The sequence below is a fragment of the Meles meles genome, chromosome 15, assembly GCF_922984935.1.
Source record: "Meles meles chromosome 15, mMelMel3.1 paternal haplotype, whole genome shotgun sequence".
NCBI classification, from domain to species: domain Eukaryota; kingdom Metazoa; phylum Chordata; class Mammalia; order Carnivora; family Mustelidae; genus Meles; species Meles meles.
This window is the reverse complement of record NC_060080.1, coordinates 25688079-25923228: the sequence shown is the minus strand read 5'-3', so window position 1 is coordinate 25923228 and position 235150 is coordinate 25688079. Positions and strand designations below refer to the sequence as shown.

General features: G+C 38.1%; 5 protein-coding genes, 2 non-coding genes and 2 pseudogenes across 16 annotated transcripts; 3 read left to right on the top strand and 6 right to left on the bottom strand.

The window, feature by feature from the left end:
- Positions 1-32187: 32187 nt before the first annotated feature.
- On the bottom strand, positions 32188-61855 carry YIPF4 (Yip1 domain family member 4). Its single transcript, XM_045979708.1, has 6 exons — positions 61571-61855; positions 47551-47704; positions 45918-46089; positions 43079-43156; positions 37424-37537; positions 32188-33998 (listed from the first exon to the last, which is right to left on the bottom strand). The coding sequence occupies exons 1-6, from the start codon at positions 61647-61649 to the stop codon at positions 33861-33863; spliced, it is 735 nt and encodes a 244-aa protein (XP_045835664.1). The 5' UTR covers positions 61650-61855; the 3' UTR covers positions 32188-33860.
- Positions 61856-63751: 1896 nt separating this feature from the next.
- On the top strand, positions 63752-63858 carry LOC123926244. Its single transcript, XR_006815178.1, has one exon. It is a non-coding gene; the product is annotated as a U6 spliceosomal RNA (small nuclear RNA).
- An 8704-nt stretch (positions 63859-72562) lies between these two features.
- Positions 72563-97887, top strand: NLRC4 (NLR family CARD domain containing 4). The gene is given in 5 exon segments (XM_045979030.1): positions 72563-72851; positions 83362-83454; positions 83457-83531; positions 93844-93903; positions 97601-97887. Coding segments are annotated over 5 exon segments (804 nt in total).
- A 3490-nt stretch (positions 97888-101377) lies between these two features.
- SLC30A6 (solute carrier family 30 member 6) lies at positions 101378-139126 on the bottom strand. Of its 3 annotated transcripts, none has more exons than XM_045979680.1 (14): positions 139053-139126; positions 133455-133541; positions 128494-128578; positions 127540-127582; positions 126492-126557; positions 119093-119173; positions 118272-118307; positions 117468-117562; positions 115474-115522; positions 114840-114959; positions 111730-111832; positions 110636-110683; positions 109564-109632; positions 101378-102736 (listed from the first exon to the last, which is right to left on the bottom strand). In XM_045979680.1, the coding sequence occupies exons 1-14, from the start codon at positions 139053-139055 to the stop codon at positions 102236-102238; spliced, it is 1386 nt and encodes a 461-aa protein (XP_045835636.1). In that variant the 5' UTR covers positions 139056-139126; the 3' UTR covers positions 101378-102235. The 3 variants fall into 3 exon arrangements, with proteins under 3 accessions (XP_045835636.1, XP_045835638.1, XP_045835637.1); XM_045979682.1 differs by lacking the exon at positions 139053-139126 and adding an exon at positions 138238-139017; XM_045979681.1 differs by lacking the exon at positions 119093-119173 and having other exon boundaries at positions 139053-139105.
- LOC123926235 lies at positions 127958-128043 on the bottom strand (annotated as a pseudogene).
- LOC123926006 lies at positions 134976-135351 on the bottom strand (annotated as a pseudogene).
- Positions 139127-148007: 8881 nt separating the features above from the next.
- On the bottom strand, positions 148008-205461 carry SPAST (spastin). 7 transcript variants are annotated; one of them, XM_045979647.1, is made up of 18 exons: positions 204271-205460; positions 186390-186476; positions 184962-185006; positions 184045-184128; positions 177431-177526; positions 172267-172454; positions 171512-171645; positions 171146-171239; positions 167384-167458; positions 164302-164373; positions 162891-162966; positions 162562-162653; positions 162341-162420; positions 159681-159723; positions 158018-158097; positions 156551-156621; positions 155049-155089; positions 148008-149411 (listed from the first exon to the last, which is right to left on the bottom strand). In XM_045979647.1, exons 1-18 carry the CDS (start codon positions 204683-204685, stop codon positions 149289-149291), a joined length of 1896 nt encoding a protein of 631 aa, XP_045835603.1. In that variant the 5' UTR covers positions 204686-205460; the 3' UTR covers positions 148008-149288. The 7 variants fall into 7 exon arrangements, with proteins under 7 accessions (XP_045835603.1, XP_045835604.1, XP_045835607.1 ...); XM_045979648.1 differs by having other exon boundaries at positions 186390-186473; XM_045979651.1 differs by lacking the exon at positions 177431-177526 and having other exon boundaries at positions 204271-205461.
- Positions 154651-154757, bottom strand: LOC123926240. The gene has a single exon (XR_006815175.1). It is a non-coding gene; the product is annotated as a U6 spliceosomal RNA (small nuclear RNA).
- Positions 205462-217509: 12048 nt separating the features above from the next.
- DPY30 (dpy-30 histone methyltransferase complex regulatory subunit) lies at positions 217510-230219 on the top strand. Of its 2 annotated transcripts, none has more exons than XM_045978880.1 (5): positions 217510-217586; positions 217828-217899; positions 217985-218032; positions 226336-226478; positions 229877-230219. In XM_045978880.1, the coding sequence occupies exons 2-5, from the start codon at positions 217864-217866 to the stop codon at positions 229947-229949; spliced, it is 300 nt and encodes a 99-aa protein (XP_045834836.1). In that variant the 5' UTR covers positions 217510-217586; positions 217828-217863; the 3' UTR covers positions 229950-230219. The 2 variants fall into 2 exon arrangements, with proteins under 2 accessions (XP_045834836.1, XP_045834835.1); XM_045978879.1 differs by lacking the exon at positions 217510-217586 and adding an exon at positions 217593-217727.
- The last annotated feature ends 4931 nt before the right edge of the window (positions 230220-235150 follow it).

Here is a 235150-nt window from a genome sequence, read left to right as displayed (position 1 = left end):
GGTTTCCTGCTGAGCAGAGAGCCCGATGCGGGGCTCGATCCCAGGACCCTGAGATCATGACCTGAGCCGAAGGCAGCGGCTTAACCCACTGAGCCACCCAGGCGCCCCTACATTTTTTTTAATTAGGAAAAAAATACTTCTTTTCTGTGCGTTTAGACTGCTTTCACCTGTAAACCAGCATTTTCCAAAGCTACCCAGATCTTCTGAAATAAAACACTACCATAATCAAACAAATTTAGGAAAAAACTCCCCCTATATTTCTACTCTTGGGAGATTTATAATATATATTAGCATGCCAAAGGCTCTAAGACCTCCTATGATACAACATTTCACAAACTCCTGTGGCCATCGATTCCCGCAAATCAAGGGTTTCAAAGAGCACTCTGTTGTGTAACTTGATTGTTTTTGTGAATATGTATTTTTGTTTGAGCACTTACTGAGACCTCAAAAACTGCAGTTAAGTGTTTCAGGACCCAGGTTAAAGTTCCTTAAATTGAATTTATCATAAAAATGAAACTGGACAAGACTCGGTGATATTCAGTATCAACTGTGTTGATTTCTTTCTGCATGTGGAATTGAGAAATAACTAACTTTGAAAATACGCTGACTTTCCTGACTAGTCTGTTTCGAAGTGATGGACTTTTGAGGCTCTCCAGCCAAACCATGTGGGCCACAGGTGGTGATTGCTAAAGAAAGTAGAAATTCCCAATGACAATCATTTTGAAAGAGGAAATTTGTTAGAATCTGAAAAGTAGACTCAGAAAGGGGGTGTGACACAGAAAAAATATTTGACAAAACCCCTCATATCTTCAAAGAGAAAAACAAGGGGCACCTGGGTGGCTCAGTGGGTGAAGTCTCTGCCTTCTGCTCAGTCATGATCTCAGGGTCCTGGCATCGAGCCCCACATCGGGCTCTCTGCTCGGTGGGGAGGCTGCTTCCCCCTCTCTGCCTGCCTCTGCCTACTTGTGATCGCTCTCTCTCTCTGTGTCAAATAAATAAATAAAATGTTTAAAAACAAAACAAAACTCTCAGCCAGCTAAAAACAAAGGGAAATTTCCTCAACTTGGTGAAACGCATCTACCAAAACAAAACAAAAACCTACAGCTAACAAGCGTACTTAACCGTAAAAGACTGAATGCTTTCCCTCTAAAGTCAGGGACAAGTCAAGGACATCTACTCTCACTACTCCTTTTCAATGCAGTACTAGAAGTTCTGGAACTTAATGGCAGTCACTGCAACAAGGCAGGAAAGAGAAATAAGCATAGAGGGCAGTTTCTCAAACCCACCCCTCTTTCCTTTATGCAGCCATTGGTGGTGGGGGCCCGTCTTTGGCAAGAAGAGTCGAAGCTAGACCTCAGAGGGGGCACAACTGCAGGTGATGACTGGCTGAGCAGAAGCCTGTGTCTGCAGCTCCATAGGAGCAGAGAGAGGGAGGCAAAACTGATTCTAGAGAATCCTTACAGAACTCTTATAGAATAAGTAACTCTCCCTAAACATTCCCTGGTAAATACTAGGGGCACTCTCTCTCGATGGGTGGCTGAGGTCATGCCATGGGAGCTAGAATTTAGACACATTCATAACACACTCCAGTAAAACTCACAACACACACACAATTGAGCCAGATACAAACATTGCATAAAACAAATATCTGCGGCGCCTGGGTGGCTCAGTCGGTTAGGTTAAGCTGCTGCCTTCGGCCCAGGATCCCGGGATCAAGCCCTGCATTGGGCTGCCTGCTCAGCGGGGAGTCTACTTCTTCCTCTTTCTCTGCCTGCCGCTCGCCCTGTTTGTGCTTTCTCTCTCATGTAGATAAATAAAAATCTTAAAAAAAAACAAAACGAAAACACAAATGCCCCATGTAAAAAGGAATCTAAATTTAGAGGGGAAAAAAAAAGTTTGGTGACAATAAAGAACTCTCTGAACTTAAAAAAAAAAATTAGAAATTATCACCCTCATGCCCAGAAGTTTATATGCAGATTTGCTTTATCCCAATGCGGGAAATCATGAAGTTCTAATGATTTATAACGGAAAAGCTCATCTCCTATAAATTACTTCTAACTGGCTTGATATTGACAGCTAGTATGTGTATCATTAAAATTCATGCTTGGGGAAGGGTGCCTGGGTGGCTCAGTAGGTTAAGCATCTGCCTTCAGCTTAGATCATGATCCCAGGCTCAGCAGGGAGTCTGTGTCTCCTTTACCTTTACTCCCCATACCTTTACCTATATCTTTACCCCCATGTTCATGCAGGCTCACTCTCTCAAATAAATAAAATCTTTTTTAAAAAAACATAGTGACTTTTTGGTGTAAGCAGCCATTGATTATGGAGAAAAGCTCAATATGGCATTAATTGAAAGGATACCTGACCCACTTACCTTTGACCCTTCCAGACAATCATACAAAAATTCACTAGGCTGTTCTGGAGTAAGGATATTCATCTTGGAAGCTATAGATATGAAAAGGGTAAGGATAGAATTGCAGCCTGAGATCAAAGACGTCACAGACTTTAAAAAGAAAAAAAAACCAGTGGGAACAAATTGAAGTTCACTAAAATCCCTGCAAAGTTCATTTGCTTTCATACACTATCTGAGCTACCTTTCTAATAATAATTTTGCAAACATTTATCAAGAATTAATTATGACCCAGTCACTGAGTTAAGTTTTTATTAAGCACGAACTACAGACAAGGCACGTGATAGAGTAAAGATGACAGAAACAACAGAACAAAGAGACAGTCATAATCTCTGTTCCTTGGGATTTGCAGTCAAGTGAGCAGACAGACATTAACCAAACCATCATCAAACTAAACACACGATTGCAAATGAGATAAGTGTATGAAGGAGAAATCCTAGCACTATGAAAAAGTAACAGAGGAAGCTGTTTTGGACTGGAGAGTCAAGCCAGGCTTTTCCACGGAAAGTGCAGCTGACACCTGAAACCTGGAAAGGAATTGCCAGTATTTAGGAGTATCTTGGAAAAGAGAATATTCTGGGCAGAGAATAGTCTGTATAAAGGTGGTGGGGCATTTGACGTATTCTAACAAGTGTCCCTAGAGTTCGGTGGGCAATGGGAATGAGGCTCAGAAGCAAGGCAGGGGCCAGCCTTTGTAGGGACCGGTAGGTTTAGGTCACATGTGGGTTAAAGCCTCTGCCTTCGGCTCAGGTCAGGATCCCAGGGTCCTGGGATGCAGCCCCGCATCAGGCTTTCTGCTCAGCAGGGAGCCTGCTTCTTCCTCTCTCTCTGCCTGCCTCTCTGCCTACTTGTGATCTTTGTCTGTCAAATAAATAAAATCTAAAAAAGGAAAAAAAAGAATTCTGGACTTTTGGGGGAGGGGGGCCGGGGGAGAGGGAGGTGGGGTTATGGACATTGGGGAGGGTATGTGCTATGGTGAGTGCTGTGAAGTGTGTAAACCTGGCGATTCACAGACCTGTACCCCTGGGGATAAAAATACATTATATGTTTATTTAAAAATTAAAAAATGTAATTAAAAAAAGAATTCTGGACTTTGTATTAAGTAGAAAGGAAAGCCATTAACAACGGAGTGATATGACATAATTTGCCTATAAAGAGACCACTCTGACTATTGTTCGAGGAGAAAATTTAAAAGCCACAAGCAGGGACCCACTGGGGAGAAACAAGAAGGTGCTCACCTAGAATGCAAAATGTAAAGACCTGCCAAAACACTCAGTAAGCCAGAAAAATCATATTTTATTTATTTATTTATTTTAAAGATTTTATTTATTTATTTGACAGAGAGAGATCACAGTAGACAGAGAGGCAGGCAGAGAGAGAGAGGGAAGCAGGCTCGCCGCTGAGCAGAGAGCCCGATGTGGGACTCGATCCCAGGACCCTGAGATCACGACCTGAACCGAAGGCAGCTGCCTAACCCACCGAGCCACCCAGGCGCTGATAAATCATATTTTAAAGCAAGTGTTGAAAAACAAATCAGGGCGCCTGGATGGCTCAGTGGGTTAAAGCCTCTGCCTTCGGCTCAGGTCATGATCTCAGGGTCCTGGGATCGAGCCCCGCATCGGGCTCTCTGCTCAGCAGGGAGCCTGCTTCCTCCTCTCTCTCTGCCTGCCTCTCTGCCCACTTGTGATCTCTGTCTGTCAAATAAATAAATAAAATCTTTAAAAAAAAAAAAAAGAAAAAGATAAAAAGCAAATCTATACACAATGGCCTATATTCCCTTTCCCTGTTTCCATAAACAAAGTTTTATTGGAACCAGGGCTGGGATTAGCTTGAGCAAAGTACAACAGGATTGTAGGAGGGCAGGTGCTACCCTTAGTTAAAATTTTGATGTTTTTTCACCATTTTTAGCATTTATTTTGATTTTTAAAAACCATTTCATTAAATTATGATTTACTAAGGTTTTCTTCACCCAAGGCAAGTGCCTCACTTTCCTCACCCTACAAAGGCAGAAATAGGGGGAAAAATTAGGAGATTATTCATCTATTTATTCACTCAACAATGCCACATACTGTTCTACACCATGTGGGGGTACCGAGAGAAAAAGACGATTATAGTATCTACACTCTCAGGGAACGTATATACTAGTGTAATATCAAGAACCCCAAACCAAGATGATTTTAGATTTTGTAAAGTACAATTAAGGAAGTCGAAGACAGGACCTGATCTGGTGACCAGGAGGGGGCTATTTCAGAGCAGGTGTCTGGCGAAGGCCAGGGGGACTAAAATCTGAATGGTGAGAACCAAAGGAAGAGGGTCCCAGGAAGAGGAAAAGTCAGCGTAACCAGAAATAGGATTCAGGAGAGTGACTAGTGACCTGAACTGGCATGGCAGAAAGGAGACAGATAGCCATGGCCGATGGGAGATGTTTTAAAAGTAGAATCAGTCATTGGTTCAACTGTGAGTGAGAGAGAGAGATGTCAAAAGACTCCATTTCCTGACCTCACAGTTGGCTAAATGAAGGAAAAGTGCGACAATAATGGCTTTGAATGTCATGATATTTTAGTCCAGCAGAATTCATAAGTCAGAAGAAAGAGCACATCAACATAGCTACGGACCACTTGCCCCGGAGTCCATACTTTGACCCTGCACGGCCCTCCTCAAATGCCCACAGCCTCACTGGTTTAAAGCGGATCCATGTCTCTGAGAGATCCACTCCAGTTTTCCTGAATAAAAAATAATATGGGGAGAGTCCAGCCATCTGACGTGTCAGGAAGAGATGTGCGATTCCCCTCAGGACCCTTCTCTAGACTAGCATGCTCTGTCCTGGATGCCTAACATTTTTCCGTGGCTGTGATCTCCTTTAAGTGGAGGGTCCCCTTTACATCACATTCACCCCTTATCTCTTCGGGTATCTTTCCGCTCATTTTTTTACCTGCCCCACTGTGTCAAAATAGTCAACATTCTGGTTGTTCCCTGATCTTGATAGTGAACTGCCCTTCTGAAGAACAGTCTTTCCTGTAAGGTAGCAGCTGCAGTGCTTTTTAATACATAGGTCAATATTTGGGCAGTAGACCGTTTGAGAACCCTAAGGGAAGAAAATTAGTTTTACTCTACCTTACAACGATCCTAAAGCGCAAATGTTGTCATTACTGTTTTAGGGATGATGCCACTAAAGTCCTAAGGAGTGACAGGGGTAAGGAAGATCATATAGTTAAGCAGGGGAGTCAGGGTTTGAACTGTGAATTCCCACTGGACTTCATAACCTGTATTTTCAGCCACTATTCATACTAAACTTCCCCCAAAAGGGTATAACTTCGTTAATTTTATATTGGTGCCCAGAGGGAATGTCGTGTAGTGAGAGTAATGCTCAGGTCAGCAGACCTGAGTTGTAATCCTGCCTTTTCCTGGTGTTCCTCACTCTGACCCCCAGCACATTTTCTCAATTGTAGGAGTCCCCAACGTCCTCTAGGGGAAACCCCTTGTCCCACAACAGACTTATGAGTTAGAACTGTTGCCGTAGGGGAAGGCAGGATCAGAGTAGATAGACCTGATTCCTTTAAACAAAGCTGTCAGTTTGGACTTTGTGTGTGCAAGTTTCCAGCTTTTCAATGGTAGCAAGGAATTCACAATTGTTTTTGTTTTTTTTTAAATTTTTTTTAAAATTTATTTATTTGACAGAGAGAAATCACAAGTAGGCAGAGAGGCAGGCAGAGAGAGAGAGAGAGAGAGAGAGAGAAGCAGGCTCCCCACTGAGCAGAGAGCCCGATATGGGACTCGATCCCAGGACCCTGAGATCATGACCTGGGCCGAAGGCAGAGGCTTTAACCCACTGAGCCACCCAGGCGCCCCGAATTCACAATTGTTAAAACAACAACAAAAACAACAACAAAAAACCCTCTGTGTGGACAAATTACATCCTTGGACCTAACCTAGCTTGGTCTCCACTGTAAGAGAGCTGTCCATAGAGTCTTTCTCCTGAAAAGAATATACTTTGTTTAAAAACACATTTTTTTTTACCATAAGAGACTATGGACTCTGAAAAACAACCTGAGGGTTTTGAAGGGTCAGGGGTGGGAGGTTGGGGGAACAGGTGGTGGGTGATGGGGAGGGCACGTTTTGCATGGAGCACTGGGTGTTGTGCAAAAAGAATGAATACTGTTACGCTGAAAAAATTAATAAAAAGGAAAAAAAAAAACACATTTTTTTTTAATCAGAGAGAGAGTAAGCACAAGCAGGGAGAGCACCAGGCTGTGGGAGAAGCAGACTCATGGCTTAACCAGCTGAGCCGCCCAGGCGCCCTAAAAACACATCTTAATGTAAATTTTTAAAAATTTTCAGCCAGACTGTGAAGGAAACCCAAAATGGAATATAAATTACAAAACATGACCCTGAGTGCATTACAAATCAATAACATAAGCACACTGCAGAGAGTGCAGTAGAAAAGAACTAACCCAAGTAAATTTGGAAACCAGTATTTTGACTGATACCATAAAGTTAAAGAAAAAAAAGAACTGCACCAGGTACTATATACCCTGGTTAGTTAGTAAACTTGTTTTACAAGTGTATGGGTTAGTAATTCTGAAAATACTTTGTACATTAACGTTACGTATCCTCCAAAGGAAGTACATCACTTGAAATTTTTTGCTAAAAATTCATAACCTCAATTTAATCATGAGAAAAATATCAGATCTGAAGCAAAGTCATGCTACAAAAGGACTGTATACTTCACAAGTTTCAGCACTCTTCAAAAGTTTCAAGGTCTTTTTTTCTTAAGATTTTTTTTTATTTGACAAAGAAAGAGAGAACCTACAAGCAGGGGGATCAGCAGAGGGAGAGGGAGAAGCAGATTCCCTGCTGAGCAGGGAGCCCATGTGGGGCATGATCCCAGGACTCTGGGATCATGATCTGAGCAGAAGGCAGAGGCTTAACTGACTGAGCCACCCAGGCATCCCAGAAGTTTCAAGGTCTTGAGGACAAGGAAAGACTGAGAAAGTGTGAGAGAAGACTTAACAAGACATGATACCTAAATGTAATGTGGGATCTGGAATTGGATCCTGGAACAAAAAAGGGCATCAGTGGAAAATCTGATGAAATCCAAATAAAGTTTCAGTTTATAGTGTTGTACTCATGTTAGTTTCTGTTTTTGATAAATGTACTATAGTTACTCAAGATATTAACACTAGGGAAAACTGGGTGATAGGTATTCAGGAACTTTCTGTATTATTTTTGCAACCTCAATGCTAAGTCTAAAATTATTTCAAAGTAAAAATCTAACATGCATACACACACACACACCACACACCAACTAACACGCTTTTGGTTGGCTGGTAGAGAGGCCTTCTAGGTCGGACTGAAAGGCAAAGTGATAATCACATTGCTTTGACTTAAGACATTCACAGAAATTTGGGTAAGGACACTAGAGAACAGGGGAGAAGATCAAAGAGGAGTCAAGTACCCAGCCACAGGTACCCATGACTATGCAGAGGGAGTGACTGAGGGAAATTTAAGAACAAGATCTACATAGCGGAAGAGAGGTAAAAATGAAAGAAGATGGAAACCAGAGAGGGAGACAAATCAAAAGAGACTCTTAATCTTAGGAAACAAATTGAGGGTTGTGGGAGTAGAGTGGGGTGGGAGGGCTGCGGTGGCTGCATGATGGACACTGGGGACAGTATATGTTGTGGTGAGCACTGGGTGTCATGTACCCCTGACCTGTACCCCTGACACAAATAATACATTATATGCTAATTTAAAAAAAAAGAACAAGATCCAAATTGAGGTTGTTTGTGGACCATAATGTGCTACAAGCAGCCTCGTGTGGTGCTTTGGGGACTGAATGAATCAGGATGACAGCACAGTTGTGACACAGAATTGCAAAGGGACAACACTGCGTGGGAGGTAACATAGAAGAAAAAGAGAAGTCAGCAGAACTTGAAGACAGATGCAACTGGAAAATATCTGGGAACCATAGGAATTTCGAGAGTTTTCAAAGGGATATGGGTTTTCAGTATATTATGCTTCTGGACTATTTTACTCATTTTATTTTATAATTTGTCTTTAAAAAATTGTTCCTTCTTCTCCCTTCCTCACTACCCCACCCTGTTCCCCCATCCTTCTGTCTTCCATTTGCCCGTCCTTTCCTTCCTTCCCACTAATAGCTAACCACCATTATTAGTTTTGTGTCATTCTAGGAATTGTAAACATTCATTTACAATAAAATACGAGCATTTATTGTCCTTCTCTTTATTATTACACAATTAACTTTTTTTTTTTTTGAAAGAGAGAGACAGTGAGAGAGAGTATGACTGAGGAGAAGGTCAGAGGGAGAAGCAGACTCCCTGTGGAGCTGGGATCCCGATGTGGGACTCGATCCCGGGGTTCTAGGATCATGACCTGAGCTGAAGGCAGTCGCTCAACCAACTGAGCCACCCAGGCACCCACAATTAACATATTCTATACAGTTACCTGCACTTTGCTTCTTTTGCTTAATGATGTCTCTAGTAGGTTTTTCTGTATCAGTTTATGAACAGCTTCCTTGTTCTTTTATACAACTAACAGTATGTCAGTGGCTCTATGCACCATAATTTTTTTAACAGACCCTCTTCCTAGATATTTTGGTGATTCCAGTGGAATTGTTGTGTGAAGTGTACATGCATTTTTTAAAAATATTTTACTTATTTATTTGAGAGGGAGAGAGAGAGAGAGTGGAGGGAGGGGCAGAGGGGGAGGAAGAGGGAGAGGGAAAGACTCCCAAGCAGACTCCACGCTGAGCATAGAACCTGGCATGTGGCTCAATGTCATGACCCCAAGATCATGACCTGAGCTGAAACCAAGAGTCAGATGCCCAAATGACCCCCACCCAGACACCCCCAGTAGGACTTGCTTTTATAGATGTTGGTAAATTGTCCTGTGAACGGGAACTTTATTTAATTAAATTTACTTAATTTTATTTTTATTTAAATTTTAGTGAACATACAGTGCAATAATGGCTTCTGTATAGAATTCAGTGATTCATCACATACATACAACACCAGCTCATCACAGCAAGGGCCCTCTTTAATACCCATCACCCGTATAACCCATCCCCTACCCACATGCCTCCATCAACCCTTAGTTTGTTCTCCATCATTAAAAGCCTCCTGTGGCTTGTTTTCTCTCTCCTTTTCTTTTATCCCTTCCCATATGTTCATCTGTTTTCTTTCTTAAATTCCACATATGAATGAGATCACATGGTATTTGTCCTTTTCTGACTGACTTATTTCACTCAGCATAATACACTCTAGCTCCATCTATGTCATTGCAAATGGCAAGATTTCATCCTTTTTGGTGGCTGAGTACATTCCATGGTATATATACCACATCTTTTTTTAATCCATTCATCAATTGATGAATATTTGGACTTTCTCCATAGTCTGGGTATTGTTAATAATCCTGCTATAAGCATTGGGGTGCATGTACCCCTCGAATTGCATTTTTTTATATTTTATTTATTTATTTGACAGAGAGAGAGTGTGTAAGCAGGGGGAGCAGCAGGCAGAGGGAGAAGGAGAAGCAGACTCCCCGTTGAGCAGGGAGCTTGATATATGACTCAATCCCAGGACCCTGAGATTATGACCTGCACCAAAAGCAGCCGATTAACTGAACTGAGCCACCCAGGAGCCCTGAATTACATTTTCTTAAGGATTTTCAATTTACTTATTAGAGAGATAGAGAGTATGAGTGGGAAGAGGGGGAGAGGGACAAGCAGATTCCCCACTAAGCACAAAGCCCCATCCGAGGACTTGATCCCAGCACCCTGAGACCATGACCCAAGCCGAAGTCAGAAGCTTAACCCACTGAGCCAGCCACCCAGGTGCTCCTCAAATCTGTATATTTGTATCCTTTGGGTAAATACCTAATAGCGCAATTACTAGGTCATAGGGTAGGTCACTTGACTGCTTTCCCCTTCATCCTCCAATTTACTATGATCAACTTGTTCTTTATAATTAAATAGACTTGGGGTGACTGGGTGGCTCAGTTAGGTGTCTGCCTTTGGCTCAGATCATGATCCCATGGAGAGGGTCTTTTTGTAGTGATATGGCACAGTGTCCAAGATCTACTGGGAAGTGATTTAAAAAAATACAGGGCACAGCAACCTACATAAAGGTCATCATTGTGTAAAAGCGGGGAGAGAGACTATGATACACATATATACATATACATGAATAAAATAGCTCTGGAAAAATACAAAAGAGATACGATTGTTGGGAGTAGACTGGCTGGCTCAGTCAGTAGAGTGTTTGACTCTTGATCCCTGGTTCCTGTGTTTAAGTCCCACACTGGGCATAGAGCCTATTAAAAAATTTTAAAATAAAAAAAATATAGGGCGCCTGGGTGGCTCAGTGGCTTAAGCCCCTGCCTTCGGCTCAGGTCATGATCTCAGGGTCCTGGGATCGAGTCCCGCATCGGGCTCTCTGCTCAGCAGGGAGCCTGCTTCCCTCTCTCTCTCTCTCTCTGCCTGCCTCTCTATCTACTTGTGATCTCTCTCTGTCAAATAAATAAATAAAATATTTAAAAAAAATAAAAAATAAAATAAAAAAAATATAAAAAATAAACTTAAAAAATCCAGAACAGATTGTACTAGAATAATTAAAAACAAAAAGCTATGATTGTTTACTTCGAAGGAGAATAACTGAGTAGCTGGGGGTCAGTTCCTACAAAGTTTTGTGAAACTTTCAAATTTTGAACCATATGGATGCATTACCCATTTGCAAAATAAAATTGTCGAGTAAGTGTCCTGACGGGAGAAGATTGACCAATTAGGTACAAACTGTTGAAAGCAAATCAAGGCCATAGTGATTACAAACACCACAGGAAAATGTTTCATCTTGAATTTGGTGCCCCTGCACAGTTCTTGCCTTTAGCTGATACCTTGAGGTGCCCCTTCTGTTCCCACTCAGGTTATGTCTTTGTACTTTAAAATGGGTACGTCATTTCAGTGGATGATGTGGATTGGCTCACTCAACCTGCATTCTGCCCTTCTCTAGGGTGTCTTCCTGTACAGGAGAGGCTAGAACACCAACACCTGCCATCCTGGCTCCTTCGCAGGTCCAACTCTGGGTGTGAGATGGCCTCTGTCCGTTAGACACATTCAAGTGAGATTTGGAAGGGCAAAAATCAGGTGAGAGAGCTCTTTTCTTGCTCCTCTTCGCTGACCTCTCTGCGGCAGGTGAGGTCATGGAAACGTGAGATTTTATTTTCTTGCAGCAGCGCCTCCAGTTTCTTCCCACAGCTTTCTCGGGACTGGAGCACGGTTACTGTGGGGACAGAAGCCATGTTGGATTCCTGAACCAGGCATCTACGAAGCCTGCTTCCATGGTGTTGTGGTGCTGAACTCAGTCATTCCAAGTAGTGGCCTCAGAAGGCAGTCCCCTGGCGAGTCAGTTCTATATTGCTATAGAAGGCATTCCTGACATCCCAGCCTAGGACATGCTCCCTCAGCCCTTTTGAAGATTTTTCCAAGCACATAGATCTATATAATATATCTCTTCATGTTTAAGATACCTCCAGTGGGGGCACCTGGGTGGCTGAGTCAGTTAGCATCTGCCTTAGGCTCAGGTGAGGATCCCAAGGTCCTGGGATCGAACCCCACATCTGGCTCCTTGTCAGTGGGGAGCCTCCTTCTCCCTCTCCTCTCCACTCATGCTCTGTCACTATTTCTGTCATTCTCTTACAAATAAATAAATAAAAATCTTTAAAAAAAAAAAAAAGATACCTCTAGTGGTTTCTGTTTCCTGCACTGAACCCTCGCTGGTACAATCAGTAAGATTTTAGAATACACGGAAATGTTGTGTGTGGACCCTCACGTTCTAATCCAGGTTATTCTCATTACTACTCCCTTTTCGCTCCATGGTCCTGGCCTGCCCTTCACTGTGATTCCAACCTGACCCCAGGCTAGTAAGATACACAGAACCCAAAATCAGTAGTCCTCTGGCTTTGCTGCTTATTCTAACCTTTGTTCCAAGTCCTTCAGCCTTGGGCATAAGCTCCCCTCTGGAGCTGAGTTTCTACACTTGTCACTCTGTTTCTGAAGAACTAGACTTTTGCTTAATACCTTGGAAGCTGAGTTCCTGCATAGATGATTAGAAAATTATCTGGATCTCTGCTCACTGCAAGTGCTCCAGACTGGAAACCACCGCAGGGAGCCATGACGACCAGCATGGCTATCCAGGTGGTTAAAATACTGACACAGCTACTATCCTGACAGGCCGGTGTTTCCTCATACTTCCCCTCCCACCTGGAGGCCCTGCAGACCCTCTCTCCAACTCATCCTCTCAAGAGTTAATGCTCTGCCCAGCAGGGTCTTCTGGGCACTGGTTCCGCAGCCATGGTCAGCCTCAGTTTTGATTGGTCTTTGACTGTTCCCAGTTGGTTGTCAAACATTTCGAAGAGCAGCTCTGCATACAAGCCTTTAGTGTCTTTGCTGATTGGGTAATCCTTTTCAACTCTATTATTTCTTTGCAGCTGGGATGTTTGCCTTCCATTTACTCCATGAATCTTGACTGTTCAGCTCTGGGGATATTATTATCCAACTCTGGTTTTTAGATTTCAGTTTCTATTGATGTCCAGGATTTTTATAATATCTATCGCATCCCTCTGACAGATATTTTTAGGTTTGATTAACGTCACTAACTCCTTATTGCAGGAAAGACTCTGAGATTATGGACACCTTTTAAAAGCCTCGGTTTTTACCAGCCTTTAGTCCCAGGCTTTTGAATCAATCCTATTCTATGCTGTACTTATAAGAAATAATATTTTAAAAAACATTTTAAACATTAAAATATGCTTAAATTCTTTAGGCTAAATAAAAGTTTATCTCATGTCCATTATTAAAAAATAAAATTTCTGGTTAAAATTTAGGTCTTCTCTTTAAAAGCTACAATAATTAAATTGTACACCCTTAAATTGAGTTAATCTGTGTTATTAGGAAATACTGTTAAAATCAAGACAATTTGACAAAATTGGTCAAATTCACACTCAACCTCTACAAAAGCTGGCAACTTTTATGCTGCAAAACACACTGGAGTGCCTGGGTGGCTCAGTCTGTTAAGTGGCTGCCTTTGGCTCGGGTCATGATCCCAAGGTCCTGGGATTGTACCCCACATCAGACTCCCTAGTCAGTGGGGATCCTGCTTCTCCCTCTCCCTCTGCCTGCTGCTCTGTCTGTTTGTGCACTCTATCTGTCAAATAAATAAATAAAATCTTTAAAAAATTAATTTAAAAACTACATTAATTAAAATACACATACTGGGTTTTCCCACCTTATTTGGGTCATTATTCCACCATATAGAGAACCAATAGTTGTTCCAAGTTACATAATTCATAATCCACCTTTTTAAAATATATTGGTGCTTTTCTTGTAAGGAATCTAAGAAGGGAGTTGCAAGATAAATTCATAAGGGGAGAACATTTAAAACAGAAGAAATTCAAATGGGTGCATATTAAGGTTTTTTTTAGAAAGGAAAATCAAGGACATTTTTTTAAAAGATTGTATTTATTTATTTGACAGTGAGAGAGAGAGATCAGGTAGGCAGAGCAGCAGGCTGAGAGAGGGGGGGAAGCCAGTCCCCTGTTGAGCAGAGAGCCGGATGCGGGGCTTGATCCCAGGACCCTGAAATCATGACCTGAGCTGAAGGCAGAGGCTTAACCCACTGAGCCATCCAGGTGCCCCAAGGACATGTTTTAAATTAGAAGACAAGAAATCCTTGTGAAAATGTATTAATCTGTGCTAGCAAAACAAAGGCAAAAATCTAAAAAGAAGACATGGGATACAAGAACACAGTAACTATCCAGGACTCTAGTGAGGAACAATGTCAAAATGTGGCAGATTTGGAAGGCATCTATCTCCAGAGGACATAAGTCAGTGGGCTCCCTGTAGTCAAAGAATGGAAGTATTTCATGCTATGGATGGATAAAAGAGGCACCTATGTCTTCTCTTCAGTAGGGAAAAAGAAAGGCAATTGATATTTGTAAAGTAAAACAAAATCTCAAGAAAGCCACGGTCCAGATATGAAGTAGACTAAAATGTGGCTTGATTTTGATCATGATGGAATTCAAGGAAAGGGACATTTTCTCTTAAGTGGCCGAGGAAGGGGTCAAAAAGTGGACTCGTGAAAGGAAATGTTGTCCTGGTGTAGTACTTGTTTCCACACTGAGTAATGTTTACATTGTGATAACAGAGCAAATGTTGCTTACTGCCATTCAAAGTCTAGAGCTGATTAGGGACAAAACACGGCATATTGTTTATAGCTACAGAAGAGAACGTAGTTGCCATTAGATTTGATGTCATAAAATTAAAAGATAGAAAACAAAAGTGAAGCTGACAGAGGTTGGTTGGAAGGAGAGAAGGAAAGGAGGGTGTGGTAACGGCTTCATCTTACCGACAGGGGAGACAAGAGCTATGTAAAAAAAAAAAAAAAAAAAAAAAAGCTGATGGAACAAGGAACAGTAGCTTATCTTAAATTACAAAGACTTTCAACATAATAACTAAAAATAATATACTAAAACTGGAGGGGAGAGAGAATCACTTAAGTAGTTAAATCTTTCAAAGGTAGGAGTAAAGGTCTACAGTTGATACATCAAGAAATATTAACATAGGAGGGGCACCTGGTTGGTTAAGCATCTGCCTTTGGCTTGGGTCATGGTCTCAGTGTCCTGGGATCGAGCCCCACATCAGGATCCTTGCTCAGCAGGAAGCCTGCTTCTCCCTCTCTCTCTGCCTCTGCTCCCACTGCTTGTGCTCTCTGTCAAATAAATAAAATCTTAAAAAAAAAAGGAAATATTAACATAGGAATATTATTTAGCTATAAAGATGACTATGTGAAAACAAAAATGAGTTGCCGCAGAGAAGCAGCACTGGAATGAGTGGGGAAGGAGCAGTAGGGGCTGTGGCTTTTTATTGTAAGTCCTCTGGACTGGTTAATTTTTTTTTTTTTTTACTAAATGTTAATTTAATTCCTAAAACTATTAATAAAAATAAAAGTGCATTGAATTGCAAATGGGCATAATAATTTTTGTTCTTAACATATCAGATGTGAGGATAACTGGTAATAGATCTAGAACATTTTAGAAAATAAATGATTAAACTTCATCATAAATAAATACAGTTAAATAAGTAATTTGATAAGTTTCTAAAGAATATTAGTACTTGGGGGCAACTGACTGGGTGGCTTAGTCGGTTAAGCATCCGCCTTCAGCTCAGGTCATGGTCCCTGGGTCTTGGACTGAGCCTACATCAGGCTCCCTGCTCAGCCAGGAACCTGCTTCTCGCTCTCCTCCCCGTTCGGGCTCTATCTCTGTCTCTCTTTCAAATAACTATTTTTAAGAAAAAGGATATTAATGCTTGTATTCCTTAAGTAATTATCACCTGTTTCCTTACTTCAAAGGTTTCTAGACATGTGAGATAATCATTGCAGACGACACATTAAACACGATATTAAGATTTTGCTTATTTATTTGAGAGAAAGAGAGCACAAGCAGGGGGAGCAGCAGAGTTAGAAGGAGAAGCAAACTCCTGCTGAGCAGACAGCCCAATGCAGGGCTCCATTCCAGGACCCTGAGATCATGACCTGACGGAAGGCAGACAACTGAGCCACCCGGGTGTCCCAAACATGACTTTTTCAAAACTATCAGATGACCTGAGGTTTTCCTACAGATTGATGAAGACTTTGTGGACATTTCCTTTCCTAGTGAGATATAAAACCAAGTGATGGTGTAAGGGAACTCTCAGCACTTTGCAGCTTCTCCATTTGGGGGGCATCTTTCAAGCTTATGGTCCTGGGGAGTAGAGCCGTGATAAGTAACTTCCTACTACTTCGTTTTGCTCAAGCACAAAATAAGCAAAGGAGGACGGGGAGAGATTTATCCTCTCTCATTTGTTGGGACAAGTTGTTGTGCCCTGAACAGCTTTAAAATTTTGCATAGTATATGAACACTTACAAGGCTGGATTCTTTTTTTTTTTTTTTAAGATTTTATTTATTTGGGAGAGAGAGAGCAGAAGTAAGAGGAGAGGCAGAGGGAGAGGGAGAAGCAGACTCCCCACTGAGTGGGGAGCCCGATGCAGGGCTCCATCCCAGGACCTTGAGATCATGACCTGAGCTCAAGGCAGACGGTTAACTGCTTAACCAGCTGAGCCACCCAGGCGCCCCACAGGACTGGATTCATATCTATGTATTGAATATCATTTGAACTTTTTGTTTTTAATGAGATTTCCTAAGAAATGTCTAAAATGTTATTGAAAATCCTTTCATTATACTAGAAGCCACAAAAATTTTCTTTCATAACTCAATCTCCGATGGATATTGATTGATTGCTCTCAACTTTCCTGTAACCTAGTTTATCTATAATCTTTTTTTTTGTCTGAATTTTTTTTTTTATTTGACAGACAGAGATCACAAGTGGGCAGAGAGGCAGGCAGAGAGAGAAAGGGGGAAGCAGGCGCCCTGCTGGGCAGAGAGCCGATGCAGGGCTCGATCCCAAGACCCTGAGATCATGACCTGAGCTGAAGGCAGAGGCCTTAACCCACTGAGCCACCCAGGCAACACTTGTCTGAATTTTAAAAAATTTTTTATTTTTTAAATTACTTTTTATGTACTAGAATTCATTGTTTATGCACCACACCCAGTGCTCCATGCAATACGTGTCCTCCACAATACCCACCACCAGGCTGGTCCAACTTCCCACCTTATCTATAATCTTATATAAAAATCTCTCCCTTGCTATATTTTGAAACAAGGGTGGGATACTTACTAGGTAGCTAGTAATGAAGTTCTGGTTCAGTTTTAGTGCATACATAAATGAGAGGAAAACCATAAATAATATTCATAGAATAAGAGCAGTGCAAATTTTTGATTGATTAAACAAATATATATTGAATATTTATTCTGTACTAAGCACAAACTAGCTGATAAAATTCTATACCAAGACAGGACTAGAAACATTATCTCTACTAGCACTTTAACTACTTGGCATTTTAGAAAATGTATTCACTTTGTGTAGGATTTCTCATCTTTGGCCCTATTGACATTTTGGACCAAATAAGTCTTTGTTGTAGGAGGCTGTCCTGTGTATTGTATGGTATTTAGTAGAATCTCTGCTTTCTAACACTAGATGCCACTAATATTCCCTCCCCTTCTCACCTTCCTTCCACCCACTAGTGACACCCAAACATGTCTCTAGACTTTGCAAAATATCCGCTAAAGGCAAAATTGTACCTGGCTGAGGATCATTGAATGTGATTGTATTTGAAAACTAGAATTTATTTAAGTTTAGACACTACGGTGACAACTTTGTCTACTTCTTACATGATGAATTTGTCTTGCACATCCGAACTTGAGAGATACAAACCATGATGGACTCTGATTCTTAGAGAGGATAAATGAAATCATTAGCTCTGCAATTGATGACATTTTCAATTAACATATGAATAGTAGGACAAAAATGCTATTTTCAGCTTACAGGGGTCTATCTTAAACCATACATGGCTGATAAAAAATGTGGAATCTAAGTTCTAGGATTTCTCTTGAGTTAACCAGATGGTGTGCTTATGATCTGCCTACAAAAATCTTTCCATTCTTTTCAAATAAAAAGCTATTTTTTACTTTCCACTTCAAGATCATATGCTTTTCAATTCTTTCCAAGTGAAAAAAAATACAGGCTATGTTGGCCTCTAAAATAAACTATCACAAGTCCTGGGATTCCTGGGACTTGTGACCATCTAAGGAGAATGTCACTTACGTTCATGATCTTTACCCTGACATTCTTGTATCTTCACATACCATAAGTTTCTAATCTATCCTTATAATGGCAGTAAAGCCACATATACTTATGTGACAGACACTATTCTAAACTCTTTTACATACGTTAAAAAATTTTCCGCTTTACTGATGTATAACTGACACACAAAAACTGCACAATTTAATGTATAGAGTTTGAGTTTGCACATATGCATACACCCATGAAACCATTACCATAATCAAGGTAATAAACAAATCAGAATTTCAGAGAGAAAAGTTGCAAAAATAAGACAAAGAGCTCCTTAATAACTTTCACCCAGATTCACCAATTGTTAACATTTTACCTTTGCTTCTCCCTATTCCCTTCATATGTGTCTATAATATGTAATTTTTTTCTTGAACCATTTAAGAGTAAGTTACATTCTATTATTTTATCTTTAAATACCTCAAGAGTGAGTTTTCCCTAAAATCATAGAAACTAATTGATGTAATACTGTTATCTAATCTACATTCAGATTTCCCCATTTTTCTAAAAATGTCTTCTGAATCAGAAGAACATCCTAGACTATGTGTGCATTCAATTGTCATGCTTCTTTAGCATCCTTTCATCTGGCAGTTTCTCAGCCTTTCTCTGTGGTAAATGACACTGATATTTTTGAAGAGCACAGGTCAGTTGTGTTGTGGACAGTCCCTCAGTTTGGACTTGTCTGATAGCTGCCCAGGAGTAGATTCAGACTAAGTGATTTGGCAAGAATACCACAGAAGTGATGTTGAGTTTTTTGTGGCTATTGGACTTTTTTTTTTTCTGATGCTGAGTTATCATCAGTGCTTCAGAAGGCATGTAATATCGGTTTGTCCCACTATTAGTAACATTATCTTTAATATTGGTTAAGGTGGTATCAACCAAATTTCTCCAACTGTCAAGTTATTAGTTACTCTTTGTACTTAATGGGTATCTTGTGGAAAGAGACTACGTAAATATTATTATTCCACAAACTTTCATCCACTAGTTTTAGCGTCCATAATTATTACTATTATGGTTGCCAAATGATGCTTTTCTTATTCCCTCATTTCTTCCACATGACTTTCTACTTTAAAAATGAACTTTCGCTTTATCTATCTCAATCTTTACCATTGTGGCCCTGTTCTTTTTTTTTTTTTTTTTTTTTAATATTTTATTTATTTGACAGAGAGAAATCACAACTGGGCAGAGAGGCAGGCAGAGAGAGAGGAGGAAGCAGGCTCCCCATGGAGCAGAGAGCCCGATGTGGGGCTCGATCCCAGGACCCTGGGATCATGACCTGAGCCGAAGGCAGAGGCTTTAACCCACTGAGCCACCCAGACACCCCCTTTTTTTTTTTTAAGAGAAAGAACAAGGGGGAGAGGCAGAAGGAGAGAATCTTTTTTTAAAAGATATTTTAGAGAGGGGTGCCTGGGTGGCTCAGTGGTTTAAGCCTCTGCCTTCAGCTCAGGTCATGATCTCAGGGTCCTGGGATCGAGCCCCGCATCGGGCTCTCTGCTCAGTGGCAAACCTGTTTCTCCCTCTCTCTCTGCCTGCCTCTCTGCCTACTTGTGACCTCTCTCTCTGTCAAATAAATAAATAAAATATTTTTAAAAAAAGATATTTTAGAAAGACGGAGCGTGCACAAATGTGGGGACAGGCAGAAGGAAAAGTGGAGAAGCAGACTGCCACTAAGTGTGGAGCCCAACACGACATGGGGTGCGTTCGACTGCATGGCCTGAGCTGAAATCGAGAGTAGGATGCTTAACGGACTAAGCCATCCAGGCACCCCATGGCCCTGTTCTTTACTCAATAGGTTATATCCCTTTGTTTGTTTGTTTGTTTTTGATGTTCAAACTATTCCAGATTTGGTCGATGAGAGCTCCTTCAAACAGGTTCCTGCGACTTTGACATAGCACAAAAAGATGTTCTAGGGTCATCTTGTATTTTTCCTGCCTCAGACCTGGAATCAACCATTTCTTCAAGGAGTCTTGGTTTTTTTTAATGGAGAATGGAATTTAGGAGCCAACATCTCGATACTTTGTTTACTCAATGCTACTGGGCTGTATGAGCAAATGGGAAATAGACATATTTATATACACACATGCAGACATGCACATACATCAACATTTAATTATCATTACAGTCCTATAGAGTAGCTGCTACTTTTATTATTTTCATTTTACAGTTCAAGAAACTGAGGCACAGAAGTGAAGTAATTGCTGAATGTCTCCCAGGTCAGTGGTAAGGGTGAGATTGGAAACTGGGTGGTCTGGTGGTCAAATATTTTAGCATGAATATTTGAGGATAAAAGTATTCTCAGAGTTGAGAAGAAAGTTTATACTATATAATCTAAAATGCTTATGGGTTGACTTTAATGTCATATCTGTTTTCCATCAGGGGAAGAAGGGAGTAGGGAAGGTACTGTTGACCTGTGAATCAAATCTAAGTTTCAGACTTGGTACAGAATTTTCTCTTCCCTCAGAAAAAGTAAAAGTATGCAGTTGCGCTAAATTTACTATGCCTGGTTCTCTCATTCCCAAGGATGAGTTCAGTCCTTCAAGCATTTTCAGGCCCTCATGGAAATGGGCTTCTGGTGAGCCTGCCCAGCAATCCTGTAAATGTGCTCAGACTTCATCTCAGGCTAAACCGAGGCTCCATCTCCTGCTCCTTATTCACACTTCAAGGTATGCAGGAAAAGTAAGAAGATTAGTGTATTTTTTAAAGTGGAGCATGAAGAGGATCATGGATGTTTAGATAAAGTCAAGAGAAATTTATTACTTTAAAAATGAATCAGGAAATACTATACGGTGGGATATGGGAAAGTTTTTAATATCAATCCAGAGAACATTTGCCTTGCTCATGATTATGTTTCTCTAAAGGAAGCAAAAATATTAAGAATGACTTGTAAGCCAAGTTGAATTCTGACCAGAAAGATAGACTTATATCATGACACCAATGTGAATTTATCCTTGGAAGATAGTATAACAGCAAAAGGAACGATGTTGAACATACATTAGACATATACCCTTAAACTTTGGGAGTGATGTGAAAAATTTTATTTTTTATTTAAAAGATTGTATTTACTTACTTAACACAGAAAGAGAGAGAGAGAGAGAAAATGAGTGCACAGAAGTGGAGAGGAGGGTCAGGGAAAGAGGGAGAAGCAGACTCTCCACTGAACAGGGAGCTTGATGTGGGGCTAGATCCCAGGACCCTGAGATCATGACCCGAGCCAAAGGCAGACACCCAACCAACTAAGCAACCCAGGCTCCCCCCAAAGAGTTGTTTTTTAGAACAAGATTAAAGCACACATGAAAGAAAACTGACATTTAACTATACTAAACTTTTAATATTCTATACATTCAAAAATACCGTAAGCAAAATAAAAAGACAAGCTGCAGATTGGAAGAATGTATTTGCAAATGCAAGCGGACGACAAGGAATTAGTTTTTTTTTTTTAATTAGTATTTTTTTTTTTTAAGAGAAGGAAAGAGCATGCACACAAGCCGGGGGAAGGGGCAGAGGGAGAGGGAGAAGCAGACTCCCCGCTGAGCAGAGAGCCCAATGCCTGGTTTGATCCCAGGACCCTGAGATCATGGCTTGAGCCAAAGACAGATGCTTAACTGACTGAGCCACCCAGGTGCCCCAAGGAATTCATTTCTTGAACACAGAAAGAACTCCTATAAATCAGTATCAAAAAAAAAGACAACCCAATATTGTAAAATAATAATAATGATGATGACGACAGAGGGTATGGTCAAGCACAAGAGCCCTTTACAGAAAAGGAAATCTGAACAGCTAACAAGCATATGAAAAATGCTCCACTTCATTGCTAATCAGGGACATTAAAACTACAATGAAATACCATTACATTTGCAAAAGCTAAGAATTCTGGGCATGTTAAGCATTGGTAAAGATGTGAAGCAAAAGGTAAGCTGGTGTATGGGTGTCTCAACTATGGAGACCAATTTGCGGCTGATACTGAATTAGAAGATGTTCATGCCCTAGGACCCAGCAATTCTACTCCTAGGTAAAGTTTCCTTTAGAGAAATGTTCCTTCAGTCAACAAGGCACTATGGAGAAGAATGTTCATAGCTACATCGTATGTAATACCTGGTAATACATACTTGGTACAACCTACCCCATCTACTGGAGAAAGGGTAAGTAGGATGTGGTTTATTCATTCAAGGAAATTCTCTACAGCAGCGAAAATGCGAATCTGCGGCTATCTCCCCACAGGTGAAGCTGGATGCAGAGGAATACACACCAGAAGATACTACTGACATACAAACTTAAAACACACAAAACAATCATACATACACTGCTCAAGGATATATACATATGTAGTAAAATTGTAACAAAATGCATGGAAATGAGAACCACAAAATTTAGAAAGATTCTTCATTTCTGTTGGGAGGAAAAGTAAGGAAAATATGATTATGGAATATAAACTGTTAGTAATGCTTTATTTCTTAAACTTTAGTTTTTACTTTTTTAAAAGATTTTTTATTTATTTGACATAGTGAGAGAGAGTGTGAGAGAAAGCACAAGCAGGGGGAGCAGCAGAGGGAGAGGGAGACGCAGGCTCCCGATTGAGCAGGGATCCCTCGATCATGACCTGAGCTGAAGGCAGAACCACCTGTATTTTTTTAACACAGGTGCTGATTACATTAACGTGCACATCTTTTTTGTAAGTCTGAAATGTCTCATAGTATATTTAAAAGAAATACCACCTTTGTCTTATTTTCCTGACTGTAACTCCTCATGACAGAAATGTATTTCCTCATTTTGATAGAGAGGTATCACCTATTTTCCAATCAAGTCTTTATGTTCCAGAATTGGGGTTCTTCCCCACTGGTTGTGTGTAGAGAGTGGGGTGTGCTGCAGCTCCTTTGTATTTCAGGGGCTGTCATGGAAAAAAATTCTTCCAGTACTTCGTTGAAAAGGAATTGACCTGGTGATGACAATGGAACAGGGATGTGGAAGATATTGGCGCTTGGGATGGAAAAAGGAGTAGCCTGGTTAGAGTAAAAGGAGTCCCAGGGACTGGGAAAGGGATCGGGTTTGGGAGAGTTTTCTTTAGAGGGCTGGATGTGTCAGGACACCTTGGTTAAGTATCTGACTCTTGATTCTGGCTCAGGTCATGATCTCAGGGTTGTGAGATCGGGCCCCACCTTGAGCACCACCCTGGGTGTGGAACCTGCTTAAGATTATGTTTCCTTCTCCCTGTGCCCCTTCCCACTTCCAAAAAAAGAAAAAAAAAAAAAAAAGGAGGTTTGGATGTGTCTCTTTAATGTGTCTGTGTCCAGAGTGGCCAAGGCTGGCAAAAGTGCAGGGGCCCTGAGAGCAAAGCGGAAGTTTCTGTGCTGTGCCGGCCTGTGGTCAGTGGGGAGATGGCAGTGAGGGCATTTTGATTAACTTTACAGAGCAACAGGGCCTGAAGAACGACCATCCTCCAACAATAGCATTCTCTAAAAGAAGCAATGGGAACAATGGAAAACTCAAAAAACCACAGAAGAAAGATCCTTGGCAGCCAGTAAGGTCAGGGGTTCCCATAAGATCCAGTGAAGGGGTTAGAAAATCCCATGTTCCACCCATACTGGAAGTCCTTTAGCCAGTCCGAGGAGGCTCAAGGTTAGATTTAATTTAGAAAAATATGATGTTTCTTGCACCTTAATGAATACACGTTAAATTAGTATTAGAGAGCTACCACACTGAATAAGCAAAGGTAGAGATTATTAGGAAAAGGTCCAAATACAGAGAAGATAGTGCAGACTTAGAAGGTAACAGGAAGGAAACAGCTAGGAGTCTCTTTTTCCTAGTTTCTCAAGGGAAGAAAATAAACTCCAAAGCACCAGGCCAGACCAATAGTAAAACAAGAAAATTTAGGTTCATAATAAGAGAACTTGTATAACCAACGTGTGAGATGAACCAATCAGCTGGGCATCGCTGTGATTCAGCTTCCAAAAAATAAACCCTGTAGCCGACTGCACTGCCATACGTTGAGGGTCAGATGACCAGAGAGAGAGAAATCCCACTGGGTGCCAGTTAGACCGCATCCAGGTTTGAGGAACAGTGACTAGCCAAAAAATACTCAGGAGTGAGTGGAGCTTTCAGGTAACCATATTCTGTGACAAGCTGTTCACAAGTATGATAACACACTTACAGAAAGATTTGCATTCCCTATGCTTTAAAAAGGTAAATATTATATAACTATTTTCTCTAATATAGGTTTCTGAAAATCAATGAACACTAAAGTATACTTAGAATAAGATTGTACAAAAGTTATAAACAATATCTATGTTTTAAGACTATGCACAGGAAAGAAAATATATTGGGGTTCTCCAGAGAAATAGAACCAATAGTAAATATATAAATGTATAAATATATATGTGTATAAATACATATGCAAAGAGTTTATTATAAGGAATTAGCTCACACGATTAGAGAGGCTGACAAGTCCAAATATACGCAGGGTAAGTAGGCAAGCTGGAGATGCAGGAGAGCCAATGGTGTAGTTCTAGTCCAAACGCTGGCAGGCTTGAAACCCAAGAGGAGTTGAGTCCAGAGGCAGGAAAAAAAAAAGATGTCCCAGCTCGAAGGCAGTCAGCCAGGAGGAATTCTCTCTTGGGGGGTGGGGAAGGAAGGAGGGTCAGCTTTTTTGTTGTATTCAGGCCTTCAGGTTGACGTCCACTCACCTTAGGGAGGGCAATCTGTTTCACTCAGTCTACTTATTTGAATATTAATCTCATCCAAAACACTCTCATAGAAAACCCCCAAATAATGTTTGATCAAATATCTTTCAGTAAGGCCAAATTTCTTTTTAAGATTTTATTTTTATTTATCTGACAGAGAGAGACACAGAGAGGGAGGGAACATAAGCAGGGGGAGTGGGAGAGGGAGAAGCAGGCTTCCCGTCAAGCAGGGACTCCGACTCAATCCCAGATCCTGGGATCATGACCTGAGCTGAAGGCAGATGTTCAACGACTGAACAACCCAGCTGCCGAGTAAGGCCAGATTTCTAAAAACATTTTCATATTCTATGGGGCGCCTGGGTGGCTCAGTGAGTTAAAGCCTCTGCCTTCGGGTCAGGTCATGATCCCAGGATCCTGGGATAGAGCTGTATCGGGCTCTCTGCTCAGCATGGAGCCTGCTTCCCCCTCTCTTTCTGCCTGCCACTCTGCCTACTTGTGATCTCTGTCAAATAAATAAATAAAATCGTTAAAAAAATTTTCATATTCTAAAATGTTTGCTCTGATTTCCAAATTTCAAATGAAGAAACCAAGCAAGGCTTGGTATGGTTTTCAAATCACCTTTGTAGTTCTGAAACTATAGCCTGCCATTGAAGCCAAAATATAAATCCAATTACCATTATTATCATAATTCTGAGCTCTTCAGATATTAACTTTCTCAGAAAATTTTACCTTTGTAAACTTATGATAGTAAATATACAGTTTATTGGGAAAATAAAGTGATTTATATCTTTACTGCATTATTTAGACATACTCAAGTGTACTGACTTTTGCCAATTTAAAATACCTGGAAGTTTTTCTAAACTTTGGCTATAATTTCAGATTTCTTCTCTAGCATTTCATAATACTGTCTATTCAAAATGCAATATAGTTCTTATTGGAATCATTTTCCTTGGAACGCCTACAATAAAGTTTGATATCTTCCCCCAGATGTTACTTTCAGCTCCACAGCAGCAATGAAAGCCATTAAACTATTTTAAAAATTGTGATATTTTGCCTTTTAAGTAAATTACTGAGACACTTTTATATGTAACAATTGAAGCTTTGTGGTAGTGATTGAAATTTACATTCTTCTTTTTTTCAGATGTTTTATAAGTGAGACCATAAATCTAAATTACAAAGTCTGTATTAATAAGTTTTATTAAACATTTCGTGCCTAAAAATTCTTCTTCGTACTTAACATTAACACACAGTAGTTGGTATTAACAATGTGAATGGTACTTTTAAAATATTTTTTCTTTGATCAATTGGAACTCTCAGGTGAAATTTATATAAAACACTATTGCAAATTCCTTATTGTTGAAAATGATATATGATCTTTTTAATCTTCTCGTTGATGACTGCAAATCTTTGAACTATGAGCTTTAAGCAAACACGATTGCTTTTTGGATGAAATGAGAGTTAGCACTCCCAAACTTCAACACATTTCTGATTATTGTTTCTATTCATCATTCACATCACCTGCAAAAAGTCATGTTCTCATTTCAGAAATGAAAATCATTTGTTTTATTTTATATTAATTCTTACACAGTATCAAAAGACATTTCAGGATGTTTCAAGAAATGTTCCAAGCTGAAGTTCATTATCGTATTTTTCCACAGTTTTAGAACATGAACATTTATGACATTTAGAAGGAATGTTAAGAAGCTTACCAACATTTTGCTGACACTTCTTTCTGGGTCGTTTTTATTTTTTTCCCCTCTCTAATTTACAAGGTTCAAACACAGTATCCTTATAGAAAGTATGCACGTGGGGCGCCTGGGTGGCTCAGTCATTAGGTGTCTGCCTTCAGCTCAGGTCATGATCCCAGGGTCCTTGGGTTGAGCCCCGCATCGGGCTTCCTGCTTAGTGGGAAGCCTGCTACTCCCTCTCCCATTCCCCCTGCTTGTGTTCCCTCTCTCACTGTCTGTCAAATAAATAAATAAAATCTTTAAAAACAAGTATGCATGTTACAAGTGTACAGCTTGATAAATTTTCACAAACTGAACATACCCATATAATTACCACCCAGATTAAGAAATACAACAGCATCCTAGATGCCTAAATCCTGAACCCTTTTTCAGTTACTTCCTCCCGACCGAAGAGTAACCAACATCCTGTTTTTGTAATTTACATAAATAGAACCATAAAGTATGTATTATTTTGTGTTTGGCTTCTTTGGCTAAGCATTCGGTTTTTGAACTCATCCGTAATTTTACATGTAATTATAGATCTTTCAATCTAATTATATTCTATTGTGTGAGAGTGCCATAATTTGTCTATTTGGGTTGTTTCCAGTTTTCTGTATTATTAATGGTGCTGTTATACTCACTCTGACCAATACAGTACCTAATAGCCACAGGTGACTCCTTAAGTTTAAATAAAATTAAGTTGAAAACGAGGGGCTCCTGCCTGATTCGGTAGGTAGAGCATTGGACTCTTGATCTAAAGGTCTTGAATTCAAGTGCTCATGTTGGGCAGAGAGCTTACTCAAAAAAATAATAACTTTCTCAGTTCATTTAATCACATTCCAAGTACTCAAAACCCACATACCTGCTGTGTAGATAACACAGAATACAGACTACTTCCATCATTGTACCAAGTTCCATCACGCAGTGCTGAATTTATGTGTTGGTGTGCATATGGAATTGCCGGGCCACGGGGTATGCATATGTTCCACATTGATAGCAGACAGTGTCAAACAGTTTTGGGGTATCCAGTATTAATATTTTGTTATAAATTCTATTTTAAAATACTAAATGTATTTACTTTTCGCCTAAGAATTACAATGTACTAAAAGTAAAACCAAATTAAAACCAAACTATTTAGAAGTAGCAATTGTTGGGGCATGAAAAGTTTCACAGGTAAAGCAAAATGTAGCAACATTTTTTACCAAGACAAAGATCATGCTAAGCAATGTTGCAAATGTTTCTCCTATGCCATTACAACAAAAGGTCCATTACCAATGAATGTTCACAATAGAACTAATAAATGTCTACCAGGATTTACCTAATTAACTTCAGCGCTAATGCAGTAACAGTAATACTACTTACCAATGGTAGCATGCATTTCAGTATTTCAGCAATTTAGACAGCCATGCTCATGTTTATCAGTTAGATCAGATCTGTTCATAATCTGAACAAACACTGGGTATTACCAATCTTTTTAAGCTTTGGCAATCAGAGGGACCAATGTTGCCACTGTTTAAACTGCATTTAATCACAAATGAATTTGCGCATTTGTACATACACATTGGTCTTATTTTTAAATCATTTCTCCCCTCTTGGATTGCTCATTTATATCCCCTGCCCATTTTAATTATATTCTTTTACCACTACATATTACATAATACATAATTGCCCTTATATATCCTTTGAACATTTAAAATTACTTGTTAATATTTTTTATTAAGGAAATTAGTCATTTGTCTACGTAAGTCTTTTTTTTTTTTAAGATTTATTTATTTGACAGATCACAAGCAGACGGAGAGGCAGGCAGAGAGAGAGAGGAGGAAGCAGGCTCCCTGCTGAGCAGAGAGCCCGATGCGGGACTCAATCCCAGGACCCTGGGATCATGACCTGAACCGAAGGCAGAGGCTTTAACCCACTGAGCCACCCAGGCGCCCTGTCTATGTAAGTCTTATAAACATTTCTCCTCAACTTGTAATTTATGCTTTTTTTTTTTTTAAGATTTTATTTACTTGAGAGAGAGAACATACAAGCAGGGAGTGTGGCAGAGGGAGTGGGAGAAGCAGTCTCCTGACTGAGCAGGAAGCCCGGACACACCTTGATCCCAGGACCCAGGGATCATGACCTAAGCCTAAGGCAAACGCTTAACCGACCCAACCATTCTCCTTATTTATAGAATCATTTTAAATGCCATGTAGCCAACTTTCTTAATCTCTTCCTTTTTGGTTTTCGTGTTTTATGCCATCATACTTTGAAAGCCCTAATTTCTCAAGGAATTATATGAAAAATTAAATCGTTTTTTTTTTCCTGGCTTTTGTTTTTAAAATATTTGATAGATCTGTAATTTACTTTGGCATAAAAAGTGAGGTGTAGATCCAGCTTTGTATTTTTCCAAGTGGCCTGCCATGTCTTTCTAAGACACTACTATTTACCAACCTAGCATCCATTTTCCCTTTACTAACAGAACTGTGACTTTGTTTAGGGCAGTAATGTGCCCAGCTTAACATAGCTTCCCAGACTCTTGCAGCAAGGGTGTCCAAGGGATGCAGCTCTGTACCAAGATATAAGGGGAAGTCACGGAGTGCCATTTCTAAATAAGGGCAACTTTGACTGACATGATCATTTTGGCCTCTTCCACCTTTCTTTCGCTAGGAATCTAGATGTAATACCTAATATGAAACACCTACCTTGATACAATGAAAATGAAAGCCACCCACCCAAAATGGCTCAGCAAGAAGATAAAACGAGCCTGAGTTATTGATGACATTGAGTTGCCATATTAGTCCTGGATTATATATCCTTGGATTTCTTATTATGTGAGAAATATAAACTCCTATTTAATGAAGCCATTGATCATGAGGTCGCTTCTTGTAACCACATATGTTCTTATCTGATGCAGTATTGCCACTTATTTAATAATTCACATCCCTCGCTCTAATAATTTCTACATTCAACGTGGGGCTCAAACTCACAACCCCAAGGGTGCCTGGGTAGTTCAGTTGGCTAAGCATCCAACTCTTGGTTTTGGCTCAGGTCATGATCTCGGGTCCTGGGATGGAGCCCCAAGTCAGGATCCCTGCTCAGCATGGAGTGTGCTTGTTCCTCTCTCTCTGCTTCTCCCCCCGTTTGCATTCTCTCTCTCACTCTGTCTTTGCCTCTCTCTCAAGTAAATAAATAAAAGTATTTAAAAAAACAAAACAAAACAAACACAAACAAAACAAATTCACAACCCGAGATGAACTGTTGCATGCTCTTCTGACTGGGCTAGCCAGGCACCCTGATAATTCATCTTTTTGTATCACTTTGACATGCTATCATTATCACATACTAATCTTCCACATATAATTGGGTATATTTCTGGAAATGCTCCTATTTCATTAATCCAAATGACTTCGGTATTATTAATAGCTAACATATAAGCTAATGTTTACTGAATACTAGGACAATTCAAAGGATGACAATCCTTTGAGCCTTAATTATTTAATATTAAAGTGTAGTACTTGAAAGATCACAGCTGATCTTGGAGCCTGCTGCGGGTTCAAGATCATGACCTGAGCCGAAATTAAGTGTCAGATGCTTGCCACTGAGTCACCCAGGAGCCCCTTACTAATGCCACCTTAATCATCCTGACACTCTTTCCTTTAATTAACCTCCAACCATGCTGCAACCTCAACATATCAAAAGAATTTCAAATGAGAAACCTAACCTTAAGCTTCAGGTTTAATAATATACTGTGTACAGGGAATTCTTTCAGATCACTACACTCCATAGAGACATGGTAGTGTCTAAAGTTTATACTAGTCTGTTGCAAAGAAAATATATTCACAAGTGGAACTTTTCCTCAGAAAATATCATGATTTGAAGTTCAAAGATGTAAGAATGTCTAGACTTTACTGGTGTCAAAATCTTATTTTTGGATTTATTTAAGAAGTGGCAACAGATTCTCAAACATACAAACTACTGCCAAGAAATCATACAAATGAGAAATAATACAGAAACTGTGATTCAGTTTCTTAAGGGAAATTAAAGAAACCATTTATGAAAGGATGATAAAGCACTATTATTTTATGTTACCAGAGCAGAGAACTGCTTAGGGTGATTTTTAGCTCTATTAAGCCATATTTCAGTCTGCCATGCATGCAACCAGAAAGAATTGTATTAATACAAGCCTCTGATTTGTGTTGTTTTCCTTTGTTGCAAAGAACAACACAACAAACCCAACTTGTTCAACTACAAACAAAGAAAAATAAAAAAAGAATTGTACGAGGGGTGCCTCGTTAGCTAAGCAGGTAGAGCATGCAACTCCTGATTGTGGGGTTGTGAACCCCATGCTGGGTGTAAGAGACTACTTAAAAATAAAAATCTTAAAAAAAAATTGTATGGAAGATATTATAACTTCAAAATGTGTCACAATTCCCTAGAACCTAAAACTGGCTAAAATATACATAAAAATGTAAAAGACAAGTAAATAACAATCATCTTAAAATATTCAACTAGTTTCGCTGAATATGAAAAATACTGCTTTTATTAGTTTGTAGAAGCTTTGTTTTATTCAATGTTTAATTACACTGGAATTTTAAAAAATAAATTTGACTAAATTTTAAACAATAAAAATATCTACTTTATTATTTTAAGTCAATGCAAATTTTCACTAATTTAAAACACTATATTAGCATTTTAATATTGGGGAATTTTTGGAAACATACATTGTTATACATAAAACTGTCTCATAATAGACCTTAGAAATAAGCAAGCTTAATAATGGTTCATAAAACTTTATAAACCTTCCTAACTTGTTTATTAATACAATGAAAATTATATTTTAATTTTTAATCAAAATTTCAATTATTTTACAATCACTTTGAAACAGAAGTAAAATTTCTCATAACTCTCCTTTTGAGGATTAACATTCATCATGATTACTACAACAGATAACACTTAAAAACAGACAGACAGACAGACACACACACACACACACACACACACACACACACACACACCTAGAAGAGACGATCTGGCTAGTTCTGTCTTAAAAATACTAATCAACTAGGTTGGAATCATGATTTAAATCAATATGACTTAGAAAATATTATGATATAAAAACTTAAGGAAAGGACATTGTCGTGGTCAGCTTATCACTGTTAGCAGTACTGTACCTTGTACAAATTTACAAATCATTTCCAAACTGACAATTTGTTTTAACGACTTTGCTTATCAGCACATGAAGATGTTGGCTAAGCTTGTAACATTATAAACTGTATCTACATAGACCCTGAGCAGGGTAGTTCTCATGATTAAATATGATAGTATTTTTAAATACCTTTTTAGAACACAAATACCTTATCTTACATCACTAGGGAATAAACATGATCCACATATGTAACCTTTCATTCACATCTTAAAGAAATGATAGCTTAAAAAAATTAAACCATTTTTTGATAGAATGGGTCCCAAAATGCCTTGACTTATTGCTTAGTAAAATACTACTCCCTGGTACCAAACCCCCAGCTTCTCAGGGAAGATTCCAGGGTCAACACCATGTACATCAAATATAATAATTCACTGTAAGAAAGTCCAGGGTCAACACCATGTACATCAAATTTAATAATTCACTGTAAGAAAGTACTGACTTAGAAATTCCTTATATGTGACAAATGTTTATTTTATAGTTGCTGCATCTGTAGTTATTGATCCTTCCTCATAATTTCATATTATTTTAGGCTCTAGAAATTCAATCCCTCTGGGTGCTTCCATCTGTTGCCCTAAGCTTGTTTAAAAGAATTAGTATATGTAATTTTCACATTACTCTACCTCAAAGATAGTTTCACACTTTTGCTGCACCTTAAAATAAGTTTTTTCTTTTTCTTTTCTTTTCCTTTTTTTTTTTTTTTTTTAGCAGAAGGGGTGAAAGGAGGAGAGACAGGCTTGGTACCTTGTTAATTTTAAGACTTGCTTGAGAGTTGCTGGATATTTCCTGACACATTCGGCTGCTAAAGAAATACATACTAAGAGATAGCCATGGCCATGTTAGCACAATGAGGACAGCAATTGACTCTTCCAGCTGAGACCAGAAAGGATAATATAATAATTTGCTAACAGTTATTAGGCATTTGCCATTTTATAGACATAAATATTTTATCTACTTTACAAAGTAATATTAACTAAAGTACATGTAGAGTCTATGAAATAATTTGCAACAAAAATTTTACTACTTAAATTTCTTAGGGCTTAACAAATACTGTATATTTGTTAAAGAGTACCTGATACTTGTTAGTAATACAGGACAAGGTGTTATAAAGCAAAACACAGCTGGGAAGCATTTTATTTTTTTCTACTTCATTTAACATTGTTCAGGACCACAAGATTTTAAAGGTCTCTTTCCAGCAACTTTTATAACTTAGGAGTACCACTTAAAAATATTTACTGATGCTATAAATATTACTATTTTTCTACATATTAACAATTATAATAATGCCATATCCATTAAACCTCTGTTCCTTTGGTCAGAAAGATGAACAGAAACTGAAATCAGACAGTTGAGGCATTCAATAAAGTTTTTTCAAAGCATACCCAAGCAAACCTACATCAGCAACTGTTAAAATTAGTTTTAGTTAGACTTCTTAATAAGGACATACTGAAGCACATATGAGACTTTTTAAAGTATATACAGTTCAAAAAACAAATTTAAATTTATAAATAAAAAGATTAATGGCCAAATTAAAGAATGGTTAGGCATCAGATTTAAAATATCTTAACTTTTAGGCTATTCAGAAATATATTTTGTGAATAATAAGAATTATTTCATAAATATATATGTATAAATATAAATATATATCTACAGGATCTGTGATGCAGGAGAAAACCCTTTAAAGAAAAAAAAATTGCACTTTTACATTATCAGGATGCTGCCATATTTACCCTTTGAATGAAATATAATTACCATTCCAGGTGCTTTTGGCACAAGTTTTTAGGTGAATATTGACACAATCTTAAAAACACAATGCTTTTATATTTTATTCACTGGAATATGAAGAATCAAACAGAATTTGGAATTCTGACCCCAAAAAATCCAGAAAACTGCAAACGCTTAATTAAATACAAAAAATATGGTTTTAAAAAGACCTCAAAACTGCCTTTACATGTAAAACATGTAAAATTTTACCATCAACAGGTTTTCTTCAATCACCTCAGCAAGAATTCCCCAACTACACACAAAGGTAACGTTGCCTTTTTCTACTCATATATGACTTAAATCACACCCCAGTATATAAGGACAAAAAATAAATGTATAGTAAAAAGATAGGATAAATCAGGAGAGGCTTTTTGGTCTTGAATTCTTCACCCACTAACAATGAAGCAGCACTGTAGGCAGCCCAAAACACACCAAACAGCTTTAAAAAAACAAACAAAAAAGACAAAAGACAGCATATTAGCAAGTCAATTAACATTTTTGGTATCAGAGAGTAAAATAAAATTAACGGTATTTTCTTAGAACAACCCTGACAACCAATTGTGATAAACAGTACTACTGAGAATGTTTAAAATTATTAAGAATGTTTGTGCTTGTTCTGTTCCTTGTCTTATGCAAACGAAATCTTTTGTTATCAAACTTGTCTCATCACAGAAATCACTTGGGCGCCTATTAAAAAGAGAATCCCGGGGCGCCTGGGTGGCTCAGTGGTTTAGGCCACTGCCTTCGGCTCAGGTCATGATCTCAGGGTCCTGGGATCGAGTCCTGCATCGGACTCTCTGCTCAGCGGAGGGGAGCCTGCTTCCCCCTCACTCTCTCTGCCTGCCTCTCTGCCTACTTGTGATCTCTCTCTGTCGAATAAATAAATAAAATCTTTAAAAAAAAAAAAAGAAAAAAAAGAGAATCCCAAGGGGCACCTGGCTGGCTCAGCTGGTGGAGCTCAAGACTCTTGATCTCGGGTCGTGAGTTCAAGCCCCATGTTGGGTGTGACACTAACATAAAAATAAAATCTTTTTTTTTTTTTTTAAGATTTTATTTATTTATTTGACAGACAGAGATCACAAGTAGTCAGAGAGGCAGGCAGAAAGAGAGGGGGAAGCAGACTCCCTGCTGAGCACAGAGTCCTAAGCAGGGCTGGATTCCAGGACCTTGAGATCATGACCTGAGCCCAAGGCAGAGGTTTAACCCACCGAGCCACCCAGGCACCTCTTAAAAATAAACTCTTAAAAAGAAAAAAGAAAAAAAAAAAAAAAAAAAAAAAGAATAGAATCCTGGGACTCATTCTAGCTCTGTTGAATCAAAATCACTTAGGAAAGGGTCTTGTTATCAGTCTTTTTAACAGTGTCCCCTGTGATTTGGGCAACTTTTGGCCAACTGCTTTAAGAAATTTGGTTGCTGAAAGAAAATGAATTGATCATTACAAAGTTAACCTCTTCCTGCTTCTTCTTCTTCTTCTAGGAAAACAGACTAAGTGAAAATTTTATACAATGTTTATTAAGTGTAACAGCGTTTTCCCAGGAATAGGTGAAAGTATAGAGTTAAATAAAAAGCAGGAAAAATATAACATTTTGGTCAAGAGTTTAACTAAATAAAATGTACCATGGTTTTCTGATTATACACAAAACCAATCTTAAATTATTTCCACTAGAAATTTATACAGTACTTACTGATGTAGTCATTTTATAGAGTAAAATGAGAGGAAGAACTTCAAGGGTAGAAATCAAGGAAACTATGATAGAAAAAGATACAGGATAGGATTTCTCAACCTCACACTACTGACATTTTGGGGCTGGATAATTGTTGTTGGAAGCTGTCCTGTGTATTGGAGGACTTTTGGCGGTATCCCTGGCCTCTACCCACTACATATTATCAGTAAGATTCCACTCCTAACCCATTTGTGACACCCTAAAATGTCTCCAGACATGGCCAAATGTCCTTGGGAGGCAAAACTGCCCTTGAAAACCACTGGTAGAGAGGTCAAAAATAAATACTGGCAGGTTGAAAATGTATTTGAGATGGTCCAATTTTCTACTGTGTTTTTTAAATTAAAACAAAAAAAAAACTACAAAATATTTTAAACTTTCAGGAAAGTATAAGGAAAAAAATAAGATACTGATCAAATTGCATTTGTATGTCAAACATTTTTTGTTAAAAATAAATGGTTAAAGATTGGTAAGAGTTATAGAGATTAAATGTTAAAAAATAGTGCTGGTAGATTAATCTGTATTCTAATGCTAGATTTAAATGACAAGAGTTTTGCAACATATTTCTCAACAAATTTTGGACTGAAACAAACATATAATAAATACCTCACTATACAAAGAAGATTAAATAACTAGGAAAAAAAATAGGTAAAGAAAAATGTGAAGTTTAAAACAACTGTATCCTAAATTTTTAACAATATAAAAGACTGCCACTTTGTAATAACACATTCTTAAGCTGCATAAAGAATATTAAAGACCAACTTTCAGCTAAACTCGATTACTAAAAGTGACCAGAGGACACACAGTTTTATCAATTTTGGGAGTAGTCTCAGAAGTATTCAAACAGTCTTTAACCCAAGTTAAAACTGAATGATTCAGTAAAGTGGTATGTTCACTGAAGTTAGGCCAGCAATGGGACTAGCTTCTGTATTGCAAGACTTGTAAGCTAAGTGCTAATAATGCCAATTAAAAAAAAAAAAAATTTAGGATTAGAATGGAGAGAAAAGAATGATATTCTACTTGGTCTCTAAAGTGTTCATGCAGTTCTAACATACAAAGATGTTCTCAAAATATTCTTTTATAATATTTGTAATGACAACAGCTACCACTTGAGTGCCTACTCTGTATCAAATATACATCCTTTACAATCTAGATAACAAACCCTAAAAAAATAGTTGTCAAGACTGCCAATTTGCAGAGGAGGATAAGAAAAGATATCCCCCCGCAAGGGAGGCAGTAGGTAAGTGGAAGAAACAGAATTTGAATTTAGAACTGACTGGTTCCAAAATCCATACTTTTAAAACCTAATGCTTATATGTCAGTATTAGCCTGTAGTTACTCAATTCTAAAAGCAATCATTTCTTCTATGTATGAATTAGTAATCAACTTTAAAATAAAACCAAATGTTATAAAAATTAAGTGGCTCTACTTAAAAACAAATACTTTAAGGTGAAGGCTACATAACAGCAGTTCTGAAAGTGGCAGGTCTTAAGTTCTACATATTTTCATAAAGAAAAAAAATTACATTCATTGTATAATATACATACAAGTGCTAAAGCATTTATTTCCCAAAGTTGTTCAAAACTAATAAATACCAAAATTTAAGTTACTTTACTATTATTAATTCTTTATGTTATCATTAAATATTTAATATGGGTCTATATGTTAATTTAAATTTAACACAGTATAAAGAAATCCTGATCTCTGCAAGATAGAAAGGCCAATTTATTAAAATCATGTCTATTATATTTGATAAGGCAGTTATTATTCAAATAGGAGTAACAGTTATTAAATTAATGTCCAGTAAAATTTTAAATAAATATCTCCCACAAAATCTAAGTCATATGAAGTTGTATTACAGAGAAGAAAAACTCAACATTAAAAAAATTATCTGGATGTAGCATCTTGTAGCCTTGTTTGCTCTTTGTTCTTTACTCCCCTTCTAGACATACATTTTAATTTCTGGTGATTATAATGGGAAAACAAAAGAAATAGAATTGGTAAAACCAATAAGTGAGTTCATTTTTCCAAAACACTTAAAAATATATGACAGTTACAGATTACAATCTTCTTAGGCAGATAATGAGTATACTTTTGTTCCTGGAAAACAGTTAATTACTTTTTTATAATACACACTACTTACTTTTATAAGTGTAGATACCACTTCAAATGATCCAACCACCAGAAGTATAGGGGCTATTACAATGAGAGGAAGTAGTGAATAGCCTATAACTCCAAGAACTTGGCCATATGCAACCTGTGAATTTTAATGTTTTAAGTAAATATCACAGAAATCAAGTTAATTATTTTAATCACTACAGAACATTACATATTCTTAGTTGTACTTACATAAACACAAGAAGAAATCATGATGTATATGCTTTATATTTCAAATTATATTATCTGCTATGTTCCTGGAGAGTATCATCAACCCACCATAGTTTCAATTATAATCAACTTTCTGATGATACCCAAATCTACATTTCCAGCCCTCTCTCCCTTTCGAGACTTATATATCCAATTGTCTTAACTACTCTCATACTCTCTTGCTACCTCCCTTAAAGTTGTAGAAGGATTATTTAAGGGGACAACTATCTTATTCAAACAAAAAACTCAAGGTCTAAAGAAGCTATGTGTGATAGATGTAGACTCAAAGGGAAGGGAGGGCAGGCAGGAGACTGAAGGAAAAAATACTTGGTGGCTACTGTGTGCCAAGCTCTGTGACAGATCAAGAGAGATCAATTGCAGCAACAACTCTATCAAGAAGGTATTAATACCCCACTATGAAGAAACTGAATTTTAGAGAGACCAAATGCTTTGTTCAATAAAGTAAAACTGGTAGATTAGGAGTTCAAATTAAGATCTAGATCTTTTTTTAAAAGATTTTATTTATTTGAGAGAGAGACAGAGAGCACATGCACCTGCATGACTGGGTTGGGGAGGCAGGTGCAGGTTGTTTGGGGGAGAAGGATAGAGGAAGGGGGAGAGGGAGAAGCAGATTTCCTGATGAATGTGCAGCCTGTCAGAGGGCTCACTCTCAGGATCCTGAGATCATGACCTGAGTCAAAGTCAGACACTTAACTGAGTCACCCAGTTGCCCCTAAGATCTAAGTTTCTTAACTATTAAATCAACAGTCCTAAATTACCAAAACATTTAATGATACCTATTTTCATATAAATATTACATGGGGTTGTGTCAAATATATAACAAATAATATGTGAACAAATATAATCTTAAGTCTCCATTAGAATTATTTTAAATTTTTATATGCAGAGTGAAAAACGTTTCATAAATCAATGTTATTCCAAATTTATTCAACAGTTTTAGGTTAAGATGATAGATTGAACACATTTATCTAATATCACTCCCTCCTGAAACTTACTAAAAGGGAAGGCAGGGGAAACCCTCTATAGTGGGATACAGGCAGGGAGAGTCTCAAGCAGACTCCATCCTGAGTGGGGAGCCTGATGCAGGGCTTGATCTCAATGGAGTGAAATCAAAAGTTGGACGCTGAAGAGACTGTGCCAGTCAGGTGTACCCATGAACTTTTTTTAAAGAAGCATAAACAATGGAAACTAAACCATAAAATATCTTGGGATTTGAAAACATGGTACACACCTGGGAGAAACAAAGTAACAGAAAAATTCATAGAGGTCATATAGGTTGCTCACTGTATAAAGGAGAACTGGTTCCTAACTAATATATTAAAAATGTATAAACCTGAAGGCACACCTCAGCACACACAAGAAGTGATAACTAAAGGCTTACCAGGTTGTGGATGAAATCTTTGTGCACCCTCTAAATATAGATGATGCAAATCAAGTTCATTCTCATTGCTCATATACCTTACACGAGTCACAATAATGTAAGCCCCAAAATATATATGAACTCATGAATAAAATGGGAAAAAAAAATAACACCATCAAAATGACCAGGAAAAAAAAGTCTGATCCTAAACTCTGTAAGTTTAGATAAGACACATGATATAACGAGAATGAGTGTAATGAAAGAAAAGCCATTTACAAGAATCAAAGTGTTATTTTGTATAAGATAACTGCATTACTGGGGCGTCTGGGTGGCTCAGTGGATTAAGCCGCTGCCTTTGGCTCAGGTCATGATCTCAGGATCCTGAGATCGAGCCCCGCATCTGGCTCTCTGCTCAGCAGGGAGACTGCTTCCCCCTCTCTCTCTGCCTGCCTCTCTGCCTACTTGTGATCACTCTCTCTGTCAAATAAATAAATAAAATCTTTAAAAAAAAAAAAAAGATAACTGCATTACTCTGGAGAAAATAAAGTTTGATGAAAGCTATTTCCTCCTCTTTTATAATAATTTTCAGTTGTGACACTTTATGAATGATGGTATTTTCATATTGTTCTTTGCCTGGTGTATAATTACATATTCTATATTGCAAAATAAAACTATGTGCTTTGTTTTATTGTATTAATAAGTGACATAATTTTCTTTTAAAGAGAGGCTTAAACAGAAGAAGAGAAGATGGGACAACAGCAACATAATTTTGGAAACTGGAAAGCAGATAACTAACTAATAAGCTAAGTAACAGACTTGGTAGATCTTTCCATCAAATAAGAGAAAAGGGCTTAAGGTCTCTGCATTTAGCCATCAATGTTCATAGAGAGCCAGCACCCACAAGATAACTCTGCCTGGCATCCTCACTGCTTTACTCTCTCCACAGAACAAACTGCTAGAAAAAAAAAAAGAAAAAAAAAAAAAGAAAAGAGAATAAACCGCTAGAATTCCTAGGTTTACAGTAATTCACAAAGTCTTTTTTAATGGGTTCAGAAGGTGTGGTTCATGGGCTACCGAGGGTCCCAGAGACTCTTCCATAAGACAGGAAGGTCAAAACTATTTACTATAAAAATGATAAAACATTATTTGCCTTTTCTCATTGGATTCATACTAGCAGGGAAAAACAACAGTGGGTAAAATGTGCTGCTTTACTGTGAATCAAGGTGGCACAAACTATACTAGTAGTTACTGTACTCTTCACTACTACACAATCACAGAAAAAGAAAAAAAGCTAGTTTCACTTAAGAATGTCCTTAATGAAGCAGTTAAAATGATTAATTCTATTAAATCTCAGCTTTTGAGTACATCTCTTTAACATTCTGTATAACAAATGGGAAGTACATAGAAAGCATTTTTTTCCTTTTTAAAGATTTTTATTTATTTATTTTTATTTATTAATTTGACAGAGATCACAAGTAGGCAGAGAGGCAGGCAGAGAGAGAGAAGAGGAAGCACGCTCCCTGCTGAGCAGAAAGCCCAGCGGGGGGCTCGATCCCAGGACCCTGGGATCATGACCCAAGCCAAAGGCTTTAACTCCCTGAGCCACCCAGGCGCCCCCAATTTTTTTCTTTTTTTTTTAAGATTTTATTTATTTGTCAGAGAGAGAGAGAGAGCACGAGCAGGGGGAACAGTAGGCAGAGGGAGAAGCTCCTCCCCAAGGAGCCTGACACAGGACTCGATTCCAGGACCCCAAGATCATGACCTGAACTGAAGGAAGACACTCAACTGACTGAACCACCTAGGTATTCCCATAGAAAGCATTTTTGTTGTATCCTGGTTCAATGGTTATTGCAAGGAAAAGCGCTTCTTTAACTGTTTGAGTGAAGCACTGAATTAGATGTGTTTACCATGGAACACCATTTTTACTTGAAAGAACAAATGAAAGACAAACTATGATTATTCAGAGTTGGGTATCCATAAACTTTTTTTTTATTTTTGAGATTTTATTTATTTATCTGAGAGAGAGAGAGAACATGCACGAGAGAGAGCACAAGTGGTGAAGAGGGAGAAGCAGGCTGTCCATCCACCATGGAGCTGATCCAAACTTTAGCCTGATCTAAACTTAAAGATGGGTGGATATATTAATTAAGGTGATTTTCTGATATCATACAGTAAGACATGTTAACATTTGGAAGATCTGCAAAACTCAGGAGCCAGTGTCTTCCAAATGACTGTGCATGGGTAAAAAGATCCACCCAAAATGAAATTTTAATGCAACAAAGTATGAAAAGTTCATTAATATTGTTTGAGATTCCTTACTGCAACAAACCTTTAAGAAACTATTACTTGTTAAAAAAACAACAACAACCCGGGGTGCCTGGGTGGCTCAGTGGATTAAGCCACTGCCTGCGGCTCAGGTCATGATCTCAGGGTCCTGGGATTGAGCCCCACATTGGGCTCTCTACTCAGCAGGGAGCCTGCTTTCCCCTCTCTCTCTGCCTGACTCTCTGCCTAATTGTGATCTCTGTCAAATGGATAAATAAAATCTTAAAAAAACAACAACCCTATTACTTGTTGAATGTAGGTATAGTTTCAGAGAAGAACATCCATAATCATCTGAAAAAGCTATTAAAATACTCTTCCTTCCAGATGCCAGTTAAGCACTACCTTTGGCTCAGGTCATGATCCCAGGGTTTGGGATTGAGCCCACATGGGCTTCCTGCTCAGTGGGGAGTCTGCTTCTTCCTCTATTCCACCCCCCACCTCCTGCTTGTGCACTCTCTCTCTAAAATAAATAAAATCTTAAAAAGAAATACCCTTCCTTTTCCAATTATATATGTTTAAGGCCTTTTTTTTCTCATATACTTTAACCAAAATAATGTGTCATAACAGACTGAATACAGAAAGCAGATATTAGAAACCAGCTTCCACTAAGCCAGACAAGCTACTTGCAAAAATGCAAAACAATGACACTCTTGCCACTTTTTTGTTTTTGAAAAAGTTGTTTTTCTTTAAAATGTATTATTATTTTTTTATATAAAAAGCAGTTTGGTTCTTTTTTTTTAAAGATTTTATTTATTTATTTGCCAAAGAGAGAGTGAGAGTTCAAAAGTAGGCAAAGAGAAGAGAGGGGGAAGCAGGCTCCCTGCTGAGGAGAGAGCCTGATGCAGGGCTCAGTCCCAGGACCCCGAGATCATGAGCCAAGCTGAAGGCAGAGGCTTAACCCACTGATCTACCATATTATTTATGGATACCTAGGAGCCACAGTCAGTTGAACATGGACTCTTGGCTTTGGCTCGGGTCATGAGATCAAGCCTGTGTTGGGCTCTGCACTCAGCGTAGTCTACGTAATTCTCAATCTCCCTCCCGTTTTGCCCCTCCTTGTCACATGCTCTCTCAAATAAATAAGTAAATAAATTAAAAAGAATATATTATTATTTATGCTAAAATGTATTTGGTTTTATTTTTATTTTCATTAATTTTTAAAGATTTTATTTATTTGTCAGAGAGAGAGAGAGTGCAAGCACAAGCAAGGGGAGAGGCAGGCAGAGAGAAAAGCAGGCTCCTTGCTCAGCAGGGACTCAATCCCAGAACCCTGGGATCATGACCCAAGTCAAACAAGACACTTAACCGACTGATCCACTGAGGAGTCCCTGGTTTTATTTTTAAATGAATAAATACATATTCAAAAATTTTATTTTAATTTCTAATATGATAAGTATTAATAAATAAAACCCATACAAAGAAATCTCCTTGGGGACCTGAGATCAAAAATTTGAGAAATGCTGTACTAGAAAATAAATCATGTTTCCCTAAAAAGCTGTACATTACTTATGAGTGGTATGGGATCTTTTCTTTCTTTTTCTTTCTTGTAACCTTTGAGTATGCACAATACCAGTATGCTGATCATCTTAAGGGAAGTAGTGTAACTTAAAAGCAATTCTGGGACAAGAAAGAATTATGATGAATACAGCTACTGATAATATGTACAATACCAGAAATAAAGTTTATGATCAGAAACAAAGAATATTTTCAAAATCAACTACTTACTTCTCCACCAAGAACTCTGGCCAGTAAGAAAATTGTTAGGGAACCAAATATCCAAATGGTTATAATCCATGAGACCACCTTAAGGGAAAAAAAAATTCATGCAATTAATATCTTTGTACCAAATACAGTGATAATTTCCCTCGAAGTCAATTCTCTGCTTATGTAAGACAGTTTGCTATATCCAATTTCAGGTCATAGAGAGTTTGAGTTCCCAGGTATCTTTCCAAAACCTAGTAAGAATGCAGTATGTTAATACAATTTTATATCCAAAATGAAAATTTAGCAACCATCAACTGCCGAAGGAAATCTCAGTATTTCAAGATCTCTGATCAAAAATTACTGTAAAAAATGAGCAAACTATTTACTTTCAAACCTCTGGTTTACAACATCTTTCAAGGAAAACTCATCCCTGTAAGAAGTTATAGGTCTTCTCCCAAGGTCTTTAAAATTTACATTAATTATATATGTAACTGGGAGATGTTTCAGATAATTTTAACTCCTGAGACTTAATGTGATAATCATATATGCCTCTATCTCCAAGTTTTGTCTGCTTGCAGGGTCTAGAAATAATGAAGACCCAACAGCAAAATAAGCATACTTATTGCCCAGATCCTGGTTTCTAAGTATCATTCCCTGATAAAAGGAACTAGGATTCTTTTGATAAATAACTGATGCCAGGGTTGGGGCAGGGGAGATAAAAGGTGAGCCCAGAACACTCTATGGACTTAGAAGGAAAGGAAATGCTCAAAAAACTAATGGGAAGATGTTGAAAGGACACAGAAGCTAACCTGAAGGAGTTCCTGATGCTTAAACTGGAATAATCTCACAAATAAAATAAATAATGATAGCACTGGGTTATAATCCAGAAAATAAAATAAATATTCATAATTCCATACTGACATAAATAAATACAACAGTATTTAAGCAATGGCAAAGTACGGGTAGCTATTCCATAGAGAATACCAATCAATACATGTGGAATGAATGAGGAAAACAGAACACCCCCATGCAGTAAACACTATAATAGTAATTGCTGAACTCAAGATCCATCAACAGATGCTAAAATTAGTGAGCTAAAGTTTGATGAGAAACACAATGTCTGCATAGTCATAAAGTATTTCCACAAGATACTTACTTATTAGTTAAAAGGGAAAAATAGCAACTTTACAGTGGAGGAACTGGGCAGATACCACCTTATCACCTAATCAAGCAGCCAATGTTAAAGGCACCAGTGAAAGATATATCAATATTACATAGTCCCTGATAGTATACTGAGGACACAAAATAGTATCCTTGCCAAAAATTCAAGACCCCAATCTAGTCACAGAAAACATCAAGTAAAACCAAACTGAGTGATGTTCTATGGAGGCAATAATCTGTTTTTAGCCTTACAATCCTTTGTTCAAATGAAAGATTATACAAAATAGATAAAATTAGAGATGTTTTAGGTGAAGGATTAGTGGTGAGTAGTAGACCAGAATCCCCATTCAACTTCTTCAACACATATTTCCAACAGAATACTTGATATAAACTATTGATCTAAGGTAAATATTAATAAGACTAGTGTTATATTACATTAAGGATCTTGCTATTGGGAGATTATTCTGGATTATCCAAATGAGCACTAAATGTAATCACAACTGTCCTTTAAAAAAGGAAGGAGAGGGAGTTTTGACTACAGTAGAGAAGAAGGTAATGTGACCACAGTAGCAGAGATGGTAGTCATGCCTCCAGAAACCAAGGAAAGCTGACAGTCTCTAGATGTGGGTAGAGGCAATCAACAGAATCTGTCCTGGAGCCTACAGAGGAACCAGCCCTGCTGACATTTTGATCTTAGCTCCTTCAAGCTCATTTTAAATTTCTGACTTCTGTAACTGTAAAATAAATTTACACTGTTTTAAGCCACAAAACTTGTGGAAATTTGTTACAGAAGCAACAAAAAATGAATTCATTTCTCAATCATTCAGTGATAGAGAGTTATTTTTTACTTCCATAAAGCCTTAAACTAGGGATTAAGGAGTAATGTGTGTATGTTGTTTTGATAATAAAGATAAAGCCCCTGAGAGTAGAATGAAGTATTGTATAAAAACAAATTTTGATGGAATCCTTGTCGTTATTTATTAAAATATTTACTATTATGTTTTAAAGTAAGCTCTAGGCTCAGTGTGGGGTGTGAACTCACAATCAAGAGTCATGTGCGGGGCGCCTGGGTGGCTCAGTGGTTTAAGCCGCTGCCTTCGGCTCGGGTCATGATCTCAGGGTCCTGGGATCGAGTCCCGCATCGGGCTCTCTGCTCGGCAGGGAGCCTGCTTCCCTCTCACTCTCTCTGCCTGCCTCTCTGCCTACTTGTATCTCTCTCTGCCAAATAAATAAATAAAATCTTTAAAAAAAAAAAAAAAAAAAAAGAGTCATGTGCTCCACTGACTGAGCCAGCCAGGAGCCCGTAACATATTTATTTTGAAAATAAATGGAAGGTAAGAACATGTTGAGTATTGTGTTTCAAACTCTTCATCCCTTGGGAGAAACCATAAAGGGCAAGGGCAGCCCTTTTGGTCACTTTGGTCACTTTCGCTCAGCTGAGAGTAGTCTCATCTGTTTACCCAGTTGCAATACAATTGTTAGTACTTTCTGTAACAATGATGATGTAAAAGTTTGGAAAGCATTAAAGTACTCTTCACTTATTTAATTAAAAAGAGCTCTAGAGATGAACAAGTTAGAAATCATGGGTAAAAGTAAAGCATTTCTTAAACATAATGTAGCATCACAGTTAACATTTGGCTATTTTTAATTTTAAAGCTCTTAAAATATTTCAAATTTGTATAAAGTAACATATACTTACCCTAAATTGTCCATACAATGATATCATGGAAAAGAAAAGAACAACAGCCAGAGGACCCCAAAAGTCAGGATTGTCCCTCACCACTTGTCTGTTAAAACCAAGTGATGGCATTGGCATCAAAACACACCGGATTTTGTAGTAAATATCCTTTAGATCGATATCCAGTTCCTCCCTGTAATATAAAATAAAAATTCTTAAAAAGCATGCATTTCTGAATACTGAGACAGCTGCAATAAAATTAAAGTTTAAATATGACAGTGTCATCTCCATTGGTCAACAAAGCATTGCATTTTAAATACAGCATTTCACTGATTCCATGGTGTACATTTTCAACATTTTAACCTCTCTAAAATCAGGATGCTTGTCACAACTGCTGGTGTCTTACCCTATCAGCCTGGAGTGAAGCCAACTTCTTCCAAGATCTGCCTTTCCATTTTACAGTCTCCTGGAGCCAATATTTTGGGATAACTTTAAATAAAATCTTCTGCTTGAGCCCTTCTTGGCCATACTGATAATTCAGACTGCAATCCTATGAGAACTGGTGTGGGGTTTCCATTCTCAGGGGATACTTTTCTTCTAACACCCCACCCACTGCCAAACTGAGACAAGCAAACATCCTTGCTGCCTCTTTTTGTAGGGTGGGTTGTTTCTCATTTATCCCTACACTAACAAGATAGCCTTCTGATGTCTTAGCTTTATGCTGCCTTACATACTGTTTCCTCCTTATTGATGAACGTAAAGTAACTGCATCTTATAATTCACTGTTTTAAATTTGATGAAATAGGGGCGCCTGGGTGGCTCAGCAGGTTAAAGCCTCTGCCTTCAGCTCAGGTCATGATCCCGGGGTCCTGGGATCGAGCCCCGCATCGGGCTCTCTGCTTGGCTGGGAGCCTGCTTCCTCCTCTCTCTCTCTCTGCCTGCCTCTCTGCCTACTTGTAATCTCTATCTGTCAAATAAATAAATCTTTAAAAAAAAAATAAATTTGATGAAATACATCATATTAAGAAACAGAACATTTTAACACTTAATCTACCAACAATTACCACAGAGATTAAACTGATAATGCCTTGATTTTACAGAGCTATAGGTTCTTTCCCAAGCTGTTAAATTCTTTATTTTTTTTTCTCAAATGATAATCACTTGAAAAATTTCAAGTACTATGAAGAAAGTGAAAGACTCCCTCTAGTCCTGCCAGTGCTACCTCTACAATTTCTACATGGGAGAGATTTTGGAGTGCTAATCTTTGTGGAAGTTTTAATTTGCCTGAAACTTAATTTCCACAGCAAGCAGTCTGCTTTTTTACTTAGACTGGATGTTTGCTTGAGATAGCTATAAGCCCAAGTAAGCCCTAACAGTATGAAATACCTGTGTGTGTGTGCATGGGTTTAGGTACCCGCACATGAGTAAGACAAATATACAGAATAACGATTCTTTCCATTTTTGCCACTCAATAGGGTTAAAATATTCTCATTATTTTAATTTTTCTAAATACTAGTAAAATTGAAAAGCACCTAATAGTCTAACCAAAAAGGTTAAGATCAGCCATACTTGTATTTAAATAACATGAAAGAATATAATCATCCCACAGACTAGTTCTAAAAACAAAGAAACACATATTACGATTTTTACATACAAGAGTGGCTTGTTGTCTTCAGGATCATCATCTTCAACTTCCAAAAGCCAGCCATATCCTCTTTGTCTCAGAAATGTAGTAGCTGTAGATTCTTTAATAAAATCTCCACCAAGGTTTAATTTGACATCTGGGGATGCTATTGAACCACTGAGATCTTAGGAGGAGAGAGGACAAAACTATAAATCAAGGTAAAAATGTGTGAATCTTAGCCAACATGAACATAATATTCAAGTAAAATAATTATCATTTGAAGCTCTCTATGAATATCTGCTATTGCATATAATCCTATTTTACAGCTGATAAATATCTAAAAACCATCTTTTACTTTACAACAAGAAAATGAAAGATGAGGGAAGTGAAGACATTTAAAAAATTTCAGATAATTGGCTAGACCGGTAAAAGAATCTTAGACTTATAACAGCAACTATATATGGATGATATATACAAAATATATTACATGGTATCATTTTGGATTCCCTTCATTATTATGCACAATATGTGCTTCAGAACAAAGTGACTGTATAAAATCTAATGGCATTATACATGTATATATGTAAACCATTAGATAGAATTTGCTAAAGAAAAACTGCAAATGGCTTTCCCCTACATTTCATGTATTTATTTATACATTCTTTTCATTTAAATCACCAATATCTATGCTAAGTGCTTTGTATATTAACGTTTGGTTCTGGATAACTTTGACTAGTAAGAGTTTCCAGCTATTTCAGGCCTTTTCTTTACAGAATGACATCATTCATCTTTAGTTTGGACAAAAATGAAGATGTTTGGGGATTTTTGTTTTTAGGGCAACTCTAAAAAGGAGTAAAGAGATTCAGTTATCCACATTACAAAATAAATTCCATTCATAGTCTCAACAGTGCCTTAGAGGTTACAGATAATTAAAATAGTACAAATGCCACATTTTCTGATTGAAAAACAAATGGCAATAGTAAGGGATTGAGGTCATACAGAAATTAAGCAAAAAAAAAAAAAAAAAAAAATCTGTAGGACCAGACAATACATACTATTAAACCACCATTGCTGCTGTTAACTAGAAGCGTCATGACTGGAGTGGTAGTTGAGACAATAATCTTCGCAAGGACAAACCAGAATAGTCTTAACACAGACTCTCCTTCCCTGAAGATCATATACAATATAAAGAGCTTAATTTGCACATTACTCCAAATTCTGGGTTACTTTTTGAGAACTCCTATTAAAATTTTGGCTTACACTTCAATTAATGAGTGGCTCAATTATGAATCACATCTTAATCTGGTTGTGACAATTCCTGCAACTAATTGTAACAAAGTTTGTATTCTGAGCATAAGTCCTAGTTTAGCTACTGATACAGCAAATCATTAATGTCCTCTGTCTCGTTTCTTATTCAAAATACTTTCCAGGTTTAGCAGTATATGATTCTAAAAAGTTTTTAAAAGGTAGTTGACTCAGCTTGAAATAAAATGCAAGTACTTTTGAATTCACGTCCTTCCCTATTTAGTCTAAAAATAGTTCCTGTAAATGCTATCGTAGAATCTTGGGACTAAAATATTCTCTGAAATTACTTTCTGCTTGTTTCAATCTAAATTGAGAAATAAATAAAAGAGGTGAAATATAACTAAAATTCCATTTCTAATAGGTACAAAGAGTGCTTTTCTCGATTTAACAAGAGGAAGATTTAGATCAGGAAGTCATTAGTATGGCAATACCATTAAAGGTTTTAGAATTATGAGGCAGGAAAGGATCTTAACTGTTTCCTGGCCTCCAGAAAGGACTGCACTTAACAGTCCTTAATCTAAACCAAAAAAGGATATATAAATTATAGTACTAAAAAATGCTGTGATGAAGAATTTTACGTTCAGCAGTTTGTCATAGCATGGATGCCAGAACCTCAAAAAGGCACCTTTAGCTTCATTTTGTAGGGTTTTTTTTTTTCATCCCATTTACTATAAAGTAGGAAAATATCATGGACATATGCAGGAATGCCAGTAATAGCAGTCTGACAGATCCCTTAGTGTTTCCAAGATATAATTAGGTGTGGGTATGAAAAAGCAACAGAACGTCAAAAAACTTGTAGTGAGCTTAACATATTAACAAGAATGTCAGAAAACAAGAAGATTCCAAACTACTCCAGGAGCACAGGTTTCTTAAGTTAAACCAGAGTTAAGAACCAGCTAGCTTGGTTGTCAACTCCAGGATCTTGTCATTTGCTAAATAAAACCCATGTAAAGATAATAAATATAAGTAGATTTGTTGTTTTTTTTTTTTAAGATTTTATTTATTTGAGAGAGAGTGAAAGTGAGAGATATAGAAGGAGAGGGAGGAGCGGACATGCTGCTGAGCGGAGAACCCAGTGTGGGGCTCAATCCCAGGACCCTGGGATCATGACCTGAGCTGAAGGCAGACACTTAACTAACTGAGCCACCCAGGTGCCCCAATATAAGTGGATATAAAATAATCTTTGGAAAAAATCTACTGCAAAAGGAAATCTTAAAAACGTTTTCACTTGTTTGCCTCAGAATGAGGAAGAGTATCAGTGAATTTCAAGTTTTACTGAAAGCCACCTGGAAATACTGCAGGATAAGATTTAATAGTAATTTTCCCTTCCCTTTAAACTCAAGAATATTACTAGATGAGGGATCTTCTCTGTGAATCTTCTGAGCCTGAGAACTTCACTTGGAAAGAGGAGGAAGAAGTCGGTCAGTGCTATAGGATATCATACTCAGGATGAGATTTGCTGATCTGCAACTAGATGAGTTCTAAATTTCTGAGAAAGAAGAGTGTTTTGCAAAGAATAATTAACATTTTGTTGATACCTGTTAACATTATATATGTGGAGAAGCTTTTTCTTATTTAACAAGCAACAAGGGCAAGGATAAAAATTCTCATTTCATGTGAAAATGAAATCCTTGTGTCCTTAAATCTAAAACATAACTGAGTATTTGTGCAGCAAAATAAAACAAGCACATGTTTCACACTGAAAGGATAAATTCTATTGTTCCATTTTAGAGATAAAAACATTTTAATGCTTGCATAAGGCAATGAAAAGAGATCAAGAAACTGATGGAAGTAAATAATCTTGTAATTGCTAGATTTACATTGGATTTTGACGTTATTTCATAAGAAAAAATTTTTAAAGATTTATTTGAGAGAGAGAGAGAGTGAGAGCATTAGCAGGGGGAGAGAGCTGGAGTAGGGGGAGGGAGGAAGAGAGGGAGAAGCAGACCCACGAACCTGGAATCATGAAGTGGGCAGAAGGCAGATGCTTAACCGACTGAGCCACCAAGGAAGAATAATTTTTTTTTTAAAGATTTTATTTTTTATTTATTTGACAGAGAGATCACAAGTAGACAGAGAGGCAGGCAGAGAGAGAGAGAGGGAAGCAGGCTCCCCGCCGAGCAGAAAGCCCGATGCGGGACTCTATCACAGGACCCTGAGATCATGACCTGAGCCGAAGGCTGCGGCTTAACCCACTGAGCCACCCAGGTGCCCCAGAAGAATAATTTTTATTATTCACACAGTAAGAAAAATTTTTAAAGCCTCATATGAGATTGTGTCTTAGGTTATATTTTTATTCATACTGTTTTATCGTTTTAGTACCTTTACTCTTCAATACTGTTAGTACATTTTTATATTGTATACAATATTAATTAAAATCAATTAAGTCAGGGTGCCCAGCTGGCTCAGTTGGACAGCACGTGACTCCTGATCTCAAGGTCATGAGTTCTAGCCCCAAGTTGTATGTAAAAAATGACTCGGGAAAAAAAAAAAAAGAAAGAAACTTAAAAAAAGTCAATTAAATCTCCGGAGCCTATCTTTGGAAAAATTTAAACCTCATTTTGGCATAAACGTATTTAACAGAAATTTCTTTTGTTTGTCTTATGAATCTTTTAACCAAACTTTTTATTTTGAAATAATTATAGATTCACAGGAAGTTCCAAAACTAGTACAGAAAAGTTAGATGTACCCTTCACCCAGCTTCCTTCCATGGTCTCATGTTATATAACCACCAAAACCAGGACACTATCATTGATACAGTTTGCTTTTTTCCAGATTTTACCAGTTTTATATCCACTTATTTGAGTGTGTATATGTATATAGTTCTGTGTAATTTTATCACTTTTATAAATTTATATAATGCCTTATGAATTTAAAATTTATGGAAATAGTTTAATTTTTTAAAACAGTAAATCTTGCTTAACTACCTTTCTTCTCCCCAAGAAACGCTGCCTAAAAAGTCATTTTCAAGTTTCAAACAGGGAAGAAAAGCTATTCTTGCCCCATTATACACCACATATCATACTTCATTAGCCAATTGTATAGATGATATTTGTGATAATATCTATATGGACACAGTTTTTTTTTTTTAAGATTTTATTTATTTATTTGACAGAGAGAAATCACAAGTAGGCAGAGAGGCAGGCAGAGAGAGAGAGTGAGAGGGAAGCAGGCTCCCTGCGGAGCAGAGAGCCCGATGCGGGACTCGATCCCAGGACCCTGAGATCATGACCCGAGCCGAAGGCAGTGGCTTAAACCACTGAGCCACCCAGGCGCCCCATGGACATAGTTTTTTTTTTTGAAGTAGGCTCTATGCCCACTGCAGAGCCCACCCAGGGCTTGAATTTACTACCCTGAGATCAAGAGCTGAGTGGAGAGCAAGAGTCGGACACTTAACTGAGCCACACAGGAGCCCCACATGGATATAATTTTTTTAAAAGTCAAGTAGGAAATTTTTATAAAAAAGAAATTAACAATTCTCTTGTCTACACTACTAACTTGTATTAGAGATAATATCTATTTTGGGGAGGGGAAAATTCACACAAGGAACAGGCTAAATGTTTGGGTACCTTAACAGAAAATTATCACTGAAAAGAGCACTGATAGTAACTATTGGATTATTATGATACTATAATTTCTATATAAGAGTGTCTTAGTCTGTTCAGGCTGCTGTAACCAAAGATCACAGACAGGTTGCCTTATAACAATAGAAATTTATTTCTCATAGTTTGAGACTCTAAAGTCTAAGATCTAAAGGCTTAGATGGCTAAAGTCTTCTTTCAAGGCTAAAGTCTAAAGGCTTTGAAGTCTAAGATCTGCTGGGGCAGATAAGGGCCCTCTCCTGGTTTACAGATTTTTCCTTATATCCTAACACAGGAATAGTGGATAGGAAGCTCTGTAGAATCTTTTTTACAAGAACATTATTCCCACTTATGAGGGCTACACCCTTATAACCTAAATACCTCCCCAAAGTTCCCCACCTCCTAACACCATCACACTGGGCATTAGGATTTCAATATAATGAATTTCGGAGGGGACCCAAATATTCAGACCATAACAGGGGGCAAGAAGACTGAAGAAGGCTGAGCTCAAAAAGCAATATATTGAGCGCAGTCCACTTCTACAGACTTATATAATCAACTATCAGCTTAACATTTCCTTTTAACTATGTCAGAAGCACCTAAAACTCAATATTCCAAAACTATGGATGCTAAATTCTTAGCATTTAAGGTCCTCCTCCAGTTAGTTTCTTTTTTCAGTGAATGGTACCATTATTCATTCAACATTATATAAACTGGAAGCTTGATAATCCTTGACAACTTCCTTCACTCACATGCTCTCTGCTCCATCCAATCCACCGCTAAATTCTATCACTTTCACCTCTAAATATTTTTGAACCTGTCCACTTTTCTCCATTTCATTCCAAGCACAAGCTAGACCAAACTGTATCTCCTGCCTGCCTGACTATAATAGCCTACTAACCGCCATCTCCCTAATCATTCTTGTCTCCTTACAATCCATTCTCTAAACTGTAGCCAGAAGACTCTTTCTAAAATGCAATTCTTTCACTCTCCTGTTTCAAATCCTTCAGTTGCCTTCCACGGCTTTTTCGGCTCAAGTCCAACAATCTCTATGCACCCTACCTACTCCTCCAGAAAGTTTTTCTGCACTGTGCTCTAACCACACTAGGCCTCTCAAGCTCATTAAACGAACCAGGATCCCTTTTACCTCCTATGAATACCAGGCTGTTTTATCCAACTTCAGATAATTAAATGCCATCCCTTCTTCAGTTCTCGTATGTACTTGCTTAAGGAAATTTTCCTTGATCTCCCAGACTAGATTAGATTCCTTTCATAATACCCTGGACTTTTCCATCAGAGCATTTATCACTGTTTATAATAATGTATTTGTGTGATTATTTGGTTAATGTTTATAAGTTCTATGATGGCGAAAACTAAGTGTTTTGTTGCAGTTTAGTTTTGAACATATCTCCCCACTACTTATAACAGTGCATGGCCTATAGTAGACAACCAATAAATGTGTACTGGTTGAATTAATGAACGAATGGAAAGGCAAATAGCTTCCTATAGCTTAAATCAGGTAAGTGACATTAAAGCCCTTAAAAAAGCATACAAAATTAGATTTGTATTTTGGAAACATAATCTTAGCTGCACGATGGAAGACTGATCTAAGAGGGGAGAGATCTGAACAGGGAGTATAGTCAGGCAGCTACAGCAGAGATGAGAAATGGTAAAGGCTCAAGGCAGTGAGAAAGAAGAATAGATTCATTATATAGTTATTCTGGAGGTAGTATGAAATAATCTGATGACCAAGTAGATATGAGAAAGTGAGACACAGACTACAGACAAGTTTCTGGCCCTTTGCAAGAGGTCTGTATCACAAATATTAAGTCATTTTTATTTTAGTATCTTCCTTTTTTCAATATCGATCAATTACTCTAACAATACTTCTGAATTACTTAGCTTTTTTCTTTGATGACCTGAGAGTGATATAAAGAATCTGATGACCTGAGAGTGATATAAAGAAGTGAGATACTGTGAGGAGTTTAAAATCTAACTGATAGTACTGTATATCCAAACAATTGAACATTTTTCATCCAGAAAAAGGAAAAGTTACTAATTCAGGCTGCAACATGGATGAAACTTGAAGACATTATACTGAGTAAAAGACACCTGACACAGGGGCACCTGGGTGGCTCAGTGGGTTAAAGCCTCTGCCTTCAGCTTGGGTCATGATCCCAGGGTCCTGGGATTGAGCCCTGCGTCGTGAGGAGACTGCTTCTTCCTCTCTCTCACTCTCTCTCTCTGCCTGCCTCTCCACCTACTTGAGATCTCTGTCAAATAAATAAAATCTTAAAAAAAAAAAAAAGACACCTGATACAGAAAGCACATATTATCCCACTTATACGAAATGTCTCGAACAGGCAAACCTACGGTGATGGAAAGTAAATCAGTGGTTGCCAGTGTCTGGGTGGCAACAAAGAATGACTAAAAACAAGTATAGGGTTGCTTTTTTTGGAGTGATGAAATGTTCTAGGCTTAGACAGTGGTGGCAACTATATAACTTTGTGAATAAACTGAAAATCACTGAATTGTATGCTTTCAAAGGGTGACACTTAGGGTACGTAAATTATACCTCAATTAAAAAATCTAATTAAGGTAACAGGTAACACAAAACCCTTTTTATACTGTAAAACACATGACAATGCAAATTGCCCAGTGATCATAGGTGCCAAAGGAGTAAATAGGCCTAAGGTACCAGAGAAGCGGGCAGGAAGGCTACATGGAGGTAGAACCTGAATTTGGCTCTGAGGGACAGCCAATGAACAGTGAAGTAATGAGAAGAGAAATCACTCCAAGGAAAAAAAATGGCAGGAACAAAGGCACTGAAGCTGAAGGCTTCTGATAGGCACAGAGTTCATCTCCAAAAGCTGTACAAGATACGGTGGGGACAAATCATTAAGAGCATAAATAATCAAGCAAAAAGCAAATGAACTTGTCTTTATAGCTTAAGTGTTTCTTTATACACATTCTGTGTATAAATCTGGAATCTGGATCCTATGACATGCCCTTCACGAAAGGCTTTTGATGTTCACTCAGTTTGGAAAATCCTGCATACCACAACCCCCACTTGGCGTTTTAGAACTAATACTGCATATTAAAGGCTCTGGGGATTCTGCATTAAGGAATTTAGCTTAACACATTACTTGTCATGTCAAATTTATGTTCTCATGGACCTTTTCCTGCTGGGAAACACTGTTGAAGATATTTCTGCAGACGAAAGGAAGCAAGTGAAGTGCCAACAGAGTGGTAGGGATTGTTGGATGCTGAGGAAACAGGAAAAAACAGTCTGGCTGTGAAAATAAGGAAAAAGGGAAGTAGATTTAATTTACAATTCTGTCAACTAGGAGGGTACCTGTGAGTGACGGTAAAGATGGAAAAAAACAGGAGACACAGAAAATGCTAGAGAGAAAAACAGTGAAGAGAAAGAAAGGTTCCATAAAAGGCAGGAAGATAGTGGGCATAAAAGCACTAGTGGAGGCTTCTCCTAGGAAATGAGAAAAGAAACCTTTCCTTTAAGATTTGCAGGAAAGATAAATGTTTCAAAATAGATACAAAGATATCTAGAGGTAGAAAAATATGAAGACAGGAAAATGGCTATCAGGTGGCTTCGATCATCTTTCTTGCTTAGTTGTCTCTATTCATTACCTTTCCAACTACTTGTTGAATTTCTCTTGAATTAGTATTGGCTTCACTTCTAGGAGCACAACACCTTTATCTTAATCAAAAAGTATCATTCATCCATCACAGAGTTTCTGGTAAGTGTTGAGCTCCATGCTAGGCAATGCAAATAAGCAAAGCACAGCTTCTAACCGTGAGGAGCTCATGGTCTAAATCAGCATTGTTTTAGGTCTGTGAAGATGAAAACGTATAAGACAAAGGGACAGCCTCCAACAGGTACTGTGCTTGCACAGTTCTTAACTGAATGTTCTTCCCTCTGTTCAACTGGAAAAAATAATTCAAAATATACCTCATCTCATAAGTCATCCCTGAAGACTTCCTTCATCCTTCCTGCAGAAACCACTTCCTCCTTTGAACCATACATTTTAAACCATTTACTATGTACAATGAAATGCATCTCTCTTATTAGACCATTTCTTGCTGTCAGGGACTTCTTCATAAGCAGACCCCTGCACATGGAGGTCCTTACTCCATCCTATATATAAAACATTATCTATCCTTCAAAGTTTGGCAAAATATCTCCCATTAAACTATCCCTGATCTTATAGCTAGAAAAAATTTCCTTCCTCCCTTTCTAACCATTCATAACATTCTAAATCAGTGCTTCTCAAGCTTTAATATGCATGAGTCACAGTGGGATCTTGTTAAAATGCAAATTTTGACTGAGGCAGATTCTTTATTACTAAGTGCCCAGGACATAATCCAGCTAAAGACTTACTTACTTATCTGATACAAAATAAAGTCAAAGGATCCTTGAAGACTTCTATACTACACTTTACATATATATGTCATTACAATCTTGCATTTACAGACATGCATTTCATTGCTGCTTTTGGATATAGTTTTTCACTATTAACTTGAGTATTCAGGGTGTATTTCACTATTCATTTATTTACTCATTTACTGGCTTATTCATATATAGCTCATGTCCTTTTAACTTGTACTTAAGGAACTTGCTTTTATACACATCTTAAATACCTCACAATATTATGTGTGCTTTTCATTTTTCAAAAGTTTTTTTCATTTTTGGGGCACCTAGGTGGCTCAGTTGGTTGAGCGTCTGCCTTCAACTCAAGTCATGATCTCAGGGTACTGGGATCAAGCCCCACACTGGGCTCCCTGCTCAGCGGGGAGCCTCCTTCTCCCTCCCTCTCTGCCGCTCTCTTTGCTTGTGCTCTGAAAAATAAAGAAAATCCTTTTTTTTTTTAAGATTTTATTTATTTATTTAACAGAAAGCGATCACAAGTAGGCAGAGAGGCAGGCAGAGAGAGAGGCGGAAGCAGGCTCCCTGACGAGCAGAGAGCCTGATGCGGGGCTTGATCCCAGGACTCTGGGATCACGGCCTGAGCCGAAGGCAGAGGCTCTAACCCATTGAGCCACCCAGGTGCCCCCTAAAGAAAATCTTTAAAAAAATATTTTTCAGGGGCGCCTGGGTGGCTCAGTGGGTTAAGCCTCTGCCTTTGGCTCAGGTCATGATCTCAGGGTCCTGGGATCGAGCCCCGTATCAGGCTCTCTGCTCAGAGGGGAGCCTGCTTTCCCCTCTCTCTCTGCCTGCCTCTCTGCCTACCTGTGATCTCTCTCTGTCAAATAAATAAAATCTTAAAAAGACATATTTTTCATTTTAAAAATTTTAAAGGATTTATTTATTTTAGAGACAGAGAGAACAAGCACATGAAAGCATGTGCAACTAGGGGCAAGGGCAGAGGGGGAGATCATCTCAAGCAGACTGCACACTTAAGCACTGAGCCCAATGATCCCAGGACCCTGAGATCATGATCTGAGCCAAAATCCAGTCAGACACAACCAACTGAGCCACCCAGGCACCCCGCTTAGAAAAAATTTTTAATAAGTAATCTCTACACCCAAGATGGAACTCAAACTCATGACCCCAAGATCAAGAGTTGTATGCTCTATGAACTAAGCTAGCCAGGTGCCCCTGCTTTTCATTTTATAGGTGATAAAACAGAAGCTTATAGAAGCTATGTAACCTGCCTGATATATAGCTACTATAAGACTCAGGACTTTAACTGAAGTCTGCTGGCTCTACATCCAGTAATTTTTTAGTTATACCATCCAAAATGTGCTGCTTTATAGTCCCAAGTATCAATGTCATATGAGATAAAAGCAGAAATCATTTATTCCTTCAACAATTACTTTGTGATGTTTACATTATGGGTTCTGTGGTAAGTGCTGGGGTATGGAAAAGATCAGGGAATTCTCTGTTTCTAAGGGAGTTAAGCAAGGTTTCATCAAGGAAGAAGCATTCCAGTTCAGTCTTAAGTCTCAGCTCCAGGGAAGGAGGAGAAAGGCATTCTAAGCATGAGGATCAGGATATACATAGGTCTGGAGACAAGACACAAGGGACATTTTAGAACAAAGGATATGTATGCACAAATACTACAGACAGGTATCATTAAGAGAGACCTGGACAGAATTTAGAAGGGAAATATACACTGAAAACACTCACGGTTAGAGTAAAAGCAGCAGCAAAAGGGAGAAGAATTTACATGACATGCTTAGGAACCAGAGAAAAGACTTAGAGTTGTAGAGTCAAATTTTCATGTTCGAGAACAATAAAAAATAAGTGTGGAGCCAGTTAACAGTGAAAACCGAGCAGCAGTATCATTGCTAACATGTACCAAGCTCTTCAATCTGCCAGATATAGTACTAAGTACTGTGCATCTGCAAAATATTTCAGCACTTGTGTATTAATTCCCAGTCTGTATATGAGAAAACTGAAGCTGAGAGGTTAAGTAACTTGGGCAATATCACATGGATAGTAACTGCCAAAGCCAGGATGCAAACCCAGGACTCTTTTACAAAAATATAAGAATCACCACAATTTCATGGAAATAATTCTGACTAGCTCTGAATTCACATTCTTCACGTGGAGGTTACTGAAATTCTCTAAGCCTCATTTTCATCATAAAATACAAGAAAAATGAAGCTAAGAATTCTTATAAAGACCAAAGAAGTCATTTGCTTAAAATACTCTGTAAACTTAGGTGCACCTGGGTGGCTCAATCAGTTAAGCATCTGCCTTCAGCTCAGGTCATGATCCCAGGGTCCTGGGATCGAGCCCTGCATTAGACTCCCTGCTCAGGAGGGAGCCTGTTTCTCTCTCTCCCTCTCCCACTCCCCCTGTTTATGCTCTCTGTCTGTCAAATTAATAAATAAAATCTTTTTAAAATCCTCTAAATTTAAAATGTACAATGTCATACACTTGAGGGTATTATTATACATATATCTATTTTTGTCTATACATCTTTGGATATACAGGGAGTTTGTATCCTTAGAAGCTAAATGGAGAAGTTCGAATAAACCTTATATCCCATTAGGTTAGGTTTACTTATTCCAGGCTTCTTGGTTTAGTATAGAGTCAATGGGTTAGCTTGTTGTATCATTGTTGGTTTTTTGGTTTTTTTAAAAAGATTTTATTTATTTATTTGACAGAGAGAGATCACAGGCAGGCAGAGAGGGAGAGAGAGGGAAGCAGGCTCCCCGCTGAGCAGAGAGCCCGACTCGGGACTTGATCCCAGGACCCTGAGATCATGACCGGAGCTGAAGGCAGCAGCCCAACCCACTGAGCCACCCAGGCGCCCCATTGTTAGTTTTCTTAGGTGTATTTGAGAAAAGTTATTTCAGGGGGTTAGGGTGGATAAGGCACATATACACACAGATACATGAGTCTGAACAATGATAAGACAATTTTTTTAGAAGTCTAGTAAATTAAAGTTGATAATCCTCCCAAATCACTATGCTACCAAATTTAGATTAAACATACTGAAATACTTTGGGTTGCTGTATTTCACCAAATATTCATATTAAGTTTAAAATAAACGTATCAGGGGAGCCTGGGTGGCTCAGTGGGCTAAGCACATGCCTTCGGCCCAGGTAATGATGCCAGCGTCCTGGGATCCAGCCCCCCAGTGGGCTCCCTGCTCAGTGGGAAGTCTGCTTCTCCCTCTTCTCCTGCACCTGCTCTCTCTCTCAATAAACAGTCTTCTGTAAAAATTTAGATAAAAAAGTAAATAGAAGTATCAGCTATGTTCTCTAGGATAAATAAAATTATATTTTCCATTTTAAATTATAGCCAAAATTATAATAACTTTTTTTAAAAAATAGAACTTTATTTATTTTTTTAAAGATTTTATTTATTTATTTGACAGAGAGAGATCACAAGTAGGCAGAGAAGCAGGCAGAGAGAGAGGAGGAAGCAGGCTCCATCCCAGGATCCTTGATATCATGACCTGAGCTGAAGGCAGAGGCTTTAACCCACTGAGCCACCCAGGCGCCACCCCCCCACCTTTTTTAAATTTAAATTTTAGGTAGTTAACATACAGTGCAACATTGGTTCTTTTCAAACACCACCACTCACAAATCAAGAGGAAAACAAAACAAAGGAAAACAAGCTACACTAACTGATGCACTCTGAAACCATATTTCTTTCTTTCTTTTTTTTTTTCCTTTTTAGATTTTATTTATTTGTCAGAGAGAAAGAGAGAGAACATAAGCAGGGGGAGCAGCAGGCAGAGGCAGAAGCAGGCTCCCTGCCCAGCAAGGAGCCCCAGGTTCCTGGCCTGAGCCGAAGGCAGATGCTTAACCGACTGAACCACGAAGGCGCCCCTGAAACCAGATTTCTTGGCAAACACCAGGTTCTTCTTCTCTAGACTGAAAGTTCTACAGCTTTATGCGTAATCTATTTTTTTTTATTATCAGGCAGTAAGTCCAGTGTACATAGTCTAATGAAAGTAAAATTTGAAACTGACTAGCAGAGAAAGATTCGGGTTACAAAGAGTCCGGTAAGGAACAGAGAACAGGAAAACAAACTTTCCTGTGATGTAGAAAAAGAAAAATCTAGCAGAACTGCGTCCTCACAACAGGACAAGGAATTAAGTAAAAGCCTTTGGAAACAACCCAACTGTATTACAAGAAGTTTCAAACATACTTGGGCCCATTTCTCTGAATATTGAGGTCAAACACTATAAAACGGGAGGAAAACTGGGACGTCCGCAAGATATCAGAGTCCATAAAAAAACAAACAAACAAACAAACAAAAAACCCTCACGAACTCCCAGAGGGAACTTTGTATTCGCAGTACCGAATCTAATCCCAGCATAAAGTTATCCATAAATAAAAGAGGAACACCGCTCCCCTACACTGTTTTCATTCTGACACCTACCCTGGCCAATCTAACCACCCCTTTTTTGAATAACAGCAAGTCCCTGCACAAATAAAATCTTACTGTTGCATGGGCTCACTTGAGGTGCGGGGCGAGTCAGAAGCCAAACGAGTAATTTGGGACGCCCCCCGCCCGCCACTCTGGCCCTTCCCGAAGGCCGGGCAGGCGCAGAGGGCTCCCGTCCCCAGTCAGCTTCCTGTCCGTCCCCACCCGGCCGCAACCACCTCAGCACCAGAGAGAGCCCGCCGCGTGGGACCCCGCGTCCACCGGGGAGACGCGCCTTCTTGGGGCTCAGCCTCACCTTCCGCGTCTGCAGAAGAGACAAAGGTGAAGTCCCCGTTCGTGGGGGAATACGCCGGGGGCGGGCCCGGCGGCTGCATCTCGCGGCCCCTCTGCGGCTGGGCCCAGGCCCCAAGGCGGCCCAGGCACCTGCCCGCACGCACACCCTACGCTGAGGCCCGCGAGCCGGGAAGAGCAGGCTGGCAGCGAGGCCGGAGAGGAGCTGCCCCGGAGACTGCCCCACCGAAGTCCTTTAGGTGGCGACCGCCCAAGCACCACGACGCCGGCGCCCTGACAGCACCACAACAGTGACAGCGGCCCTTGGATTGGCTCTTTGTAATGTGCTCTCCCATTGGCTCCCAGGAGAAAGGTTCTGATTGGGTCTCTCCGTTGTTGACTCCGGAAGTTGACCCAAGGACGGGAAGTCCGCATCTTATTCGTGGAACCTCGATGTTTCACCTGCTTTTTTGGCTGTTGTTGGTTTACTTTATGTCTCTTCGCTTGTAGCTTTTCTTTACTTGTTTCCAACGTTTTTGTTAAGTGGATGGGTAACAGAATTTTAGAACTAGGAACGTTCCTAGAGGTCAGCTCCGATCGAGGATGCCAAGATTGCGTTGCTTTCCCATTACATTGATTACTTGTAATGGGATTTTGAGTAAATTATATAGCGCCTCCGAGAGTCACGTGTGAAAGGAAGGGGCCTGGATTGGGTAATAATAAAGAAGCAGATAAGTTGTAAATTGCCACCCAGAAACTGGGGCTGTATTCTAGCTACATTATGAGGAAGACCACTGAGGCCCGAAAAGGTAAGGAAGGAATAGAATTAGGATGGTACTCAAATCTTCTGACTTCTAGTCCAGTGCTCTTTTCACTACAAGGCCCTGTCTGTTGATAAACTTAACCAAATTTACGGACCCATCTACGTTTTTAAACGCTTAAATAAATATATTTAAATTTAATATACAAGTTACATAACTGTGGCTTCCAATCTGGAGAGAGAGGGTTTAGGGTAAAACATGAGACAGACTTAAAGAGATGCTTGATGCATCAGCAGTAGAACAATGGGAAGGCGTGGTATGGCCATCAATGAGTAGAAGGGAATACTGAAATCTTTTGCATAGGAGATGACAATTAAGTTGGTACCTAAAGGATGGTAAAAAAAAAACTTTGGGGGAAGAAGACTGGGGGTGGGGACATGCTGTCAGCTTGGGTCCTAATATTCCAGAGATCGTTTAATCGACTTGGGAAACCGGAAGTCGTTTAGTTTTTTTGGAGTTTAAGTCTCATGGGAGAAAATGGCTAGAGATGAGATCGCATAAATAGATAAAGAAGAGATCATAAGGGACGCATGGGTGGCTGGGTTGGTTAGGCATTTGCCTTTGGCTCAGGTCACGATCCCAAGGTCCTGGGATTGAGTCTTGCACTGAGGGTCCAGTTCAGTGGGGAGCCTGCTTCTCCCTCTGCCTGCAACCTGTGTGCCCTCACTTGCTCTCTTTCAAATAAATAAATAAAATCTTTTTAAAAAATATCATTAATAATCTTGCATGCTATTCAAAGGATTGGCTTCCCGCCCTTCTTTTCTGGAAGTGTTGGAGGAACCATTAAAGGAATTACAGCAAAGGAATGACATATCAGGTATCAAGAGCACATACTTGTATGAGACTTTTGCAGAAATATAAATCTTGGACTATGGTTGCAGCATTGGAGATGGCAAAGAGAAAACATATATGAGATATACTAAGTTTAAGAATCCCCAGAACTTCATGATTAATAGGAAGAGTTTGGATTAAAGAAGAGGAAAGAGCCTAGTGTGATTTCATGTTTCTTGCTTAGGTGGTTGGAAGTGTTTGTTATTTGTTAAGTGATGAAACAAGAAGAGGAAGAAGAGGACCTCGTGTGGGGAGAAGGTAAAGTTTTGAACACCATGCATTTAAGAATACGCAGGTTGAGCTGACTAGTTATTCTTCAGTAATAAAGACTCAGTGCACAGAGTTCTGAACTGAAGATAAAGTGTTGTAATCATCAGTGTATGGTTGGTAATTGCATTTATGAGTACAGATGAGATGTCCCAGGAAGAGTGTGGTGAGTGGGAGAAGAGTACCAAGAATGATACTCTTTGGAACACCACCCTTTAAAGGCAATCTAGGAACAGTTAGCCTGCAAAGGAGGTGAGATGAGTTGCAATTTAAAATAAGATGGTCAGGTGCTCGCTTCGGCAGCACATATACTAAAATTGGAATGATACAGAGACGATTATCATGGCCCCTGTGCAAGGATGACACACAAATTCATGAAGCATTACATATTTAAAAAAATAAAATAGGATGGTCAGAATAGGCAAAATTGGGAAAGTGACAGTTGAGCAAACATTTGAAGGATGTGATCATTTGTACTGGATACACTCAGTTAAGTTAGAACAATGACTTGTAGAATTCATATTCCTAAATGCCTTCAGGTTAGAGTTTCTCAAAAGAATAGTTTTGTAAGATTTGTAAGGTAGAAGTGAAGCAGTAGCCATTGTGTCGTCTTAGATGTGGTGATGAACAAATGCAGTGAGTTCCAGCTTCTCCTGATGGTCCTATGGTTTACGTTCAAGTGTTCTTGCTATTTGGGAACCCTGTCAACCAACAGAGGCCACTAAACAATTAGCTGTGACCCCACAGAGGTGATAGCTACCCAGATGAACTGATTTTTGTCACGCTCACTTCAGGAGTTGGATGTGCTTAGCTTTTCAAGTCAGTTGGTGACTCCTCTGGTTCTTCAACTCTCTCTTCTAAAAACTGCACATTCCCAGTCGTTTTATCTTCAAATAATTTCTCTATCCCTTTCTCTCTCTCTCTCCTCGTTCTGGTATTTCCATAATATGTATTTTGTCCACTTGATGGTGTCCCACAAGCCCCTTATGCTTTGATCACCTTCATTCTTTTTTCCTTTCTTTGGAAGCAAGATTCTCTCTTTCAATAAATAAAAAAAAAAAATCTTAAAAAGTCTTTTCAGCACATTGAAGATATTCCACTCTCTTTCGTTTTCTAGTTGCTGTTGGGAAATGAGCTTCATTTGACTGAAGATGATTTCTCTATTTTCTTTGGTTGCTTTTAATATGTGTTTGCCTTTCTGTTTGCAGAGAATGGAATTGGAAATGAGTAAGTGGTATGGATTTCTTTTGGGGTATACTGCTTGGAATTTATTGGGTAACCTGAACCTCAAGGTTGTTGTCTTTCTTCAGTTCCTGAAAATTTTAGTTATTATCTCTTCTAATAGTGCCACTACTCTTCTCTCTCTCCTCTCCTTTTGAAACTCCAATTAGATATATAACAATAATAGTAACACTTCAAGGATACTTTTAGCTAACAGTTTCATGGCACTTACTATGTGCCAAGTAATACTCTAAGTGTTTTTTTTTTTTAAGATTTTCTTATTTATTCCAGAAAAAGGGAGGGGGAGGGGCAGCAGGAAAGGGAGAGAGAATCTCAAGCAGACTCTACATTGAGCATGGGGCCCAACACGGGGCTCACTCCTACAACCCCAAAACCACAACCTGAGCCAAACCTAAGAGTCAGATACCCAACCAACTGTGCCTCCCCCACCCCACTACTGTAAATGTTTTACATTAAATCATTTAATCCTCATTACAAACTCATGAAGTAGGTATTCTTTTTTTTTATTTTATTTATTTATTTGACAGACAGAGACCACAAGTAGGGAGAGAGGCAGGCATAGAGAGAGAGAGAGAGAGGAGGAAGCAGGCTCCCTACCAAGCAGAGAGCCCGATGCGGGGCTCGATCCCAGGACCTTGGGATCATGACCTGAGCGAAAGTCAGAGGCTTTAGCCCACTGAGCCACCCAGGCGCCCCATGAAGTAGGTATTCTTTCCCCTTCTTACAAATAGGAATATGAGGCATATAAAAGTTAATCACTTGCCAAAGATCACGGAAATACTAATTGGCAAAAGCAGGATGTGGACCCTGGTAATCTGACTCCAGGGTTGCAACCTCAATGCTCTGAAACCTCATTGTGTTTTGCTACTCTTGAGAGTTCATTATTCCCCCTTTGATGTTTAAGTTTTGTGGTGGTGGTGTTTTGTTTTGTTTGGGTTTTGGCTCTATCCAAGTTAGTGGGTCACTTCACACAACTCTGGTTGTTTACTGAATGTGACACCTTGCATTCAACTTGCTGTAGCCACAACAGAACTTAAAAGAGTAGTTTTGATGTTGCTGTGAAGGGCTGCTGCATTCTCGGTCACTGGATTGTCATATAATCTTAGTAAATTGTAGACATCCATTCCTCCAATCCAGACTTTGGGCAGCTGAGGTCAGGAGATTTTCAGACTGTGGTTCTTGTCTCTGGAATCCTGTTTCAGGAATTCATGTCCTCTTTTGGTTCTTTAAATAATGGTTTTGTTGATCTTCAAATGCTATGTTTCATTTGCTAATTTGACTTTCATGTTTTAACTATTGTTTAAGAGGGCTAGTTTACTCAGACTAAGAAACTTTAACTGTGATAGTCACAGAGACTACCTCAAACTCCAGTGGGAAACCCATGGCTTGTTTTTTGGTTGTCTTTATAACTTTTTTCATCTTAAAATTAATGCATACTTATTAGAGAAAATAGAAAGGAAAAACCACCCTATTGTATTACCTATAGAGGTAAATACCATTAACATCTTCATGTAAATTTTTACAATCCTTTTTTAAGGATTTTGTATATAAAATATATTATCTCATACACACTGTTTTATAACATTAATATTTTCTTTTTTTAATATTTTATTTATTTGACAGACAGAAATCACAATTAGGTAGAGAGGCAGGCAGAGAGAGAGGAGGAAGCAGGCTCCCTCACAAACAGAAAGTCCAATGCGAGGCTCGATCCCAGGACCCTGGGATCATGACCTGAGCCGAAGGCAGAGGCTTTAACCCACTGAGCCACCCAGGTGCCCCAACATTAATATTTTAAATGTCACCATATATTTTTCTATGTTTATAATGCTGCCTTTTATTTCATTTAGTGAAGATGTTATAGTTATTAAAGAAAATTCCCTATCTTTGGACATTGGATTTCCTTCCAAATTTTCATAATTATAAACAGTACCATGATAAACAAACTTTCAGCTTTGTACATATTCATGAATGTTTCTCTAGGATAAGATTTTCAAAGAGAAATAACTGAGGTCAAAGAGGGTACAAATCTCTATAGTGTTTAAGTACATATTGCTAACTTGTCCTGTTATAGAGGTAACAAGTTGTACCGCCATTGGCTGAGTGTAAGAGTACTTTTTTCCCTACTCCATTTCCATTATCAACACTAGCTATAATCATTTTTTCAAACATGCTAATTTGATGAGTGATACGTATTTTGTTGTGTCAATTTTCATTTCATTGATTTCAATTACCTTATGATACTTCAAAGTACTTGAAAAGTGGACAGAGTCTAAATAGTGGGTAGGAGAGACATCTGAATGGGAATGAAAGGAAGTGTTTTCAATTTTTAGTTAATGCTAGTGAGAGAAGAATATAATGCAAAAACTGTAGTGTAGAGGTAAATAAATCCCTGACCCCAGGCAACTGTCATTAAATTTATAGCCAAGGAAGCAGATGTTGTGTACACTTAAAGGAATAGATGGTAAATCTGGAAAAATGGAATTGAAAGCTCTCAGAATGTATTTAAGCACTTGGTAGGGTCATTACATAAGGACCAGTATGCCATACCGGTGCTAATTCATTTTTCACTTGTTGGTTTTCTGTTTTGGTAAATGGCATCCTCATCCACTTCTTCATTAAGACAGAAACTAAAGTGCCGTTGCTGACTCTTGTCTGTCACTCACCGGAGTCCCATTCAGTCTTGCTTGTTCTACCTCTCACACAGAGCTGGAAAGCACTTCTCTCCATCTTTGATGCCACCACACGTATTCAAGTTACTATTATCTCTCATGTGAACAACTGCAATCACTTTTTAACTGGTTTTATAATGGAGCAGCTACAGCAGCCATTTAAAACGCAAACACCATGATGCCATGTTTAATGTAGAATCATTCCATGGCTTCCCACTGTATGTAGTGTAAAATCCAAATTCCTTACTATCTCTTGCTTTCCTCCCCAGACTCCTTTCATGTCACTCTCCTACTTGCAAGCTGTTATTCTGGCTTTTTTTTTTTTTTTTCATTTTTTAGAATTAGCCAAGATCTTTCTTACCTCTAAGCCTCTGTGCTTGCTTTCTTCTGCTTGGAAGGTTCTTTCCTGGCAATTTAAGGACTGGTTAAATTCACCCTTAAGACCCCAGCTTAAATGTAAACTTTCTAGATTCCTTGGCTACTGCATCAGTCTCTATTTTAGTATCCTGATTATTTCTTTCCTAGCACTTATCACAAATATGTCATTGTTCTATTTATCTACTAACTTATTTATTTTTTCATCATGCTCAATTAGCCAGCATATAGTACATCATTAGTTTTTGATGTACTTTTCAACGATTCATCAGTTGTGTATAACACTCAGTGCTCATCACCACATGTGCCCTCCTTAATAACCATTACCTGGTTACCCCATTCTCCAACCCCTTTCCCCTCTATAACCCTATTTATTTCCTGGAGTCCAGAGTCTCTCATGATTTATGTCCCTCTGATTTCTTCTCATTCAGTTTTCCCATTCCATTCCTCTGTGGTCCTCTGTGCCATTCCTTATGTTCCACATGAGCAAAACCATATGATAATTATCTTTCTCTGCTTGACTTATTTCACTCAGCATAATTCCCTCCAGTTCCATCCATGTCAATGCAAATGGTGTTTTCTGGTGGCTGAGTAATATTCCATTGTATATATGCACCACATCTTCTTTAGCCATTCATCCATTGAGGGGCATCTCTGCTCTTTCCACAAGTTGGCTATTGTGGACATGGCTGCTATGAACATTGGGGGAATATGGTCCTTCTTTTCACTACATCTGTATCTTTGGGATAAATACCTAGTAGTGCAATTGCTGGATTGTAAGGTAGCACTTATTTATTTTTTATGTAAAAATTTTATTTATTTTTTATGTAAAAAATAAATAAGTGAAAGAACAAATGAATGCAAACAAAATGAGATACCACTTTACACACAATAAGATGGTTGTAGTAGAAAAGACAGATAATGACAAGTGTCGACAAGGATGTGGCGATGGGACGCCTGGATGGCTCAGTCAGTTAACCATCTGCCTTCAGCTGAGGTCATGATCCCAGGGTCCTGGGATGGAGCTGTGCATTGGGGGGCGGGGGGAGTCCCTGCTCAGTGGAGAGTCTGCTTCTCCTTCTGGCTTTCCCCTGCACCAGTTTCTGCACTCTCTGTCTCTCTCAAATACATTTTTAAAATCCTTTTTTTAAATGATGTGGAGAAATTGGGACCATCACACACTATCCTCATTAATGTCAAGTAGTGCCACTGCTTAGGAAAACAGTATGTCATTTACTCAAATGACCTATATGATCTATCAGTTTTACTCCTACGTACGTGCCAAAGGGAAATGAAGTATGTGTCCACACAAAAGCTTCTACACTAATGGTCGTGGCAGCGTCATTCATAATAGCCAAAAATGAAGAAGTTCTAATCCACAAGAACAAGTAAAATTTGGTACATCCATATAATGAAATATTATTTGGCAATAAAAAGTAATGAAGGGGGGCGCCTGGGTGGCTCAGTGGGTTAAAGCCTCTGCCTTCGGCTCAGGTCATGATCCCAGAGTCCTGGGATCGAGCCCCACATCGGGCTCTCTGCTCCGTGGGGAGCCTGCTTCCTCCTCTCTCTCTGCCTGCCTCTCTGCCTAGTTGTGATTTCTCTCTGTCAAATAAATAAAATAAAATAAAAGTAATGAAGGGCAGATACATGCTACAACAGGGATAAATGTTGAAAATCTTATGCTAAGTAAAAGAAGCCATTTATAGACAACCATGTATTGTAATTCCATTTATATGAAATATTCAGAATAGGCAAGTCTGTAGAGACAGTAGATTTGTTGCATAGGGGTGGGGGGGATTGGGGTTAGTGGTAATAGCTAAGGAGTACAGATTCTCTTTTGGGGATAATGAAAATGTTCTAAAATTGTAATGATATAAAATTCTGAGAATATACTAAAAGTTACTGAATTATACACCTTAAATTAGTGAATTGTAAGGTATGTGAATTATGTGTCAATAAAGCTGTTTAAAAAGATAAGTGGATGGGGTGCCTGGGTGGCTCAGTCAGTTAAGCATATGCTTTCTGCTCAGGTCATGATCCCGGAGTCCCGGTATGGACTCTTGTACTGGGCTCTCAGCTCAGCAGGGAGCCTGCTTCTCCCTCTCCCACTCCCCTTGCTTGTGCTCTTGCTCTCTTTCTGTGTTGAATAAATAAAATTTTTAAATAAAAATAAAGAGATAACTGGATGACCTTATGCAGAAAATGAAGAACATTTAAACTCAAATTTATTTTGGTAGTTACTAAAACATTGGCTTTTAGTCTTAATGAATTTCTGTTCAAATTTTACTTCTCCTATACCATATGGCCCATCAATTCTAATCCTAAGTATTAGTTATATTACTCTGGGAGGTTATTGCATTTTCTAACCCTCAGTTCTGTAAATTGAGGATGATAATCATGTCATAGGTAAGAGTTAAATGACACAGTAAGTGTGAAACACTTCACAGTGTGGGAGGCAAACCGTAAATAGTATGTGTCTTGATAAAATACACTCAGAAAATGGGTGAAGGGTTGAGGAAGATATAGTCTCCCAGTTATGGAATAAATAAATCACTGGAATGAAAGGCACAACATAGAGAATATAGTCAATGATATTGTAATAGTGTTATAGGGCAATAGATGGTAGCTACACTTTGGTGAGCATGGCATAACAGAGAGATCTTGAATCACTATGTTGTACACCTGAAAACAATGTAAATTATGTGTCAACTATAATCAAATAAGAAAATTTTTAATAAAATAAAAATTAAAATAAAATAAAAAATAAAATTTTTAAAAAACAAGAAAAAAACTCAACAAAGTAGGAACAGAAGAGAAGTTCTTCATTCTGATAATGGACATACATGGTAGGCAGAATAATGACTCCCCAAAGATATCCGTTCCTAATACCCAGAACCTCTGACTATATTATATTACAGGGCAAAGGAGAATTAAAATTACAGATGGAATCTTTGCTGCCCTGGATTAACAAAGGTCTTAACTATGATACAAAAAGCATAACTCATAAAAGAAATAAATGCTGAATTGAGCTTCACAACATTTTGAAACTTGAAGAAATTAAGTCAATGAAAAGACAAACCACAGACTGAAAGAAAATCTTCACAATCCGTATATCTGACAAATGATTTGTCTCTAGAGTACTTAGAAAATTTTTATAACTCATTGTCATTAAAACATGGACAAAGGGGGCACCTGGGTGGCTCAGTGGGTTAAGCTGCTGCCTTCGGCTCAGGTCATGATCTCAGGGTCCTGGGATCGAGTCCCGCGTCGGGCTCTCTGCTCGGCGGAGAGCCTGCTTCCCTTCCTCTCTCTCTGCCTGCCTCTCTTGTGATTTCTCTCTGTCAAATAAATAAAATCTTTAAAAAAAAAAAAACATGGACAAAGGATTCAAAGATATATTTCCTGAAAGAAGATATTCATTTGGCCAATAAGCACATTAAGGTGCCCAAGATCATTAGTCAGAATGGAAATATAAATTTATAACCACACTGCAGACTCATTAGAATAACTACATTTAAGAGGACTGATAATACTAAATATTGGAGAGGACGTAGACCAACTGGAATTCTAACACATAAAGACAACTATTTGGCAGTTTTTTAGAAAGTTAAACATATATTTACCATGTGACCTATCGATTCCAATCCTAAATATTTATCTAATGAAAACCTATGTCTACACAAAGACTTGTACAGAAATATGCATAGTAGCTTTATTAATAACAACCATTAAAAATAAAATCTTAAGAGGCACCTGCATGGCTCAGTTGGTTAAGTGTCAGACTCTTGATTTTGGCTCAGGTCATGATACTAGGGTCCTGCGGTCAAGCCCCACGTGGAGCTCTGTGCTCATTGGGGAGTCTGCTTCTCCCTCTCCCTCTCCTTCTGCCTCTCCCCTGCACCTGTGCTCTCTCTCTCTCAAATAAAATCTTAAAATATGAATAAAATAAAATCTTTAAAAAATTAAAAAATGGGCACTTGCCTGGCTCTCTGACAAAATCTTTTTAAAAATTTTTAAATGTATTTTTTAAAAGATTTTATTTATTTATTTGACAGACAGATCACAAGTAGGCAGAGAGGCAGGCAGAGAGAGAGGAAGAAGAAGGCTCCCTGCTGAGCAGGGAGCCCGATGCAGGGCTTGATCCCAGGACCCTAGGATCATGACCCGAGCTGAAGGCAGAGGCTTTAACCCACTGAGCCACCCAGGCACCCCTAAACTTTTTTTTATTAAATTGTTTATTCATTTATTTTTTAAGTAGGTTCCACACCTAGCATGGAGCCCAATGCAGGGCTTGAACTCATGACCCCAAAATCAAGACCCTGAGATCAAGAGTTTGAGGCTTAACCAACTGAACCACCTAGGTGCCCCTTAAAGTTTTTATTTTTTAAGTAACCTCTGCACCCAACATGGGGCCACAGACTCATAACTCTGAGATCAAGAGTTGCATGCTCTACCAGCCGAGCTGGCCAGGCACTCCTTTCCTTTAAGCTTGGCTTGTAAATCACCTATGGTGGAAAATTAATTGCATGTTGTCTGTAGGACACCAGTCAGATTTACTCACCCAGTTTCCCATATTCCAACCCTTTCCCACTCTTATTCATAGAATCATAAATTCGAGAGAGACATCAGAGCAAATTTAACTTTCCATATAAAGCAAACATTAACTTCCTAGAGAACCCATGCCAATTAAAGGCTAAGGTACAAGAGGACATATTTCAGAGCATTTATGCAGAAAAGGAATTTATCCAGGATATCAGACATCTCATAGAATCTTCAGGACGCTCCAGTGAGTCACAAAAGGAGGCCATGAAGGCAAGCACAGTAATGTTAGTGCCGGATTGCTCACTTGGAAACCCTACTGTTGCTACCGCTGGGCACAGGCTCCCCAGAACACTGAAACAGGAGCCAATGTGCTGCTGCTGCCCAAAGCTGACTGCCTCTTTGGAGTTTCTCCAGGAAGGCTTTCTCCTTGGCACTGTCTTGGCTCCAAATTGCAGTATCGTGTTGGCCTTCAATCCGCAGGATCCAAGGGAAACATGCTCGCTGACTTCAAGGGAAGCTGTGAGAAAGAGTTTCCGGCTTCTACTCTGGGGATGTGGGTTTCACAATTTAGGAGTCTCCCCCCCCCCCCCCCGCCCCATGTTGGAAGGTGTTCAAGAATTCAAGGAGAGCCAAAAGCGTGACTAATTACCCTAAGGAAGTGCATTTTATCATTGGTCTTCTTTAGCATTTGAATGAACCGCTGACTCCTTGTAAATAACGTTTTTCATAAACATCTGAGACATGCTCCTTCTTCCCTATGCCATGTCTCTGCACTACCTGAACACAGCTATCAAATATTCTTGAAGTTTTTTCTTCTTGCCAAATATCTCCAGTTCTTCCAAATGTTAATTTTAGGACAGGATTTCAGCCCCCTTGAAAATCAAAAAGCAGTCCCCCAGCATTTACGTTCTTCTACTGAACCCTCTCATGTATAGTGTATCTGAATTGATAGTCCAATTATAAGGGCTGAGGGTGGGGAATTTTATATGTATGTATGTGTGTGTGTGTGTGTGTGTGTGTGTGTGTATGTATATATATACATATATATAATGTACAATGTATGTATGTGTGTGTGTGTGTGTGTGTATATAATGTACAATGTAACACAAATTCCTAAGTCAAGAAGGTTTGAACTTCCTTTAGAGAGGCATATTAGGAAGTTGCCAAACATGACTTGGCCCAGTAACTTCCCATCTCTGACCTCACTGGCAAAAGATTAGCACAATTCTAGAATGGTTATTAGAGTTATAAATTACAGGCCACCAGGGAGGAAAGTACTGTGACTTTTTTCCCCTCTTCCCCATTAAACTGGGAGTGAAAAGCATGAGTATCTATCAATGTAAAGTCACAGAATAGTTGCCCTGGTGCGGTGCTTTCTGACGCAGTAGCTCAGCCGATGTGTATGAACAATCCCAGGGAAAACTGAGTTGCCACCATTTTATTGCTAAGAAGCTTGTGACTTGTTTTAGTCACACGATGGAATCCACATTTGAACTCACATCTTTTGGCTTCAGAGTCCTGGGCATTTCCACCATTTTCCACTCCCAGGACAGTAAGGGGTGGAGAGACTGAGAGAAAGAGCAAAAGGGCAAGGGACATAGTTGTTGGAACTTAGCGTGCTGACATTTCTGTAAATTATCTATTCTAAAAGCACTGAAAACACTTGACTGCAAATCCATTTGCAAAGGGAACTTGTGAGGGCCACTTGGAGGATTTGCTTGAATCAAAGTGGATAGAATTGTGTTTATTTTACCATGTATAGCATGGCATTTGTTTCTTGCGCTGTAACAAAATGCCACAAACTGGATAGCTTAAAACAAGAGAAATTTATTTTCTCACATTCTGGAGACCAGAAACCCAAAGTGAGTATCACTGGGCTGAAATCGAGGTGTTGGCAGGACTACACTCCCTCTTGAGGCTCTAGGGGAGAATCTATTTTTTGCCTCTCTTAGCTTTAGGTGGCTGCTGGACTTGCTTGACTCATGGTCACGTGACCCCAGTCTCTGCCCCCAATCACATTGCCTCCTCCTCTTTGATCTCCTCCCTCTCTTTCATTAGGACACTTGTGATTCCATTTAGAGCTCACCCAGATAATTCAGGATTATCTCCCCAACTCAAGATCCTTAATTTAACCACATCTACAAAACTAAAACATTATAAGCTCCAGGGTGAAGAACTGATATATTTGTGTGGCCCACACAAATATACCACATTTCTACATCTCCCCTTTTATCCTGCATTATAGAAGTTGTTATTATAAAAGCAATGGGCGGGGGCACATGGTTGGCTCAGTCGGTTCAAAGCAATGGGTATTTGATACAGAAAATTAGACTATACAGATAAAGAAGAAAAATTAAAATTACCATAATCCAGGCACCTCATTGGCTCAGTGGGTTAAAGCCTCTGCCTTCAGCTCAGGTCATGATCTCAAGGTCCTGGGATCGAGTCCTGCATCGGGCTCTCTGCTCAGTGGGGAGCCTGCTTCCCCCTCTCTCTCTGTCTGCATCTCTGCCTACTTGTAAAATAAATAAACTATTTAAAAAAAAAAAAGAAATACATCTTTTATCACTACCCAGGGCCAGGACACATAAACTATTGAAATAAAACTTTCATGAAAAAAGGCAGTGCATTTTGGAACACCTGAATGGCTCAGTCAGTTAAGCAGCTGCCTTTGGCTCAGGTCATGATCCCAGGGTTCTGGGATCCCAGGGCTCCTTGCTCAGCAGGAAGCCTGCTTCTCTCTCTGCCTCTGCCTGCCTCTAGGCCTGCTTGTGCTCTCTCCCCCTGACAAATGAGTGAATAAAATCTTAACAAAAAAAGTGCATTTTGATAGTTCTAATTCTATTTCATTAAAAATATATATACTGGGGCACATGGCTGGCTCAGCCGGAGGAACATGCAACTCTTGATCTCTGTGTCATGAGTTTGAGCCCCATGCTGAATGTAGAGATTACTTCAGATAAATAAATAAACTTCAAATATATATATATAAACATATTTATATATAAATATATATTTATTTTAATATATATTCATATACATATATTTATATCTATATATTTTATATATTTATACATTTAATATATATTTGTATAAATTATATATTTATATATAAATTTAAGTATTTATATATAATTTATATATAAATTTATTTTTATATATAAATATATAAACTTCAAATATATACATTTGAAATTTATTTTATTAAATAAATGCATATATAAATTTATATATATTAATAACTCACTTAAGTTGCTATCATGACCTGCTAATGAGTTGGCCAATTTGAAAAATTGCCCGAGAAGATACTCTTTCTAGTTTTGATAGCTTTTCTTGCTTCTCTCATCTCTGAAAGCCTCAGATCATTTCGCCTCTCATACAAATGTGCTGGGGCCCAGTTCTTTTCTGATACTGGTTTCTGCTCGAGTTGCTGCTCCTTGTGGGTTTCTGCTCGAGTAAGCGTGATTCTAGCTACCTGGCTGTCTCCAGTTTGGGGCACCTGTTTTCTCCAATTCTCTGACAGATCTAAAAAGAGCTGTTGATTTTCAGTATATTCATTTTACTTTTTACTTGATGTTAGGATGGAATAACAATTTCTCTACATGACAGACCAGAAACTAGAAGTCAAAAGTCTTATTTTAAAATATTTTTAAAATATATTTTAAAATATATTTAAAAATATAAATCAATCAACTGATTTTAAAATGTATATGGAAATGCAAATAATTCTTTTTTTTTAAAGAATTTATTTTTTTAAGAATTTATTTATTTGAGAAGGAGACAGTGCGAGAGAGCACGAGAGGAGAGAAGGTCAGAGGGAGAAGCAGACTCCTTGTGAAGCTGGGAGCTGGATGAGGGATCCTGGGACTCCAGGATCATGACCTGAGCTGAAGGCAGCTGCTTAACCAACTGAGCCACCCAGGCACCCCAATGCAAATAATTCTTTAAAAACAAACAAAATAAAGAGTTATACTACCTGATTTCAAGACTTATTATAAGGATACAATAATCAAGACAGTGTGATATTGGCATAAGAACAGACATATAAATCAATGGAACGGAAGAGAATCTAGGACAATCACAAATTCAATGGGTAACAGATATACTTTTCAATCGATCATGCTCCCAAAATTAGATATCTCTATAGGGAAAAAAAATGAACTTCAACTCCTCATTTTACTTCATGAACAAAAACCTTCCCCCAAAGGATCAATGACCTAAATGTAAAAGCTAAAATTATAAAACTTCTAGAAGCAAACTTAGGTGAAAATCTTTGTGGCTTGTGATAACAAGGACTTTGTAGACAGGACACGAATAGCTTGAATCAAAGAAGAAAAATTAACAAGGTGGAATTCATAAAAAGGAAAATGTTTTGTTTTTCAAAATATGTTAAAAGAATAAAAGGCAACTGTTGTATTAATCATGTTTTCAATTTTTTATATTTTATGGTGCTTTGCTGTCTTGGGAGTTTTGTTAGCTGGGAGAGGCTACCCTTATCAGAGCTAGCTAATTTCTAGGAATAGCAAAAAACTTGTCTGTGAACCTGCCTTTCTTATACAAACCAACCAATCCAAAGACAATATCCCCAACCACGAGTTTTACTAACTCATGCACCAAGTCAGTATTTACCTTGCCTTAAATCACTCCAGAGTCACCACTATGGCCCAGTGTCTGCCAAAATTATTCAAACTATCCAATCCTAAGCTTGCTCAAACTTGCCTACCCTGCCTCACTCATTTCCTCCTATGAAAAGAAAACTGTACTGCAGGATCTGGGCTAAGGTTTCTCCTTTTCTCTTCTGCCTCCTGATCAAGCCCTGTATGATGTGGCATACACTTCTACTGGGGATTTTAAGTAATAAAATTTAATTTACTGGCATTGACCTCTCCATGTTGTCACTCAGTTATCTTTATACATTAACTTCTGGATACAATCAAAACAACCACAGGTTAGGAGAATATACTCATAGTACATATATCTGGCAAACAACTTACATCCCGAATCTATGAAGAACTCTTTTTTTAAAAAGATTTTATTTATTAAAAAAGATTTTATTTATTCATTTGACAGAGAGAGAGAGAGAGAGAGAGAGAACTCTAGCAAAAGAGAGTGGCAGGCAGTGGAAAATGGGCAAAAATCTATACAGATACTTCACAAAAGATTTATGAATGAACAATAAAGTACATGAAAAGATGCTCAACATCATTAAATGAAAATTAAGGTTACATAATGAGAGGGGTGCCTGGGTGACTCAGTTGGCTAAGTGTCTGACTCTTGGTTTTGGCTCAGGTCGTGATCTTGAGGTCGTGGGATGGAGCCCAGCATTGGGCTCTTCACTTAGCGCAGAGTCTGCTTCAGATTCTCTTCACTTAGCGCAGAGTCTGCTTCAGATTCTCTCTCCTTCCGCCCCTCCCCTGCACGCTCTCTCTAATAAATAAATAAAAGCCTTTAAAAAACAAGACAAAACAAAACCCTACATAATGAGATACCACTACCCATTCCTTGGAACTCTTGGAACTGTTGGTTTTACATGTTAGTAGGCATGTAAAGTGGTACAACCACTTTGAAAAATAGTTTGGCACCTTCTATAAAATTAACATACACTTACCATGTATATGACCCAGAAATACCTCTTCTAGGTATTTATCTAAGAGAAATGAAAACATGTCCACAAAGATACTTGTACATGAATGTTCATAGCAGCTTCATTCATTATAGCCAGAAACTCGAAACAAACCAAATGTCAATCAGTAGAATTAATAAGTCAACTGATTTGCTCATACAATGGAATACTGCTCTGTCAAACAAGAACTTAACTACCAATACATGCAAACAACAAGGCAAATCTCAAGTCAAAGGAGCCAGATTCAAGAGTACATACTACGGGGATGCCTGGGTGGCTCACTCAGTTGGGGTCTGCCTTCGGCTGGGTCATGATCCCAGAGTCCTGGGATCAGGTCTCACATCAGGCTCCTTGTTCAATAGGGAGCCTGTTTCTCCCTCTGCCGCTTGGCGCACTCGCTTGTTCTCTCTCTGTCTCTGACAAATAAGTAAATAAAAAATTTTTAAAAAAAGAGTATGTACTATGTTTTCCATTCATATGACTCTCTAGAACAGGCAAAACTAATTCTACTTAAAGAAATCTGATCAATTGTTGTTTTGGTGGGCAATAGGAGGGATGGATTATATAAAGAAACTTTCTGCAATGATGGAAATATTCTAAATTTTGACTGGGGTGTTATTGACTTGGGTCGTACATTGGTCAAACTCCTCGCATTTTATTGTATGCAGTTTATGTATTGTATGTAATTATACCTTAATATAATATTATGTAATAATGTAATAATATAACATAATAATACATATAAAATGTATTATATATAATATAACAAACATATAACACACATATACAAATACATAATATATAAATACAAATATACCATATATGTATGTATTATATGTAATTATACCATAATGAAGTTGATTTTTTAAAAAAGATTTATTTATTTATTTGACAGAGATCACAAGCAGGCAGAGAGATAGGAGGAAGCAGGCTCCCCGCTGAGCAGAGAACCCAAGGCGGGGCTCGATCCCAGGACCCCGGGATCACGATCCGAGCCTAAAGCAGAGGCTTTAACCCGCTGAGCCACCCAGGCGCCCCTGAGGTTGATTTTTAAAAAGATTTTACTTATTTATCTGACAGAGAGACACAGCAGGAGAGGGAACAGAAGCAAGGGAAGTGAGAGAAGGAGAAGCAGGCTTTCCGCTGAGCAGGGAGCCCAATGCCGGGCTAAACTGCATGCCCGAATCTTCACTTGGTAACAATCAGCTGGAGCTTCCTGAGATGTCCCTTCACTCTGTGGACAAGATACGTCATCTCTCTGTGGGCACAGCACTCACCTGTCCTACTTCTTGTAATGACACTAGCTCCCTGGCCCTCGTTGACATTTGAGTTTGTAATCAGTGCTCATTCCTTCTTAGAGCCAGTGCCCTGCCTTCGGCTTCGGTCACAATCCCAGAGTCATGGGATCGAGCCCCACATCTGGCTCCTTGCTCCCTGAGGAGCCTGCTTCTCCCACTCCCTCTCCCTTTCTCTGCTATCCTGCCTGCTTGTGCTCTCTCTGTGTCAAATAAATTTAAAAAGTTATAAAATCCAGTGCCCTATCACTGCTACCCAAGGTTGGTTTCTATTTTTGCCCTCAACATTTCTTCAGAATGTTCCTCGTTCAGCCCTTTCTTTGCTGAATAGTGTTGCACTGCAGGGAGGTGCCACGGTTTATCTCATCATCACCGAAAGACATGTAGCTTATTTCCAGATTGGATAATTATAAATCGAGCTCCTATAAATGTTCGTATGCAGGTTTTGGTGTGAAAATAAGTTTTCTTTTTTTAGAGACAGTGCATGCCCCAGGAGGGGGTGGGGCGGGGATGGAGAGGCAAAGAGGGAGGGAGAGGGAGACAGAGAATCCTAGGCAGGCTTCACACCCAGCACGGAGCTCCACCCTGAGATCATGACCTAAGATCATAACCTGAGCCAAGATCAGGAGTCAAACGCTTAACCAACTGAGCCATCTGGGCCCCCCTGAAAACAAGCTTCCAATTCACTTAGGTAAATACCTAGGGGTGGGATTGCTAAGCTATGGGACAAGTGCTTATTTAACTTTTTAAGAAACATCCAAGCTCTTTTCCAGTTTGTACCCCTTTACATTTCCAATAGCAACATATGAGAGGTTTAGCTGCTCTGAATTCTCACTAGCACTTATTAACCTTTGTGTTTTTATTTTTGTCATTTTACAATTGCCCTACAAGAAGAAAAAAAAAGCAGAAAACTCCTGCTGATGAGGGTGTGGAGCAACTGGAATTCTGGGTGTACTGTTTTCTCATCATACTTAGCTCATAAAAGTTGAAAACTGATCCTGGGCTTGTTTGCCAACTATACACCTCTCTGGCAAAGTGTCTGTTTAAGTTTTCACGCACTTTTTAATTGGGTAATTTATCTTCTTAGTGTCGAGTTTTGAGTGTTCTTTATATATTTTGGATACAGGCCCTTTGTCAGATAAGTGATTTGAAAATATTTTCTCCTAATCTGTAGCAAGTCTTTTCATTCTCCTAATGGTATCTTTCATAGAATAAACATTCTAGATTTAGTTGCAGTCTCTTGTTGTTTGTATGAATCACGCTTTTGGTGTGATTTCTTTTTTTTTTTTTAAAGATTATATTTATTTATTTGACAGGCAGAGATCACAAGTAGGCAGAGGGGCAGGCAGATAGAGAGAGAGGAGGAAGCAGGCTCCCTGCTGAGCAGGGAGCCCGATGTGGGGCTCAATCCCAGGACTCTGGTATCATGACCTGAGCCAAAAGCAGAGGCTTTAACCCACTGAGCCACCCAGGTGCCCCTTGGTGTGATTTCTAAGAACTTTCTGCCTAACCCCAGGTCATAAAGATTTTCTCCCATCTTTTCTTCTTAAATTTTTTTTTAAGTATATTTATGATCCATTAGAGTTAACATTTATGTAAAATACGATGTTTAGATCAAGGTTCATTTTTCTTGCATATGGATATCCAGTTTATTGAAATGATTATTCTTTCATGTTTGATTTGCCTTTGTACTTTCATCCAAAATCATCTGGCTGTAATTATGTGGGTGTATTTCTGGACTCTATACTCTTATTGATTGATCATTTGCCAATACCCTTCTCTATCCTTTGCTAATGTCACATAGTCTTAATAACTGTAGTTTTTTTTAGAGTTTTTTAAACATTTTTTATAAACATAAAATGTATTTTTATCCCCAGGAGTACAGGTCTGTGAATCACCATAGCACATACCCCCCCCAATGTCCATAACCCCACCACCCTCTCCCTCCTCCCTCCCCCCAGCAACGCTCAGTTTGTTTTGTGTTTAGTAACTGTAGTTTTAGAGTAAGTCATAAAACTGAGTAATGTTGTTTCTCCAACTTTATTTTTTTCCAAATTTGTTCTGTGTATTTTCGTTCCTCTGCCTTTCACATTGTTTATAGTATCAAAAAACTCTTCCTGGGATCTTAGTTGGAATTACACTAAATCTATGGACCAATTTAGGGAGAACCAACATCTTTATTTTGTTGAATCTTTCAATCTATGAGTATGATTTATCTTTCATTTAGATTTTCTTTTATTTATCATCATTTTGTAGTTTTCTTTTTTTAATTTTTTATTTATTTTTTAGTTTTATTTTTTTTTAAAGATTTTATTTATTTATTTGACAGACAGAGATCACAAGTAGGCAGAGAGGCAGGCAGAGAGAGAGGAAGGGAAGCAGGCTCCCCACTGAGCAGAGAGCCCAATGTGGGGCTTGATCCCAGGACTCTGGGATCATGACCTGAGCCGAAGGCAGAGGCTTTAACCCACTGAGCCACCCAAGCACCCCCATTTTGTAGTTTTCATCATGTTGATCCTGTATATGTTTTATCAGATTTATATCTAACTTTTTCATTCTTTTGGAGCTATTGTAAATAGAATTTTTAAAAACTGGTTGCCATTCATTTATTGCTACTACATAAAAATGCAATTGATTTTTGTCTGTTGATCTTATACTCTACACATTTGCTATACTCACTTCATGTCACCCCCAGAAATAGCAGGTTTATTCCTTCCTTTCCAATTTGTATTTATTTTATCTTCTTGCCTTATTGCACTGATTATGACTTGCAGTACAGTGTTGTATAGGAGGGTTCAGAGTGAACATCCTCCTTTGTTCCTGATATTAAGAACAAAGCATTCAGACTTTTACCCTTAAGTATAATGTCGAAGGTAGTATTTTTGTAGATGACTTTTATCAGGTTGAGGAAGTTCCCTTCCATTCCTAGGTTGCTGAGAATTCTTATTATGAATGGATGTCAGATGATGTCAAATGTTTTTTCTGCCTCAATATATCCGATCATGCAATTTTTCTTGTTTAGACTGTTAATATTGTGAATTATATGGATTGATTGGCAGATACTGAAACAGCTCTGCATTCCCTGTAAGAAGCCCACTTGGTGGTAGTATAACATTCTTTTTATATATGGCTGGAAACCTTAGTAATATCTTGTTGAGGATTTTTTTTTTCTTGTTGAGGATTTTTGCTTCTATGTTCATAAGTGATATATTGGCCTGAAGTTTTTTTTTATTATTATTATTATTTTTGAAGTTTTCTTTTAATTTTTCCTCTTGGTCTGGGTTTTGTGTCATTTAAGGACATCATAAAAGGGCTGGAAAGTGTTCCCTCCTCTTGTATTTTCTGGAAGTGATTTTGTAGAATTGGTGTTATTTCTTCTTTGAATGGTTGGTAGGATTTGCAAATTAAATTATCTGTGCCAGCAGATTTCTTTTTTGGAAAATTTTAAGCCATAAATTCAATTTCCTCTAAGCACTGAATTAGCTACAGATTTTGATATTTTTATTTTTATTTCTATAGTTTTCAAAATGTCATCTAGTTTTCCTTAATCCATACTTATTTAGAAGTCTACTGTTAAATTTACAAGTCTTTGGAGATTGTTATCTTTCGTTATTATTTTCTAGTCCAATTCCACTGTATTTGGAGAACATGCTTTTAGATAAAGAAGACACCCATCACTGACCTTACTATGGTTTTTCTCATGCTGCTGAGAGAATGACCTTCACATAGGTAACCTTTGTATGGTCCAGGAGATGGGAGAGTGAGTCGAAAGAGGAACAACTCTTTTTGGCTTTTATAACTCAATGTCTCTACAGAAAGAACATGGCAAGATCTCTGTGCAATTGTTCTTTGCCTTCTTTTTTTTCCCCCCCAAGACTTTATTTATTTATTTATTTGACAGACAGAGATCACAAGTAGGCAGAGAGGCAGGCAGAGAGAGAGGAGGAAGCAGACTCCCCACTGAGCAGATCCGCTGAGCAGGGCTGGATCCCAGGACTCTGAGATCATGACCCGAGCCGAAGGCAGCGGCTTTAACTCACTGAGCCATCCAGGAGCCCCTCTTTGCCTTCTTTTCAGTCCACTAATCAATGCATAAATCAAATTAACCTGATGCCCTAATGTATTTCCTTTCCAACTTTTTGCAGCTGAAGTTCTGACAAACCTGAAGAAGATGAGTTTACTTCATACGATGCATTTGTCTGACATTGGGAAGGGAATGGATTACATAGTAAAGTCCTATAAACTGAACCCTGTGACCTTGAAGAAATCCAATTAGTCCCCTGCTGCCTGCCAGCAAATGCTGTGAAAACCCTACGTAACTGTTGCCTGCATTAACTGAATGAGAACAGTGTTAAGAGAACATGTGAGGACACAACAGATGTTGGCGAGGATGCGGAGAAAGGGGAACCCTCCTACACTGTTGGTGGGAATGCAAGCTGGTGCAGCTACTCTGGAAAATCATAGATGTTCCTCAAAAGTTGAAAATAGGAGCTATCCTATGACCCAGCAATTGCACTACTGGGTATTTACCCCAAAGATACAAATGTAGTGATCCAAAGGGGCACCTGCTACCCCAAAGTTTATAGCAGCAATGTCCACTGACAGATGAATGGATAAAGAAGATGTGGTATGCGTATGTGTGTGTGTATATATATATATACATATACATATATATATATATATACATATATATATATATATAAAATGGAGCCACCAAAAAAATGAAATCTTGCCATTTGCAATGACGTGGATGGAACTAGAGGTGGCTCAGTTATTAAGCATCTGCTCTCAGCTTGGGTCATGATCCGAGGGTCCTGGAATCGAGCTCCACTTTGGGCTCCCTGCAGGGAGCCTTCTTCTCCCTCTCCCTCTGCCTACCTGCCTGCTGCTCCCCGTCTTGTGCTCTCTCTGTCAATAAATAAACAAAATCTTTTTTTAAAAATGATCTCACCGATATGTAGAATTTCAGAAACAAGGCAGAGGATCATAGGGGAAGAGAGGAAAAAAATGAAACAAGATTAAGCTAGAGAGACAAACAGTAAGATCATAGGAAACAAACTGAGGGGTGCTGGAGGGGGGCGGTGGAGGGGTAACTGGGTGATGGACATTGGGGAGGATATGTGTTGTACTGAGCACTGGGTATTATATAAGACTGATGAATCATAGACCTATACACCTGAAACCAATAATATATGTTAATTAATTAAATTTAAATAAATAAATAAGTGAAAGAAAATACTGTCCTGCCTTCAGGTTTTTAAGCATTGCATCTATCGTATTAAAGGAAAAACATTCCCATTACCTGACAAGGTATATTATGTTAGGAATTGCTCTTGCTAGCCTTAACTACCTGAAATTCAGCAATGCCTCTCCAATTTTGGGAAATATTTTTAAGGAATGCCTTTTGGGTATTCAAAACATGTAAGGGTAAGTGCAACTTTATCTAAATGGGATCACGGATATCTTAAAGCAACTGAAATTATCCTGGAACAAACAGATCTGTAAATGACAGAAGATTCTACCCAACTCAGGCAGCTGATGGGGGTGGGGCGTCTTCATGCTATCTGTATTCGTCATCGATTTCTATAGAACAGATTAATCACCGCCATACAACAAATATAAATATTATCTCACAATTTCTGTGGGTGAGGAATGTGGGAGCTAAGGGGTTCTGGCTTAGGCTCTGTCATGGGCTTGCAGTCCAGATGGTAGATGGGACTGCTGGAGGATCTGCTTTCAAGGCAGCTCCTCAGTGGGTTGATGGTTTAATGCTGGCTGTTGGTTGAAGGCCTCAGTTTCTCATCCCTGGACCTCCCCATAGGCTGTCTGAGTGTCCTCAAAATATGGCAGCTCACTTCCCTCAGAGCAAGAGATCAAAGAGAGAACCAGTTGGAGGCTAAAATGTCTTTTAGAACCTTGGAGGTTTTAGACAGCCTTGGAGGGTCATTTTTGCTTCATCTATTGGTTACCCAAGTCAGCTCCATCCACTGTGGGGAGTGGTACAATACAGGGGAGTATACAGTAGAAAGCAAGCATCATTGGCGCCATCTTGAAGGGTGACTAACATACTCTCTAACACCCTTGACTTCATTTCCCTCACAGATCGTCCAGAATATATTTGTAGTATACATGTCATGAAACTTAAAATTTAAACCAATTTTAAGAGTACAGTTCTGGGGGCGCCTGGGTGGCTCAGTGGTTTAGGCCGCTGCCTTCGGCCCGGGTCATGATCTCAGGGTCCTGGGATTGAGTCCCGCATTGGGTTCTCTGCTCCGCAGGGAGCCTGCTTCCCTCTCACTCTCTCTCTGCCTGCTTGTGATCTCTCTCTGTCAAATAAATAAATAAATAAATCTTAAAAAAAAAAAGAGTACAGTTCTGTGGTATTAAGTACATTCACATTCTTGAGCAACCACCATCACCTTCCATCTCCAGAACTTTTTCATCTTCCTTGACTGAAATTCTGTACCCGTTAAAAACTAACTCCCCACCAACTTCTTTTTAAAATTTTTTAAAAGATTTTATTTATTTATTTGCCAGAGAGAGAGAGAGAGAGAGAGAGCACAGACAGGCAGAGTGGCAGCAGAGGCAGAGGGAGAAGCAGGCTCCCCGCCGAGCAAGGAGCCCGATGTGGGACTCGATCCCAGGATGCTGGGATCATGACCTGAGCCGAAGGCAGCTGATTAACCAACTGAGCCACCCAGGCATCCCCAACTTCTCTTTTTAAAACCTTTTCTCTTAGAGATGCACATGTCTCTAAGTGCTTAGGATGCTGAGCCTAATAGTGCTTCCCTAACAGTGTTTTCAGTTCTGGATCTTTTCTTCCTCTATTTCCTAACTCTGCCTCCACCTCCTTTACCCACTTCCTTAACCCAGCAAATCCTATAATACTGGGTGTCATTCCCTCCTCTGTTCTGGGTGATACGGGAGGCAGGTGGCTTCTGTGACAGACTAATTAGTTAGCTAATAAATAATCCCTGTCAGGTAACTTCATCCCTTAAACGAGTTGAAAAGGGTGTGTCTTTTCAGGAGGGCCACTGGAGAGTGCGTAGAATTAGAATCAGGGGCACCTGGGTGGCTCAGTCTTTAAGCGGCTGCCTTCCGCTCAGGTCATGATCCCAGCGTCCTGGGTTCGAGCTCCGTGTCAGTCTCCCTGCTCAGTGGGGAGCCTCTTCTCCCCCTCCTTCTGCCTGCTATTTTCCTTATTTGTCCCTATCTCTGTCAGATAAACAAAATCTTAAAAACAGAAAGAATTAGAATCAGGTGTTGGGGAGATATTTTTTAGGCAGACCTTTTAGCATCTTTCAGATCTTTAAGTAGGTATCTGCCTGATTTGCCCACTTCTCAGGCCGGTCAGTGAGAGCAGAGAGGAGATGGGATATTTAATGAAGCAAGAACTGAGCTAGCCAGTAAGTTGCCCTTTGACTTGAGTTGCTTAGTGCCTGATAGCCTCTACATGGAAATGAGAAAAATAAGCTTAACAGAAGGCAGCTGACTCTTGGAAATTTAGCTGCAACAATGTGTCTTCAAATGCAAGTAAAAAAGATATGACAAAATGAACAATCCAATAGGAGTAACTACTTTATTCTCAAAGTGTTTTTAAGAAGAGTTTATGGAATAATCATGACCTCCCTAATAAAAGATAACATTATTCCTCTTTTATAAAGCAGCAGACCCAGAAGGTTGTCGTACTACACAGCAGGGAAAGGGTTGGGGACAGAAGAGGAGGAGTTGATGGCGTGGGAAGGGGGAGTAGATGCTGCCACTGCTCCCCTCCAGCTGTTTCCTCCACTTCGCAGAGGTGAAAACAGCAGTCTGCTTGTGCTTGAGGCATAAGCTGAAGAGGGAAAGCCAAACGTTCTCTCTTTGGTCCCTATCAGCTGATGAGACGGCTGTTTAGAGGCTCCATCTTTATAAAGTGGTCCAGTGCACCGGTTTTGGGGTCAGACTTGCCCACCCTTTCCACTTGATAGGTGGATGACCTGAGCATCTTAAAAAGTCTCTAACCCTCAGTCTGCTCATCTGTCAAAGGAGAGTCACTATAATACCAACCATATAAATAGTTACTGTGCTAATCAGTAATTAAACTAATGCATAGAAAGAAGTTCAACATTGACCTACTGTAAATGCTCAATGAATGGTACTGTTATTTTCGTCTGTTGGTTTCAAAGGGAACCAAATACTAGGTTTATCTTCCTTTTGAAGAGAACATTTCTCATCTTGCAAAATAAGTAAAATTTATAAAAGTAAAACCTGCTCACTTTGTGTATAAGACTCTTCACAACAAAACCTCAGCTTACCTTCCTCTCCACCTTCATCTTTGTTTTTTTAAGATTCTATTTATTTGACAGACAGAGATCACAAGTAGGCAGAGAGGTAGGCAGAGAGAGAGGGGGAAGCAGGCTTCCCGCTGAGCAGAGAGCCCAATGCGGGGCTCGATCCCAGGACCCTGAGATCATGACCTGAGCCGAAGGCAGAGGTTTTAACCCACTGAGCCACCCAGGCGCCCCTCCACCTTTATTTTCTGCCATGCCTCCTTCCCTACATGAGGTTCCACCCTCATGGACTTCTTGCTGTTTCCCCAAAATGCCTTTGTACATGCATTTCCTCTAGAATGTCCTTTACCTTCTCTTATGGTCCCTTTAAGACCTAACTTAAGGGGCGTCTGGGTGGCTCAGTGGGTTAACCCGCTGCCTTCGGCTCAGGTCATGATCTCAGGGTCCTGGGATCAAGTCCCGCATTGGGCTCTCTGCTCAGCAGGGAGCCTGCTTCCTCCTCTCTCTCTGCCTGCCTCTCTGCCTAATTGTGATTTCTCTCTGTCAAATAAATAAATAAAATCTTAAAAAAAAAAAAGACCTAACTTAAATATCTCCTCCTAGGTCATATATTCTCCATATGCCCTCTCCTCCATACTCCCATATGTAACTTAGCCTCTTGTCTAGAGTGTTTTAAGCTTTATTTTTACTATGACCCTCCATTAAAAATACATTTTATCTCACGATCTAATATTAATACATACATACACATTAAAAAATTTCATAGAAAGTAATTATCTTGTGCTCTGTGTGACAATCTGTTATTTTCTATTCGTTTTGTCCTATTTCACTTTAAACAGATGCTGATTGCAACCCATTAAATGTGTTTCCTGTTCCTCTAAAGGAGGGTACACCCTGCAGCTTAGGAAAAACAGTACCCTAATCCACATCCCACCAGGATGTCAGCCTAGATCCGGGGCTTGTTTCCATGGTCACTTCTGGCTCTGACTGCTCCCGGGTGTCTCTGGATTTGGGTCTCCTTGCCTTCTGCAGTGGTTCCTTTCCCCTTCTCCAAGTGATTTGGATGGGGAGAACAGTCACTTGTCACTGTCTACAAGAAGGCTCCCGTATAATTGTGGATATAGCAAGTCTACTGAGTGCTTGTGGGTAATTGTGAAGGATAATTGTGACAGTTCTGAGCAGCAGATTAGTTAAAGGTAACATTGGCACTTCCAAGCTCTGAAAGAGATGTTGAACTGTTTCTGCCAGTTTAGGCTGCAGCTGCTGGTCAGTCGCCATCCATCTCCATCTCTTATGGCCTCTTGTGGACTTACGGCTGTGACACTCTCACAGCCCCCAGTACCACAAGCCAATTTAGGCATTAACATTTTGGGGGGGGAGTGGTTTGTGATTTTATTTTTTATTTATTTTTAAAGATTTTATTTTATTTGACAGAGATCACAAGTAGGCAGAGAGGCAGAGAGAGAGAGGAAGAGAAACAGGCTCCGCTGAGCAGAGAGCCCGATGTGGGGCTCTATCCCAGGGGACCCTGAGATCATGACCTGAGCCAAAGGCAGAGGCTTTAACCCACTGAGCCACCCAGGCGCCCCTATTTTTTATTTTTTAATTAACATATAACGTATTATTAGCCCCAGGGATACAGGTCTGTGAATCACCAGGTTTACACACTTCACACAGGCATTAACATTTAATGATGGGCATGTGTGATAGACACCACAGTGGAATGAAGAAAGTGTAATGAGAGACAGATTCTCTAATTAAAGAAAGACTACCTGATGAGATGCAGGGAGAAAATGAGATGTGGATGCGAGGTGTGAAATTAGATACAGTAGAGTTGGGATGTACTTTCCAGGCAAAATTCTAAGCCTAGGTTGTCCTTAAACTTCCACTTTTTCTGTGCCTATACTCAGGATACGGGGGAACATCACCTAATTTGGCAGATAGGTATGCTACAAATTCACAGTGACAAATTTCAACAAAAATATTTAGAACTGAATGGTAAGAAAATGCTATGTACCAAAACTTGTGGCATGTAGCAAAAGTAGGACTTGAATAAAATTCTCATAGCCTTAAGTATTTATGTTAGAGAAGACTGAAGATAAATAAGTTTCTAATTTAAGAAGCCAGAAAAACATCAGAGTAAACCCCAGGATAGTAAACATAAGAAAGTAAGTCAATGACACAGAAAATTAAAATACACTAAAAAAGAGGAATAAAGCTTGAAGTTGATTCTTTAGAAGGAGTAATAGAATAAACAAAAGTCAAGCAAGACTGAAACACTTGGCTGGCTCCGTCTGTAGAACATGTGACTCTCGACCTTGGGGTAGTGAGTTGAAGTCCCATGCAGAGTTTCCTTTAAAAAAAAAAAAAGTCAAGCAAGACTGCTCAAGAAAAGATAGAGTGACATAAATAATTTCATTAGTCAAAATGGACACAGGCACATGAATGTTTGTTGTAGCTTTATTCATTATCACTAAAACCTGGAAGCAATGGAGATGTCCTTCAATAGGTGAATGGATAAACAAACTGTGGTATAGCCATAAATTGTATATTATTCAGTGGTAAGGTAAGAAGATACAAGCTACGAAGCCGTGAAAAGCCATAGAAGAAACTAAAATACATATTGCTAAGTGAAAGAAGCAAGTCTGAAAAGGCCACAAAAGGTATGAATCCAATTATATGACATTTCTGAAAAGGCAAAGCTGTTGAGATAGTAAAAAGTTCAGTGACTGTGGGCATTTACCCAAAGAAAAGAAAAACACTAATTTGGACAGATACATGCACCTCTAGGCCTATTGCAGCATTTTTTTACAAAAGCCAAGATATGGGAGCAACCCAAGTGTCTACTGATGGATGAATGAATAAAGATGGGGTATATATACACTGTGGAATATTACTCAGCTACAAAAAAGAACGAAATCTTGCCATTTGCAATATGGACGGACCTACAAGGTATTATGCTAACTGAAATAAGTCTGAGAAACAAAAATACTGAAAAATAAAATAAAAATCTGAAAAATAAAACAAACAACAACAAAATTAGAAACACAGTCATAAATACAGGGAACTGGTAGTTATTATGAGAGGGGAGTCAGGGGGGAGGATAGGTGAAATAGGTGAAGGGGATTTAGAGGAACAAATTTCAAGTTATAAAATAAAAAGTCACTGGGGCGCTTGGGTGGCTCAGTGGATTAAGCCGCTGCCTTCGGCTCAGGTTATGATCTCAGGGTCCTGGGATCGAGCCCCGCATCGGGCTCTCTGCTCCGCAGGGAGCCTGCTTCCTCCTCTCTCTGCCTGCCTCTCTGCCTACTTGTGATCTCTCTCTCTGCCAAGTAAATAAATAAAATCTTTAAAAATAAATAAAAAATAAATAAAAAATAAAAAATAAAAAAATAAAAAAATAAAAAAAATAAAAAGTCACAGAGATGAAAAGTACAGCGTGGGGAATACAGTCAGTTATAGGTGACAAAGGGTAACTACTCTCGTCATGAGGAGCATTGCGCAATGTATATAGTTGTCAAATCACTAGGTTGTACACCTGAAATATAATATAATATAATATAATATAATACATTGTCAGCTATACTTTAATTTCAAAAAGTTCCATGGTTGTCAGGAGCTCAGGAGGAGGGGAGAAAGGGTTGAACAGGTACAGCACTGAGCATTCTTTTAGGACAGTTCAAATATCCTGCATGATACTGTAACTATGCATATATGACACTCTTCATTTGTTGAACCCCACAGAACTCTGTAGTGCAAAGAGTGAGTCTTAATGTATGCAAAGTAAGCCATCATTTAGGGGGTGCCTGGCTGGCTCAGTCAGAAGAGCATGCGACTCTCAATCCCAGGGTCATGAGTTTGTGGCCCACATTGGGTGTAGAGATTACTAAAAAAAAAAAAAAAACAAAAAAAAACAACTTAAAAAAATCATTTAGGGGTGTCTGGGTGGCTCAGCTGGTTAAGCATCTGCCTTTGGTTCACATCATGATCCCAGTCCCGGGATCAGGCCTCACTTAGCATCGGCCTCCTTGCTCTGGGGGGAGCTCCTCTCTCTCCCTCTGCCTGCAGCTCCCCCTGCTTGTGCTCTCTCTGTCAAATAAATAAATAAAATCTTTAGAAAAATCATTTAGGAGGTCTGGGAAACCTGAAGATGGAATGAAGAATGCAGAATATTCTTTTTTTTTTTTTTTAAAGAATGCAGAATATTCTAGCTACAATCTCACTAGGGGATGAGCGAAAAGAATGCTGCCCTAAATAACTTTGGAAATGAGTGGTCTGTAAAACTAAAGACAAAATAAACTGTACATAATAAGTGCTATACTCTAACTGATAAAGTTATATTCAGTTGGGGTACAAGTTAACAATTTTGATACTGCTAGATACATTTACACTGGAATAATTAAGTAAAAGGATGGCAGATGGTGGAAGCTGGGTTTTTCATTGCTGGAGTAGGAATTTATAGCAAGAGGAGGAGGTTGGAAAATCCATGTGGTATAAATTAGAATTGGAGACATCAGTATGGACTCATTTCATGTTTACTTAATATCTATGGTCACATATATACCATGAGATAATAGAAAAGAAATATTGGTCTCTTACACCAGTTCCTGGTACAATGCCTGAAACCTCTGTAAGTTCCTAGGTGATAAGAGCACTAGGAGCATCTTTTGTTCCAATGCAGTGACTCTAGGTGGGCTCCTGATGGCTCCTGGATAGGGCCTGGTCACAGAGACACCAAGCCATGATTAGAAGCTTGGAATTTTCATTCTCACCCCTCATCCTCCAAAGAACAGAGAGGGGCTAGAAACTGAGTCAACAGTTGATCATGCCTACTTGAGGAAGCCTTCAAAAACCCCAACAGCACAGGGTTAAGAGAACTTCCAGGTTGGCAAATCCATGCTGGGAGGATGGCACACCCCAAACTCCATGGGGACAGATGCTCCTGGGATCCTCCCAGACCTTGCCTTAGGTTAACTCTTCATCTGGCTGTTCATCTGTATTCTTCAATAAACTGGCAAATGTGATTCCTGGAGTTCTGTAGCCGCTCTAGAAAAGTAATCGAATCTGAGGAGGGAACATGGGATCCTCCAATTTGTAGCTTAATCAGACAGAAATTGTGGATAACCCAGGGACTACCACTTATGATTGGCATCTGAAGTGGGATGGAAGAAGTCTAATGGGACTGAGCCCTTGGCCTATGAAACTGGACAAGGCTTCCAGGCTGATAGTGCTAGAATTAACTTGCACGACATACTCCTACTGTCACAGAATTGCATGATGTGGGGAAAAGCTTTCACACACTTGATGACCGGAAGTGTCTGAGTGTTCTGTATGCATAGTTAAAGGAGACACACGGGGAGGAATGGGAGCTGGCATGAATGGAGTTTTTCTTACATGTGTACATACACATATTCTTTGCTCTGTTAGCTGAGAGGACTTAGAAGCAATGACACCTCGGAAGCAAGAAGCCCTCACTGTACCCAGATTTTGGATTCTAATACCATTCTCTAATAAAGGGAACCAAAGGGGACACCTGAGTGGCTCAGTCAGTTAAACATCTGCCTTCGGCTCAGGTCATGATCCCTGGGTCCTGGGATTGAGTCCCACATTGGGTTCCTTGCTCAGCGGGGAGCCTGCTTCTCCCACTGCCCCTCCCCCTGCTCTCTCTCTGACAAATAAATAAAATCTTAAAAAAAAAAAAAAGGGAACCAGGACACTTGACAAAATGGCTAATTCTAGGACTAGGGCCGGAAATGTATAAGCTTAGAGCATCCCATAGTGCCACAAAAGTAAGGAAGGGCTCAAAACAAAGAATCAAACGAAAGACACCCACAGTAATAGGAGGAAGTCAGTGACACAGAAACCAACTGAAAGAGCTCACAGTAAAGCTGAGCAACTGGAACAATAAAATAAATAAAGTAGCATTGGATTATATCCCAAAGCATAAAATAAACATCCATGAATCCATACTGACATAAATTATTGAATAAATGAACAAATAGTGGGGGAGATAAATCTCCTATGCAAAGCTGCAAATAATTATGTAGATAACTTTGCCCACAAGAAAGTGGAGCCTAACTCCAACTACCTAAGTGTAGACTGCCCATAGTGACTTCCTCAGTGTTGGTATAGACATTTCACTGAGGATAAAAGGAACACCACCTTAGCCAGGTGATCAAGGTCATCATTAGCATTGACAGACTGTGTTGATAGTATGTACCCTGGACATATTAGGAAAATGATACTTTACGCTTCCGTGATCTTCCTCTCCCAACTGCAAAACCCCAATCTAATCAGAAAAACATCAGACAAGTCCTACAAAATACCTGACCAATACTCCTCAAAACTGTCCAGGTAATCGAAAACAAGAAGAATCTGAGAAATTGCCACAAGACAAGAGGTTCTATGAGGAATGTAAGGATACATGATGATTAAATGTAATGTGGTATCTTGGATGGAATCTTGGAACAGAAAAAGGACACTGGTAAAAACTAAAGAAATCTCAATACACTACAGACTTAATCAGGTATCAGTACCGGTTTTGTTTTTTTTTTAAAGATTTTTACTTATTTATTTGACAGAGTGAGGGAGAGACAGAGCACAAGCAGGGGGAGTGGGAAAGGGAGAAGCAGGCTCCCCACTGAGCAGCGAGCCCAATGTGGGGCTTGATCCCAAAGCTCTGGGGTCATGACCTGAGCTGAAGGCAGACACTTAACTGACTTAGCCATTCAGGCGCCCCATCAGTACCGGTTTATTAATTGCAGTGAATATGCCATGTAAATATAAGATATTAATAATAGCATAAGCTGGGGGGAAGTGTACAGCAACTCTGTGTACTATGTTTGCAATTTCCCCATAAATCTAAAACTGTTCTAAAAAAAGAGAGTTTGTTTAAAACATCAAAGGCAAGGGTGCCTGAGTCGTGCAACTGGGTTAAGCATGTGACTCCTGGTTTTGGCTCAGGTCACGATCTTAGGGATCTTAGGGATGGACCCCTGCATCAGGCTCTAAGCTCAGCATGGAATCTGAGACTCTCTCTTCCCTGCCCCTCCCACCCCACTCTCTCCCTAAAGTTAACAAATACATCTTTTTACAAAGGTCAAAGGCAAAAAAGGAGTCATATTCTAGATTAATCAGAAATTTAAAAGATATGGAAATCCATCAACTGTAATACCAAAAAAATTGAAACAAAGAAGACATGTTTTTAGAAAAATAGAATTTCCCGAACTGATTTAAGAATTGAAGGGTCAGGGGTGGGAGGTTGGGGGAACAGGTGGTGGGTAATGGAGAGGGCACGTTTTGCATGGAGCACTGGGTGTTGTGCAAAAAGAATGAATACTGTTACGCTGAAAAAATAAATAAAATGAGAAAAAAAAAAAAAAAAGAATTAGGAGAAAATCAGGGCACCCGGGTGGCTCAGTCAGTTATGTGTCTGGCTTTGGCTCAGGTCATGATCTCAAGGTCCTGGGATGGCTCCCTACTCAGTGGGGAGTCTGCTTCTTTCCCTCTCTTTCTGCCTCCCTTCTTCATGCTATCTCTCTCTCTAAAAAAAAAAAAAAAAAAGATTTAAATAAATGCATCAAAGATATAAATGTAGGAGCTGAAACGAAAAATTTTGAAGAAAATCTAGAAGTAAATCTTCATGACTTCAGGCTAGGCAAAATCTTAGATATGACAAGCAAACACCAATAAGAAATAAGTTGGACTTTATCAAGATTATAAACTGTTGTGCTTTAAAGGGCACAGGCAAGAAAGTGAAAAAAGAACCCAGAGAAAGGCAGAAGAGTTTTACACGATGGCAATTCATGTATCTGACAAAAGACTACCGTCTAGGTAAAGAACTCTTACAACTCACTGATATAAACATAAATAACTCAATTTTTTAAGTAGGCAAAGGTTCTGAACAGACATTTCTCCAAAGAATATATATAGCCATAAAAGATTCTTTTTTTTTTTTTTTTTTTTTTAAAGATTTTATTTATTAATTTTGACAGAGAGAGATCACAAGTAGGCAGAGAGGCAGGCAGAGAGAGTGAGAGGGAAGCAGGCTCCCTTCAGTGCAGAGAGCCCGACGTGGGACTCGATCCCAGGACCCTGAGATCATGACCTGAGCCGAAGGCAGCGGCTTAAACCACTGAGCCACCCAGGCGCCCTAGCCATAAAAGATTCTTAATCATAGGAAACAAAGTGAGGGTTGATGGCAGGGGAGATGTGGTAACTGGAGGATGGACATTAAGAGAGGGCATGTAGGGGCGCCTGGGTGGCTCAGTGGGTTAAACCGCTGCCTTCGGCTCAGGTCATGATCTCAGGGTCCTGGGATCGAGTCCCGCATCGGGCTCTCTGCTCGGCAGCGAGCCTGCTTCTCTCTCTCTCTCTCTCTCTCTCTGCCTGCCTCTCTGTCTACTTGTGATCTCTCGCTGTCAAATAAATAAATAAAATCTTTAAAAAAAAAAAAAAGAGAGAGGGCATGTAATCTAATGAGCACTGGGTGTTATATAAGACTGATGAATCACTGAACTCTACCTCTGAAATGAATAATATATGTTAATTGAATTTAAATTAAAAAAAAAATCACCTGCAAATGTGTGTGTGTGTGTGTGTGTGTACCGTCAATAAGCCAGAAAGGATGCTCAAAATCATCAGGCATCAGGGAAATGCAAATCAAAGCCATGATGAAACCCCTCTTCCCAACCACTAGGAATGTTTATAATAAAAAGGACAGATGAATAACAAGTGTTAACAAGGTCTTGGACAAATTAGAACCCTTATATCCTGGTGGTTGGAGTGTAAAATAATGCAGCGCTTTAAAAAAAAATCTGGCTTTAAATTCTTTGTTAAATTCCTTTGAGGTGGCAAAACCTCCTGCTAATAGAGGAGAAAAGCTGCCCTTTAGGGAAGAAGCCTTACATAGACACAAGAGATGTGGCTGAGTGCATTCCATGCTGGGAAGCACATGGAAAAGAGGCAGAGGCTGAAAGGATATAAACATGAGTCCGAGAGAGCAGGGCGAAAACTGCTTACAACCAATAAAGATGGGCTCCTTATGGGAAGGAGGAAGAGAAGAAAGAGGCCCTAGGTATGAGTTAGGTTAGGCACGAGCTTAAGCTGGTATAACAGGAGACCCTCCCACACCATGACTTACAGAAGACAGAACTTTATTTCCCTCTTCTGTAACAGTCCAGTAGTGAGCAGTCCAAGCAGGTAGGTGATGTTCTGTGCAAGCTTTCACACTGAGAAACCTACTTTTTGGACCCCTCCATTCCTTAGGCTATTGTCTTGGACTTCATGCCTAGGGTATCCATCTTCCCTTTGCAGGAGTGCCCTATTCTGAAAGGAATGGAGGAAGTTCCATTAGGGAGCATTAAAAAAAGACAACCCCCAAAACCCGGGTCTGAAAGAGGCTCACTTACTCAAGTTTACAGTTAGGAACACACCATACCCAAGAAACAATAGTTAGTGTTTGCTTCTCAAGAAGAGGAAATGATCTAAGGTTGATGAAGTCTCACTCCAGTTTTGAAAAACTGTGACAAATATTTAACAGCATCTCTTACATCTCAATTTCAAAGTCATCTTCCATTTCCTGGAGGAATCAGAAAAAGTAAAAAAATATATAATTGGCTTATATTGGTCTGCTATACTGGTACCAATTACTATCTATCAGATTTTCTTACACTTTAGGAAAAATATAACTTGTAAATATAATGGAGCAGACTCACAATCATTGCACTATCTAGAGAGAATTCTAGGATTTCTTTAAGCAAAACACAGTCCAAACATAGCTATTTCTCTTTAAAAAGAAAATTGTTTCACTTCCAACTAACATACTTACTTCTACTTTTTCATCCAGGTACATTTTTTTAAAATCAGATCCTGGAATACTAGGCAGGCCCACTTTTTTTTTTTTTTAACGATTTTATTTATTTATTTGACAGAGAGAGATCACAAGTAGATGGAGAGGCAGGCAGAGAGAGAGAGAGAGAGAGGGAAGCAGGCTCCCTGCTGAGCAGAGAGCCCGACGCGGGACTCGATCCCAGGACCCTGAGATCATGACCTGAGCCGAAGGCAGCGGCTTAACCCACTGAGCCACCCAGGCGCCCCTCCAGGTACATTTTTGAAAAGAAACATTTGAAAAACTTTCAGCAGTTGGATTTGGCAGGAAACTATATGAGCAGTGATAGATCGCTTGCTTTCATGAATGTATTTCAGAATCTTAAGCGATTAGTTTAGTTTTTTTTTAACCTCAGTACTACAAGATTTTTGCCTGGTACAGCATTAGTCACAAAACTTAGCCATGTGTTATCAAAGTTAACTTGTGTGCAAAAAGCTAGGCATGTTGCGTGGCAGTCTGATGGTGACGATTTTAGTGTTATTAAAGGTGCTTTTAAACTAGTAACTTAGGGGCACCTGGGTGGCTCAGTCGTTAAGCATCTGCTTTTGGCTCAGGTCATGATCCCAGGGTCCTGGGATCAAGCCCCACATCGGTGTCTCCCTGCTCAGCGGGAAGCCTATTCCTCCCTCTCCCACTTCCCTTGCTTGTGTTCCCTCTCTCGCTGTGTCTCTGTCTGCCAAATAAGTATATAAAATCTTAAAAAAAAAAACAAACTAGTAAAGGCCATCATGAGCCCATGAATGCTCTGGGTAACCCATTACTTTTAGCCTGGTGACTTAATAATCTTTGCTCATCCAGTGCAAGAGACTGAAAGTATGGGGCTATCCATTATATAACCTAAAAATGATCCTTTCTCAACAGTGTCTGACTAACTTACCCTTTCCAAACTTTTTCTTCCTTTCCTGATAACAGAATGATGTGTGACATCATGACCTCTAGCTGGCCTTTTCCATGGAAATTTACTTCCTTAGTTTCATCATTCAGAAAAAAAAAAAAAAAAGGAGGAGGATGCCAGGAAAATAAGACCAAAGAAGAGGAGGAAGTGGGAGGGAGTTCCATCTGACAACATGAGCAATAGTTCTTTTTTTTTTTTTTTTAACATGTGCAATAGTTCTATAGGTCTGTGTCTTATCACAAGTATGATTACTAGGTCCTTGAAGGGATCATTTGTTTATCCTTATGTTCCCTTTGGTCTCAAGAATAGGTCACAAAAATTGATATACTGTGTGAACATTTACTTAGCACAGTGCCCGGCATGTACTGGATGCTCAATAAGTACTTGCTGAATAAAACGAAATGACCAATAAATAGCTATTGAATAAAGAAACAAGGCAAAATTATTTAACATCAGAGAGAAAAACCCCTGTATGTCTTTATTCAAACAGTGTGGTTCAAACAATTTGGAATGTAAAAAGAATTTCCTTTCCACTAAGAAGTGGATTAGACTCCCAAAAAGATCAGCATACCTTAGTCAAGCAAAAAATTGGCAGTTTACAAGCAACTAAATCAGAGGCTTGAAACTCAGGACCCCTCCATTTGCTGATACATGTATGTAATTCCAACTGTATCTTCGGAGACTTAAGGAGGAAAGAAAAATGTAGCCCATTCTTCTGTATCCTAGGAAGCTAAGGGTACCCCGTCCTAAACTTTCCTCCAACACCCTCCAAAATAATCCTTCCCCACAAAGAAAGATGTCTAAGAAAAATCTGTTTGATCTTAACAGATTTAACTCAAGGCAAGTCTGAAATAAACAAAAACCTAAATGGTAATAGCCTGCAGTTCACCTTCTCGATTCTCATGGCACCTCAAATTAATGGCTTGGGTGTTGGTGTAGGTAACACTTGGCCTGTATGCTGAGGTAGTCACTGGAAGGGCGTTCTGGGAACAATACTGTTTAGCAAATGGGCATAGTTTGTAGATTTAGTCGTAAAATTGTAGAGCTGATAGTTCACAGATCAACTAATTCATTCCCCACCCTAACTTTACAGATGATAAAGCTTAGAGAAGTTAAATGACTTGCCCATGGTAACTACTTACACAGTGGCAGCATCAGGCTCAGAATCCAAATCTCTTGACTTCTAACCCAGTGTTTTTTTCCATTATAGTGTATTATACTGTGGTATTTTCTCAGACAGGGTTAATTACACTCCATGGAACTTGCTCTTAATCACAAGCCATGGGCCAAGTAGTCAATTCAAACTTCTTTCTTTGTTTAGCTTCACGTGACTCTGGTAAGATTTACTAGTAAGACTACAGCCTCTAGACCTGTGTTGGCCAAGTTTCTTGTTTTCACATCCAGATGCTGGGCAGAGCTTGGCAAATAAGACTTTGTTATATAATAACGCATGGACCAATGTCACCTGCAGCAGTTGGCATTGGTGAATTTCAGCAAGTAGAGCCAATTCCTTTAGAATCCACAGGAAATTTCTTAGTGTAGGTGGGTATCAAAGCACCTTTGGTGGGACAACTACGCAGGTGTTGCCTTTGAATAGGTGTTGAGGAAAACAGGCATTTAACATCATGCAAAATTGTGCTCAGTACCTGCATACTTTTAAAATCCCATAAGAATGGAAAAGACATGCAAAGGACGGCAGCGCAGACCTCTTAATCTCTGCTCAGTACACGACAGTTCTTCAGATTTCATGTGTGACCCACTTGGATGAGGTCAACAGAGGAAAAATCGCCCTGTAATAGTAGACCAATCATAGGTATACTAATAGTTGGAGGACGTAAGACAAAGAAGGAACTGGTTGCCATAGTACATTCTACGACGTTTCATTTTCCCCAGCAGTCAAGGTCGTGTGTGCTCTAGTTCTTCAGCAGGTCAAATGCCTGAACAGGATTGCAGATATTAAAGACAATGACCAACTCTTCACCATGCAAAAGCTGGGACACGGTCACTTATTACAGGATGATGGTAATTCTCCTTGACAGAGGTGGCTTCTTGGATATTTGTGAATCCACCATGAAATCCGATTTGGAAATGTTCATATTTTTAAAAGGATGAGTTGACTGAAGAAACTGGCAAATTCTTCAAAAAACAAAAATCTCCACATAGCTGGCTGATGGCTGGAAAAGCCATAAGTCTCCAGGACTACTAGATTCTGGAGAAGTTGAATCCACTCTCAAAATACCTTTTTAATCAATCGGAGAAAGACAACTATCATATGATCTCCCTGATATGAGGACATGGAGAAGCAACATGGGGGGGTAGGAGATAGGAGAAGAATAAATGAAACAAGATGGGATTGGGAGGGAGACAAACCATAAATGACTCTTAATCTCACAAAACAAACTGGGGGTTGCTGCGGGGAGGTGGGATTGGGGGAGGGGGAGCGGGCTATGGACATTGGGGAGGGGAAGCGAACCATAAGAGACTATGGACTCTGAAAAACAACCTGAGGGTTTTGAAGGGTCAGGGGTGGGAGGTTGGGGCAACCTGAGGGTTTTGAAGGGTCAGGGGTGGGAGGTTGGGGGAACAGGTGGTGGGTAATGGAGAGGGCACGTTTTGCATGGAGCACTGGGTGTTGTGCAAAAAGAATGAATACTGTTACGCTGAAAAAATAAATAAAATGAGAAAAAAAAATACCTTTTTAAAACTCTAGTTATAAAATTTGTGATAAAAACAAAATACAAAAATACCTCAGTTAATTGTCATTTGCTGCTTGTGATATTTTTTATAAGTAATACTTGCCATGTTGGCAAGTCCTTAACATTTGCATTTGGAAAATAATCAAAAAATAAAATAATTCATATGATTCTTACACTTCAGCACAGTTAACAATTTATGATTTTGACAAAGCAAATCAAAATAAGTTAGAAATTGCCTGTTACACATCTAACAATACTGTATTCTATAACCTAGGGTCTATTATGTTTTGGTAAAATTATATAATATAAACTCATATTGATCATGCAACTTTGAAAAGATATCAAATCCCATATTATACATGGAATTCCATGTATATATATTCCATGTATATATATTCCATGTATATATATTTGATATATCTTGTTAATGAGAGATTAAAAAGTCAACCAATGAAAAGGTGACAAGATAAATTCCATCATTATGTCAGTATTTGGGTGTTTGTTTTTGTTTGTTTGTTTTATTATGTCAGTATTTGATTAAATGTAAGTCAGAAAACTGGGATTCCTTCATTTCACATTACCAAGGGATTTGGTATTCATTTAAGCAAAATAAAACACTTTGAGAACCACGGACTATTTATAAATGTACTGAAATATTTTAATGAGAAAAACTACAAAAACAGATAATATTTCAAATTATGCTAGATAGTAGAATATGGTCCAAAATTTCTGATAAAAAATTCTGCTTTTCTTTTGGAAGACATAAATCAAGAGGACCTCAAAGAAAAATGTAGCAATTTAGTTTGGAAAAGCTATAAAAGAGACTTTTACTTTTGGAATGGACATTTTTTCCCTTTCCTAAAATGTATATCATTATTCAAGAAGCATGTTTATAAATTTCACTGAAGAAAACATTATACTTTTAATAATGTGACAGATCTGTTCCATTAAGTGGTTCTCTTATTGTAAAGATGATGTCTATCACACTGCAGTCAACTAAAAAACCAAAAATAGCAAAATTCAAATTTAGAGAAACAGCTTTCTATAGGAAGCCTATTTAAACCCTATGACATTTAGAAGGTTCTCACAGCCCCAAATACATTTTAAAAAAATAAAGTTTCATCAGTTTCATGTAATGGGAACAAACCCACTATTCTCTAGCATTTAGAGTAAATGATTGAACAGTCAATGCACAGTTGGATTAGAAAATAAAATGGAAGTCAAGGAGGCAATACTCCTCATAAAAATAAATTAAATTACAGTACATCATGGTCTTGGTTGTCCAATTCTATTGTTAGTTCCATATCTACTTGGCACATTTGTAAAACCAGTCCTGAATCCTTGGGTTGCTCCAATTCCTGGAACTCCAAGTCCTTGATTAAGCATGCTACTATAAGGTGTGTGTCCATGATTAAGACCCAAACCATAAGGTCTTGTTTGGGTATTTAGGAGAATAACTGGGTTCATGTTTTTTCCAGGGGTGTTAAATGAAAATTCTGGAGGTGGACTACTAGGTTTAGCTGGAGTCGATGTGACAGGGTTTGAAACATCAGCACTCTTTGAAGGAGGCATTGGAATTATGTGATGATCTGAAAAGTTTAGGACATTGGCAGCAACAGGCCCAGAGAGTAAGGCAGGTCTAATCCAATCATCCTTGAAAATCTGAACAGTCAAGGTAGACACCAGAGTGTATAGCCTGTTGGTCACATGAGCAAGAACCATTTGTTCATTGGCATCTCGTCGAATTCTTACATGAACTGATCCAGCCTAAAGGGGCAAAATCATAGGAAAGAGATCCTTAAAATTATATCACTGAAAATTCCATTAGAAATAAACATTTATGATATAGTTGTAACTGTACTTGGTCTTTTATTTAAAAAAGCTTTTTTAAAGATTTTACTTATTTATTTGAGAGTGAGGGAGAGAGAGCAAGCACAAGCAGGGTGAGGGGCAGAGGGAGAAGCAGACTCCCTGCCGAACAGGGAGCCCGAAGAGGGGCTTGATCCAGGGACTCTGGAATCACGACTTCAGGTAAAGGCAGATGCCTAACTGACTGAGCCACCCAGGCACCCCTCGATATTTTCTTAAAGACAAGAGAAAATATAGTATCTCAGTAATATTAAAGACTACTTAATCCTTAAAGACTACTCAGTAATGATTATCAATGTGAAGAGTTAATGAAGTTCTTTGTCTCTTTATTATTATTATTTTTTAAGATTTTATTTATTTATTTGACAGATCACAAGTAAGCAGAGAGGCAGGCAGAGAGAGAGAAGGGAGGAAGCAGGCTCCCCGCTGAGCAGAGAGCCCGATGCGGGGCTCCATCCCAGGACCCTGAGATCATGACCTGAGCCGAAGGCAGAGGCTTTAACCACTGAGCCACCCAGGTGCCCCTTTATGTCTCTTTAAATAAAATGTGACTTTTAAAAATATATAAAAAAGAGAAATACAAATAGGAGGAGGGCAGGCATGCTATAACTTAAGGCAGAATATAATGTATATGAAAAATGCAGTGGAAGGATAGAAACGGTAGCTACTAATTCAAATTGAGGAAGACTTCAAAAAAAGATGGCATTTGATCTACGGTTGATGGTTAAATGTAATTTCAAAAGGTGGAGACAGGCATTTTAAGTTGAGAGAACAGCAATTAAAATGCATGGCATATTTGGACAAGAATAAGCAGTATCACTACTAATAAAAAAGTACAAATATTTTAGGGGGCAGAAAAAGAATGAAAAAGAAAAACAAGAAAGAAGGAAAGAGGACACAAAGAAAGAATATAGAAGGAAAGATAGGCAGGTAGTAAGGTTAAAAGAAATGCTAGCAGAGGACTCTCAAAATCACAAGTTTGAATAGCAGAAGTAAAATAATCAAAGTTCAGAAAAGCTATAGGTATGAATGATTGGAAATTAGGTAGGAAATGAGTGCAAGTCTAGGTTAGAAATGAAGAGGGCTGAGACAGGACAAATACAGTGGGATCAGAGAGGGGCAGATGGATTGATGATATCCCATGGGTTAGATGTGTGAGAACCTGATACCCAAATGGATGTAATGGTGAGGGATATGGACCGACTAATCAAAGACGATCTCAAGGTTTCTAGCCTGGGTTACTATGACGATAGAGAACCCCAGGCATTATAATAATGGCTAGAAGTCTATTTACTGAAAAGATATTTATCATACATTATGTTTTTCTTAATTTTTATATATATACTTAAGAGTTTATTATTTATTTGAGGGAGAGAGAAAGCATGAACAGGAGGGAAGGGTAGAGGGAGAAGCAGACTCCCTGCCGAGCAAGGAGCCCGAGGCAGGACTTGATCCCAGGACCCTTGGATCATGATCTGAGCTGAAGGCAGACGCTTAACCAACTGAGCCACCCAGCCGCCCCATACATTATGTTTTTGGTTTTTGTTTTTTTTTTAATTTTTTAAAAAATACATTATGTTTTTAAAGTAGGTGATAAAACAGTAGGTACACCAATGATCCTATTTTGTTTAAAACATACAGAGACAGAAAAATAGCCAAGAGTAACAGCACTTATCTCTTGAGGGTAGAATTATTAAAGGTTCTCTTTGACTTAGTTGTAAGTTTTAATTTTTCTAAGAATCAGGTACTATTTGCAAAATAAAACTTAAGTAAAAAATATATAGTAACTAAAATTAAATAAAATGTCCACCAGAAAAGGAGCCTGGGTGGCTCAGTCAGTTAAGTGTCCAACTCTTGGTTTTGGCTAAGGCCATAATCTCAGGGCCATTAGTTCAAGCCCCAGATCAGGCTCCATGATGAGTGTGGAACCTGCTTAGGATTCTCTCCTTCTCCCTCTGCACCTCCCCTCCCCATTTTCTCTCTTGCTCTTAAAAAAAAAAAAAAGTCCAGCAGACATCCAATGTTGACTTTTAGATAAACTCAGATTTCAGATTTTCAAAAAAGAAAAAAATTGTAACAAAGAATAAAGTGCATATAAATTAGCCAAGTAGTTGATTTAGTTAAAATGTATCTGAATCTGTGACTTTAGCAGTAGTGAGAGAGTTACTGTCAATCATAAGATGAAGAAAATATAATTTGACTTCTAGTGTATTATTTTTATGTAAGACAAAGCATGTCTGGGATGCCTGAGTGGCTCAGTGGGTTAAGCCTCTGCCTTCGACTTGAGTCATGATCTCAGGGTCCTAGGATCAAGGCCCGCATCAGATTCTCTGCTCAGCGGGGAGCTTGCTTCCCCCTCTCTTTGCCTGCTTCTCTGCTTACTTGTGATCTCTCTCTCTCTGTCAAATAAATAAATAAAATCTTTGGGAAAAAAAAAAAAAAAAAACAACCATGTCTAGAAATGGAGTCATCTTTGATTTCTCCCTTTTCTTGGCCCCTACCATCTCACAGTCATCACTAGACAAAACTATAAAAGGCACCGTAAGCTCTTTCAGTCGGCTACGGAAATTAAAGCAATTAAAATAAGTGAAAACCATTTCTGTGCAGGAGCTTGAACAAAGTCTGCTGTGACTGTGGTGTTTGCATTAATTTATGGCTTTTGTGACAACTACTCTTGGCAGCTTAAAAGCTTGTTTTATTTTGTCCTTGGTCTTAATTAGGCACTACATGGGTGCAGGGTTAGGCAGACATGTTCTGAACAGCTGGGTGACATATTCTTTGTGTTTATAAGCCACCTAGCTAAATAAACACTTATCTACTATTTTATTAAGATTGGTAAAATTAAAAGAATGATTGAAAATGAACTACATTTGGGGGTGCCTGGGTGCTGCAATCAATTGAGCATTTGACTCTAGGTTTTGGATCAGGTTGTGATCTCAGAATCGTGACACTGAGCCCCTTGTTGGGCTTTGTGCTCAGCGCAGAGTCTGCTGGGGACTCTCTCTCCCTCTACCCACGCTCCCACTATCTCTCTCTCTAATAAATAAGTAAATATTTTTTAAAAAATGAACTACATTTCTGAAGGAATATAAACTGGTATAGCCATTTTTGGAAAGTGATTTTGGCTATATCAGAAGTATAAAAATGTGAATATCCTTTTTTAAAAAAAAGATTTTACCACGAGAGACTATGAACTCTGAAAAAGAACCAGAGGGTTTTGAAGGGGCGGGGGTGTGGGTGGGAGGTTGAGGAACCAGGTGGTGGGTAATAGGGAGGGCACGTACTGCATGGAGCACTGGGTGTGATGCCAAAACAATGAACACTGTTATGCTGTAAATAAACAAATAAAAATTAAAAAAAAATTTACAAAAAAAAAAAAATAGCTTACATATTCACTAAAAAAAAAAAAAAAAAAAAAAAAAAAAAAATTTTATTTTTAAGTTATCTCTGCACCCAACCTAGGGCTCAAACCCACAACCCCGAGATCCAGAGTCGCATGCTCTACATGCCAGCCAGGTGCTCAATATGAATATCATTTGACTCGAAAAAACAACTTCTAAAAAATTAATCTTAAGGAATAATCACAAGTTTGTGCAAAGACTATTCCACAAAAATGTTCATCTCAGCTCTTTTTATATGGGAAAAATGGAATAATACTTTGTCCATTGGGGACTGATTAAATAAATGATGGCATATTCATATAATGTAAAAACTGAAGCCATTAGGGGTGCCTGGGTAGCTCAGCGGGTTAAAGCCTCTGCCTTCGGCTCAGGTCATGGTCCCAGGGTCCTGGGATCCAGCCCCACATTGGGCTCTCTGCTCAGCAGGGAGCCTGTTTCCCTTCCTCTCTCTCTGCCTGCCTCTCTGCCTACTTGTGATCTCTGTCTGTCAAATAAAGAAATAAAATTTAAAAAAAAAACAAAAAACTGAAGCCATTAAAAATTATGTTGGGATTCCTGAAAGACAGCAGTAGTAGTGGCTTTTTTTTGAAATGCCCCACATATCCCCAGAAAATCAGAGAAACTAAGATATTAAATTCAAAATCCTATGGGCGATATATATATTAAAAAAAACTACATAACATGGTTCCCCTAAGGAACCCTAATCACAAGGCTTAAGACCTGCAAGGTATCAGTGTCTGTGGAGGAGGAAGTGACAGGAAATCTAACTGACCTAAAAACCTCAAAGCAGCTAATCTGTACTTAATGGAAATCTAGGACAGCAAATTTGAAAAAGGCAGCTGGGAAACTGGGCAGGGTTCTACACATTTCAATAGTGGGTGAGTACACGGAGTCTGCAGTAACAAGAGCTGGAGCAGCCTAAGCCCTGTGAGCTCTCCAAAGTAACCAAGCAAAACTCCCATTATAGAGCCCCAGGTCAAGAACAAACAATTGTTTCTGAACCTACAAATCCAAATTGAGCAACACAGCAGAAACAAAACATAAAGAATCCAAATTGGGCAACACAAATTTGTATCTGAAACAAATTCAGATACAAATGGGGGGGAAAGAACCAGGAGAAAGAAAATTTTCACTTCACAGACTCATCAGAAGAGGGAGCTTTAGAACCATAAATTCAAACACACTACTCTAAACCACTCTTCATTTTGAAGTTCAGCATCAGAAAGGAAGAATCCCCACCATTTACATTGATGAGGATGGGACTAGAGGGTACTATGCTAAGTGAAATAAGTCAATCAGAGGAAGACAATTATCATATGGTTTCACTCACATGTGGAACATAAGAAATAGCACAGAGGATCATAGGGGAAGGGAGGGGGAAATTGGGAAGAGATCAGATGGAGAAAACGCATGAGAGACTCTTGACTCTGGGAACCAAACTGAGGGTTGCGGAAAGGGGAAGTGGATGGGGGGATGGGGTAACTGGATGATGGATTAAGGAAGACGCGTGTGGTGAGGAGCACTGGGGGTGATATGCAACTGATGAATCACTGAACACTACATCTGAAACTAATGATGTACTATATGTTGGCTAATTGAATTTAAATTTAAAAAATAGAGTTCAGAAATGCAATATTTTATAAAAAGGAGCAAGAGAAAAGGACTGAATCCAACACGCACAAAGTTATTATAAGAAAAAAGAGAATGAGTAAGAACTATAGCCAATTTTTTCAAAACAAGCTGAAAGACATAAAACAAGAACATAAATCAGCATTAGAAAACCTCAGAAATGAGTGGTGCCTGGTGTGGTTCGGTTGGTTAAGCAAATGACTCTTGATTTCAGCTTAGGTCTTGATCTCATGGTTGTGATTTCAAGCCCTGCATTGGGCTCCACTCTGACTGTGGAGCCTACTTAAAAAGAAGAAAACCTCAGAAATGAGACGACAGTAAGATATACAAGAAAAAAACAACCAACTTCAGAAATGGGAGTTCCCAGAAAAAAAAAAAAAAAACCAATAACTAAGAGAACAAATATTATAAAAGAAACTTCCCTGAAAGTTAAAAAAATTTTTTGAAATAAAATTATTGAAAGGACATATTGCATACTTAGAATAACTAACCCAGAAAGACCAACACCAAAGCATAGTCTAGTGAAATTACGGTATTTAAAAAAAAAACACCCAAAACCTTTGGGCATTTAGGCAAAGATCAAGTCACATTTAAGAGAAAAAAAAATCTGACCAGAACAGTAATATTTAGTGACACAGAAAAACTGTTCATGATATATTATGTGAAAAGAATAAATTATAAACAGCATGGTCTCATTTTCTAAGGAGAGTACATATATGAGTACAAATAAGAAAATGTCATGGCAGGTTTCTCTACATGAAAGTATTACAGTAATTAAAAAAAGTCTTTTTCTGAGTACTTTTCTGTATTTTCCTCATTATTCCTGACAGGAATGAAACCATGCCATAATAGTCTCTCTGGTAATGGGTCCAAAGTGGATCTGTGAAAATTATTAAAGGAAACCTTACTAATATGGGAGTTGGGAAGCCAGAAGAGAGGGGCTTCGAGGCACTACCAGCCCTAGTCAACTGCAGACTCAACAGGAAGAGAGGTCAAGTCCATACTACTTTAGCTATGACTTTATTACATCAGCAGGAGAAAGGAGGCTTTCCTTCATCCCCCACAACATCCTAGCCAATGAGAGACTGTTGCAACTCAGCAATGAAAGTCACAACACTTGAACTCCCAGTTTCCTCCACTGGATTTTTCAGTTATAACTCCCCACTTCCCTCTATAAAAGAGCATTCTTTCTTTTGTTCTTCAGACTTGCCTATGGTTTTGCTGTAGCTTGCTTGTACCAAATTGCAATTCTTTATTCCCAAATAAATCCATTTTTTGCTAGTAAAATAACTGGTTTTCTTTTTAAGGTTAATATAAAAAATATGGAATTTCATGCTGAAGCAAGTTGTGTTATTGTAACTCTTTAACATATTCAGCAAAATCTCCAAAAGCAGAACCACAATTTTAAAAAATTGTACTTTTTACTTTTCAGATATTTTCATATCCAGAAAGGTGTGACTAGAACTTTGTCTTATCTGGACAACCCAGTATTAAGATCATTAACAGCAGTTTGAAAGGAAAAAAAAAAAAAATCCTTCAATTAATCTCAATTAGGTTACTGAATCCATCTACATTTTAGACTCTATTGAACAGAAATGGTAATCAAAGACTATAAAAAATTTAAATAAATGCTTTTTTAGTTTTAAAAATTATAAACTATACTGTAAATTATCTAAATTAATATGGAAAACATACCAATGAGCCAAAACCTAGGGTCCAAAAATGCTCATTTCGAACTTCTAAAACTCCATCCAGGGTAGATACCTAATCAAAAACAAAGAAATAGGGTTTGTATTTGACATATCCAACACAGTTAGTCACATTATGGACTTGATTAAAGCCTACAAATGACATGGCCAAACTCTGCATGAGGATACTCATTAGCCAACAGAAGTCTTAGACCACTCACAACATCATTTCTACTTGTCTGGTAGTGAGCCAAAAGCTTGGATTCTGTTTCTTATCTGGCCCAATCCCTTCAGAATCAGGTCTTCACCACCTACCCCCAGTACCATCTTGTTCAGCAATGTATGATTCTTTTCATTTTGTCAATATGTCATATATTTATATACAGCACTTGCGATATTAGATTTTTCTCCCTTTGGGGGGTTTTCTCTATCATTTCTTTCTCTGCATTCCTTTTTAACAAGTTTCTGCACAACAGAGGCTGTTATCTGAATGTGGGCCAAAAAGAAATTCTAAGACCAGACATATCATGTATGGCCCACTGGTATAAAGACACAGGCTTCACTAGCTAAGACAAGTAGCCAGCTATATTGGTAAAACTGGCCTTTGTGATACCAACAACAAATAGTTTGAAATATTTCAAATATTTCAAAATCCAAATAATTTAATTATCTATTCCTTCATTAGTAAAGAGGTAGATATTTATAAAATAAAAAATCTAAACTCACAGATCAATATGTTACATGGTGAAATAATCAATCAACATGTAAAAGTGGTCTTTGACTTAATCAAAGTCCTAGATTTGAACACAGACTCATAAAAACTATAGCATTTAGAAAGCTAGCAGTATGGTCTCTAGACCAGTACCTTCCCTTACACATTTATTTCAAGCTTCCAGGCTGAGCAATTCCTCAAATTTTTTACTTTTGTTACTGTGTTATATCTCTTACTATGTTCTTATAAACAATACAAACTCCCCTAAAATAAAATCTAGGTAGGACTGAATAAAATACTATTTGTACCCAGTCTTTCCATCCTCTAATTATAAATTAAAATGATTTTATTTACTATTCCATCTTACCTCTCTGATAAGTTTGTCCAACTGGCCAATAACATGGGGTGGTGTTGTCTAGAGAGAAAATAAAATAAAACACATAAAAAAAAATTTTGCGGGCACCCGGGTGGCTCAGTCGTTAAGCGTCTGCCTTTGGCTTGGCCCCGCATCGGGCTCCCTGCTCAGTGGGAAGCCTGCTTCTCCCTCTCCCACTCCCCCTGCTTGTGTTCCCTCTCTCGCTGTCTCTCTGTCAAATAAATGAATAAAATCTTCAAAAAAATTTCTCTTGCATAGTGGTCCTAAAACTAACAGATTGGCTTATACCGGACTTTGCATTGTATGACATGTGCCCTATCATGATTTAGTGAAGAGAGGTTTCAATAGGCTCCACTAGAGGGGCAATATCAAGAATCAGCCCATAGTTATTTTTCTTCTCACAGAGAAACATTATCCCCAGACCCAAACAACCCTTTTGAAGAATTAAGCAACCAACTAAAAATCTTTTGTATATGGCAGAGTACCATACAACTATTATCTTATTGTTATTACTGCTTCTGGAGCTGGAGCTGGTACCCCTAAGTTTTAGAAAAGGCATGAGGTTAAGACAGAAGGAAAAGCAGTGCTTACAAATATGTCACCCCTGGTAAACTACCTTTGTGTTCAGGTGCTTGTCTATAGGTGTTCCTATTGTTTAAATATATAGTAATCTGTCATTTTGAATTTTCAGTTTGAAATTTAAAAGTCTCATTAATTCAAGGACAGGAAATAAGAAAAAATCCCAACCAGATTACAAAATAGATAAAGCACATTTACTGGGGGAAAATCAATATGTAAAAAATATTTCTAATTAACATTGTTTTTACTTGAAACATTAGAGGCAAAATATTTTTAGCTTATGATTTTGTATTATAAATACAGAAAGATTTGTGCCTATTTTATGGGCCAAGAGAATTATCTGGTTCTTACTATACAGACTTCAAAGACTATTGCTTGACTTTATTTCTGATGGGGACTTCCAGTAGCTAAAAATTTCACAACGTGATAGAAGAGCACATATAATTTTGTAATCTGGTAGAAAACTGTGACTAATATTAAGCGTGTAATTCAAAGAAGACCCTTACCTGCAGTAACACTTTGCCACTGTACACGCTCATGGGATACATAGTGCCAAACGTCATCAGAGCAATGGCTATGGCAGAAGCAGTGTCTACAGCAAAATAATTGCTAAAAGGAAAAAACAATTCTGAATCTTAAATGTATGCCTCACTGGGCTACTTACAATTCAATGTTCCAAAACATGAATTATCTAAAGCAACAGGACTATTCTAGCAGTCCTGGCCACTACTGGCAATGGGAGTGTCTCCAAAAAAACCCCCCCAAAATCACCAAACAAAAAACAACAACAAAACATTTTCAGAATCCTTCCTGCCAAAGTTTAATGGAAAATAATAATTATGTTAAGCAGTGTGAAGAGACGGTGAAAGAAAAAAATCTGAATATTTCCCAACTACGTATTCTCAATCTATTTGCCAGGTAGAAAGATTTCACATATATTCACTTGTTGCCACAAATAAAAAGCTTCATCTAGTAATTTCTTATACAGAGAAGACTAATGTATTTCATCAGTGATTCTGGCAATTTCCTGTAAGCACCATCTTTCCAATTATTAGTACTAAGAATTTTTTTGAAACTCCCTAGGAATTACACAAAGTGGGATTCCTCAGGAGTCTGTCAGAGGAACACTGGCCACTGGAGTGCAACACTCATCAGCAGTTCAGGCTGTTCTATTAGAGGACAGACCAAAATGTTTCAAGCTGCTCATGCACACTTTTTTAACTTTTTCCCCACATGCTGGGAACAGAAACAGGAGGTAAGACATAGTCCCTACCTTTGAAATAGCAGGAGATACCCAAGTAAAGAAAATAAAGCAATTTGGGAACAAAATGAGCTTACAGGGTATCATGGATGCACAGAGTGAGCGACAAGACTCCTGAGAAAGGAATAATCCAGAAGCGCTCAATATAAAAAGAGGGGATATCTGAGCTGACTCCTCCAAGATGAGCGAGCAGATGGGAGGAAGACGGCGCAGACAGGGAAAGCAGCATGCGCAGAGACACGAAGTCCTGATACAGCACTGAAACAAGAGCCGGTAAGTACACACGGCTGGATGGCCAGTAAGGGTGGCAGGGGCTGTATCATTCTAACAACTTTTATATTCTTAAGTATGTAAAGAAGAGGATTTTTGAAACAGGAAAACGTTAAGGTCAGACTGCAATTTTGAATGCTGACGTTAGCAGCAAAATGGGAGGTAGCTAGAGAGGTGTGAGAATGACAGAAGACCAGAAGACTATTCTAATGAGGTCAAGGAAATGGTAAGGCCTCAATATGGGCAGCAGCAAGGAAAATGGGAAGGAGCAGACAAATTAAAAAGAAAGATCTAATCACACTAGCTGACAAGACTGTTATTTACAACAGCCAAGACATGGAAACAACCAAAGTATCCACTGACAGATGAAGGGATAAAAAATGTGAGTTATACACACCCAAAGACATACACACAAAACTGGAAGGAAATCATGCCATTTACAATAACACCATAGAGAAAGATAAATACTATTATGATCTCCCTTATATGTGCAACCTAAAAATCGTAAGAAACAACAGTTTGGTGGCTGTCAGATGCAGGGGGTAAAAAGGGGGAAGAAATGGGTAAAGGTGGTCAGAAGATACAAACTTGCAGTTATGAGACATATAAGTTCTGAGGATGTAATATACAGCATAGTGACTATAAAAACTTAAAAAAAACAAACAAACACAAGGCTAGGTGCCCAATTAGAACTGGCTTTGGGAGGGGTGAGAGGGAAGGAGGGAGAAGTAGGTTATTTATGAATGCACTGGAGTTCCTAAAAAAATTAAGCACTGAATTATCATATAATCCAGCAATTCTACTTCTGGGTAATTGCCCACAAGAATTGAAAGCAGGGACTCAAACAGATATTGTAGACCCACGTTCACAGCAGCACTAGTCACAATAGCGAAAATGTGGCAACAATCCAACTCTTCAGCAATGGATATGTCAGCAAAATGTGTTTTTATGTACAATGGAATATTATTCAACCTTAAGAAGGAAGAAAATTCTGACACGTATTAAACATGGATGAATCTTGAAAACATTACGCTTAGTGAAATAAGCCAAACAGAAAAGGTCAAATATTGCCTGATTTCATTTACAGGAAGTACTTTGTCAAATTCATAGAGACGGAAAGTAGAAGAGTGGTTCTTCTCTTCTACAGGGGCTGGGGCAAGGAAGAAGGGGAGTTACTGTTTAATGGGTACTTAGTTTCAGGTAGGGAAGATAAAAAAGTTCTGGAGACAGACGGTGGTGATACTTATACAATGATGTGAAGGTACTTAATGTCACTGAACTGTGTGCTTAAAATTGGTTAAAATTTTAGTTTTATGTTATATATGTTTTAACACAATTAAAAAAAAACAACGCAATGAAAAAAAACAACAACAACAACAAAAAACAACGCAATGGAATAGATTGCAGTAGGATTCCCTGAGATGGGAAATGCAAGAACGAACAGCTTTGGGGATGGGGAAAATAGGTTCAACTGCTGTAGACAAGAATAGAAGTCAGTAGGATACACCTTTTGGAATTCAACAGACAGCCAGACTAGAAATAAAGGTTTGGGAAACTCAGAGGTGATAAATAAAAACAAGTAAGAGAATGTAATCTCTCAGGAGAGTATGTAAAAGAGGAAAAAGAAGAATCAAGGAAAGATCCTAGTAAACACTAATATTTAAAGGGTATGTAGTGAAAAAAATCATACGTCATAAAATACTAAGCTTAAAGCAGCTATAAAGTGTATTTCCGAAAAGGCTTGCCGTTTAAAAATGGTTTCACACCTACTTCCTCTTCCTTCTCTAAGCAACAATAGTCAAGGCTTATCTCTCTCTTACTGACAACTCTGTTTCACTCACTAGGTCAGCAGTAGGGAATTTAAACAGTTTTCTAGTCTGAATTATAGACTGTGATGAAAAATACGCATTGAATCCAACCCCCTTAATTTTTCAGATGAAGACCCTTAAGGACAAGACTTTGAACCAAAGTTACACAGGCCATAAGCAAACATGCTCCATACTCATTTCTTATCCATTCCACAGATGCCTTTGAAAGTCAGGCCCCCAAAATGGAAACCACTTGACAGTAATAAAAAATACTTACTTAATTTCAATTAGCATATATGTAATACAAAGAGCAAATGCTCCAGCAAGATCAATCAAAACAAATGGATTCATCCGGGGAAGGAAGATACTGCTAAGTCCTGGAATAATTCCACACAAGCTATGAAGAAATAAAGAATATTCATTAGCAGAACTCAATGTAACATTGATGAAAATCTTGTGTTTTAGTAACATATGTCTTTTACCGAAAGCAAAGAAGATTTGCGAACAAAGCTCTCTCACTCATAAAGGTCTCCTACATCATCAGTTAAAAAGTAATTGGAATGCCTAAGTGGCTCACTCAGTGGGGCGTCTGCCTTCAGCTCAGGTCATGATCCCAGGGTCCTGGGACCCAGCCCCACACCGAACCCATGTTGAGCTCCCTGCTTGGCAGGGAGCCTGCTTCTCCTTCTCCTTTTGCCCCTTGCCCACCCCGTGCACTCTCTCTTGCTCTAAAATAAGTAAAAATCTTAAAAAAAAAAAAAAGTCAGAAAAAGTAGGAGAATAAGAGTCTGATCTGTAAGATTCATGTAGTAACTTTAGCAACAAATAATGTAAGTTCCCATGACAGATGAATTTCTCTGCATCCCTCTGAAAGTACGTGTATCATGAAAACTCCATACATAACATCTTACCTTCGACTAAGATCTGCAACATGCTCTTGAAGCCAACTCGTACTAGCAGCTTTAAGAAGAAAACACTTAAATTACCTCTATAGAAAAATAAAGCACTATCAGAAATATTTTATTTCCTTAATTAAAAATTAAGTTTGGCAATGACTGTATCACATTTTACAAAAGGACATGCTATTCAAATCTAGACCTTTTTCCTCTTTTAAGCCTTCAAGACAATAAAATAAAAGCAGTTTCAACTATTTGTATCACTGACATGACCTGAAGGAATTAGTAAACTTACATATGCCACTGTTACTATTAATTCTAAGTTTTAAAGGCTCCTTAAATGTAAAGCAGAACTTCCTAACCAGTGGCTGAGAATGGGTTATAGGTAAAACAATTAGTTCTCTCAGCTCTCAGAAAGGGCAAGCAGGGATCCGGCTACATGCAGACACCAGCCAGATACTATCCCTGAATAAGTAGCCTCCAGGTTCAAGCACCCTCTTACACTGATCTCAGGGTTATAGAAATATTCACTTTTTAATGTGTAACATGATATAAAAAAGATTGGCAAACTTTATACAAAAGCCATATAGTGGTGCAGTTAAGAAAAGACTCTGATGCTAGACTACCTGGCTTAAAACCCAGCTCTGCCTTAGCTAAATGTGTCGCCTGGGGCAAGTGATTTAATCACTCAGTGCCTCTGTATAAAATAGGAATAATAAAATGTTTACTTCATATGGTTTAGGGAGAAATAAATGGGTTAATCCACATAAAGAATTTAGCACAGTGCCTGATAGAAAGTGTTCAGCATTATTTTCCACTCAAATTTCAACTAATGTCACAGATATTAATGCTTCTGGGAACTTGAATATCCAGCTAATGAAAATACAAAAATTAGATAACCCTTCTGAAATAAGCCTGGCACAATATATATCAATGACTTAAAATATATTATATTTCCAACCCACTTACAATTTCTCTGGGAATTTATCCTACAGAAGACTCAGAGATGCATATAAGATATTTGGTATATAAGCAGATTATAGCATTATTTATAAAAGGAAAACCTCTTTTTGATCTTTAGGGAAGGATATCATTTCTTAAACACTGTACCTTCTTAAAATTTCTAGAATGAATGTTATACTATTTTAATAATTTGTAGTTTTTTTCAAAATAATTCTGGACATTACAAATATCACTAATTTTTTTGTTCATGCAGTAATTCTTAAACTCTAATTCATATAAATACAACTCATGCTTCACAATATTCATAAAGTTGTTTAAATTTGAATGGGCAACTCAGAAAGCTTTCTTCTCTTGGCTGTCCTAGTGTTCAAGTCAGTGAGACCTAAAAAGACCCTCTCCTATCTTTGCTTCAAAGTGTGGGTCTGTGCACATAGCCCACTTCTGTTTTTACCTCACTTCTCCAACAATTAGTGATTAACACTTTGTGGGTCAATGGAATTCCAGAACATGGAAATGACTGAAAAATGATAATAATTTTGACCCCTGAAGTATCAGTCTGAATTTTTAAAGACTTGAAAATAAATGAGTATTTCAAAATATATATGCAACTTTACAATATATGCCCATCCACCACTGACAAAGAGAAGTTCCTGGGAATTTAACAGAATACAATTATTGGCAAAGAGTACATCAACTACTTCAAGTATACTGATGCTTCCAAAATGCTTGCAATAGACTTTTTGTAGGTAGGTTATACATCTAAAATCCCATTCGTGTTTTTTGGCAAATATAATTTTTCATCATATAAATTTAATATATAAGTCAGTTCTGCCTGTTTTTAAGTAATACATTATTTTAAAGTTTGAAATAATTAGATTTTGTTTTATAATTCTCTACTTAGAGAAGACCTGAGAACCTCTAGGGTAGTTCTCTCTTCTCTTCACGATAAACTTTCTCATTGATTTATGAGTTAATGAAATAAGCACAGACTTGTTTTTATAAGAGGTTAATTGGATTTTTTCTTTAATGGTAAATAAAAATCATACCTTCAGAGACATAAGCAAAAGGTTTATTCCGAATAGAAAGCATTGTGAACAAGTTGAAGGAAAGAGCCACAAAAGTACCAACTAATAATCTTCCCCTAGAAAGAATAATAACATTCACCATTACTTTTATCTTGTTAATACCAATATGCAACTTTAGCATGCAGACAAAGAGATGGGAAGGCAGAGTGGTCTGCTTCAGTGGTTTGGGATTTGCAGAGCCACATTCTGAACTTGCTTTCGAGCTCCATAATCCATGTACTATTGCTCCATCTTACATAGAACCAAAACTGACCCTTAGCATTAACAGTATCTTCTCACAGGTATCTGCTGCTATATATCCATATAAACGCAATGGTGTTCAGGTCAGGATATCCTGAATTAAACTGATCAAATAGGTAAGTCCATATATTTGGCAATTATGTGTAGTAGATAATAACAATTCTATCTTTTCTAAAGATGCTACTAAAAGATTTTTGGGTATCAAATTTTAAATTATAGGAGCTCAATGGGGCTAGTTTAGTGTGTTCACCTAGGCCTGGAAATAATGATGGCCTTAAAGCCAGAGTACAAAGGTTTTCTTGTGTAATATAAAATGAGAGAGCTTGGGAATAGTTAAGGGTGAGAAGTTGTCTTGGGATTTGGGATTTTTTTTGTGAAGTATTTTTGTGAAGTATTTTTGTGAAATGTATATTGCCACACTCTGAACTCTGACATTGGCCAAAGTAACCATTATTCCTAATATGCCACTTAATAACTGGGAATCAAACATAATAGTTATATATCATGTCAAAAGCAAAATCTCACGTGTGTATCTCAGGCTGCTCCAAAAAGCGCTCTGCACTAAAAGAAAGAAATAATGTATTAGGTTAGTTCTACAAATTATGAAATTAAAAACCCTTATTAAATATAGAATTAATCCAATAAATGAACAAAATCTTTTTTTAATTAATTAATTACTTTCTACATCCAACATAGGGCTCAAACTCAAGACCCTAAGATCAAGAGTTGCACGCTCTTCCAACTGAGTAAGCCAGGTGTCCTGGACAAAATCTTTTAATATGATATCCAACAGTTGATTATTAGCAGAGATCAGGCAAAGACACTTACAAATTATTCTTAATATGTAATATCAATTTTCTCTAAAAATCTTTTTTTTTCTTAAGATTTTATTTATTTATTTGACAGAGACAGCAAGAGAGGGAACACAAGCAGGGGGAGTGGGAGAGGAAGAAGCAGGCTTCCTGCCGACCAGGGAGCCCAATATGGGGCTCGATCCCAGGACTGTGGGATCATGACCTGAGCCAACGGCAGATGCTTAACGACTGAGCCGTCCAGGCACCCCACAAAACCTGTTTCAGTGGGTTTGTAACTCAGCATTAGAACACGTCTGACTGAAGCCCTTTCTTTCACACCTGCCCAGGATTTAGTAGCATCAAAATTAAGTAATAAAAGAAGAGTGAAAAGAAGGAATAAAAGTCTGAAACACTGGGAAGCCATACTATCAAAACTCCAGTACTGTTCATCTTAATTTCATCTTCAAATCAATCCAGTGTCTCATGAATTCATGTTCTCAAAGGTGGCATAGGTAGAATTTACGATGACAGTAACATTGTATACAAATGTACCTTTCTTTTAATATAAAGAGAGCTCCCAACTGTGCCAAGACTGTGGAGGCAAATACAGCTAAGACTTCCAATCTTTCAAATCTGAAATTGGAAAATTAATTAGATCAGCAGAAGTCATAAACCAGTATCGCCAGAACACATTTTCATTCATTTATTCACTACTCAATTTTCAAATGTGCCTACCATAAGCCAAACACTGTTCGGACAGACTACAGATTTTCTAGAATGAAGATAAAAAGAACATCACAGATTAAGAAAAAGAGTGCCTATCTGTACAACATCTATTCCAGGACCCAATTATGGCTCTTATTTTTCTAGAAATAATTATTATCATAATTAACAGCTAACACTGAATTGGCCCATCTTGTGTTAGACATAAATGCTTAAGACTACCTTTCTCTCTCTTTTTTTTTTAAAGATTTTATTTATTTGAGAGAGAGAGAGAGAGAGCACATGATCAGAGGGAGGGGGAAAGGGAGAAGGTGTCGAGCCTGAGGCAGGGTTCAATCCCAGGACCCTGAAATCATGACCTGAGCCTAAGTCAGATACCCCCATATTATTTCTTCTAAACTCTCCAGCACCTTAGGAAGGTTACTTTATCCACTTTTTTAAAAAAGAAGAGATAAGGAACTTGACACACAAAAAAGAAAAGTTACTGTTTAGAGTCATATAGCTAGCAAGCAGAGGAGTCAGGTTTCCAAACTTAGGTACTCTAGCTCCAGAGTTCATGATTTTAACCACCTATTATACTGTCTATCACTGCTACACATAATTGCAGTTAATTACATATATGTCTTATAATCCCTAAACTGTCAGCTGCAGGCCAGGGGCTGTAGTCCTATTCATCTTAGCTTTTTCCACAACACATAATTTAATGGCATTCAATATTTGTGGTATGTATAAATGTTTGAACTTTCTCAAGGAATTACATATCTTCAGAAAAGATAATAAAATAATTAAGGATGTGCATCACACTGCTGTTTGTAAAGGAAAAAATGTTGAAATCAACAAAAGAACATACATATATATAATTAAAAATACAACAGAAATTGGGATGCCTGAGTGGCACAGTCAGTTAAGCCTCCAACTTTTGGTTTTGGCTGAGGTCATGATCTCCTGGGTTGTGAGACTGAGCTCCGCATTGGGCTCTATGCTCAGTGCAGAGTCAGCTTGGAGATTCTCTCCCTCTGCGCCTTCCCCTACTTGAGTGCATGCTCTTTCTCTTTCAAATGAATAAATAAATCTTTAAAAATATATATAACAGAAATGTACTTATTGACATGGAAAGATGTAAGTGAAAAGAATGAGTTATAAAAGTATAAAAACAGTATAAAAACAGTATGTACATGAAACAAACTTATTTGTGGAAATTGATAAACTGATATTAAAGTGCATATGGAAATGCAAAAAGTGAAGGAAAGCAAAGATAATCTGAAGAACAAAGGTGGAAGACTTACACTGCCAAATGTCAAGATTTATTTCAAAACTATCATAGTTAACACAGCATAGTACTAATGCAAGAACAGACAAATGTACAAGATTAAACAGAACAGAAAATCCAGACACAGAATTACACGTTCATAATCACCTAATTTATGAAAAGGGTAGAGACAGAAAAAGCAGTAGAAAAAGGATTAATGTTTTCCAATATATGTTTTATCAGTTGAAAAACTAGATAGAAACAAATGTGCCTTGAACCTCTACCTCAACACATAGACAAAAATGAATTCCAGTTTGACTACACGTCTTAAATGTAAAAAGTCAAACAACAAGACCTCTGGCTAATACCAGAATATCTTTATGACCTATGAGTGGCCAAGATTTCTTGATAAGTACACAAAAAGGACTAACCATAAAAGACTGATAAACTGAATTTACCATTGAAATTAAAAACTTTTCATTTATGGGAAAGATATTTATATATAAAGAACTCTTACAGATCAATAACAAAAGAAAAAAGGTAATCCAATTTAAAAATGGGTAAAACACTTTAATGAGCATTTCATAAAGTAGGTAATTTGAATGATTTAAGAAGCATATGAAAAAAAAATCAATAAAAAATATGAGAAAGTGTTCAACTAGTTATCAGGAAAATAATTTTAAACCACAAGACACACCTACATACCCCAGAATGGCTTAAAAAAAAAAAAAGGCAATTATCAATTGTTGGTACAAGCATGAAACAACCAGAACTCGCACACATTGACAGTAGGAGAGTAAACTGGTAAGACTCTGGAGAACTGGAATTTTCTTATCTTCTAACAATGAACAATGAACTTCTGCAAATCCTATGACTGAGTAACTTCACTCAAAGATATGTACCCAACATAAAGGGATAAACATGTACACCAAAAGAAATGTATAAGAATATTCATAAGTAGTTTTATTTATAACAACTAAAAGCTGAAGATCATATAATTGACCTTCATCAGCTGAACATAAAAAGAAATTATGGTATATTCATAAAATGGAATATGAGAGCAACAGACCAGAGTGAACTACTGCTATAGGAGAGTATACACTGTAATCCCATTTATGTGCCTTCAAAAACAGACAAAAATAATCTGCAAGGAATAGTGGTCAGAACACTGATTACTTTTGTTGGGTTTGGACTAAGACTCAAAACAAAGGGAGACTTTTTGGGGGGACTTGTGGTGTTTTATATCATGATCTAGACAGTAGTTATACAGGTATATTCATTTATTAAAATTCACCAAACACTGGGCACCTGAGTGGCTCAGTGGGTTAAGCCTCTGCCTTCATCCCAGGATCCTGGGATGGAGCCCCATGTCAGGCTCTCTGCTCAGCAGAGAACCTGTTTCCCCCTCCCCCTCTGCCTGCTTCTCTGCCTACTTGTGATCTCTCCCTCTCCATCAAATAAATAAACAAAACCTTTAAAAAACAAAATAAAATAAAATTCACAAACTGTAGAAGGATGTAAGACAGAACGAGATATAGCCCTGCTACCATGAAATTTGTATTTTAAAGGGGGAGAAAGAATAACAGTTTATAAGTTCTAGTAAATTGTATATAGAGAATTATAGTAGTCTGATGTGAAAAGAGGCTAACTAAGGATTCATTTTAGAATCTATTTTAGATCGGGCCCAGTCACTTAATGACACTGGCACTTAGTTTTATTAGGATTGGAATAACAAGATGGAGCTCATCTTGTAAAGATGATGTGAAGAACATTTTAAAGAAAGACAACAGCTTGTACAAAGAACCTAACCCAGGAATAAATTAGTTGTATACAAACTACAGGAAAAAAGTGTGGTATGGAGGGCATGAAAATGGTAACTTGGAGAGAAGTCGGCACAGAACAGTTTATATAAGAATTCTGTAAATTAGAGAAAGGACTCGGGATTTTATTCTAAGTGTGACAGCAAACAACTGGGTGGTTTCAAGGAGGAGACTTAAAGTATGACTCAGATTTAAAAAAGAACATTCTGACTGCCAAAGGGGTAAGAGCAGAGGCAGTTAGGAGGGTGGACTAAGGCAAGAAATGAAGGTAGCTTGATTAGGAAGTTAGTAGTTGAGATAGAAATGGGGGGAGGGGCAGATTCTGGATGTGTTTGTAGGTTACCCTGATGTAACCTGCTGATGGATAGATGTGGGGAATGAGAAAATAACAAAAAATTTTGCTTGAACAACTCAGTGGTGGTGTATTTACTGAGATGGGGAAAACTGGAGAGGAATAGGTTTCAGGGGAAGAAAACAAGAATTCTAGCCAATATTTAAGACACCAATTAGATATACCCATGTGACGCTGTAAGGCGGCAGTCTGAAACAAGACAATCTCAGGGCTAAAAAACTTGAGTTTGAAATTACTAAATATAAATGATATTTCAAGCTATGTGACTATTGAAATTATAGTCAGACGTTAATTTTATTGTTTAATTGCTCCCTCCTTTCTTGTTCACTCTAAGTAGGCCAAAATGGGAGCATCATGTCCTTGCTTAATCTTGTCTCCTGGCCATAGTATCTGATCTAAAGACTAATATCTGGGGCGCCTGGGTGGCTCAGTGGGTTAAAGCCTCTGCCTTCGGCTCAGGTCATGATCCCAGGGTTCTGGGATCGAGCCCCGCATCGGGCTCTCTGCTCAGCAGGGAGCCTGCTTCCTCCTCTCTCTCTGCCTGCTTCTCTGCCTACTTGTGATCTCTGTCTGTCAAATAAATAAATAAAATCTTTAAAAAAAAAAATAAAGACTAATATCTGTTCCAAGCTGGACCAACCAATAGTTCTTTCTCATGACTTTCTCTTTATTTAACTAAATTGATGTATTTATTTGGGAGAGAGAGCAAGGACACAAGCAGGGGAAGTGGCAGAGGGAGAAGCAGACTCCCTGCTCGATGTGGGACTTGATCCCAGAACCTTGGGATCACGACCTAAGCCGAAGGCAGATGTTAAATTGACTGAGCCACCCAGGCGCCCCTCTTTCTCATGATTTTCCTAACTAGAGTTGAGGAAAATGCTTTCCTTCTCTACGATGAAGGCAATAAGGTTCCAGTTAAGGTCTTGCTAGGAGTTATTCCAGGATGGTAGGGAAAAGTGGTCTGAGAAACCAAACCTGACATGCAGAGAAAAGCAGCCTGAGAGGGAAGAGAAAGACAATGTCCTGAGTGTACTAGTCCCTATGCCAGTCACTTCAGTCTTCCCACATTTTGATTACATAAATTATAAGAGTTCCCATTTTCCCCCCATACTAGCTGGAGTTGGATTTTTGTCACTTACAAGCAAAAGCTTTAACTTAGATTCACAGACTTCTATATACAGGTATCTATATGTACCTTGTAACCAATTATCATAGTAACAGTCCAAGTCTATCAAATCTCAGTGACACTTTTGAATATCTTCTCTTTGCATTAAAATTTCAGATTTACTTTGCCCTCTTGTTTAAGTAAATAAAACCTGATTTTGTTCAAAAGACTAATTTTGGTTCAAAAGTTTATTTGCCAAAGTTAAATTCTTCTTTCAATGGGAGAAGATACTTGCAAATGATATATCTGATAAGGGGTTAGTATCCAAAATATATAAAGAACTTATACAACTCATTACCCCCCCCCAAAAAAAAATCAAATTAAAAATGAACAGAAGACACGAACAGACATTTCTCCAAAGAAGACATACAGATGGCAATAGACACATGAAAAGATGCTCCACATCATTTATCATCAAGGCAATGCAAATCGAAACCACAACGAGATATTACCTAACACCTGTCAGAATGGGTAAAATAAAAAATATAAGAAACAACCGGTATTGGTGAGGTTGTAGAGAAAAAGGAACCCTCGTGCACTGTTGGTGGGAATGCAAAGTGGTACAGCCACTGTGGAAAACAGTATGGAGGTTCCTTCAAAAATTAAAAATAGAATGGCCGTATGATCTGGTAATCCCACTACTGGGTATTTACACAAAGAACACAGAAATACTAATTTGAAAAGGTATGTGCACCCCTATGATTAATGCAGCATTGTTTACAATAGTCAAAATATGGAAGTAGCCCAAATGTCCATCAACAGATGAATGGATAAAAACTATATATATATGGAATATTATTCAACCATAGAAAGAATGAAATCTTGCCATCTGCAACAACATAGATGGATCTAGAGGGTATGATGCTAAATGAAGTAAGTGAGGGAAAGACAAGTACCACATAATCTAACTCATATGTGGAATTTAAGAAACAAAAAAAAAATTAAAAAAGAGAGACAAACCAAAAACCAGACTCTTAACTACGGAGAATAGGTAGTTATCAGAGGGGAGGTTAGGTGCGGGGATGGCTGAAATAGGTGAAGGGGATTAAGAGTACACTTATTATGATGACTTAGTAATGTATAGAATTATGAATCACTACATTGTACACCTGAAACTAATATAACACTGTATGTTAACTATATGGGGAGTTTTAAAAATTTAAAAAAAAAAAAAATGACAAGTGTTGGTAAGCATGCTGGCAGGAATGGAAAATGGTGCTGACACTGGGTATAGTGGTTCCTCAAAAAGTTAAAGATGGAATCACAGAGTATGATCCTGGGTCAGTATACACCCAAAAGAGTTGAAAGCAGGGATTCAAAGAGATCCTTGTACACCAATGTTTTAAAAGCATTACTCACAATAGCCCAAAGGTGAAACAAACCAAATGCCCATCAAAAGAAGAATAAACAAAACATCATATATATATACATTAGAAAATAATTCTGCTTTAGAAAGTAATGAAATTCTGACATACGCTATAAACACAGATGAAATTTGTAAACATTAAGTAAAATAGGCCATACTCAAAAGACAAATATTGTGTGATTCCATTTATATGAATAACCAGAACAGGCAAATTCATAAACACAGAAAGTAGAATGGCGCTTGCCAAGGTCTGAGAGATAAGGGAATAGGGAGTTATTGTTTAATGGGTACAGAGTTTCTGTTTCGGAAGGGGAAATATTTCTGGAAATAGTGGCGGTGCTCACAGAACAATGTGAAGGTACTTAATGCCACTGAATTGCACACTTGAAAATGGTTAAAATGTTAACTTTTATGTTACATATATTTTTATCACAGTAAAACCCTCCACAAACTTAAAAAGAAATTCGTCTGTCAAGTTTTTTCCTGGAATCCAAAAGGATCTCACTTTTTCTAATACATTAATAAAAACCTCTAACACAAAAGATTATTTTTCAACTTCCAACTTTTAGTATTTTCTAAAACTACAGAAACAGAACCTCAAATTGTTAGTCTATTGCTATCACAAATCCAGTCTTAAGATAAAAATACATCTCTAACACTACATTAATGTTAAAATATATCGCATTTACTCTAACATTTACAGGACACACCTAGAAGAAAATCCTTTGTACCTTCTCTAAAACTTAAGGGATTACCAAAATATTAAAGAACTTAATGTGAACATTTTATGTTAATATTTGTTTTATAAAACAGAAAAAAACTTAATGTGAACATTTTAATATCATTTAAATTTACATATTCACATTCCTTAACAAGAATCCTGTGAAAGATATCTTTTCAAATCTACTTTCACTATTTAACCCCCATCCCACTACGTAGACAGCATTTTTTCTCTAAAAACACTCTAGCTAGCTCTTTACTGCCTGATAATAACTATCACTTTATTTTATTTATTTATTTATTTTTAAAGATTTTATTTATTTATTTGGCAGAGAGAGATCCCAAGTTGGCAGAGAGGCAGGCAGAGAGAGAGAGAGAGAGAGAGGGAAGCAGGCTCCCTGCTGAGCAGAGAGCCCGATGCAGGACTCGATCCCAGGACCCTGAGATCATGACCTGAGCCGAAGGCAGCGGCTTAACCCACTGAGCCACCCAGGCGCCCAATAACTATCACTTTAATAGCAGTAAGTTAGCAAAAAATAAAATGACTTGAACTTACCCAAATGAATAGACAGCGCTAGGTTTCCTCATCATTACCCAGTAACTTATCAAACATGTCATTAAACTAAGTAAAAAAGAAAATAAATTTAGCTTTAGAACTACAGCAAGAGGAGAACACACAAAAAGAAATTGAGATGTTGGAATTCCTAAGTTTGCTGAAATTTATCAGAGTTTGCACACTAAATTAATAAATTATTCTAATAAACTGTAATCTAATCACCACAAGCATCCTAATATATGAGTTTTAACATACAGAGAAACTGAAAAAAGTCATGATCCATCAAGTCAGTAAATTGAACCTAAACCCATACTTTCTCTACTCAGTAAGTTCTCCACCCTAAATGGTTTCCATAACTGAGAAAGCAAAAGTGGCACGGTAATAATAAAGGTAATATATTTTATTTTGGCCACAGACAATAAACTTTACCTCTGATAAACTCTACTCTTTGTTAAAAGTTAAACTAAATATTAATGACAACAATATTCTGGATAGGAAAAAATTATGTTCATTTTCTAAGTACAGTGAAGATTCACTCTAAAACAACTTAGTGTGAAATCCAGGTGGTAACTGTATGCTTTAGATGAGTCAAGTAGATTTAGTTACAGAAGTGATGAAAAGACGTACTTATCCTCCTATGGCATGGATCCTGAAGACATCGAGTATCTTGCAACCCTAACATAGTGATATGAAAGGTCCCACAAAGCAGGGAGACAAAAGGGTGTCTCCCTATTCACAATAGCTCACTTCTTAGTTATTAATGCCCACCTACATGGTATGTTCTTACTTGACCCTGCTCCCCGGCCACAGCCTACCTATAGGTAGGCACCCAAGGCATATGATCTAATGCCTAGGTATTACTTTTTCTGTTCCTCTATAAATGGGGTATTTTCTTCCAGTATATCTTCTAATAGTATTGTTTGTATATATGTTCTATGTTGATCATTTTACTTATTTCACAGATTACTTTTCTTTAGGCAGAGGAAACAAAATTCAGTGCAACAAATTCCTTAGTTTCGAAATAGTAAAGAGACTTTTTAAAACTTACCTAAAAAGATCAAAAATGGTCAAGTACGTATAGGCAGTTAAAGCTGCAAAACAACAGAACAACTGATTAAAATGTTGCTGAATCCACGATGGTTCATACCAGCAGTATCCATTACCAAAAAAACCTGAGTCACTAATTAGCCTTATATGTTGGCTATTACCTAGATTAATATTCGTAGCCAAACGTAGTAAATACAGAGACGTCTGACTAGCATGATTGATAGAGTAGGGGACTCTTGATCTCAAGGTTGTGAGTTCAAGCCCAGCATTAGAGCCTAGTAATTAAAAAAAAAAAAAGTATGGCAAGTATGAAAGCTTACTCTAGAACCTGATTTTGCCATCAGGACAAAGGAAGCACACATACCCAAAGTGCTATGATCATTTTGGGTTTTTTTTTTCCTTCTTGTCATCTACATACTGTTTTTTTTTCTACATACTATTTAATTAGCAATAATCATGCCTTGGATAAACCTCATTGGCTATGATACTGCCACTGCGCAAAGCTCTACATACTATTTTAAATGGAGCGTGTGGGAGGCTCAGTGGGTTAAGCCTCTGCCTTAGGCTCAGGTCATGATCTCAGGGTCCTGGGATCGAGTCCCATATCAGGCTCTCTGCCTGCCTCTCTGCCTACTTGTGATTTCTCTCTGTCAAATAAATAAATAAATATCTTAAAAAAAAAAATTAGAATAGGGGTGCCTGGGTAGCTCAGTGGGTTAAAGCCTCTGCCTTCAGCTCAGGTCATGATCCCAGGGTCCTGGAATCGAGCCCCGCATTGGACTCTCTGCTCAGCGGGGAGCCTGCTTCCCCGTCTCTCTCTGCCTGCTTCTCTGCCCACTTGTGATCTCTATCTGTCAAATAAATAAATAAATACAAATCTTAAAAAAAAAATAAAATCAGAACAATAAATATGAAACTAATGATTAACTGCAACAAAATAAGAACAGTGACATACCTATACTGTTAGTGGAACTGCACCACATAAGCAGGAAGCCAGTACATGTTAAGTTTATTGCACCAAAGAGCAATATCTTCCAGGACTGTGAAAAACAAAATCATTCTTATTTGCATAGTGCTGATAAACTTCACTGGGTCTGTTCAAGTTGCTGCAATTCCCACTCAACAAAAGAATAAGCACAACTTCCTTCAAAAGGTCATATTTCCTGTATCTACAAAAATTACCATCAACCAAGTTATTATTTTATTAATTAAAAAAAAGGTAGTTCTAGAGGAAGAATTCAAGAGAAGAAAATTCTGCCATATAAACTCTCAAACAGTTGAGAAAAATAGGCATAAAGTTAAATATCATTTTGTCTCTATACATAGAGACAACAATAGCAGATGGGACAAAATATAAAGCAACTGGTGAATCTGAGTAAAGGGCTTAAAGGAGTTCCTTACACTAATCTTGTGACTTTTCCATAAGCTTGAAATTATATCAAAATAAGTTATTCTTCCCCTCTCTCCAAAAAGGGCTACACTTACTTATTTAGCAAACAAGTCATATGAAATAGGACTGCAAAAGAGGGAAAGACTACCGTGGGTTAGAAGTTTGTAGACCTGAGATACACCATGCAAATAGCGAGGATTTTGTCAGAGGAAGCAGAAAGGGCATTCTAAGAACAAAAGATCAAGTGAAGTGTTTTAAAACTTTTATTCCACTGTACTCCCTACAAAGGGAGACCTATAATTGTGTGAAAGTAGAAGTGAAGGAAATTAGTGAAAAGGGAGTTATCTGGAGGTGTTAAAATTAAACAGATATAATTCCAAAGGTCAAGTGTGGGATAGGATGGCTTTAGAACACAGATGCAGAGTGTAGGTTTAGGATGAAGAACACCTTCTCTGAGAAAGGTGAGAAGGGTTAAAAGGTTGACTGAAAGGACAGAGAAACTGTGACTAGAAAGAAGTGACAGCGAAGCAGCACAGAGCCACCAGCCTCTCCATCTCTAGAAAAGAAGAAACAAGGCCACTTTCTAAAATTAAGGGATGTGGTAGAATAAATAGGACTGGAAACTTAAATCCAGAGGAGAATGTGCAGAACAGCAGTTCTAGTGAGCATACTTCTGAGTCATCAGAGGAGAACAGCAATGGCTGCCGTGAATTTAGGGTAGACAGCATTCTGCACCTTCCTCTACCCCCAGGAGCAAAACCAGAGAAGCAGGTGAGATAGCAATGTCAGAGACAGAGCTGATATGATAGGTTAATGGAACAAGGGACTCTAATAGTGAGGACATTAATGAAGTGACTGGACATGGGCTCTAGTCAGGACAGGGATTCAAGAACAGTCAGAAAAGGAGGATAAGGCATATAATTTGAAAATGACATTCTCTGCAGCTCTACTCAGGAATCATGCTATTTATCAACAAACACTTGAGTACCTATTTTGCAAAAGATGCTTTTCCAGGCACAGGAGATACAGGGGTGACAGACAATTAGCAAATATGCAAGGTCAGATGGTGTAAGTGCTACAAAGAAAAAATAAAGTATGGTAAGAACACTATAATGGGAGACATGGGAAGGGTGTTCTGCCACACAAGGTGGTCAAAAAGACCCCCTTGGTAAGGTAACATGCAACCAGAAATCTTACACAGGCAAAGGTGCTAAGCATGCAGATATCTGGAAAAGAAAATGGGAACTACAGTGTGAATGCCTTGAGATAGAAGAGGACCTGGCTGAGGATGGATAGACGAGAGGCGAGAGAAGTCTAGGGCTCCATCAAGGACTTCTTGCGCTTCAGATAAAAGAAATGGGATTTATTCCAAATGAGATGGAAAGTAGCGTAGCTTTTATTTCTAAAAGATCATTCTGGCTTCTCTTTGTAGGACACACTGAATAGGGGCAATGACAGAAGTAGAAAAACCATTTAGAATGTGATTGCAGAAATCCATGTGAGAAATGGTGATTTTGAAGTTGGTAAGAAAGTGTTAAAAAAGTCATATTCTGTGTGTTACACTGAAGACAGACCAGCAAGATTTACTTACAGAATGGATGATGAATGAGAGATAGAGAGGGTGAATGACTCCAAGGTTTCTGGCCTGTGTACTGAAAGAACAGAGTGGCCATTTAGTGAGGAAGGAACAGAAAAATCAAAGTTCAAGTTTGACCATATTAAATTTGAGATGCCTATTAGATATTCAAGTGGATGTGTTGAGACGGCCATGATACACATAGGAATCTAGAAGGAGGGGAAAAGTTATGGACTGAGATGTAAATATGACGTCATGAGCATGTGGCAGACAAAACGTCACTTAGGTGTAATGAACAGAAACAACAGAAGCTGGAGCTCTAAGAGCTGGAGCTTAGCACTTAGCTCTAAGTGATGGAGAGTATCTGCACAATGCAGGTGTTCTCTAAAACTTAGATCAGGAAGATGAGAGGGAAGTGATGAACAAAGGCCAATTAAGTAGGAGGAAAACCAAAAGTGATATTTCAGAGTCGAAATGAAAAAGTGCTTTAAGGAAGAAGTAACAAATTTTTGTTAAATGCTATTGAAGGTTAAGTTAAATGGGAAATGAGGATGACCATTGATTTTGGCAACACAGTGTTTACCAGTTACTTTGTTAAAGCTGTTCCAGTGGATTGGTGGGCGGCTACAACCAGACTGGTATATGTTTAGTGGAGATCAGGAGAAGAGAAAGTGAACAGGTAGTAAAGACAATTAGTTTAAGTAGTTTTGCTATAAAAGGAAGCAGAGAAATGAGGCGGTAGTTGAAAGTGGAAGATGTGGCATGTGCTCACGATGCAGGAAGGAACAACTGTAGGAAGCTTGTCTTTGAGTAGGCAACAAGTGGAAGCGCAGAGAGCCCATTCACAGAAACAGGAGCAAAGGCAGAATGTTGGGAGAGGACAGGATGTGGAAGTGTTTTCTGATTACTTCTTCTCCTTTAGTGAAACAGGAAGAAAGATCAACAGGTCAGAGTGAGGATGAATAAGATATTGGAAGTTTGAGGACAGAAGTGAAAGACTGGCATAAAATAGCTATCTACAAAAATGGGAAACTGAATGATATACTATGGGCAGCACTAATGGTGCACTTGAGCATGAATTTAAAGTGAGACCAGTCACCATGGTTTTGTGTTTCTCTCAGGCTACATTCAGTTGCTTGGGTGCAGGTACAGAACAGCAGGAATGTTGACTTAATGATGTTAAGGATTTGCCATGGAAGTATGAGAGGAAGAGTTACAGATGGAAGGGAGGGCACAAACGAGTTGAAGACATATGCAAGAAATCAGTAATAATGGACCAAAGAATCTAAATTGGATAATTAAGCAAATGAGGATAAAAGAGGTGAAAAACAGGGAAAATACGGCATAGACACTGGATTGGAGATCCTAGTAAGATTGAAGAATTACTGGAATTGGGATAATACTAGGAGTGAACTGGAATAACAAGAGATGGTGACTACAAGTGAAATAATTGAAACAGACAATGGGAAGATATAATTATGAATGATAATGGCGGTGGTATGGTCATAGGAGTGGACAGTTGGAAGGGATGCAGGACAAGATTATTTGTGGTAAGGAAGTAAGGAACTGAGAAGTAGGGATCTTCCTCACGATGTAAGGAATTACCATGAACCAAAATAGGAGTAGTAGTAAAGAGAGGTGAGCTAGGCACACTTTGTAAGATTTAAATTATGATGGACAGTATCTGCACAATGCAGGTGTTCTTATACCAGTTTTGTTCCTAGTATCTATTCTATGGTAATATTGTGCTTCAATAAAGCTTATGGTTCAAGAATTTCCTGTTTACTTCTGTAATGTAGTTGCTTTCCACCAAGATTATAAAGTTCTATCTATCTGTTCTCAAGAGATCATCCTAAGTGGACTAGACACACAAGCAGCAGATGAATTTCCTACTCTTGGCTCTTTAACATCCAGGACATGATACTATTTTCAAATATTAGAATTACTGAGTTCTGACTATATTCTAAGGTTTCAGCAACAGGAAATATAGTGATAAGAAACAAAGAACAAAAGCCTCTAGTCTAGTATCATACATAATACATGACCAATGTCATAGGTACACTTATGTTCCACTGAAGCTAGGTTTATTTAAAATTCATCATGTATTTATTGGGTACTTATTTTGTACTTTTATTAAAAAGTAAACAAAACAGACACAGTCACTGTCTTCAGGGAGCTTATAGTATAATTCAGACAATAATGAAAACAATGAAAATAGAACAGTAACTAGAAGATCTGTATTGGTGACCAAAAAGGATACCAATTATCTTTTTTTTTTTTTTAAATGTAAGCTCTATGCCCAACATGGAAGGGGCTTGAACTCATGACCTCAAAGCATAAGTTGTTTTTCCTCCCTTACACCAAAAATGAGAAAACATGGCTTTAAACTACATCCATTAACTTTGTAAAAAAAAGTAACAAAAGGCAATCATAAAGTAATTTTTCTTTATAACTCATTAGAATTAGAATAAAAATCTTAACCAAAGCCTAGCTTCCTCCCAAGCAAAATAACGATGTATCAAAGTAATTGATTTTTACATTACAATTTACATTAAATTTACAATGTAATTTAACTTTCCATTAAAATTTTGCTTAGCCAGCAGTGCCTGGCTCACTGTTAGTAGAACATGCAACTTGATGCTGGTGTAGTGAGTTCGAGCCCCATGTTGGGCACAGAGATTACTTAAAAAAAAAAAATTGCTTATTCAACAACAACAACAACAAAAAATGAAAACAGTGTGGCATGGAGCACCTGGCTGGCTCAGCTGGTGGAGTATGCAACTCTTAACCTTGTGGTTGTGAGTTCAAGCCCCATGTTGGGCGAGCATTTACTTACAAACAAAAGGTGAATGGTGGGATCACAAGTAATTTCTATAATGCCTTAAAAATTACCTTTTTCAATGTCATAATGTTGTCTGTACAGTGATTAGAGTTAATAAAGATAACTTACCCTTCGGTCTGCTGCTACAAGTCTAAATTCCTGTAATAACTTGCCAAAAAAAGATCTTTGTGGTTTTCTAAAGAGATGAATTGTCCCCTTTAAAAATAAACAAAAAATAAACAAATCAACATTGAAGCATCTAATCTTTTTCATATCCTGTGATATGATACAATAGTAACAACTAACATTTACTGAATGCTCAATATCTGGCAAGCAATTATTCTAGATATTTTATGCATATTTATCTATTTCTCACAATTATCTATGAGATGGAAACAATCTTTTTTTTTTAAATATTTTTATTTATTTGACAGAGAGAGAGAGATCACAAGAAGGCAGAGAGTCAGGCAGAGAGAGAGGGGGAAGCAGGCTCCTCGCCGAGCAGAGAGCCCGATGGAGGGCCCAATCCCAGGACCCTGAGATCATGACCTGAGCTGAAGGCAGAGGCTTAACCCACTGAGCCACCCAGGAGACCCTGGAAACAATCTTTAATTGTCCAAGGGCACAGTGCTAAGAAATGGCTGAGCAGAAATTCAAACCCAGCCATTTTATTTTTTTAAGGATTTTATGTATTTATTTGAGAGAGAGTGAGAGTGGACAAGCAGGGGTAACAGCAGAGGAAGAGGGAGAAGCAGGCTCCCAGCTGAGCAGGGAGCCTGATAAGGGGCTTGATCCCAGAATCCTGGGATCATGACCCCAGCCAAAGGCAGATGCTTAACTGACTAAGCCACCCAGGTGCCCCCAAACCCAGGCATTTTAGCTCCTGGCTACACAATTCTATTTTTAAATGGATTTTAGGTTATTTTGAACCATAAAATCAAACCATTTGCCAGAGAGCCGTACTGGAAATAAGATACTACAATTAATTAATAGAAGTTTTATATATGAAAAGTTTAGAAACTATTATTATAGTAAAATCTCTGAAGTTCTCTCTTAGTATTCAAAGTCAAGAGACATCCTTGCTAGTCTCCGCTGTCCTTGCTAGAACACCGTATGGGACCAGCAGAGAAAGGACATGATAGTGGGGTTACTGACAAGAGAAGAAATGTAAGTGGAGACTGAAGAGGAACCTGCCACTCTAGCTTAGGAAATCTTAGGATAAAAGATAATTTAACCATATATGGGAAATTAGCTTATGATTAAGGCAGTATCCAACATCAGCAGGAGAAAATATGAGTTACCCAACAAATGGTTTTTGGAAAAGGTAACCTTGGATCCTTACTATATTTCTTACTCTTAATTTTTTATTATGTGAAAACTAAAATACAAAACTACAGAATACTTGAAGCAATTTATGGATGTACAATTTTATAGTCTTGGAGTTGGAAAAGACTTTTCGTAATAGGATGTAAAACCAAAACGCTGTAAAGGGAAAAACTGATTAATTTTACTATCTTGGGAATATAATACTCAACAACAGACAAAAACAAAGAAAATCCTAGAGAGGGAAAATAAACTGGGAAAAAAAAAGAATTTTTTTTTTTTTGGTAAAGACTGCTCTATTGGTGGCAGTTAGTATAAGTCAATAAATATTGACCCCCAAATAACTCATTTATTTATCAGTTACTGGTCCATAGAGAGCTGAATGAAACTGACCCAACTGCCTGCTGAGATGATAAACTGAAGTCAATCCTGCTTCTTGGGAAATGAAGCCATAGCTAGCTGATATATGGTATGCAGTTCCACCAACTGTAAGCATCATAGTAGCTCTATACAGGAGGGCATCAGCTACTCCACCCTTTAGATGCACTGGAATTCCATTATCCTCCTGAAACAGCTTTTGTTCCTCTGGAACTTTATTTTCAAACTGCCTGCGTGAAGCAGTACTTATGGTCCTCTGGGCAATCTGACGAAGAGCCAGCAGATTCCACAGCATCTTGGCTCAGTGAATACCCACCAACCGCGACCACCGACCACCAAGAACCAAAAAAAAGAATTTTAATAGTTATTTCAAAACAATACTTTGCTTTTGAAATATTTTCTAGGGGCAAAAAATCTTTCACAGTTATCAGTGGGTCATATATAATAACTCGATTGCTAAGCGCCATGCACTTAAATATTTATTTGGATTTTAATTTTAGCAAAATGCTTTCCTAGATAGTAAGGCCACAATCATCATAACAACCACACTACATTTCTATCTCACTACTGTTGGCCAATTTGACTGAAACACTTAAATTTCACAGAAAGCAGTGGAACTGGGTATTACCAGATAAAAAATAAGGAAAACTTTCAGATCCAACTCCAGCACAGGTCTGATTTTCCTAGTTAATTAGTAGGAACATCTCAGTAGCTATAAAAAAGGTATATCCCATTTCTTCAAAGCTCAGACATGTCATTAGTTTCATTAGATGAGACTCAGAAAAGGCAGAAGATAAAGTTGAGCACTAGAAATCTGGCACTTAAAATCAGAATGTTGATCATTGTTGAGGCCAAGTGATGGCTACATGGGGGCTTATTATAATATACTTTTAAAAAAGATTTTTATTTATTTGACAGACAGAGATCACAAGTAGGCAGAGAGGCAGGCAGAAAGAGAGGAAAGGAAGCAGGCTCAAGAGAGCCTGATGCGGGGCTGGATCCCAGGGCCCTGGGATCATGACCTGAGCAGAAGGCAGAGGCTTTAACCCACTGAGCCACCCAGGTGCCCCTATATTATATTCTACTTTCCTATTTTTGCAAATTTCCATACTAAAAAAATTTTTTTAAGTAAAACATACTTTAAAATACAAAAATAGGGGCGCTTGGGTGGCTCAGTCATTAAGCATCTGCCTCATGCTCAGGTCATAATCCCAGGGTCCTGGACTGAGCCCTGCGTCAGGTTCCCTGCTCAGCAAGAAGCCTGCTTCTCCCTCTCCCACTCCCCCTGCTTGTGCTCCCTCTCTTGCGGTCAAATAAATAAACAAAATCTTTAAAAAAATACATATAAAAATAAAGCATTAGAAAAAAGTGTTACTAATTTTGCTATCCAAATAAAGACCAGTGTGTGTGTGTGTATAATCCTAAGGCTTTGCTAAGCTAATTCAGCTGAGAAGGAACAATATGCTATTTTCATTTGAGATGCTAATGAATGGTCAATTAATAAATATACTCCATTCTTAATGAATTATGTGTGGGATAGTTGGTCCCCAGGATAAATTCTGCTAAACACTGTTATCCCTGGATATCTTCTAACTTCATCCCACCTTAAATGATTTAAGCTACTTTAAGTTTCAGGTTGAGAAAATAAGGTTTCTAAAAGGTAGAATGCCATTTCTGATGCCATTCTGATATTGGTTAAAAGAAGTAAAAACCCACAAAAATCCTAATGTTCATGTCACTTTCCAAAATTATATTGGCCCTCCACTGCTATCATGATAAACTCCTAATTTTACAACCTGAAATTCAATGCTTTCAATCACTTAAACTGTTTCTCTTTCCAGTTTAATCTCTTGCTCCGGACAGGGAATCAACTCCAACTAAACTAGTGTACCCCTTGTCTAATGACCATATCACTCTAGAGTGAAAAGGCCAGACTTGTCTAACCAAGCTCTAACAGCCCTGTAATACTTAACAAATTACTTGACCTCTGTTTTTTCACCCGAATGAGAGTAATGAACAGTAAGATTAAGATTAATAGAGTAGGGAGAAAATACTGTTTCATGGCTGACCTTCTATGTGAAGCCTTCCTAGATTATTCCAAACTATACTGTTCTTTATGCTGCTTGCTTTGTATTTAACCTGAGGACAGCCTTTCTCACCCTGTCCTCATGCATTTTAAGTCAATTTTTTAGTAACTTCACTAATGACAAGGGCTGTATTTTCCTTACATTTTCTAAGATAGCATTGTGCGTTGCATATAACACCTTAATAAACAAGGACTCGTAAACCCTTTCTTTCCCGAAACTTTTAAAATAAACTTTAAATGCTACTATTTTTATGTATTATTAACGTTTCAAGCATAAAAATTTAGTGCCATTTATTTATTTGGTGTTTTATAAAACAGGTATTTATTGAAAACCTCCTCTCTGAGCCAGGGACAAGGCTCTGGGAATACCAGAGTGAATACAGAGGTCCTGCTCTCAAAGAGCTTACAGTCTAGGAAGTGAGAAAGACGAAGTAAATTCACAATTTTAACAGTCTGGTAAGGGCTACATATGTTTTTGGTAAATAGCACCAAGATATCACAGGAGCACAGAGGAGGCAGGTGCAGGATCTTGAGATGCGGCAGGAAGGCTCATGAGAGACTAAAGGCTTAAACGACTAAGGGCGTTTAAGGGTTATACTGATAAGGATGAGGGGTAGGAAATGATTGGTTTTGGCAGACAGAACAGCATATACAAATTAGGTGCAAAGGCCTAATCCTGAGAGCACCATGTGCAAGCTGTTCACTCTGACTGGAATATGAATGTATGTATGTGAAAAAAGAGGCTATAAAGAAGCTTGGCCCCCTCTCTCCCAAAAAACAGCAGCAGCAGCTTAACAACAGATAGCTTTGTACACCATGTCAAATAGGACTTTATCTTGAGGACTGTGTGTGTGTGTGTGTGTGTGTGTGTGGTGGGGGGTTACACAAGGGAGCAAGGGAGTGCCATGGTCCCCAATTTTAGAAATTTAATTCTGGCTACACAGTGGTGAATACTTTGAAGAAAGTAGCTGGAAGGCTATTTGGTCAGCCCCCCCTCCCCCCGCCCAAATAAGCTTTTACCCACTTTCTGTGTGCAAAAAACGGATTACAGAAAATTTACAAAAGAAAAAGAAAGCATAAATAGGACATTTTTCTTGACCGTATCCACTCAAGGAAAAAACTTACTAGAGTGACAATGGCTTAGGAACTGAAACGTGATCCTGTTCTCACATGTAGGCCATCGATAAGAGATCCATTAACTTCTCTGATAAAATGGAACCTCTTTGGACGCTAAAATGACAATCAACTTATCTTTTGATATGAATCAGAGAGCTATACATTTGATCTGTAAAAGCATAAAAAGAATAATTTCTCTAAAAAATGTAAGGCTGAACATCATATCCCCGAAACCGTAAGGTATACCGGGCTCTACAAAAGTAGGAAGAAACACGCAACAAAGATGCTCTACCAACACCTGTCACAGGCCTTCTGAGAGTCGCGGCCGTGTCAGGCTATCTGGCACTCCATAAAGCCAAGTCGCAGTGTGGGGCGTTCACCTCAACATCCCGCCCATCACCCTCTTTATTAACGCCAACGGTATTGTCCCCGGTGTAAGCATCGCTAAGTACGGTCGCTGTCGCTGTGGACTTGTTTTTTCAGAGCCTTCGTGGGTGTAGACGCTGACGCCGGCCAAGACTTTTAGCTCCGTATGAAGTAAATCTCGGCAAGGGAAAAGTCATAAGCTCGCTAAAAACTGAAAGCTCGGCCCCGAGCAGGGCCGGGATCCCCAGCGTCTAACCAATGGGTGAAGGAGACTGAGGGGATCAGCTCTAGGGGGAATGCTTCCGCCGTCACCGCTTCTCCTGTGGGGTGTGGGGAACCAAGCACGACTCCCAGGACCCCACCTCTGCGCAGCTGAGGACTGTCAAGGCCGCACTGGGATGAAAGAAGATAAGAGGAATCACCTAGGACAGAACCCCTCATACCCGCAGCCAACTCACCATGATAAGGAGAGACACAGCTCCCGCCGGAAGACGCTCTGGGAGCTGGTTTTCCCTAGAGCGGAAGGGGTGGGGCATCAGAGGCCGATTGGCGGAGAGAGACGCGGGGGCGGAAATGCGTGCACTGTCTCTTGTTCCCGCCCTCTCTCGGGCTGTCCCGGCGTTCTACAGAGGTGAAGGCAGAGGCTAGGGTGACCCCATTTGAGGAGTAGGTGGAGAGCTAGAGACCTTGTTAAGGAGCCCTTAGGTGTTGTTTTTTTTTTTTAATGTGTGATGTATTTTTATTTAAATGCAATTAATTCACATATAATGTATTACTGGTTTCAGAGGTAGAGGTCATTCATTCATTATATACAACACCTAGTGCTCATTACATCACCTGCCCTCTTTAATGTCCATCACCCAGTTATCTCTTCACCCCGCCCCCAACAACCCTAAGTTTGTTTCCTATGATTAAAAGTATCTTGTGTTGGGGCGCCTGGGTGGCTCAGTGGTTTAGGCCCCTGCCTTCAGCTCAGGTCATGATCTCAGGGTCCTGGGATCGAGTCCCGCATGGGGCTCTCTGCTCGGCAGGGAGCCTGCTTCCCTCTCACTCTCTCTGCCTGCCTCTCTGCCTACTTGTGATCTCTCTCTGTCAAATAAATCAATTTAAAAAAAAATAAAAGTATCTTGTGTTTTGTCTCTCTCTCTGATTTCATCTTGGTTTTCCCCACCTCCCTTCCCCTAGGATCCCATTTTGTTTCTTAAAATCCACATATGAGATCATAATTATCTGTTTTTTCGCTTCACATAATACCCTCTAGTTCCATCCACCTCTTTGCAAATGGCAAGTTTTTTTGTTTTGTTTTGTTTTGTTTTGGGTGGCTAAGTAGTATTCCATTGTATATATACATATCACATCCCCTTTATCCATTCATCTGTTGATGGACGTCTAGGTTCTTTCCACAGTTTGGCTATTGTGGACATTGCTGCTATAAACATTGGGGTGCAGGTGCCCCTTCAGATCACTAATTTGTATCTTGGGGTAAATACCCAGTAGTGCAATTGCTAGTTAGTAGGGTAGCTGTATTTTAAACTTTTTGAGGAACCTCCATACTGTTTTCCAGAGTGGCTACACCAGCCTGCATTCCCACCCATAGTGTAGGAGGGTCTCCCTTTTTCCACATCCTAGGCAACATCTGTCTGTTTTGAATTGTTAATTTTAGCCATTCAGTTTGTGAGGTGGTATCTCATTGTGGTTTTGATTTGTATTTGGTTAGGGTTTATTTGTAATGTTAGGAAAATTTCATTTAGTGCTGAAGCGTTTTTACCTATGTTGTGTGATTTAATTTTTTTTTGCCATACTTTGTGAAATAAATAGTATTCCTTTTTGAGGAAGCAGGAAGAATAAGAAATTTGCCCAGAGGCATACAGCTGGTTTTCCACAGCAGCTGAATTTGAACTGAGACCAAATATAGAATACCATGTGCTATCCTAAAACTATCTAAATTCCTATGAAATTAATTTTATAATGGAAGTAATATTAATTACTTAGAAACAGAAAAATTTACTTAAAAGAGACAAAACAAGTAGGAAGGAAAAAATGTTTAATATATTGATAGTGTCATGTAGAAAATGTTATGCTACAGAGAGTGACTGGGTTGCTAATTCATAGTAGTCCAAGAAGCTTCTCTAAGGAAAGTAAATTTGACTTCTGAATGACAAAGTCTTTCTGTGAAAATTATTCTAGACAGGATAAACAATCCAAATAGTTAAGTCAAAAACAAGCAGAAGTGTTTCAAGATCTCAAAGAAGGCAGTGAGTCTGGAGATCTAATGAAGAGATCTAAATGGCAAATGGATCAGATCAAACAGGAATTTCTAATGTAGGGGTAAGGAGACCGATTTTTTGTTTTGTTTTCTAAGTGAGACAGGAAGCCTGTGAGGGTTTTAACAAAGGAATGACCTTTACATGGTGGTATGGAGAATGGATTGTAGGTGGATAGTAATAATGAACATTTACTAAGCACTTACATGGTAGACACTGTTTTATGAGTTTAACATGGACTAGCTTATTTAATCCTCCTAACCGGCATTTGGTATAGGTCCTATTATTAGCCCCTGCTTGGAAGATTGTATGCCAACATCACATACTTACTTAATGGCAGAACTGGAATTCTGTGTTACAGAACCTAATTCTAAAACCTTACCTGCTACTCTGTGTTTACTACTCCTGGACAAGACTGGAAGCAATAGGTTAGGACATTATTGCCTTATTTACCAGGAGCAAATCATTCCTGATTTTTGAAGTTTCTTTACAGTCTTTTTAAAATCGGAATCAAATAGTATATACTGTAGTCTGCCTACTTCATGTAAGGGTGTATTCTAACTTTTCCCTGTATCTTAATTTTTCCAGAATGTTGTTTTAATGACCTTAAAGAATTCAATCATAGAAAAAAAATTCAATCATAGGCATGTGCCTTTACATAATTCCTTACTGATGAGTGTAACAGGGTTTAGACATATCAAAAGAAATCTCTCAAGCTATTTTAAGAAAAAAAAAATATACTACAGGCAATTGGGTATAAAATGATAGGAAACAACTACAGAGGAGATCAACAAAGAGAAGACTTGAACAATACTATATACCTATTAACATATCTAGAATATACCACCCAACAGCAGAATACACATTCTTCTCAGGTGCACATGAAGCATTTTCCAGGAGAATGCATATGTTACGCCATACAAAAATCATCAATAAATTTGAAAGAATTAAAAGCATAGACAGTATGTTCTCCAAACATACCGGAATGAAATTAGAAATCCATAATTAATATGAGGACATGGAGAAGCAACATGGGGGGTTAGGGGGATAGGAGAAGAATAAATGAAACAAGATGGGATCGGGAGGGAGACAAACCATAAATGACTCTTAATCTCACAAAACAAACTGGGGGTTGCTGGGGGGAGGTGGGGTTGGGAGAGGGGGAGGGGGTTATGGACATTGGGGAGGGTATGTGCTATCGTGAGTGCTGTGAAGTGTGTAAACCTGGTGATTCACAGACCTGTACACCTGGGGATAAAAATACATTATATGTTTATAAAAAAAATTGGAAGGGGAGGAGAACCATAAGAGACTATGGACTCTGAAAAACAACCTGAGGGTTTTGAAGGGTCAGGGGTGGGAGGTTGGGGGAACAGGTGGTGGGTAATAGGGAGGGCACGTTTTGCATGGAGCACTGGGTGTTGTGCAAAAACAATGAATACTGTTATGCTGAAAACATTAATAATAAAAAAAGAAATCCATAATTAAAGGAAATTTGGGATTTTCACATTTTATGGAAATTATGGAAAGATCTCAAGTCAATAATCTAACTTTCTTTTTTTTTTAAAGATTTTACTTATTTATTTGACAGACAGAGATCACAAGTAGACAGAGAGGCAGGCAGAGAGAGAGGGGGAAGCAGGCTCCCCACTGAGCAGAGAGCCTGATGCGGGGCTCGATCCCGATCCCAGGACTCTGGGATCATTACCCAAGCTGAAGGCAGAGGTTTTAACCCACATGTGCCACCAAGGCACCCCTAACCTTTCATCATAATAGAAAAAGAGCAAACTAGAGCAAGCAAAGGAAGTAATAAATCTTGGAGAGGAAATAAATGAAGTGGGGAATAGGAAAACAATAGAGAAAAATTCACAGAACCAAATACTGGCTCTTTGAAAAGTTGAACAAAATTGACAAAGCTTTACTGACCAAATAAGAAAGAATACTGAAATTACTAAAATCAGGAAAGGAAAAAGAGGACAAGTTACTGCTGGTCTTACAGATATAAGGAGGATAGGGAATATTATAAACAATTGTATACCAACAAATTAAATAACCTAGATGAAATGGACTAATTTCTATACAGACACAAACTACTGAAACTGACTCAAGTATAAATAGAATATCTGACTAAATGTTTAACAAAAGATTGAATTTATAATTTAAAAACTTGGGCACCTAGGTGGCTCAGTGGGTTAAAGCCTCTGCCTTAGGCTCAGGTCATGATTCCAGGGTCCTGGGATTGAGTCCCGCATTGGGCTCTCTGCTCAGAGGGGAGCCTGCTTCCCGTCCTCTCTCTGCCTGCCTCTCTGCCTACTTGTGATCTCTTTCTCTATCAAATAAATATTTTAAAAAATTTTAAAACTTCCCACAGGAACACCTGGGTGGCTCAGTCAGTTCAGTTCAGGTCATGATCCCAGCATCCTGGGATCAAGTCCCACATTGGGCTCCTTGCTCGGCAGGGAGCTTGCTTCTCTCCCTCTGCCTCTGCCTGCCACTCTGCCTGCCTGTGCTCTCTTTGACAAATAAATAAAATCTTTAAAAAATAAGAAACAAAAAACTTTCCACAACGAAAAAATCAAAGATGGCTTCTTTACTTGTGAATTCTGTCAAACATTTAAAGAATTAGCACCAACCATTCACAAACTCTTCCCCCAAAATAGGAGGGAACACTTTCCAACTCAGTGTACAAAGAATTACCCTGATACCAAAACTAGAAAAAGACAAGAAAACTACAGACCAACATCCCATGTGAATATGGATGCAAAAAAAACCCCCCAAAAAACAAAAAAACTCAACAAAATAGCAAAATGAATCCGCCAACATATAAAAGGATTCATACACCATGAATGAGTGTGAATTATCACAGGAATGCAAAGTTGGCTTAGCAAATGAAAATCAAATAATGCAATACAGCATATTGATAAGGGGGAAAAATCACATGATCATCTCAATACATGCAGAAAAAGCATATGACAACTCCAACACCCCTATTTGGAAAAAAACAAAAAAACAAAAAAACAAAACCCACACTCAAGAAAGTAGGAATAAAATCACAGAAATGGTTTATGTTGAATAATTAGCCCTTTAAGTTTGGAAGTATACTGTTTTGCAATTAGATCTAGATCTTTGTGTAAAATCATTAGACTTGTATTTTGAAAGTATTTTTGCCATTATTCTCCTTCCAGCTGCTTTTTATTCTTTATCTGTACTATAAAAGTGTTGTTCTGTTTTGTTTCTATTGTATTATTTCTATTTAATGTATAAGGGAACATTCCAAAGGAAACAGATGTTAAGTATAAACGTGATAAACCTTCGATTCAGGCTAGCTCTAAGGCCTAACATTTGGAAGTTCCATTAGACTGATAATCAATGGTTAAAAAAGTGACTGGGTCAAACTTTGCTTTATTTATCCTGGGCCTCCATGAGGACATTCCCTGTCGTGTCCATTTACCATTTTGAATAGTCCATGTTATGAGGTCAATGATTGTTTGTTTGAATAGAATGTCATTTCCCCTCTCTGCTTATAGATTTTTCACTTTTCTATTTTTTGGCAATCTGATGTATCCAGACATGGTCTTTGCTGTATTTATTATGCTGGGGGCTTACTGAACTTTTTGGATCTGTAAGTTGTTATCTTTCAACAATTTAAGGGAAACATTAGGCATTACTGCATCAAATGTTTCTTTTCCCCCATTCTCTTCCTCTCCTCTCCTTTTGGGCCTCAAACCAGAGGTAAATTAGATTGGTATTTTCCCACAGGTATCAAACCTTTCCCACAGGTATCAAACCTATTTTTTTCTTTCTCTCTGTGCTTGAGTTTGAGAATTGTATCAGCTTGTCTTCCAGCTATCTTTCCTCTGCTGTGTCCAGTTCCCTCTGAAGCCCATCCAGTGAAATTTATTTCAGATACTATGTTTCATTTCAGTTTTTTTCATTACCAGACTTGCCCTTTGGTTTTCAGTATCTATTTCTCCACCAAAAATCCTAATCTGCTCATTCATCTTTTTTTCCCCACTGTTTTATAAGTTTTAAAATAATTTTGAAAAAAAAATAATTTTGTTAATTCCAACTTGTGAATCATCTCTGCATTTGCTTCTACATGTTTTCTATTGATTATGGATATACTTTTTCATGGTATGTTTAGTAATTTTTTTATTGCGTACTGGACTTCGTGGATGTGTTGTAAAAACTCTGGATTCTGGGGCGCCTGGGTGGCTCAGTGGTTAAAGCCGCTGCCTTCGGCTCGGGTCATGATCTCAGGGTCCTGGGATCGAGTCCCGCATCGGGCTCTCTGCTCGGCAGCAAGCCTGCTTCCCTCTCTCTCTGCCTGCCTCTCTGCCTACTTGTGATCTCTCTCTGTCAAATAAGTAAATAAAAAATCTTTAAAAAAAATATTTAAAAAACAACAACAACAAAAAAAAACTCTGGATTCTATTTTCTTCTAAAAAAAATGTGCTCTTGGGGTGCCTGGGTGGCTCAGTCATTAAGTGTCTGCTTTTGGCTCAGGTCATGATCCCAGGGTCCTGGGATTGAGTCTAGCATCAGGCTCTCTGCTCAGCAGGAACCCTGCTTCTCCTTCTTCTATTCCCCTGCTTGTGTTCCCTCTCTGGCTGTCTCTGTCAAATAAAATAAAATCTTAAAAAAAAAAAGTGTTCTCTTCTGGCTAGCTGTTAAATTACAATGGATAATCTTGATGCTGTGAAAACTTGATTTTAAGCTTTGTTACAGTGAGTTTATCCTTTTGCCCACAGTCCTAACTAAAGTATGACCCTTACATCTAGGATGTTGTCCTTCTTCCTTATTATGGTCCTTTCTGGGTTTCAGTGGAAAACCCAACGTATTTACTAAACCCCTTTTAGTGGAATTTGAATTTCAAACTCTGTATTTCCCCAGAATACAGTCCCTCTACAGTTCGTCAGATTTCAACTACTGCTTTCTGGTAGGTTCCTTTGAATATTACACTACACAGGTACAATTTTGGAGTCCACCAAGGATTTGAAAGAAATTTGTAGGCATATCCTGGGGCTTATATCTAAAACTCTAAGATTTCCCTCCTAATTTCTAGCTGTTTTATAAGTCCCAAATGATTCCTCAGCCCAGAAAGTCTGTTCATTCTGCTTGAAGTCTGTTTCTAAGCACATTGCACAAACTGGAAATTGCTCTTGGGGTAAACGCTAGTTAATGTGGATCTCTTCTAGTACATAATTTTGTGCAGTTTCTGCCTGTTTTTGCTTGCTCTCTAGAGTTTTCTAATCTTTGCTTTTATATTTTGTTCAGATTATAATTATTGGCAAGAGTTAGTACAATACAAGCTACTCCTTCACTGCTAGACTGCAACCGCTGAAACCTCAAAAAGTTTCAAATATAAAAATTAAAGGCTGGGACGCCTGGGTGGCTCAGTTGGTTGGGCAGCTGCCTTCGGCTCAGGTCATGATCCCAGCGTCCTGGGATCGAGTCCCACATCGGGCTCCTTGCTCGGCGGGAGCCTGCTTTGCCCTCTGACTCTGCCTGCTACTCTCTCTGCCTGTGCTCACTTTCTCTCTCTCTGACTAATAAATAAATAAAATCTTTAAAAAAAAAATTAAAGGCAAAATAAAATTTATCATTTATTTCCAAGCCATTAGGATAAAAACCTATTTTATGCAGCTAAACTTTTTAATTCATTTTTTTCTGAAGAAAAATACAAAAGATGAGATTAAAAGTTGAGATAAGCATTTCAAGGAAAATACTTTGACTCAAGAGTCCAAAGCCAAACTGTAAATGGTTCATTCTACCAAAAGAATTTTTGTACAAAATATAAAGACTCTTACCCTATAAATAAAGACTGCTGTTTATTTACTTAAATTGTAATTCTAGTATCTGTTTTTCCTTCACTTCTTCCTAAGCACAAAGCATAGTGAGAAATCTAATAACCTTAATGGCAGACTTAGAATAAACTTCTACTGTTAAGATATCCGGGAAAGATAGTATTGACTTCCCTTGTCTCAAAGTCCAGTACAACAACAAGTATTAATATAGTTTACAAAACACTGCCATATTTAACACGAGCACACTAACCTTTCATGTTTAGGCATTATCTTCTAAGAAATTAATGACAGGAAGCTCAATGTAGAATCTAAACGGTCACAACCTAAGTCTAATATTAATTCAGAAACCCTCGGCAACTTCTACCTTTATTGAAGAATACCAGACCAATCCCTTTCACCTCCTATTGTATCATTATCTTATTTTCATAGTCATTCTATGAGGAGAAAAAAAAGCCTAGCTTAAACTAAAAATAAAATAAAGTAAAAAGTAAGTCATAGAAAATAGTTCACTAGCACTAAGTTCAATTTCAGACTTTGGTCAGGGAAGTAAAATAACTTCTATACTGTATGAATTGTTATTCATACAGTAATATAATTCTGACTCAGTGTTTATGACAATATTAGCTTGACTTTCAACATTTGTAATCTTTGTGATCTAAAAACTATTCCAATAAAAATAGTGAGCTACATTAGTGCAGACAGAATCATGATAAATTTAAAGATTACATTTTAAAAGTTGAACGTGAAGCACAGACGTTTAATATAACCGACTGTTATTCAAGTATCAACAATGTTAATCCTTTTCTAAATGAAAATACAAAATGAAATTTTATGAACTTTATTGAGAATGTTTTAACTTTGGATATTCCTAATTCTTGTCATCATGTATACTGCATCATCTTTCATTATCAGTATTTTATAATTGATGCTTTAATGTTTGAGCTCTTAAAAAGATACAACATATGACTGAAAATGGGCATGGTTCTGGCTTAGTCCCCCCCCCCCCATTTATTTTAACCCTCATTTCTGTTATCCAGGGAGTTCTAAGGTCAAGATTAGAGGAGACATTTAAATTATAGCTACAAATAGCACATTACCTTAAACCATATATCTTCTATATGTATGTAAATCTTTAACAGCAACAAGATTAAAATTAAGAAGAATGTATGTCTTCATTATAAATTTCTTATCTAGATGGGGCAAGTTTTTAATTTTAATGTATTCTCTCAAAACCAAAGATATTTTTCCTAATTGAAAATAATCTTTGTTACTACTATGAAATTATTCTTTCCGTCCATGACATTTTACATAAAAGCACCAAAGAAAATTTCTGTAAACAAACTTTTAACCAGTAAACTAAGGGCAAATATCCATTTGCCTTTATTACAATATTTAAAAAGCCATGATATGAGTCTCTACCTCCTACAATGACAGTTTTATAATAAAACTCAGGCATACTTATACAAACGAGAAACAGAATTACTGTACATTCTTGGGGAACAAGAGACAGATTAACAGACTAACTTTTTAGTTAACAAAGTGAGCACAAGAAACCTATAAAATGTATGCAATGTATAAAAATTCATTAATTTTTTAAAGGTTCATTGAGGGGATTAATAATTATTAAGAATAAAAGATGGTAGATCCATTGGCTTATAATTATCCTGTAAACATTAAGAAAGCAATAAGCAATAAATTAGAAATGTCTTAGCTCTCAGTTCTTCCCTTCTCTCACACAGGAACCACTTTTACAGCAGGTAAACTTGGCTTTCTTAAATATTAGAATAATTCTAGCAGAAAATAAACTCCATTAGGAATAAATTAACAGTCTACAATAGATTTCTGACAGATATATTAGAAAAAAATACTTTCAGGTCACACGAGGACTGATCTACATGTTGTAATGACAGAATGACTCAAACATTCTAACCATCTCTTTTTCTATTTTACTAGATTTGCTTTGTTGCTATCAACAAATTCTTTTCTAAATTGGTAACAAGGTAATAGAAAAATGGAAAGTGAAACACAATGTTTAATGTGTAGATTTATGAAAAAGAAAAACCTTCAAAATACTTTTTCCTATTACTGTTACATAGGAAGAAGTTTCATTTGGCACAATGGACTTATAAAAGAAAAGAACAAAAAGGAACTTACAGAGCGTTTGGCATTCTAATCATCTGTAGTAAAGACAACAGTAGGAAAGGAAAATAGAAAAAATTACTATTTTAAGAAAAGACATCAGAAGACAAACAACCAAAGGCGCTTGTGTCTTCTACCATTCACTGTCTCTGGAATACTTTCTTCTGCAACACAATATACAAATTATTATTTACATCACGATTATATTGGTAAAGAAGACCAGAATCAGTTTTTGTTGTGCTCTAACTTACAGCGCACATTGGGATAACCATGAACAGGCCTTCAACAAAATACTCCATTTGCACTGCATATTTTATTTAAATTTTGTTTTATGGTGCATCTGCTGGGGTGCACAAGTAATTGTAAGACTCTGAAAAGTCCTGTAAACTTAGGCTCAATTTCTGTAGCTGATAACTACTCAATTAACATGGCATGTTTCTCTCTTCGAAAGCAAAGTGTTCTGCAGGTTTACAAAGGTCTTTCCTTAAACAGTGGTATCGCCAAAGTCCTTGTTCCATCGTATGTATGCTTCTAAGGTTTGAGGGCTCACGCTGCGTTTTATCTTTTTCAAGGATTCAGTGAAGTCAGATAATCGAATATTTCTCATCTAGATTTTAAAAAAACACATGACAGTACAAATGATGAAAATATATTCAGTAGTTAGCCCAAAGATGGATTAATGATGCTGCTTATTATTGTTATAAATATATATACATGTATTCTTAGAAAATCGTGCCAATCATCTTATTTTACATATTATTATATGTTAGGCAAGTTTGCTATATAAGAAATCTTATATGCTATATTAATATACTTTTATTATATGTGTTTCTTAGGTATTAAAAATTTAAGTCCCAATATTTTCCCATTATAAGAACAGAAAACACTCATTATAGAAAATTTGACAAATAGAGACAAGCAGAAAAAAGAATCGCAATTACATCATTCAGAATTCTCAAGTCTCACCACAACCATACTCTAGCTAAATTCATGCTGGGCTTATTAGAAAGGAAGATGGTTTACAAGAAGTACATGAGACTTTTAAGGAAATAATGCTTTTCACAACATATCTCACCTAATGTGTGTATATATACCAGTGCCTGATAATACCCTTAGTTATTACAGTTGTACTGAATAATGACTAAAAAAAATTCTAATATAAGATTTTAGAAACCAAACTATTTGTATTTTCCTCTCCTCTCATAAATGTGACTGATAAAATAATTTATTTAATCTCCATAATAAAATGTCATTATTATTTATGTATTTTAAAGTTATTCTACGGACACTTACATAGCATCCACTATTGCCAGACTGGTTTTAAGCATTTTATAAATATTAACTTGTAAGTCCAAGACTAGCAGCTAAAAGTACTACCAAATTATTAATACTTAAACTATTAGATTAGAGCACCTGGGTGGCTCAGATGGTTAAGCGTCTGCCTTCATATCAGGTCATGATCCCGGCGTCCTGAGATTGAGCCCCACATTGGGCTCCCTACTCAGTGGGGAGCCTGCCTCTCCTTCTGCCTCTGCCTCTCTGTCTCTCACGAATAAATAAAATCTTTAGAAAAACCCAACAGATTAGGGCACCTGGGTGGCTCAGTTGGTTGAGCGACTGCCTTGGGCTCAGGTCATGATCCCGGACTTCCAGGATTGAGTCCCGCATCGGGCTCCCAGCTCCTTGGGGAGTCTGCTTCTCTCTCTGACCTTCTCCTCTCTCATACTCTCTCTCACTCATTCTCTCTCAAATAAATAAATAAAATCTTTAAAAAAAAAAAAAAGAAAAACCCAACAGATTAAAAATAAACTGGATAAAAGTATACAGTAGAACCAAAACTTGTAACAATGTAACCTAATACATAATTAGTACAATGGTCACAAACGATACCAGTAAGTAATTTCTTGTTATTCATTCAACAGTTTTACTAAGTTTTTAGTGTTCCTCTCTAAAATTTAGTCTAAAATAAGATTCTTCCTTATATATTTTTTAAAAAGGTGAACCATGAGAGACTATGGACTCTGAAAAACAACGTGAGGGTTTTGAAGGGGCGGGGGGTGGGAGGTAGGGGAACCAGGTGGTGGGTAATAGGGAGGGCACGTATTGCATGGAGCACTGGGTGTGGTGCAAAAACAATGAATACTGTTACGCTGAAAATAAATAAATAAAAGAGAGAAAAAAATTAAAAAAAGGTGGATAAAATTATATTTTAGGTGTGGGATTAAAATTCAAGTAGATGTTATGCTGAAATATTGAAATAAATGTACTCGATCAGAGTGAATTAATAATTTTTAAAGATTTATTGATTTATTTATTTTTATTTTTGTTTAGATTTTATTTATTTGACAGAGATCACAAATAGAGAGAGGTTGGGGGAAGCAGGGTCCCCGTTGAGCAGAGAGCCCGATATTGGGCTTGATCCCAGGACCCTGAGATCATGACCTGAGCCAAAGGCAGAGGCTTAACCACTGCCTTAACCACTGAGCCAGCCAGGCACCCCGAATTAATAATATTTTTAAAATATGTATATTTTTCAGGCTCTTGTCATTGGAGTAGGCTAATTTAACACCAGTACTAATAAAAAACAATGCAGTATAAGTTTCTAATCCCAGAGTCTTAACATTATTCTCCATTAAAATGAATGAGCATTCTTGGGGTGCCCTGCTGGCTCAGTTGGTAGAGCGTGCAACTCTTAAACTGAGGGTTATGAGTTCAAGCCCCATGTTAGGTATAGAGAATTAAAAATCTTAAAAATAAAATCTTTAAAAAAAAATGAAGCAGGGTTCCTGTAGAGTTCCTGATTCCAGGTGTTGAGATTAAGGGCCTTGCTCCCAGAATGCAAGAATGCGTCTGAAAGTTTGAAAGTAATGTTAAAAGGGCACACCTTAATGTGAAAAGCAGATTTCACTAGCCAAATGTAACCCTTTAAACATTAAAAAAAAATTATAATTGATTTACAGATGTGTTGGCATCTTCTGACATGTAATGATTCCCACCTCTTGTTATATATGCCCTCCTGTAATTCCTTCCCCCTGAATGTGGACTGGACATTAAGAACAGACTACTGCAAAAGTGATGGGAGGTCACTTTCAGGATTATAAGACTCTGACTTCCATCCTGCTGATGCTTTCTCTTTTTCCTGGTTTGCTTGCTTTGATGAAGAAAGTACTATGTTGGAGAGGCCTATGTGGAAAAAGAACTGAAGGAGGCCTTCAGCCAATGACTACGAAAACAGGCTCTCACCTCAACAACCCACAAAGAAGTGAATCTGGCAAAGAACCATGTGAGTGAGTATGGAAGCAGATCTGCTGCAGTTGAGTCTTGTAATGACTACAGCCCCAACCAACGTCTTGATTACAGCTCTGTAAGAGACCTTGGGCCAACACCTTGATTGTAGCCCTCTGACAGAGCTCAAAGCAGAGGACTCAGCTAAGCTATGCCCATATTCCCAACTCCATGAAAATGTGAGATAATAAATGTGGTCATTTTAAGCTAAGTTTTTGGGCAACTTGTTATATGGCTATTCATACCTATAGCAACAGAACTATCTTGTTTTGTTTTGTTTTTTTAAAGATTTTATTTTATTTATTTATTTGACAGAGAGAGATCACAAGCAGACAGAGAGGCAGGCAGAGAGAGAGAGAGAGGGAAGCAGGCTTGCTGCCAAGCAGAGAGCCCGATGCGGGACTCGATCCCAGGACCCTGAGATCATGACCTGAGCCGAAGGCAGCGGCTTAACCCACTGAGCCACCCAGGCGCCCCCAGAACTATCTTGTTTTAAAGTCATGAGTTACTAAAAAAGAAAACAAACTCAAAGTTTCTTTCATCTTCAAATAAAACAGGAACTATATTTAGGCTGATATTGTCCAGTGGAGAAAAGTGTTGCTGGGGCGCCGGTTGGCTCATTCAGTTAAGCATCTGCCTCGGTTTCAGCTCAGGTCATGATCTCATGGGTCATGAGATCAAGTCCTAAGTCAGGCTCCCTGCTCAGCAGGGAGTCTGCTTGAAGATTCTCTCCCTCCACCCCTCCCCCAACTTGCTTGCTCTCCTTTTTTATAATAAATAAATGTCTTTAAAAAATAAAAGAAAAATGTTGCTCAAATTTGATTGTGTATATATTCTCAGGATGGGCAAAATATACACAAAGGTTAACAGAGTCACTATCAGTAGAAAACTGGTCTCTTATCTCATGCAGTAATGGACAGACTTGTAAGAGTTTCTATTCCCTAAGCAGCCACCTACTTAAGTAATAAGGCTGCCAGTTATTATAAGATAGTAATCAAAGTGTATCAAAGCATTCCATTTATAGGTACAAGTGGACTTCCCAATGGACTTCCACAAGAAATGCTATGGCCTTAGAGCTTGAGACAGACAGAACACTTGCAGATGAAGAGGTGAGTGGATTTTGGCTGTTAGGACATTTGAGAATTTATAGATTGATTCTTACTCAAACTTATTTGCCAGTTGGTGGTTTTAGTTCATTACTGCATTAATTAGTCCCTTTATTCCACATGGTCTCTCCAGGGACAAATACAGAGCCCTAAATCGTCACATAGTTGGCCTCTCCTCAGTCTGAATCTAGGGGGCCAGAATATAGGAGGTATCAAGATTACCTGTCCTGGGTCCAAGGCAGGGGAACAGTGTGTGGAGAAGAAATAATTCATGCATGATGCTTACTTTTTGGGTAGAAAGATACTATCAGGTTTATGCTTTAAGAATATTAAAAAATGTATTTATGGGATATTTTTAATAAATTATACTTAAACTATTTTAAAAAACCCACAAGACACTTTGGGAACACAAACTGTACCATACTTACATGTAAAGAAAGAATTTTTAAAATGTGGAATTAAAATTATAAGTCAGATAAAAGGGACTTGAAACTTACATTTTAAATGTGCATTTTTAAGGAAATAACAGCAAAATGCCAGAGAGAAAGCATGTGGAATTCTCCATTTCTAAGCTTCATTCATATCAAACACACTCTAGGTAAACTAGACTTTTAAAATGGAATGGTAGGGGCGTCTGGGTGGCTCAGTCATTAAGCAACAGCCTTCAGCTCAGGTCATGATCTCAGGGTCCTGGGATTGAGCCCCACTTCGGGTTCCCTGCTCAGCAGGAAGCTTGCTTCTCCCTCTCCTACTCCCCCTGCTTGTGTTCCCTCTCTCCCCTCTCTCACTGTGTCTCTGTCAAGTAAACAAAATCTTAAAAGTAAAAAAAAAAATTAAAAAAAAAAAAAAGGAATGATGGTTGCAGTAAGTGTGAGGGTTTCTTAGTATTGCAGCTGATTAACTACCACACACAAAATACCGCAAAACAACTAAGTTTACTCAGAAGCTTGAAGAAAAAAGACTGTCAAAATGTACTCAAATACATTCATTCTCTATGTTAAGAGTTCACTGTCTCCTCAATAGCTGTTGAAACTTGGGCAGAAAAAATATCTCTGACTTATAAATTATAAATATAATACTGATTTTAAATGTTTGCTTACATAGCTCTTACAATAATTCTGTATGTCCAACTTTATATTTTGCAGGCAATCTTTTTCAAAAGAAATGCACTAGCATTTTCCTAAGAGGGCCTACTGTATTAAGAAAATGTTATGAATTACATTACAATGGTATTGCTTTTTTTTTTTTTTTTTGCTTTTTAAAAATGCAGTGACTATTTTATTCACACTAATTAGAATATATACACAAAAAATGTGTATCATATGTTGCTTTCAAAAAATTCTATGTTCCATGAGAACTATGTAATAAACAGTGTAAAATGTTTCTACTGCAAAAGAAAGGAAGAAAAATCAGCATTCCCATGTAGTATTAGGAAAATATTTAAGATAATTTGAAAAAAATATGGAACATTTCACGAATTTGTGTGTCATCCTTGCACAGGGGCCATGCTAATCTTCTCTGTGCCATTCCAATTTTAGGATATGTGCTGCCGAAGCAAGCACTGGTCTTGCTTGTATAAGGACAAAATCAAATGCTGAAAATCTTACAAAATAGAATATTAAGGGATTAACTTGTTACAAAGAACAAAATTCTTAAGTTTTCTATAATTTTTTTCTGTTTAATATTACCAAAAAACACCATTAAGAGATTGTAATTTGATATACCCCTATATTTTGAAATAAAGCAAAGTTAACTTTTTCTAGCTTCTAATTAACTATGAAAATCCAGACAAAAGATAGGTCTTACAATATAGAGAACCAGAGCAAAGAAAAGATAACTAGAAAGTAATATACCTCACTGGCAGACATATTCTTTACTTGTTCGGGTTTCAGTTCTGTAAAATACAAGACAGCCACTTAAAAAAAAAGATTTCTAAGTTTAAATTGCCGAAGAGCAAAAACAGGTACAGTGATCTAAAAGTACATGTTCAATATAAGTTATTTCTGTTAAAAGGAAAATACACATTAATATTGAGAGCACAATTTATAAATGCTTAGGATAAGTCTTTAGGAGTAAGTGGGAGGCATTCACTTTCTCTGCATATTGCCTAAGAACAATAAATTTCACAACTTTGAAGTTAAAAGAATGTAGTTTTTTTCTTCACAAAGGCTTTATATTTTTTAAACCCAATAACTTTTATCTGCTTCAGAACAACAGCTAAAATTTTTTGAAAAAATACAAATGGTTTATGTAGTATGTATTGGTTGAGTCTACTCTCGTGACATATACCAGGCAGCAAGAGTTTGACTAGAATGCTTTTTGCCTAGAATTTCAAAATATATTGTCAAGGTTACACTTATTATTCTGCAAAGCAGCAATTCTGAGTCAGCACACTGTTTCACTGCAGATGTGTTCCAGAAGTTGTCCATTCCATGTTCTATTTCATCATCATAGCCAGTAATCTGAGTGCATACCTGAGAGCATCACCCACCCACTGCCCATGCTGGCTGTGGAAAAGCAGCCGAGAATATCTAGTCTAAAGTGGTATCATAGTGGTATTTCAGAAACAGCAAATAACCTTGCATCAAAACAAAGCAATTTCTCAAAAGATAACATAATAATACAAATAAAAGCTTTTCTTAGACACTTTAATTTCAAGTGATATCAGAATATTGAAGTGAAAAGAGCCCAAAACAGAGAAGAACATTTCCCCCCTTTATTTTTCGTTTTTGCTTGCTTAAAAATGTTTTCTTTTCCTTTGTGTTTTCTGCTGATTGCCTACCACAAAGAAGTGAAACATAGGGCAGATGGTGATTTATCGTGAACATCATTTAATGTACAGAGTTGTCTACTCATTATGTTGTACATCTGAAATGAATATAACCTTGTATGTTAACTGTATTTTAATAACAAAATTTTTTAATTAAAAAAAAAGAAAAACCCTGAGATCTGTTGTTTGAAACAGGGGTCATGGTCTACACACCCACTGACTGTCTTTATATGGTCTATGAGCTAAGAATGGTTTCACATTTTTGTTTATGTGAAAACAAACAGAAACCAAAAGAACATGCAATGGAGAACATATGTGGCCCCATGAGAAGTCTAGAAACCACTTTGTATCAAGTTTTCTAGCAGCTTAAATGATTTCTTACTAAAACTAAAACAAACAAAACCTCTCAATAGGGACTTCTTAAACTTTTTTTTTTTTTTTTTTTTGGCACATATTTTTTATTTCCTTTTACTTTCACATTTACAAACTCAGGAAGCCATTTGAAGAAGGGGGAGGTTGGGACTTCTTAAACTTCTAAAGTAGTCTAACGAATAGGTCTAAATGTTTCAAGGTCCATACACATACCTCGGATAGGACCCAGAGCTGCATCTTTTGCCAGAGCTGTTAGATCACTTCCTGAATATCCATCAGTCATTCTAAGAATGGGAAGGAAGAAAGAGCAAATTATTTTTATCTTTGCAGATTTAAAATTTCCATGTAAAAAGAAGGTAACATCTAGTTTGCCTCTGTTATCAAGCAGACAGCTATGCAATTTGAAATGTAGGACAAACGGGGTGAAAGAAGGATCTGGGATAGAAGATATTGGCAAAAAGAGGCACATCTGAATGGGATGCCCACAGTAGATAGTCCTGGGCAGCCAGGAGATTATCAAAAGGAACTAAAAACAAGGGAGGCAAAGGGGAGAAAAATAAGACAAGAAAAGGAAGCATTTACTTAATCACGTACTATGTTATGTAACTACAGAGATCAAATATTAGCTGAATTCTTCATTGAGAAGACAAAGAAGAACCTCAGTGTTTGTAAGTATTGAATTCATTCTTTTTTCAGAGGTATCTGGGAACTCAAAAGAGTTTCTACTAAAATTACTAGTTATTCACATACTTTTTGAGGATTTAAATTACCTTATAAGATTTTTAATGACAAAATTCAACAAGACCACCTTCTATATCTAGTTTCTACTTAAGTATACCACTCATAAAAAAAGCTGAAGATGCAAAAGTTAAGAAAAATTATGTGTAACACAAGAAGAAATTTATGTGAAAATACTTGTGTTGGTGTGGGCAGAGATATAAGACATTTTAAATTTTTGTAAAATTATTATTATTTCTTTAAAGATTTTATTTATTTATTTGACAGAGAGAGAGAGATCACAAGTAGAAAGGCAGAGAGAGAGAGGGGGGAAGCAGGCCCCCTGCTCAGCAGAGAGCCCAATGTGGGGCTCGATCCCAGGACCCTGAGATCATGACCTGAGCCAAAGGCAGAGACTCAACCCACTAAGCCACCCAGGCGCCTCAAATTTTTATAAAATTATTTTAATACCACTTATAATAAGTGTTGTTTTTTTTTTTTTAAGATTTTATTTATTTGTCAGAGAGAGAGAGAGTGCACAAGCAGGGAGAGCGGAAGGCAGAGGGAGAAGCAGGCTTCATGCTGAGTAAGGTGCCCAATGCAGGACTGGATCCCAAAACCCTGGGATCATGATTTGTACGAAGGCAGACTGAAGGCTTAACTGACTGAGCCACCCAGGTGTCCCTTTAAGTTTTAATAACTTAAAATTTATATAAAGAATATAGTATCATCACCAGATATGTAGGTCAGGTCTTGTAGAGTATCTAGAAATTTAAATTTAGATATATATATGTAAGAATAAGAGATAAGAAAAAAAGGTGAAATAAAGGATGAGATGAAGTTCTCTGAAAAATAAAATACTCATTTCATACCTGAGTTTTCCTTAAACAAAAAAGAATTCCTAAAAAAAAAAAAAAAAGAAGAGGAAAAAAGCTTTAAGATAGACCAAATCAAATTACTCACCTAGCAAGTTGTGCTAGTTCTTTTTGGGTCAATGGGCTTCCTTGTTTACATAATAGATTTTTAAGTAAAAGTAGTCGTGTCTGAAAAAAAATATTAAAGAATTATCAGTCCCAAGAATTGGCTTAATGAAATATCTAAAAATTAGGTTCAAATCCTGACCCTCATTTATGAACTGAATGATCACAAACCACTCTGTTAGAGCCTCACTCATATCTGTTAAGTGGAGTTAAAACAACCATTTTTGGGAATGCCTCAGTGGCTCAGTTAGTTAAGGATCTGACTTTGGCTCAGGTCATGAACTTAGGGTCTGGGATCCTGCCCTGCATCAGGCTCTCTGCTTAGTGGGGAGTCTGCTTCTATCTCTCCCTATGCCCCCCCAATTCGTGCTTTCTCTCTCTCTCAAATAAATAAAATCTTTAAAGAAAACAAAACTACCATTTTTTGAGAGTTCTTGAGAGACTTAAAGATAATCCAAATAAAACACTAAAGAAGTAGCTGCTACTACTATCAAGGATGTTAAGGGTCTGAGCTAGAGAACCACAATTTTTAATTTAATACTTTTATTTTTTTCTAAAGAGTCATTTATTTATTTTAAAGAGAGAGAGTGGGCACCTGGGTGGCTCAGTGGTTTAAGCCACTGCCTTCGGCTCAGGTCATGATCTCAGGGTCCTGGGATCGAGTCCCGCATTGGGCTCTCTGCTCGCCAGGAAGCCTGTTTCCTCCTCTCTCTCTCTGCCTGCCTCTCTGCCTACTTGTGATCTCTCTGTGTCAAATGAATAAATAAAAATCTTAAAAAAAAAAAAAAGATTTAAAGAGAGAGAGCATGCAGGAGTGCAGTGGGGATGGGCTGAGGAAGAAGGAGAGACAGGGAGATTCTTAAGCAGACTCTGTGGCTGAGTGGAGCTTGATCTCACAATCTAAGTGGAAACCAAGAGTCGGATCCCTAACTCACCGAGCCACACAGGTGCCTCTATAATCAGAATTTTTTAAAAACACTTTTATAGAGGAATGAATTCATAGAACATTAATCTCCCCATTTTAAATATATAACTCAATGACTTTTAATAAATAAACAGTTGTGTAACCACCACCATAATCTACTTTTAGAACATTTCTGTCACTCCAAATCAGTTCACTTATGCCTGTTTGCAGTTAATCCCCACTTCCACCCCTAGGCTTTGCAAACCATGATTTCCTTTGGTTTCTAGAAATATTCCTTTTCTGGACATTTCATACAAGTGGAATTATATGATAGGTTATCTTTTACATGTGGTGTCTTTCACTTAGTATCTTTTTGAGGTTTTTCCATATTATAGCATGTATAAATATCTCAATCCTTTTATTGCTAAACACTATTCCATTAAATGCAAATGCAAAATTTGTTTATCCATTCTCTGATTGATTAACATCTTAGATTCCTTACAGTTCTTGGCTATTATTTATAAACATAAAACTTTTTATACACATCTTTGTGTAGACATATGTTTTCATCTGTTGTGAGCAGATTCTTAGAAAAGGAATTATTGGGTCTCAAGTTTACATTTGTCTTTTTAAGAAATTCCCAAACTGTTTTTCAATGTGTCTATATTAATGATTAGAAGATCAATATTGTCAAGATGGTAGGTCTTGTTCTTTAAAAAAAAAAAAAAATGCAGATACATACCTCCTCATTTGGCAAAGACACATATACCCGTTTGATGAAACGCCTAAAAAACAGGATTCATACAATTTCAGAAATACAGTTTTGAAAGTAAAAGTAACTCAGTTCAAGTAGCAGATGACAAGAAAAATCTTCAAGTATAACATTTGAATGCATTTTAGTAGTTATCAGCACGAAGTTATTTTTAGTTATTTGTTTTTTAAAAGATTTTAATTTCTACACCTGACATGGGGCTTGAACTTACAACCTCAAGATGAGGAATCTCATGCTCTACTGACTGAGCCAGCCAGGTACCCCCTGAGTTACTCTTTTAAAACTCTCCAGATAATGTTTTAAAAAATCTTCATTCAATATTGTCAGAATTAAAGTAACCATTTATGTATATCTTTTTTTGTTTGTTTTTTTAAAGAAAGAGAGAGAGAGTGTGAGTGAGCACAAGTAGGGGACAGGCAGAGGGAGAGAGTGAGAAAGAGAGAATCCCTAGCAGGCTCCACACTGAGCCTGATATGGGGCTCAATCTCATGACCCTGAGACCATGACCTGAGCTGAAATCAAGAGACTGACTCTCAACTGACTGAGCCACCCAGGCACCCCTGTATGTGTATGTTTTCAATAGCAATAATGTTTTAAAACAAACAAAATATCTGTTATAAGCAGAATAAAGAAATCTCTGCTACCTTCTTGAAACTGAAAACAACTAAAACCAAGGACCACAGGAACAGAAATGTAAATTTTACCATCAACAAACTTAGGTAACATATACACAACTAAAGTGTATGAAGAAGGGCTTGACTAGGGCAATGAAAATTATGCCGAGGAAGGAAGATACACACAGGATCTGTTGCTGCAGATTCCAGATATGGCTATCAGAGCACAGAGTATCCCAAAGGAAATAGAGTATATTCCAAAGAGTAATAAAGCCAACCTCCCATATTTAAACAAGCATGTGAAGAATGGCTCTGCAAATCATGTGATACCTAGTAAGGAGCAGGGGAATGGCAACGAAGGTGATGCCAAAAAAGAAATTCAAAGACACATCATCTTTGTAAGAAGACATTAGTTAGTCTGGGAAGATCACAAGCTGTCTTGTGCTGACTAATCTTTATCAGGTAGGGTTTGACTGTGACTTAGGGAGACTACCAGTTAGTCCAGGCTATTCATACGACAACTCAAGATACTTGCTCAGTATCTTATTTTTCTAACTCTTTTCCTATAGTATTACTCCAAAACTAGGCTTTCCAAGAAAATTCCCCTTAATTCAAATAAAAATAGTAAGCAAAACAGGCAAAAGCATATAGCTAATGTCTTTAAAGTGCCAGAGAAGAGGGGAAAAATGACACATAGAGAATATACATAAGAACAAATTAAATTTGTGATCAAATATCTTTTCATGAAATAAAATAATTTAATGAAAAAATCTAATAAAACAAGAATTCAGTGAGATATAACAGCTCAAGGCAATGACTTATAAAAGCTCAAGGAAATAAGACAAAAGAAGATGAAAAAATGGGATTGCAGAGATCAGGAAAGCAATGAAAATGAAGAAGACAACCACTACAGACACAGAGGTTACAAAAGTAGTAGCACAAACAAGATTAGACACAAACCCAGTGAGCAATACGGACAACAAACAAGAAAACAAACAAAACAAAACAAAAAAAATCTAAGAGTTAAAAAAGATTAGAAAGGAAATTAAAGATATGGAAGACAAAAAGATGCAGCATAATACAAAAACTGCGTGAAAGAAAAAAACCAGAAGAATGAATTAGGAAAAAATAATTAAAGACAGTATTCAAAATAACTTTCCCAAAGCAACAGCAATTTAAACAAACACCAAATCCCAGAAAAAATAAAGACAGATCAACATATTTTTCAAATAACTAGATTTCAATGGTTAGAAATTATATCCAGTAAAAAGAAAGAAATCAAGTCAATCCATAAATGTGAATAAAAGCAGGCTGGCTTTGGGCGCCTGGGTGGCTCAGTTGTTAAACATCTGCCTTTGGCTCAGGTCAAATCCCAGGGTCCCAGGATCAAGCCCCACATCGGGCTCCCTTCTTGGCGGGAAGACTGCTTCTCCCTCTCACACTCCCCACTGCTTGTGTTCCCTCTCTCGCTGTGTCTCCCTGCCAAATAAATAAAATTAAAAAAAAAAAAAAAAAAAAAAAAGGCAGGCTGGCTTCAGACTTTTACTCTGCAACATTTAATCCTAGAAACAATGGGGCAATGTAATCAATTCCTCAGGAACAGAAAAGGAGGCCCAAGAATTTTACACTGACTCAAACTGTCCTCCCAGTAGGAAGGGAATAAATTTGTTCAATCACACAAGAACACAGAACAGTTCCCATGAATCCTGCTTTTATCAGCTTCTCATGAAGCCCAGTAAAAGAGAATAAGAATCAATTCTAGAGTTTTAAGATAATTTAATCCTAATCAGAAGAAATAAGAATGTGAAACCGTGTGTGAACTAGTTTTCATGGGATCATGATGGTTCTGTCTTCAAAACCTTTAGTAGCCAGTAAAAGCCAAAGGATGGATACTAGAAGGAAAATAATGAATTTCGTCTTCTAATTAAGAGTTAAGGAAATAAGAGATATGTGAGAGGAACACAGGAATAAATACACCTGTAATAACTGATGTGTGTTTCTACATTATCTCCCTACCTGAGAACAGCCTCATCAAGCTCTTGTGGCCTGTTAGTTGCACCCATTACAAGCACTCTATCATCTCCAGCAGATTGTACCTATAAGCCAAAAAATTTTTTTCAGTACTTTCAGATAGAGTAATAACAAAAACATGATAAAGGTATCTGTATTTCTTATTTGGGTCATTTAACTGTACACTAAAATACTACCACCTTAAAAATACCATAATTAGTACTTACACCATCAAATTCTATTAGAAATTCAGTTTTTAGACGTCTACTAGCATCATGTTCTCCTTCTCTTCTTTCACACAGAAGGCTATCAACTTCATCTAATGGAAATACAAGGATAAGACTTTAATTAAAAGCCAAGCTATATGAGTCATATGAGATTAATCTTGCTTACTACTTAAGTTATTAATATCCTGGGTCCTACTCAATTCATTAGTGTTTAACTTTGCACTTCTTTAAAACTTTTTCCTTCTGAATAATCTTTCCTATCATATCTCTCAAATTTGGAAAGAGAAATTTCATAAATACTCAACTTAGTTTATAAAACATGATCTTACCTATAAAAATTATGGAAGGCTGAAGTTCTCGAGCCACAGCAAAAAGAGCTCTCACCAATTTCTCTCCTTCTCCCACCTGAAACAAGGCATTATACACTGTAATACATATAAAATGCAACATTATTCCAGCTGCTTAAATTTCATGATTGAAAATCTAGAATGTAGAAATTTAATTTCCTTTCTTTGCAATTATCAAAGATTTGGTTTAAGGAATTGGTGGGGAGTGGGGATACTGAATTGCCTTTTATAATAAAAAAACAGACTATTACTTAATACAGTCTGGTAAGTACTTTACTATATTATTATTATTATTGGTGCTGAAACCTGGATCTGGCCTAGTAAGTACTTTAAAAAATGAAATACATTTCTGTTCTACTTGACCCTGCATTCCTCAGACTTGAGAATGAAACAGCTATTACAGGTATAACTAGTGAGAACACAGACTATAAGGGTAGAGAAAGAGATACTGTACAGATTTCTTAAGCCCTCAGTTGTAGGGTATATTTATAGAACCAGATAAGCTGGAAAGTGCTTTCCTAAACTAAATTTACTTAAATTCATTCTCACCATATCATTGCTGATAAGCATATAAATATTTCTAGGTAGCCCAAGAGGTCTAAGAACACCCCTTGAAATATCCAGGGGCTGAGACATTACTAAAACTATTCTATACACTAAAAGCATCTAATGAAAGCATCATGAGGTTTGGAGTAATCTACTGTAAAAACACCTCTACCCTATAGATGGCACCTATTTTTTTTAATTGAAAATTTCTTTAAAGAAAAAAAAAAGAATGGCCTCAGATTTAGAATCATCAAAACAAGTATTCATAGAGCTAGAAGGAATTGCAGGAGATTGCCTTGTGTAACATCAACACTTCACAAATGAAGTGAGACTGAAAAGTGGTATCCTCTTAAGGCCAGCTCAGTACCCAAAAGTTAGGCTGGAATTCCTCTCCCCTAAATTCCAAGACAGTGTTTTCCAGTGTATAATGTTGAGTATACCTATTTTAATAACAATTTTACTTATAAAACTTCAAACAGAAAGTAAAATTTAACGAAGAAAAGAGGTATCATTTTACAGTTACTTTTAATTACTTTACAAAAATGAGAACCCTACCAATACCTGATCTTGGACTTCCAGTCTACAAAACTAGAAGACAATAAATTTCTGTTGTTTAAGCCAGCCAGTTTCTGGTACTCTGTTACACAGTCCCAGCAAACTAAAACAGCATTTGACAGCACACTTCTATCTTTAAAACAGCCTAAGTTTCTAGTTGGAAGAGTGACTGATTTTCACATCTAAATATAGATATAAAACCCAAAAATATAATTGTGTAATGTTATTAGCATTTATACTTAGTAACATTTAGACAACATAAAACATGACAATATTAGAAAAAAACACTCACATATTTTGAAGTTAAACTTGCAGCACTTATATTAAAGAAGGTTGCATTGGATTCTGCAGCTACTGCTTTAGCCTTAAAAGCGACAAGGACAAATACTACGTTAGTTTCAATGTCTTCCTTTAAAAAAGATAACCACATTTGATCAATTTAAACACTAGCAAAGATTTTCCAAAAATATAAATTATAACACAATTCCTGACATGTGGCAATCAATGTTTCCTTCTTAGCAAAGAAGAAAAGGTCTAGGAAGAGCTTTGCTCCTTTCCATTTTCTTTATTTGTTCTAAGGAGGAATAGATAAGGAGAGCTTTAAAGAAGGGTGTTATGCTTTTCTTAATTATAGAAAGACAACCGTTGGGAGAAAAACAGCTAAACTCTTTTCCTCTTTACTTTTCCCCTCTAGAAGAGCTGTGCAGGAGAAAGAGGTATCCAGATCCCAGTAAAAACTTGGGCAAAAGGATATTGAAAAAAATCTGTTATATGTCAATTATATTTTATTTATTCATTTATTTTTTTAATTTGACAGAGAGAACTCACAACTAGGCAGAGAGGCAGGCAGAGAGAGGAGGAAGCAGGCCCCCTGCGGAGGAGAGAGTCCGATGTGGGGCTCGATCCTAGGACCCTGGGATCATGACCCGAGCTGAAGGTAGAGGCATTAACCCACTGAGCCACCCAGGCGCCCCATATATTTAAAAAAAAAAAAAAGAAGGATTATTTGCTCCAGCTCTTTGAAAAATATCGGTGGAATTTTGATTGGAATGGCATTAAAAGTATAGATTGCTCTAGGCAGTATAGACATTTTAACAATGTTTATTCTTCCAATACAAGAGCATGGAACAGTCTTCCATCTTTTTGTGTCTTTTTCAATTTCTTTCATGAGTGTTCTGTAGTTCCTCGAGTACAGGTCCTTTACTTCTTTGGAAATGTTGAAAAACAAAAACAAAACTGGCGGCATCACGTTACCCGATTTCAAGCTTTACTACAAAGCTGTGATCACCAAGACAGCATGGTACTGGCATAAAAACAGACACATAGACCAGTGGAACAGAGTGGAGAGGCCAGATATGGACCCTCAACTCTATGGTCAAATAATCTTCGACAAAACAGGAAAAAATATTCAATGGAAAAAAGACAGTCTCTTCAATAAATGGTGCTGGGAAAACTGGACAGCAATATGTAGAAGAATGAAACTCGACCATTCTCTTACACCGTACACAAAGATAAACTCGAAATGGATAAAAGACCTCAACGTGAGACAGGAATCTATCAGAACCCTAGAGGAGAACATAGGCAGTAACCTCTTCGATATCAGCCACAGCAACTTCTTTCAAGATATGTCTCCAAAGGCCAAGGAAACAAAAGCAAAAATGAACTTTTGGGACTTCATCAAGATCAAAAGCTTCTGCACAGCAAAGGAAACAGTCAACAAAACAAAGAGGCAACCCACGGAATGGGAGAAGATATTTGTAAATGACAGTACAGACAAAAGGTTGATATCCAGGATCTATAAAGAACTTCTCAAACTCAACACACACAAAACAGATAATCATATCAAAAAATGGGCAGAAGATATGAACAGACACTTCTCCAACGAAGACATACAAATGGCTATCAGACACATGAAAAAATGTTCATCATCACTAGCCATCAGGGAGATTCAAATTAAAACAACATTGAGATACCACCTAACACCAGTTAGAATGGCCAAAATTAGCAAGACAGGAAACAACGTGTGCTGGAGAGGATGTGGAGAAAGGGGAACCCTCTTCCACTGTTGGTGGGAATGCAAGTTAGTGCAGCCACCTTGGAGAACAGTGTGGAGACTCCTGAAGAAATTAAGAATAGAGCTTCCCTATGACCCTGCAATTGCACTGCTGGGTATTTACCCCAAAGATACAGATGTAGTGAAAAGAAGAGCCATCTGTACCCCAATGTTTATTGCAGCAATGGCTACGGTCGCCAAACTGTGGAAAGAACCAAGATGCCCTTCAACGGATGAATGGTTAAGGAAGATGTGGTCCATATACACAATGGAGTATTATGCCTCCATCAGAAAGGATGAATACCCAACTTTTGTAGCAACATGGACGGGACTGGAAGAAATTATGCTGAGCGAAATAAGTCAAGCAGAGAGAGTCAAGTATCATATGGTCTCACTTATTTGTGGAGCATAACAAATAACATGGAGGACATGGGGAGATGGAGAGGAGAGGGAGTTGAGGGAAACTGGAAGGGGAGATGAACCATGAGAGACTATGGACTCTGAAAAACAACCAGAGAGTTATGAAGGGGCGGGGGGGGGTGGGGGGTGGGGTGGGAGGTTGAGGAACCAGGTGGTGGGTAATAGGGAGGGCACGTACTGCATGGAGCACTGGGTGTGATGCCAAAACAATGAACACTGTTATGCTGTAAATAAACAAATAAAAATAAATAAATAAATAAACAAAAATTTAAAAATAAAAAATAAAAAAAAAGAAGGAAAGAAAAAAGTATATTATGTTATTATTTAAATAACGGTGTTAAGATAGTAAAAAAAAAAAAGAAAAACAAAACAAAAAAATGGGTTAGAGTGATAACCAATACAGTAAGGTAAGCTCTTCTGAAGTAAAAATATTATTTAACTTGGGTAAATAATGAAAAATATACTGTTAAATTTAATCAGCCCAAAACATACTACTGAGGATAACATTTGGTTTTTCATATATTTCTTCATTAAAAACATGTTTAAAAACTTAAGAGAACTGTATTATAGAAAAAAGCAAATCATAAAAATAATCAACTCAGGGACAAAGTTTCTTTTTTCATATTACCATTTCTGATTATCTAAATAGAACATTCAAGGGGCGCCTGGGTGGCTCAATTGGTTAAGCATCTGCTTTTAGCTTGGGTCATGATCCTGGGGTCCTGGGACAGAGCCCCGCATTAGGCTCCTTGCTCAGCAGGGAGTCTACTTGTCCCTCTTCTCCTACCCCCCGCCACAACTTGTGCTTGCTTTCTCTCTCTCTCAAATAAATAAAATCTTGAAAAAAAAAAAAAAAAAAAGAAAAGAAAAAAGAACACTCAAATTTTAAAAGAATTCTTACCAGCATTGTTTTCCCATTTCCAGGTGGACCAAACAGTAACAATCCTCTGGCAGGAGCCCTAAGCCCTGTGAACAACTAAAAACATACAGTTTAATTTATAACTATGATTCTGGAGACATTTCTTTCCAGACATTTTAAGTAGAATCATCTAAAAAGCACCAATTTTCTGCAGCATCCTCTGAAAAAGAACTCGTCAGAGCTATAAAGAGAACACATAATCATAAATTGGTGTGATTATTAAAAACAGAAGAAAAAAATTTAAAAAATCTCACTGATAACGAAAGCAAACTGGTTAAACAAGACATCCTGAACATAGGTATGCTTCTCTACTTCTTTCGGAAATCTTACCAAAATAACAGTAAATGAATATAGAAAATATAAATCTTCAAAATAAAAAGAGGGAGAAAGGAGACAACAGAAGACACAATACATTTTTGTGTGGTAAGTTATTTAGCAGATCTGAGGGAGCTAAAACCCGAGCTCCGCTTGTGAAGGGAAACGGAGGATACAAAGAGCAAGCAGATGTGAACAAAAATCCTGCAAAAGCTCAGGAGGTGGAGGCATGATGTATCAGAGAAAGCAGCAGGAAGGCAGGCAGCCAAAAACAGAGGAACTGGTTGAAAGTTTCTATGAAGAATCACTCAAATCACGTGCCTGTCCCCTATACCAAGTTCACTCAGGCAAGTATTCCTCTTCCACAGACAAAGGAAGCGGAAGTTGTGTTCTTTAGAGAAATTAAACCAGGGTCTATAGACTCAGAAATACCAGGGGTGGCAGGGAATCAAGAGTGGAGCATGCGGTTGATAACACTTTGCTTAATAGTGAAGGTGTATATATTTTTAAGTTGAACCATATGAAATGGCTCATATTCAGGTTTTTTTGTTGTTGTTGTTTGTTGTTTTTTTTTTGACAGAAATCACACTAGGCAGAGAGGCAGGCAGAGAGGCAGGCAGAGAGAGAGGAGGAAGCGGGCTCCCTGCAGAGCAGAGAGCCCGATGTGGGGCTTGATCCCAGGACCCTGGGATCATCACCTGAGCCGAAGGCAGAGGCTTTAACCCACTGAGCCACCCAGGCGCCCCTCAAGTTTTTAAAAATGTATTTTTGAGTGGTTTCAGATTTACAGATAACTGAATGGAAAGTACAGTGTTCCCACATAACTCCTTACATCCTCAATTTCCTCTAATACTAACATCTTAGTTGTGTGGTACATTTATTATAACTGATAAACTAACATTGATATTATTAACTGAAGTCCATAGTTTTCATTAGGGTTTACAATTCGTGTCATGCCTCCATCATTCCAGAATCGTACAGAATAGTTTCACTGCCTTAAAGAATCCCCTGTGCTCCATCTGTTCATCCTTCCGTCTTCCCCATGGGAGAACCACTGATCTTTTACTTTCTCCAGAGTTTTGCCATACCAGAATGTATAGTTGGGATCATAGAGTTATTAGCTGTTGCCGATTGGTTTAACAACATGCATTTAAGGTTCCTCTGTACATCTCCAAAGTTTGATAGCTCATTTCTTTTTAGTGCTGAATAGTATTTCATCATATAGATATACCAAGTTTACCCATTTATCTATTGAAGAGTATCTCAGTGGTTTCTGACTTTGGGAAATTACAAATAAAGTTGCTATAAACATCTGTGTGTAGGTTTTTTTATATGGGGATACATTTTTTACTTATTTTGGTAAATATTAAAGAACATAATTGCTGTGTAGCATGGTAAGAGTATGTTCAGTTTTTTAAGAAAGTGTCAAACTGTCTTCTAAAGCAGCTGTAGCATTTTGCTTTTCCCTCAGCAATGAGTCAGAATCCCACGGCTCCACATCCTCACCATTGTTTGGTGCTGAGAGTGTTTTGGATTTTAGCCATTTTGGTAAGTTTGCGGGAAAATCTTACTGTTGTTTAACTTGCAGTTCCCTAATGATGAATGATGTTGAGCCTCATTTTTTTCAAATGCTTGTCATCTGTGTATCTTCCTTAGTAAGGTATCTATTCAGCTATTTGCCCACATTTTAATTGGGTCATTTTTTTTCTTCTTGTTCAGTTTTTTGAAAGTTCTTTGTATATTTTTGGACACCAGTCCTTTATCAAATGTTAGTGTTTTGCAAAGATTTTCCCCTTGTCTGTGGCTTGTTTTCTCATTCTCTTACTGTCTTTCAAAGAAAAGATTTTAATTTTCATGAACATTAACTTAATAATTTTTTCTTTCAAGGATCATGTTTTTGGTGTTGTATCTAATAAGCCATCCTCACACCAAAGATCACCTAGATTTTCTCCTATTTTATATTGCAGGAGTTTAATAGTTAGCCTTTTTACATTTAGGTCTGTGACTAATTTTGAATTAACTTTTGTGAAAGGTGTAAAGTACATGTCTAGAATTTTTTTGCACATAGATGTCTAGTTGTTCCAGCACCATTTGTGGAAAACACTATTCTTTCTCCATCAAATTGCTTGGTGCCTTTGTCAAATGATAGCATTTGTATCTCCGTACTTCTGGGCTCTCTATTCTTTTTTTTTTTTTTTTTAAGATTTTATTTATTTGACATATATAAAGAGATCACAAGTAGATAGAGAGGCAAGTAGAGAGGGGAAACAGGCTCCCTGCTGAGCAGAGAGCCCATGTGGGGCTCGATCCCAGGATGAGATCATGACCTGAGCCGAAGGCAGAGGCTTAACTCACTGAGCCACCCAGGCGCCCCTAGGCTCTCTATTCTGTTCTATTGATCTATTTGTCTATTCTTTCGGCAAAGACACATTTTCTTGATTACTGTACCAGTTTTTGGTTTTTAAAATTTTCCAGTTTTGAGATATAACTGATACAAGATTGTGTCATTTTAATGTGTACAGAAGGATTTGATACATACATAAATTATGAAATATTCACCACAATAAGCTTAACACATCCTTCACCTCACATTAATTTTGTTGTTCTTGTTATGATGCAAATAAACAAACAAACAGAAACATAATCATAAAAACAGAGCAAACTGGTGGTTTCTGGAGATGAAGGGGTTGGGGATGAGCAAAACAGGTGAAGGGCATTAAGAGGTACAAGCTTCCAGTTACAAATAAATCATGGGGATGAAAAGTACAGCATGGGAACTACAGTTAATAATACCGCAGTAACATTGTGTGTTGACAGATGGTAATTATACTTATCATAGTGAGCATAGCTCACTGTACAGAACTGTCAAATCACTATGTTGTACATCTGAAACTCATATAACACTGTATTTCAACTATGATAAGAAAAAAAGGTCCTTAAACGTAATAATTTTATCTTAACTCCCCTTTTCTCCAGTATGATTTCTTGTCTCTTAATTTTAAATCCCTCTTACCTTGATGTAAAATTCTTTTATGTTACCTACTTTTCCCTCCAAATGTTAAAAATGAATTGGTTATTAGGAATCTTTATAGACATTCTTCTCTCCTACAATAACCATTCTTGTTTATATATATATATATACACACACACACATATATATTTTACATTATATTATATATTATATTGTATGTATTATACATAACACATTTAATATATTATATATTATAATATATATATAATCATTCAATGACTACAGTATAGTCATTCTTCTCTCCTACAATAACATCAACTGCTAATGTTTTTTTCTTTTAAAAACATCAAATCTGTTTCATGAATTAATCATTCTAGCACAGTTCACACATTTCTTTACTGCTAATATGGATTCAGTAGTGAATGATGTTATAGGAAAATGATACTATGACTGCTTACCTCAGGCCTCAGAGAAGGAAGAATAACAATTTCTTGCAAGGCTTGTTTAGCCAACTCTTGCCCAGCTATATCATCAAATTTAACAGCTGTTCCACTAAGAAACAGAATTTCAGTTAGCTTCACAACAAAATATGCTTCAGTTATTATAATATGAAGTCTAAATTCTATGAAATAAAATTTTTATATTAACTGTGAAATTATAATTAAATCAATAAAATAATGGCTTTCTACATTTATAGTAACTGAAAACCATTATAAAATTAAACATGTACATTAAAGTATTATCTATTTTATCCATGATATATTGTGTAAATAAATTCAAAACTAAAAACTATTAAATAAAACACTTTAGATGGCAAAACTTACTTGTCCACAATTTCGTTCATTATAAGATTAGCAAGGTTGCTGTCCACATTCCTAAAGTTCTTCAAGTCTTTCTTTTTACGAGCAGCAGTTGTAGGGGTAGAAGGTTTATTTGTTCTATTTGTTTTTGGTGTACTCTTAAAGGACACAAAATTGTAATGTAAAAATATGATCTAATATTAGCACTTTTCATAAGTGAATTACTCTTCAAGTTCACAGAATTAAAAGTTTAAAAATAGGAAAAAGGATATAAAAAACCCAAAACTGTGTATTCCCTCCAGGGTAAAATGGTATTCACTACAAAACTACATTTGACATGAAGTGTGTTTACAGAGCGTGTTTACATCCATAGAGATTTAGGTACAATAAAACAAAAAGGCCCTAAGACAATTCAGTCATATAATTTTGATTGCTAGAATTGTAATAAAACTATGTTTAATGTTATAAAACATTTACACAAATTTAAATAATTAAGAGAATAACAAATTTTAAATTATACATATTATATAAAATAGACTAGATGAGCAACTTACTATAAAATACCTAATTAGGTCCAAAGGAAGTTAAAATAAGATTTGCTTTTTAATATCAAGTTGTCCTTGTAGATTTAAAAAAAAGAAAACTACAGTCAATTTTGTAGAAACTTATCAGCTCTCCAAGATATTATAAAGTATTTGTAATAGTCTTCAGCAAGCATAGCATGTTCAAAATCTTCTATTTGTAGAAGCACAGCAATTAACGTTATGGTCTTCAAATACCTTATGAGTTCCAGCTGCAGGACCAGGTCCCTGTCTCACTCCAGAAACCATGGATAAGCCACTACAACTAGGTGCTCTGTGGTGGCCTGACAGACCTGTGGATCCAGTCTTCATAACAGTTTTTGAACGAGGAAGTGAATTACTAGTGTGTGTTAAGGGATCTTTTCTTTTTGGAACAGCTCCGCTTTCTATCAAGGAAAAAGTAAAATCATGATAGTTAGAAAACTGTGGTTAAACATTATAAAATAAAGATGGATATAAATTTGTAAAACTAAGCTAGTACTATTTTTTTACATTAGCAATATTTCAAAATAAGATTTCAATTATCATGTTCATTGGGGTTATCACCTGGTAGACAAGACTATGGTTATTTAATTTTTATTTTCCTTTTCCTGATGTATAGTCTAATTTTCTTATAAGGAATATGTATTTGTAATAAGAAGAAACGCTTTTATTTGTGGGGACAGGAGGAGGATATAAAAAGATTCCCAAATGAAGCCACCAAATATTCAAGAAACAAAATGCAGTGAAGGCATTAGAGTTATATTGTTACAGAGTTTGGGGGGAAAGCACTGCATTACCTTGGTTCCAAACTTTTAAAACTGTAAAATAGTATGAAATTCCACAGTCTATGTCCATCAAAAGAGTTTCTAGAAACAATCAACTTTTAATTTAAATGGTATAAAGATGTGGGTTATAATATGCCAAGTATTCTATGTGCTATATATATAAACACAAATGAACATCATGAATTAATCCTAAAAGTTGACCTACCTATATTGTACTTCTACATAAATTATAGGCTTTCAAATGTTCAAAAATACCATTGCTTCGAATATTTCTATATACTCCATAACAAACATAAGTCTACTAATAAGTGTTTACAGTAAAAACAAATGTTAAATCAATAAGCAAATTATAATAACCTAGAGAAAAGACAAAAACTTTATTTTTGTGTTCATCATCAAATCCCTTAAGGTGTTTTAAGGAAACTCAAAGGAAGAGAATTTCAGAGCAGAGCAAGATGATCAAGACTTTTCCCCCATAAATAAATGTAAAGTTCTGAACCATATGTTCAAGGAACTAGTGGATGGCAACCCTAAAGGACAAAGCAAGAAAGCAATCCAGAATAGGGACTAACAATAAGCAAAAGCAAAGACCCGAAAAAGAGCAAAATCTGTCTAGACTAAAGATAAAGTTCATTCATTTCAGAGGAAAAAAAGGAAAGTGGAAAAGAATTTCTTCAGTCCTGAGACTATAAGTGAACAGGAATTTCCATGTGAACTGAGAATGATAGGAGACAGTGGTTTAAGCCACTGCCTTCGGCTCAGGTCATGATCTCAGGGTCCTGGGATCGAGTCCCACGTCCGGCTCTCCGCTCTGAAGGGAGCCTGCTACCCTCTCACTCTCTCTGCCTGCCTCTCTGCCTACTTGTGATCTCTCTCTGGCAAATAAATAAATAAAAAAAATCTTTAAAAAAAAATAAAATAACAAAAGTCAGTAGGCAATGGAGTATGTTCAAATGCTGTAGGAAGAAAAAGTGTTAACCTTTATCAATTTTATATCCTGGTAACCTGTCACGTAAGAATGAGGGTATTTCAGACATTAGAAAGACTAAGAAAGTTTGCCATCTACAAACTTTCATTGAAAGAACTACTAAAGAAGGTCTTTTGGTTAAAAAGCAAACAGAAAGAAGGAATCTGTGGAAAGGAAAAACTAAAAAAAAAAAAAGCGTAATTAGAATATACTATTGGGCTCTGGGTAAATAATGCTAAGTCATTATAATGTTAAATTTGATTTTCAGCATAACTAAAAATAGTGATATTTATGTATCAGGAGATGAAGGGTAATGTTGGCATAAAAATTAGACCTTTTTTCAGGGGCGCCTGGGTGGCTCAGTGGGTTAAAACCTCTGCCTTCAGCTCAGGTCATGATCCCAGGGTTCTGGGATTGAGCCCCGCATGGGGCTCTCTGCTCAGCGGGGAGCCTGCTTCCTCCTCGCTCTCTCTGCCTGCCTCTGCCTACTTGTGATCTCGCTCTCTCTGTCAAATAAATAAATAAAATCTAAAAAAAAACAACAACAAAAAAACCTTTTTTTCAGTTGAATAAGAAGTCAATCAAAAACTATTCAATCAGTAATAGCAATATAAGCACAATATCTGGAAACACAGTAGGAAACAAAAGAAAAAATAGCAAGGAGAGTTAGACATTGTACGAGGAGCCAGCCTAGGGATGAAGGCAGGAAGAGAAGGAAGAGATGGGAAGAGGAATACTATTTTTCTTTACAAGCCTCTCAGTATTTATTTTTTTCATCAACTCTTTAAGGTATAATCCACGAATAATTAAATGTATCCAGTTAAAAAGCTCAATTTGATGAGTTCATAAAGATGAATTTAAAGATGAAATAGCCACTAACATCCAGATATGAAATGATTCCATCATAGCCAAAAGTTTTCTTGTACTCACTTGCACTCCATCCCTTACTGCAATTTCTATTGATCTAGCTCAAGGTCGCTGAAGCTTCCATTTGACATCTCCAATCTGCTGTTGAGGTTATCTAGTAAATGTTTTTATTTCAACAATTGTACTTTTCAACATTAGAATTTCCATTCTTTTTATTGTGTAGTTTACGCTATGTGCTAAGAGTGCAGGTTTGTTAACTGATGCCCTATTTTCTTTTAATTCTTTGAACGTATATATAATAGTTGTTTTGAAGTCTTTTGCTACATCAACATCTGGGCCCAGCCAAGGGTGAGCTTCTAGTGACTAATTCTTTTCTTGAATAATGGTCACACTTTCTTCTTTACATGTCTAGTAATTTTGAGTTGAAAACTGGACACTGTAGATACCACTAAAGTAGTAAGTGGACTTCGGTGTAACTATTTCCTAGGAGAGATGAAGTAACTCATCCAGTGAAATATCACAGAATATTCCAGAAGTAGTGACATTTGTAAAAACAGGCCCAGTTAAGCCAGCTTACTGACTAGGGCTCAATGGGTATCAATAACCAGTATTGCAAAAATTAGCTGTGCCGTTCAGTATGCTCCCCCCCCCCCAACAAGAAAACATAATAGAACAGATGGTTACTAGAGATTTAAAATAAGATAGGTTAACATAATAGGAGGGGGGAAAAAAAAAGAAATATCCAGGAATAGAGAGGAGGTTATACAAAAAAATAAAATAAAATAGGTTGATTTTTTTTTAAACATAGGTCCCAGGAAGAGAAAGTTTTGAAGAGCAAAACAAAACCATGGGATCTCATATGTGGAATAAAGTGGAAGATAAGCAAGATAACAAAACAAAGGCATACCAGCTCTTCAGGGCTAAGAAATTTTTGCTATTTACCTTGGCAGGATTATTACGATCCCAAATTTATATCTTGGAAACTTAATTATTTACATGTGGTGCATTATTACATTTTCAAAAAGTTCCTTATGCAAATATCAGCTCTTCATATCTGTGCTAAGATATACAGGCAAAAATATTTATTTCTATACTAGAAATGGTGTTTTTAAATTTTTTTATAAACATATAATGTATTATTAGCCCCGTGGGTACAGGTCTGTGAATTGCCAGGTTTACACTTCACAGCACTCACCATAGGACATACACTCCCCAATGTCCATAACCCCACCACCCTCTCCCTTCTTCCCTCCCCCCGGCCCCCCTTAGTTTGTTTTGTGACATTAAGAGTCTCTTATGGTTTGTCTCCTTCCCAATCCCATCTTGTTTCATTTATAGAAATGGTGTGTTAAATCATGTACAGGAAGGATTAAGAAAAGAAATATAGTCAATGACATGGGGCTCTGTACTTGAACAACAAACCAAAGAACTTCCTAAGAAGTAAAACCAGAAGGGAAAGATTTGATGACCTATTGTCTCCAATCCATAGAAATCCACTTACCATAATTCTTCTCTATTGAAGTCTTGAAAGTTTTGTATTACACATGAATAAAGAAGGCAGGTGTCTTATAGTCTAAACTAAGGTTTTTATGTTACAAATTGAACAAAGCAATATTTACTTTAATAAAATTTAAGCTCTGAATGTGAAACAAAGGCTGAAAAAATCATCAATAAAACTAGCCAAGATGTCAGAGAACTTAGGAAATGAAGATTCCCCCCTGCACCTAAGCAAAACAAAAAAGCATGTGATTTTCTCTGTTAAAAGCAGATACCCAAAAGTTCATGGAAAACAAATTTAACCCACAGTAAATTAATAGCATTCTAATGTGTGCTCCTTTCAAGCAGCACATATACTAAAGTAGTATTCTAATGTTTCTCCTCACTATGTGAACTCAGCTTCAAATTTTCCCTTACAGGAGGCGTCTGGGTGGCCTGGGTAGCTCAGTTGGTTGGGCGTCTGCCTTTGGCTCAGGGCATGATCCCAGAGTCCCAGGACTGAGCTCCCTGCTCAACAGGGAGTCTGCTTCTCCCTCTCCCATTCCCTTTGCTCATCCTCTCTCAAATAAATAAAAATCTAAAAAAAAATTTTTTTTCCTAACAGGTGCTATGGTAAAGCAATCATGTGTGGTATACATGAAAATTGTTGTGCAATTAAAATTGATATATAACAAAGAGGAATTAAAATTTCTGCATTGGGGCACCTGGGTGGCTCAGTTGGTTAAGTAAATGCCTTCAGCTCAGCTCATGATCCCAGGGTCCTCGGATGAAGCTCCACATTGGGCTCCCTCCTGAGCAGGGAGCCTGCTTCTCCTTCTCTATCTGCCTGCTGCTCTCCCTGCTCGTTTTCTTCCTCTCTCTCCATCAAAGACATAAAATCTTTAAAAAAATAAAGAAATTTCTGCCTTAAAAAACACTACTTCATAAAAACTTGGTATAGGTAGGCATGAAAAAAGTAACAAATGGTGAAAATACAATAGAAACCAAAGAAGATGTTAATAATTTAGAAAAATGAACCTTTATATTTTATAATCCCCAAAATGGGAGGTTGCAAAATAAGCAAATAAAGCATTTTGAGAATGGTTATATCTATTATATATTTATACACCATGAATCACAGGGACACTATTTTCCACTTAGCCTTGTGAAAACAAAAACCAACCAAATCCACCATTATAAAGTCAAATCAACATTATCAGGTTATGCAGGACTCTACTCTGCATGCAAGCTTTATTATTTTACATGTTAGTTAACCTAAACCCACCTGACTGGAGATGTCCGTTGCGGCATGTCAAGTTAGTACTGTCATTATAGACATCCGTTTGTGACTTGGAAAATTGCAAAACTGGTTGCAGCTTCTCTATGCAACAGAGGGGGGTAGAAAGAACAAAATAAACAAAAAGAAAAAATACATAATGAAAAAATAAGATGTCTATGTGAAAACAAAAAATAATTCAAGGTGTTAGAAGATGAAGGGTTTTGGTATTTACAAAAAATTTTCTTAAAAATATAGTTAGTAAAACTCAAATGTTAAAATAGCAACAGAAATTCACTGATTGGCTATGTTCAAAATATGCTTTATTCAGGTTTGGTAACCTGAGGCAATTTCGTATCACTACTATCACCAGCAAATATTTTCTCAATGTCTAACATATCCACATTATTATGTAGGGAGAACAGCATGGAGACAAAAAAATAAATACGATTTTTATCATCCAGATGCTTATTAAATATGGTTGGCACTTACAACACAAATATATTTTTAAAAAAAGATTGTATAGCACAAAAGAAAGTTAAAAAGGCTTTATAGAAAAAGTGGGCTGTGAATTGGCTAGGATTTGAAAAGATAAAAAGAAAGGACGCTTGAGGAAAGGAAAACAACTCTTAAAAAATGACACAGTTAAAAAAAACTATAAGAAATGTCGTAGAAATACTAAGAAATATTCAGCTACATGTTAATGATGTGAGGCAAAAAATAAAGGCTACAGAGCAAAGGGGAATTAGCATGCTTCAGAACAGTAGCATTTACTTAAATACACACATGTGCACACATGTATACATAAAGGTTATCCCTAAAAAGGATCTGGGGAGGGGAAATGGGTGGCTAGGACATAGTATGAGATGGATACTTTTCATATTTAAACTTTAATAATGTTGTAGCATGTCCTTTTATTATCTATTTCTAAGATTAATCAAAGATTTAAGAGGATTATTTCAACTCTACCCTCACTTTAAATAACAAATCCTCTCAAGATCCACGTCTCTATGTCTAGTGCCTGAAGTCCAAGAGGGCAGCAGTTTGAACTGTCTTGCCCCTTTACATTACTGCTACACTCTCTTTCCCCATTCAAGTCATCCCTATTGCTACTTGACAAATACCCTGCTCTACCACTTACTAGTATGAACTTGAACCTCAGTTTCCTGAGAATCTCAAGGATTAAATAAAATAATATACAAAGAGTATCTGTTCTGTGCCCCTATTCATAATAGGGGCCCAATGTTTACTATATTTATGTTGCTACAGTACTCCAAATTTTCGTACTGATTCTTTTCTTTGGTACTGGGAAGTCAATGAATACATGCAAATATGTAGCACATATATACTAACTCTCCTAAACTTTCATTTCTAAGGTCAGACAAGCAGGCGCCATGCTTGGCTTATGGTACAACCACATATGCCTTTGGGACGGTTAAATAGCAGCTAACCTTTCTGCACAAAGCACAAAGTACTGAACAGCTTTTGTAGCCTAGAATTGGCTGATACAATATACCTTGGAGTTTTTTGTTGTTGTTGTTAGTTAAAAGATAGGTCATCTGATTTTTCTCAATGATAATACTCTTCACCATACTGAGAAAGAACCCATTTGTATTGGTAATAGAAAATTAGAAAAAAAAAAACAACAACCCTGATTTATAAATGTCTTCTTTATTAATTAACGCTCTCTTCAATGAAAAGTCAGAAAAAGATCATGTGAACATTCATTACATAATGAAAATAAACAAACTAAATCCTTGTTTTTGATAACTAATAACTGGGAATAAAAAGCCACAGAAGTTGTTCTGGTGTATAGGGTTTAGATTTGTATGTGTGGAAATACATACATAACACATTAGTAGTTATACTACTAATATGAGCCTGCTCCAACTCATTTTTGTTAAAGAAAATAAAGTTAGTTCAATGCTTCCTTTTGCAATCACTAAAGGTTTGTAGATTAATTAATGATTTAAAATAAAACCACCACCTTGCTTCTTGATCCTTTCACAACCCACACAACCATCTGAATCATTTACTTAAAAGCAAAATCTTACCATATAACTCTTCCATTTAAAACCCTTTAGTAGGGGTGCCTGGGTGGCTCAGTGGGTTAAAGCCTCTGCCTTCAGCTCAGGTCATGATCCCAGGGTTCTGGGATCGAGCCCCGCATTGGGCTCTCTCCTCAGCAGGGAGCCTGCTTCCTCCTCTCTCTGTCTGCCTCTCTGCCTACTTGTGATCTCTATCAAATAAATAAATAAAATCTTAAAAAAAAAAACAAACCTTTTAGTAGCTTCCCATTGGCCACAGATGAATGTTTAAGCCTCTTTATATAACATTAAGGCCCTCCATGATCTGCCTACATCTCTTATACGTACTAAGCAATCCCAAATTCACTTCTGCACCAGCACCTTTCCCTACCTGCCATGCCATTTTTTACCCTGAGTTTTTGTTCATGCTATAGCTTCTCTTGAAATGTCTTTTCTCCCAAACATTCTTTAAAGTTTCACCTTTTTAAATCTCCCATTTAGGTTTCACTTCTTTCAGGAATACTTTCCAGACACCTATTTTATCATCCTACAAAATATTTGTGTATCTCCCTAAAAATATTATATTTCCTCTTTGGTGAAGAAGATTTATCTATTCATGTGTCTACCTCCCACAATATATCAAAAGCCCCTTAAGAGAGCAACATTATATCCAGTCTATCCACAAATCTGTTTGGTCAACCTTCAAATATAATCATAATCCAACCACTTGTTACAAGTTCTCTTCCTATCACCCTGGTCCAAGCCTCCCATCATTTTTCTCCTAGCTTATTGTAATTCAGCAGCATTCCTATTTACTCTTCTGGCTCTACTCTTGGGAGTCTATTGGCAATGTGATTTTTAAAAATTTAAGTCAGGGAGCACCTGGATGCCTCAGTCTGTTGGGTAGCCAACTCTTGATTTTGGCTCAGGTTATGATTTTGAGGGTCATGGGATTGAGGCCCATAGGGGGCTCTATGATCAGACAGGAGTCTACTTCTCTCTCTCTTTCCCTTTGCCCCTCCCCTTGCTTGTGCTCTCTCTCTAAAACAAATAAATCTGTTTTAAAAAACAAACAATGTAAGTCAGATTACATCATTCCTTTCCTAAAAATCCTTATAAATGCTCCCCATTTCACAGATGGTAAAAGCTCAAATCTTCATGGAGGCCGATAAGGCCCTGTGCCTTGTATTGAACCCTCCCTGCCCCATTAGTTCTCTGATCTTATCTCTCCCATACTCTCCTTGCTGGAGAAAACACACCAGTTTTGTTTCCTTAAGGGTTTACATCAGGTCTTCTCTCTGGGCCAATTTCCTCCCAGATACCTGCATGATTAACTCATGTCATCTTTTCAAAGAGGCATATCTGACAATGCTATTTAAAACTAAAAGCCCAAACCACCTCCCATCCACTCCTAATCTCCATTACTACATTTTACTTTTTCTTTTCTTCATGTATTTATCACCTTCCAACATTTTGTATAACTTATTTATTTTTTATGTTTATTCCCTCCTGCCAGTCTTCCCCCTGTTAGAGTAAAAACTATGAAGGAGGAATCCTTTTCTATATCCTAAGTGCCTAGAACATGGTAATTGCCCAATAAATTATTTACTGAATTACTAAATACAGTTAATATCCTTGGCACTGTACCTGGTCTAGAGTAAGGACTTAATAAATGAATGTTGTATGAAGCTATTTATTTTTTAATAAAAGGGTAACCCCCAGGTATACCAAAATTATCTTCTTATCTATAACAGGTTTTACAGTTCAGCTTTGTTTGAAGGTTTATGATTACTAACTTGAAGATCTATAACATATAGGAACTTTTTCCATTTTATCAGTCTGCAACCTCTCAAACCTCTCAGTCTGTATGGGGAACTCCCAAAATGATTCTCCAAACTAATTAGACAACTGTTGGTGTGCCATCTCTGAAAAACTCCATTTCTTACCAACATACAGTACCCAAATATGTTCTACTATGTACCTGTACACAGTTCTTTTTTTACTATCTTTGGTATATATACTTCTAGACTTTCTGAGTTCTCAAAAGACAGGAATATGTTGATGCCTTCTATTCCACTTCTTTTTTAAAGTAAGATCCTTCAATAGGCATATAACATTTTTGAGGATGACAACAGATGACATCCAAAACATCCATTCTTTTAATGCCTAGCTTCACGTCATATATCCTCTTTTTGGCCTCCTTTAATAACACAGATTAAAAAATTACAAAGTTGCATTTAAAGACAAGTCCATAATTAATGAGATGCTTCCAACAATTCATTGTATCACATCTTCAAAAGATAACAACTAGCTATTAATATTCAATTTGAAACATGCTACAAAATGTTCCATAACCAATCTTAACCCGCATCATATATATGTACATATAGTGAAAGACATTATAGCTAAAACACTCAGAAAGTAGGAAGTAGAACAATTATTTTACTACAATAACCTCTGATATAATATTTAATTTTGTGTGATAATCTTCATGTGTGAGTAAGAAGGGAAACACTGTTAGCCACAGAAGCCAGGGAAACACTGCCTTGCCAGCCACCTAAAAACATTAAAGGATTTCTTTTCACCAGTGTGGGGCAAAAAACTTATAAAACACAATGGATCATATAAGAATGAATGAATGAATGAGTATGTAAATACATGATATTTATGTATGCGTGTATAAATACATTTTCCCACAAAAACAAGATAAGGAGGAGAATAAAACCCAGCAGTTTTGAGTATTACTATGATTAGGTTCCTTTAATAATTTAATGGTCACATATGATGAAATAAATATTATCTATTAGCACATCATAAATGAGAAGAAAAAGGTTCAAACATACTAAATAACTTACCACAAATCACAGAGCAATAAATATATAAGGTCTGCCTATTTACCAAATATCTATTTCTATCACATCAAGTTACAGTACAGAACCATCCAAGAGGGGTGGGTCTTAATTCCACTTTGTCTTAGAGGTAGATTTATCTTAGAAAATATTTTTAAAACTTAAGCATTCAAATAGAAGATGAAAACTTCTCTTTATAGACCTATTTCAGCTGATAAATACGGAAAGAATGATAGAATTATGTATGTCACTAGGCATCAGTCATCAACTGCTACTAACATCACAAGATGTCAGAACTACTGACAAACACAACCACCTATGAAGTAGTCTTATTATTAAAAATCAACTTTTAATCCAATCAAGGGTCTATATTCAGCTATCAATTTACAGGGAGGACAGAAGAACATATTAAGATATCATGGAGGGGTGCCTGGGTGGCTCAGATGGCTGAATGTCTGCCTTCAGCTCAGGTCTTAATCTCCAGGTCTTTGGATTGAGCTCAGGGGGGAGTCTGCTTCTCTCCCTCCCTCTGCCTCTCTCCCTGCTCATGTTTTCTCTCTTTCTGTATCTCTCTGTCTCAAATAAATAAAATCTTTAAAAAAAAAAAAAGATATCATGGAGAGGCATAGAGCAAAAGACAGACTGCAGGAAACCACTATGTGTCAAAGATCTGGTTCATCCACAAATAAATTATAAGAAAAAAACAGATGAACTTGTATATTAAAAGAAACATATCATATGAATCTTCTTGAGATTCTGGTGCAAAAAATTATTAGAAAAATAGTAAGAATTATTAAATTTTGAGATATTAACTATACATTATAATACGTATTATATATTACATATTATATGTAAATTATATTTGGACACTGATCTTTTCTTTGGCCATAATTTTTTATTACTATTAAAAGAAATTATTGGTTATACTTTAGATGTGATAATGGCATTTTGGTAATTTTATTTTTATTTTTAAGATTTTATTTATTTGTCAGAAAGAGAGAGAGAGTATACAGGCACTCCTTCAGGCAGAGAGAGAAGCAGGCTCCACACTGAGCAAGAAGCATGATGTGGGACTCGATCCCAGGACCCTGAGATCATGACCTAAGCTGAAGGCAGGCGCTTAATCGACTGAGTCATCTAGGTGTCCCGGTAATTTTATTTTTTAAGCATCTTTAGCTTTTAGAGATACAATATGAAATACTTGTAAATGAAATAAAAAGATGTCAAGAATTTGTTTCAATATAATATGGAGTGGGGGTGAGTGGGTAGGGATTTATTGGGGCTGGCAAACTCTTTCTGTAAAAAGCCAGATAGTAAATATTATAATATTTTTAAAAGTTATATATTAAAAAGCTCTGAAGGCTGTATGATCTCTGTATCAACTGCTCAACTCTGCAGTCACTGTAGCATGAAAGCATCCAAACAATAAAAGAGGAATGAGTAGCTAGCTGTGTGCCATCTTATAAAAACAGGCAGTGAACTGCCTATTAGTCCATGGGCTGTAATTTGCCAGCCCTTGAGTACAGATAAATCAGACTGACTATGAGTTGATAACTGTTAGAGCTGAGTGATGGATAATTAATCCATTATACTCTCTTTTGTAGATATTAGAATTTTCTATAAGCTAGGAAAAAAACATAGAACACATTTTCAAGATTACTGATCTATTTCCAACTACATTTAAAGTTTCACTGAACACACATTTCAAAAACATCTTATTCCAGTTATACAATTCATTAATTGATACCTAGAAGCTGTAAACGGTCCTTGGCCATAACCAAATTAGTCATCATTTTAGCTTGAAGGCGTCTAGCTCTTTCACACTGTTCACCTGAAAGAACAAAGGGGAAAAAATTAACACCTCTGTTTCCCTACTAATATTACTTCAAGATAAAATATTACCCCAACTAATCTCACAGGGAGTCAGTTTTTTTTTTTTTAATTCGTTTATTTATTTGAGAGAGACGCTGAGTACATAGCCAGCGTGGGGTTTGATTTCACAACCCTGAGATCATGATCTGAGCTGAAATCAAGAATCGGATGCTTAAGCAACTGAGCCATCCAGGCGCTCTGGGAGTCACAGTCTTTATAAAGTTTAAAAAATTAGTTACAGTTCCTTATGATGGTTTCAGATCTACTGTGGTATTTCATGGGTTTCACATATGACTTCATGGATTTTGAGGTGTATTTTTCCTCCGTACATTAAAAATAAATCCCTGGGGGCGCCTGGGTGGCTCAGTGGGTTAAAGCCTCTGCCTTTGGCTCAGGTCATGATCTCAGGGTCCTGGGATCGAGCCCCGCATTGGGCTCTCTGCTCGGCAGGGAGTCTGCTTCCCACTCCCTACCCCTCTCTGCCTGCCTCTCTGCCTACTTGTGATCTGTCTGTCAAATAAATAAATAAAATCTTTTAAAAAATAAAAATAAATAAAAAATAAATAAATCTCTGAAGTTGAGGGGTGTGTGTGTGTTTCACAGAGTGAGAGGTGTGGGGGTAGAGGGAGAGAGAGAATCTTAAGCAGATCCATTCCCAGAGCAGAGGCTGAAGCAGGGCTCGACCGCACAGCCCCAAGATCATGACCTGAGCAGAAATCAAGAGTCTGACACTTAACCAACTGAGACACTCAGGTGCCCCACAAGATGTGTTTTATAACCAGTACAACTTACTAAAGCTATCAGCCAGGATGCACTCATACCACAGTATGTCACAGCCTGTGCAAAAACAAATTTGGTCCTTGATGTTAATATTGCTATTACAGCGATGTCTAAATAGGATAAAGACATTACATACAATAAAGTAAAAGTCAAATTCCAAGTGGTAAGAAGAGAATACTGTCATAGTTCAACTGACACTGTTTTTTCTCTTAGGGGTACAATTAGAGGCATACTTGATTCAATAAGATACTATTTTTCTTATTAACTCATTTTTTTCTAGCTCTGACTCCATGCAATTGACAAAGAGCAACAAATACACTGTATACATAATACTTTAACAAAGTCATACTGAAAAACTAATGAAAAATCCCAGAGGCCTAACCTCCCACATTGTTCTATTTTGCTCTCTTTTGTGTAGGACATCAGTATAGAGAAGTACTCAAAATAAACAGGGGAGAGAAAAAAAGCCTGGCAAATATTAGATACATAGTAATTATTAGAGATTAGCAGATACAAGTAGTAGAGTCAGCCAACCAGACAACAAACATCCACTGAGTGGACGGATCCATAGTGGTAAGATTCTCAGTCTATACAACTTTTTCTTCTGAATCTATTTTAGTTGTGATATAGTAAAATACTTTAATAGTGGCACCCACATACTACATAATAGTCACAGCATCGTATTTAAAAATTCAGGCTCTGAAGTCAGATTGCTTGGGCTCAAATCCCGACTCGACCTACCACTTACTAGCTATGAGACTGTAGGCAAGTTACCGAATTTCTTTGTACTTAAGGTTATTTATGTGAAAAGTAAGGACAACAGCAGCAGTCTCAGAGTGTGGGGTTGTGGTGAAGATTAAAAAAGACAACACACATGAAGCCCAGACAATGATGCTTGGGCACATAGCACAGTGTACAATAAATGTTACCTATATATTTAAAAATATTATTAGACTCATTTTTAATTTTAGGTGATAAGAAAGCAAAGATGACAAATAACCTCTTTGATTTTAAAAAGCCAAGGTGAATCAAAGCAAGACATTTATAGCTCATATTCTAACATGCAATCAAGCCTTACCCACAAACAAAAAAGGGAGTGTGATTAACCACTCCTTCCCTTCCTCAACAATGAGGGAAGGACCAGGTTTCAAAACAGAGCTAAAAATGAGGCTAAAACATCACAAACAGTGGGTTCAAGGACAACAGAAGTAATATATTGGTTTTTATCTGACTGCTACCTGGTAATCAAGTTTAAGCATAGCTGGTTATAATTTCAAATTTAGCACAGGTAATAAAGCATTAACTGTAAATCTATAAATGTCAATAATAACATTTCAAAATCTGTCAAACACTTTTAGTAAGATAGGTGTATCTAAAATTAGGGCAATCATGTGAATTTAATTCGGGATGGCTACGAAACAAATGTAAATATAATCTTACCTTGTCCTGTAACTATGACAGCTATTCCTTTCTCTAGTTCTTCAATACCTTTCTTATACCATTCCACAGCTTGCTCCTTTTGTCCTGCTTTAAAATAGAAATAATTATTTGTATATATACTAGACATTATATATTAGAATATACTAAACATTTCCCAGATCTTACTGTTATTTATACATGAAAAAGTGGGTTGTGATCAAATAAATCTGAGAAATATCACGATATGACTTCTTAGTACCTCTAGCATTCTAATGTACATGTGAATTTCTGAGAGAGGGGTATAGACTTTTCAGAATTTTAGGGCTGTGAATCCTTTATTTTGCCATCTCATGGCACTGATGCTTATAACCAGTGAAATACTGTACTATGGAAAGAAATTTTAATTAGGGAGAATGTATTTTAAATAAATGGTCTTTAAAATACATGCTATTAGAATATACAAACATGATTTCAATAATGAGAAAAAAACACTGTTTAACCCAATTGTACTGAAATCTGACGCAATTCGTTCATTGTTGGGTGCCTCCTTTCTGGAGTGAGTTTTTATTTAACAAATGATTGCATCATAAGAACCGATACATGAGATTATAAATGTGGCATTTAGAGTAACATTTAGTAACACATCCATTTTCTTTGAAACAAATGACTGGTTTACAACTTAAAAAGGATCTAAAAGTACAGCAAATCAAAATGTGTGTAAGATAGCTCTCTCCTTTTTTTTTTGGAGACACCTGGGTGGCTCAGTTGTTAAGCATCTGCCTTCATCCATATATACAATGTAATATTACACAATCATCAAAAAGGACGAATACCCAACTTTAGTATCAGCATGGATGGGATCGGAGGAGATTATGCTGAGTGAAATAAGTCAAGCAGAGAAAGTAAATTATCATATGGTTTCACTTACTTGTGGAGCATGAGGAGTACCACAGAGGACATTAGGGGATGGAAAGGAAAAGCGAACTGGGGTAAATCAGAGGGGAGATGAACCATGAGAGACTGTGGACTCTGAGAAACAAACTGAAGATTTTGGAGGGGAAGGGGGTGGGGAGACGGGTGAGCCTGGTGGTGGGTATTAAGGTATGTATTGCATGGAGCACTGGGTGTGGTGCATAAACAATGAATCTTGGGAAACTGAAAAAATAAAATAAAATTTAAAATAAATAAATAAATAAGTAAAGAAAGAAAGCAAACAAGAATCTGCCTTCAGCTCGGGTCATGATCCTGGGTCCTGGGATCAAGCCCTGCACTGGGCTCCTTGCTCAGGGGGGAGTCTACTTCTCCTCCTTCTCCAGCTCCCCCTGCTTGTGCATGCCCTCTCTCAAATCAACTCTTCAAAATTTTGTTCTTTTAAATTACAATCTAGGGGCACCTGGGTGGCTCAGTGGGTTAAGCCTCTGCCTTCGGCTCAGGTCATGATCTCAGGGTCCTGGGATCGAGCCCCACATCAGGCTCTCTGCTCAGCTGGATGCCTGCTTCCTCCTCTCTCTCTGTCTGCCTCTCTGCCTACCTATGATCTCTCTCTGTCAAATAAAAAAAAAAATTTAAATTACAATCTAACAGATAAAAAGTCCCTTTTTTGTGCTTCTTCCCATTCCAATGCTCCTCTCCTTTCTAGAAACCACTATAATATATCAGTGTATATCTTTCTAGTACCTGTTTTTCTATTGTTCCTATTTTATTTGTATAGTTTCATTTAAAAATTTTATATTGCTTTTGAGATCTATGTTGGTATATAGAGATCTAGTTCATTAACTTTTACTTCCATGTAGTATCCTTTTTTTTTTTTTTAAAGATTATTTATTTATTTATTTATTTGACAGACAGAGATCACAAGTAGGCAGAGAGGCAGGCAGAGAGAGAGAGAGAGAGAGGGAAGCAGGCTCCCTGCCGAGCAGAGAGCCCGATGCGGGACTCGATCCCAGGACCCTGGGATCATGACCTGAGCCGAAGGCAGAGGCTTAAACCACTGAGCCACCCAGGCGCCCTCCATGTAGTATCCTTTATCATCCTACAATTTATTCAACTATTTTTCTATTAAAATATATTTAGGTTGTTTCCAGTTTTTCAGTATTTCAAATAATGAGGCAATGAACATGCTTATACCCGTCCTCTTATGTACATGTGCCAAATTCTCTAGGGTATATGTTTAAGAGGTAGAGTTAATAAGCCACAGTTCATTTCCATTCACTAGGAATGAACAAACTACTATTTGAGAGTGCTTGTACCAACTTCCACTCCTAATAGCCGAGTATGACAGTTCTTACTGGCAACATCCAAACCAATGTTTTAAGGAGTTTTAGTACATTACTGTAGGCAAATTAAATGATTACATGGGGCACCTGAGTGGCTCAGTACGTTAAGCATCTGACTCTTAGTTTCAGCTCAAGTCATGAACTTGGGGTCATAAGATTGAGTCCCACACTGGGTTCTGTACTGAGCGTGGAACCTACTTAAGATTCTCTCTTACCCTCTCCCTCTGATTCTCCCCATTCTGCTTGTGTGTGTGAGCACGTGCATGCACACATGCACGCACACTACTCATTCTAAAAATAAATAAAGTCACATGCTTAATAATGACTCAATTACCTAACATTCTTTGATAGGAGGTCGTTGACTTGCTACATCAGTTGAATCTCACAAATCAGTATGATGGTAGAAAATGCCTAAGTAATTCTCACAAGACTTATAAGTACAAAACTGCTGGCGAAAGGACAGACATATAGGTCAATAGAACAGAAGAGAAAATCCAGAAATAGACCCACACATATAACACTGATTGACTTTGACAAAGATGACAAGGTAATTCCTTGAAGAAAGAATAGCCTTTTTTAAAAAAACAATGCTAGGGGCGCCTGCGTGGCTCAGTGGGTTAATGCCTCTGCCTTCGGCTCAGGTCATGATCTCAGGGCTGGCTCTCTGCTCAGCAGGGAGCCTGCTTCCCCCTCTCTCTCTTTGCCTGCCTATCTGCCTCCTTGTAATTTGTCTGTCAAATAAATAAATTAAAAAACAAAACAAAACAATGCTAAAATCATTGCCAAGGCATGCCTTGGTGGCTTTGTCATTAAGCATCTGCCTTCAGCTCAGGTCATGATCCCAGTGTTCTGGGATTGGGCCCCGAGTTGGGCTCCTTGCTCAGCCAGGAGTCTGCGCTCTCCCCGTTGCTCTTGCACTCTTTCTCTCTCTCTCTCTCTCCCCCTCCCAAATAAATAAATAAAATCTTTAAAAAAAAATGATGCTAGAATGATGGCCATCCATATACAAAACAAAAACAAAAACTTCAACACAGAAAAAATTTGAAATGGATCACGCACCTAAATATAAAACCTAAAACTATATAACTTATAGAAGAAAAGATAAAATTCTTCATGATCTTGACTTAGGCAGAGATTCACAACATAAAAATCACAAACCTTAAAAGGATATAACTGATAAACTAGACTTCATTAAAATTAAAAGCTCCTGCTCTTCGAAAGACAGAGTTAGATAATGAAAACACAAGCCACAGACTGACTAGAAGAAAGTATCTCAAAAACAACATGTCTAATAAAGGACACATAACCAGAATATATAAAGAACTCTTACAATACAAAGATTTTAAAAAAGCAAATAATTCATTAAAAAACAGGGGCAAAAGACTGGATAATGTATACTTTATCAAAGAGAGACAAATGGCAAATAAGTATAAGGAAAGATGTTCAACATCATTAGTTGTTAGGGAACTACAAATTAAAATCACAAGATATCACTAAGTACTTAATTTAATATTGAAAAACAAGATATCAACTATACTAAAAAAGATTTTTTTTTAATATTTTATTTATTTTTTTGACAGACAGAGACCACAAGTAGGCAAAGAAGCAGGCAGAGAGAAAGGAAGGGAAGCAGGCTCCCTGCCGAGCAGACACCCGATGCAGGGCTCAATCCCAGGACCCTGAGATCATGACCTGAGCCGAAGGCAGAGGCTTTAACCCACTGAGTCACCCAGGCACCCCATACTAAAAATTTTTTAAAGCACCTAAAATTTTAAGACAAAATATAAATGGACTTCACATAAGTTTCCAAGTGTAAATACAAAATGGTATAGCCACATTGGGAAAGAGTTTGGTAGCTGCTTGTGAAATTAACATATATTTCTCATATGACACAGCAATCCCTTCTTCTATGTATTTACCCAAAGAAATGAAAACATCAAAGACCAGTATACGAATGTTTATGGTGCTTTATTCCTAAGAGCTAAAAACTGGAAACAACCCAGATATCCATCATTTAGTGAAGGGATTAACAAACTGTGGTACACCCATACACAGAATATTACTCACAATAAAAAGGAACTACTGGTAAATGCAGGAACATGGGTGAATCTCAAAAACATTATAAATGAAAGAAGCAAGACACAAAAGGCTACACATACTGTATGATTCTATTTATACAACCCTCAGTGAAGACAACACTATAGGGACAGATCAGATCAGTGACTGCCAGGAGCTAATGGGAAGGCAAGGGGATTACAAGGGAGCACAAAGGAGCTTTTGGGGTGATAAAACATTCAGTGTATCAGTTGTTGTCATGGTTACCCAGCTGTTTGCTAAACTCACTGAACTACAAACTCCTAAGAAGGTTAAATTTCACTGCATGTAAAATATGCCTCAATAAATCTGACTCTTCAAAAGTGCAATACTCCCAACATTTATGTATAAGGATATTCACTATAGCTTGGAATATAACACCAGAACTACAATTTTCATTATAAGAGTAAAATTAGACTATGAGACAAAAGGTAGAAAATTCTTTTTAGAACATCTGTTTGAGAGGCGCCTGGGTGGCTCAGTGAGTTAAGCCTCTGCCTTTGGCTCAGGTCATGATCCCAGTATCCTGGGATGGAGCCCCACCTTGGGCTCTCTGCTCAGCGGGGAGCCTGCTTTCTCTTCCTCTCTGCCTGCATCTCTGCCTGCTTGTGATCTCTCTCTCTGTCAAATAAATAAATAAAATCTTCTTAAAAAAAAATGTTTGAAGTGATCAAAGTTTTCAAAACAGTGAAAATTACCCAAATTTGGAAAGGAAAAAAAGCCAACAAGGTGGGCCTGGCATTTGGGGCACTTTTCTACTTAAAGCAACTGCCGATTCCGAAGGCAAAAGTAGCCAAGAAACTAAGCAGAGCTTTCAGACTCACAGAACTCAGCTGACCAAATGTGAATTCCAGGGCATGCCCAAGAGAAGTAGTGGCAAAGATTCCAGGACTTGGGTTGGGAACCTGAATTAACAAAAGAGTTAAGAACTAGGGTCGCCTGGGTGGCTCAGTGGGTTGGGCCTCTGCCTTCGGCTCAGGTCATGATCTGAGGGTCCTGGGATCCAGCCCTGCATTGGGCTCTCTGCTCAGCGGGGAGCCTGCTTCCCTCCCCCCTCTGCTTGCCTCTCTGTCTACTTGTGATCTCTCTATATATATCAAATAAATAAAAATCTTGAAAAAAAAAAAAGTTAAGAACTAGGCCAGCTTGCACAAAGGCTGGAAATCATATTCAAATCACTTACCTTAAGGTAAGGGAAACTACAGCCCCTACTGTCCACTGATCACCCTTTTGACTAAATTATGGCAGAAAAATCAAATCTTCCAATGGTCTCCAAGACACAAAAGGCCCTCAAGATACTTTACAGTTCTTAGTTTCCCATTTCTCTTCCCTCTATAGCCCCAACTAACACTCAAACTCAACCAACCAGACTATATCAAATAAAAAGAAGATTGGGGTGGCAGAAACTTACATTCACTGTTACACTTGAAGTTATTAGCTAATAATTTAGTGGACTACATAATCTAAGGCAAACAATGGCCCAAAGGTCAAATATTGTCAGCCATCTGTTTTTGTATATAAAACTTAACTTGGTGGGGGGGGCGCACCTTGGCAGGGGGCGCGCCTCAGTTGGTTAAGCATCCAACTCCTGATTTTAGCTCAGGTCATGATCTCAGGGTCCTGAGACTGAGCCCTGTGTCAGGCTCTGCGCTCAGCACTGAGTCTGCCTGGCATTCTTGCCAACTTCCTCTTCTTCCCCCTTTGACCCTCCCCCCCCACCCCACTCATGCATGTGCTCTAAAATAAACTTTTTTTTTTATTCGTTTATTTGTTTATTTACAGCATAACAGTGTTCATTGTTTTGGCATCACACCCAGTGCTCCATGCAGTACGTGCCCTCCCTATTACCCACCACCTGGTTCCTCAACCTCCCACCCCCCCCGCCCCCCGCCCCTTCAAAACCCTCTGGTTGTTTTTCAGAGTCCATAGTCTCTCATGGTTCATCTCCCCTTCCAGTTTCCCTCAACTCCCTCTCCTCTCCATCTCCCCATGTCCTCCATGTTATTTGTTATGCTCCACAAATAAGTGAGACCATATGATACTTGACTCTCTCTGCTTGACTTATTTCGCTCAGCATAATCTCTTCCAGTCCCGTCCATGTTGCTACAAAAGTTGGGTATTCATCCTTTCTGATGGAGGCATAATACTCCATTGTGTATATGGACCACATCTTCCTTAACCATTCATCCGTTGAAGGGCATCTTGGTTCTTTCCACAGTTTGGCGACCGTAGCCATTGCTGCAATAAACATTGGGGTACAGATGGCCCTTCTTTTCACTACATCTGTATCTTTGGGGTAAATACCCAGCAGTGCAATTGCAGGGTCATAGGGAAGCTCTATTCTTAATTTCTTCAGGAGTCTCCACACTGTTCTCCAAAGTGGCTGCACTAACTTGCATTCCCACCAACAGTGGAAGAGGGTTCCCCTTTCTCCACATCCTCTCCAACACACGTTGTTTCCTGTCTTGCTAATTTTGGCCATTCTAACTGGTGTCAGGTGGTATCTCAATGTGGTTTTAATTTGAATCTCCCTGATGGCTAGTGATGATGAACATTTTTTCATGTGTCTGATAGCCATTTGTATGTCTTCGTTGGAGAAGTGTCTGTTCATATCTTCTGCCCATTTTTCGATATGATTATCTGTTTTGTGTGTGTTGAGTTTGAGAAGTTCTTTATAGATCCTGGATATCAACCTTTTGTCTGTACTGTCATTTGCAAATATCTTCTCACATTCTGTGGGTTGCCTTTTTGTTTTGTTGACTGTTTCCTTTGCTGTGCAGAAACTTTTGATCTTGATGAAGTCCCAAAAGTTCATTTTTGCTTTTGTTTCCTTGGCCTTTGGAGACATATCTTGAAAGAAGTTGCTGTGGCTGATATCGAAGAGGTTACTGCCTATGTTCTCCTCTAGGATTCTGATAGATTCCTGTCTCGTGTTGAGGTCTTTTATCCATTTCGAGTTTATCTTTGTGTACGGTGTAAGAGAATGGTTGAGTTTCATTCTTCTACATATCGCTGTCCAGTTTTCCCAGCACCATTTATTGAAGAGACTGTCTTTTTTCCATTGAATATTTTTTCCTGTTTTGTCGAAGATTATTTCACCATAGAGTTGAGGGTCCATATCTGGGCTCTCCACTCTATTCCACTGGTCCATGTGTCTGTTTTTATGCCAGTACCACGCTGTCTTGGTGATATATATACAAAATGGAATAGTATACAGCCATCAAGAAACCCCCAAATCTTGCCATTTGCCATGACGTGGATGGAACTAGAGGGGTATTATGCTGAGCAAAATAAGTCAATCAGAGAAAGACAGTTATCATATGATCTCTCTGATATGAAGAATTTGAGAGGCAGGGTGGGGTGTCGTGGTGGGCAGGGAGGGGAAAAAATGAAACAAGATGGGACTGGGAGGGAGACAAACCATAAGAGACTCTTAATCTCAAGCAACAAACTGAGCATTGCTGGGGTGCTGGGGAAGGGAGAGGGTGGCTGGGTGATGGACACTGGGGAGGGTATGTGCTATGGTGAGTGCTGTGAATTGTTTAAGATTGATTCACAGACCTGTGACCCCTGAAGCAAATAATACATTAAATGTTAATAGAAAAAATTTACTAGATCACACCTACTATATGAGAGTTTTGAATGTTCAGAGATCTTAAATATTGTGACAGAGAGCTTAAAATATTTGCTAAATGGCTCAATAAAAAAATGAAACCCAACACAAAATGTGACAAAGGACTTAGGCATTTTTCAAAGAAGACATAGAAATGGCCAATAAGTAAGTGAAAAAACACTCACCATCACAAATCATTAGGGAAATGCAAATCAAAACCATGATGGGGCAGTGCTTCATATCCATTAGGAAGACTATTATTTAAAAAGCCCTGAAACTAACAAATGTGGAATAATTGGAAACCCTTGTGCACTGGTGGCGGGAATGTACAAATGGTACAAGTGATGTGGAAATGCTTCTCAGTCCTTCAAAAAATTAAACAGGGAGTTACCATATGATCCAGCAATTCTACTCCTAGGTAGATACTCAAAAGTACTGAAAGCAGGGAAGCAAACAGATAGCCATATATTACTGTTCACAGCAGCATTGTTCACAATAGATGGCAAAACCCAAAGTTCATCAATAGACAAATGATTAAACAAAATGTAGTAAATACATATAATGGAATATTATTTAGCCTTAAAAACAAATGAAATCTGACACACGTTGCAAGGGTGATGAACCTTGAAAACATTATGCTAAGTGAGACAAGTCAGATACAAAAAAATACTAATGATTCCATTTAGATAAGGTACCTGAAATAGGAAAACTCATTGGTACAGAAAGCAGAACAGAAATTACCAAGGACAGAGAGAAGGAGAAAGGGAGATGAGTGGGGAGTTATTGTTTAATGGGTACAGAGCTTCTGTTTGGAATGATAAAAAGTTCTAGAAATGTACAGTGGTGATGGTTGCACAACACTGGGAATGTACTTAATGTCACTGAATTATACACTTAAAATGACTAAAACAGCAAAGTTTAGATTATCTATATCTTACAAAATGAAAAAAAAATTACTAACTGGCCCATTCTAAGCACTGTGGTGACCCTTGGTATACAGCAATGAAAATGAACAAACTACTGCCACGTGCAACAGCATAGAATAAATCGGACCAGCATATATTTTTTTTCCATTTTTTCTTTTCAGTGTTCCAGCATTGTTTATGCACCACACCCAGTGCTCCATGCAATACGTACCCTCCTTGATACCCACCACCAGGCTCACCCAACTCTCTACCCCATCCCCTCCAAAACCCTCAGTTTGTTTCTCAAGAGTCCACAGTCTCTCATGGTTCATCTTCCCCTCCAATTTCCCCCAACTCCCTTCTCCTCTCCATTTCCCTATGTCCTCCGTGTTATTTCTTATGCTCCAAAAAACCATATGATAATTGACTTTCTCTGCTTGACTTATTTCACTCAGCATAATCTCTTCCAGTCCTATGTTGATACAAAAGTTGGGTATTCATCCTTTCTGATGGAGGCATAATACTCCATAGTATATATGGACCATTTCTTCTTTATTCTTTCATCCGTTGAAGGGCATCTTGGCTCTTTCCACAGTTTGGCGACTGTGGCCATTGCTGCTATGAACATTGGGGTACAGATGGCCCTTCTTTTCACTACATCTGTATCTTTGGGGTAAATACCCAGTAGTACAATTGCAGGGTCATAGGGAAGCTCTATTTTTAATTTCTTAAGGAATCTTCACAGTTTTCCAAAGTGGCTGCACCAACTTGCATTCCTACCATCAGTATAAGAGGGTTCCCCTGTCTCCACATCCTCTCCAACACATGTTGTTTACGGTCTTGTTAATTTTTTGACCAGCATATATTGAGCAAAAGAAACCACACACAAAAGAAAACTTACCATGTGATTTCATTTATAAAGCTCAAGATCAGGCAAAACGAATCTATAGTGTTAGAGTTCGAATTGTAGGTATCTTTGCAAAGAATAGGGAAAGGTAGTAAGTGGAAGAGAACATCACTAAAGTAGGCTTCTGGAGGAATACTCTTATTTCTTGACCTGGTAGGGTTTCAAACTGCTATGTTTACTTTGAAAATCCACTAAGCACTACAGTAATTATGCATTTTATATATAATTTAACCAAAGTTTACTTAAAAACTAAAGAAATAGAAGGAGAAAGTAAAGTATATATTTTTCTCAGAAGATTTTATTTATTTGACAGAGAGACAGCGAGAGACGGAACACAAGCAGGGAAAGTCAGAGAGGGAGAAGCAGGCTTCCAGCTGGGCAGGGAGCCCGATCTGAGACCCTGGGATCATGACCTGAGCCAAAGGAAGATGCTTAGTGACTGAGCCACCCAGGCACCCCTGATAAAGTATATTGAAATGAAAAGAGTCTCAATACATTAAGGAAAAGGTCTGTATGCAACATTTTTTCCCCACAAATGAATACATATTTATGTTTACATAAATACACAAGGTCAGATAACTTATTAGGTAATCATCTCCCTAAGGATAAGATTACAGAGGATTTTCACTTTCTATATGTGTATTTCTATATGTGTATTTGTTCATTATTTTAATTTTTTAAAAGATTTAATCATTGGGGGAGGAGGGAGCACACCCATGCACAAGGTGGGGAAGGGGCAGAGGGACAGGGAAAGAGAATCTCAAGCAGACTCCACACCAAGCACAGAGCTACAGAACCGGACACATGGCTCAATCCCACCACCCCAAGACCATGACCTGAGCCAACAACCAAGAGTGAGATGGTTAACCAACTGAGTCAACAGGGGCCCCATTATTTTAATTTTTGAGTATATGCTAGTGTACAAGCAACAGAAATAGTAATGATACCCATCTTTAGATAGAGGTAGTATAGTATAGTAGATTAAGTTATGAATTATATACTGCATCTTTTCATTCAGATAGTAGTAGTAGTACCCACACTGCCACAAGGAGGGACAAAATAAGAGTAGTCTGGGATGGAGAGAGAGAGGATGTGTGTTCATGATGTTACAATACGGGGACTTAAGCCCTTGATTATCCTCTAATAGCTATATGACTTTGGGAAAGTCAGTTAATCTCACTGAGCTTTACTCTGCTAACCTAAAAACAAGATGACATTTCTTTTACCTAACCCTGAGTTGTGGCAAAAATCCAGTGAAACAGGATATGTGACAATACTTTAAAAAATAAAGCAGCACATCAATATTACTTTTACTATATTTATTATAATTGGTACATCTGTTGGCTAATTTAAATACTTCTACTTCGGAACTGCATCCGCAGTGTACGTTTGTGATGGTTCCTCATTTAAGTTATGTAAAGCCACTGCTTTTACTTATTTAGTCCTCTAGTATCTGCTTACAAAAAATTCCACGGAACAAATATACTCATTTTCCTACACAATTTTCTTTTAGGAACTTACAAGTGTCACAATTAGCAGAATAACAGGTATCTTTAAAAATCCTACAATAGGGAAGTCTGGGTGGCTAAGTCCATTAAGTGTCTGCCTTTGGTTAAGGTCATGATCCAGAGGTCCTGGGATTGGGCTCCCTGCTCAGGGGGAATCTGCTTCTTCCTCTCCCTTTGCTGGACCCCCTGCTCATGTTGGTTCTCTCTCAAATAAATAAAATCTTAAAAAAAAAAAAAAATCCTACAACAGATTTCATTGTGTGCTAAACCGCAATAAACCACAGGATCATGAAGCATCAGCGAATAGCCCCCAGATTACTCTTTTCATAGTTCACTACTATAGAAAGGATACTTTCTACTGTGTTTTAATTCAGCAAAAAGGTCATACTTGCATTCACTTTCCAACTTCAAGGTTTATCTCTGAAGTAAAGACTTTCCCATTTAACTGGGAAGGTTTTGAATCCCATGTAAAGAAATCATTTCAGTTTTGGACATTTTCTTTAAACGTTAAGAATGTGAATTAATTTATCTTCTTTGAAGTCTTTTGTATTTACCATGGGTAGTAGCTAACTTTAATTTTTTTCTACACATTTTATTTTCCAAATTCTCTTCTGAGACGCTTGCATTATATTCACATATGAGTACAAAATGATTAGTTTTATCTCTTTTAAAATAAAAGGTCAGGGCGCCTGGGTGGCTCAGTCAGTTAAGCAGTTGCCTTCAGCTCGGGTCATGACCTCAGGGTCCTGGGATCGAGCCCACATTAGGTTCCCTGCTCAGCGGGAAGCCTACTTCTCCCTCTCTCACGCCCCCTGCTTGTGTTCCTTCTCTTGCTGTCTCTCTGTCAAATAAACAAAAATCTTTATTTATAAATAAATAAAATCTTTTAAAAATAAATAAAATAAAATAAAGGTAGGATACTAAGTGACCTTAAGGGGGACTTCCATCTGTTTTTTTCTGAACCGAGGGTCACAATTAGCAAACATATTTTTATATCACTCTTTAGATAATTCCCCTTCTTCCTCAAATGTCATTTATGCGGCTGTATATCCTAAAAAGCGTAACAGAAACCAGGTATCAAGGTTTAACAATAACTCACAGGGGCTATAATCTTAAAAGGACTGTTAAATAACAGCAGTCCTGTTTTCTGAGGACCTACTCTGTGCAGGCACTAAGTATTTTACAAACACTGACTCAGTGCAGTAACTTTGCCAAGATCTTGAATAGTCAGAACTCAAATGTCATTTTGAGTACTAGGCACTACAATTTTAAAAGGATAAAGTTAGGTCCTCAAAGCTGAGAAAGAGAAAAGCAGGCCCTGACATCCAAGAGCTGGCCTGGTACTATCAGGCAGGCCTTGGTGTAACTAGGAGCTGACCTGGCATTACTGCTAGACCTGGTGATCTGTTGATCATAAGCAATTTCACAGAACATCAACATCAGATAAGGTCACTTTGTGACTGTGATGGATGAAGACAAACATGACCACTCCATAATCATGTCTAAACACAGAAAAACATGAATATTGTCCAAGCCATGAAATACCAAGCATCTTCCTCTTCAGGCTAATGAGTGCTTTTCAACCAGTTACAGCTTTAGCCTCATTCTGGCCTTCCCCCTTTCTAGATCACATTCAAGATATTTAATCATAGAATACCCCTCTTCCTGACAGCATCTAATGCAGAACAAAATCCTGCTTCCTTAAATCCTCCTCAAAATCACCTGATATAAGGCCAAATCCTGTAAGTTATTTCTAGCACCCTTTCCTGAGATGCCATGGTTCCCATCATGTGTGTTCTCCCTGCTTCTATAATAAATCCCACTTGTTCAGCCACAGGGGTTCTACTGATGGTTGACTGAAAGACACTGACAAAGCCCACTTAAGAACAACACTTAATTCTCTTCTTTTCTATTATAGCATAAAATATTTGCAAAGAGCAGCAAAGACACACGAATAAGTTTAACATGTCTATGCTATACCTTCATAGCTGTAAAACATAGTCTCTAGGATAATCACAGATTTTGTTATTTTGCTTTCCTCATTTACCAAATGAACAACTGCTGAGATTTGAGTGTGCTCAAAGTTTCATTCTATAGGATGTCTAGCATGAGTAGTTAATTCACAAGGAGAAAAAAAAGGCTACCTTAGCTCATTAATACCTTCACTAGTATTATATAGATCAAGGAGTATTATAGGTCAAAAAAGACGAAAAGTAGTAGAGAAACAGAGAATCTATACTTTGCCAGATGTCAAAAAGCCAACTACCATTGGGTGGAACATGGGGAATACAATAGTGAAAAAGAAGCAGGAAGGGTTATGGAAGATCCTTTTTTCAATAATTTAATATCCATTTACTGCCTGCCTATTCCTTAACTGTTCTCAGGATGACTAACAATACTCTTAGGAATCTAGTTACCAGGTGAGCTTTATAGGGTTTAACTGTATTCTACATTAGGGAAAATATAAATTGCAATTTAAAAAAACCAGAGCAAGAGACCAAGTTCCTACCAGTGGCTGCCTTTTGTCTCTTTAGTGCAAATGCCATTAAATATTCTTGAAGAGAAATGGGAAATGTATATCGTGTATTTAATAGAAGGTAATGCTTTTCTTGTGGAAAAGAGTGATATTATGTAAATATACATCCATCCGAATAATTCTTTCTTTGTTGTAATCATGGAAACTTTAAAGAAGAATCATTAATTGTCTGAAATCAATCCTTTCAAAATAGTGACTAGCAGTTTTTAGGGGTAAAAGAAAGTATACCAAATCTGACATCTCTGATCCCTATTCTCTATCATCACTCTGAAAATATAGTTAGGCAAGGTATTTTGTGTGTGCTTTAAATAGTGCAAGGCTGAGTTACATAGGAATACAAATTTGTATGACAACATTTTAAAAGCCTAATGTTTTAAATATGAGCTGACTAGGAATAAATATAAAAGAATTCTATTTAGACCATTTCTGTCCTTGATCCCAGGTTCTTCATTCCTACAATACCCTGAGAAACCGACTCTCTTTCATACAACACACTGGGCCCTTACTGTCAAGTTCTACATACTCCAGGTAATCAACCACACCCAGAAAACCTGCACCACTCTATTACCCAGGAGATCTTGGGCTTGTCTACTTGCAGGAGCCATGCCAAACATGTTAGATCATGTTCCGGTTAATCCAAAGACCCACTATGACAACCTCCTCTTTTCCCTCAAGTATTCCAAGGGGCCCAGTATTAGGATTACAAAACAGAAAACCTGCTTAAAGCAAAAAGTATAATGAGGGGCATAATTTTCTGTTCACCTAAACTCTGTTCCTGGTTCTGCTAATGTGAGTTCACTCTTTAAATTTCAGTTTCTCCATATACATAATGGATATAAAAGGTTATCAGTTTTCCAAGGATGTTCAACAGTTATATATCCCCAAAAAATATTTAACTCCTTGAAAAAAATGAGACATATAGTATGCATGAAAACACACACACATTTTAATGATCATAGAGCAAATGCTGTCTTACATCTTACTGGAGAGGAAGTGAGTTTTCTTAAGTAGCATCTAGAATGCATAGAGCTGTGCAAATTAACTGGTATCCAATAAATGCTTTTTTTAATGAACAGAACTCAAATATCCTTACATTAGGTAATTAAATTACTGTGTTATTCTTCTCTATTTTAAATAGTTTGGTTTTAGACAAATTTAGGCCTTTTCGAAAATTCAGTGTCAAAGCTGACTATGCCATAAGAATAAAATACAAAATAAACAGTCACCATATAAACCATATTTATACACTACCTTATTGAAATGAGATTTAATTTGGCCTTTATTATTTCAAGGCATCAAATGTTTCAATTAATTAACACCATGACAGTCTGAAATAGCCCACTTTTTCTGATGAAATAAAGTGGCTTTCAATATAGTTAGAAGCTAAGTCAGGTTACTAAGGGAATGGCAGTGCATAACATTACTAGCCCCTTGATAGTTTACCACAAAGTTAAGAAAACTTTGAAGACTGCTTTAAAGACAATTTATTTCTACCCATTCATATCTATTTTGAAACAGTGAGAAAGAACAATAAAATTCTCTTATTTTACACTGTCAAGGGTGGTTGAGAGATAAGCAGACTGTAAACGTAAACTCTTGCAACTACTGGATTAAGGCTAAAGTACAAAAAGTTTGAATATTCTAAGGGGAAATTATGAGAAAAGAACTATGACAATATAAACTGAGCTATAATTCATTTTTTAAGGAAAAATGAATATTTAACTAATTTGTTTCAGTTTGAACTAATTAGTTTCAGCACATAATACATCAGTTGTATAACACAGACTAAAAAGTTATCATAGTCCACTCTAAAGTCTACTTCAGAAACTAAAGTATAGGGGCACCTGGGTGGCTCAATCGTTAAGCGTCTGCCTTTGGCTCAGGTCATGGTCCCAGGGTCCTGGGATGGAGCCCTGCATCACTCAGTGGGAGGCCTGCTTCTCCCTCTCCCCCTGCTGTATTCCCTCTCTCGCTCTCTATGTCAAATAAATAAAAATCTTTTAAAAAACCCAAAAAACTAAAGTACAAATAAAGCAAAAAACTCTGAATAGAAACATTAACAGTAGAGAGTCGAGTATGTGATCTATGGATTGCTGAAAATATACTTTAAAAATATTTTAGAAGATTTAAATATAATAGGTGTAGTCACATATGTAATACTCTATAAGACAAGTCATAAGTTTGAAACCAAAGGTCTGATTTCTACTTGTCACTTATCCCTCCTTACGGAACCGATTTTCTCTTTAAATCTAAGAGCCTCGGGTCTTTTTTAAAATACCTAGGTTATCCTTGTCCTCTCCTCTTATCTTACCTCCCAGCTGTCATTGCCCAGCGTTAAAAAAAAATTTCCTTGTATTTTCTGGCATTTTCTTCCTAAATACTACAATGAATTTACCCTTAAACGTATTCCCCCTATTCTAAAACATCTTTTGACCTAGATTAGTAAACTTCTGGGGACCCTACTGTAATTGGATCGTGCACTCAAACAGTGCTTCTCTAGGAAGGGATGATGGTACCCTTATTCATTCTCACCAAGGATCATTCAATGTTCCAAGAGATGGTACAGAATGAAACAGTTAACAAAAACTTCCTTCCACAAACACATGGTATTTTTTTCTTAAACAGAACTCTTTCCTAGAACTCTCTTCTTCTATAGATTTTTTAAAAGTAATCTCCACATCCAACGTGAGGCTTGAACTCACAACCCCAAGATCAAGAGCTGCATGTTCCACCCACTGAGAGAGCTGGGTGCCCCCTTCCTAGAACTCTCTTAAACTCCACTGTCCTTACAATCAAAACCATGAACACCTGCTTCTTCTATCATACTTTTCACTCCTAGGTTCCACAAAGGAAATAGGTTTCAACAAAACTAAATTCTAGAACAGTTTCTGCAGTTGACAGTAGTAAGAGATTCTACAAATGACCTGCAGAATGTTGTTTTTTGGATAATTGACAGTGCAAATGAGTACCTAACTGAAGTGATAAAAAAACTTCTTCGTTAGTTACAGGAAAAAGATCTTTGCATATTGGAGGCAGGGATGAAAGGAGGGATTTTCAAAATGTTGCAAGACTCCTAACTTCAGTTCTCATCTTCCATAAAAAAGTGTTCATTAGGAATTAGCATAGGTTTGGAATGACCTGCTTTAATCTTTTGAGCCTCAGTTCCTTCATCTGCAACATGCTGATACTAACAGTACTTTCACCTCATAAGGTAATTGTGAGGATTAAGTAAAGAACACATACAAAGCTAACAGTACAGTGCTTGGTGCACTGAACGACTTAAAAACGTTAGTTTCAGAAATCTGAAGGATATAGTATTCTTGCCTTCATTCAGAAATTAAAAATCCTAAAAAAATAAAAGAAATATAACTGTTTCAAGTTATATTGAGAAACTTGGAGGCTACTTTGGAATACTGATTTAGATGAAATAAAATCTAACAGGGACAAAAGTTTCATGTTGAAATAGAACTTTATAAAAAAATACCTAGAAGTCGTTATATTGATAAAATGACTGTCACGAAACTTTAAAAAATGCCAATTCAGCTATAATCATATGCAGCTGTTCCTTTCAAAATTAAGTTACCATTTGTTCTTTTTTTTTTTTTTTTTTTTGACACTACAGTACTCTGCTTTCATTAAAAGCCTATAACAAGACACAGCTTCTCCGATACCGAAACCTTTTGGAAACCTGGCTCAGAGGAAGCCACACATTGTTTACAGTGCAAGAAAGAATCCGTGTGGTCATTCTAGAACAACTGTCACTGTCAACAGCACGACTGGCTGTCTTACAGGGACTTGGTTCATGCAGAAGTGTAGGGGAAGGCTGGTGTCTGAAACAAAGTCGACAGCCAGGGTGACTGAAAGGAGAGAGGTTTAACTGAGAATCATAGAGGATAAGAGTGGGACTGCGGTGAAGCCGCCCGGGGTGGGCGGGGGGAGAAGATCAATTCCGGGGTTGCACCGCCCGCTCCCGAAGGAAAGGGACGCAGGTGTTGCCCTCCCTGGGCGACCCCACAGCTTGCTTCCCGGAGCCGCCTCCCCCTCCCTCCAGCCCCGCACTTACCTTTCTCGTCCTCATCGATGCGCAGGGCAATGGAGATGTACTCGAAGGCCTGTTTGTGGAAGGCTCGGACGCTCTCGGCCTCCCCGCCCGGCACTGGCGCCGGGGGCGAGGCCGAGGCCGGCGCCGGCGCGGCCCGGGAGCTCCTCTTGGCAGCCATGAGGGCGCGGGAGAAGCGCTGGCAGAGCCACACGAAGAGGAGCCCCAGGTGGAAGGCGACCAAACGCAGCAGCGCGAAGCCTACGAACAGCGGGTAGGAGAAGTAGTACAGGTTTCGCTTATGCAGCGACTCGGGAGGGGGGGCCGGTCTGGGGGCGGGACGGGCGGGGGCCAGGCAGGGGGGCGGAGGCCTGGGAGGCACCGGGCTGCTGTAGCCGCCGGAGCCTTTCTTCTTCCCTCGTCCACCCGGAGAATTCATTCACAGCTCCCACTGCCGCCGCCGCCATAACCCGCCTCCCGCAGACCGACGGCGACCAAGCCACGGCGGCGGCCACTGGGACGGCGAGGGCCACAGACACCCGCTCGCCCGCCGGTCCCGGGAGCTCGGCACCTCCACGCGCTGCTCGCCGGCCCCGCCCCTTTCTCCTCGCTCGGCCAGGAGCACAACCCCTTTCCTCCTCCTGCGGTCGGTGGTTCCTGCCCCTCCCGCTCGGTGTCCTCTCAGCCTCCTGGTAGCTCCGAGCGGTGGCCGCGCACGCGCACGCCTGCCCTTGTCTTTCTCCAGCGCGCGCGCGCACGCCGCCGTCTTTGTTGCCCTGAGCTCCTAGTGCGCGTGTGCAGCTCCCGCCCCTCGGGCTCTTCCGTGTGGAACTACAGTTCCCAATGTGCAATTCAGCTACGTCGTCGTCAGGGATCCGTCGCTCTACAGACTGCGCTATCCCCGGGGAGTTGCTTACGCTGAGAACCTTGGTCGTCAACTTACCGTGGGGACAGCTGCGGTTAGGGCTCGCTCGACTGGTTCGCAGGGCTACTATCTTGCCGTGCTATCGCTCTTATATTTTTTTCAGCATTTTCTGCCAGTCTCCAGCGAAGGATGATTGATCTGACTTCCATCTCAAAAGTAATGGGTACCGTGAAAACAATCTCAATGTCCATCAATAGGAAAAGAATTAAATGAATTTTGGAATACCCATATGTAATTCTGTGGAGCATTTATAAAGAATGAGGTGGATCTTTATGTACTGATAAAGAAGGGTGTCATTGAGGGCACCTGGGTGGCTCAGTGGTTTAAGCCCCTGCCTTCGGCTCAGGTCATGATCCCAGGGTCCTGGGATCGAGTCCCGCGTCGGGCTCTCTGCTTGGCGGGGAGCCTGCTTCCTCCTCTCTCTCTCTCTCTCTCTGCTTGCCTCTCTGCCTACTTGTGATCTCTCTCTGTCAAATAAATAAATAAAATCTTTAAAAAAAAAAAAAAAAAAGAAGGGTGTCATTGATTATTTGTTAGGTGAAAATAGGATATTACAGACCAGTGTGATGTGATCGTATTTTGTATTAAAAAGAATAAAGGGAAAGAAAAAAGTAATGGAGACCAATCTAGGAATTATTCTCTGAGAGGGAAGGAACTTCAGAGACATATAAACTTAAAGTCACCAAAACCAAAAATGTTAGTCCAGTGAAACGAAGTGAACAATTCTAGTATATGTGCTGCCGAAGCGAGCACCGAAGTGAACAATTCTCGAGATTTAGTTAGTATGTGTTTAGATGTCTGTTTTGAAGAATTAGTTTGAATAGGGGCATTCCTAGGTTTCACACAGTGATCATCCCACAGTTTACTGAAAATCCAAACTGGGCTTTGTTTGTTTGTTTGTTTAACCTACTGGATGTCCCTTCCTTTGGGAACTACCTGCTCACCTCTGCTGCCTGTATACCAATGACCTGCAAGCACTGAACCCGGCCTCCCAGATCAGAGATGGAAACACGAGGTTACTATACTCTCCTAGAAACTGAAATTTGGGGTGGACACACTGGAATAGAAGGTACTAGGAACTGAGTGCTCTAAAAAGCTGGTGTGTCAGTTTGTCTCATTGAGATCCCCAGAGCTGCCAGTTTCCTGGACTGGTCACTTGATAGTGTAACCTATCCAATAAACTATTCAGTCTGTTTCTCTGTTTCTCTGATGCTCTCTCCCTTTGCCCATCTATCTCCCTTTTTCTCCTCTCTTCTCTTTTTCTTTTTACTTGGGTTAACCATAGTTGTTTCTTATTACCTAAAAATAAGGAGTCCTAACTGATATAAAGTTCCCATTGTTTACAGAGTGAGATTTGGAAAAGCTTCACGCCAGCTTCCAAAAATCTCCATATTCTGGCCACAACTTTATTTAAATTTCCCCACCACTACTCCCCTACAAACATAAATTATTGCAGAAATGATCTGTCCCCTGTTCCCCTCCAACTGCTCCCTACCTGTGTTCCTGCCTCTGCGTTTCTATCAATTTCTCATTCTCAAATGTCCTCTCTCACATCTGATTTCTTTTTAAAGATTTCACTTACTTATTTGACAGACAGAGATCACAAGCAGGCAGAGAGGCAGGCAGGGAGAGAGGAAGAAGCATGCTCGCCACTGAACAGAGAGCCCGATGTAGGGCTCGATCCCAGGACCCCAGGATCACTACCTGAGCCGAAGGCAGAGGCATTAACCCCCTGAGCCACCCAGGCGCCCCTACATCTGATTTTTTAAATAAATTTTTTATTTATTCATTTGAGAGAGAGAGCGCGCGCAAGCGGGGAGGGAGGGGGAGGTGCAGAGCAGAGGGAAAAGCAGATTCCCTGCTGAGCAGAGAGCCTGATACAGGACTCAATTCCTGTACCCTGGAATCATGACCCAAGCCAAAGGCAGACAACTGACTGAGCCACCCTGGCACCCTCGTTCACTTCTTTTTTTTTTTTTTTTTTTTTTATTTATTTACTTGACAGACAGAGATCACAAATAGGGAGAGAGGCAGGCAGAGAGAGAGAGAGAGGAGGAAGCAGGCTCCCTGCCAAGCAGAGAGCTCGACGCGGGGCTCGATCCCAGGACCCTGGGATCATGACCTGAGCGAAAGGCAGAGGCTTTAACCCACTGAGCCACCCAGGCGCCCCCCTCTTTCACTTCTAATTAATTTCAATTCCTGACTTCTCTCTTTGGAAACCCATAGTACTTTTTGTTGTTATGTGAAATCTATAGGTATATCATGTAAACAAGATGTATATAACTTCTTTTTTTTTTAAAGATTTCATTTATTTATTTGACAGAGAGAGAGCACAAACAGAGGAAATGGCAGGCAGAGGGAGAGGAAAAAGCAGGCTCCGGCTGAGCACAGAGCCGGATGCGGGACTCCATCCCAGGACCCTGGGACCATGACCTGAGCCCAGGGTCCCAAGATGTATATAACTTCTATGTGCCAAGAAAAACTAATGTAACCTGTTCCTTGCACTTTTTGAGCCCCTCCCTAATCTCAATTTCATTTCTCCCCCCTAAGAGAAAGCCACTGTCCTGAATTTTGTATTTGTTTTTCCTTTGCCTTTCATTTTAGTTTTGCAATGTACATATGTATTTCTAAACAATATATTGTGTCGTTTTGCCTGGTTTTACCTAATACAAATGCAACCATACCACATGTATTCTTAATTAGCTTTCTTCTGCTCAATAGTTAAGTATTTGCAATAGCTCCTTGTTAATCTGTATAGCTATAGTACATTTATTTTCACTGCTATATAGCATTCCACTATATAAATTTACAATTTATTTTACCATTCAACTGTTGATGGATATCTAGTGCCACTTTTGTTTTTGTTTTTCCTTAAATAACTTTTTAACTTCAACACAGTTCAAAGTAGAGTAGCTCTGGAGTCAGACTGGTTGCATTTAAATCCCTGCTCTACCACTTTCTGTGATCTTGGACTTCTGAGTGACTCAGCTTTCACATCTCTTACGTTATAACAGAGCAGTAGGCAGTGCCTGGAATGAAGTTGCTGCTTGACATTTGTTGACTGAAGAATGGTTCTCTCTCACATCTACACATATACTATAATCCACTAAAATGAATTACCGTCAAATTTCCAAACATTCTTTGCTCTTCCTAGGACCACAGTTATCCTCGGGTCATTTTTCTTTCTCCTAGAATTGCTTCTCCTCCTACTTCCACTGTCAAAATCCTTCATGGCTTAACTGCAATGTTAACTTCTTGATAAATTCTTCCCTCATCACCTCTTGCAGAAACAATCCTATCTTTTAATTCTTTTTTTTTAAGATTTTATTTATTTATTTGACAGACAGAGATTACAAGTAGGCAAAGAGGCAGGCGGAGAGAGAGGGAGAGGCAGGCTCCCCGCTGAGCAGAGAGCCTGATGCAGGGCTCGATCCCAGGAACCTCAGATCCTGACCTGAGCTGAAGGTGGAGGCTTTAACCCACTGAGCCACTCAGGTGCCCCCTATCTTTTAATTCTTATGACAATTTGGTTGTGTTACTCTCTGACTCTTTTAGTATATTGCCTGTGGGATAGTTATTTAAATACTTTATTTCTTCCTGATATAAATTATGAACTTATTTCAAGACAACTTATTTGAAGCCAAACCTTACACATTTTGGCTTACTTTCTGTACCTAGCTTGATGCCTTTCTTATGGTACTCAATATTAATAACTTGAAAAATAATTTAAGCAGGTGATTGTTGTAGATATCTGTTGCCATGTATAAAACATTCCAAAAATGTACTGGCCTAAGATTATAGCCATTATTTACTCATGATTCTGTGGGTGAGCAATTTGGGCTGGGTTTACCAGGCAGTTCTTCTATTGACCTTGCCTGGGGTCATTCACATAGATGTTAGTCATCTGATGGGTTGATTGGACCTGGGTGCCCTAGCTATCCTCCCTCACATGTCCAGATGGTGGTGGTGGCTGTTGGTTGGGGCACGTGTCTCCAGCAGGGTATTCCAGACTTCTTTACATAGCATCTGCCTTCCAAGAGAGCAGGAGTGGGAGCTGCAGGGTCTCTTGAAGCCTAAACTCCACATTTGCACATTATCATTTCTGCGGCATTCTGTCATCAAAGCAAATCACAAGGCCAGCTCCAAAGTAAGAGATGGGAAAATAAATTCTATACTTGATGGAGGAGTGGCAAAGTCACATTACACAGGGGCATATATACATATATATTTAGGAATGGAAGGAATTATTGTACCATCTCTGCAAGTAATCTCTCATAGTGACTATGTGTAGAATTTCCTTTTACCTTAAATTCAGATTTCAACTTAAATCTTAGATGGATTGCTCATCTAAGAAAGCATTTCCCAATGATTTTGCTGAATCATAAAAATCTTCTTAGTTTTAATCATGAGGTAAACTAACACACTTTTTTTTTTTTTTTAAAGATTTTACTCATTTATTTGACAGAGAGATAGAGAGCACAAGTAAGCAGAGCAGCAGGCTCTCTGCTGAGCTGGGAGCCCAATGCGGGGCTCGATCCCAGGGCCCTGGGATCATGACCTGAGCCGAAGGCAGCTGCTTAACCAACAGAGCCACCCAGGCGCCCCAACACACTTAATTTTTTAAAGATTTTTATTTATTTCTTTGAGAGAGAGAGAGAGAGAGAAAGAAAGAAAGCAAGCACAAGCAGGGGGAGGGGCAGAGGGAGAAGGAGGCTCCTCCTCCTGTGGGGGCTAGATCCCAAGACAGTAGGTTCATGATCTCAGCCAAAGCAGACCCTTAACCAACTGAGCCATCCAGGCGCCCCAACACACTTAATTTTAAGATTATATACTACCAGCTAATATTTATTGAATTCATATTCTGGGCTAAGCACCTCTAGTGTTGTTCCAGAAATCAGACTTTCCTGGGATTTCAGTTTTGACTCATCTCAATCCACATTTCCTGCCTCCTGGAATTACATCCCAGGCAAACCCATTTTCTGAAGTGACCTCTTCCTAAATCTGCCTCAAGAGAGATGGTGCCTGGCTGTGATCCTGGCCTTATAGTCCCCCTGGACTGAAGATCCTAACCTGTCATTTAACCCACAGTGTGATGGCCTCCCAATTTTCAGATGGTAAGAACTTGCAGGACACTTAATCTCAAAGGGAATCTGGTCCAGTTTCACCAGGACAAAAAGGAGGAGCTGAGTACCGTGCTAACTAATCCAGGACATTTGGTCACCTTATCACTTTAACCCCTTATTTACCAAGTGACTATCACCAGACAGTTTTTTTTTTTGGCTATTTTAGCCCGACTTCTCTTCCAAGGAATTCCTCAGACCTTCAGCTTGAGAGATGCTGGATTATTTGAAGTAGAGACCAACAATAGATATTAAGGACCTCTTTTCAATTAAAAGTAAAATAAAATGGCACACTTAGAGTCAAGAGATTACTGATTTTGAAGAAGGCAGAAAACAAGAGAGAAACAAAAGACAGGGTTGGAGGTAGGGAGAAGTAGAGTAACAACTGGGGGGATTATTATCCTATAGTCATGTTACTAAGCGAAAACATAATTGTGGGCAATTAATCACTTCTCTTTATTCAGTCCACATTGTCGTGAACATTCATTTATTTGTTCAACAAATAGGTATAAACCACAGATGGCATGCCGGGCAATGAGTAAAATGCCACGATTATAGTAAGGAATAAAATCAGATTTATTGTCTGGTACAGGAGCTTAAAAACTCAAGCAGCAACTAGCAACAGTGGTGAGACATAGAACGTATAGAAGTTTCAGGTGTGGCTGTGCAATTTAGAAGTATATGTATGATACGAATGATGAAGATTATGAAAAATGGGAGGGTAGCATCCCCTTATTAAACGGACATCCTGTTACTTAGCTCTAGCTGATTTTTGCCTTTCTTTTTTTTTTTAATTTTTAATTTTATTTTTTTTAAAGATTTTTATTTATTTGACAGAGAGAGCGATCACAAGTTGGCAGAGAGGCAGGCAGGAGAGAGAGGGAAGCAGGCTCCCCGCAGAGCAGAGAGCCCGATGCGGGGCTCAATCCCAGGACCCTGAGATCATGACCCGAGCCGAAGGCAGCGGTTTAATCCACCGAGCCACCCAGGCGCCCCTGGTTTTTGCCTTTCAAGAATGTGTGGCATACTGGCTTCAAGAGAAACCAGAATTCTGAATTTTTATGTGGAATCTATGGGTGAGGAGATATGGCTTAACATTTAAAAACAAACAAACCAAAACTGAGACACCAGTTTGAGATTCTCTCGTTTCCAGAGGATTTGTTCCTAGTGAAAGTGTGAATGAGCTCATGGTTTTGAAACAGTAGTAGGTGTAAGAGTATCAATTGTCATCTAACCTGCTCAACTTGATTTTTAAAGCCTGGATGCTGTGGAGACATAAGAAGAGGCAGTCAATACAGAATATGAAATGAATGCCCTAGAACAGCAGTCCAGATTCTCAGAGGCTGTATTCAGTCATCACTTTAAGTACTTGGTTATAGAAGTAGAGTGTTACGTTTCTATGTCTATGGTGGGCAGGGCATGTTTACTCTAGCATACGTCAAAAGCAGGGTAATGGAAACTGGTAGCACCGGGTGAATGTTGGGGCACGTAAATGGAGTTTTCTGTTTTCAAGAGTGGTTTCTACCAACTGCAGTGATTTCAGAAAGCTTTCTTTATCCGGAGATCCTCCTCTCTACCTTATCAGGTAAGCTCAAATCCTATATTCTGGTAAGGGCACCTAAGTTTCTCCATTTACTCTCCTCTTTAGTGTTTCAGTCTGTATTATGGCCTCCTATTCCTCCCAGCTTTACTTAAATACTTGGTCTTTGTTAATACTGCTCCAGAGACCCCTACTTCCATATATCTGAGCCTCATCTGAACTTCTTCAGAATTTGTGCTCTGCATCAGTCAACTTAACCTTTAATCAGTTACTATACTGTCATTTAAATGTATCACATATATGTGTATATATATCTAATGTAAATGAACTAGAATACAAATATATGAGGGCAGGCATTGTAACTTATATTTATCTTAAATTCCCCAACGTTTAAGATCCCCAAGATAACCTTCTTGGTGGTTTGCTAGAAGGACTCATAGGACTCAGAATATAGTCATACTTACAGCTATGATTTATTACAGCAAAAGGATACAAAGGCAAAATTAACAAAGGGAAAAGGCACATGGGGCAAAGTCTGGAGAAAACTAAGCTGCAGCTTCCAAGAATCTTCTCTCAGTAGCACACAGGACACACTAAATTCCTCCAGCAATGAGTTCTGACAACTCTCATCACAAACTCAGTGCTTGGCTTTTTATTGGGGTTGAGCATGTAGGCACCCTCTGACTAAGATATACCCAAATTCCAGACTCGTAGAAGGAAAGCAGGTGTTTAGAAGAAACTATTGGGTTTGCACAAACAGTTTAAGCTACTGTCATCATTTAGGGAAACTTTTGTATTTGTGTCAGGAGCTGGTTATCATTCAAATTCCCAGATACCAGCCAACCTTGCAAGCAGGCCTTTCTAAGCACAGCAGTCTCAGCCTGCTCTGTCAACTCTTGTCTGCACACCATCCACATAAATACTTGGGTGAAGGGAAGGATGAACTGGAAGATTTTTCTTCTAATACTATCATACAACTGATTAGACTCATTACTCACATAAATATTCTTCTGAATACTGTATGTGTTATGTATAACTACATATTTTCCAATTACAGAAAACTTACCTAAATATTTTTATCCTTTTTATTTTAATTAATTTTTTAGAGGGATTGAGAGCATGTAAATGGGATGGGGGGAGGGTAGAGGGAAAGGGAGAGAGAGAATCTTAAGGAGGCTACATACCCAGCACGAGCCCATCAAGGAGATCCATCCCTCTACCTTGAGATCATGATTTGAGCTGAAATCAAGAGCTGGATGCTTAACTCTCTGAATCTCCCACGTGCCCCTGCTCTTTTTATTTTAAAGCAAATTCATGCTTTTGGGGAAAAAAAAGTTCAAGAAATATACAAGTTTGGAAAAAGCAAAGACTTTCCCTCAACATTTTCCCTCTTAATATTTTGTTTTATATCTCACCAGGCTTTTTGCTATGCACATACAAATATATACATGCAAAACCAGATTATACTATAGAGATTTTCCTGCAATATGCATTTTTTCCACATAAAATTATGTAGCAAGTACTTTCCATACCAGTATCTATAGATCTTTTCAATTTTTTCCAGGGGTTTCACAGTAGTCCATTGTATTGAGATATAATTTAACTTACTCCCAATCTTTTCCTGCTAAAAACTATGGTATGATAAGTATCCTTCTATTCATACATTTTTGTATTTCTATGGGATAAAGTCCTATAAGTAGAAATGCTTTGTCAAAGTGAATATTGTTTTAGTCTATCCCTTTTATGGTAAGCTGTATTAAACTCTTTACATAACCTGCAGCAGTAATTTTTTTTTTTTTGAGAGAAAGAGAGAGAGAGTGGGGAGGGGCAGAGGGAGAGGGAGAGAGAATCCTACGCCCCTTGAGTCATGGGGCTCAGTCTCACAACCATGAGATAATGACCTGAGCTGAAATCAGTGGTTGAGCACTTAACCGACTGAACCACGCAGGCACCCCAACAGTGAATATTTTTTGACTGAGTATTCAGCATCCATTCCCTTTCTTTCCCTTTCTGACCCACTCTAAGGTTTTCTCTTGTAGAACCAATCCTCTCCCATTACCTAATGTTCATACAATTCAGGTGGGATCAACTACTACCAGGTCACATCCTTGTCATTGTTCAGGAATGGGCAGTAATTCAAGACTGTGCTAGCCAGCACATGACATCCACCTTATCAAAATAACTGATTCAAGATGGATATATCAAAGCAAAGTTCAGACTTTTGGTACCTGGGTAGACCTAAGAGAAGTGATGCTTTCTGTCTTTGCATGTGAAAAAGAAAGCATGTTTTCCTGAGTACTTCTAGCAATGATCTCTTCACCATAAGCAGCCTGAGAATGAAGCTGATAATACAGAAGAGATGAAGGCGAGAAAATTGTAGAGAGACAGTATAAAAGCCACAACTAAACCTTCTTAGATACTCACTTTACTACTGGGATTTTCAGTTGTTACTCAAAAAGTCTTACTTGTTTAACAAACTGTAGTTGGGATTTGTTGCCGGAATCCCAAAGCATACTAACTGATACACTTGTGCTCTATTTAGGCATATTCCAGCACAGTCTTTGGAATTAGGTGGAGCTGGGTTGAAATTTCAACTAGCCATGGGGTGCTTGGGAGGCTCAGTTAAGCACCTGCCTTCGCCTCAGGTCATGATCTCAGGGGCCTGCAATTGAGCCCCATGTCAGGCTCCCTGCTCAGTGGGGAGCCTGCTTCTCCCTCTGCCTCTCCCCCTGCTTGTATCCCCTCTCTTGATGTCTCTGTCAAATAAATAAATAAAATCTTAAAAAAAAAAAAGTCCATTTGGCATGTTCCTTGTTATACCAACATTTCTGAGATGATGATGTGGTAAGGGTGCTTAGGCATGGGGTTTGGTAGTGAAGACAGGGAACTATGGGTAAAGCAGTTGTTTTCTTATATCAGCCCCCAAAAGATACTTCCTTGGAAAATGATTAACCAAACCTGGAATATGTATTTTTAGGTCTTCCTCAGAGGCGGTTGGTGTCCCTCCCCACAGACTGTTCTCAGAGGGCCTATTTACACTCAATAAATTCTATGTCTTCCTTTGCAAAGACATTTGTGTTTGTGTGTATTAATGTGTGTTGAATCATGTTCTTATTTGAGCACGTTCTCACAAATTAATTAAAAGAAAAAAGAATAGGAACAAAAAAGGATATTATGATAAAGAAGCAGTAGTTAGGTATAGATAAAGCAGAATGTCTCACATATTCATATAGTTTTGCACAAAGCAGTTTTATCTATTTTATCTAATTTGATCCTCTTCATGAAGAATTGTTATCCTCATCCACATGTGGGTTTCTTCTTCTTCCCCCATTCTTCTTTTTCTGAAGCCCAGAAGAGTTGAATTATTTGCTTACTTCCACATGGTAGAGAGTGAAGGAACCAGGTTCTAATATTCATCTAATCCCAAATCAAGTGTTTTCTTTTTTTTTTTTTTACTATACATATTGTATTATTCCTAAATAGGTATTGCCTAATAGGTGAATGTTTTATAAATGGAATTTGCATCAAGTCTATAAAAAGGGGGTCAAGCACAGTAATTTTTCTTTATTATTCTAGATTCTAGAATTCTAGTTCTAGAATCTCTAAATTACCATCTCCCTAAAACCCCAAGAAAGACATAAAGTCTGGAGTTGTGTTTTGGTGCAAGTCCTTGCCTTCCCTAAGAATTCACTTCTTTTGAAAAAAATATTTATTGAATATAAGAAACAAACATGAAGATGAATATAATAAGATTTTTGCCTTTGCAGAACTAAAAAATCTAACTGTTTAACTGCAAACAATATATAAGGCAGAATGAGATAAGTGCTGTAATAAAAAGACATAATAGAAGCAGATGAGGGGAGTCATAAACCAGGTTTAGTATGACAAGTCCATACAAGATTTCTTCTCATTCTTTTAATTTATCCCTCTCTAGAGAATACACATTATTGCAAATTTCTGCCATAATCATTGTTCCCAGGGCCCATTCTTTTTAGAATCTCTAACTTCATATAAGAACTCAGCATTCTGCAGTATCTTCAATTAACTTTATAATTCTCATGATTTTCTTGCTAATCCATTTACATCATTTCTAGCTGTCATTCCCCCCCCATCTCTCCTCTGTGATAGTTTGTTCTCTGAATTTTTCAATAAGTTGTAAATGTAAAAAATTTGGTGAAAAAGTTTTGTAAACCACACTTATAAGTATTTTCTAGATTGAGAGAAACCTGGTTGGTAGTTCATTATTCTGTGCTGCTCCCTTTAGTAATCATATATACATGTATGTGTCAGGGTAAATATCTGTATTTGGTTTTGACTGTGAATCAAATACATATATGTTGTAAACCTTATGATGTACTAGGCACTGTGTGAAGTACTAAGTTACATAAAATAAGGTCCCTATCTGGAAGAAGCTCCGTCTAGCTTTCCATTTTACTAAAACTGTCAGTACTTAGAAAATATATATAAGCAGCTCTCAAATACTTTCTGGAATTTGGAAATATTTGAGTGTCTACCATGTATTGGGAAATGTACACATAACTATTCTCTTTCCCCAACTATTCTCTAAACGTCTTTGCTGTTATTTCCCACTCCGAAAAGCATTTAAGCTTACTTTGAGATAATATATGCACTAGTCAATTTCTATAGCTTGTACATATGCATCTACGTCTTTGCATAAATAAGTTCTACATGAAAAATCCTCAAGCACCATATGGTGTCACCATTACAATACTAATCAAGTATCCATTATAAAATTAAACCTTAAAAACATACCTAAAAGTCTAGTTCCTAAACAAATTTATTTTAGATCTTTATCTGCTCAGTTTTTGCAGAGTAGCAAAATGTATTCTACCGTTTTCAAAACTTAACATTATAATCACAAATGTTTCTGTATTTCTATAGTCATGACTTTTAATAGCGTACATTCCCTTATACTGATATGACATAGTTAGTCTCCGAATATTTAATATTAGGTTTTCAGATTTTCGTATTACCAAGTGCTACTACAAATGGGATTGTTAATTAAAGGTAGGAACGTTCATGAGTGTATCGCTTGCATTTACATTAAAATAAATGGAATTTATTGTAATTAAAACAATCCTCTTTGCTATTTACAAATGTAGGAGGCAAATCATCCTTTGTGTTTTTTACAAATACAATAGTATCAACAGTATCACACTTTGGAAAGCCAGTTGCTTTTTGCTAACTTTGATACAAATGGAAGGTAGCATTAACATCGCATATTCACAGATTTAAGGACTTGATCAAAGCTTACCATGAAATCCCCAAATACTGCTTCTTCCCCCACCTTTTTAGAATAAAACACTGACATTCTTTCGTAGACTGCTTAGCTTGAGTCTGATTTTTTGTAAAAATCACCCAGCGGATGGATGATTTCGCTTCCACGCTGCAGAGCTTCCGCGGAAGACCTCAGGCAGCACTAAGAGATGCGCGGGTCGAACCCCTGCGAGCTGCAGTGGTCACTGCGTCTGCAGCTGGGTTGTTGCTCGCCTGGGGTAGGCAGGTTGAAGAACTAGCCTCCCGCAACCTCTGGGGTCAGATTTTTGCCACTCCGTCGATCACACAGGGAAAAGTAGACTCAGCACAGAACCCAAACCTCCCTCGCCCAGACCAGCCGAGGAGTTCTGCGCAGGCGCGGCGGTTGTGCGACATCCGTCACTTACGACTGAAGCGGTTTGTGCTGGGAGTTGGTGGAGCGGTGCAGCGCTCTTAAGAACCAGCGGCTTGGGCGCGGGTAATCAGCTCCCTTCCCCCCACTTTTTCCACCTCTTGTAGGTTCTTGGGACAGCTGCGGAGCTTCCGGACCTGATGCGGGCGCCCTGTGTTGGACTGTCCCACCTTGCTCCTCTACTGCTCCGGGTGCTCCCGCGCCCAGGTGGGGGTGAGGGGCGGGGTCGGGGGCTGGGCTGGACTCCATCCTGGCATCTTCGTGTTGAAATCTCCCGGGTAACTCACGGTTCTTCTTGTTTTCCAAGACTGGTTTCCGGGGATTGTGACTTGCAGGGTCCGCCATGGAGCCAGAGCAGATGCTGGAGGGACAGACGCAGGTACCGGGAGGCCCTGGCTTCAGGGTGGCGGTGTGTAGCGTGGAGGGGTGGCTCACGTCTCAGTGACCTGTGTTTTGTTTTCTAGGTTGCAGAAAACCCTCACTCTGAGTACGGTCTCACAGATAATGTCGAGGTAATTCGCCCGGGTCTTATGCCGTATCTGAACGTCTCTTATGAGCTGGAGAAAACTTGGGATCCATTTTTACTAGGTTGCTTTGCACAAGGGAAAACTTTATCAGCATGAACTAAATAGTATCAGATTATGGGTAGCCTGTTTTATTAGCGGTGCTTATACTTCGTGGTAAACGGACGTTCAAATTAGTTTTGAGTCAAGAGGTTGAACTTCTGAAAATGATATAAAGAAACGAACATGCATTACTAATGGCACAATCATTTTCCTGGGTGGGTATTAATGAATCTGTTGGAATATGCTTTGGAAAAAGTGCACATTAAAATTGCACCCATTGTCTTTGTAGTAGAATAGTGTGCTGGTGGAGTCAACATTTAATAAATGTTGATTTCTTTATGTTCAGTAGTAGATGCCATTGGAAGGTATAACACACGTCATAGACATTGTTTTTGCCTTACGTAGTTAAGTTTGAACTCAAAGAATTCATGTGAAAAACATAAAAAGGAGGTATATTTTTTTAAGAGCTTTTTCATATAAGTGCCAGGAGGTTGTTGTTTAAATGTAGAAGTTGTTTGTAAATGAATGAATAAATGCGAGGACAAATGAATTAGCCAAAGCTGGGTGGAATTGGTTAGGAAAATAGGTTTCTGGGGGATATGTGTGTTTTACTGGGGGGCTAGGGGAGAAGACATTGCCAGTGATTAAATTTGGATAAATGTGGTTAGGAGTATTACCAAGCAGAGTAATAATAGTAACAGCTGCTAACATTTCTTTACTTTTACTGTGTGCCAGGCACACTGCTAAGTAGTTTTTATGTATTTTCAGTCCTGTAAAGCTCAGAGAAGTTGAGAAACTTGTGTAAGGTCACCACGAAATAAGTGGAGGGCTGTGTGTTAAACCCAGTGAGGTTGACATTTTTGAGGTATAGTTAAGTTGTGTTGATAATCTTGAGTTCCCTGACATGTGGAATGACCACTCTGTGCCTTATGAAATTTCTAGGAATGTTTCTGCATTTGATATCAGTATTAAGAAGAGAACGTCTTTTCATAATGTAATCTTTAATTGAACCTGGTGAAGATCCTCTACACCACTTTGTGTTCTGTTAATTTAAGAAACTTCTTTATAGTCATCAGCAGTCTTTTTTTAAACTTTTTATTATTTTTTATTTTTTAAAGATTTTATTTATTTGACAGAGACAGTGAGATGGGGAACACAAGCAGGGGGAGTGGGAGAGGGAGAAGCAGGCTTCCCACCCAGCGGGAAGCCTGACTTAGGGTAGATCTCAGGACCCTGGGATCATGACCTGAGCTGAAGGCAGATGCTTAACAACTGAGCCATCCAGGCGCCCCATCAGCAGTCTTTTCTTTCTTTCTTTCTTTCTTTTTTTTTTTTAAAGATTTTATTTTATTTATTTGACAGAGAGAGATCACAAGTAGATAGAGAGGCAGGCAGAGAGAGAGAGAGAGAGAGAGAGAGGGAAGCAGGCTCCCTGCTGAGCAGAGAGCCCGATGCGGGACTCGATCCCAGGACCCCGAGATCATGTCAGCAGTCTTTTCTTGATGGTGCTTGTATATGAAGGCAGAGTCATGATACATTAGAGCAGTGATTCCGAGAGTCTTTCTCAGGTCCTCAGACCAATTTCCCTGGTAAAATGAGAAAAAAGGTGTGAGCAGGGGAGTGTTTGATAATGATATATTGTTCGGTGATCAGTCTTCTGCTTCTGTAATTTTAAATTGCCTATTCTTTATGAATTAATGGTAGTAAAATAAGAGTTTATTTATTTGTAAGTTTTTACTTGGCAAAATAGAGTAAACATTCCTATGTTAGTCCCTTTGTTCATTGTGTAATCTTTAATTTGTTATGGTATTTGAAAGTCTGGAAACCACTAGTCTATAGCTGCTGCTACTTTTTCTCTTAGTCTGTTTTATTTCCTTTATTGGCTTATATGTTATAATTTCTTTTTAGGTGCTTGCTTTACGGTTTATAGCATGCAACTCTAACTTCACAAATTTACCTTCAAGTGGTATTATTTCATTTTGTGTTTAGTACAAAAACCTTACAAAAAGGGTTACAAAAACTGGGCCTGGGTGGCCCAGTTGGTTGAGCGTTGGACTCTTGGTTTCAGCTTAGGTCATGATTTCTTGGGTTGGGGGATCCAGCCCCCAGTCAGGCTCCTAGCTCAGCAGGAGCTTGAAAGATTCTCTTCCTCTGCCCTTCCTCCTGCTTGTTCTCTCTCTCTTAAATAAATAATCTTAAAAAAAAAAAAAAAACCAAAACCTTACAACAATATTCTCCCATTTTTCTCTCAACTGGCGTTTGTACTGCTGTTACATATTTTACTTCTATTTATGTTATAAATCCTGTAGTTAAACTTTTAAGAAAAATAAAAAGTTAATTATCTTAAAAGATTTAAACAGTAAGAGAAAGGAATATTTCACAGTTACCCACATACGTACCATTTACCATATTTGCCATCTTGACTCTTTGAGATCACAAGTAGGTAGACAGGCAGGCAGAGAGAGGAGGAAGCAGGCTCTCAGCTGAGGGAGCTGAGGGGAGCCAATGTGGGGCTTGATCCCAGGACCCTGATATCATGACCCGAGCTGAAGGCAGAGGGTTAACCCACTGAGCCACCCAGACGCCCCTCTTCCTTTTTTTTTAAATTAAGATTTTATTTATTTGAGACAAAGGGAGAGCATTCTCAAGCGGGGCGGGGGGGGGGGGAGGGAAAAGGAGGCTCTCTGCTGAGCAGGGAGCTGAATGTGGGGCTCGATCCTGGGAACCCAGGATCATGACCTCAGCCAAAGGCAGATGCTTAACTGGTTGAGCTACCCAAGTGCCCTTTGACTCTTCATTCTTTTGTGTAAATCCAGATTTCCTTCTGCCTTAAGGGCTGCTTTTAACATTTCTTGTAGTATTGGTCTGCTGGTAAGGAATTCTTCAAACTTCTGAATGTTTGAAAAATCATTATTTTGTCCTTTTTTTTGGTCTTTATTGCTGAGATATTTTTGCTAGGTATAGATTTGCTCCACTGTCTTTTTGGCTGACATTGTTTCTGACAGGATATCTGCAATCACTCCTTTCTTTGCTTCTACATACTTAAAGTGTATTCTTTTGGTGCTTTTATGATTTTATTATGGATTTTAAATGATTCGATTATGATATGTCTTTGTGTAGTTTTTAAATAAAAATATGCGTGTTGTGCTTAGGATTTGGCGAGTTTCTTGGATCTGTGACTTTTTAGAGTTTTCATGAAATTTGGAAAAATTTCAGCCATTATTTCTTCAAAAGTACTCTGTAAGCTTGATTTACTTATGTTTTCCTCTCCCTTCTTGAAGGTGTGGAAGATGTTATAATAACTGGTTAATAGCACTGCCTGTTCTATCATCTGTATCATTTCTGGGTCTGTTTCTATGGGTTGAATTTTTCCCTCATTATGGGTAATATATCCTGCTTCTTTGCCTGTATGGTGATTTCTTATTGGAGGCTGGGCATTGTGCATTTTACCTTGTTGGGTACTGGTTATTTTTATTTTTGTATTCCTTCTAACTTTTTTTTTTTTTTTAAGATTTTATTTATTGGGGCGCCTGGGTGGCTCAGTGGGTTAAGCCGCTGCCTTCAGCTCAGGTCATGATCTCGGGGTCCTGGGATCGAGTCCCGCATCGGGCTCTCTGCTCAGTGGGGAGCCTGCTTCCCTCTCTCTCTCTCTGCCTGCCTCTCTATCTACTTGTGATCTCTCTCTGTCAAATAAAGAAATAAAATCTTTAAAAAAAAAAAAAAAAAAAAAAGATTTTATTTCTTTATTTGACAGAGATCACAAGCAGACAGAGAGGCAGGCAGAGAGGGAGAGAGGGAAGCAGGCTCGCTGCTGAGCAGAGAGCCCGATGCGGAACTCGATTCCAGGACCCCGAGATCATGACCTGAGCTGAAGGCAGCAGCTTAACCCACTGAGCCACCCAGGCGCCCCTGTTTTTGTTTTTTAATTTGAGAGAGAGAGAGAGTGAGAGCAGGAGAAAGGGGAGGGTCAGAGGGAGAAGCAGACTTTCCACCGAACAGGAAGCCTGACATGGGACACGATCCTGGGACTCCAGGATCATGACCTGAGCCTTAAGGCAAGTCACTCACCTGGCTGAGCCACCCAGGCACTCTCCTTCAGACATTCTTGAGCTTTGTCCTAGGGCACACTTAAGTTACTGAGGAACAGTTTGATTCTTTTGAGGTTTGCTTTAAGCTTTGTTAGGGGGAACAAGAACAAGACCAGCCTTTAATTTAGGCCTGATATCCTTCTCTTTCATTTCCCCCAGTGTTCCATGTATTACAGTTTTCCAATTTGGGGTCACAGGAACATGAACTATTCCCGGCCTTGGATAAGCTGTAGGGATTATGTCTCCCGCTCATTCTAGGTGTTTTTTTTCCTTGGCGTTGCATAGTTTACTGTTATGCGTACCTGGATGAGTATTCACTTGAAGACTGCTAGGCAATCTCTTTAGTCTCTTTCTGCACATCTCTCTCCTCTCCATGCACCTTGCAATACTTTGTCCTAAAAATTCTAGTTGTCTTGATCTCCCTGAAATTTCAAGTCTGGCTTCTCAGCTCAGGGAGACTTCTGGGCTCTGCTTTGGTTCTATAAGTTTTCTTTGCATCCTATCAGTTTTTTAGGCAGGAAGCATCCTATAAGTTTTCGAGGCAGGAAGCAGTAAGCTGGGACAATCCTAGGGCTCCCCTTACTTTTTCCCATTTTTGTGATTATTGTTATATACTGTTAACACCTTTTACCTTTTGGGGGGGTGGTAATTTGGATATATATTTTTTTAGATTAATTCAGTATTTGGGCTCAACTAAAATTAATCATGGCATTTGGCACAAAGTAGATATTAAATATTTGAATTAAAAAATGAGAGGATTTGGTCAAGAGGTTTATTATAAAATCTATAGGAATTGTTCAGGTGTTGCTGTTCTTATTGAAGGCATTGGAATGTCATGTAAATGGTTAGTTTTTGTTGTATATGAGTATTATCTGTTAAAATTTACCAAGAAACAATAAATTTCTTAATCCATGAACAAGTGAATAACTTTTACCAATGGTTAGGTATAGAACATTATTGTCTCAAACATTATAAATCTCAAAAAAGATGGAAAATGAGCAAAATTAGAATAGTTGGTAGACATAGTTGTGGGAACTATCTTTGGAAACCATGGTCTATATATATATTTTAGGTATATGATTAAAGTTTTTTTTTTCTTTACCACTTTTTACAAAATAAAATTGTCTAAAAAAACTAAGTCTAGAAAATGTTTTCTTTTTTGTTGTTGTTGTTGACTCATTTATATTCAGTTTGAGTATGATTGAAGTTAAAGTTCAGTTTTTTAAAAATGATTTTATTGTTAAGTAATCTCTATACCCAGTTTGGGGCTCGAGCCCATACCCCGAGATCAAGATTGCACGCTCTACCAACTGAGCCAGGTGCCCCAAAAGTTCATTTATTTTATTTTATTTTTAAAAATTTATTCATTTGAGAGAGAGAGAAAGAGTGAGCACAAGCTAGGGGAGGGTCAGAGAGAGAGGGAGAAGTAGACTTTCTGCTGAGGGGGGAGTCTGATATGAGGCTCAATCCCAGGACCCTAGGACCATAACCTGAGTCGAAGGCAGATGCTTAGCTGACTGAGCCACTCAGGTGACCCCAGAAGTTCATTTAAATGAAAATGTTCTTAATAATGTTTTGCCTTTTATTTATTATTATTATTATTTATTTATTTTTTTTAAAGAATATGAGCATGAGCAGGGCACAGAGGGAGAGGGAGGGAGACAATCTTTTTTTTTTTTTTTAATTTTTTGTTTTATTTATTTGACAGAGAGATCACAAGTAGGCAGAGAGGCAGGCAGAGAGAGAGGAGGAAGCAGGCTCCCTGTGGAGCAGAGAGCCCAATGAGGGGCTTGATCCTAGGACCCTGAGATCATGACCTGAGCCAAAGGCAGTGGCTTAATCCACTGAGCCACCCAGGCGCCCCTATTTATTATTTTTTTAAAATTTTATTTATTTGACAGAGATCACAAGTAGGCAGAGAGGCAGGCAGAGAGAGAGGAGGAAGCAAGCTCCCTGCAGAGCAGAGAGCCAGCCTGATGTGGGGCTTGATCCCAGGACCTTGAGATCATGACCTGAGCCGAAGGCAGAGGCTTAACCCACTGAGCCACCCATGCGCCCCAATGTTTTGCATTTTAGATAGGCTCTTACTTCTAAGTTTCTAAAATGGTTGATTTGTAAAAGAATGCGAAGTTTTTCAATAAAGCAGTTTTTGATGTTCTGGGTGTCAGATGAATCTATGTCAAAGACCTAAAATTTGGGGATTCTTTAGGAGTAGAAATTATAAGTTGTATCTTAAACATGATTTAAATATCATATTAATGATCTTTTCCAGATTAGTAATTTCCCCCATTTTTTGGCTATCGTTTACTTAATATTTTTCTTGATTTTGTTCACTTTTATTTATTCTATTTTTTAAAAAGATTTTATTTATTTATTTGACAGAGAGATCACAAGTAGGCAGAAAGGGGGATCTAGGCTCTCCACTGAGCAGAGATTTTATTTATTTATTTGACAAACAGAGACCACCAGTAGGCAGAGAGGCAGGCAGAGAGAGGGGGAAGCAGGCTCCCTGCTGATCAGAGAGCCCAATGCGGGGCTCGATCCCAGGACCCTAAGATCATGACTTGAGCTGAAGGCAGAAGCTGTCAGGCACCTGACTGGCACCTGAGCCAGTCAGGTGCCCCAATTCTGTTCATTTTTTTTTTTTTTTTTTTTAAGATTTTATTTATTTATTTGACAGAGAGAGACCACAAGTAGATAGAGAGGCAGGCAGAGAGAGAGAGAGAGGGAAGCAGGCTCGCCACTGAGCAGAAAGCCCGATGCGGGACTCGATCCCAGGATCGTGAGATCATGACCTGAGCTGAAGGCAGCGGCTTAACCCACTGAGCCACCCAGGTGCCCCAATTCTGTTCACTTTTAAAAATCACGAAGGTTGGGGTGCCTGGGTGGCACAGTGGGTTAAGCCACTGCCTTCGGCTCAGGTCATGATCTCAGGGTCCTGGGATCCAGCCCCGCATTGGGCTTTCTGCTCAGTAGGGAGCCTGCTTCCCCCTCTCTCTCTGCCTGCCTCTCTGCCTACTGGTGGCCTCTGTCTGTCAAATAAATAAATAAAATCTTTAAAAAAAAATCACGAAGGCATTTCTTTTAAAAAAATGGAAAACCCAGGGTCCTGGGATCCAGCCCCGCATTGGGCTTTCTGCTCAGTAGGGAGCCTGCTTCCCCCTCTCTCTCTGCCTGCCTCTCTGCCTACTGGTGGCCTCTGTCTGTCAAATAAATAAATAAAATCTTTAAAAAAAAAATCACGAAGGCATTTCTTTTAAAAAAATGGAAAACCCAGGGTCCTGGGATCGAGCCCCGCATCGGGCTCTCTGCTCAGCAGGGAGCCTGCTTCCTCCTCTCTCTCTGCCTGCCTCTCTGCCTATTTGTGATCTCTGTCTGTCAAATAAATAAATAAAAAATCTTAAAAAAAAAAAAGAGATGCTATAGTTTAAAAAAAAATAAAAATAAAAAAATGGAAAACCATTCCCATTTTGATAGAGGATAACCATAACAATGAAAACTGAATACAAAATGGTGGTAATAAATTTTACGTATATTCTATTGCCATTGGAAAGCTCTGCTTGCTCTCTGGGTTAAGAGAGTTTAGCAAATGTTACAGAAGTGTTACAGACCTATCAATGCCAAAGTGAGTCTTTGATACTGTCTATAATGAAAGAATTGAAACAGGTCTAGCTTTCTCAGTGATTCAGTGCTACTTAGTGTCCTGTCCTGATTTTTTGAACCATAGTGTAAGAAGGTATTCTTTTGAAAAAAAAAAAAAAAAAAAAAAAAAAAGAAAGCACTTGCATTTACTCCTAAACAGGCAGAAGGAAAGGGAGAAGGAGTAGGATCTGGAGATACTGGAATGTGTGACTTACTCAGTCCATAGCATGTGCGGTACTTGATCTCAGGCTCCTGAGTTCAAGCCCCATATTGGGTATGGAGCCTACTTAATTTAAGTAAGTAAATAAAAGAATGAGATACTGTGTTGCCTTCAGAGAGGAAAAGTTTAAATGGAATTTAGAGACGGATCTGATTTTATTTGAGATTTGCTGTTCGGTATCAGCTTTCTAGTCATTGATTTACCTTTTTTATTAGTGTCATATGTCCATTAATTTTTGTTTAGCACTCAGAATAATCTAGTTATTTGTAATATATATGCATGTCTTTTGAATCTACTAGAGGATAGTAGACAACGAGAAGATTAATGCAGAAAAGTCATCAAAACAGAAAGTGGATCTCCAGTCTTTGCCAACTCGTGCCTACCTGGATCAGACAGTTGTGCCTATTTTATTACAGGGACTTGCTGTGCTTGCGAAAGAAAGGTAAGATGATAATGTCTGCAAGTGGAGTTACCAGAGAAAGCTAAATAAAGACTTCCCCAATTGAAATATCATTAGTTTGAAAAAAAGGAATATCTTTAGTAGTGTTATTTTTAAAATAGAAGAAATTTATGGATGTTAGAATTAAGAATAAGTCAGCCATAATCTCATCAGTTCAGACACTTTGATTTATCTCTACTGGTGTTGGATCATATGTCTATTTGTAAAGCTTTGGAGTCATGGTATATGTGTAATTATATGTGTTCTTTTTACTTATATTATAACTTAAAACTTTTTCCTTATCTCTGCATAGCCTTTGTGATGATATTATAATTATAACAATACTGCAATTAACTTAGCAATTTTCTCATTGTAGAACACTTAGGTCCAATTTTCTTTGTTAATGTAAATTAGCAGGCACTTTATATGTTTTAATGCTTCTTTTGCCTTTGTTTAATTTTTCTTTTAAGATTTTATTTATTTGAGAGCATACTCAAGAGAGCAAGAGGTGGGGGGAGGGACAGAAGTAGAGGGCTCCCCACTGAGTAGGCTCCCCACTGAGTAGGACCCTGGAATTATGACCTGAACTGAAGGCAGACACATAACTGAGCCACCCAGGCACCCCTGTTTAATTCCTTTCTTTAGGGGCGCCTGGGTGGCTCAGTGGATTAAGCCGCTGCCTTCGGCTCAGGTCATGATCTCAGGGTCCTGGGATCGAGCCCCGCATCGGGCTCTCTGCTCTGCAGGGAGACTGCTTCCTCCTCTCTCTCTGCCTGCCTCTCTGCCTACTTGTGATCTCTCTCTCTGTCAAATAAATAAGTAAAATCTTAAAAAAAAAAAAATCCTTTCTTTAAAAAAAAAAAAGATTTTATTTATTTATTTGACAGAGACACAGTGAGAGAGGGAATACAAGCAGGGGGAGTAGGAGAGGAAGAAGCAGGCTTCCTGCCCCCCCCCCCCCCAGTAGGGAGCCCGATGTGGGGCTCGGTCCCAGGGTCGGTGATCATGACCCAAGTGGGAGCGGAAGTTAGATGCTTAATGACTGAGCCACCCAGGGGCTCCTAATTACTTTCTTATGATAAATGTCCAAGAGTTGATTTGCTAGTTTGAGGAACATGACTATTATAGTGTTTGACACATAAAATCACTTTTCTGTCCAAAAGTTTGTCCTCAAATTTCTTCCACTATCATAACCTCAACAGCATGAGTGTTATTATAAACTTGTTTTGCCAAGCTATTTTGATTTATATTTCTTTGTTAACAGCATCACAAGTTTTTTTCTGTACATGTTTTTTCCTTGTAATTCTACCTAAGTTCTTTTTGTATAAGCAAATTCAATAAGAAAAATGTTTTCGTAAGTTGGTTATGTGTATAAAATAGAATTTGTTTATGACTGCAGGATATGTCTTGGCTCTAATACTGTTAATTAAAATAGGGTATCTTTTGGGGTGCCTGGGTGGCTCAGTGGGTTAAAGCCTCTGCCTTCGGCTCAGGTCATGATCCCAGGGTCCTGGGATCGAGCCCCACATAGGGCTCTCTGCTCCGCAGGGAGCCTGCTTCCTCCTCTCTCTCTGCCTGCCTCTCTGCCTAATTGTGATTTCTCTCTGTCAAGTAAATAAATAAAAAAAAAAGGGTATCTTTTATATATATTTTTATTCTTTATCTACAGAAGGTTGATATAGGGGGATTATAAATATTGCTTTAAATGCTAGAAGGAAAAATTTGAAGTTTTTAAGTAACATGCTGTTGGTAAATACACTTTTTAAGTAAGGAATTCTGGCAAAATTATTCATGAAATTAATCATAAATATGTGAAAAATTGTTTATGTCTAGGAAGTTCAAAAGACTGTTTAAAATCTAAGGGAATGTTTTGAGATCATTGTAAATTAATCCTAAATATGCCTTTTCATAGTAGGATTTTAAATAGCTGATTCCCCCAGCTTTTTGTCTTTTGACTTGTTTTCTTAGCAAGAATACTTTAAGGAAAAGTAATAATATGAAATATATTTTTTTGTTAACATTTTTCCTAGTTTTATTGAGAAATAATTAATATATATCACTGTATAAGCCTAAGGCATATAGGATAGTAGTTTGATTTACATATATTAGGAAATGATTCCACAGTGGGTTTAGTTAACACCCACCATCTCACCTAGATGCAATAAAAAGGAAAAAAAAATAAAAAAGAAATTTTTGTGATGAGAACTGTTAGGTACTCCCCTTAACAACTTTGCTCTCTATCCCGCAGCAGTGTTAGCTGTGCTCATTCTGTTGTACATCATAGCCCGGTGTTTATTCATCTTGTAACTGGAAGTGTGTACCTTTGAGCACCTTCTTCCAATTCCCCATTCTCCCACCACTTAATTTCTTTTAAAGATTTTATTTATTTATTTGGCAGAGAGAGCACAAGTAGGCAGCGCAATAGGCAGGGGGTGAGAGAGAAGCAGACTGAGACCCAGGATCCTGGAATCATGACTTGAGCCAAAGGCAGATGCTTAACTGCTTAACTGAGCCACCCAGATGCCCTTGCCACTTCTTAATTTTAAAATATGTTTAACTTCTCAGTTGCACTGTGTGCTAGCAGTATTAGAACTATTATTGATTTAAGTATTTGAAGTAAAATAGAGGTGACTTTGTTTCTTTTTAAAAAAGATTTTACTTACTTGTCAGAGAGAGGGCACAAGTAGGGGGAGTGGCAGACAGAGGGAGAAGCAGGCTCCCTGCTGAGCAAGGAGCCCGATATAGGGCTTGATCCCAGGACTCCAGGATCATGACCTGGACTGAAACCAACCGAGCCACCCAGGCATCCTGAGAGGTGCCTTTTTAAAAAGAAACATACCAGTACTTTTTTGTCCAAATGAATATTGAATCCTTTGATTAGTTTTTGGGAGTTCATCCACTTGTCTCAGTGATGCTGTAGCCATTTTCCTATATTGTTTTTGTACCCTTATTGAAAAGTAATAGCTGCAGGAAAAATTGTGCATATCATAGGTGTACAGTTCGATGAGTTTTCAGAATATTCTGAATGTAGCCATATAACTTGGACTCAGATCAAGAAACTGTATACTGTCAGGATCCCAGAATTCTCCCTCGTGACCCCTTTAAGTCATTATCCCCCCCGCGTAATTGTCATCCCATTGCCAAAAATTACATTTTTGAAACTCGTGTTTTAGAATTGTGTTATAACCAGATTTAAGCCATAACAAAACTTTCAGTCTCTTTTCACTATGTTGTTGACTAATTTACTTGCGTATTTCATTCACCATATTTACCACAAATGGCCTTTGAAAGTAAAATGAAAATTAGGCTGAAAAAGATGTGTTTTTGTTATGGGACAGTACATTTAAATTAATATGCTTAGAATATAAATTTCTAAACTTTGGATTTCTTTTCCCTTACAGACCACCAAATCCCATTGAATTTCTAGCATCATATCTTTTAAAAAACAAGGCACAGTTTGAAGATCGAAACTGACTTATTGGGAAGAACAGAAAATTTTGATTTCTACTGTATATTTACATGATTAAGAGGCAGCTTTAATTGCCATGATTTTTCCCCCTTTTTGGAAGTATAAGAACCGTCAGGACAGCAGAACTTATTTCCGGAATTGCAGAAGAAAACATATATTCCTTATTTTGATTTAATCACCATACTTATTTAATGAGTATATTCTGTGCAATTTTTTCTCAGATTGTCTTTAACTTTGTTTTTAAATGACATTCAAAATAAACTGTTAAAACGTCACTATTTGAAAGTAGTTTTTGTTTTATATGAGAAATATTTTATATGGTTGTTATTTTCATGAATTGCTTCTTTCTTGGGTCTTAGAATGCTGCAGAGTTTTACAACATGAATGTACACCAGAGTCAAGTTCAACCTAAAGGAAAAGCTCAGCCAGTTTTTCTCAGCGTTATCCTTGGACCTCTTGGAGGGTGGGATCTAGGCATCTTCAGTTTTTAATATCACAGGTGACTAATGCACAGTGAAGTTGGAGTATTGCTATGAGCACTGTGGAGGTTGTGCAATATCCTTCATTGTTATACACCTTTGTGGTAGTAATATAATAATAGCTGTCTTTTATTACAATTCCATGTATCAGGCATAAGTACTATTTTACTTAAATTATCTTTAATATAGCAAATCTACAAAGTAGATATTGTTATTCCCATTTTGCAGATGAAGAAACATTTGGAGAGATTAAGTGACTTGCTCAAGACTACACTGCTGGTAAGTGCTTGAATGGCATTCAAACCCAGTTCTGCCAGTGTGTTGCTGATAGAGAGCCACGTGAGAAGTACTTGTGTGAGTTCACCTCATTTTGGCAATAAAAAACACCAGCCAGTCCTTTTTTGGGGGTCTGCTTATTTTGTCCTGTATGAAAAAACTAAGATAATACATTAGCTTGGGAAAAAGAAAACTGAAGAAAGCCAGGCAGGAAGAATATTAAGGGAAGTAGTTCTCAGCGGGGAATGACTTTACCTTCTCACTCCAGAGCACATTTGGCAGTGTCTAGAAACATTTTGGTTGTCACTGCTGAAGTAAGGTGGAGTTCTACTGGCATCTAGTGGGTAATGGCCAGGAATGCTGCTAAATATTTCACAATACACAGGCCAGCCTGCACGTCCCTCCCATCCACAAGAATTATCCAGTTCAAAATATCAATTCATGCTAAGGTTGAGATACCCTGCCTTGGGGGTTCCTGGCTGGCTCAGTTGGTAGCAGGCAACTCTTGATCTCAGGATCATGAGTTCAAGCCCCACACTGGGCATAGAGTTTACTTAAAAGAAAAAGAAACCCTGCTTTGGAAGCACATTAAAGATTTGTGTCCAAGCTAAACATGTAAAAACAAAGTTGAGGTACGAGCTGTGCTAATGAGGTATGTCTTAAGTTTAATACCGGAAAAGCTTATTTCAGTAGGAGTGACACTTGTGGCGAGGTGACATGGTTTTGATTTAAACTTGCAGATGTGTATAATTTGCATAGGAAAACCCTGCGAAGATTGGAATCTCTTGCTTATGTAGTAGTTTCTGCAAATATTAATTCTATCTGATACATTTTGGTTATTTGGCTAACTTCCTACATTAATCTGCCCAAGTCTTTTTTGTGGTATTTTTAACATTTGATTAAGTACTAATTGGGTAATTTTTTATTAAAGCATCAATAGTTTTATCATCTTACAGCAGTTCTTCATCCGTGATTTACATCAGAGCCACTTGGGGAACTTTTCATACATATTTCATATATAGATAGCCCTGGAGAACCTGATTAAATTGTGATAGAGCCTGGCTTCTGAATTTGACAAAAACTCTTCAAGGCATTCTGATAGACCCTCTGGTGAAGACCATTTAGAAGTAATGCAGTCCTCTGCCTAGTGCTACATTACTTCTAGTGTTATATTATCTTTGAGTTGGGGCTTAAATTACTCAATCTTGAAATTGAAACTTTTTAAAGTAACAGCTGAGAATAGACATATCTTTTGCTGGCAGTGCACATGCTACTTAACCAAGCCCTTATCACGTGCCAGGCACCATGCTAAATACATGAATTGTAAATCCGCAAAACCGGGTGAGGTAGGTTTCATTTTAATACCTCATTTTTAGATGAGAAAAATGAGCTTTAGTTAACTTGCCCAAGGTTATAGGGGAAATAAGTTTGGGGCAGGGATTCAAACCCAGCTTAATGCTACTTTCCCTTAATGCTGTATTACCTTCTGCCCTAATGCCCTCAGGTGTGCTTAGAATTTTTCTCTGGGGGGAAAGTCAATATCCTCTAGTGTGTGTATAGTAGAAGCCATTTTATCTAGTTGGTAAAAGAAAAAGTGAGTCATGGTAGGAAATAATAAATGACACTGAACAGTTTCTCTTTTAAACTTAAACATAATAATGTATATTAACTTGTTAATATTTCTATTCCAATCTTTTCTCTGTGATTGGGTTCTCTGATTGGAATTCGGTATCATTTTTCTTCCTCAAACCACTCCTGTAGTGTATCATCTGCACATTTAGTATCAGGGTTTTTGAGAGTAGAGTATGCTTTTAGACATTTGAGCAGTAATTTATAGAAACTTATGCTCTTTTTCATGATTTTTTTCTCCGGCCTTCAGTCTTCTTACCTGCTTCTGATTTGACAGTTTTTAACTTAATCTTTCCAAAGCATTCCACCTAATTTTTGTACACCTTTTGCATTATGTGTTTTTATTTCATTGGTTTATGTAATATTTAATTAAATTATGTAATGGTAGTACCTAGTGCAACTGGCCTAAGTTAGCTGGAGAACACTATTGACCTGTGTTAGTTATGCACACAAACCTGGGGAGGAGCCTGCAATCATGTGAGAATTTCCTAAAAAGTGTAGTCTATAAGCTTCAAGAGTTCAACCTTATTTTACCATGGGAATGGAGAACATCACTTATTCCTGTGAGCTGATGAAGCAAGAACCAGGTAAACAAATTTCTCTATACTTTGATGATGTATTTTACATGTAGCTGGCATTGTATTATAGAAACTATTCCTACCCTTCGAACGCTTAATGGATAGGTTATTGTTTAGTAAACAAATACAGAAATAGAGTAGAAAGTCCTATATGTCATAGAGTGAATTTTTTTTTTTTATTTATTGATTTGACAGAGATGACGAGTAGGCAGAGAGGCAGGCAGAGAGAGAGGGAAGCAGGCTCCCTGCTGAGCAGAGCCTGATGTGATGTGGGGCTCCATGCAGGGCTCAATCCCAGGACCCTGAGATCAGGACCTGAGCGGAAAGCAGAGGCTTAACCCACTGAACACCCAGGTGCCCCTATAGAGTGAATTCTTGAATTACATTGGTAGGTAGGTTAGTGGGAGGACCAGTAGAGCAAGTCAGGCATAGATTCATAGAGGAAATGGAGACCTTGAATTGAAAAAAAGAAAAATGGTTTGGATAGAATGACAGCATTGTTTACTTAATTCTGATGATCCTATGGGAAGAATATTGAACCTTTGTTTAAATTTCATTTAGGAGAAGGTATAGTGGGATTTTAAGATTGGCAATTTCCTGTTAGAAACATGATAGAATGGCTGTAGGGATAGTATAAAATATTACAGCCAGATATTTTTCTGGACTGGATTCCGAAAAGGCATTAGCAAATTGGGAGGCCTGATACATATATCACACTGTAGAAATAAGGGACCAAGTTGAAAGCTGCAAATGACTATCACTGAGAATCTATTTATTTAAAAATCTCTACATTTAAATTAGACTTCTGGGATATGAAAGGAGTGTTTTGCATTATGTGGCTCTCCATTAATTTAGGGGAGGTAAGTGAATAGTTTCAACATACTTCTTTCAAGAGTCTATCTTTGAATAAGGTAGCTAAAAAAGATGGACAGAAGTAATAATGATGGGATATACTGAGAGCATTCTAGGTCTTTTAACCTTTCACTTTTCTTGGCATTTTGGTCTTTGCTGAGTTTGACCAGTAAAAAAAAGTAGGAAAGTAATATAATAGTGGAAAATAGGTCACCATATATAAAGGGGACAGGCAGTAATGAATACATATTTTCTTAAAAAAAAATTCTTATCAGCCTTAAAAATAAAACCCTTCCAATCTTTTAACTATTATTTCATTTCTGTGAATTTGAAATAATATTAACAATAAATATGAAAAAAGTTTACAAAATTTATTTAAAAAATTGGGAGTGAACAAGTTTTTATCTTAGTAAGAATCACTAAATATGTACTTAGCTCAGTGTCAGGTACATAGTTAAATGTTTAATAAATATTACTTAATAAGCTTAGCTTCTGATGGAAGGGCAAACAATGCTAGATTGGAGTACTATTTTTTTTTTTTTTTAAGATTTTATTTATTTGAGAGAGAGAGAGAAAGAGAGCACAAGCAGGAGAGGCAGAGACAGAGGGAGAGGGAGAAGCAGACTCCCCACTGAGCGGGGAGCCTGACATGGCTCGATCCCAGGACCCTGAGATTATGACCTGAGCTGAAGGCAGACACTTAACCATCTGAGCCACCCAGGCGCCCCTAGGGTTTTTTTTTTTGTTTTTTGTTTTTTTAATTGAAGTATAGTTGACCCACAATGTTACATTAGTTTTAGGTTTATAACATAGTGTTCAATAACTCTAAGTTATGCTGTGCTCACAAGTGTAGCTACCATCTGTTACCATACAATGTTATTACAGTATCATTAACTGTATTCCCTATAATGTGCCTCTCGTCCCTGTGACTTATTCATTCCATAACTGGAAGATGCATCTCCCACCCCCGCCCTACTCCCCTCTGGCAACATCCAGTTTGTTCTGTGTTTGTGTTTATGGGTCTGTTTCTGCTTTTTTTTTTTTTTTTAAAGATTTTATTTTTTTATTTGACAGAGATCACAAATAGGCAGAAAGGCAGGCAGAGAGAGAGAGAGAGAAAGAGGAAGGGAAGCAGGCTCCCTGCTGAGCAGAGAACCCGATTTGGGGGGGGGGGGGGTCGATCCCAGGACCCTGGGATCATAACCTGAGCCGAAGGCAGAGGCTTTAACCCACTGAGCCACCCAGGCGCCCCTATTTCTGCTTTTTTGTTTATTCATTCGTTTTGTTTTTTTTTTTAAGTTCTACACGTAAGAGAAATCATAATAGTGTTTGTCTTTCTTAGAGTACCAGTTTTAATTTAAATCAAAATAGCATCTTTATGCTTAACTTGTC

Bases quoted from the DNA above. Each gene is read 5' to 3' on its own strand.
- YIPF4 (XM_045979708.1), bottom strand. From the start codon at position 61,649: ATGCAGCCGCCGGGCCCGCCCCCGGCGTATTCCCCCACGAACGGGGAC. The intron at 43,157-45,917 runs GTAAGTATATGT...TTTTCCCTTAAG, and splicing joins CATTGTATGGACAATTTAGG to GTGGTCTCATGGATTATAAC. The intron at 37,538-43,078 runs GTAAGTAGTTGA...TAAAATTCACAG, and splicing joins CCAGAGTTCTTGGTGGAGAA to GTTGCATATGGCCAAGTTCT.
- SLC30A6 (XM_045979680.1), bottom strand. The intron at 126,558-127,539 runs GTAAGTTTTAAA...TTTTTTACTTAG, and splicing joins ACCATTTTTGATCTTTTTAG to TTTAATGACATGTTTGATAA. The intron at 102,737-109,563 runs GTATGTTTTCCA...TTGCCCCTTTAG, and splicing joins CCCTAGGTTTTGGCTCATTG to GCTGGATCAGTTCATGTAAG.
- SPAST (XM_045979647.1), bottom strand. From the start codon at position 204,685: ATGAATTCTCCGGGTGGACGAGGGAAGAAGAAAGGCTCCGGCGGCTAC. The intron at 171,646-172,266 runs GTATTTGAAGAC...GTGTCCTTTAAG, and splicing joins CTGCAGCTGGAACTCATAAG to AGTACACCAAAAACAAATAG. The intron at 155,090-156,550 runs GTATGTGTATGG...TGTATTTTACAG, and splicing joins AGCTCTGGGTCCTATCCGAG to AACTGAAACCCGAACAAGTA.
- DPY30 (XM_045978880.1), top strand. From the start codon at position 217,864: ATGGAGCCAGAGCAGATGCTGGAGGGACAGACGCAG. The intron at 218,033-226,335 runs GTAATTCGCCCG...TGAATCTACTAG, and splicing joins GTCTCACAGATAATGTCGAG to AGGATAGTAGACAACGAGAA. The intron at 226,479-229,876 runs GTAAGATGATAA...TTTCCCTTACAG, and splicing joins GCTGTGCTTGCGAAAGAAAG to ACCACCAAATCCCATTGAAT.